At 42.3% G+C, this 288,358-nt stretch overlaps 14 protein-coding genes, 2 long non-coding RNA genes and 1 pseudogene across 64 annotated transcripts in view; 11 read left to right on the forward strand and 6 right to left on the reverse strand.

Annotated features, from left to right (window-relative positions):
* Positions 1–14,469: 14,469 nt before the first annotated feature.
* Positions 14,470–27,518, forward strand: LOC111252625 (uncharacterized). Its single transcript, XM_022810826.2, has 4 exons — positions 14,470–16,885; positions 20,859–20,954; positions 24,645–24,858; positions 25,584–27,518. The coding sequence occupies exons 1-4, from the start codon at positions 16,685–16,687 to the stop codon at positions 26,546–26,548; spliced, it is 1,476 nt and encodes a 491-aa protein (XP_022666561.1). The 5' UTR covers positions 14,470–16,684; the 3' UTR covers positions 26,549–27,518.
* A 2,879-nt stretch (positions 27,519–30,397) lies between these two features.
* LOC111252627 (uncharacterized) lies at positions 30,398–37,506 on the forward strand. 5 transcript variants are annotated; one of them, XM_086993350.1, is made up of 4 exons: positions 30,398–32,370; positions 34,132–34,373; positions 34,743–34,871; positions 35,289–37,506. In XM_086993350.1, exons 2-4 carry the CDS (start codon positions 34,132–34,134, stop codon positions 35,452–35,454), a joined length of 537 nt encoding a protein of 178 aa, XP_086849476.1. In that variant the 5' UTR covers positions 30,398–32,370; the 3' UTR covers positions 35,455–37,506. The 5 variants fall into 5 exon arrangements, with proteins under 5 accessions (XP_086849476.1, XP_022666575.1, XP_022666569.1 ...); XM_022810840.2 differs by lacking the exon at positions 30,398–32,370 and adding an exon at positions 32,483–32,504; XM_022810834.2 differs by lacking the exon at positions 30,398–32,370 and adding an exon at positions 32,512–32,751.
* Positions 37,507–37,516: 10 nt separating this feature from the next.
* Positions 37,517–63,687, reverse strand: LOC111252626 (peptidyl-prolyl cis-trans isomerase A-like). Of its 12 annotated transcripts, XM_022810828.2 has the most exons (6): positions 45,822–45,907; positions 42,324–42,395; positions 41,622–41,723; positions 39,604–39,709; positions 38,778–38,964; positions 37,517–38,434 (listed from the first exon to the last, which is right to left on the reverse strand). In XM_022810828.2, exons 2-6 carry the CDS (start codon positions 42,363–42,365, stop codon positions 38,302–38,304), a joined length of 570 nt encoding a protein of 189 aa, XP_022666563.1. In that variant the 5' UTR covers positions 42,366–42,395; positions 45,822–45,907; the 3' UTR covers positions 37,517–38,301. The 12 variants fall into 12 exon arrangements, with proteins under 12 accessions (XP_022666563.1, XP_022666565.1, XP_022666564.1 ...); XM_022810830.2 differs by lacking the exons at positions 42,324–42,395; positions 45,822–45,907 and adding an exon at positions 41,901–42,078; XM_022810829.2 differs by lacking the exons at positions 42,324–42,395; positions 45,822–45,907 and adding an exon at positions 41,891–42,078.
* On the forward strand, positions 50,379–56,219 carry LOC111253422 (uncharacterized). Its single transcript, XM_086993340.1, has 7 exons — positions 50,379–50,398; positions 51,704–51,883; positions 53,411–53,577; positions 53,858–54,080; positions 54,347–54,486; positions 54,774–55,082; positions 55,978–56,219. Exons 1-6 carry the CDS (start codon positions 50,379–50,381, stop codon positions 55,013–55,015), a joined length of 972 nt encoding a protein of 323 aa, XP_086849466.1. The 3' UTR covers positions 55,016–55,082; positions 55,978–56,219.
* LOC111252400 (sodium-coupled monocarboxylate transporter 2-like) lies at positions 58,152–103,146 on the forward strand. 7 transcript variants are annotated; one of them, XM_086993331.1, is made up of 15 exons: positions 58,158–59,906; positions 80,133–80,324; positions 93,640–93,708; positions 93,983–94,102; positions 94,217–94,368; positions 94,516–94,612; positions 94,925–95,052; positions 95,838–95,935; positions 96,140–96,292; positions 96,621–96,775; positions 97,117–97,292; positions 97,750–97,835; positions 98,143–98,309; positions 98,680–99,307; positions 99,994–103,146. In XM_086993331.1, exons 1-14 carry the CDS (start codon positions 59,865–59,867, stop codon positions 99,265–99,267), a joined length of 2,223 nt encoding a protein of 740 aa, XP_086849457.1. In that variant the 5' UTR covers positions 58,158–59,864; the 3' UTR covers positions 99,268–99,307; positions 99,994–103,146. The 7 variants fall into 7 exon arrangements, with proteins under 7 accessions (XP_086849459.1, XP_022665959.1, XP_086849457.1 ...); XM_022810221.2 differs by having other exon boundaries at positions 58,159–60,017; XM_022810222.2 differs by having other exon boundaries at positions 58,166–60,017; positions 98,170–98,309.
* Positions 69,821–77,690, reverse strand: LOC147754891 (uncharacterized). Its single transcript, XR_015330489.1, has 3 exons — positions 77,532–77,690; positions 71,058–71,261; positions 69,821–70,151 (listed from the first exon to the last, which is right to left on the reverse strand). It is a non-coding gene; the product is annotated as an uncharacterized LOC147754891 (long non-coding RNA).
* LOC111253178 (uncharacterized) lies at positions 101,391–105,838 on the reverse strand. The gene is made up of 2 exons (XM_022812234.2): positions 102,684–105,838; positions 101,391–102,436 (listed from the first exon to the last, which is right to left on the reverse strand). The coding sequence occupies exon 1, from the start codon at positions 105,096–105,098 to the stop codon at positions 103,296–103,298; it is 1,803 nt and encodes a 600-aa protein (XP_022667969.1). The 5' UTR covers positions 105,099–105,838; the 3' UTR covers positions 101,391–102,436; positions 102,684–103,295.
* A 1,674-nt stretch (positions 105,839–107,512) lies between these two features.
* LOC111253047 (serine/threonine-protein kinase TBK1-like) lies at positions 107,513–122,495 on the reverse strand. Of its 6 annotated transcripts, none has more exons than XM_022811893.2 (12): positions 122,355–122,495; positions 116,363–116,469; positions 114,379–114,468; positions 112,621–112,763; positions 112,256–112,406; positions 111,870–112,022; positions 110,762–111,674; positions 110,091–110,245; positions 109,784–109,869; positions 109,416–109,611; positions 109,006–109,166; positions 107,513–108,811 (listed from the first exon to the last, which is right to left on the reverse strand). In XM_022811893.2, exons 1-12 carry the CDS (start codon positions 122,374–122,376, stop codon positions 108,691–108,693), a joined length of 2,298 nt encoding a protein of 765 aa, XP_022667628.1. In that variant the 5' UTR covers positions 122,377–122,495; the 3' UTR covers positions 107,513–108,690. The 6 variants fall into 6 exon arrangements, with proteins under 6 accessions (XP_022667628.1, XP_022667627.1, XP_086849455.1 ...); XM_022811892.2 differs by having other exon boundaries at positions 114,379–114,537; XM_086993329.1 differs by lacking the exons at positions 114,379–114,468; positions 116,363–116,469; positions 122,355–122,495 and adding exons at positions 113,076–113,171; positions 113,649–113,846.
* A 622-nt stretch (positions 122,496–123,117) lies between these two features.
* On the forward strand, positions 123,118–143,646 carry Gcn5 (Gcn5 acetyltransferase). 8 transcript variants are annotated; one of them, XM_086993338.1, is made up of 4 exons: positions 123,118–123,257; positions 139,964–140,044; positions 140,259–140,494; positions 140,783–143,646. In XM_086993338.1, the coding sequence occupies exons 2-4, from the start codon at positions 139,964–139,966 to the stop codon at positions 142,731–142,733; spliced, it is 2,268 nt and encodes a 755-aa protein (XP_086849464.1). In that variant the 5' UTR covers positions 123,118–123,257; the 3' UTR covers positions 142,734–143,646. The 8 variants fall into 8 exon arrangements, with proteins under 8 accessions (XP_086849464.1, XP_022667325.1, XP_022667323.1 ...); XM_022811590.2 differs by lacking the exon at positions 123,118–123,257 and adding an exon at positions 134,840–134,979; XM_022811588.2 differs by lacking the exon at positions 123,118–123,257 and adding an exon at positions 138,292–138,459.
* LOC111252925 (solute carrier family 35 member B1-like) lies at positions 136,565–138,002 on the reverse strand. The gene has a single exon (XM_022811591.2). The coding sequence runs from the start codon at positions 138,000–138,002 to the stop codon at positions 136,932–136,934; it is 1,071 nt and encodes a 356-aa protein (XP_022667326.1). The 3' UTR covers positions 136,565–136,931.
* A 4,064-nt stretch (positions 143,647–147,710) lies between the features above and the next one.
* LOC111253144 (uncharacterized) lies at positions 147,711–154,176 on the forward strand. The gene is made up of 4 exons (XM_022812144.2): positions 147,711–147,920; positions 148,131–148,252; positions 149,997–150,162; positions 151,825–154,176. The coding sequence occupies exons 1-4, from the start codon at positions 147,837–147,839 to the stop codon at positions 152,410–152,412; spliced, it is 960 nt and encodes a 319-aa protein (XP_022667879.1). The 5' UTR covers positions 147,711–147,836; the 3' UTR covers positions 152,413–154,176.
* Positions 154,177–163,438: 9,262 nt separating this feature from the next.
* LOC111253218 (uncharacterized) lies at positions 163,439–178,342 on the forward strand. 2 transcript variants are annotated; one of them, XM_086992420.1, is made up of 3 exons: positions 163,439–163,577; positions 175,304–175,469; positions 175,698–178,342. In XM_086992420.1, exons 2-3 carry the CDS (start codon positions 175,330–175,332, stop codon positions 176,053–176,055), a joined length of 498 nt encoding a protein of 165 aa, XP_086848546.1. In that variant the 5' UTR covers positions 163,439–163,577; positions 175,304–175,329; the 3' UTR covers positions 176,056–178,342. The 2 variants fall into 2 exon arrangements, with proteins under 2 accessions (XP_086848546.1, XP_022668067.1); XM_022812332.2 differs by lacking the exon at positions 163,439–163,577 and adding an exon at positions 172,371–172,790.
* Positions 178,343–178,836: 494 nt separating this feature from the next.
* LOC111253179 (histidine ammonia-lyase-like) lies at positions 178,837–192,823 on the forward strand. Of its 6 annotated transcripts, none has more exons than XM_022812237.2 (19): positions 178,837–179,064; positions 181,061–181,236; positions 182,222–182,315; positions 182,502–182,568; positions 184,378–184,480; positions 184,916–185,055; positions 185,257–185,420; positions 186,699–186,838; positions 187,078–187,125; positions 187,490–187,541; positions 187,756–187,851; positions 188,054–188,208; positions 188,618–188,698; positions 189,002–189,067; positions 189,282–189,447; positions 189,812–189,924; positions 191,075–191,205; positions 191,390–191,507; positions 191,796–192,823. In XM_022812237.2, exons 2-19 carry the CDS (start codon positions 181,090–181,092, stop codon positions 191,982–191,984), a joined length of 2,070 nt encoding a protein of 689 aa, XP_022667972.1. In that variant the 5' UTR covers positions 178,837–179,064; positions 181,061–181,089; the 3' UTR covers positions 191,985–192,823. The 6 variants fall into 6 exon arrangements, with proteins under 6 accessions (XP_022667972.1, XP_022667973.1, XP_022667971.1 ...); XM_022812238.2 differs by having other exon boundaries at positions 178,837–179,047; XM_022812236.2 differs by lacking the exon at positions 178,837–179,064 and adding an exon at positions 179,071–179,217.
* A 5,916-nt stretch (positions 192,824–198,739) lies between these two features.
* On the reverse strand, positions 198,740–201,766 carry LOC111252903 (uncharacterized). Of its 4 annotated transcripts, none has more exons than XM_022811533.2 (3): positions 201,118–201,752; positions 200,310–200,426; positions 198,740–198,834 (listed from the first exon to the last, which is right to left on the reverse strand). In XM_022811533.2, exons 1-3 carry the CDS (start codon positions 201,325–201,327, stop codon positions 198,832–198,834), a joined length of 330 nt encoding a protein of 109 aa, XP_022667268.1. In that variant the 5' UTR covers positions 201,328–201,752; the 3' UTR covers positions 198,740–198,831. The 4 variants fall into 4 exon arrangements, with proteins under 4 accessions (XP_022667268.1, XP_086848932.1, XP_086848931.1 ...); XM_086992805.1 differs by lacking the exon at positions 198,740–198,834 and adding an exon at positions 199,185–199,596 and having other exon boundaries at positions 201,118–201,761; XM_086992806.1 differs by lacking the exon at positions 200,310–200,426 and having other exon boundaries at positions 201,118–201,766.
* Positions 201,767–203,201: 1,435 nt separating this feature from the next.
* On the forward strand, positions 203,202–207,064 carry LOC111253226 (long-chain fatty acid transport protein 1 pseudogene; annotated as a pseudogene). The gene has a single exon (XR_015330181.1). The product of XR_015330181.1 is annotated as a long-chain fatty acid transport protein 1 pseudogene (transcript).
* A 1,177-nt stretch (positions 207,065–208,241) lies between these two features.
* Positions 208,242–288,358, forward strand: part of LOC111252473 (uncharacterized) — an 84,550-nt gene continuing 4,433 nt past the window's right edge. Inside the window, exons 1-7 of one of the 4 annotated variants that reach the window (XR_002674228.2) lie at positions 208,242–208,402; positions 209,812–209,926; positions 213,146–213,779; positions 261,333–261,600; positions 276,612–276,835; positions 277,060–277,160; positions 283,138–283,338. Coding sequence is in view for 1 of the 4 variants with exons in the window: in XM_022810443.2 (XP_022666178.1) it covers positions 213,226–213,779; positions 261,333–261,600; positions 276,612–276,835; positions 277,060–277,160; positions 283,138–283,338 (1,348 nt within the window). In the remaining 3 variants the exon portion in view is untranslated. Of the gene's footprint in view, positions 208,403–209,811; positions 209,927–211,623; positions 213,780–261,332; positions 261,601–276,611; positions 276,836–277,059; positions 277,161–283,137; positions 283,339–288,358 lie in introns of those variants that run through there. The other 3 variants (XR_002674231.2, XM_022810443.2, XR_002674229.2) reach the window with 3 other exon arrangements.
* LOC111252475 (uncharacterized) lies at positions 224,133–228,026 on the forward strand. Of its 3 annotated transcripts, none has more exons than XR_002674233.2 (3): positions 224,133–225,651; positions 226,019–226,147; positions 226,931–228,026. It is a non-coding gene; the product is annotated as an uncharacterized LOC111252475 (long non-coding RNA). The 3 variants fall into 3 exon arrangements; XR_015329754.1 differs by having other exon boundaries at positions 226,934–228,026; XR_015329753.1 differs by having other exon boundaries at positions 226,071–226,147.

Here is a 288,358-nt window from a genome sequence, read left to right on the forward strand (position 1 = left end):
GGCAGGTATGCGAACGGCTATCATGTAACGCCAGCTGTGCTTCTAAATAATGCGAAGATAAAAATATTATTCTCGTCAAGTTTATCTCTGTAGACACAGTGGACCAGAGGCATCGCTATTCGATTTCCATAAACTAGAGATATATACTACATAGGAGGAGCGAAACCCTATTGACCGTTTGCAACTTTCCAAGGACCCTTGTCCCTGTCTCTATTTTAACTCCGATTTAGGACCACTCAAACGCGTCGCTGGCTACATCTGCTTTGCGACGTTCTCACAAATAACGTGTACTTACGCTCGTCTAGAGAAGCTAACCGCACATCTTAAGAGCCACGACACAGGAAATATGTCGAGTGTACATAAATATGGGACGGCAGGCGCCGCATTGCATACTCATTATCATCAAAGATTGACGTTTTAATGTATCGAACGGTTTAAGCGTCTTCTGTATGTATCGTACAATGTGTTAATACTTCATAGTAAAGTATAATTGTATTTCACAGTTATTCATTACGTATCTGTAGTGTTACGTACTGTTTTTACGGAGCATGCCTTCTGTTGAAAAGTAAATAATATATAAATTAAACTAAAACATTACCAATAAAATAGCATAATTCTAATTGTCTTTATGCTTTTAAAACTGTCGAGGTCCTCAATCCTTTTTTTCTTTTTCAAAACTCGATGAAGACCGGCAATTGGTGGGTGAACCTTATCCGCAAGTATTTCCGGCCGGTGACCTGCACTGGCACAGACGATCGTCTTGAACCCTCCTGAGGCAATCATTTCGCTAGCCTTTATCTTCTGCTGCTGTCCGAAAGCGTAACGGTTGCCTGCGCCTACAGCGAAAGCTTCAGATCATCAGAACTTCCGGTCGAACGCAAAGGCGCCGATCTCAAAGGCTCGACAGGAACAAGACTAGCAGCAGTCAGAATGGCAATGGCACGGTGACCAAGCGCGAGGGAGCCGTGGCTAGCAATACTAGAGAAGCCTAAGCTCATTTCCGCGCGCAACGCTCGAGGTCTGCGCAACAAACCAACGACTGTCGCAGCGAGCCACAGCCACGTCCATGGCTTGAAGCGACGATTCGATGTTGGCGGTTACTAACTTCCGGAGCAAGCAGTCGACAGCCGCCCACACTTGAAGCACGTTCGACCCAAAACCGACAACAGCTCAAACACGTTTCCATGCCTACAGATGTGGACTCGTGTGTGAGGACTCATTGCTACCGATAAATACGACCTACTAACGGTCCCAACGGTTCTGGCACTTGTGGGTGTTAGCGAGAGAGAGTGAGAGAAACAAACGCCATCAATGCGGAACCTGTATTGTGCGTCGCTAGTTTTAAGGCGCTGAATGCCTGTGCCTTTGGGGATAGTTAAAAGAGAAAGACAGTTATCCACGGTAAGGTCCAGATTCCTATTCGGACATGTTTTTTGTTGTTGAGTACCCTTAACTTATTTCGGTGATTACTGATGAGTTGAATAACCCTGGCCAAAGCCAGAAAATTAGTAGAACCTTAAAAGAATATGTGTATACTTTTACCAGATTGTTTCAGATGATTTCTAAAAAATGTAAGGCAACAATTTGCCATGCAGCTGGGCCTAGTTTTTTTGTGAAGAAATATTTACATCTACTAATGCACAATTGTTGACCCTATTGAAATGCCTTGATCCTAAAAGACCAAGATCAATTCTTTGTTGTTAAAAATCGTGATTTTTTTTGCTTTCAGTGCTACGTAAACTTGTAATATCAACATCGTCTAGGCTCCATGTACTCATTCGGTTCTCGATTGAATGTCTTACCATATGTGTTAATAGCTCTATAAAATATTTGAATGACTACCAGACATTTTCAATCATTTCTGTGCCCTACTTTCTACATTTTTCAAATTTTTTTTTAAAGATTCTGAGCCTTTTTCACACAGTTCACATGACGCATGTTTTTTTACATTTTATTTTTTTGTAATTTTTTATTTTTCTTAGTTCTTAATTAAATTCACCCGTGAAGTGGATCCGACAGAGTTGGCAAGGGCAGTTTTGATGTTCTTAGGGTCGATTTTGACGTATATTGACCGTTGTGTGGTTTACGGGATGATTAGCTTAAGGCCAAATAAAAACATCGATCGAGATAGATATTCTTGTTGCTTGCAGACAGTTCCTAATAGAAAAAAAAAAAAACATTCACAAAACAGTCATTGTGCAGAATGCAACGCACACTATTTTATCTTAATATCATCGCGCCTTAATTCGCCATTTATTGCAAACTAATAGAAAACCTTTTTCATTTACTTCATGTCCGTTCTTATGAGATGTCGTTGCTACTAGAAATCAACACGTCACAGACGAACTAACTTCTCTCAGTCAATCATATATTTTCCATCTTAATCACTCTCTTGCTGCTCCTCGTTAACTGAATGTATTATAAACATACACACACACACACAAAATCTGAAGAACGAACGAGTTCTCGTGAATCGCTGTTTGTGTAGCTTGGTTCGCTAAGCCTTAGGGCAACGGACTGTAAACATTAGCTGGCACGTGCACAGCCTATTCGCCCGAAGCTTCTTTTGCCCCGTCTCGGTAGGATTGTTTGAAGGGCATTTGTGTTCGTTTGCCCCTCGTTCAGCTGTTGCCGAATTCAACCACAACTCACTCTAAAAAAGCTCCCATGGCTGACACGCATCGATATGCTCCCGTACACCGGCATCTGTCTCACTATATGCATATCTGGCATTCGGATGAAAAAAGGAATGTTTCTGAAGGAGCGTTCATCTGTATCAGGATCGTATCACAGAACCTCTGTCTGCAAGTCAACTGGTAACCGATGAATGTCTGCTGTGTACTCAGATGCGTTCCGCATACAGCCATCGTTGTTACTATTAGATGATCTTCTTTCTATCGTGACTTTGCCTATATGCTATGTTTGGGTGTAGAAATCTGTTCGTGGGAATACATATGACAGCAACAGGTGTAGCAGACGAAGCAGTAGCAACGCGGTCTTAGGTGGTAATCTGTGCGATATCGTTCCAGGGTAACTTCGATGCACGATTTGCGATCCCCGGCTATCCGATCTCGTTTCTCGTCTCCCTCCTACACCTCAGACTGACCGCAACCCTGATGGCGCCGTATGTGGGTTATGCATGCCACTAGAACAACAAAAACGGCGCAAATATCGACGATCAAAGGAGAACTCTGCACCGCCAGTAAAAACAGTCATACTAGCACTAACAACAGATGTCTTGTTATATAGAGAACGAACAGTAAATCTGTGGTGATAGTGGAAAAAGCGCAATGAACGATGAATGCCCACACAGACTATGCACGATAGAAAACGACAAACGCACATGCTCGACGCAAGCCGAAGCAGGCTGGTATGTAATAGACGTATGTGGCCTCGTAAGCATGCCACACTGTACATGCTTGCGCCAAGGGTCATGTCATGTGAAGACTCAAGAACGGGATCGAGGTAATGGCTGGTCACTGTATGCGTCTTAAGCAGGAACGGCGACAATTTCCTCGATTGGCTGTCTGATGTTTTCAATAAATCGATCTGAGTTGATTTCGATGCTTGGAACGGCGTAAGAAATCGCGCTACTCGAAACCAAGCCATTTAAATCGAAGAAACTGTTACCGCGGTGAATAAACATTGCATGGTGTGACCGAGGTGACCTTATCCTAATAGGCACCGGCGGCAATATATGATTGCTATAGTAGACGTAATATAGATCATCACTTCGTACCCCAGCTCCAGCTGTGCTGCACGTGTCTTGGTCTGATTCTGATAATGATGTTGTTGTCGCTGCCGTTGTTGCTGTCGTCATCGTTGTTGCCGTTCATGTTATTTAGGCGTAAAACACCATATTTTATGCCATACTCATACTGACGAAAATCATTGTGTACGTTTGAGAGGGAAGCTTTTCTCCTATAGTGTAATCAGTCGTCTTAAAATTCAACAGAATCCCACCCACAGAAAAGCCACCCTTTCTTTCTATGGATACCTATATGTGGCGGCCAGCTCGTTCTGGATCAGTCTTGACACACGTTTAGAGTCGTACTTGCAAATGTAAGTATATATCAAATCAAACTTAATCGACGCTTTAACCTATTACAGTGTTGGTATAACCGCTCCCTAATTGCTGTCGTTGCGCTGCTCATTAGTGAACTTGGAAGCCCTTTACAAATCAGCCCACCTCCTAATCCCAACGCAGTCTGGCGAAGGCAAAATCCGAGGCCAATTTTCCTGCAAGAAGAGGCACCACTTGTCGGTTGCCTACCCGGTCGGAGATTCAACAAAATAGGCTCTTTTCCATCTAATGTTCCAAACAAAGCTGATCTGTACCCAAACCCTTGCCTCTCAGTCGCGTGGGGTGACCGAAACACATACGTCACGTAACTGTTGTAGAGGCCCGCGTGCAGGGTTTATCAGGCGATAGATAGGATAGCTATCGTTTCTTGGACCATATCGTAAACGACAGGAAACGGCGACTTTACTGGGACGTTTACCTATATACAAAATGCTAGGTGCAACCGCATAGCTGTTCAAACGGGTGTTTTCAACTAAAGGAGGTTAACGAACTACACAAATTATCTAGCAAAAAGAAGTCTTGTAACGAGATGATGTCTGCTGTAGAGGTCATGTAGCTGCAAAGACAATCTTCAATAAATGTCGTCTATGAACACAAAGGAGGTTAATGAATTATTTCGCTAGGTCTACGAAGCAAATCCTACGTCGAACTGGTAGGTTCGTGAAGTGTCACTTATGGTCGCTGAGTCCATCAAAGCATGAGTCGAGGAGAGAGCTCCTGTCATCATCCGTACAGCTTGAAGCTACTGAATAGATGGGCTGTACGCGTGAACTAACCTGTGTCCAAAAAAGCCTTTTTTGTCCTTTGTCTCACTATCAAGGTGATGACTGATCCCAGTGGGCTTTATGTAGTGTCTGAAACAGCGAAACGTTAGAACATAACCAGCTGGGTTTTCGTTCCACTGTGCCTGTGCAGGTTCTCAATCTAAGGTAGACGCGCAGACTCGACAATAGAACTATATAAACTACGTTTTACTAAAAACAAGTTCTACTTAGACTCATACTAAGGATTTGTATCTAAGGCAAGACGCCATTTAATCTCGCTTTTATAATGATTGCTTGTCCAGAATCTTCGATAATCCTAGGAAGATTACGTAGCTTACGTGTGATCCAGCTAAAACAGTGTGTAATAATAAAGTGAGATGGTCGTCATGATTGTTATTAAAGCGACGCGTTGGGATTGTACTCCTACAATTGGCATGTAGAGACTCAATGCAAATTTCTCCTATTTCAATATAATAAATACAATTATTAGTAAAATTACGAAGTGCTAACGGAAACGCGCATGTTTACCAGCATAACCATCCATTGTTTCCAATAGGGATAATCAATGCTATTTAGTGTTGTAAAGGAACGCATCGGCACCGGGAGCCACGAGGCTTAGCGAACAAGCAAGTATTGTATACGGCGTGCCCAATACACACCTCTGCATTTTGCGCCTACTTCTCTTGCACCCACTTACATTCTAATACTAGCTTAGATAAGGCGAGGAGAATTCTAATCTATGGTGTGTTCCAACTGATCATAGCCAGTATGGTTACCTTGTATTGCTAGTAAATAGAGATTAGGCTGAAAACCCAGTTCTTTTTTTGCATATGCCTATTCATCAACGTAGAATGCATAGGAACATGCATATAGGAGGTTAATGTGTTGGCGCAATTCGACGAACGGCGATGGTTAAGCATAGAGCATTTGTGATACCCCCAAAAAAAAGTGTTACTCAAGTCTAGGCGCTCCTGCATCCTCCGCTCAAAGGGCTATGCCTGTTTCGTTTAGATGCTTTGCCCCTCATTTCAGTATATATCTGATTCTCTATTGGAGAAACTGTTCAATGACTCTCGCGAAATACTGTTCAGTGCCTTTTTGTCACAACACCGACGCTCGAGATTGCCAGCGTCTGTATCTGTGCCATCTATATATATATATATATATATATATTACGGAACTTTTGCCGCAAGATTTCTCATGTATGCGCTTATTTTAGAGGAAGTACAATACCAAATCGCAACTTACTGTTGCAGAAAGCTAGAATGCGAAAGCGAGGCCCATTCAACGATTAATAATAGCCTGCATCGGCGTTGGAGACAAAGATATTTCGCTGCAAGGTACAAAAAAATAGAACAGGGATCACCTAATTATTTTATATTCCACGCTAGGTCGCGTAGCTATCGAATCCGTTTTGTTTTATGTAAACCTATAACAGTATGCAAATTCACGGTAGTTACCAGTGTAGTGTCCCTTGGGTCTCTTAAGAGGTCTGAAGTTACGCTCGTAATCTCAAATCGTGTATTGTATACGGCAGGTTTTTAATGGCTAACATTCGGTTATGGAGGTTACCTTTTTAGTTGTTCTTTACTTATACTCAGCCGATAGACCTCTGGCCCCAGTTATGCTGGGGCGTAATTAAGCTATAGCTATTGTAGTTTTATGCAGTCGTAAATAGTAGGCTTTTGGATGGTGTCAATTGCTACCGTACATACATTTAAACTGAACATCTGATGTATTACAGAGAAATTGCCATTTCCGTAAAGCACTACGCGTCCTGCATAATCCCAATTCCGGTTAATGGCTCGCACCCATTTAACACAGACCGCTAGCGTACATCATACTCATATCAATTATTCATGAACAACAAAGAGACGTCACCAGGACGCATCAATAAAGTGTTCTATTTGCAACGTACCGGGTTGTTTCTGGCCTTTCCATGCGGTTCGTTCATGTTTCGAACGACAAAATCGATACATACCTCTTCTTCAGTACCGATTTTTTAGTCTTTTTTGTCGATTTTTGACGATTTTTTTTTTTTTTTGGATAGAGACACATCGCTAGCCTTTCGTAGTTTCGAAAACCACCGCTTGATTCAAGACTCGTTATACACACAAACTAGAAAGAATCGTGCGCAAGTACTAACTCGTGGGTCCCAACCTTTGCGAACTGCCCACAATAGGTTTATCGCTGACCTGAGGCCATGCGGCCGGCGTTATGGCTGTTGTTGATGGTGTCGCAAGAAAGTTCAGTTGTATTCACCTGCATTGTGACTCGTGCTTTTAAGTCTAAGACTCAAACCTGCTCTTTCACGTGCGTTCTCGCTTTTCTCTCTTTATCCTTTGGTCTATGTCTTTTTCTGAGGGTCTTGGGAAGATTCGAAAATGCTGTTGTCCAAGAAGAAAGCGCAGGAATAGGGAACAACCTCAGCCTGCGACTCCGGCCTAGTGATCAAGGTGTCTTGTTGTCGTTGTGGCCATCGCTCGGGCAGCAAGAGTGAGGCTCAAAGTGAGCGGCCGTGAGAAAGTGCCCTAACCTATTTTCCTTGAGGTCGCTTCTCCGTAACGACCTGTGACGACCTTCAGAGAAAACATTCCTGTTCAACGCCATCATCATCGTCATCAATGTGGTCATCGTTATGAACGACCAACCAACGATTGACATCGTGAGCAGGCATTATCTTGATGCTGGTTCTTTCAGATTTGGGGAGAGTGGCTAGGTTGGAACTTGGGAGGGGGGTTAAGTTTTTGCGACAACGAGTTTATTCCCGCCGCGACATGCCACGCCACATCAAGATCTCGCCCCAATGATCGTTTGCCAGCGAGAAAGGTTAGTCACAGCACTAAATCGTCCAATAACCCTTTGAAAAAACCTTAGCTCAGACAAGCGTCATGAGTTGTTAGTCTCATTTTTAATTCTACAAGGGCAGTGGGAGACGAAATTGAAGAGATCGAACTTCAGACCACTGCAGAAACTGATTGTGGCGACCCTGAAGGACGCTGAAATGAAGTAAACGCAGTTTGATATGTCCGTCAGGATATGCGTGACTTTATATGAACAAGTTGAACAGTGAGATGAAGGTTTGTCGCGCCGCGTCGCCACTTCGTTCTTGCACAGCTCCCGAAGCCGCTAGACTGAAGATCAACGGAGGAAGGTCATCGAACAGACGACAACGACAGGTTGTTCGCTCTCGAGACCATGATACATCTAATTGCCATTGGTGTTGGTCCAGCGGCAGCAGAAAGCATAGCTACAATGGGTCTGAGCACAAAAGGAACTTTTAAGACGTTAAAATAAAGATGAAGTGTTCAAAAAATCTACACGTATCTATTGCATGCAGGTGAAGCAAAGTTTAAAATACTGAAGTACGCTTTGTTGTGAATTTCTATATAGAACAATTAAGAAGCGTCCATATATGTAACGATCATATTCGCTAGATAACGAATGTATATGTACAATAGTCCCTTTATATACTTCACATTCTTCGGTTCGTTTTCACTTAAACAGGAACAACCAGGCAATGTCACGTTTGCTGGAAAGGGTCATTTCGTACATTTAGCTTGATACTAAGCTTTGTCCTGATTTTAACTATCATACTGCCTATCATAATGGCCGTTTCACTTCGCATCCCGGTTGCAAGGGAGCGTAGAAGCGTTTTGGCACGTTTACATTTTAATTCCAATCGAAAACACCAGATCTTACGTTAGTTATGTTAATATGTTGATGTTCACTAGTGGTCACGTTAGTATTCGAAAGCAATAAGATAATCAGGACAAGAAAGCAAGCTTACTTGTCAATGGCCTTTATTAATTAACCAACCAATATCCGTCTTTTCCATACGCAGTCTCGTTTTTCTCTTCCTGTATCACTACCATACAGGTATAATGCGTTCAAACAAGCATTTGTTCTACTCACCTAAAAAAAAGTCACGTTTTCCTATTGTGCCCTACATGAGAGCGCCCTTAAGTTATTTATCGGATCGGTTTGTCTGAACATGACCTATTGCTGCGCGAATCCGCTCTGCTCGATTGTAACACCAGATCAGCCCACCAACACCCACCGAACGGTTTTGTTTCGTCATGTTCCGCTGTATTATTCTCTCCGAACAGATAGATTCCTCTCGATTTGTATCATTCTCTCGCGCCAGCTGTCCATCGTTCTATCTGTTCTCTACTCTTTCTGTATCTGCATGATTTTCGGTCTCATTTCGCTGTACGGCTTTCCAACGTATCTGACAGCGGTCACTAACCACGCGATTAGCACGAGCAAAAGCAGCCTGTGGCAATAATGTGCCACGGTCTTGTAGCTTCTATGAGCTTTGCCGGCTGGCAGGGATCGCTCAGCTTTTTTCGTTATTGTTGCAAATAAAAGTGCCTGCGTATCTGTGTGCCTCTCGGCAGTGCGGTGCGCGGTGTCGTAGAGCTGCTATATAGGCGGAGAAGGAGATCTGGCTCATGTTTTGGTCAGTCGTTCCGTTCTACATAGATAAAACTATAAGCCTAAGGGTGCCTGTTTGCTTCCGGTACTGTTTTAGGTCGTTTTTAGGTTACCAGGGGACTGGGAGTGGAGACTCACCGCTACTGCCGAAGTGACCTATAGGGTGCTCAATCAGATGCGACGCTTGTCCGGATGGCCTGAATATGAGTAGGATGTTAATGCAGGTGACGAGCGTGAAATTGTAATGGTTTCTTTCCGGTAGTCGGGATTGGTGAAAAGAAAATTTTTTCAACTCGTTTAGATTTTCTGCTTTAATCCGGCGCTTTTTTGTTATGTGACTGAGAACTGACAGGTTTAGCTGTTGTTCGGACGAACTTTAGAAATCAGGATGATAAAGGATTTCGCTTGTAGCAAATGGATTACGCTCATTGAGCAGCTATTGATAATGTAGGATCGGAAATGAGAGAGGGATTGAATAGTTCAACGACGCTACCTCCTTTATAGGCCCCTGTTTTAAGGAGAAGTTCACCGTTTGGTAGAATGAATTGTGGCACTAAAAGGTTTCGCCCCTGTGCAGTGGCAGTATTGATTTTGCCAATTAGGCAATTCAAGATCGCTATCTACGTGCGCAGCCGACATTATCCTACTTCTCAGTCGACACACAGTTGACCAGTGATCCACAAACAGGCGTCGCTCTGTGTTTATCTACCGGTAACTCATGTCATCGTCTCTGTCCTCCAAAGTAGATTAAAGTTTCAAATCTAGCATATAACATTTACCAGTCAATTAATTCAAATACGACACTATCAGGATCCGGTTACCCCGTAGATACACTTTACCTAGGTTCGCTCTATAAAGAGCGATATTCTAGCAAAAAAAGCGAAATATATTGTTTAAACCAATGACGCCATGTTTGGCTTTTGCAAGCCACCGTTGAGTACTACTCTCAGGTATACAAAATCTTCATCGTATACGCCACATATATTCCAAGTTGTTTCGGGGGCTACTTGACCTCCGTAAATTACAACTAGAAAGTATCAACAACACTGTTATTTGCCATTCTGCATAGCTATAATTGAAACCTTAAGTGAGCGCACCAGTTGACTACGCGAGCAAAATTGTGACGGTTGAGAATCAAAGCTTTCAACGGTGCGTAACACTTAGCTATTGGCGAACAGAAAGTCAGAAGAGGCTCATTCACCAGCCTAGTATCTGCAGTATCCTTCTCGATTATCGATCCGCTCTCACAAGCACCTATCGTTACTGAACATTGAGGAGCCCATTACGCCACACCTATAAATATAATACATACATTCAATACTATCGCTCTTCTATAGTTATCACTGTGTGCCCAGTCACAGAGTGGCCACTGACAAAATATACAATCAAATACTGTAACCGACTGTCGTTCCGCGCGTGACGGCAACGCGCATACGTTCAGCGCCATCGCCACCCTCGATCACAACAGATACGACCATCCAGATGGGAACATGCGTGACTTTGTCCTGCGTCGGCTCAGCATCCGTGTTGAGACGTTAAGCACATCGCGTAGCCGCGGCGTCTGTGGCCTGTGCTTATAGCTACTGCGCGTGCAGAATTTGGTGGGCGGCGTGGCGGCCCCGGTGATGATCGCGGTCGCTTGCAAACGGCAGACTGAGTCCCGCCTCGCGTCGGATTCCTTGCCGCGGCGAGTGCGCTGCTGCAGCTGCTGGTAAGCATCGCTGCATTGAGCTGCGACGACTCACTGCCAATCACTGCGGCGTGAGCCGTGGCAGTAGCCTGTCGTAACAAGCGCACGGAGAGACGGCAGCCGCTGCTTTCGTGAAATTCTCCTCAACTATGGCCACTTCGGCGATGATCGCGCCGTCGCATTTGGCCTCGTTGACGAACGGGCGGCCGTCGCTACGTTTGTTCGTTCGTTCTGTTTCCGCCACCTATCCCCCTTCGCACTAGGATTGCGTAGTAGTGCATGATGGTTCCATTAGCATTTACCTCCTTTCTAGAAGCGCATAAATATAATAATAATAGTGTATTGTATCTACTCCATACATATGTATAGTATTTGTCGGATCTGTGCTATTTCTGGGTCGGGCCACTACTGTCAATGCGGACAGCCAGCGCAACAAACGAATACGCCACTAATGCGGTGGCAACGAGCGTTAAGCGTTTGTTCGTAGCGCCGCCTGGGAGTACGTCACAGAAGTGCGACCGACGTGTGGCCATTTCCACAATGACATAGGGCGCGCAACAACGGCGCTGTCGGCGGTCCCTGGACAACTGCCGCGGCTGTAGCAACGGCAGCAGCTACCGATACGCTGAGAGAGCGCTCTGCGATGGTAGGTGCCACGTAAGGACGGTTGCCTCTGCCCTACTGCGTGTTTACTGCGTATACCGGAGTCGATTCTCCTTTCCTCTACCCGTTTTGCTTCGTCTATCTCGATAGTCGAGCCGCTTGATCCGTCGTAGCTGGCCGTTCCGTCCAACGGACGCCGTCACTCGAGTCTGCCGGGGTAAACGTGCGCGATCGTCTATTGGCATGCAGATCGTTTGTGTGTGCGTGCGTGCAAATATGACCGTATGTCATAGGTAGAGGCACAGGTCGGCGTCGAATCCATGCGTCCCTGTACATCTTCGGCAACCTTTTTTGTAATGTCTGTATCTGTCCCCTAGCGGCTATTGCTGCTGAGTGGTTTTGCCGACTGTGGCTCGCCGCCGTAGAGATTTGCCAGGCCTCTGTATGTGTGTTTGCTGACTAAATGGCCGGTGCTCGCTCGCGCAGTCCCACGCTTGGGTCGGCGGCTGGGTCGCGGCGGCTGCGGCTGTCGCGGGTGTGTTTCGCGGTTAGCTACTGCTGCCAAACTACAACACACAGCTACTAGTTTCGCTACAGCCGTTGCCGCATGCGACGACTGGCAGCGAACAGCGACCGACAAACTGCAAGCACGATTAACGACAGACTCACCGCTGCTGCTATTCCTGTAGCCGTTGCTCACTTCTGGCAGGCGCGGGCGATGCTCCGTCGTCGTAATCGTACGGCTGCCACGTCTGGCGTTGGCTGACGGCGTGGGAACCGGCGAGGGCCTGGATTCACAGACATCAGCGGCGGCAAAAGATTCACCGGCCAACCAACCCAACGAGTATGCGATCGACAAACCCGTAGCTACGGGCGGACCAGTGGTGCCACTACACCAGACAACAGCGCGGGAAAGGAGCGCGTCAAGCGACAACGTCGGAGAATTGCATCGACGAAGAGCAGGCAGATGGACGACTGATATATCCAGCACACGGCCGGTCGCCAGAAAATCAACGATAGAACGCGGCAGTACGAGCAGCAGCGACCGCATCGCTATTATCAGCGCATCAAGAGCAGCGGACATGCCATCAACAATATTCGGCACAAACGCACGCTCATGTACCCATTCACACATTAATAACATATGACGACACATATACGCGGCAAACAAGCCATACGTTAACAGATCATAATGTCGCTAAATTACATCCACGAACCATCACTGCAGCAGTCACCAAGCAATGTAGCACCCGTACGACAACAACGCTTTGAACGTAATATTGCTCACGACGCAGGCCGATGAGGACAATCGAAGTCCTTTTCGTCAAACTAGAATGATTACGAGAACGAGTAAATGTATTCCATCGCTAATCAGGCAACAGTGATATTAGAACAGGTGGTGGAATGGCATCGCACAAAACACGAAACTATAGCAGCAGCAGCAGCAGCAGCAGCAATGATACAAAGGTCTATAATACATTAGTAATGAGGTAAATAACATTAATTTACATCGGAATGTAGAAGGTTTGGCAGCCGCTTCCACTATTTTCGAACGCCATATTACTTACCAGACGTCGTCTGTCTGGCGTACGCGGGATGAAAGCGGGGCAATTCAGATAAAACTGCTATTGGCGTAGAGCTAACTGAGCTAATGGAGGTATCTGTTTGTATATACATATGTTGCTCACTTTGTCTAGTAGCGTACTATTTGCCGCCCTGTGGCGTCAACCCCCCGCCCTCCAGCCAGCCTTTAGTGTCACTGATCTTCTGCGGCAAGTTTTCGTCTGCCGATGCTCAAATAATCAATCCTCCATTTTATGCTCAGCTGCCACTGTTCAGACTTCCCGTTCTTCGCGATGTGTCTTTAACGGCCATGTTAATCGCAGCTGTTCTTCCTCGTTATTCCTAGATTCTCCTACCTGCTCACTATTCATTTTATGCAATGTTTGCATGATGCCCAAAAGAAATATGGCGCAGGCGGTAGCTAGACAGCTCTCAATTGAAATTCGACAACGGCGATTTCTGGCTTGACCTCTAGCTTCTGCGTCTGTAGCTCCAAAGTTACCGCTAACGCCAAGGATATTCGGTGGATGAATGTTGTCGGATTCGACAACGCAGTAAGGTCAACAAGCCAGGAACCTGTTGTTTACTTGACAATTATACCTTACCAGTGTCGTGTTAGGTAGGCCTATCGCGTGAATGTTTGTCATGACTCCTTTCTACCTGCAAGCTTATTGACCATAGCCGGTTACGCTCAGATTAAACACAATCTCATCAACGTAAGGTCTATCCGACGGCATGAACGCGTTTGCTTTGTTTGCTGTGCACTCAGGGCGTACTAACGCTTGCCCAATACGTTATCTCACGTTTAGATAAAGCGAGTTGTGTGTTGATTTTGCGAGCGGAACTGCTGCCTTCGACGACGTCGTATTACTTCGCAGCGCTGTCAACAGATAAAAGATTTTTTGTTGATCAACACATTTAGGATCTAATATAGCTTGGACATTCGCTAAGCTTCTCCGAATTTTCTCCCCGGACCCACAGTCAACGATTTCGGCTCACTGGGTAACGTGCCCCGTGTTATCTGTTGTTGTAGGCGCACTCCAGAAAGCTACCTCCATTGCAACTCCAGGCGAAGTCAACTACGACCTCAAAAAACCTGTAGCAAATCTTTGACTCTATCATTTATAGCATAGCATTAGATTTTTGCCAGACGGCGACCATGTCCCATTCACGATCACGGAGTCAACGATCCTGAAATTATAACCGTTACTAATGATTGTTGGATAAAAAGGGGTGACAAGTAGCCTGGTTTATCTGAATGTGTTTACATATGATAGGTGCGTACAAGTGTCCTTTTGTTCAGGCGTATTCTACGGATTACGCTCTGTCGATTTTCTCTTCGCCGACGCGCAATACCGCCCAAATCGGTTTCTTTTAGTTCTGAAATAGTCGTCAATATCGCCAATTGCGGCAAGGATACGAAACACGATAATCAGTCTGTAACCATCTACAAGATCAGCCTTTTTTGTAGGTGTATATATATACACTATTTTGTTGCGAAGTTTTACATAATTAAGCCATATGTTGCAGATGTAGATACTTCTAGTGTTTGTTGTTTCGTATAATCAGATCACAATAAATGGTTTCATTCGTCTGTTGGAAAAGCGACAATACTATAAAGATGCTCGTCTGCGTCCGACCAATTTTTTCTGGGTACCGATTGTTGCTTCTACTGTGGCTCCCTTACGCAATTACGTATACGTATATCGGTTTGTGTTGAGTTTACTGTTACCGTTGTCTTTGAAAAGATCGCTTTGGCCAATTTCTGCCATAAATAGATCGTAGTCGACATATAGCAGAGTCTCGTTCTGTGACCATGAATTTAAACAACACCGAGAACGACAACAGCTAACCAGCCTGATGATTTGACTGATAGATGCAATCGCTGGGGTCGGAATTACGTATTAAGGAGAGTCGTCCACGGCTTTTGCTGTCCGGTTCCAGTGTTCCAACTTTACGGCCGGCCGTTTTCGAATCTCCGTTTTGCTACATTGCCCCCTTTCTTAAATGACCCTGGAGTAACTGGCTATGAACGAGCGGTGATCGCACGCCTAAATATTGCTTCTGCTGCGGGCTGTGTACACACCCAATGCCTAACAGTCACTAAGCTTGGTTCGATGAAGCGTTGATACCGTGGCCATAGCGCGGCACATCAACAAATCATCGAACAGATAAGCACAGCGAGTTCGAAAAGACTAACCCTACTCAGTAGTTTTCCTTTGCTGCAACATAGACAGCGCTGTGAGGTCCCAAAAGTTAAGAACGATCTGGGTAGGGTCCCGGAGAGAATAGTCAGGTGCCTCTCTGGTCTCGACGGATTTGCCATTCCCACCTATCCTAACATCGAGAGTGAAGAGTGCTAGGTGACGGCCAATAACTCCAAGCGCTTTCGCCCCTTCGACCGTTTGATCAGCAGTGGCGGCGGTAAGAGAAGCGGTATAAACAGCACCAGAAGGGAAACGAGTCATCTCTGAAGGTCCCGGCCCATGCCGCTCTCGATTTTGGTCTCTGAAGCAACCTTCTTCCCATTTACTTTCCTCACACATACACACATCGACCTACATGTGAATCTATGCAAGTGCACAATAATCAGCCAAAAGATCGCAAGAAAAATAGCAGTAGACACTTTTTGCTCGTAACAGACCAAATGAAAGAAACACTGACTCTACTAACGTTATGTCTACCTCATAACTGATCTCTAACAGCAGAAAAAGACGAAGTACAGAGGATAGCCAGTATAACGAACTCGGTCGGTAAACGGCGAGACAAGAGCATTGATCTTTGCTAGCCATCGTGCTGACATTGTCGGTTTTGGTTTTCGTTTACCCGAGCGAGGAAACACAACAGAATCAGTAAGGCCTCTATTGAGCTAGGAAATCATCTCATCATCAGCCTTTTCTGTTCAGACGAAAAAGAACCTGTGCCGATTGGAGATCCAAAGCCGGTAACTCGACAGCGAACCTGCCTACTACGATATTACTAAGCATAGTCGCCCCTTGCTAGACCTTTCTGTCTCGCCAGTAGGCTTGGCTTATTGTGGTCCCCAGGCCATGACTACCCCCGGCCGCATCCTTGATTGAGGCAGCTAGATGGGCCTTGAATCTACCTCCGCCTCCTCTCCACCCCACCCCAATGTGGAGAGGGTAATCGGCAGGCGGGCAGGTTACTTGTCTCAATCATAAGGTTGGGTCGACAGGCGACAAGCACCCGTTAGCAGATTAGCGTAGAAGGCCGAATAGGACGAAGCGTAGTGTCTCTTGCCGTTCACTGACGACGAGACCGGAGGACGGCAATCTTCCTCGGCTTCTCTAAGTCGAAGCACTAGAAGAAGAACCACTACAGTGATAGAGCGCCACGCGGAAAGGAAGATATAATGTAGTATTTGGAGAAGGACACCTGCAGAGGCGGAACAGGCACCCTATACGACAGCGTTAGGAAATTGCTAATATGCCACACAAGTTCAAGTTAACGTACTAGACGGGAAGCGGGCATTATAAGTTCGAGTGCGGAAGGGACGTTGCCCCTCGGTGTATTTAGATAGTCATGGATCTGAGCTGTGGTTCAGTGTCATCAGATGAACTTGACGCAGTGATCTCATCGTCGACTGGGGCATCTAACGGAAGGATTCTTCGAGAAGAGTCGAAGCGCAAAGATCAGCCTCGAGCAGCAATGCATTCGCAGGATGTGCGTCCGGGATCAGGCGATAGCGGGAAACCGCTCACTCCAGCCCAGGAGTTGCGTAAGGTGAGACCACGTCAAAAGAAAAGGCAGCAGCCACCTTAGTACTAACAATTATAGATATTAAAATACATTTAAGCTAGTTAGAGTTGTTGATTGTTGATGCTTGCCTGTAAGGTGCACTCAAGTTAGGCCAGGCCTTTTCACAAGTAGTTACCAATCCAATTATGACATATTGCTTGAAACAATAGAACGTTGCGTGCCGTAATGATAATTAAAGGAGATCCTGGCTTCTCGTTGTTCCCAATCCACAAAGATAACGTCTATACTTTAATGGGCGGTCCGAAACAAACGAGGACAATGGTTGGCATTTTAAATGCATTTGGCTAATAGCCATTACATATGCAGTTGAATGAAGTAAGATTATTCCAAGACACCATTGCTGGCTTGTAATGGAAGCGAGTTCACGCTCTTAATAAGGGCTAAGCCATTGTTTTGAAAACAGTGTAAAAATTAATCCAACTTTAGCCTAAAGCTGTAGGACAGTGCAGAGATATTTCCTGCAAGGTCTGAAATCTGCATGTGAGCAATACTGATATTTCAGAAACTAGTTCTACTACGTCTGGTTTAACCTGCATTTGAACTGGCGGACCTCTTAAGCCTTCTTCGTCGTCCTTCTAATCGTTTTATAGTATCTACTGATGTAAGGAACACATAAAGTGGCCTAAGTTCGAATCCGAGGTGGACGCTGCTTAATCATTTGGTCGAAGTGTCTGAAGTTTCATGCTCTATTATACAAGAGGCGATAGAAATGATTCGTTCCAGAAGAGTTTAATTTATATCATACATGTATAGAAGTTGAAATTGCAAATCTTGAGAAATGCATAAAATAAGTTAGATGACTTTGTTAAGATTTAACTTAATTGAAGCAAAACTTAAATTGCCTTTGTTATCATGCCCAAACATTTATGCGTAATCGATTTTTTATTTAATTTTTTTGTTATGAAGCCATAGCCAAATTATCTTGTATATTGTTTACCTAGAGGTTAAGTCTACAAATAGATTTGTTATGTTTCAAACCGCGAATACAATCTTCATCGTATACGATATACCTTTAATAACAGGATCAACTAGCACGAGGTGAACCAGAAGTTATATGACAGATAAGTTCAGGGTCGAGTCGTATACTTAAACTACTCCTGACTATGCACAAATGAGCATTCACTCGGCTCAGCAGAACTCACCAAAGGCAACTTATGCTGGCTAGTCTACACGCCGGCTGCACGTAAGTTAGCAGCGACGACGAAACTGTTAAAAGCTTCAAACAACACAGAGCATACTGATTGCAGGGGTATATTTCGCGTCAGCTTCGACTGGTGTCCACAGACACCATACAGCCTAAGTCGTTTTTGATCTGTTAGTGTATATACACGTATGTGCATAGAGCAATAAACACTATCTAATATTTTCGCCAACAGCTCCGAAGATCTAGCTGAGAGTCGGGGGTAGGGGGCGTTAAAAACAGGGGTGTTGAAGTTTGTTCAATTTTCTTTTTGAGCTAATTTTCTCGCCCCTGGGCCGTCTGCCTAATGTCATGATGGCTTTCTTTTCGTGTGTTTACATCAAAGTGTAAACATGAGGAGTGGTCTGTTTGAAGCCGTGTATTAGGTGTTCTTCTGCATGCTGCCGTTATCGATATTGCGCGGCGCGTACGACGTCCAACTAATGTCGTGCTTACGTAGAAACACATACACAGAAAGTGAGTCTCAAACAAACACCCATCCGATCACATCGCACAGCCACGCGCACCAAATATCCCCAGGCTTCACCTTATCATTTTTCCACGATAGGTGCATTCTTCCCAGAGCCTCGCGCCTTCGTCTTACTGCATACTTCAGTTCACGCGCGAACATACCTCGATTTTCACGGTTCTCTGTTCTTCACACCATATGACTTCGCACCTCAATCTATCTTCACTCTTCATTGGCTGCTTGGTCTACGACAACGCCAAGGGACGCAGTTAAGAGAACAAGCCTTGAGCGTCCTTGTTATTATCATTATTATTAGGAGTATCAAAAACACAGAACCACAGCGGCGCTAACGGCACAAGCGCTACGCGCGATTGTCTTCATATCACCGACGATGTCAGAGAAAGAAAATTCGCATAAATGCACAGGATTTATTTGTGTACGGAAAGAAACATAGCAGCAGGTCCCACGTTTCTAGGAATCAACTAAAGAGATGAACACTAAAGATGCGATGTGTTTGAGGCGATCCTATGTGTTGAGGACTGAAGCGTATGCAGATGTTATTTGTTGTCCACAATGTGTTTCGTGTTGCTTATCGTTCTTGCTAATTTTTGTAGGAACGATGTTATTCTCGCGGTGAAGATTCTTCCTTTGCCCTGTGTGGCACGACCGCAGCGACATTACCAGAATTTTTTTTGCCCTTTTTACGTTTCGTTTTGTTGTTTATGTACACACATATACGATCGATGGCTAGCTACGGCACTGCTTCGATAACTCAATATTACAGCTGAAAACTTTAGCTTGGGTCGCAGTGAGTCATGTTCGTAACACACATAAAACCCCATTCATTGAATGACTGTAAATAACAGCAAAAGCGCTGCATGAATAATTCGTCATCTGCTTTCAGCTACAGTTTAGATAATGGTCCATTATGGGGGCAATTAATTATCATTTTATGTCGTTATTGAAAACTGGTTGGCTGATTTGATGGTATTCTATCTATTTCCAAATTTAAAGCTTCCCTGACTTGCCACTAGTTATTCCTCTACCTGTAGCGAGCTGAGTTCAGATCTATCAGATCCTGCAACGAGTGTTAGCCTGAAATCTTTGTCGTTTTCAATCGCTCTCAGCAGCAACTGTGCACACAGAAACCCATCATAGAAAAGAACTGTGACCCCGTGCGCAATCGAATACGATAACATTTAGTGATTTGCTTATTTATCTAGGGGTGCCATTTGCTTTATTTATTTCAATTATAGTACTTAACTTGCCAGTACATGGGATCGGTATCCTTGTATTATTGATAAGTGCCACATTTTTGGCCACGGATGGGAAGTAGTCTTGTCATACATAGAATAGTCGAGTTGCGATACTGATTTGTTATCCATTTGATGTCTGTCCGAACGGTATTTCGTTGAGTATCCAGTGGGTACTTAGAAGTACCAGAGCATAATCAGTGGAGTGGACGAGTTGTCACCTTCGGTCTCTCTCGTCGGTATCGAGTGTTCTGTGAAATTTGCTATTTTGAACGCGAGCGCTTGTTGCCAGACTAGACTATAGCTTTCACGCCAACTTGAATGTACTCCATGGAGTTCCGAGCCGTACTATTAATCAACCTACCACAAGCCAAGAAAGCTGAGGCCGCTGTCGATACTACTGTTGCTGCCGCCAATCGAATTCCTTAAAAACCTTAATATCAAAAGACGCCACTGAATGCCGGCATCCTGTATGAGGACAGGATCCACTATTGGACATGGATTTCGTACGTGCAATTACACTAAAAGATCAGGGCGGTAGATTGATTGGAGCACTTTGAACGAAATAACCCTAATATTGTACCTAACGCTTTGTGTGGATCGTTTTGATAGCCAAGCACATTCCCCCCCAAAACTCGATTTATACCGTAGACTGTTGCTGAGTGTTCGATGAAAGATACCAATATTATCGCGTACGAATCTAATACAGAAACCTCTGTATCGTAATCTTTCTCGTCTTAGAAACAGGCGTCACTTTGGGATACGTAGGTTATCGTTGTGGCCAGCTACCGTTGGTTTGTCAACGTATCAGCATACCTGGAATAAAATAAATACGAATCAAGCTGATTGTAATTATATCGTAATTGGCTTCTTCCATAATTTGTAACAGGAAAACGTAAACGAAGGTACCGCCGTCCGTTAATTATCTAAGTATTGTTGCTCATACTAAAGTCGGTGGCACTAACTATTTAATAGAGGTAGATTTAGTGGAGACTCACGATATGTAATAAGCGATTTTATGTTCTTTATTTGCAGGCGACCAAACCATTAATGGAGAAGCGGCGCCGAGCTAGGATAAATCAATGTCTACAAGAACTAAAGGACCTTATTCTAGAAGCGCTCAACAAAGACGTAAGTGCCCATCATATAATGGCTTTATTTAACTAACGTGTACGCTTATTTCACATTCAAAAAGTAATGCAAGTCCTGCCAAGGCGATACTTGATAATTGGACTAGACAATTCCATTCGACGATTGCCTGTACTTTATACTCCGGTATACCACTGTGCATATTTTCATGTTTGCCTACAAATTTCTATGGCACCAAACATTACCTTTCATATATTTTAATGTAATATTCGGCCGCAGCGTCGGCACAGCGCGCGTGCACATAAGGCCTTCAAAGGGGATGTGACCCAGAGTGGCTAATTTTGCAGATAATGGTATTTTATGCTGACACATCTGTGGCTATACCCAATATGACATGCATGTATATGTAATTGGTGTGATTGACGAAGTCTATTTGCTCGAGGCATTACATCGAATCGCCCATCTGAAGAGATCAGAGACGCCACTCGTCCCAAGCCATTTTCCCTGGAGCCGTAGATATTTAGTTGCAAGTAGCTTGCGGTCAGAAGCCCTCGGGCAGTTCGTGACTGTATCGTAATGGAAGGAGACGGCAATGATGTTCAGATGCACAGCAGTTGCCGTGCTGTGCACACGGGCTTGTTAACTCGGACAGTGTATTGCTCAAAAAAGCTGATCCGGTCGTTAGTTCACGCACAATGATTCGCACCGCCGCCGCCGCCGCCGCCGGCGTACGTAAATTTGCGGACTCGTGGATTTTTAGCATCAGTATACCTGCTACACCGGCTAGCACTAATATGCAATAACAGATGATGGCATTCGAGCACTTTAGCCATCTAAGCCGCTGTCGAAAAGCATCGTACTGCCAATGAAGTGATACCCGTTTAAAGTTTAAATATCAGGTAATACTCATGTCGTGGGTAAAATGTTTATCCGTTAGGCTTGACACATGCGTAAAACTGAGCACATGTAAGGTTATCTAGGCTTAAAACGAGGTTAATATGTTTCGCAGTATGAGACGTAAGACTCCAAATACTTTTATTTAAGATGCGTCCATGTAGGCTGCATCTCCATAATGGGCTATAGCATGGCATAAATGTTGTGAATATGTAAAGGCTCTGTCTCTTTCTGCTGATGAGTAAGCAATTTGGCTTCATCCAGAAATTCAAAGGGAACAATTGTTTATTTAGTGAAGACGGCGCCTTCGTTCAGCGAGCCATCAAGCACACGGTCTGCTGATCCGCCGTATGTTTATATGTATCCATGAGGAACTTATGGAGCAAGAAAAAGATACATTACAATGAGATGTCTAATCAAGACGATGTAACGTTACTAACTACCAGTTTGTCATCAGTGCAAATAACTATAGTGATACAGAATTATGCGTACGCCTTCTGCCTGTCGACCCATTGGTAAGCTTCTACCTTTCACTTAGTAAATTTCAACCTTCCTTCAACTGTATATAGTCTCTCAACGTTATCATATTTTGTATGCAACATTTGCGTATTTTATATCACATGTCTCATTGTTTGATTCGGCTTTTGTCGATGTCTTTCAATATACGCACAAGCTGCCGTTTACGACTGGACAGTGCTACATAAGCCGTTACAAATCGTGAGCTGCCATCGTCGATTGGTAGGGGGCTTCATCGCTAAGCGTTTGTGAAACGGTGCCTCGCGTCTGTGGCGACGGCATACAGTGGCGTGACGCGTTCTCTTCCGTCGTCGCTGCGAACTATCTCCCACAAGCAAAAAGCCCCTGCCTAATAACGAGGTTCAAATATACCGAGTGTGCTAGCATTAACAAGCCGCATCGACGACGGTTTTGTTTGTGCCTGTGCGTCCACCGCAGTACGCAGGCTAATAAGAAACGACACTAATAACAAGAGCAGGACCTCAGAGTAAAACATCTCGGAACAAATCTTCAGACTTAGCTGAGATCGAAAAACTTCTTCGTCATCGTGACATGCAATGAGCACGTTACTATCATCAACAGCTATATCATGCTCACTGGGCGAAATAATAATTTCTATCATTACCGTCGCGTCACACGCGTAAAAATCACTGGATTTCTCCCATCACAATCGTTTGATGCAGTTATACTGTGCCATTCAATGAGGATCTGTACTTATCTATCGGGGAGGCTGGTGGTAGTTGTTACGTCTGTTCAGACAACAGCTAATGTGCGCCGCACGACGAAGAACAGAATCCCCTTAGTCCCAGCCAAGTTCTCCATCTCGTCAATCGTTGTAGTCATCGTCGAAGCGCTATTACCCTGCCATTTCAGATCCTGCGCTCGTTCTTGTCGTATACGTACATCGTGTTGTTGTTATTATTTTTATTGCTTGGAAGCCGACTGACGTGGACAGTCTTCTAGAAAAGGCCAGATGAAAAAGCCGAAATCAACAAAGGCAATTTATATTTGATAATTATTGTCAACTCTAATGAGCGACAAGCTGCGAAAAACGGCCGCGGCATCTGGCGTCACAGGGGAACATCAGGTAGAGATGTCTTTTGTCATATTATTTACGGCCTTTGTCTAACTACTTCGAATAGATCGTTACGGCTACGGTCGAATCGTGACCGACCGCGTGGTGGCTGTCCAGGTCTTGGCCAATAGCGACGTCAAAATAGCCTAATTTCATTGTCATTTGTGCTAGCCGACGCCACGATCAGCAGCAATAATAGGAGCAGGATTGACAATCAAAATCCAATTGTATCACAGCAGTGGAATCACAATCGATCTACCCGCTACTGTGTTTCGGCGACGAAGGAAGCCGCTAGAAAGTCAGAACGCGCGTCTTCTAATGAATTACCATCGAAACATCGGTGTTGTTTAGCGAATCGAAAAGCTGTAAAATCAGAGGAGGCAGTGGTGAGTAAACTAGCCGTTGTCGTTATCGCTGTTGCCACCGCATTCGACAGATCATAATGTCGATGGAAGGGCCAATGCAGATCCTTAGAAAGTCAGGCCCGACGGGGTGGGTGGGTCGGTCTACTTCGAAACAATGAACGTCGCTAGTTATTGAAGCAAGCAGCATGGCAAGTTATACGATTACTGAGCATGGAACGACTTCGAAGTAGGACAATCGCGGTTCCACTACTCTGTCGGTTCTTTTTTCGTCCTAAAATTGTTATCAGTCATATTATGGTGCCCTCATCGCTTACCACTGTATAATAACATAACCGATCATCATAATGAAACATCGATGTTTGTGATTTAATTACGCCTTGGCAGATGATAGGCTCGCACGCTTTTTTTTTTTTTTAATAAAAAATTACATCTGTAATACGTATTGCACACAGCAGGTCGAACGTATCGATACAAATTTGTTATCAGATATTGATGTACACGTGAATAAGTATGGTACGCAGAACAATTAAGCATGTTATCTATGTTGCATGTCCGCCAGTGTGAGAATCAGGGTTCTCTACCCGGGTTAAAGAAAACTAGACTATGGTCATTGTTCTACCATACTACTAGATGTAGTACGTAGCTCGTCGCGCAAACGATAGGATTTCATTGTTTTGGCAATTATGTGTAGCGCTTTCTAAGGTGAAGCAAGTCGTGATATTGTGAATATATTTACTAATCTAGGTTACTGATAATTAGCCGAGAAAGAAGGACTTCATGCTTCACAACAATAAAAAAAATCTGACTAAGTTTTTTTTAGCTCAGCGCAGGAACGTCTTTTATAATGAGTTCATAAATTCTTTTTTATCCTTTGTCCTTTAGCCTGCACGGCATAATAAGTTGGAAAAAGCGGATATCCTCGAAATGGCAGTTTGCCACCTAAAGAGTGTTCAGCGACAGGTACGCCAACCACCCACTCTCCCGATAGAGGGCACTACGAAATATCGCGATGGCTATACTGAGTGCGCGAACGAAGTATCCCGCTTCGTCAACAATGTTCAAGTGCTTCAGCCGGACGTCAAGCAGAAGCTCATTGGTAGGTTCACTGTTGTTATATTCTACGCTTTACAGAAACATAAGGTATAAATTACGGCTTCTGGTATTTTTTATAAGGGGTATAATGCTACGCTAGCTTTAGCGCAAACGGCAGTCAGGCAACGATCGTGTCGGCGGTCCGGACACGATCTGCTGCGCCAGCTTTAACCCGAACAGGTTACTATGAGTATATGTCGATCATTTTTGTTGTTTCTCTACCGTACATTACTGGCTATGCATTCAAGTACACGTGCATTCAAATTAGTCCGCAAATGGTGGTAGTCAATGGGTTGGTAGATTTACGTCCCACAGGTGCGGCAGCACCCGGTTCCAACGGTCGCAGAGCGACGTACTACTTTCGTGCCAAGTTTCAATCCTAGACCAAAACAGGTGGCTCGCTTACGGTCAGACGCGATTCTTAACGGCCACCTTGGTCGCTTTGAAGCGGTGGCACCAATTCGTCCGATGCAAATCACTCCCGTTACCGATCCAAAACTCTACTGTAAACTCTGACACACATAGGTATAAAGGAAAATAATGAACACCTGTGTCGGCGAACAATAAATATCAGGTATAGCTATGAGACGTTTTCTATATGCCAATAATTTAAAAACAGAGCCACCCTTCTCACAACTTCTATTGCCAGCTACATGCATTCAGCTAACAAGGCTTAGTAGACAAAATGATATTATAAGTCCGTATTTTATTCTCATTTTCGCATTGTAGGCCATCTATCATCCTGCATAAACACATTGGACACGAGCAACGGTCCATCGGTGAGCCCTCCGCTTGGCTATCCTTTAACACTTTCGCCGGCAAGCCAACCCGATCAGCAAGGACAACTGCCGCCTGCTCTACCTGCTGGCGAGCGATCTTCATCACCGTTATCGTATTCACCCTATCCTCCATTATCGCCTCCTTCGCATAGGTCTTCGCCGCCACTTCCACCAGTGGCACCCTCGTTTCCCTCGGTGGCAGCCCCGTTAAACCTTTCGCCCTCGCACATGGTCGCCTTTCCCGGAATGGTACCACCCCCTTCAAATGACCTAAACAACAATGTCAACAACGTGACGAGCAGCAGTACCAACAACAATAATCACATGAGTGTTGGCTTAAACCTCGTGAGTAAAAAAGACCATCGAAATCCATCGGCTTCAATGTCGTGCGCTGACTCAACGGGAGGCTCTTTTGGAGATGAACCAATGGATGACGACCACTCACCAGCGACAGCTGGATTGGATGACGGTGATCAATACGACGCTCCTCTGGACTTTTCCAAGAAAATTATGCAAGCTTCGACTCGGACAAGTAGCAGCAGCAGCATTAACAGCACTGGAGGAGGAAGTTACGGAGGTGGCGGGCCTGGAAGTGGAAGCAGTACAACTGTTTTTCCAAACCCGCGGAAGAAATACCTGGCCTCGGTAAGCAGTGGCGCATCGAGTTCTTCCGACGAAAGCGTCTTCGGGACAACACCCCACGGTAGCGTTTCGTCTGCAAATGAACTCGATTTCCAGCACACATCGTCGCTTCGTCAACTACAAGAGCATCAGAACCAACCAGTCAATTATTCAAAAAACGCGTTTGGGGGAGCTTCGGCTCCCCGCTATAATTTTGTCTTGATGGGTGGCGACTCTGGAATTGTCAGCGAAGACGATGATGACGTATGGAGGCCGTGGCATTTTCAGCGCTGATTTGTTACTATTTGATAAGGAATCATGTAAGAAGATTGTTGATTTTCTAGCTCTACGAACAATGTTCGAGGAAGATTGCCTATCCCTAAAATATAAGTGAGGGAGCACTGGCAACGAAATGCTCACGTTCATGCATGCGCGGCTTCACGAAAAACAAGCCTCATTAACTGCACGCTTCCTATGGCCAATTTGTCACAGTTAAGGTAGCTCGTTAAGGGTCTTTAGATGCTCTACTTCGACCAATTGCAATGTGACATCTTCTATTGTATTATAGCTGTTGTATTTAGCGTATCCGTTACGTAAAGGCGGGTGATTCGAAAAAAAGCTGATCATAATGACACATTAGTTCTGAGAGGATAAAAAAACTCAACCCAAAAATACATAGGCAACTGGTTGAACAAAAAATTTTCTTGGGGTATTTGTGAGTAATCTGTCTTCGCAGATTCTTTTTTCAGTGGGGCTTTTTTTCCATTTGTCAAACGAAAGTACGTTTTTTACGCTACTGAATACCATCACGATCTTGCAATTATAAACTACGATAATACGCGGTTTATGCCGCGATGTTTCACGCGATTCATACCGCAGATAAGGCTCAAACAGGATACTTTTCTATGAGCTCATTATCAACATGGCCTGAGGTTGAGACGAGACGGTTCACTCGGTCTAAGTATGTACTCTATTGTGGGAAAAACTGTATCGTTAGCGGCGTATTTACATTTACTGGTTACTACTGATATGAGCATAAGGCTACGCACCGAAAAGCTGAGAAAAATTTCATATTTCAATCAATTCTTCACGGCTGACTTGTATAGCGAGGCTATAATAACATCAGCAATTATTTGAAATGTTTGTACATAAAACAACGCCCAAGCGACCGGATAGCATGCGATGGAGAAATAGCCATATATTTAATAATGTAAAAACCATTAAATAATAAAAAAAAAAACGTAGTTTTAATTAATGTGGCTTATGTGCTGTGTATTCGATCATGCTGTGCTATAACTATTGTAATTATTAGTAACAATATATATATATATATATATGGATACTGTATCGGTAAATGGTCTTCATGGATAGCACAATCATAGTGCCGCAACTTCAATAAAAATAGCAAGAAATGTATTTGCTCATGATCATCATAACTTCGATTATTCAAGTTCAGTTTCACAGGTTTAAATATGTGACCTTAGTTTTTGTTACTCTGTAGGTAGAAGCTCTGTGGACAGTGTCGTTACGTGTCAATTTTGAAAATAATGTCACACGCATTTAGCGTACCGATTTTTTTTGCTTGAGTATGGGCCACCTTTTTCTATTTCGCAGCTTTTTTTTTTTAATCTACTTTGCAAAGATGGCGCCAATGGTACCGCTCCGGCAATACTCAGAATTTAAGGCACTGCCCTAAAAAAATTGCACCTACCAAGGGGCAGTAGGTTCGCTTTTTCGTGAGTATGGGCAGGTTCGTGACCAAATAAGAAGAGAAAGTTGTCGTCTTCATTTTTTCTTGGAACAGAAAAAAAATTTGCCCGGTAAACTCAGTGGTGCACAAACGGAACTCGATGCCAATAAAACATATTTCATAAAAAAAAAAAAGGTAACGTAGAGATAACATCGGGAGCACCATTTTGTAGCTAATCATTTTTATGCTTTAAAATTGGATCTTCTATCTTGGTTTATTAATATAAAGTAAATAGTGCTAGGATGTAGTTGCCACGAGGAAGTATTGAGAAAGTTATTTAAAGTACCCTGTGGTGTAAGGTACCAAAATTAGAATCATTCTCTACGATAGTAGAATTTCAGCTTTTTTAAATTTTTTTTAAAAAAAAATTAAATAAAATTGCCGTTCAATACACTCAGTAGTATCGTTACCTGGCGTTAATTACATAAGACGTTCCATTCTGAACAGAGTATGCCAAAAAATAGAGGGCTCGAGGAAAAACGGAATAACATACATTTCGTGGAGGGCATAGGTATTGATAAAATTTTAGTAAACCAATTAGCAAATTTATGCATGCTCAAGTGCATGTTTCAGTCAACACCAGTGTCATATCTTTTCGTATTGATTGGTGCTTTTAGGAAAATTTCTAATGAAAATACGAAAGATAGACAATAAATTGGCCTACTATTAATAAACAAACTAAAAGCCGACGTAAAAGACAGTAAGCGCAGGTAAATTTCGAGCGTTGTATGCAAAAGTGCGCGAGTTCGTCTCGGAACTGCTAATGTTCTCAGCCCTGAACTGTTAATGCCAGCACCAAGAAGAACTGATTTATACATTTTGTTAACAATAATTTACTCTTTTTCTATTATTTATAATCTGTTTAATAAGCCGCTGTACAATTTACATTGTATAATATGAGTGACAGTTAGCTAGACGGAAGCCTAGTAACTAGTTTCGGACGCATCACATTAGATAACACTCTTTAGGCCAGCAAAACGTTACTTCGAGCATTACACCTAACGAACACACAACAATGCCCATTTAATCTGGGCACCATATTAGCGTTAACAATGCGCTGGGTCAACATGGTAATCCCTTGCACTGTTTCAAGTTCATTGAAATCGGCTTGAGAATCGAGATGGTTAAATGGCCACTTTAACAGTATTCGACTTAGACGAGTAAACCGCGCGTCAGAACGACATTACAAACGATAGAATGCGATTATCAAATACACAATACTGTTTGAAATAAACCTTCAAGTCGACGCATAGATCATAAAAATCCTAATTTCAATGTTCAATATACAGATGTGCGAAACCTAACAAGGGAGCCTGGGAAGAGTACATTGAACACCCACATGCATGGTAAATCAGCTGAGCGTTTTCTACGAAAAGTTCCACTCGTTACTAGTTCCAGCAAAGAACTACAGCTTGGCAGCTCATCGTCAAGCTGCTCTAACTTACTACCGCAGATATCTAGACCTTCATTTTTTCACAGTACAAAATATGTACTATGAAATAAAGATCTCTACTATAAGGAAGGTCGTCGTTCTAAGGGCTGGTAAAGCAGTAACAACGATAACTTAGCAGGTACTTGAACAAAGCCATTTCGAAGCACACGCACTAATTATGGCAAAGGAAATTTGTAATTTTCCGTATGTTACTGAAAAACAGTAATCATTTATAACTGTTTTCTTTCAAACATTGTTGTTACTAACTAATATTGGCGTGCTTGTAATTTACTAATAATAGGTAAAAATAAACGTATCGAATAGATTCATCGACGACAGGAGTCACAGGCAATTACGGCAGTGACTGCGAATACCGTAGACCTAGCAAGGAACCGACCACGCTGTCACGCCGCCATCGGCATCTGTGATTAAATAAAGAAAGTTATGAGTCACGCTGTTACACTGTTTTATTCAGTAACGCACCTCTGTGTGGAGGTTGGAAAATACGCGTGTAAGGTTCTCTAAATTAGAGTGGTTTGAAAGGTGTTTCTGCCAGGAAATCACAAGTAGGAGTCCAGTCATTAACAAATGCGGAGGAATCTTTCAAAAGTAATGGCCAACTATCGTTAAATTTCATCTTTCACCTATGAACAAATGTCCCCTGATGATTGTGCTGGCCATTTTGGTGGAGCAGAAGTAAAAGCGAGGGGGAACCTGACTGACTTTCGGGACAAACAAACATACATGGTTTAAAAGCGAACACGTTTTATTGAAGCTGTCTTTTTGTACTTTTAACAAATTACCTTCGAATATGCTTATTTAGAGATTTCGTGATCTTCTATATTTAAGCAGCATCCTATCACCGCATGGCCGTACCGCCCGTTTGAAGTTCTCTATTGGATAGGTGGCATTAAAATCAACTCTTAGCTGAAGAACCTGTAGGGCTGCATTTGTTAGATGACTTTGTCACTACCGAGATTTAGTCTAGTGCAGCTCTCACTATGGCTACCGAAAGATCAGCAGACACACGTCGACCTATCGAATCGGTGGCTACAATTGCATGGGTGGTTTGGTTGAAATCTTTTTCTCGTAGCCGATCTTTATCTCCTTGTGGTTCTGCATGATTTTCTTTTTCGCTCTGTTCACCGCAGGTCGCCTCCAGTCTATGTCCCCTCGCCCTCTTCTGAAAATCTGCAGACCTGAAGAGCTCAGAGTGAGTTAGTCGGTCGCTCGGCCAATAGTTACTGTCGGCCGATCCCCTCTCTTCGGTCAGATCCCCCTCCCCCTTTTCTCCTGTTTACTCGGCTTTCCCTCTTTAACAACGCACATACTTATGCACTCACACCGAAACGTTCAGCTATTCGCACTCGCGAAATATCCCTCGTTTGAACGCGCTGGATAGAACCGAACGCGGTCAAATCATTGCCCTGGCCCGAAGATCCCGAACAGCCGTCATTTGCTCGCGCAGTCGAATAACGGATCAAGAGACTACGATGCGGCCGCTGCATCAGCTTCACCAAACAATTCTCCGTTTTCGATCGACAGCTTTGAGATACCAGCCGCGCAGAGATATTTGGCGCTGCCCTATGACACAGAAACGGAGGAGATTCTCAGGGGGGAGTTATCTAGGCTTCTGTGCTTCGGTCTGTTGGTGGATCTTCGCTACAAAATACTTCGCGAGTAGCTATTTGTAGGACAGAGACCAACCCCTAGTTAGTTAGATAGTAAAGGAGCCCCCGCCCCCCCCTCCTTTACTATCTAACTATGGAGGGGGGTGGTGCAATAAGAAATAAAAACTATAAAGTCTGAGAGAGAGATACATCGAAAATAAATGTGATCGACGCATAGGGAGAACAGGATAAGACGAAGTTAGGGCGGCGGGTCAAGTCGAGTCCGCATCAAACGCACACATACAGGAGCTCCGCGACGAGAACAACTAATGGTCGGCAGCAACAAGTGGGTGAACGGCACCGGTTTGACCGATCATAAGCAACGTCAGACATCGTTACCTATATACAAGTATACATTTCCTCAACCCTAGCTAATACCGCATGATACAGTCGACAACGCGTTCACTGTAAAGAGACGCTGAAGCGTTGGAGACATTGGAAGAAGAGATAGCAGCGGAGAAAGGCGATCAGACCAACGAACTGTCGAAGAGTCAAGCTGGCCCACTGATGTCGGCGGCTGCTGCCGCTGCCGCCTGTGCGGGCGCTACGGTTCGGCAACTGCCGGCCGAACTGTTCACGATGTTTGCCGAATACTTCAGCTCATTTCTGGTTGACTATTCGCCGTAGAGTCCGCTTAGTCGATACCGGCTGAACGGGAATCGGTGCGATTCCTCGGTGGCGCCCACATCCCCTACGACAAATTCACTAGTTAGCACAGTGATAGCTGTAACGTAACATCAGGGACAACGGCGCCGAACATAGCGACCGAGGAGGTCATTAGCGTTCAAGGGAGAACCATTGACTGGCGCTGCGGCTACGACGACACCCTCCTGGTTGGATTCCAGTGCCGACTGACTTGGATTCATCGAAGGCGAAAAGTAAGGAAGACTGTGTCAGTGAGACCACGCGCTGTCGAAGTGGTCAAGAGCGAAAGGTGCATTGCCGTCAACGGCCGCCAGTGGTGTCTGCCTGAAACTAGCGAGGTGCTTTAGGAAAACAAAAAATACATCGTTGGAAGACCCATAGCGGTCTAAGTATTTGAGGGTGCACTTCGTATTCGTTGTAGTGCATCAACGTCAAAGAAAAAAAACATTACAAAAAAATAGAGTTGGCGCTTCCGACCAGCGATCGGCCAATGACCTGCGGTGTTGATTTCACTGTGATTTTGTGAAGAATCCTGTTAGTGCCCTAGCCTGAAGGCGCAAAATACGACGTGCGCGTACTGGCATAGTTCCTTGGAGAAAAACATTTCAGTTGTTTAAAGGTAAACACACATTACGTTTGAATATAAACAGAGAGTGGCTTTCGTCAAAGCAGGTTGCAATACGACTAAGGATTCAATTGTAATTGGCTATCGGAGTAACGGCAACGATGTTAATTTAGAAATCAACCACCAAAGTAACTGACAATGCGCTTGCGGGGCTTTCAAGTGGTTGAGCTTAAATCTACAAAAAACGTTTTCATTTTGAACACTTTTATCAGTGGCTGATTTTTGCGCCCAAAGGAAGTTCTGGGTTAACTAGGAACCGACTGACCAACTACAGTTTCACAGAAGCAGGTTTTATGTGCATTTTGCACAGATCGAAATGCTTAGTGCTGTGTGTGATATGAGCATTTACAATACTTTCTTCAGGACAGGAAGCATGTAGCTATCATTAGCGCGACTATCATTTCAAGCTAACTTTATTTCTAACAGTTTTAATGTAGATCATTTGTAACCACTTCTTTCGCAGTGTAAGTTCAATTATTTATTTCTTTTTCAAAGGCAATAAGTAATCGGTTGTATTGAAGTCGATGACCATCTTGGTATGGTCACCCCATGGGAATGCCTAATAGTATATGTGTATGCATATTGTTGTCGTTTTTTTTGCTATTTTTTTTCTAAATAGGCTCTAAATAAACTCAGAAAAGCAGAACCATTATTTTTAGGACCACCATACCGTTTAGATGTCACACACCGTTCGATTCGGGGTTCTAGTTTATCCGTGGCTCTCTGACGCCGGGTCATGAAACGGAATTTCAAGAATCCGCACCTTCAAGGTCCGCCCACGAAGCCATTCGTCGAAAATCTGGCCTATCGCTTGGTAGCATTTCTATGGGAAAGCCCTGTGTTGGTTTGATAGCAGCTTAAATTGCAGTTGAAATCCCCAATTCGAAGTTCACTCTTGAATTTAGAATATCAGTCGTGTGAAAATCTGGCTAATAATTGTAGCGGGACCGTATCTGGGAGTATTCATTCCATTGTGGTTTGGTTTCTGTCCGAAAGGACATATCGTTCGGAGGCATACGAGTTTTTTTAACTTAAAGCAAATATCAATAACACCCCATCCATCTTGGTTAATTGGGACCATATTTAAGGCTATCCGTTGGCAAGGATCAAAGTAGCTTTTTCGCTGTGCAAAAAAAAACTATATGATTACGAAGTATTTACATCATCTGCGATTACTCGGCTGGTCACATCTGTAAGATAACAAGTTACGGGGTGTCGGACGCTGCGCCGGTGTTACTAGAGATTGAAGAGGCCACTGGTGAATCCTCAGGTCCTCTACAGGCATGTAGCTGCGGCATGTTGCAGCATAATAACTTTTTTTTCTGGGTCGATCCGGCCACGTTGAAATCGCCGATCGGTCAACGGTCCCTCCGTGTTGACCGCAAGGGCTGTCTGTGCTATCCTCTTGGCCCGAAGTGATTCTCGCCGTTTCAGAAAGCGGCTCCAGAAGCGTAAGCTTATAATTGCCATTTCATAAATAAACAATACTTATTGCATTGGTAGTGAGAAATAGCCGCTAATTGATCAATAGCCGTATGCTCTCTCGGGAACTTGGTGATCGTTGAATTTCAACGGCACGTTCAGAGGTAATCTCTCTTCATTTAGTATGAACGACACCCTGACGATTGCATGGATCTGACAAAGTTGATGAAATTCAAACTTAGATTGATTACGATTACAAGCTATCTTATGTCGCTCAATTATAGTGAGCTGATTCACCTTGTGCTTGAACGTTTTTCCTTATCGACATTCCAGATGTTACGACCGCAGTTATCATGGTTAGCGCTTGTTGCTGTAGTTTGCTTATTTCGGCCTGTGGCCGCAGCGCCTTCCCCAGCACAATTGGCCTACAGTTACTCGACAAATGAAAATCAAGTTTCAATAAATCAACAGCGGCGCATATCCCAAGAAAAGTTGCATCGCGCAGTTTCTCGTTTTGCGGCAACGGGTCGCGGCATCGCCGGTGTCACCGAATACGTTATGAAAGCAGTCGATCGGTAAGATTCATGCACTCAAAGGCATTACATTAAAAGTAACCTGGATAGGCTCGTGTATTTTCCTAAATTGATTGTCAATATGTAAAATATCACACTAAAAACAAGGTGCGTAATAAATTTTGACTACAAATTAAGAATTCCATCCAATAATATAATTTCTAATATGGGAGACTACTTCCTAATACGGACTAAGTTTTCGACTATTGTAAACCTCAAGCCCCTGAAGTAGCTCTTATCGGTAGAAGCAGAAGTAGACAGAACATTCTATTTATAAATACAATTAGAATTAACTGTGAATACGAGGCGTTTGAAAGTGGTCAGTATCATGTGGACTCCTCTACTAAACTGCATGTTGGTGCAAAATTACAGTTCTATCGACCGTATACCCTCGATACCTAGCCTAGATCCTCAGGAGTGCATGAAGCGTTCGGTGTGTGAGGCACACAATCAGCCTGATAGATATGGTCTACTGGGGCTAACGTTGCAGCTGATTTTTCCGTGAGTATTGTCTGTGTTCCCGATTCAAACTAATGCAACAATCTTTATTTTGCCCCTCGAAAATTCAACGACAAGCTACCAACAAACCTGAATTACCTTGACTGTAACAGATGTGAAATGCAACAGATTTTTTTTACCAAAGCACCGCAGTCAGAGTTGTCGAATGGCAAGCTGAAGCCATGAAGAAATTACTTCTGGGGGTGCAAGAGCAGAAGAAGGAAAAGCGCACCTCGATGCAAAAGAAGGTCTAGCACATTCTTAATCACAGACATGACTACGATGAAAGTACGATGTCATCCTCCGTATGTCCAACTAGAACTTAATTATGAAACTTGCCTACACATAACGTCGCTACTAAATTGATTGAAAGCATCGTTATAACTACCGACTTTTTTCATTGTTTCCTGTTGTTTTCAGTCCATATCTTGCTGGCGAAGATGAAGATGCACCAATGGTCTCAAAGTATCAGCAGGCAGCAAGATATGGCCGAAGAAACGATGCCGAATGTGGGCGACACTTCGATGGATGTATCGTTTCTCCGCTTGAAGTCACCCAGAAGATTATCAATTACTTAATACGCTAGAGCCGACTCGTTTCCGCTATTTTCAAGAATCTACTGCAGTAAGAGGAGCGCATGAGGAGGTTTAGTAAAATCTTTATCTATTAAAACTGTCTTGACAATCCGTTCCAACAACTCGGATTTTTTTTTGCAATCTGCCTAGACAAGCGAAGCAAATCAGAATGATTCCACAGGACCGAAACTATTATAGAGCGTAACACTCTCAAAAATCGAAAGTTTCAGCACCAGCCATTTTTGAGGTAGGAACGTCGACACGCATGCCTTTTGTTTTTCTTTCTTTACTTTACAAAAGCATCACTGCAGTAGCGTGTCATAATGAGTGCTACCATGCTGTATCGATTATCGGTTACTTATTTTTGCGCTGCTAAAAAAAAAAAGTGATCAACTTAAAACCGCTAAGCTTAAAGGTCAGAAAGGTAGCTCTTAGTTAGAGCTACCTTGCTATCCTCCTCTAAATTTATGGCTTGCGAGAGTAAGATTAATGGTTCCCTTCATATGTAAGTCATTGCAGCGATATCTGATCTTGCTATCGCTATTCGAAGTAGCTAAAGTGCTCCTAGACAAATTGTGCAATGAAAGGAACAACATTTTCAGCTAAGCAAGCTACTTTCAAGCCCTAGGATCACCTATTTGTAATAACTTACATATCAATGCATCCATCCATTATCTAGTCATTTAGTTTCTCTCATACAGTGCGCGTATAAACACCCGCAACAGGTTGTCCCCATCTGAACACGTGAAAACAAGCCCGGCGCCCTCTAGTATCGAATTTATTTAGTATTGAGTGTACACGTAGTGTGCGACAACGAACATACAATCTTATTATATTTACTCTCTTATTCTATCATCTTTCAGTAGCAATTACACGGAAAATAGCTATATCGTATTCTGCAGGATACCATAGGTACAGGAATAGAGTTAGGTAAAGACCCGTGAAAAGATCGAAATACTTTGGCTTTACGTTATATACATTCGAAATAATTCTACGTTTATATTCGAAATCTAATATCTAGGTACCTATGATTATGTTTGACGAACTTCGAAATGAATGAATTGGCTTTCATTTGTTCTTGTCTATGAAGTTCTATCGATTTCGGCGCAATTCCTCATGATTATAGTGATTCTTGTGAATATGAAATACTGTATTGAGCAGCTTCGAAGCGCGTTATTTGTGGTGGCCAGACCCAAGGCAGATGGTAGGCGTTCCACAAATAAATCGCTTCCACTCACAGGGTACAAGAAGTCTGTTTGTACTGATTGATGTCACGTGATAGTCACTGTCAAAACTGCCAAAAAACAGTGCGAGTTCTAAAACTAATTGGTGGATTATTACTATTATTGCTATACAAACGTGCAATTGTATTGCAAGTCTGATTTTTAATTAGCGACATTAACAGGTACCATACTTGGCTGAAAGCTCACACATACGCCCTCGTACATTGTTAGAAAAAAAAATTTGTCAAATACTACAATGTCTAAGGAGTCATATGCTAATAAAGGTACTTAATATTCACCCATTTTCCCAGGTGATAATTTATTAGATGTGAGCATTTCGTCACTTACTACGGCCCGAGGTAATAAACACTATTACGAAACGTATCCGTGTTATATATATATACATGTAACCGATACCTATACATATCTTATACCTAAACACTTTAATTAGAAGCGATAAACACTTATCATAGCCCGGTCACGGCACAGCAGATATTCAAGCAGCGTGTGCAGTAAGAAGAATTTTCTTCGGTACGACTGTACTTAACATGAAGGAGCCATGCACGGCAAGAACTGAATCTTCAGTTCAGTACTTGGTCTAAAACCAGCTGGAAAGAAGATAATTTGCCTTGTGAGGGCTCTAAATGAGTACGTAGTTATAGGACCTACGAGAAGAACCTTCACAATGAAGAGAACTGATTTTTATTTGGTACATAGGAAATATTTAGGCTATTTTCTAAGTCCGTGAAACCTTTTTCTGACTGATTCATTTATTTGATCCTCAATAAATTATTACCGAACTAATAAAGAAATCATCGGCTTTCGTTAACTACATGAAAATCAATGGACGTTCATGATAAACATCATAACTATTAAGATTTATATACATGTATATGAGAAGCAGCAGCAGCAGCAGCAGGATATGCATATTGTTTATGAGCATTATATTACAATGTCTCGTCCGCAGATAGATTAAGAAGCACGTCACTTGTTTTGAAAAAGATACAGAACTCGATTCCCTATTGTAAATTTCGAACTTCACTTTTCCCTTGAGTTAACCGCTCATCTTTTTGTCGTTCAAGATCAACGATACGAAATCCTAACTTAACGTATAAGAGTGTATGTTTGAATGTTATTGAAGAACAATAATGATGTGCACGATCATATAAGTTCGATTGAATTGATACACATAAAAGTAACAACAAAAGAAGTTTTGATGGAAAATGCTTCCAAATGTCCTTAGAATTTAGCTTGGACCTCTTAAAAGAAAACGGGAAACACTCGAGACAACACTTACCAAAATTATGAGATACAAAAAACATGATCAGGATCGTTTCATTACTTATAAACCGCGTACATTAACGTACCTAACGTAGGACAAACCTTACGAATAAAGTACCACGTTTCACAAGGGGTTTCACATCGCCTATCATCTCTGGTCACATTTTATGTAAAAGAATGGTTCAGAGTTTATTATTGGGCATTCTACAAATGAATTCTTTTCTGAGATAGATAGCATTGAAATAGGATTTGTCAAGTAAGGGGTATCTCTTGCACTGAAAGAAGTCACATGTGACACATCCTGAAGATAATGGAGCTAGGTCCTCTAAAATCTTCTGCACACGCATTATATTTCTATAGCTGACCACAGTTTTCGATTCGGACTGCTTTTGACGTACTTCCGCTGTGACTACCAAGACGTTCCATTTTCTCGACAACCTCGAGCCCGTCAATAACGCATCCAAACACGACGTGCTTGTTGTCAAGCCTGAAAGCAGTTGCAAACAGTACAGCTAATCCGGATGCTATTTCCAATAACACCTCACACAAACACTAACCATCACCATCTGAGATACCATAAGGCGGTTCCATTTTCTCCATATATTATTTTCGAAGCTCCTCAGTTTCATCTCCAAGGAACCCTGTAATAGGATTCCCTGTGGCAGGTCTCGAATCAACGAATATTTGCTACGTAGGGCTTAGCGACAGCCTTTTTAGTGGTATACAGGCCTGACCGTCAAAGGACAACTTCATTACGAAATTTTGTGGAACATAAATAATCTAAAGCGTAAATGCTCAGATACAGTAATAAATTGAGGCAACAGTCTCACCAAGGCGTTTTTGCAGTACAGATGAAAAATTGCGACCCGTTCGTGTTAGGTCCACAGTTTGCCATTGATAAAGTTCCTGGTCCTTCGTGGGTCAACTGAAAATTTTCATCCTTAAATCGATCACCATAAATTGATTTTCCGCCAGTTCCATTGTTGTTTGTGAAGTCACCACCTTGACACATGAAGGCTAAAAAAACAGAAATTAATATGATGTACATAAATGTTGATGGCTTTAACAAAAATATGGTCATGTTCCAGCATATAGAATAATAATTTTGTCCAATTTTCACATCTATGCACTGTTGAAATACTGTCAAATTTCCACGTGACACAATTCAGGATGTTCAATAAGTTGGGTATATGCATTTTTTTTACTAGTAAATAATCATAGAATTTATTAAACACATTAGAAATGCGATAAAACTGTGCCTCATCGATTCTGACAATAGTGTAAGATTTTTTTTAAATACAGGAGGACGGTGGCGTCACTCATATTTTTTGCTGTGCCATAGGTCAATATTGTTATACGTACATTTGACTGAATGTGGGTTAGATACTTTACAGGGTACTACTAACCAATCTGTAAATATGGTGTTAATATAGCTTTGGTGGGAATATTTATAATTCACAAGTGACCCCTGACTGGCACAGTTGACCGCCGTTTCTAAGGCGTAAAAGTTTACATTTTATTACTGAATCAATAACTAGGACCTTTTGTTGTTAAGTACTGCTTGGCACGGCTGGCGCTAAGCACAAAATCAAATGAATGAGAAGTATTATAGATTTCCGCAGAAATATTTAAAGTATCCGTAGCTATCGTTCTCACCTGGAATAACTCGGTGAAATAAGCAGCCTTTGTATCCGAAACCCTTCTCACCCGTACACAAGGCTCGGAAGTTCTCAGCGGTCCGAGGTACCACGTCCGCGCGGAGCTGTAGTGACGCGGAAGGTAAAGGGAGCATCACAACAATATCAACCGAAAGTAATATTTTCCCCGTTAAACTCTAAATAAATAATCTGCCCTATGAGAAACAGCCTTAGCCGAAAGCGGCGTCATGTGGAAAATGAATCTGAAGACTTAAGTGGTAAACACAATATTCAAGGGTTTTAAAAATGTTATAAAAAAGATTGAGGTAAAGGACAACCAAGTAGAAAGTAATTTCCCGACATCCTATTTCAGCATATGTAGAATGGACAAGCACGGGAGACTGGCGATCAAGTGTGAATTCAATTGTTCTCTTCGAAGGATGAACAACCTTCGTGGCCGTTTTTATAACGTTCCTCGTTATAAAAAGACCACGAAGTTCCTATTAGGTTCGCTCCTTGTTTCACATTGTAAGTTAGTTGTTGTTGTTGTTGTAACCTGTCTCTGAGCTAGTTCTCTATGCATAGAGATAAATACTTTGGGATGTACTGTATTTTAACACTCATTAAAAAATACACAAAGAGATGAAAACGAGCCCATCTGTCTTAAATATTGCATATTGTAAGATAGCTTAATTCGAGAGTAATTCTTCATACTTGAGAAACATTTTGGATATGGAAAACATGATCGAAAAATAGGTGGTCTCCCTGTTCTCGTTCTCTCCTATTGCTTAAAAATAAACCTGACGTTTTCGTTAGAGAGTTATAATTTAAAAAAAAAAACTCGATATCTCAAAAGGGTGCCCTGGCTTAAAGTTTAAAGACAGTGCGGCACTTGCCTATGTTTTTACAAAAAAAAAAAAACTTAGTAAAATCTCTTAAAAGTATCTTTAATCATATACGATATAATGTCTGTTGAGAGACGTTAGAGAAATTACTGCAGTGGATATCAGTTTTACTCTATTCATCAAATGAACACCCAGAGCCACTTGCAGCGGTACAATCTCAAATAATGTAGTTCTATTATTTTGTTGTTGTTCATTAGGTAAGTACATATCAGATCAATTGAGTAGGGTTTCCTTTTTAAATACCAACCTCGGCGTCTGCCTTCATATTTAGAAAATGAAATATTGAAACAGATCAAACAGCTTCTTAGTTACACTAGTCCCCGATATACCTCACCCTAGGATATATAAATAGTAAGCAATTCGGCACGATTACCTTTATTGCGCTAATCATTACTCTGACCATTAAAAAAACCCCATCCGTTCCGTTTTTCACGCTCGTGAAAGCTCAGTTCAGCGTATATTCAGTCATTACTCGTTCTACCCCAACTACTTAAAGTTCTGCCACTTCTCACTACATTAGGCGATCCTGCACTCAATCCGCTATTGTGCTGTTTTTTTTCCTAATAAGCATTGCTTAGTATGACGGCGCGAACCGTAAAAACAAACTTGTAGTCCTTATTGTTCCGAACTATTATGTAATTATTAAACCATATCACTGAAAATGGCCAAAGCCGACTCTGATAATCGTCGCATCATGAGTTACTATTCCGCGTGAGTTACGACAACAGAGGCAGCTGCAGCATAAACCTAACTGAATGATATCTCTAAGCATTCTTGGCCGAGATGTTCCCCATCCACCTACATTAACCATGTGACCCCGTTGCCGGCACCTGACTGACCCGGCTGCGACTACCATCACTTGCCGCAAGCAAAACAGTTGCGTTCTCAACGTTTACATGCACGCAAAGTCAGACGGCGAGCGGACGTGGCATGCACTAAATCCTTCGCATCGACGTACACTATATCTGATTGATACACACGTAAAGTAGTATTCCAGTCACACACACGCCGCATCCGTACCGTACCTACGTGAAGCAGGTCACGGGGTAGAGCGCGTTTCATCTGACTAATTCTATTAAATTTCAATTAGCCATTCGTCTAACATGAGCAACTTCAACGAAAAACAACATACCTCCATTGTGATTCGACCAAGAGGCTCATCGTCCGCCACGATATCGAAGAATACGACCGGATTTTCGCGCGGTCCACAATTACAGATGTTGCCCATACTGATCTGAGAATTGTACCGTTTTTCAACAATGACAAAGAAAGACTTCATTAGCTGAAACCACACTGTTGACCTGCAATGATTCCTCTGAATAAGGTTTATCGGTTTGAATGAATAATTAATCCGAACGGTGAACAATTTTCAGAACAAAACAGTGATAAACAAACTCGTACGATACTATACGAAGATACCGCTGGACACTGGGTGATGGTAAAGAAAGAAGTTCCGCTAAATGACTTATTTACACTACAACAAAATTCGGTGTTGGTATACTAGGCTACTATCGGTATAGCGTGAATAGCCCACATCCTTCTCAAACTCTCAGTCGTTCGATTCGTATGCTTTTGCACAGATAGACAGGCGAGAAGACCTTCAGTTGGGTCGCCAGGGGGCGCTAACGGACGCCGACAAAGTTGTTATGCGCGGCCAGTTCCTAAAGTCTGGGCTGCTTCACTTGCGGGCCAAAATGCAGAAAAAGATTATTGCGGATTTCCTATTATGTAAATTTTTTTCCGTTGTTAATTTGAATTGTACAAAAAATTCAAGACCGTACATTTTAGGAATGCTGTCAGCGTCAGTGAAACGCATAGTTTCTATGTCACTTACATGCAAACGTGAATACGGTCTCCATACACGTTTTGTTTGCATTAGGTTTCCTTTAGATTGACAGCTTCTTCGCTAAAAAAAAAAAAAAAATAATGGGTTAATGGCATAAATATTCAAACTCACGGAGCTGTAACTCAAAGTAGTTGGTCGAATTTTAGATAGAGAACGAGCCTTTGATGTACTTCATTTCAAATGCAATATTTGTCCAACATGCAAACGTACAGAGGATCAAGATTATCACGCGTTAATTGCAGTATTTAATTCTGCGAAAATCAATGTTATCGCTCATTTGTTTCACTGCTTTTTTTTTTTATCGAAATTCAATAGGCTGAGATAATCCGCCATGTTCGAAACGGACTCGAGTTTGAGAAATGCAATGGGTGTACGTTCAACAGCAAACGTTTCAGTTGACTACATCATACGAATCTCTTATTGGTTATTAAAAACGAACATAGAATGATTATATTAGGCATGCAAACAAAGAAAAAGTTCAAGCGAAATCGGCACAAAAATCAATAACCCGCCTTTGATTCGATTTGACAGTATATTTATTTTGTTGAAGAAAAATCCGAATTACGAAGGACGATAGTACACCTTTTAGCATTACGTTTAGTTACTGATTTATATAACTTTATATTATAGAGTTAGGGAAAGCCCATTTTCCAAACATAAACCATATTTGACTGTGAATACGTATTAAATACGGTATGAAAGCATTTAGATAATAAATGGATCAATGATTCTCCTCTAGCTAAGTTGGAGGCTGGTTGTTTTGATATCATTCTATAGCAGTTATTTAATCTACCCTATATTGCTAAAGGATTCCATTTTGCTGTCAATAAGTGCTTTAATGTAAAAAGTAATGGCTTGGTGCTACATGCGTTTGTATAATGCGACTCTGGTATGCGGCACACCTACAGCTCTTCAAAGTTAAAGTTAAAACGAGCAGTTCATACGAACTTCATTACATTTAGTTATTGCGGAGGCAGATTTTGCCCCATTTTCATTAAGGTCCGTATACAAATTTAGTAGCCCATAAGCGTTTGGTCCATTAACCTTTGTGTTGCTTAAATACCTAATCATTGTTGACTTAGTTACAAACTATACAAAATTATACAAAAATAAAAACTCGGTCACGTAGGAATCATAACATATATAGTGCACCAATTGTTTATTCGTATCAATTCCCCCAACTGGTTTACATAATACGCCTTCGCTTTACTTGGCCTAATGAGAGAATAGAACAAACAGTATATTTAGAGGCAGATGTGTTTTATGACCAAATAAACTTGCAGTGATCATGCTATACTGTCAACTTGTAGGACGCAAGCAATAAACCCGATTTCATTTAAAATTCATAATTAATAAGCTATGCCAGCGGTAAACGAAAAATCGAGTCTATTTTGTTCCAATATTTTTATTTGTAAAACGCACTTTGTTTTATTAATATCGTAGGTACCACATTTATTTGTGTTTTTGGTGACCTTATATTCAGTAGACATTAATTTATAATGTTAATAGCTCTAAGTAAAATGAAGAAGCAATATTATACTTTGGTTAAATGTTGTTAGAAGTGGCTATTTCCGCACGATACCAGCTGGTCGGTAACAACTCTCTTCTATCGCTACATAATGGTCAAACATAGGTTTGATTTTGTGGAGGTAGATCGACAGGGTTTTTTGGCAGAACCAGTTTCTTGCTGTTGCTGACATCCTTAATCCATTTTCGAAATCTCTCGAAACGTCCTGTGAGCAGAACCTGCCCATCATCGGATATAATGCCTGCTGACCCTGGGGTGCAATTTACAGATAAGGGAATAGATAGCGCCATAAAAATTTCCGAAAGGTCATTCGTAAAAGTAACTGAGCTAAGGAGTTTTAGCATTAAGATTCAGCGGTGTGATTATGCAGACAACAACGCATGAGTGTTTTCTGTTAAATGAGAGTACTCAGTGATCTGTGCTGATTTAGGCTCGAGGTCGGATTAGGCAGTCATTATCTAAGGACATTTGGTTCCTGCTAGGGCATCAGAAAAAACTTACCCGACTTTCGCGAGCAGAACACCTCTACACAACATGTTCACTTTTTTCTACAAGTCCCACATCTACCGAGTAATAAATCGAGAATAATATTTTTAAATAATATGGAAAATAACCGCAATTATTAAGCTGTTACAAGCGACTTCGGCGGACTTTGAAATTAAATAATTTTTGAAGTAGCTGAGCTTGAATAGTTTTTCAATATGTGTTAGAGGTAGTCTTTTTTATTTACATAGCGTTCTAGTGCTCAGACAGGTTCTCAACAGGCATACTCTTCTTTTTTGCATTCCCACATGTCATTTCTATATTCATGGCTTATTGAAGCAAATCGATAGATGGATATGCTTGCCCACCAGTTCCTTTTTTACGAAATGAAAAATCTGATAATCACACAGGTCGGGGGAATAGGCGAATTGATGCCGTCGTTGTATACTTTGTTGCTCAATCTAGGAAGTAACTGACGCATGGCGACGAGGTCGGGCATTGTCAACAAATAAACGGACCGTGTGTCTTCGATTGCCGAACCGATAGCTCGTGAGTCTTACGAGAAACTGGAGATGGCGGACTGCATTCACACAAGTGCTACTGTCACCGTACATTCAAACCTACCCGGTACTATAACCAAACCCGATTTCTCGCCAGGATGACACCGCTCTTTTGTTTAATCCTTCTTGGTCTGCCACCAGAGATTGAATACTGCCTCGTCTGTAGGGACCGTGTGCTCCCAGTAAGTTTTTCGTTGCTTAACGTTTTGCAAGTCATACGTGGAACACGCCACACACATTTCTAACTCATTCAGTTTCAGTATTTGGGTCGTAATTTTGTAGCACGTTGCAGATTAAATGCCAGTTCTGACCGACCGAACCTTCAATCGTTAAGCTCTGCTTTCGATTATTACAGCGTTCTTTCTTCGGGCCCCGACACCTAATCACCTCTACACTCGTTTTCAATCTCGGTTCTTCAAACGTTTTGTACTGCGTTTTTGCTATTGTCAGCTGCCTTCACCAATACGCGATAAATTTCCATAGCGCTGTTGTTACTTCGAAGGGATAAAAACTTAATAAGCGTTGATTTCTAAAGCTAAAAGATGCTTTTAATGGATTTCTTGTGGAGTTTTATTTATGTTTTTGTACTGAAGTACTTATCAACTAGATTTAATCTGCTAGCGGCATGTGGTTCAAAAGTTACTCGATTTCATAGTCCGTTCGATTCGTTTCTAACAGCTTAACAAAAAAAAAACAACAAGACTTAAAAATGTTTTCTCATCTTTTTAAGTCGAAATTGCATATCATATTCTAGCACTTGACTACAGCATACTTGATATGTACGGTGCCTTTACTTTTTTCTGATATGATCTAAGAAAAAGTCAATAAATAATACGGACAATCCATTTACGAATATGCCTGTATTAGAGCAATAGAGATATCTGTAGTTGATATAGGTCGACATAAACGAGTTACCTGTGTTTACAAGCATTGTATTCAAGCAGACGCCTTTAGTCGTAATCTTAAGGGAAACATCGGCAGAAGCACGCTGGCAACAAACGGGTCGACCAAATAGGCAAATTTTACCTGTATACAGAGCAACAGCATAGGACAGTAGACGAGTGTGCAGTTTTGATGGCGTCAATAAAAAAAATGGCGTTAAAAATTGTGGTACAACTTTTTTTTTCTGAACTATTGCTTCTTTATTTCGTTTGTTTTACTATAAACGTAGGCTCTAAGCAATATATAGAGGTTGAAAAAAATTCAGTTAGCAAAATGATTTTTCATCATCATTTCATCAGCCTATAACCATGATGATCTTCACTTTTGATGATCTGAGGAGAACGGCAGTTTACTTGACTCACCTTCTGGAGTTCGATCGTGAAGGAACTGGCAGTGTGCTTGAGAATCCTTGGAACAGCATTTCGGAATAGGAAACTCAGTCAGCGCGCATGGTGCGGATGCCGGGGCCCATGAAAGATTTTGAGGCAGGACCAAAGTGTCTTCTGTTTCATCCCGTCCCAACGGACAAACTTCACCTGGACTGTTAAAAAAAATTACCAGATATTTTTAGTGAAGAACAGTAGCATAAGCTGGCATTATATTATGCATTTCCAGCTAGGTCTTCAACCAGTATGAATCCATTTACTAAGGTACAATTACAATACTGACACTTAACAATTTTAATAGTGGGGAACAGACAAGTCAGAACGCTTGTTACCCAAATGAACTACTTCTGTTACTGTGAGTCCCACAAGGATAAACTTACATCAAATGTTCTTCGGCTCCTGGGTTCGGGCAGCATCTAACCCTCATTGAAGGTCGAGGCGCTGGCAATCTGATCGATTTGAGGCTTAATTTAGATTTCGGATCGGTCCAGACAGTGTAGAGAACTAGGGTCTCATTAGAGGCGCAACCCCACAGGGAAGTGGCATTAGGAACAATGTTGGTACCGTATACATCCGCCACTGGGAACCCTAAAAAGGGCTTTAAACCTACATCAGAAATGGGCCACGGTCCAGTCTTCAACCCAGAACAACATACAGTTGTCGAGACAACCCACGCTATCTTCATTAGTATCGACATAATGAAGCGTTTTCTTGCAACTTTAATGCTACACTTTAAAAAAAGACTTGTCGAAATTGGCTTCGATTATATAAATGCAGCACACGGCTTAGGTGTAGAACCAAATCATTTTAGCAAAGTTGCAGTAGTAGAAGGCTAATCTGCGCTATAGGTAAGTAGTCGGTGGGACTAGTATATTTTATGTATATATATATATATATATATATATGTACTCGACTGACCTCTTTTTGTCGGTGAAGGAATCATCTGAATTTATGATACTAGTTTCCCTTTCTTGTGATGCTTGCTGCAATACGATATTTTGACACGAATCTCATACAAGAAAATGAAACAGGCGACGCTAAACCTTGTCGGTGTAATCACGCCCTCACTGCGAATATGGCTAGAATCAGGTGGATTCGTATAATCCGTAAAGTAAACCGCGCGCTGTGGGGACTTTCCCTACAATGACCGCTAACCTAGCTATCTCTTTATGTTATGTTAAGTTATGAGATAACTCAGTCACAAATTCAGAGCTTGGAATGTGTACAGACACGGCTGTATTACGCGTCAACCACCTCCTAAAATCAAACAACTTCTTGTCCTCTGTTACGCTACGCACCTTCTATGTATGCTACGCAGATCTGACATTGCGCTGTCGCGAAGGCCTCGCCGCAAAGAACATTCTTCGGAACTACACAAACCATCGCTCTGTGCCATATAGGGATTTAATTAAATAGCTTTCTTTTTTTTTTGTTAAGATGTAACCCACGAAAACGAAAACCATTTAGCAGTGTAATAGATCAGCATTCGTGAAACACAATCCACGCGTATGTTTCTCGTGCTGTGACCTGATTAGAGACGCGATTCGAAAGATAAATGACCGCTGATCAGTAAATTCGTCACGTCAGCTCTTTGGTATAAGTCTTCGTTCTACTAGCAAAATGCCGAATAAGCAGTGGCATTGGTTACGTTTGTGATAGAATCAGGCTACTGGAAGTCGAGGTAATTTTCGACTTTTAGGCCGTCGTAAAGAAAGAGTTACCTCGCTAGAAGTTCATTCAATTATGGTACAACGACTAACCTTAAGTTCTTCTTAATTATTAAGGCGAATTATTGCTCTTCATATGGACAGAATGTATGTAATTTCAATTCGAAACTATAGTTAATAGATAATTAGTTGACACTATTACGAATTATTATTATTTGTTAGCTCTGATGGTCAACAGGCATTTAAATGTGTCGTTTGTAAAGCAAAAAATAGAAAACAATGATGGCGTATTTCGCACCAGATGGCGCAGTTTTCGTGCAAGAAGCTGTCTACAAATTCATGTTCGCTAGTTTATCTACTACTCTCTGAGCTACTATGACAGGCTATGTTAACAACGCTATACCCTATAGCGTGAAATCTCTGACATAAACGTCTGACAGCTGCTAATTAATATGTGATATATTCATTCATCCCGAATACAATGTTTTACCGAGACACGACGTTCATTAGTATGGCTTTTTTTTTTTTTTTTGTTTCTACAGTAGTATTTTCTTTATTATTATAAAAACGAATATCAGTCTGAACCAAGAAAATGTCCGTGTCTTGTTGCAGGACCGTCGGAAAGTCTGCTCAGGTTGTAGCACGACAACGTGCTGAGCTTCAATCTAGTACTGGCAACAGACCCGTTGTTGCCCCTGGTCCTTTTTGCCTATGTCGTGTTCATGGCCTCATTTAATCAAACGCGGTAGCGTCATCGTTACCATTGATGTTTTTGTAGACCACTGCCTAACGAGATTTACGAAACGGGTATATGACCTACTCGGCTAGGCGTGTTTCACATAGACTGAGTGTGAGCCATTGTAGGCTAGGATGGCTGTAGCTGCGTGATCACTATCGACGTATATTTTCTAGATTGTATGGAAAAACTTAAATAGTGTACGAACATAAGTTGAGTGACCGTTGGTCTTGACCCTTTCAGCCGGGAGACTTGCACATAAGCGATATTCTCTCAGGTCCTTGCCAATTCGCGTCGGTGGTCTAAGTGGACACATATTCTTGTTGGCAGAAAGCTTGCTACTTTTGTTACATTCATTATATTCGACATGGTGGTTATTCTGGAACAGCCAAACGCCCGTTTTTCGGATTTCGACAAAAGAAGGCGATAATTATGGTTCGAAGATATGGAAACCAAGCTAAGACTTGTGTAGGGCCCTCGACTGATTGTTACGATACATGATGAAATAGCTTATGGTGGCTGTACACGATTATCTCTTCAGCGAACGGACAATGTACTTCATGAGCGTTATTTTCAAAGACAAAGAGAATTGTCCCGATTAAGTATCTCTTCATTTCGGGCTTCTTCGCGTCAACCAGTTTTACCATAAGTTGATTTCGGGAATGTGCAGACTAAACTATCTACATGAAGCGGTATTGCCCGAATTCAGTATGTCCTATGAGCACTATTTGATTTGAAGTTTCTGCACAGGAAGTGCGCTAGTGCCGTTACATGAACAGGAAGATGAAGCAATCATTTAGGCCTGATTGTGTTTTTTTTAGACAATTTCTACATCGATTTCTCAGAGCATTCAGCAGCGAATACATAACACGATTGTTTTTGACTCGGTTAGTGGATGTTCCTGACGATGCTGTTGCGTGTTCGAACAAAGGGACACGTTGTTTCGTTTTCTAACACTCGAACAGCTGTTTTTCGTATTATTTTTTCATGTTTCCTACTAAACAATAACAATTGCTCGAGTCGTGACTGATTACTCGTGCATATCGCTTTCATTCGGTGATGATCTATTCGTCTCTCTCTCTCTCTCTCTCTCTCTCTCTCGCTCGCTCTCTCGCTCTCTCTCGCTCTCTCGCTCTCTCTCTCGATTTGACGAATGCGCTCAATCGAGACGCACGCCGGCCAGGAGTGTTCATAGACCGGTGTGCGATTGCGTTTCACCGTTCTGCGGCTCTGTGGGGGTCTATGCCACTGTGTCTTTTTATAGTGTATCAATTACATCAGTTTCCCATTACACATTCGTTCGATCGGATCTAGTAACGAAACGTCTGACTACTTCTCTTCGTCTCCTCTGTACGGTCCCGTACTCGATCGATTAGTAACTGGTGAGATCTTGTTTTGAGAAACTGTTTTGTTGTTGATGATGCGCCATTTAATCGTACTGCTCTGGGCTGTAACGCAGAAAGCTCAGTAGAAGCTCGATTTGCCTACGCTCATCTCATTTACTGCACTACTGTATATCGACTTACTTACGACCACTTGATTTCTACTTACGTACTTACTTACTTACTTACTTACTTGAATAAATTCAATTGTATTCGGTGTTAGTAGAATTAACACTAGTTACAGCTGTGGAAGCATCTGAATGTAAGCTATCGCCTACCCGTCGGCGAACCGAAGAAGATTCAGCACGCTTAACTGCCGTCTATCCGTATATAATACATACAGTTACCTAGTGATTGGGATGCCACAAGGGAACATGCGGTACGTTCGAAGCCAGCATGGTCACGATTGAGTTTCGAAAACGTGTTGTCCTAAGGTGTATTTTGTAAAAGCCGAGAGAAGTGACACAGTAGGAAGACTGCTATGGTGAATGTACTTTGGAATACGTAAACGTAATTCGATTGCTCAACAGCATATGATTCTGCGACAGTACCAACGTCATAGACAACAAACACGCTTCGCCTCAACACAAGTACCGATTTCGTTTTTAAGGCCGTGTTGCTGCTTAGGCCTGAGCCGGCCAGTACGACAGCTAGCTAGCTAGCTAGCTAGCTAGCTCGATTAGAAGTTCATTTCCCATTATCTGCTTTTTTTGATAGAAACCTCTGTCTATGCTCGTTCGTAGCATGTAGTAAATGTGTTCCCCGTTGCCGGGACGTACGCTCGATACCGCGGCCCGAAGCTTCAAAATGATACGCATTTAATGCAGCGGCGAATCTCCAATTGTAACATAATACAATACCCCATCCATTTATAGCATATGTCCAAAAGCTTTTTTCGTTCGCCCCCCCAGTTCTTCAAGCCTTGACCAATTGTTTCTTTAGTCAAATGTGATATGTCGCGAAATTCAATTTACAAACTAAATACACGCAGTGTAGAGGCGTTATGAAATTATTTTCTAGCTAATTTTTGGCAAAACACTAGTCTGCTTAGTGTTTCACGTTACCGTACACAGTTCAACAAGGATTTAGCGCTTTTGTAGGTTCTGATATCTTCTACTATATAGTGTAGTTAGTGCTCAATACGTGTAACACGCGCATCATCTTTACTACCTGATACGAGTCATATGTACAGCGCATCACCGCCATGACGCCGAACCATTCAGCAGGACTCTCTCACTTCAGGTTGAGCGAAGCCGTCTCACAGCTATACTATTAGTTTCTATCTAAAAGTACGATGATTACGAATTATAGATAGAGTCAAGCAGTGTAGAATGTATCCTTCGTAGTGACACGTGTGCAAACTACGTTGAGAGAGTCTCTCTCGTCGTGCTGTAGGAACGTTGCTCCTCCGCTTTCATAGCCGTAGGTGACTGTTCGCGACAAGAAACAGAGGACGTTGTTCGAGTTCTAACGTGCGGCTCTACTGGGGGTAGTTTGAAATTTCGATTGTATATGGATATGTCTTTAGCTGTGCGATAAACACGGAGCGGAACCTGGCCAACTACACAGACTACATCTGCGCCCACGATTCAAGATTTATTCATCCTAATATTTCGATTGTTAATAAATATGTGTTTCTCGTGATGTACTACTCTGTTTACCTAATCTATGCTAACATCTGTAGCGATTCCAGTGTTTGTGTCGGGGCGCCGCCGTCCAAACTAGTGTCCTCCAGCTGGACCCTCCCAACTGTTAGGCACCTACAATGCGGCCAGTGTCCCTTCTTGTCAACTACGTACAAGGGCCTATCGATTCACCAGCGCAAGATACATAATTTGGTGACCAAAGGAAGCTTCGCGCGCAGGTCTAACATGCACTCCTACAACAAATCACATTGTAGCGTAAGCACGTTGCTTACTCATCAGGAACGCTAACATTTAGTATGCCCCCCCACATTTACAGTTATCAATTCCCTTGAAAATAGAGTTCATCTATCTATATCAAAATTGTAACAGAGCGTAAACATTTTACTAGACCAATCGATTTTTCACCCGTATAAGCTTCCCCTGTGGACGACTCTAGGTAATCGGACATCGTATAATACCTGCTCTCCAAATACTGTCCATTATATTCCATTGAATGGCTTTGGGCCATGCGTTATCTTCGAAACCCAAATACTGTCGAGTGCGATGACCTCCATCCTGAGCCTCAGGGATATTAGATTCATGTTACATTATGAAATAGATTAGTACTCTTTAGTCCATTTCGCCGTATTAGGCCATATCGGGCCATCGATGCACCAAGCATCGATCGAGGCAACTAGGTCAAACAAAATGATCCAGTCAACACAAAAAACATATAGCCCGAATAACTCTCGCCACTAGAGAGTTACTTTTCGACCGTCTCATCACGATACGTGATTAGAAAAGGTATTCCTTGTGCTGCACCAAAATTCTATTGGTTGTGAACTTACCCTATCCGGAAGCGTTCCTTATCTAACGCTATTCAGTAGTAAGTGCCAGTACGTGTCATTGTAAATAACGCGATTCAGATTTGTCAATAATTAAGCGCTTCAAACTTAGCGTTGAACTAAGGATCGCTGATTTGCGTTACCGCTACCAGCGTCGCTAATTTTGGCAAACCTGACATCACCGATTGTCTATTTCGTGCATCATGCGTGCGTATCTCCTCAGATCAATAGAGCTGAGGTTAGTAACTGCAGTTCGTCCATCGTGTTCGATATTATCGTACAATAACATAGGCTACGCTGGCCGTGCCGATTAGGCCCCGCTAATAAACAATCGCTAATCGATCTATTTATTGTACACTGTGCACCACTCCGAAAACTCTTTGCGTTGATTAGCTGCCGCAAATAAGCACTACGTGTTTGTAACGAAAACTTAACGATGCAGAATTCTAGCTCTGTTGCAAATAGAAACCAAGAACAGCCTGTTTTTTAGGTACTGTCCACGCCAAAAGACGGCGACACAGGCCGACACTTGCGCATATTGACCAACTGTTAACCCTAATGTGTGGACTATATGGGCTCATTACTACGACGACACCAGGGGCAAATGATTTAATGTCTACCATTTATTATATTAGTCGCAATTGTCTGGCATATTGTTTAACCATTTTAGAATGTTACCATGTGGGATGCAGTTGTAGATGTTTGCGCACGGTCGTCGACTGCGGACTTACTTACGGATCAATGGGAATAATATTACAGCTCCAATGCCCGACACACCCATGCGAACAATTTAAAATGACAAATATAACGAGTCTGCAAGTGGTAGAAAATGCAGATTCGGACTCTTCGCTCAACGGTTAGAGTATAGGTGACCTGCATTTTCATCCTTTTATGCCTTGACGTTTCATTACTATTTCACAGGAAGGCTGCTGAAACTCGAGGGAAGTCAGTAAAAATTAGTCAGGAAAATCAAGCAGAACAACAAAGTACTTCAATGAAGAGTGAAACTTGGGGAGCACCTTTCAAATGTATGATCTGCGGAGAATTGCACAGTGATAAACTGCATCTCGGTCAGCACTTCGAAACACGTGAGTTCGACTGTTGATGCATACACACTGTCGTGATGAAGTCTTCAGAGCTTACCACTTCGATTTATTTTGCTACTGGAGTGCTTCCGGCGCTCTCGAATTTCTTTCAAAGGCTATTTCGAAAGTCATGAGGCAAGCGAGCTTGGCCTCTGGCCCACGCAACTTCCATGCGTATATTCTTCGTCTTGGTCGCATTATAAAAAAAACTAGTTCCAACCGCGTGCCACACAAATTGTTTCCAGAATAACAATAATAACGGCATATATATTTACTGCCTTAGATCATGCTGGACGTAGCCAAGAAGCAGGCCAACAGGTGTCAGCCGTCACTCCAGAAGACGACAGTAAACCGTCCACTTCCTCGGCGCCGTCAGTCAACACAGCCGAATTCCCCGCAAGCAGCACTTTAAACAGCCATAGCCTTCAGCATGTCAACGTGCCGCACGCCAGTTACACGTCAACGCCCATCAGGGGACCTGGCGGACAAATTCTTGGATGGATCAGGTATACATTTATTCTATGGTGTCTGCGTATCCACTAAACTTGCTCTGCCCCTGCCATCTTGTATGAAATGATCTAAGATTATATATACGTATATGAAAGCCCTTCGACCGAAAACGACAAATGTCGTGGTTAATAACTATCCTATTTTTAAGCCTATAATGGCAATATATAGATTTGTAATGCTTTAAACTAAGGAAACTTTGGAGTGTATCACTAAACAACTTTTTTTTTTTTTTTAATTTTCGCACTTTACCCTTTCAATTAAGAACTCCAATACGAAGTGGCGGTACAGATGTGAACAATCCAGCATCCATTTTCCATCATCAGTTCTCCACGCCCCTGATGAGCCCATTGGTACATGGGCCATCCTCTCAGTATTCACGTCTTCCCACAGATATCGTTTACAGTAAGTTATTATTGATAGCGCTTATATGCCGACTTGGGTTCCTTGCAGGATTTTCATGTGATAGCTGGATCATCAGCGATCTTTGCACAGCTGTACGTCATTTCCCCGCGGCTCTTATCGAAATAGTTAGCGGCCCCTATTCTGACCGTAGTAAACCTACGACTATCACAACCGGTTAGAACGATATGTCAGTTGTCGAGGCCACCAATTCCGTGGCCTATCCTACCAATTCCGTTAGCAAATCTTTAATAGCGGCTATGCTAGCATGAATTTTCCTATGCTTTCAGAGGAGGAACCGGATGAATATGTGAGCGATTACTTCCTGTCGCCTTCATATCCCGACCCTCTTTTTCATCATCATTCGCACTCGATCGGACACCCCCCACCTCCACATGGCCAGCATCAGCTCTCTGTCCCCCAGCATCAGCACACTCAGCAGCCCCTTCAAGCGCAGTCATTCTATTACGGCAACCCTGCAAGCTACGAGACCCGTCCCGGCGACTATGGATCGGCGAGCTATGGCGGATGATGTTGCCTTAAAGCGAAGACAAATAGTGTCAGGCTATGATAAGCAAAGGATTCGCCGTTCGCAGCCGGTAAATGCGCAGGAATAAAGGATTCTTATGCTTTTGATATCATATAACGGGCTGAGTTTGTTTCCACTCACCTGCAATAGGCCGCTCAGACTGTAACAGTATAACATATTTGCTTGGCAGAATCTGCTTAGAATTTTTGGGAGATGCCTTAAGTGAATTTTACTCAGTTTGATCTGTATGTGAGTATCTTCTAGATGCCAAAAAAAATTATGGACTAAATCGTCTCCGAAATAAAGCAAATCGATAACTTGATTAAAGTATATGACTAGTGTGCGATAATGTCCAAGGATTCATACGCCAGTTAGAGGGCTTAAGCCCACATTTGGAGTCGGCACCTACTTGAGCTGCAAGCGTTGCCGACATAAACAAGAAACTTAGCGAAGTCACTAAAGGAGTCGGCAAAGATGGTATGTGAAGTGGACTAAAGACTTCTCCGTGCAAAAAACCTATTGTCTAAAAAATGTGGGCTTTGTCGAACAACTGCAACGTACAGCCAGCCGAACTGCGGAAAAAGGGCAACTTATTAATTGGTCCAATTTCACCTTGTCAGTAATACTAATATAAATATTTTCTATATAAAAACGAGTCGCTTGATGTTGAAAAGTAAGACCCTTTTGATCAGATCTTGATTCTCGCTGTCTAAAACAACTTCCGGGCGAACGTCAGTTCAGAGAGGCTTGTTAACAAATAGAAAAAAGTACATATAATCGACCCGATTTTATAATATGTTCTATCATTCGACTATATATTGGATAATTCGTTGCTGATACCGCCGTATATAAGGTTCATACGAAATCGGTTTGACCCGGCGAGCCTGGCTTCAGAATCAAAAACGTTTAAATTATTGACTGAGTTAGATCTTCATCGACTGATTCCTGCTTTCCTTTCTTTTCAGCAAGGACGCATTGTGGCCGACTTACCGGTGACGCCACCCTATACAAATAAAGGCTTGGCTCAGTTCATTTAAAATAGCAAAGGAAACTGTATTTATTAAGCGCTATGTAAGGATTGTACATGAAGTTCCACATAATAGTACGTATCTAGTACAAAACGAATTTTAGAAAAGTTTCTGAAAAGCCTGACAAATGGTGTCTACTATAATGGTCAAAACGTGTAAAATACAAATATCTAGCTTCAGCCAATGGGTGTTGCCTTTATGTAGTGATTATTACATGTATTAGATAACGCACGCAGGACGTTAATAATATAATAGGTCAGTTTCAAACGACAGTACGTGTATATATATTTTTCGGTAAGTTCAGGTTAAGCGGTTTGGAACAATCTGAGAAAAATCTGGGTTACTCAGAAGCTTTTTACAAAGGCTAATTCAAATCCTAAATAGAACTTATTAACTACGCTAAGTATCTTGTAAGCCTACTCTGGGTCACATGTACGGACAACGTAAATGTCCTGGACTGTTTCCAATGGTTTTCCAAACTGTAAGCTTAGTAAGTATAATAATATTTGTACAACGAGTTCGAGCGTGAATGTGTTTTTAAGGGTAATTCTTAATTTAACTGCGAAGTTTTCGAAAAAGTTGTTTGTGTATATTGAAATCTATTTATACTTTATTTCACCCTGTTCACTTTGTTTTGTTTCCTGTAGATGAATGATATGGTTGATAAAAAGCGGTCGAACTAATCGTGCAGGATAACGTGGCTAGTATTTCTGGTCTATATGTGAAATTGGTTCATTCATACGCCCATGGAGCAAACACTCGGAACGCATTTATGTTAGACGTGCCGCAAAGTGCACGCGTCTCTTAAAATACGAGAATAGATCCAGGGAGAAAACGATCCATGTTAGCAGTTAGGGTCGTATTGAGGGGCTAACTTAATCAGTCATACGGTGGCTGACTAAATATAGGAGTGATAGTGTATTGTCCATTCTAAGAGGCTGATCTCTATTCGAACCAGATCGGATTCGAACGCTCTCGTACGGAAACACTCACCGTCATGTGATGACGACGTCATCTTGTAAACTGACTATGATTTCCTATCGGAACGCTTTTCTTTGGTTATTATTATTATTGACACCGCCTGTCCGTAGGCCGGATTTTTTTCAAAATCTACTTTAGGTTTCTTATTTATGCCAAAAAATCGGAGGAAAATTCGTACGGGCTTCAGCAGGCAAGAATTTTCCGAAACCGATGCATCCGTGATCACTCGTTTCAGTCTTCTATTCATATGTGCCTCTGTTTATTTATTTACGCTGGAAAGCTCGTTTATTTCAGCAAGATTCGGCCAGGAAATGTTTGTTTAATGAAGCGTGCGAAATAGGTTAGGCGATTTAATTAAGTTTTCTGTTGCAAAAGGCCAGATATTGTGAGTTCAGGCTCCACCACAACACTTCCTTACCTCGTCGAAATGGAATGCTGTCTCGATCAGGAGATGAACATTTGAAATTGAGGGACATAGTTAACTTCATAACAGAATATAACTTTTTCTACGGCAAAAGAATGGCGACTTTTCTATTCGCTTATTTTGACGCCTCGTTACGCTGTTTCTCCTATTCGAAACGGTTTACTAAAATTTGGCTTCTTGATACCTTAAGGACGATGAAGGAACAATGCGTCATTTTTACATTTGAAGATTTTGTTGAGGGCACTATTAACCTTTCCGGAGACTCTCTAATAATTCGTTGCACAATAATGCTGAAATACACCACCAATCAACTCGACGAGCTCCAGCAAACTGTCCAGGTATCATTCAAAGATGCTGACATTTTTTTTATGACGTCTTTTACCCCCGGAAAGTGTTTCACAACCCTATTAACGTTCACGTTACATCGCTAGTACCACTCCATACGAGTAACTCTCTTGCTCATAGAGAAATACCTCAATAAATAAGTCGCTGATCTTCCGTACCCCTTTGCCGCTTCGACGGACTTCAAGGTCGACAACGGACTTCTTCTCTCGTTAGTAAATTTTCCTTTCATCGCAGCCTTCGCGACAATATAAACACCGGTATACTTTCTCAAACGTCTCTTTCTTTCTTTACTATCAGTACCGCTACCTCTGTAAGATCCGTCTTTACCAGCGGCTGTCGCTACGGCTGCTGCTGCTACCGTTGTTGATCCTGGTCGTACGGCAGCGGTGCGCGTCACGACGAGTGCCATATTGACGTTCGACATAAGCTCTCGGCGACAAGCGAATCGTCGTTCTCGCACATGCGCCGTGCTAAATCCATGGCGAGCCACATAACTGCCGCTGTGTAGCTGCATATAGAGTGGAGGTGTTAGCTGCAAAGGTGGCTGCTGCCACTTCGCCGTTCAGCGCGAATCCGCTTTAGAAGCTGCTGGAGCCGTTGAAGCCTCCGGCAACTGGCAGTCAGCAGTGCCGCCGCCTAGCGGACCGCCATCACGTGCGACGGTTGGTTCCGTCCGATGATCAGACGTCCGGCGCCCGCCAACGATTTTGCACTGGTCCTAGTTCTGCTGGCTCGGGCGGTGACACTAACGATGCATAGGGGCAAGTGGCGCTACAGCTAAGGCAAAAGCTTTGGATTTTCGACCGTAGGTTTGTGGTCTTTAGTCTTCAGTGCCCTTCGGATCTTTTCCCGCTTCACTGGCTTTCACGTTACGCACGACAGTGTGCCTCGGGACAGTAATTGGCCTTGACTTTTGCTGTGCAGTAAGGGGCGGGCCTGACCAAACCCACTGGTCCAGTAGCATGCAGAAATATAGGTACGGTGCGCCATTTGACAAACCCGCCAATTCAGGCCAATAACAAGTGTAGAGAGGCAAACATTGGAAAAAATATTCGACGTCAACGCAGAGCAGAAGTACAACTACGCTTGCGGTGGCTGGGGATCCCGATTTACAGATCGCGCGCCAGGTACATTGCGAAACGCGCTGTCCTGTATATTCGTGATTGTGGTCCAAAGTGGATGATAAGGTGGATGAATGACAAACGCTAAGGAAGCACCTTCACCCCGATGAGCTGGCGGTTCGTTTAGAAAAGCTTAAACGGAAGAAGAAAGCCGAGCAGACTTTTCGTTTTAATTCTGATTTGCGTGAGGTTCCTGTTTCGACAACGATGCTTTACAGGATATAGGCGTTATTGTCAGTTCCATCCATCGGCGCATACTCATTTGCAACGCTCGTAATCGTGAATTAATACACGTTGAATCTAACTGGGTAGCTACTATTATTATAGGATAACATTCGGCGAACCGGAACACGCTTCATCAGGTCTGATGTTTGAGCATGTCTGAATAAACTGATCAGAGACAGCGATTTTCAAATCTGTATCTTAACAGGTGGCCGACCAAAATAAGCGATTAGGTAGTCACCTAATTGAATCGAATGGTACATAGAGCTAGCTCATCGGACTTCGAACCGCTGAACAAGCAGCTGCAGAACTGGTATATGTATCGGTTTGCTCAAGAATATAAACCTCACTCGAACCTTAGCAAGCGTCGAGTTTGATTCGAGGCTTGTTGAGAGCGTTTTAGTGTGTAAGTGGTGCAACCCAAGTGTGGAAGATGTCTCACTGGGTTAACCTTACGTGACATGGTGAACTTTATTCAAGGAAGTGACCACTACAAAAAGATCATCTCTATAAGAACATGTTAGTTACAAAAGAACTCGGCTGTGCTCAAGGGGAGTAGTTTGTCTTGACTATTCGTACAGGGAATCCGCGTTCACTCGAAAAGTTCAAACAATAGCGTGCCTGTATAATGTCCTGTGAACGCTTCTATGATTAGGAATTCCCCATAATTGGGCATTGTTTCTTCGTTTTGTTCTGACCTATTGCCGTCGTTTACCCAGTCCGGACTAAAAATGTTGACCGCACGTGGAACGTTCACGACGGCTGATTATATGGTATTAGTATTAGTTCTGGTGCTTTCAGCGCTTATTGGTGCCTTTTTCGCCTATAAAGGACGCAAAAGCACATGCAACAAGGAGTTCCTCGTAGGAAATCGCAAGTTACAGGTGACAGTGATTCGTATGTGACCCTTCCAGTTACAGGTGTAATTGATCTAATATTGAAAACATTAATTCTGTTTTGTTAACTGTTACGCAGAAGACTGTTGAAGCTATACAAGTTTTGCTCAGTATTGCCATTACTCTTACGTTCATTTCTGTGCACGAATTCATGACGAAATCTTCAATTCTTCAATTTATGTTACTATATAATTATGGATTCAGTGAAGACATCACACTTGTCAGCCTGCATGCGTAAGAGCTGATTGAAATAGCTTACACTGTGTCCGTATCGCGTATCTTCTTGTTGGCTTTGTCAACGCAACGCCCCATGTTGAGCGATTTCGGTCGGCGGCGGCTGCATTTCGCATACAGGCACTAAACGGCCACAGTGGTCTTCTTTAAAATAGTCTCGGCGTCGATGTTAAAAATTACTAAAGAAAAGCAAAGGTATAAGTCGATTATGTAAGAAAAATCGATTTACGCAAAAAAAGAAGTTGAAGCGCTGCTTTTGGTGATAATGATTGTGCTGACATTTTGGTGACTTCTATAAAAATGTATAATATCATTGTCCTATTTTTATTATTGTATTATTTTTGTTCCTACGAAAAGTTAGCTCCTATTGTCTAACTACAACGTCTGACGATGCCATTACGTGTCGAAATATTATATATATATATATATATATAGCTCAGGTGGTCGCTGAAATGATATTTTTTTATCAAGACGCATCACGAGTCACTAACGCTAAAGCTGTTGCCACTATAAAGTTCTACTATGGCGTCGCGCGCTTACTAAATTGACGTTGCCGCGCGGTCCAAAAAGACAATGATGGCAAACCGGTCCTTCGGTATCCCCCTGAAGACCTAGCGAGAGCTGCTGTTACTAATGTTGTCACCAATAATAACAAACACAAGCTCCCTTATACAAGATGCAAGAAAAATCATATATTATATATGTATCTCAAAACTATTATAACACAGACCGAAATACGTGTTGTACAACAAAATGGTAAATTTCCATAGTAGCATTTTAAGATATGTCGCAATGTGGGGGACAAGAGCAAAAACATTTTTCTTTAGAGAAAACGTGTCCAATACTTATTTTTTTCAAAAACATATGTTGATCGAAGGAGGATAGAAAACTATGTAACTGGTGCAAGACTGACTCTCCTGAGAACCGTTTTAGCAATACGGGGGGTGCGCGCGCGGGGGAACTTGAGTTCGCGCTTGGGTTTCCGCGACTTTCTGCTAATGCCTGTTACATTACCTAGCGACTGTTGATTTCGACCGGCAGACATTATGTACTGTGTTTCATCGGATAATGTCAGGTGCGACCTTTTCGGCCATTTGATGCGGACAGATCTTCACCTGGGCCCTAAATACTTTTCCAAAGAGCTGCATTAATATACGTGGTACGACACAGATAGCTATGTTTATGCTATTTTCCGGTTGCATTTTTTTCAATGTTACTTTTACAATTGACAGGAAATGCAGCGATCTCGAGGCGTATTCTCAAAATCGGCAGGAATGTTTATAGTAGGCTACTTTGGTGACCCTAGTCAGCCAGTGGACACAGTCACCTTTCTTTAATGGCATGCCTACGATTGACATGGCTGTTCAGTGAACACTTCTATGAGCTCAAGTATTAATATTAGGAGTGGCTGACCCGCGGCACCATAACGGCGGTATCTCACCGCTATTGGACCCCAGGCGGTGCGGTAGTACACTGGGGCATTTTGCTTCCTCCTCAATATCTTCTATTAGTCATACTAGTTTTATTGTTGTTAGACGATGCCTCATAGTACATCTTTCTGATCTTTTAAACGCACAAGCGCAGTAACCGTAGCTTTAAACCGTAACGCTTCATGGCCGCGTAACTCTTGACAACCCGGCTTGTCTCTGCCCAGGAGATAATAACATACACAGATGCGTATATAGACACTGGATTCTTTCGATACAATCTACAGAAATGTCCGTGGTGACAATAATTATTCTTATGATTATTATTTTATTTTGGTCGTTCGACTTCGCAAAGGGTGAATGGCGTAGAATTTCGCGACTAAGAGCCATAGAGAGAGAGAGAGAGAGAGAGAGAGAGAGAGAGAGAGAGAGAGACTAAGTTGCACAAACGCATAGACCGGTTTGCTTTTTAAACGGAGAACTGGCTGGTTCGAATCCTTTTTTTTTTTGCTAATGGGAATGTTGATTTAACAGACGAAGGCTTGACCCACCATATGGTCACTTAGGGCCCTCGATACTGTTACAGTATGAACGGCATTTGTAAAGCCTTTCTAGCCCAATACCTCGCCTTTAAAAATAGACAGAAAGATCAATTTGCGGTATCCTTATCTGGAGTACAAGGGTACACCAAAAACTGCTATTTACTGCTTTGCTCATGGCACACCTGAATAAATACGAGCTGCGATTGGCAGGCAGTTGAACTTCTGTAGCATGTTTTCAAAATTTAGATTTGTCTTCTTTTGCAGGTTGCTGAAAACCACCGCGAAGATGTGGTCAGTAAGACGCCGAACATATATTCTACGGGTTGATATGATACATGCCAAGACAGCCCTATAAATTGGCTCGTGTTAAATATCGCCTTTGTTACAGTATATTGTTTATTCGAGCGTTTATGAATTGTATTCCTGATCAAGTTAGTGTTGCTAACAGCCAGTCTGGCCATACAACTACACCTGTCGGGGGAGTGCAAAATGACAGTGTGGGGCGAAATTTATACTAATTAATATTAGACAACTTCTCTAATATACATATATATGTCAACACTAATTGAATTCATCATAAAGATATATGTTTGTTTCATCATAGCTTTTACTATTGCCGCTATGATTATGCTACTATTTGTCACGCTTGTTTGCCCCGGTCTCGCCCGAGCTATTGCTGCTACCGTTCCCCCCAAACAATGAACAGCCGACAATTATCTCGCCACGCCAATTACGTTCAGTAAATTCGGAAAAAAACAGAGCTAGCCACTATAAGAGCTTCGCTATAGCATATATATTGCCGGGTGAATATGCACTTTGGGTCAGTGGGGCAGAAACGTACACAATCGATAAACACATGCACTATTTACGCAGGCATATCTCTGCTGTGTTTGTATATAAATCGGCACTTTAAGGCGACAGACGATGCCACCGGCAGTCTACCGCTGACCAGCCGCCGCCATCATCGAACACAAAAGATTACTCACTGCAATGCGCAGATTTTCTGCTACCGGTAGGCAACACGCGATGAACTAGCGCCTTCAGTCGACGCGACTCGACGCCATTGGTACTGAGCGAAGTCCAAGGATATTTGGCGGCAGTGACTGTAGATGAAATCAAGATTAACCGCAATGGCAAACTAATGGTCGACCATTGCTAGCGATCTGTGCCTGCTACCAGTCAACCGTCGCTTTGTCACTGTTCTAACCAACGTAAAAACTGAAGGATCCATCCCTGACCATTATCGTCTGGTATCTTGTTGCTTGTGACCCTTCGATTCGTCTCGTCGCTCTTGTCGTTACGTCTGTGGCGACGTTGATAAACAGATATCACTACGATTAATAGGAAGCTCTTCTCGAATATTTCTTCCAAACAAACCAACAGCGAATAAATAAACTAGGAAACTATAATAGAAAAAGAAAAAATAGGCCACAAAACAGCGCTCGCTTTAGTACGTACGTACGTACACTGCCGTATCTGCAGCGGTTTTGGTCGCGGACAGCAGGCAGGAAGCTGTACTGTGGCTTTTGGGCAACGAAAGTCGAGATAGGCGCAAGTGGAATCGATTATACGGTGACGGTCACGGTGACGATCATCACTGGTAAGCAGGAGCACCTTGGCGCGGAACGGTGCTAGATATCGTTGATTAAATAACAGAAGTTGTACAAACTTTAGGAAGCGCACCAATTCTTCTAAGCGGTTGTCCACTTTAAGTGGTTGGACTAAGCAACAGACACTGTCGCAGGGAAGAAGCTCGTCGAGGCTGACCTTCGCCCGTGAGCGAACCAAAACGATAGGTATCAATATTAGTTAGCGCTCAGTATTCATCAGATATAGAACTGAACTCAAAAATTACTTGCTCAGATACTATCATTGCTGGATGATGATCATTGATGTTACTGTAACATACGATTAGCCTATGGGTACGTAGAAAAATATCGCTCGTGAATGCGCTAGATGACACTGAATCTCGCTCTGGACATTCATTCTAGGCCGTTTTTTGTCGTTCCACGCCGACCGGCCGCCCAAAAACGAGCATGTACCGGTATAATCATATAGCTTTAATCACCTAATCTATATTAATTTGTTCAGACGTCAGCAAAAAACCGCTAGCCAAAAATATGCAGAGCTCTAGTATGTTTTAGGTTGACTATTTCTTGATGATCCTAAACAAAAATGGGAACGCTCCCAAGTAAATGAATCGAATTCGTGCAATAGATGATTTGGATTTCTCATACTACACAGCCAATAAAAGAAAAACACATCAATTGGTGATTTTATTAACCCAACACACGTTTCGGCCATGCCACAATAGTCAATTAAATTGTATCACATCTTAACACATCGGTTACTTAAGTTACTTTGTTTCTTGCTATGCAATATAAATTGCTTTCATGTCCTACTTATTTTACGTCCTAAGGTCGAATATGTTTTCTTAAGAAGACGACTCGAAACCTATGAAAAAATAGGTCATTGCGTCGCTCAGGTACTCGAATGGGCTAGAAGCATTTGTATAAACATTGATGCTAATTTTACCTCAAGACATCTAAATCGTCGGCAGAGTAACAGCATATAAATAGATGGCTTGGTTGCTCCGGAAACTTAGACACTTACCTCATTCGACTAGAATGTTTTATCCTATATCTAGGATATTATATCCCATCTTTCATTTCATTTGAATTGAGGTAGCTTAACGGTTGGAATAGAGTAATCGGAACGATTCGATTTATTAGGACAAAACTATGGATAAAGCGGTGCGGCAGGACAATAATGCCGGTTGTCGACGAATAGCAAGATAATGAATTCGTTGTAGATTAGATTAGGTAAAAAAAAATGGACAAACACTATGCATGTGTGCATCTATCGCATAAATCAACAGATGACGCCCACTCCGTCCCAATCCTGTAACCCAAATGCTATCATAGTTAAGATAGTGAATTTGGGCTACTGTTGACATCAATTAAACACAACTTCCTTCAATTGCGCATATACTACGCCTACACGTATACAGAGAAACAAGTCTCGCGGTCACTCTAAATACGCATTTACGTCTGCAGTATTTTAGTTTTTAGCATAAATATCAGTACATTGCGTATGTTATTACTATATATCAGGTGACCAGCATAAACGATGGCCGCTCGATTCGTTGATTCGTGCCCTGGACCACTCCATCACTAGAAATTTGTCTCGTCAACAATTGGCCTATTTCACAGATCAACTGGCGTACGTTCCTTCTTTCTGTTTGACAAGTCACCTAGAGAATCGTCACAATATTACCAGCACCGTCGCTGGTTCTTATTGTTAAACCAATTTGTTTCCGCACCGTCGATGTGGCCCGCTTCCGCTGGTCTCGTCCCGCTGGTCTCGTCCCGCTTTTTTCGCAGCATCTAACAAATACTCGTTGACTGATAAAGCGTAAAACAACGAAAGCGTCGATGTCGACGGCCGCAGCAGCGGCAGCATTGCAAACTACGATCACGTTAAATGAACTCGGATGACGGATACGCCGCTGTTTTCATTGTTGCGCCCGCCGTCGTGCAGGACAAAAGCATTCAGGCCGAGATTCAGTGTCTCCGATAGCAAACCCGCGACAGTTCTCACTGATACGGGTCCATGCGATGTCGGGCTTTGCTCAAGCACCGACGGTCATGGTGAAGACTCGTTTTTTAAAATCAAATCGAATTTAACTCTCTCGGCATCTGTGTTGGCTCAAGGTCGCAGCCACGGCGGCTTACGCTAAGACTTCGACGAGTACCAGGGGTAACGGTAGCTAGTCAGGTGACGTAAGGACCTGCCGAGAGGAGCTCCGGATAGGATGGGGCAAGCCGGAACAAGTAACGAAGCAAATCGTTTGCTGTTTGTTAAGTGATTGCGCGACATTTTGATTGCATGGGTTAAATCGTCGCATTAGTCGGCACTTAACGACCATGCTGAGTAGCAAAGCGATGGGACTTCGTAGATACTTTACTATGAACAAGGTTTAAGCTCATAAGATGCTAAAATGTCCGTTGGGTATTTTGTCTATTTAACCGTGAATTATGAAGACAGTAATAACGGCGTATTGGTTGACAGTTCCGTATCGGCCAACGATTCCTGCGTCATCTACAGTGTAAACATTCAGTTTAGTAACCGTTACAATAGTCACAGACAACGAAGTAGCTTGAGTGATTACAAATTCTGCCAATCAAAATAACAGTGACTATTTATTTGCGAACGACATCGTTGTAAGACAAACGAACGGCGGCGGGGAAACGCAGTCGCACTTCGGCCCAGGTTTGTCGTGTAATGGCCCAGCAGCTGCATAGGTGGACGGACAGCGGCGTTATTGCTGCTGCTGCTGCTGCTGGTGTTGTTGTTGTTGCACAACAATAACAGCAGCTGCGGGAGCGTGCGGCACGTCGGTAATGCAATTCGAGGCATAGCAAAAGGACAAAAGGGTAACAGTAGCTGCAGCAGTACTAAGAGTTGTGCGATTTGATTGAAACGTAGATTTACGAAGCACAGCTTCTGTACAAGTACAGGCACTGACGATGGCAAAATCTTGCGCGAAGAAGCGAATAGTTCTTTGGTTCTTCGGTCGAAAGCTGCTTAAGACGATCGTACATTAGAAGTTAGCTGGCTTGGCTGGACCCGGTCGCTTTCATATAGCAGCGTCTATTTACAATTACGATAATTGCCCTGCGGCATTGTGGCTACCCGCCTGACCAAGATGTCTACCTAATTGGCATACACTGGAGCGGTGATAGGTAATTTCCACTTTTCTTTGACGGCTCATTTTTATGGATGTATATCTCCTACAGTATCAATTGAACGCGACTGTCAAGGTGCGCCACGCGATTTGCCCAGCTGACGAATGCTGAACTAGCGCCAATGTTAGTGATTCAACTAGATAGAATCGCCTGATAAGAGCAAAGTTAGCGTCGAGGCACCCGCTAACTGGGAACCCGAAAGGCCTGAGAAGTTGCAGTCGTAGATCGAAGTTTTTTTACTTACCTAATGGCGCTGGTAAAAACCATTATTAACCGATAATTAATTTACTGTATGAATCGCTTGGAGTTTTTGAGCGAACCTCTAGATACAATTTCTAGTGCTCGTTCCACTGGCGCGCGCTTCTTGACTGTATACGTGTTTGTTGGGTACGGTATCGCTGGACGAGAGACACAGGAAGGTAATAAACCAGCCCGCAGCAGGAGCTGGCTAATATTCCTTATAATAACTGCACGAACTTAATATAACTATTAAAGAAAATTATACTACTTTAAAGCGATCTGATTTGAATATTTGTTGGGTACTGTTCAACCGCTATCGTCAAAAAAGATAAATCTAACGAGTGATGGCAGCCATTATGGAGATGATTCACGTAACGATAATCATCATCGTCGCCATTGTGGCCATACTAGTAGAAACGTGAGCGGCGATCAGACATCGACAAGGACTACATACGCGTACACAGACATCGCCTATTAAAAATTTCAATGGCGGATTTATCGCATTTTCTGGAAACGGCACTTTTCAGAGAGTTCGCCATTGTCTCGATCGTAAGAGGCCCAGAGGAAGGGGGCGAGAGGAACAAAAGACAGCACCACCGATAATAGTATAACTCGGCGCACATGTCCGCTTCGCGACTCGTCTACGCTTAACGACGACTTCGTGCTAGTGCTGGCTCAATGCTATCTCGCATATTGCTTCCTGTGTTTTGAAAAGTAGCGCGCTTACTCGATTATGTCTATAGATGTTGCCGTCAATGCTCATTGATGCCAAAGATTCGAAGTTGCCAAATAAAGTTGTCGTTGATCGCTAGCAGACGTCTGATAACCGGATCGTATTTAGACGCAACACGACGATAAGACTACGTATGCGAGATTTCATATTTGATGATAGCAGTAATTGTCACGTTAACTTCTATTTGCCCTGTAACCCCTAAGGGTTGTTCAAACAAGCTGTCATAGTTGGTTCGGTAAAGCTTCGTGACTATCGTTTTCGAGTTTGAAGTTCGAAATTAAGAATAGAATTGTTACAATTTTAAGCTCGTCCTCATTGTTCCAACATGTAACTTCGATCACAACAACACGATCGTCATTAAAACTCGAATAGTTTTCCCGCCCGTAGCTGCTTACACTCGTACCAGAGGTATAATGTATGTGCTTGATCCACGTAGGTCCCTGGATGTTAGTTGTGAATGAAGTGTTCGATCCAACAGCCCCAACAACTGTTCTAGCGGCACGATACAACGGCGCCGTTATTGTACGAACGATGAAGACTCGTAATAATATTATAGTAAAAATAAGTACGTAAAAAGCAAGAAAAAGGGTTTCCCCTAACGATATCGTTACTAGCGGGCCGCATGTGGCATCATTATTTTATTTACACTGTGACACAACGAGAGGCGCTCAGACACGCTCAAATCGTTCGGCTTCCCGGCTGGTTTTTTGTTGTCTCCTTTCGGCCTACAGCACCGTTCCAATGCTACTGCTTACACGTATTGCGTAAATGCCTCGTTTTCCAACGGCACCGAAATCGCGCCACGAAGGTATATAATCCAGCCACCTAATACAGGAGGCATACGCGCAATACGTATAGATGTAAACGCATCTACCGTCCGCTTGACTTTATCACGGTCATTGCAATATAATCCGTAGCGATAAGTCGTCTATCGCATTGCTTGCCAGCGTTCTAAGAAAAATCTCATGCCGCTGCCGCGACTGGCTTCGTACGGTTAGACTAGGTGCAGCGAGGTCATAGGGTAGCAAAGAAAAGTAGTGAAATAGCGTTTATTTGCCACCGATGCTCAGTCAGCCGGCATTACAACTACATCTATGCACATACGTTGCAATGAAATGGTTGTAAATAATGGTATTGCCTGTATATATACACATTATACGTTAGTAAAACGAGACAGGGCTCGTTTAGTTGAAACCTTTGATGACACAAGCAGTAGCGGCCGTGAAACGGCAGCGGCTGCACTTGCTTAAACACCAAGGGGCGCTTAAGGGAGAAGTCTTAAGATGAACAAAAGTTGAGTCGTTGAGCGGTCAACGTATTGATGGTCTTGTGTCTAGGCTACCGTCGATGCGGGATGTCGTCTCGGGAACAGTGTCCATGATTACATCAATCGCGACGTATACGGCCGCTGGCACACCTTCGGTTCACTCGTCTTACGTGTCGATCGATGCGACGGGTTAATTATAAAATCCAAGCTCCATTAGCAGTTAATTGCAGGAAAGAACGGATTATGCATTAGATATGTATATATCCGCCACCAGTTAGTACCAGTAGTTTCCGCGCGAAGGATGGCGTATAGCACACGACGCCATTCGGTCGCCAATCGGGTCTCGCTCATTAGTAATGTTGTTTTCCCCGGCTCCCCAGCCGTTCTACCGATATCGACTACCCCAGCGATGTCGCCTTGATAATGGCAATCGTTGCCCGTTAACTAGCATAAAACTTCAGTCCTGATAGTTTTAACGGGGTATAGTGGCAATCACCAGCGAACTGCTTCGGATGACTCTGGGGTCTGTACGCAGGATTCACAAGATGCCTTGAATGGACGTCAAAATGCTGAATACCAGCTCGATGACCGTTAGGCTAAACGACCGGCTAGTGTCAAGTACCCTGTACCCTGAATAATGTATGTGGTCTTCTGCAGGGGGTCATCAGGCGCGAAGCGCACGCAATCGTTTGCATTGTAGAGTCAGCCTCGGCGGCGCGCACATGATGATAGCAACGGTATTACGGCAAAACAACGACGAAGCTCTGTTGTTGCTGATTAGTATAAGGTCAATGCTGATAGTGTGCCGTGTCTGACTGCAGACGGTAGGACAACATTGGTTCTGTGTCCATACCGTTATGACAACTCATGGCGGTAGCAGCAATCGAAGCTTCACATGGCGCCAATAGAGAGAGAAAGCGAACGCGGTCTTCTGCAATCACAAAGCAGGCCATTTAGTGGCTGTTGGTGTATTTTGTATGAGCAGAAGAACGGGGTGAACCGGGCTTTGAGCGATAACAAAATTATAGGTAGCGAACAGTCTACTGCGGCAGTCATCACTTGCTAGTCAGGGCAGTACTGACGCCTTGCCCTCTGATGCCTTGCGACTGATGAACGTAGGATGAAAATGAGATGCGAAAAGGAAATACAGCTGACGGCAGTCTGCAGAAATCAATGAGCAAAACGCCTGTGTATCAGAACGACTGCTGAATTGACACCATCTGCTAAACTATTGCATGCAGATCCGACCATCGAGCTACTTCTATCTTGCTTTAATGGGAACCTCGGCTTAGGTAGAGACAAGTTGAAATATTAAGGACACATAGAATACTGAAGGGTCATTATGGCTTGTGTGTGCTGAACAAGCTTTTTAGCTGGTAATTTATTAGGTCTATTTTATTTGCTTACGCAGATTTGTAGCGTTGTTTGAATAACGAGATTATTAGAAGTTTTTTGGCTATTTCTTCAATGGCTTAAAATGCGCCATAACTCCGTAAGATTCTTAATTTGGTTCAACACCATATACAGTCATAAGATGACAGGTCATAGATAGCCAGTAGAGGAACGAGCAATATATTCTATGCGCACATATATGTGCTACCCTTTCGGTAAGCAGAGCTATCTGGGTTTGCCTCGCGCCATGAAAGGATATGATTGACATCGACTGCAAAAAAATCCCACCCGACAACGCTGTTCAATTAAGTCTTAATTGTGTACATAGCATCAGATATGCCGTCGCCTGTATAGCAACATCATTAACTACCTATACTATGTGCCCACTGCTGTATCAGAGTGGCTGTCTGAGCGCGAGTGTTATACCACAGTTACATCTACGTACCGTACAGAACGAATGATAAGCTCGGCTGATTGAGCTTGGCTAGAGATCTGCGAGCGCCAGCGTAGCTACCCCTATAGGGCTCTCTGTTTTCAAGGTCCTCTTCTCGGTGCTAGAAAGTGGCGAGATCTTGTTGAAAGGAAGTATTTACTATATTCAATAGTCCTGCATGTCGAGCCTGTTGCTCCGTGCTGCTGCGTCGTGCGCCTGTCAGTGAAATATCATACAATTTACTGATCATTAATCGTAGCATCTTGCGAAGCGAGTACAAAGTATCGAGCCCGCTCTATCGATATAGAAACTTACTATCTTAACTGGAGCATCTCGCAGCTAGAATCGACCCGCTTAGTTTCGCTTGACGAGGAACAACAGGGCTTTTTGGTACTTAGCGTGTAAACCTGCGATTCAATATTCAATAACTTTACAGGTGAAAGTTTGATTATGTTGTATATCATTCATTTTAAGCTCATTACTTCTTCATTTATCTCGATTTATGCTTTACGACCCATCGAATTTATAAGTAACCAGTTGGACTTGCCTGTACTCTTGTATCAGATGGCTACTATAGACATAAGTCATCTGCATCTTCGGTACGGTGATGCCTTAGGCGAAAACAGGTAAAGTTTAACTAGATTCTCAAAGTATGCCTTTGTGTGCTTCTATTCCTACATTTTACACCCTCATACGATCTTCATATAATAGCTAATTTTCAACAATATCGACGACTTACTACGACGTTTCGCTAAAACGTCGGTCACTTTAAAATTGTATTGCTACCTAGCTAGTTGAAGCTGTTGATGCTGCTCTAACCTCTTCGATCAATGGATAACTTCGAGTGAGACATACGCGTACCTAAACGATGTTCCTAACAACGTGGCCTTTTCGTGACATATTTCCATTTGATGCCAGATCGTCCACTAGCTTTGTTACCGTCTGAGCCCTACAGACAGCGCCGGGATGAACTCGTCCGTCGATAGCGTAGGAGCTGTTATAATCAATTACATTATATAAATGCGCCAAAAATCTATCATCATTTCGGTGACGATCGGCTATTTATCTTATCTTCACTAGCGAATAAAACATCGTGCACTACTGCAGTTATTACCTGAATAGAACACGGCATAGGAACTGATGTCGATTTTTTCATACGCTCAACAATACTGTCTGTGCGTTACAACCTGCCGAAAAGTACGACCCCAATCGGCTAGTAAAGGCACTGCTCGTTCTAGCTCGTTACGAACATTAGGGTGATCCGGCGCGGGAGATAACAGTCCGCCTAGATATTCGCATATAGTGCAGGCTGCAGATAGCAGTCGGCGGTTCGCAACGCTGGCGCAATCGAGTTACTGTTTTAGTGGTCATGATAAATTTGGCATCGTCACGTCAAGCCGGGAACGACCCAAGCACACAACCCAGTTGCCCTATTGGAAAAAGAGGCACATAAAAATGAAATGCAGAGCATGTGGCTTCTAGCAGCTACCCAGAACAGGCCGGGCAAGCAAGAGTCCATCCACGCTACTTCAACATATCAATGACGATACCACTTAGAACTCGTGTAGTGTTACAGGCAGTCGCCGATTTTGTCGTGCTCAGAATATCAGACGCCCTTCTAAAAATAGGGGGTCGAAGATCCGATCATTTAGATACGCCGTTAGTGTCTGTTTGATAATATCGCAGTCAGCCATGCCTACATAACTGTCCAAGATTCAACTGAACGAACTTGCGAGACACACAATAATAAAGTTGAATAATGAATAAGTGTCTTCCATTATTATAGGTGTTTGTTGTCATCGATGCGAACATTGAACATATCTAATAATTAATGATTAGTATTGGGGGCGTGCCAGATGTGACGAAGCGAGAGGCTCGTTATTACTTTGAAAAACCTGATTGATGGTTTCGGGTTCCTTCCAAGGACCGAGACCCAGCGATCTTCTTCTAAAATATTTAGGTTCTTAACTTCAGCCCATAGCGCGCCACCGTGACGTTTTTCAACCCCTTTTGGAGATCGAGATGCTCAGTCTGGATACGCAGCTAAAACAGGATTTCCCGTTTCTATATTAGTCGAAAACATTTTCTAAATATCCATTAAATCCTTAAGTAACGACAAGTTAATATCTTAGATGTTTACAAGCACAGAACACACAATCACCATTCAAGCACACGCGTGTCTCGTCCATTTGGCAGAAGAGTGTATACGTAAATTACCGACAGAAGCCAGGAGAAACAGATCAATTACCTGGCTTCGATATGTTACACACACAGACTCATTTGCGCCTACAGTTATAGACAGGCATTTATGAGATTACCAACATTAAACTAATCACCAGCGCGTGAATCTCGATCGATCGTACCCCACCTCCTTTTACCCTCCACCTTCCATACCTTGCCCCTAATGCCTTTGATTCATAGTAGACATATATGTTCTTTGGATCTCTGCTTCAGCTACTGCTTTACACTGTCGCAGCATAAACGTTGGCTAAAATCTGTGTTTCTGTGTGCATGTGCAGTGTGTGTGGAGTATATGTGAGGGTGTGAGGTGTGTCTGTGCATGTATGTGTGTTGAGTGTGTGTGTGGATTTACATTTTTCCTCGTGGAAAAGTCAAGAACTTACTAGTTAGCTAATATTTCTGTTCTCTCGTGACATTGGCGCGTGGGCTCTTTGCGCGGCGACGACGTCGCGCATCAGAACCTTTCTATCCGAAGGGTAAATCTGAGGGACGCGATGCCATAATTTTCGGCGGTATTATCGTAGCTGTCGCGTCGCTCTAGCGTCTACAACTGCAGGAGCTGGTAAAACCCCACTGCCGTTATAGACAACATCTATCGTAGCAGTTGTTGTTTCCGCCGGTCGAACGTAAGGCAACGGGGGCTTGTCGTTTCTGCAGGCGACTGGGCTACCGCTGCCGGTGGCATCATCGCTATTGCTTTTTCAGAAAAATGCCTTTTGTAATTCCTATAACTACAGGCATCATGTTTTTCGAGTTGTCGGCTTTCTGGTCTACCGTGCCACGCGATTTACTCCTGCTGTGTCGCTGCCAGCGTCGCTGCAGCTACAGCTGCAGCTCTTCTTCATCTTTCTGTTTCTATATTTTCGTCTTCTTCTGAGGCTGTTCTTTCGTTTTGGGCCGCTACCTTATAAATTCTTCGTTTTTGACTTAGTCATCTTCTTCAGCACCGGCATCGTCTCCACAATCCCGATGGTTTTTTCTCTATCGTTTTGCGCGCCGCCGACGGATGACGCTGACTGCCACTGATGTTGACGCCAGTGGTCGCGACAAAACGACATTCGCCGAGTCAAGTTCGCCGGTGTATTGAGATCAGACACATCACCAAGTTGCAACCGGTTGTTCTAATGATCGCTCTTGGTGGAAATGGGCTGGCATCGCAGCTCGATGCAACGCAATGAAACGATGTCGCATAACACACATATCTCAACCCACAGCTCCACCCCAAATTTCCTTCTTCCATTCTGTTACGGTGTCAGGCATCGCCGCCGTCACAGTGAGCCTTAGCGAAGTCAATGGTAGCAGCGAAACTTCTTTTTCCATCACTTCGGTTACCTCTGTCGCATGGCTGCCGGTTGACACCGACGCATGCTTTGGTTCTGTTCACTGGCCTATGTGCCCTTCGCCGTAAACCGACCGTTAGCCGTTGCCGTTAGCTTGTCTAGGACTCGACCGCGGAACGTTTTCTGCGGCTATGAGACACTGATGAGAACGGTCGTTGCGGTGGCAGTGGCGACGTTGAAGACGCTGGTGGCAGCAGCGGCGATGGCGATAAAGTTCCCACGACGCCGGTAACGATTAGGAACACAGTAGAAGAACGTAGGCAAATGCAACATGCTACCAGAATGGCTATGCCGCATCGTTATTTTTACTGGAGCAGTGGAAATATATTCGAGAATAGAAAGACGGTGAGGCGAGAAGGAAAGAGATCGGAGAAGCAGGCGCTTACTATAACCACTACAGCTATAGCTATAAGCACGGTGCAAGTTTCCATCATCGAAAGCACCGGCCTGATCGTTAGCGTCAGAGGAATAAGCACCAGTAAATGCTCGAATGGATAAGCGACGGGGAATAGCGGTTTGGCCGCAGTTGCTCTCTTCTGAAGTATCTACTATCAGCGGAAGCGAAGCTTCACAGGCTGGCGTTGGAGCCAAATTAGGACTTCTGTCGCGGCCACGGCAACGCCTACCGCTCCTGTCCTCGTCGGTACGACGCCTGCGGCGGCAGCGAAAACTGCAGGAGCCCCTGCAAATAGTCCGCTTGGCGCAAGTACCTGCTGTTGCATTCGAACACCGGTGTAACTGTCATCACCAATAGCAGCAGCATGATCATACCGGCCATGGAAGCTCACGATACTTTTGCTTGTCTGTCAAAGTTATCTGGTTAACTTTATTCGTCGTTTGGCTCTCTGCCACATTAACTGTTCATTCTTACCCTTTTTCTTGGCGAATCCCAGTTCTTGATTGGCATTATGACCGTTAGCGTCATCTAGAACTGATAAATGTCTGGTAATTAATTTTGTTGAAATTCGAATTATTCTAGCAGAGCTCAACACTTCTGCTGTAGTAGCATCAACAAGGAAAAAACAGTGGCGTTATGGCGACGCTTGTGGAGTCGCCGTTTTGGTCACCGTTGTTGTTGTCACAGTCTTCGTTGGCGCCGTCAGTTGCCGAAACTGATTGTGGGGGTCGTTGTGTCGTACTCGAAACATAACTACAGACAAAATATACGCGTTCGCTTGCCACAGAAGCAGCAGGAGCAACAATTAGGCAAAATATAGCCCTCTAGCAGAGTTGTGGATGCGACTTTTGTTTTCCTTCTGAAGCAGTCGTCAGAATCACCACTCGAACGGGATAATGCTTAGCCAAATGACGCTATTGCTAGTATTCTCAACGAACCGCCGTCGAGTACTGAAACGGGACGGCTACGACGACAAGGTAACGAAAAAACAGCAGTAATAGCCAGCACCAGCCTTGAGAAGCTGGATATCTGCATAACATCGATGTCTTTTTCGACTTTGTTCGCGGACTGGCGCCGCTGTCGCACTGACGGCCAACATATCACCACCATAGCAATAATATGATATACAGCCCAATAACGGTACAAACAGCGGGACGACTGTGCCGCCCGTTCCATTATTGTGTTATCCTTGCTGTCGTTGCTGCTGCTGTTACAGTGTTATTGGTGTCATTGTAATCTGCTTTTCTCTTCAGCTAGCTATGACAAACTTAATGCTTTGAGTTTTACGTCTAGTACCGCTATTTTGCATCCCATCCCAGACGGTTGGCTCCTAGCACGAAGCGAAGTGTTCGGGTTTGAACCCAGGCTAAAACCTGTCCCACAAACGCTACCCATTTCAGCATCACGGGGATTTATAACTAGCTAAGTTCGATCTAGCGGTAATAATAGATGAGAGCACATTCTGCCAGTTCTCCCTTTTCGTAGCCAAAGCTCTGACCAGAGCTGGAGGGGTCACCAGCTACGTACGAGAGACCAGTATACGGCCACAACTGCTCGACTATATGTACATACGTCAGTATCATCGAACGAGCCCAAGTCTTTCAAAGGTCTTCATTATCGCCTTTATCGCCGCCAACAGTGGACCTGTTACTGTACAGGTGTCGAAATCGATAGCCGACCTAGCCTTGGCGCTGGCTGCTGCTACCTTATGGAAACTCTTCTTGGCCTTTGCTATAGCTGGCCCGTAATTTTTACGCGTCCTTTTGCTTTGTTTGTTGCGCTCAAGTCGCGATTGCTGCTGCCAGCTAACGTCGCCTGGCTGCGGACGACGTTTGTAGATGTTTCTCGTTTTTCCAATCAAGCAACTTGCAATGACAATAACCGCACAGAGAACCCCGGCCATTCCATCCTTCATCTCTTTGCACCTGCGAATGTCGTAATCGCATGAGCGTCGAGCCAGCATCCAGTAAATAACTACATGATGAATTTGCTCAGACGCGAAGTCACATCTGTATTCAGATATGGATGTGTTGCAAAGCTTCGGAAAGTAGATGTATACATGGACGAGACAGGAATTCAGCGAGCGCATGTATCTGTATTTTTGGATGAAAAAGAAAACCGGGTGACAGAATAGCAAACGGATTAGGGAAGATGGCGCCATTTGTTTTGTCATTCGAATTGCTTTTATGCGAATATAAAAAATAGCATAAAAGGACGAAAAGTAGGCGACTGGATCCGAGCCGCTCGTCATACGTTAGATGGAGCCACTTGCCGGCTGAAATGCTTGCCTTCCAAGCGCCATCTTCCACTTAGCTACAAGATAGCTTTTCAGTCTATTCGAACGAAGAGCGTACAAATCTGGCAATAGTTAGATTAATATAATAGCGGCATCAAATTGTATGAGAATATGTCTGTAGAATGTACGACCTAGAAACGCGTCTATGTGGTAAGTAGAAGTCATCATACCCACCGTGGGCAAGCAAACATTTCCTGGCAAAGAACATTTACCTTTTTGTGATATTTCACAAGATGTTTTCTTGCCAACGGTGGCGTCGCTGTCGGCTTCCTCGGATACTTTTGTTAATAAGATTTCTCTTTAGTGAATTTCCGTACGACAGTTGTTCTAAGATACTCGTCGTAAGCTGTTGGAATTACACGTTCCACAGGAAATTAGACCTGTCAAAAAATGCTCGAAGTTAGCGGGCTGGTTATTTCAAAAATAACGTTACAACGCGAAAAAAACGCGTCAAAAACGTAGGCACGTTCATTCCAAAGTCTCCAGTGACGTTTACTGAATACTATGTCTTTGAAGTTGAACTCTGACAGAATAGTCAGCGTTTTGCCAAAGACTTTAAGAATACAGGAGAATTAGAGGCATGCTCAAAACAAGTGTCATCATTCCTAAATAGGCGCTATGTTGGACGGTAGACAGTCGGTCTTCGAACCAAGATATCAAAGATCTCCAATAAAATCAAAATGTTAACCCCTGTTTGCTGATATCCCATACGATCTAATATGCATTGAAGTAGTAGGCAGGGGCATTTCATTGAGGAAGGAGACCTACTGAACCTGAGCTCAGTTTACCTAGTGTCGCCGCGTCCAGGGCAGAAAATAATCTGATTTTAGAAACCAGTGGCAAATATTATTTTATTCTAGTAATAATTTAGGAGGTAGCACAGTTATTGTATAAACGGAAATTAAAACATTGATTATAGGGGCACGGTACATGTCCAGTAAGCGTTCGAACAGCTTTAAAAAGTTCCAAAAAAAAGTATATCCGAAAAACTTCCCTTTACTGCCCGAAAATGCCCCATATTTGATACAAAAAATAGACAACTCACGAAATTCCTCCAGAGTTTCGACAGATTTTACTAGCCTAGACGCTCGGAGGTGTTGGCAGTGTTATAGGGCAGAACAATTTTTTCGTTTTTTTATTGTCAAATCGTACCATACAAGATGGTGATAATATAGCAACAACGTTCTTACATCACATTGCTTGTTATTATCGTGTGTGAAAGTGCTTAATGTAGTCAGAATTACATAAAATATTTTCATCATTACATAGACCAAGTAGCTTTCTTTGAATTTGGTTATCCAATGTTACGATACAACGACGACAATGGATCCAAACACGTCCAAATTGCTTACCTGCTTACCTGAACTAGAACGTATAAGATTTGGTGTTGATAGCCTATTGCACACCGTCACGGTTGCCTTCACATGACTCGATTGGTCGCCATTGTTATTACTTGTTATTAACGCCAAAACGTTATTACTTGAACAAAGACCTTGAACAAAACGCGCACTCGCACGTCAAAAGTATTACGAAGGATTAATTTATTGCGAGATTATAAAAACTGTGCATGACAAAACAATTTTTATCTATAGATGCCTATGGAATAAATTAATAATATTTATTATAACAGTTTATAGTTTAGATATTGGAAAAAACGGCTGGGTACACTAATTAACGAGGTAATAAAGGCAGTATGCCGGTAAGTTTTCGAGTTGCGTAATTCACTAACCGGAAAATACGTCTTTCATATGGCGACCACTATGGAAAATAGCAATCTACTTTTCCACCGTGATCGATTATAGACGAAACACTGGAGTTCAGTATTTCAGATGCTAGGTAATTGTTCCGTATGGGTTTGAGTTTGTCCGTTAGCACCAAACGATTCTACTTTTATATGGTTACATACATACATACATACGTGAAAACCAAGAAATATTCATTAGTAGGTATTGGACAATATAGAGCTATTGAATAACACATATTGTGGCTCCGGAAACCCAAACAATTTGATTTTTTTTTTGTCTGACTGGTCGAGCAGGTGGGAAGATTCCTGTTGAAACATGTTAAACGTCTTTCCCAATTCTGTCGTATAGATTCAGCCAGCTTTACGGTTCAATAAACGCAATTGTTATTAGCGCAATAGCAAAGATTTTTCTGTGGAAGCCTGATCAATGCCACCTGGTTGCGTTACTTCTACTTCGGTTTCTTTGTTGCAGTATAGGCAATACGCACACCTGCCGAACTAACTTCAGGCTATGGGAAAGGCCGTTGATACGATCAGCTTCTATGCGAAGGAAGGAATCACGTTCGGGATTACTTTGTCGTTACGTATAAGAAAGGATGTTGACCACGGACTAAAATGGAAATAGTAACAGATTCTAAAATCCGAGCATTAATAATATATAGCGGTCCACCTTCATTAAGCTATCAATGGCGGTACTTTTGTGATATAGTGTAAAAGGGAATTTCCCTGTACCATATCAATAGTTCGCATTTGCCAAAAAAATCGTCAGCGTTACGTTGCCTTCTACGCTAGAGATGTTAATGCAGATTGAGTTGGGAACCCATGAGTGCCTTTACGTGACCGATCACTTCTGATCAATAAGTACATACATGTACGCGGCCGGCTCTGAGGTTTACTGAATACGAATAAAAGTCTGCCAACAAAGGTCTGCTGTGAAAATTCAACGTATATTAGACGTTACCTTATACCTATTCAGTTTCTAAACAAGCACGTCCTATACAGCAGTATTTTAATTTTATTATTCTAACATTTGGTTTACTCCCGGGTTTGGCAATGCTGTTGGTTACAGGTGTTCCCCGTGACCATGTCCATGATGGCGACATTTTTATCGGCCATCGCGTTCCTGGGCATCCCTGCTGAAAACTTCGTGTTCGGGTTTCAGTATATACTTGTGGCTGGAGGGGCGATCATTGGAGTGTTTATCGCATCTGAGTTTTTTATGCCCATTTTCTATGATATGGACTCGGTGTCAGTGAATGCGGTAAGTCAGTGCGTTATATATATATAGAAGAAAAACCGCTAGGATACAGGTCGATTTTTTCCAAAAGTATTATTTGACAAATTCTGAATTCATGGATGATACCGTCATCTCGATTTTAAGTAAAACGCTTGCAACTGAAAAACTGATCTCCCTCTTTTGACGTACTATTAAATTAGTAAGATTAATGAAGCTCAACTTAGAGAAAGCTCGAAAGATATTTAATTGGTTTTGCCCTCGCGCGGGCAATCCCATGTTTCCTTTTCAGGCAATGAAGTTTTCTGGGCACAGTGTTGAATGCGCCACAAAGACAGATGTAACTTTGTATTAATTTCTGAATTTTTCGGCAACGGCAGTCAGCAATCACAGCCACCGAGCGATAACAAACGCGAGCAAACTTTTACGCTTTTTGTGTTCGTTCGCGCTACACGCGTTTGGATAGACATAAATTCATCTGAGAAGAGATACATTTTTATATATCCTCAAAATATCATCATCTAATTGCATACTTTAGCGCAACACTGTCGTCCCAGAGTTCGAAGAGCGTTAGTACGTGACGAAGACACTCAATGGTGTATCTATCCTAACAGCATTCTGTCCAAACTGCTCTGCGTACGTTAGAGAAAACCTGCATCCAGCCTGATGCAGCAAAGCGTTATTTCTGTTCGGTACCCCTTGCAGAACAGAAAGGTCTTTGTCTTTCCTCCGTGGTACGAAATATTGATTGCATTAACGGCCAGCATTTGTTGCCGACGGTCGTGTCCGATAGGATCACTTGTGTTTCACTTGTCTTCTCCGATAAACGAACCCGTATAACACTATAGATTTTTAATAACCTACCGCTACCAATTGCGACCGGCGTATGAATCAAATTATACATTTTGGCTTCGGCGGCAAACCACGTGAGCAATCAAATTTTTCGTCTCCCTCCATTTGATGGTATCACTGGCGTGTTAACATTACGAAGACAACACAACAACTCGTGCCCATTGCTACCGCCGCTGTTGTCATTTGTACTGCATTTATTATCATTGTTTTTATAACCGTGGTACACCTCTAATATAGCTGTTTAATTTTCTTATATATATAGACAGAGAGAGAGAGGGAGCTGTGTTGCGCACTTTGAATCGTTTGACAGTTCAAATACGCTTGGCCTATCTGTAGGCCAGACGACGACGAACCGACGAAGCCAACGCCACGCAATATACGATAGGTGATGACAAGGCCGCCCTCCCGAAGGGGAAGGCACCCCTTTCATCTTATCAGTCTTTCGGGGCTTAGTTACCATGCGATATAGGATATAAAAACAATTGTCGTTTAGTGAGCGGGCGAGCAACGGGAGTTCGTCTGCCAATCGTCACCAATAGCATCTGCGGCAATCGGCATGGTCTTCTAGCCAACGATAAAGGTTGAACAGTTATTGTGCAGCTTGACGTTTCGAAAATCTATAATATCTGTTTTTTTTTTTGAAAATGCTCAAAGCCAGAGCCCCAGAATCAAAATACTATGGTTTAATACGATATACTTTATAACTCAAGACCATTTCGTCCCTTGCCAATCTAGCTCGCGGCAGTAGACAAATGGCTACCACGAACCTCGTCTATCTGGTTAATTGGTCAATCGTAAGAATTAAACTTTTGTGACATGTTTTCACCATCACGGCAACCGTGATTATTACGGCGAGATTACGGTAATGACCGCCAATAATCAATAGCTGGAAAAATGCATAAAATAGGAGAAAACGCCTATTTCCGGAAGAGGGGTGCTAATGGAACTATCTACGCATACGCAGCAATCACGATATAATGGCGACCGGAGACAGACTATACGTTATATAGTAAAATAGGTATGTAGAGCCAGATCGGGGGTCCAGTAACTACTGACCGTACGTACTAGCGTATAAGCGACGTTCGATGAAACGCTGAAAGAACTGCCGAAAATGGTTACGTTACGCATTCGTGGAACAGCGTTTAGCAAGAATAGAAGCTTCAGTTTTTGGATTGTAACGATAGAAAATGGCGACTGTTGTCACTTAACGCGAAGATCATACTTGTATTCCGTCTAAACCTGTCTTTCGCGTCGCCGTATGAAACTGTGGCTGACGTAAAGAGACAACATTCAAAAATGTTGAAAATGACGAGATTTACTTAGCTGATACATAGGCTCGTTAACGCTAGATATCAACAGTTGCCATCATCACTAACCGTCATCATTTCGTCTTTTATCGATTCATCCAATTCAGTGAATAAATTATACTATATAATAGTTAAAAAACTAAAAAGCTTAGACTTTCACAAACCGTTTACTTACGTAGGCATAGCTTATCGATATACGTATTTGCTGCAGAAATAAACTATTACTCATTGCTTATTGTGACTAGCTTAGAGCTATTCTTATCTGTTATTGGCCTTCCCATTGAAGGCCTCCATGATAATGCCTGCGATAGAAACATTATTTTTCAGAACGCAACATCACTGCGTTAAAAGTTGTAGCTCTTCTGCTTCGGACGGGCACTAGTAGAAGTGCGTGTGTATTCTCCGAAATGAACAAATAAGCCGATCCACAGTTTTCGATCAGAAATACAACTATAAAAGAAGTCGTGTACAATTGAGATGCCTCAAACACGCTTATAGTTAGATTTAAAAGCAAATCGAATCGCCTCGCTCTGTCCTAGGTCCTAATCGTTCTAGCCGGTTGCACATATTTGTGAACACAGCCGTCCTATTCCCGATTCATAGTTTACAGCACACACACACCTATGTTAACTTCACGCACCAACGATAGACTGACGACCCCACTTCGAGCTCATGGGTGTCAGACAATGACCAAAACAGCCTTATGGAGCCGCGGCTTTTTTAAACACTCTGATTTATTTCCAGCACCTATAATTAGTTGACGGCCCATTCCAATTCGCGCGTATGAATAAACTAACAGATGGAAAAACAAAAGTGACGGTGCATCTTGTCAATGTGTCCGTTAATATTGTACCTGTCCCGGTATATTCTATACGATGGGCATCACGAAAAAGGTCTACTACAGAAAACATTTCACAGCCGCTAATACAAGCCAAGTTATTATCTTGCTGAACCCAAAAGCCCTCTTCTAAAATAATTTCAATACTATTCTTCGTATTTTCAATAGTTACTGTATGTTATGCGCCGAATGTATATACAATAATATGTATATATATATTTGATCCCAGTATTATGTAAGGCGTTGTTGAAAGACCATATGTACATGCTACCTAGATATTTGTTTATATATAGCGGAGTGAATGTAAAACGTAGACGGTTATAGTCGGCCATAATTATGCACACTCGATAATGATATTTTGATTGACGAAGTGGACAACTGTCTGCACGATTCAGTCAGCGGCTGATTTCTGTTACTGTCATTGTGGAACACGTTATACGTAGTCGATTCGGATCGTTCGCCGTTGCAGGAAACGTTGATAAACCGATCATCTCTATTGCATGTAGTGGCTACTTTTCCGGCCAACATGGCAGATGACACTTGTGCATAGAAAAGGTATATGGTGTAAAGGGGCATACGTAGCAGTACTGCGCATATCTGCCTCCAATGACTTTAGGACCTTCAAAGAATACGATTAGACGCTGGGCCAACAACAATTGGTCTGTAAAAGGGAGACGATCAGATCGAGTGAGGCATTAGTAGCGCCCATAGGGTATTGATAATCATAATACAAAGAACTGCACTAATTTCTATGGATGTCGTTTACGTAGCAGTCCGAGTTTTCGGGTACTCGATGCGAGTTACCTTTTACGCCACTGAACTCGTCGAAGGTTAATTTCTCCGCAGCAGATTTGAATTTTACCTGCTTGTGTTACTTTCAACTCGGAATTGAGCTTGTAATGATGTCGATATGAAATTAGCCCGCTTGAACCCTGTGTGTATGCCAGCTTCTCCTCAGGAAATGGAAGGTCATACAAACAAGACGACAACTCGTGAATCAAAATAGATAGAGGCAATTGAAACGCTTGTCTCTCGATTTCTTAATCCCCGAACCACGATTGAGTACACGCGACATTTTCTTACCCAATGTGGGTATTCAGTGTATTCGAATCGTTGAACGATTTTATACGAAACAGGTCTTCGGGGTTCGGCAGGCGCGCTTACTTGGCTCTACACGAAAGAAGAAGTTCGACATGTCAAGGAAGCAGACGAACGATAATTACATATACGTAGCTTTTTGCTAGTCCTCTCAGTCATCTAGAATAATTTTGTCAGCTCTGACACCATTAGACATCAGTATCCATATTGAGTCATTCGATATCGCACTATATCTCCTAAATGCCACTCTCGTAGAGGATGCTATTTTCAAGTTCGTTACTAAATACAACAACAAATCATACTAAACAAATCATATGTATTTAGTGTATCTCTAAAAAGCCTGCACACGTAGGCTTGTCCTGTCAACGACGTATAAATCCCACACAGTTCGTGTTAGTTACGTGAAGTATTCGTATCATCACCTTTTAGTAAAAGAAGTCAGATCTTCATTGAAGTTCGCACAAATGATGCGCGCACGATAAGCGGTCTTGGGCGTCCATCGTGCGCTGTACTACGTTTAGCCCGTTCTACAGTCGAATTTCGCTGTTCGAATCCTCCATGAGTACCAAGCGAAAAGAACCAGTCATTTCATTTAGATATTTTCTCGAAGGCTAGACAAAGTTGATCAGATTTCATTCGTCACGGATAACTTAGTTCATTTAGTACGTCTGAGGACACAATGAAGCATCCACACGACGAACGGGAAAAGATCAGGCGATAGGTTGATAATATATTTTCGCGAAATAACCACAGATCAAATCTGGATACTCGCAACATGTCAATCATGAAAATATAATCAGTGAAGCAGTGTTGCATCTTGTTACTAACTGGGCCGAGTGTGAATGTGACGACCGCTATATTTGTTTGTTGTCAAAATCTCGAGTAAAGCGCGTACGCACGAAAAACGATGAGCGTCGTATCTAAACGTTTCCGTTAATTTTATGGGTACAAGTTACATTATACAAAACTATGACTACTGCAATGGTATGCTTTACAGTTGTTTACGGCTACGACAATTACGGTGTCGGAAGCGTTGATGCGACTGGCTTTCACACACAGATCATCGCGTTCTTTCGTCAACAACTAATATCTTCCTACATACACTTCTGTGTTTGTTGGCTTGCATGTTGATAGAACGGCATGGCCCGGGCGCTGGAATTCGTTACGCGCACGCTCATTGCACGCTCCGAAACGCCCGCGTGATGCAGTAGAACTATAGAGCCCTCAATTCAAACGGCTGTTGACTGCTTAGCTGCTGCTCTTACATCCCGCCTTAAAAGGTGTTTCAATTAGGGCATCGCATGTTACCGTGCAGTGGAGAAAGATGTCGGACAAGAACGCATTTTATCTCTGTTGTTTTTAATTAGAAAAACAACTTCCTTTTTGCAATCTATTACCAGGTAAACGCTGCCGCAGTTGAAGTTTAGAAACAAGATCAAACCAGGACAAAGGAGGGTAGCAGGCCAGTTCCGAGGAGGAAATCGGATTTAATTTTCATTTAATAATTTACCCATGATTTGATGTAACGACATTGCGAAACTTGGTTTAATTTAGTCGGTGATCCAACATCTGGTGACCTATTAGATAATTCGCGGTATAATGATATAGGCGTTACGGTCATCTTTACTGCGTATATAGTTTTCTATTCTTTGATATGTAGCTTGTGTACTGGTGACTGCATTCACAGCTTCGTTCGCCACTCTACGGAACATTTATTTGTCCTTTTTTTGTATATATATATACATGCGCATTTAAAAAGTGGTGAAAAATTGATACGTGGTACGGTCGTTTTCTGTAATTTGCCTTCTTTACAAAGACATCACAATCACTGGTACCCAATAGCAACTACTGAACTCGACGAGGTAGCAAAACATTCTGGCAGGGGTAACAAATCATTTTGACCGTACCGTAGCGGCGGGCTTTTTATTAAATAAACAAAAATGCCAAAGAAACGTTAGTCCAAGTGATCAGCGGTTACTCGGTCGGCCGGCGACGCGTATGGATTCTCTCCTTCATGGCTACGAGGTATGCGCGCGCATATGTAAATTTATTTGCAAATGTCCTGGTCGGTCCGATTTCGTCTCCTGCCGTCTTCGTTTCTAAAAATCGAACTTTTTGTTCGTCAATGACGTTATTAATATTTGGTATATAATCAAAGTCTTTTCAGGACAGGTGGGAAACTACTACATCAACTGGGTTTGCCATCTGGTTATAACGAGAACAGCATTTTATTTTTCAACAACATATCGATGTGTTTACTACCTTCGTTGGTTGTTCATGGCCAACTTGTGAAAGTTTTCCATACGAGTGAAAGTTTGTCTTTGTTTCGAAATCTTATTATTTGGGCCTTTTTTTTATTTTTCATCTGACAATATTGACTACCTGGCAAAAATTATATTCAATTTACTTTCATCCAATAGAGGCAACACCCAGCCCGTGTGACCGTGTTTATCTAGCTAGTAATAGTACGCTCATCACAACCTCTTCATAGTAGATTTGCGTAAAAGCGTCGTTCTACCGCGAAGACTGGAAAGACCTGGGAGCCGCTCCTCCACTGACAAGCCTGTGTCGTTGATTACAACACAGCTAGGTACAGCAGCAGATCGATATTGGATCAACGAACAACAGTGACATATTTCTGGTTGAGTCATTTATAAAAGAAAAGCAAGATGCGTCAGAGGTAATACGATAAATGGATTATCGCCTAAAAGTCTGCAAGAGAGCATTCTAAAGATAGAGTTGAAAAAAATATACGATGCCAGTTTACATTCTTGTCTTGACATCAATAAAAAGGTCATCAATAGGAATCAGAATTAAAGACTAAAGAGCTTGTCGCACATAAATACACTAAAACAGATGCGGACAAGGCGCGATACAAACGGCTAGTATATGTCGAAAACTGCCTGATTGGATAGAGCACAGAATGAACACCTTCGAATTAACTATGTGTATAAATGAAATCCAGTCAAACGCTGCGCCATGAGATTTTCGGGGGCTATTGACGTCTAGCGCATCGGACGTCGTCTGCGCTCGTCCGACTGCGTCTTTCATGCTATACACACCGATCCGAAAAATTTGTCCTCTTCCATGAACAAACCGTTCAGCATCATTTTTCATGAATGTTTCGCATGCCTTTTTATTTCTGCCATTGCCGTCAAGTGTGAGTCCCAACGTCCCAGCATTAACCCCCGGCGACATCATCACAGGCAGCGTAAATTCAATTTACGGCCTCGCTAAGCAACGACGCATTAATATACGCGTCACGTATCATGCGTATTGTGAGGTAAGCTAACAAAGAAGCGGGGACGACAGCGGTGGCAGAAGAAATAGCAGCCAGCTGTATAGCAGTGGGCATCGTGGGTCCGGCAATAGTGACGCCAGCCCTTGCTGCAGTAGATGCGCTTACTGCTTCTGCCAGGTGCCGAGAAGATCTCTACGGGACCTACATCATGTACTTACAATGTTGCATGAAAAACACGAATTCTCACATGGTTATTGTTATCGTGATGACTGCTTTTCTGAAAGCAATCATCGCGACAACTATGCCCTTCTGTATTAGCTTTGTTAGCAGCTATACTAGCATATACTAGCGTCTGTTATTATTGTCGCCGTCGTTGTTGTTACTGTCGCTGAGCGCGACTCTGTTTTTTTGGATCTTTGGGAACGCCTATTTGGCTACCGCGCGAACGCTTTATTTTCCGGGGTATCTGCACGCCACGGTAGCAATGTCAAAGATGTCTGTTGTTCTGGCCGTGTGTGCAATGTAATAGGTGTTGTTAGAAAAATAATTAACCGGACATTGGTTCTGCACAACAGAAAAACAGGAAAAAATGTGCCTTGTTTTTCCTGGTTATTCATAACGAATCTTATGGCGGTCGGCGATAATTGGCGGTCATACTTAGGCGCTTTTGTGCGATGGCGGTCCTACTTTTTGCTCGCAGTGGTTCGATCCCGTCCTAAATTCGAGCCGTCATAGGCGCTGACAGTGCAGCCCAAAACTTGATAGCATTTCATGTTATAAAACTGAATCTAACACGCACATATGTGCGCGCCGGGAACGCTTTTTTTTCTGTCTGTATGTCGACGAAAGAACGTTTTGCTTGGGACACACTGCATCGCCCGTGTGAACTTGCTGCCCATACGATATAGTCGTTAACAAAACTGTTGACGGTACCTGCCGCGTGGGGTAATTGGCAGAGCGTCTCAGACAACAACCGTTGTCATTTTCCAGATGTGCAATGCATCGTGTTTTTTGTCAAGAGAAAAATGCATGTCATCAATCCATTGATGCTTGCCGGACATCTTTTTGAAACTAGGGAACTTCGATAGTGGCCAGATGCCGTGGAGCTATTTATATTAAAGACTTTAAACAGTAACTAGATAAATATTAATGTTTAAAACTACGAAATAATAGTTAGGTATGAAATCCACTTTTCTGTAAACAATGTCCGTAATAGACATTGCCATCCCCTCGTCGCCCGTTACCTAAGTGTTCATTCTATTTCACAACAATATTCAGTTTTCAAGTGGATCTTTTTGTATTTCTATAGATCAAAAGAGCCAACAAGGGTATGAATTTTGGCTTGTAACACGCGCTAACAGAACACCGTCCTTTACTAGGATCGCATTATGTGTTCGATCGTGTCTCTAACAATTTACAAACAAAAGTTTACTGTATATGATAAAATCCTGTACTATGGTGGCCCATATAATGACGTTATTAATTGGCATACGCACAAGCTTTACGACAAAATCAGCGATTCCCATTATCGCGAAGCCTATACAACGGAACATAGAAGAAGAGAGCTCGAATCAGCTACCGTTACTTGAAGCATAAGTGAGAACTATAAGGCCTGGTAAAGTGAATTAATTTTATTATTTATGCACATATGTGAACACATGTAAGCCTGCTCACCACAAAACGGGATAAATTTTTTTCGCCAGGTTAGTTCTTTTATATTCAAGTATAGGACATTATCATGTATGACCTCCTGCCGTATTGATATTACTGTATTTATCCTGCTGCTATACAAAGGTCGTACCAAGTCTCGAGAGACGATTTCGACCTTAGCTTGAACTAACTGTCTTCTTAAGAGGATGCCAAGCAATATCCGGCGAGTACGGTCAACGACAACAAACCTCCTGCAATTTTGCCGCCGTAACTTTTGCGATGTGAGGTCGGAGGCCATCGTGCAACTAGAATAGTTTATCTCAGCTTTCTGTTTATACCTGCTTAATGCGAGGTGGTTCGATCATCTCTTCCAATTCTCGATAGTACATTTGAGCCGCAAACGGATCGTAAGCCACGACCTCTAACGTCGTAGTGGATAAAACCTGCATGACACCACAAGATCGACGTCATAAGCTTTTGCGGTTTGTATATATTCTTTGCGGTGGTTTCCTCTCGGCTCAGTTGCGTCGGACCACTGATGTGATCGCTTGCGACTATTGTGAAGAATCTATTTTTCATCGCAAGCCACTACTCGGTGCAGGAATGTGTGCAAGAATAACATAAACAAAAAGAAGCGAGCGTTTCGATTTTCGTTCATATCATACAGCTCCTGTTTGTTTACTACTCTACCCTGTTGAGTATATACGTCGAGCTTTAGAACTCATGTCCGTGCGCGTTTGAGTGACTTTCATTATAGTTTTTAACTCTTCATTATCTGCTTTTACTGAGGGTATTCCACGAGGCTCATTCTCAACTTCAAAATGTCGTTATTTCCGGAGTTTTTCAGGCAACCCTTCACAGTATTTCTAGCAATAGAACCTTCACCGAATACAAAGCATATACAGTGAATTGTCCACGTCATCGTAGTTTCGAGACCGAATATTCGTCAACCATCGTATCTACTTATTTTTTTATAGCTTACGGCAACATGGCGGCTAAAAGTACAAACCACGGTGTCCCGACGAGCAGACTTAAATCGCGAAGAGTTCAAACGTGTCCCGAATGCAAGAAAGGTGTCGCGAAACGTCAGCGCTATTTTGTAAAAATATAATCATATCTCTACCGGACATCCTGAACAACCTTATATATATATATATAAGGCTATATAATCAGCTATAGGTTCCATGCCTGCTCAGACTATACCATGTGAATGTTCCGTATTGTTTATGGTACTTTTGTCAAAGGCTATTTCAAAATAGGCGCAAGTATTACATAACGTTTTAGGGGACTCCACTAAAGAACCTACCTGTTAGTGTAGAAACGTCTCTTTTACGGAATACTTTGCGACCGGGCTCGGTGCAATGGACGAAGAAGCGAAAGCTGTCTTTGCTTAAACAGGAACCAGAACACAATAGCTTCGAGTCTACGGAAGAGAAGATCGTTACGGAAACATGCATAGAGTTCTAAGCGTAGCACCGCCACTTTTTAGTCACACTTATAGTGACCGACCGTTGAGAAAAGTTTGTTCTTTATAATTATTTGTTGCACGTATAACGACATTTTGATAGCGTAAAGTGGTGACAACGTTCAAGTATGTGGACTTCTCAAAGAATTCTAGAAACGGTCAAATTTACCGGTGAAAGAAGAAATTTGATGTTTTAAAAGATCGAGCATAAATTACCAGCAAGATATTGAAAGTCAGTACGTAAACTAGGTTAGTTATGAGGAGAGCTGATAAGGAAGATACGGTGCCTTTGATAGATCTATTTCGAGGGTTTGAGGTCAAGTGAGTTCTTGCTTAGGAGCTGCATAAGCGATTCCGGTCCGTCAAACGTCTCCGTCGAATTGCGTATGCTAAGAATGTGATTGATGAGAAATACGTAACATCCCTTAAATACCTGTACGTCGCAAATGAGATATTTAATTGAAATCGACCGCCGCTGAAGCAAAGTTGCGTCACTTGTACCTACTGGTAACGCGACTGCTACAACCATAAATAGAATACACTCTCTATTATGCCAACAAGAGCATTGTAACCTGTATCTACCTACTTATTTTGCTCGACGCGACGTATGAATATGTCGGACCTTTAAAGCCACAGAAAGGTCGATTGTAAAGCCACTGTGGTTATAATAATAATATCTGACGGCGACGATCGCCAATCGGCTATTGACGGGTAACATATTATCTTGGTAAGATAACAAAAATCGTATTACTCGGGCATAAAAGTTGCGAGACTTTTGCTAAATTTGCTGATCGTGCAGTCGATTTAAAGTGGTTTCGTGTTTATCTAAAGCTGATCAAATACGCAGAGTGTGTAAGCGCGGAGAGAACAGAAGTTCTAACTTCGACTAGTTGTTAGTACTGCTGTACTGATATTTCATGTTGCCGACCGCAAGGGCAATAAGGCTAAAACGACTATAGGCTGTTGGCGTGTTCAAGGACCTTTCTATCAAAACCACTGTACTCAGGGATCAGGCACCAATTCTTTGCTTTCTTTCAACGGTTGCAACAACGAGATATTACACCAACGGTTTTAAATTATTATAATTATTAAGTCACATCATTCGGTTTTTTATAGCTCGTTGAGTTCAGATTTCAATATATTTAGAAATTCGTTCTCTAACTGTCTTCAACAGTTGAATTATGCGCAGGTGTTGGACAAACGAAGCCAGCTGCATGAACTTGCAGCAGCAGCAGCATATTCCAGGGCCTCATTTAAACCTTCTATAAGCAGCGAAACGGCAGTCCTATATAGCATCTTTCACGCAAGAGAACGCATAAGAACTAAAGCGTAGTCCTAAAATAAATCATAACGTAACCTGAGCACTAATTGCCTGAAATTTCTGGCTTTCATATTAGGTTAGTCATGTAATAGAATCAATTTGGTGTTTAATCAAATATGAGTGCTTTGGCTTTAGTGTGCAATTTTTCATCTATTTTAGACTTGGATTAGAAGCACAAGTCAAAAGCGGGGTTCTTAAAGGCGGGGTTTTCGTCGCTATCGTTGTTATCGAAAAATAACCTTGTCAAAAACTTTCTAGTTAACGAGTTTCAGCTTAATAAGGTATAGCTGGTGCATTTGGAAAAAACTTGTCAGTTTTTTTACTGATACTTGGCATTGAGAGACAATATAATATTACGAAACAATGGAGTAATCATTTTTCATACATAGTTCTACGGGAATGCTACTCTCGGAGTTGCCTTTACAAATAACTATTCAGTGAGTGTCCAGCGTCGGCCCGCTGAAACATGGTATGCTCAAAATTTAAAATTCGCATCAAGTTTCTGATACTTCTGACACATATATCTACCTGTCTATGTCTTTGCGATCTATTAAACAACACGAGATAAATTAGGCAGTGTTCATATTCGACGGAAAGTTTAATACAGATCTGAATTATGGCCACAGCATCGAAGGCTGTATGTACCTCGTGCTAGTCGGCATGCATCATAGCCGGCCGCAGTCCCTACTACAAGCTACGTTGCTAGGCCCAGCAAATGATGATGTCGGATTTCCTTTGGTAAGCCGAGGAAGTCGAGCAGTCACGACGATGCAAAAATCTATCTTGGCTTAGACGCTTGTTGTCTAGTGGTAACTATGGAATATGAAGCCAGCGCGTGCATAGCAGTCTGCAAAGGGTTACATAAAGCCCATATATCAGTATTATGCCATTGTTGCAATGATGATTGACGTTCATAGGCTAACAGAGTACAGTTTAGTGTATGTGCTATCCCATGTATGTAACCGAACCTGCCTAGGTTCGGATATATGAATTTCAATATGTTTATCTTGCATTCATATAAGGTATTCGTTTTTCTACAGATATTCTGATGGTAAACTGGAAGTTAGTCGACAGTCTGTCAATTTTTTTAACTCCTACTTTTACTTCCTTTTACTTTATTGCTAGACTCTCAAATTCTCATAAAACTTTTCCCCCTACAATATTTCTTAAATATATATATATATATGAGAAAGAGAGAGAGAGAGAGAGAAAGAGAGAGAAAGTTAAGAGAAGCTCGCCTTAGCACCACAGAATAAGACGTAGCGGGAACGAACAGAGATTTCTAGCGCAGGGAGGAAGCCCACTTACAAGGCAAGTTAGTTACTTTCATCCACCAATAATACGTCTGTCCCAAAAATGCTTATCTAAACAACAGAAGCTGTGAAGAACCAGCACTTATTCATCCTAATCGTAATAAACTATCCTAGATTGTTTCATAGATCAAAACCATGCATTTCACTACACGCCTACAGTTTTCGTATACGTGCGCTTGTGCTCAAACTGGGCATTACGACCATTTTGGCGACTCATAGAATAAACTGATGGTTCTTTCTTTCGTCCCGTCTTTCAGTACCTCGAGCAGCGCTTCAAATCGCGGCTCCTTAGAAAAATTGCCTCGATCCTATTCATCATTCAACAGGTAAGGCGGAGATGCAAGCCCGCAACTGGGTGGCCATTAATGCATGAAAGCTGCTAGCACATCTTCACATAATATTGCTTAGCTATCAAAATCGAATTGGTATCAAAGATGAGATTTGATTGGAACTGAATGACCACAACGATGAGCATTGTGCGTGTGCGCAAATGTCCGAGTGCTGGATTGTCTATCGCAGAAGCATGGGAAAATATTAAAATTGACATTTCGAGAGGCAAAGGGTTAAGATGGAACAATATCTTCTTTATCCATATCCTAGTGTATTTATCTTGGGGTCGTGCTGTACGGACCGTCGCTGACACTCGGCTCAGTAACCGGTCTGCCCGTTTGGATATCTGTTATCATCAACGGCATCGTATGCACACTGTATACCTCGCTTGTAAGTAGCTTTTTTTTGAGGCATGTACAAATTTAGACAAAATTATTGTTTTTTTTTTTGTGTTCAGTTATCTACTAGTATAGTCAGCGTAGTCATTTGATTGTGATTTTACAGGGAGGCATCAAGGCCGTGGTGTGGACAGATGTATTGCAAATGAGCTTGATGGTGGTTGGCTTTATGATGGTGTTCCTACCTGGCGTTCTTAAAAGTGGCGGCTTACGAAATCTATTTGACGAGGCTGGCCACTATGGACTACTTGATTTTGAGTAAGCGGGAAGTCATATTTTATATTTATGTATCTGCATAGTTCGTTTCTATACGAATGCTCGTTTGACTTTCCGGTGCAGCTGTTAGCTAATATGCATTATACATACGTCCAACATAATCAAATTTTATTGATGTTTTTTGCGCAGTTTCCGGTTAGACTTTCAGAAAACATTTACTGTATGGGGTGTACTGCTCGGCTGGACCGTCATCTGGGCAATTAATTATTCGTGCAGTCAAAGTATGGTACGTGCTGTACCTACTACGATTATAACATTCAGCAGCATAGCGTATCCTCCAGTTGGTATTGTAGTATTTATATTAAAACAATTTCTGAAGGAAACGTTTCACTTTGTGACATGCGTATTCTGTTCAAAAATATAAAGAGAAAACATATAGAGATAATTAATTTTAAAGAAATACTCGGCGCTTATGTTTTATTAAAACTGTATATAATTTCGCTGTATATATTTTCCTCGATGTTTTTATATGTGTGACCTTCTAGACTTTTCTAGTTAAATATGTTTTTTTTATCGCTTCTCACATCTTCATAAATAGGTGCAACGATACTGCTCAGTTCGATCGGTTGCGCGTTCTCGGGCATCACTGTACGTCAACCTAGTGGGAGTATCTGCTGTTTTGGCCATAGCATGCATCTGCGGCTTGGTGCTGTTTAGCGAGTATAGGTAATAAGTATATAAAAACCACACACACATTCACTTATATATATATATATATATATATATATATATATATGTTAGTCTCCTAGCCAAGCCTAGCCCAAGAGGCCAGGTCACTGCAAGAAGTAGCTTCCCGGGACAACTGTTTACATCAGTAGCGGCGTTAGGTTGTGATCCACGTAGTCGCCGACGCCGGAACAAATGTATAGAGGGGCAGGAGGAAGATCAGACATGTGCTACAGATATCAGCGACCATAAGCCGAACGAAGTCATCCAAGCCGGAAATCTGCCGGTTGCATACTACGAAAATAAACGGAAGTCCGAGGATGCTAAGACTCCTTGTGAGGTTGTCAGTCACGAGGCGATACAGGAAACTATATCGTTAGCTATTGTGAAGGTCGCAGCCATACGGGGGATACGCGAATGTTGCATGGGCGCAGCACAGTTGGTAACGGCGACTGAGTGTCACGGTTAAAAAAGAGTAAACAATAAAGCCGCTGCCGGCTCAAATGCAGTTAGGATATAATAGCCCTGATCGCTAATCGATATATTGTTAACCTCGGATTAGAGGCATGTACCTCAGGCATAAGTACGTGCATTCCGAAACAGGATTATAAGTAAAGTATACGAAATAGAAGATAGTGTTAGATATTTAACAGTCGAAAAACTCCGAGAATTTGTTTTCATTTTGTGTGTAGTAAACGTTAGTTAGAGGATTCAGATAATTTTAGAGAAGATTAACTGTTTTAATAAATTTGCACTAATGAACCCTAACCGTCATGAAATCGCAGGACTTGCGACCCAATCAAGGCGGGGCAATTGAATAAATACGATGAACTCATGCCGCATTTCGTGCTCCGAAGATTCGCTGCCTACCCAGGACTGGCAGGTAATTAACGAATCAAAGACGTAAAAAACAGCCAGTTTCAAATTCTGTTGTTATCGACACTATATATGAAAGATAGAACTAGACTCTTGCAGTGAAAATGACCAACGACATTTCCCGTACTAAACAAGCATGTTGGACAGAAACAGCACCACTAATAATACGTGCCTCGTAGAATAAATAGATTTGTCCACAATTTTTTTGTAGGCTTGTTTGTATCTGCGGCCTATTCCGGTTCGCTTAGCACAATGTCTTCGGGCTACAACTCTTTGGCAGCACTTATATGGGAAGATTTTTTAGTTTCCTGCCTGGGAAAACGGCTTTCCAGTAAAGCCACTATTCGCCTCACTAAAGGCATTGGTAAGCAAGGTATTTTCTTTACATTAGTTCTTCGGCAAATTCTCTCGAAAGGCCGTGCTGTGCTTTCTTTAGCATCGATTGAGACTTAATAACAGTAGAAACGTTGCGCAGACGTATCTTATAATGGTAATCTCTTCATCATCGTGAGCTCTTTGTATATTTTCTATGATAAATGGTAAGCACGGATTAGCATTTAAGTCGGTTTGTGTGTTTTTTCCTGTTATCGTGAGATTGTCCACTCAATATATTTCTATTCGACGTTACTGGTCGTTTGCATTTACTAAAAATCATTATTGTACTTCATACGTGTTCGCGCGCTGCTCTTCAGCAACGTTCTTTGGTCTGTTCACCATGCTTATTGCCTTTATGGCATCGCACCTTCGTTCGATTGTGCAAGCCAGCATAGCGACAGGCGGATCGTTCACTGGCGGAGTCGGTGGACTGTTTTTCCTCGGAGTTCTATTTCCATGGTGCGGTAATCGGGTATGTATTCCGCGCGTAAAATACTCGGATTAGATAGAACTGTCGTTAGTATGTGAAAAACTACGTTTAATAACGAATTATTCGCTCATTTTTTTGGCGGGACCGAAATTTCTGATCGCTGCCTATTAATAGCAAAATCTCATTCAGCGGCGCTAAATTCGTTCAAAAATCGGGATAATAGCTTTTTTTGTTGCTCGTTTTGTCTTAAAGCATTAACAACCAAACATAGAAGGGTATAATGCTGCAGCATCGAACAGAGCCGATATAATATTGTTATCTATGTCTATGGAAACTTCTACTAAAACATTTCGTGTTCTAATTTTGTTCCTTGATTTCCTTAGGCTGCCCTTACATCGTTGCTCGTGGGAGTTGGTATTGGTCTCTGGGTCTCTGTGGGATCTTTACTGATACCTCGGCCTCCAGTCTACTCGCAATTCACGTCGGTGAAGGACTGCTTCTCAAACTATAATATCACAATATCTGTGCCGATTACGACTGTGCCAAAGCCTCCACCAAGGTAGTTCCACTAGCTAATTGTTGATTTTATTTATGCAGTATTATTTCCTATGGATATTTACGATGTGACGCCATATTACGCTAGGTTTGGTTTGATTTTGATACGGCGAAGCGGCTGTCTTCTGTGTAATCTCAGGGAAACCTAAAATTCATTACTAGAAATAGGCTTTTTTGCTTGTACCATATGGATGGTATGGGCGGACAGCTGAACTAGTCACATTTTCCTACACGAATATAGCTAAAACCCCTGTTTGGGTGATATTGACATTAGAATAATTATGTCAATAGGCCACAAATATATAATTTTTGTCTCATATGTTTGCGCGTTCTCTGACGGAACCACACGAAAGCCAACACCTGTTGGCAAAAAGGACAATTCCTTGCCTGTACAATGTATAAGTGCATCATTTTATTCCTAGTTCTAATTAACTTGGTTGTTAATTTACCACAAATTTCAGCATCTACACAATATCATACATGTGGATTCCCGTCATTAGCTTTGTTGTCACTTTCTTTCTTGGCGTCCTATTTACAGCTGTACAAGGTATTAAACGTTTTCTTTCTCATTTTTAAAGATGTATTTCGAATCAGATCCGAGTTAAAATCGACGCAAGCATGATAAACGTATTAATGTATTAATTGTACTTTATTGGATCGCATTCAAACTCTAAAGCATCCTCCTACATGCGTTTCGATACTCTAGAATATATAGCCTTATTGATTAAGAATATCTTTATATGCTAAAAAGCTTAGATTCTAGCGAAGAAAAAAAGATCTATTAGCCGTACTGAGAGCTTCTCTAGGAGATAATAAAAAGTAACTCTATTAAATATAACAATGAATACGCTTAGCGCCTTTCTTTGATGCGCGACCCGTAGGGCTCAAACATTCCGCGGCCGTGGACCCGCGTCTAGTCAGCCCCGCTCTTCGGGGATTCTATAAAAACTGGCTCAAACGATTAAAAGCTGAACGAAGTCTCAACAGTAAAGTGGACACCATGATATCCTCTATATACAGGGTAAGCCATACATGAGAACACATGCCTTTCAGTATATATATAATGTGCGTGTGTACCGTTACCACGCTAGTTTTATGAAAGCACAAACGTCCTATGCGATTGCTTCCATTATATAAGTATTATGAAATAATAAGACTATTTTTCGAGTTAAATTTTTTTTTGCTTATTGGTTTCGTATATTAGATAAACTGGCTCTGAGTTGATTTATAAATGGTTGGCGAAGCAAGCAGTACAGCGTTGCTTAAAAAGAGGCAGAGGCTGTTCCTCCCAAAAGACGTAAATCCATCTGAACACAGGGTACTATAACAAAAGAGAGCCTAAAAATAAAACTTATTGGTCTAATCTATGTCTTGGGCATTATTTTCCGTAGGTTCACCTAATATCAGGGCCCTCAGCTAATAGTACGCTGTCAGCTACATCGACACACCAGCGCTGCTCTACAGTGCAGAGTCTACCGTCGAATCAGCGATTGGCAATCGGTATGCCAACTCATGTATCACCTGCAGGTCCCCCCATTGGAGTTACACCAAACAGCGCCCTTCTGCAATCCACCGGTGAAATGCGAGCAGCACATTCGTTGTACAATCTCAATACGTTGAGTTCCATAAACACACTCGAGTCAACGACGACCGCGACACTTACCCGCTCACTAGCTTCATCCTCGTCCAACTCGGACAACAATAATCACAGTCATCCTACGATCGGCAACAACGGTAGCAATAACAACAGCCATGGTAGTAACGGTCATCGTAGAACTAGTGGCAGTGGCCTGTCACATAACGCTACTGGGAATGGTCCTGTCGCAGAAAATGCTGCAGCGACGTCTAGCCGTTCTGCTTTGAACGGCGGGGGTGGAGCTGGGGCTGCTGGTGGCAGCACAGTCGGCGGAGGTTTCCTTGTTCCTGGCGACGACGCGATCACTGCACGAGCAGATCCAACCGTAATTACCTACGTTTGAAACAAACCCCAGACGATGCTCCATGTGGATGGAATCTATGGTAAAGCGACTGATGTTGTTGATTTTGTGTCTTTAAGTTATTTTACCGATAACATTTCTATCAACTGCGATTTCTGTTACACGCAGATACGCACACAGGCACACTTGTTGGTTGATCAAGATTTCGCGCGATGTAATGTAGTCGTGTAATATGTCGTGTACTTATGAAAATCGTTACGTAGGAAAAGATGAATTTCTATTCACTTCTTAATAGTACAATGCGAATAGCACGCTACGAGTAGAGAGCTTTTCATCACTGGTATTTTTATCAAAGTAGTGCATCCATTCGTCATTCTTTCTAGAAATACGTTGTTCGAATCGATACTACTATAAACAATTGCGCTGCTTAAAAAGCAATGGTTAAAACTTCGATAGCTCTTTACACGCGCACCGTCAGAGGCTTGCATCTGCATGTATAAGGCAGGTAATGTGGCAGGGCACTCGTGATGACGAAATAGCAAGTGCTATTAAAACAAGTGATATTAGAAGTGTTGTTCTTTCGAAGAGCTATCCATATTATATTTCGGAAGTTATCGCTAAGCTATTGTTCGTCGAGTTCAACAGTATTAATATTAAAATCATATAATATTAAAATATTTTAAAAAATGTTGAGAATTTGAATTGTTTGCTCTTGATGCGGCTATACTTTGACCATTTCCTGTTATCTTCTCTCTTCAAACTCCACAGCGTGTCTCCACATATCTCGTTTTCTATCATCCGCTATCGTTACGATTAGACGTAAGTAGGTCACGAGAAAGCCATCAATGACGACGCTCAACTTCCTACATGGAACAAAGCCCATGGAAGCATTGATCAAAATCACCGTCAAAAAGAAGTTCTGCATTTTGTCCAAAACGGATTGATATTGTAAATAGAAGATGTGAACGATCATCGAGACAATTCTAAGTGTTCACACCAAAGAGTCACGCGCTGTTTCTTATATAGATATATATATATATATATATATATATATATATATATATATATATATATATAGCCTTTAACATGACATATGTATTTTTGAAGCAATAACAACGAATTGAATCAATAAATTTCATTGTATTTCTGTTGAAAGAATATAAACCTATTAATTGCTTTAGGCCAATTAGATGGCGCATACTATACATTTCGTAGTGCTCGCTTAGTCCTGCAAGTGTTTACAAGCATACAATAACTACTGTTCATTTTGATTTGTACGATATCCATACGATACAACGATACCCATAACATATACTAGCCACTATAATTACAGGTACAATCTGTCAAGAGTTCAGGCAACCAGGTACAATACATGGATTAACCATGAAACGATCCTCAGCTGTCAACTTCAAAGTTTACTAATACAGAAAACCGTAATCGCTATTCAAAAGAAACAATTTGTAAGTAGAGTGTAGAGAGAGAAGTATCGAAATTTATTTGGCCCGATCGAGGCTGAAAACTATTGACAGTCGACAGCTAATTGTACCCGCTGGAGGTGTCGTATGGTGCTCCGTGCGTAATCTTCATTGTGCACTTCATCGCTTCACAATCACTGGTACAGATAGTTCTTATCCATTTCAGTCGAATACACTTCTTATAGATTCTAACAAAAACGTATTGGCACGAAATGCGGCACGTAATTGCTGAAGCTGCAACTTTGGCACGTTAAGGCTTACCTTGACAGCAATGCTTAGCGTCAACGACCTGAACCTCAAATTTAAAACAGTGGAGCAGGCAACGTTGGAGGTCCTCTAGCTTCTATTGCAATTGGTTTCCTATCGTCTTGAGCAGCACAACCTGATCATATCCATAACGCGTCGCTACTAAATATGGCCCGAATAGTACCACGGCCAAAATTGTTCGTATCGATATTTAACGTACAATTTCCATAAAGAGTACCAGGTATTATATCGTAATCTAGTTGTCGTCGACAGCGTGAAATGTTTTAGACTTTTTTAGGGGTAGAAGACGCTATCAATGTAACTATTTATTGTTGTATATCACGTTCACAGTATTCCAGTATAAAGGCTATTCAAACCGCATGCCAAATATAAGCGTTCGTCTTCAGCTAGAGTAATAATAACAATAATAAAGACGCACAGACACCCATGTGAAGTATTACATGCCTCAGCTTGATCTCTTTTATTAGTTGATATTTATATTACTTCACAAATAACTGTATGTTCGTGTACGAAGAACATCTGTTTCTACACCTACTATGCGGTTCTCTCCGTCTCGTTTATCGTGGTCATTATGGCCACATTCCACATCTGTGACCGTCTTCAGCGACTACGCGCACTCACTACCTTTAAGTGGACAGGACTAACGGTACAAGATGCTAGACTTGAACATATATCAATGATTGCATCATTCTTAGCCTTTGCAACATTTGTGCAGACGACGGCCTAATTTTACCTTGTTTCTTAACCCAATCGCGCTTGCTAACTCTGACTACACCCTCATAATACAGGAGAGTGTGCACCCATTGTGCTTGATTATTTTCTCGCATAGTACACTTGAAATGCGTTTATTCAATTGTTGTTCGATTGCAGTTCACTGATCAATATGTATATAATTTTCTTTTATGCCCCTTTGTTGGCTATATCATCACCATCCTTGCCCGCGTCGTCATCATAGTTCTTAGTTGTGTTATTATTGTCATTCTTTTGAAATAGCACCGGATATGGCGGAAAGCCCCACGTGTTGTAAAAGTATAACAGTAGTCTGTTCTGATCTGTTCGTATATAATACATAGGGCTGAATTGACCGACATGTTGAAAATGACGTGCATTCTATTCTCAACACTGACCCACTTTGCCCCGTCAGAAAGGTATATATATGTATATTTATAAGAGAAAGAGCAACTAACAAATTTCACAATTACAGAAATTCAATGAATTACACCTCTGTTGCGTCAAACTGTGCGTTGTGCCACCCTCGCGTAAAGTTTTAACTTCAGTAGTTTCATCACCTTTATAAAGAACGTTTATACCAGGAACTCTCGTAAAGCAAAGAGCAATGCAAGTAGTTAACGAGCAGACCAGTTTACAGATCTTCACAGAATTGCTACCGATTTTCCATCTGTCGACTTGATGGAGGCTGCAAGCGATACCATGTATAATAATCATTCGTTCGGCTTCGTTGCAAGTTCCTAATTTTAAGCGAAAAATATAAAATGTCAATTCCCTGTTAGTTATCTGGAATGCTAAACGGCCAATGTTATAGACAGCGCTACGTCTATGCGGGCCTGGAAAGATGGAATGAAGATTAGCAGCAAAATACTATTTTAGCATCTATAATGCCTATTTATGTGTATTTCATACTGTGCTCTTACATAATAAAACTTGTTAAATGAACAGTAATATTGAAAAAATATATGAATATAGTCCAACCATCACCTTCCTTACGGCTGAGTTGTTGATAGTCACATGACATCGTTCAGCATGAGACCAGCTGCGAGCTGACATGTTCGCTGAACTGTTTCTTTGTGGAACTGCAATTAGGCCATTGTCGTATGGTATTTTGGACCGACAGCTATAGCTGTAAGCCTGGGGGTACTTTCTATTTGACTCCTTTCTTTGGCAAAAACCGAGTCAACTCATCTGACTATCCGGTTGTTCTCAAGTGTAGAGGCGTCTACACGCGTGTTTTACTGCATTAGATCAGTTCATTTGCTCAAGTGCTAATACGATTTGCACAATTACACCAACCTATGCGTGAGTGGACACGTCCAACTCGAGGATGTCCTTGTAACTTCAGTCTGTGGTCTGTAACCACAACATTCGCATTTGTCCATAAACTGGACACCACTTGAACAGCAATATCATGAGAGTACCCTTAAAGTCACAATTAATATAATAATGGTGATGATAGTTGATGCGCAGCTCAAACGCTGAAATTCGTTGGGGAGACTTCACGGATAGTTCGGTTTAGTGAGGCGCATTTGCAGCCGCACGGGCGGCGTAAGTTTGTAACCCGCTCGCGGTCGCCTCAAACGCAGAGTTGTCTAACTAGCGTCTGGCGACTCGTTCGTAACTTTGCCATTCCTGTTGTCGACGAAGATCGTCGGGGTACGCGCTGTCGCCGTTGTTACCGTATACCCTGTTGTACATACCGGCAGATACTTCGGCAGATGCTAGCGACGAGCCCATGTCAGTAGAATAGTCGCGCGGCCCCGCAGGCGACCTGCGATAGGAGTCGTCCCGGCGACTGTACAGTCCCAACTCTTCGTACGCATTGACAGTTGCTGGCCCGCGTGACTCAAAGCGACTCGAGGCCACGTAGGCAGCACGATCATAAGCGCGACTGGCATAGTCCGGCTCTACGTAACGAGCTCGCTTACCTCGAGGCTCATCAAGATAGTCGGGATTGACCCGGTTGCTCGATGCTGGTAGCCGCGAATTGGGACCAGCGAACTCGGCTGCCGCAGCCACCGCGCCTCGGGATCTTGGAAAAGCTGCCTTGTTGTTGCTGTTGTACGATGCCGGCGCGCCGCGATTATTATGCTGATGCTGCTTACCACCACCACCACCACCACCGCCGCCGCCGCCGCCGCCGCCGCCTCCTCCTCCTCCGCTTTGGACGCCACTACGTCCTCCGGCTCCGCCGTTTGAGCCACCGTTCGAGAATTTATTATGACCGCTGGTGCCAGAACCCCCGTTCGAGAACTTATTATGGCCGTTCGTGCCACCGCCGCCAAATTTCTTCGACCCCTGGCCGCCCTTACCCCTTCCGGAGCCACCTCTTCTGCGGCCACCGCGCGGCTGCGAGCCCGAACCCGGCACCGGATGTCCAGCCTTTAGTAGGGCTGCCTTGGCCAGCTTCTGCTGTTTGCGCAATCGCTGCTCATCAATCTGCGACTGCTTTTTGGCCTTTTGGTCGCGTGCGACTTGCATCTCTTTGGCCGATGCCTCCATCGACTTGAGTTCATCGCCGGTCAGTTCAAGCTTCTCGCAAAGAAACTTCTTAAGCGATTCGCCAACAAGCTGACCACCTTTTGGCGTCCACATGGCCTCATTAGTCTCCATGGTACCCTCGCGGCGTGAGATATAACGTAGATCGAGCAGACGGAGCCAAGGAGTTTTCGCTGCCCAGTCCGCCATACGCTCATTGATCTCGCGGGCTTCGGCGTTGAATGCCGTTTCTGGTAGCGTCGCCCAGCTCACCGATAGGCACTTGTCGTGGATGTGGATTTTCTCTAACAATCCCTGCACCTTCGTTATGTATGCACCTCGCTCATAATCCTCTTTCGTGGTGTCGGTTAGACCGCCGAACCAGAGCGTGTGGAAGCCACGTCCAGTGACGCTATTATGGTCCAAGCCGATGAGCAGGTGTTTTGCCATGCCGTCGACACCATCGGTAGCTTTCGTACGCCAGAACGAACGCGGAGCCCGACCAATTTGATGGAACATGTTGTACGGAGACTTGCGTAGTTTCGCGAACATGCCGTCGGAGATAGCCATGAAGTGTGGGCGTGGATCGGGTGCCGGTGCTTCCTCAATACGGGCGACTACCTGTACACCGCCTTCGATCTGGCCCTCGAGCTCGGCGATCCGAGCAGTTTTCTCAGCAACCTGTTTCTGGCACTCGGCCAGCTGACTTCGCAGCTCACACACGTCGCATTCAGCGGCCTCATCGTTCTTAGCCTCTAACTCAATGGCTGAATTGTAGCACGACTCGCACATCACGATCTCATTGGACGTATCGCCAGATTCGGCGGATTCAGTGGTCTCCGGCTGGGGCGTTTCCGTAGCCACTGCGTCTGCCGATTCTGAGAACGCCTTCTGGAGGCTCTCCGTCTTTGTTGCGTCCATCGTAACCGTAATGGCAAACGCAGTTAGAGCAATCAGAAAGCCACAGTAATACCACAGATAGTGCGGATTATTATCTGTGCGAGTCACTTATCTTAGTACTAGTTCGGTAAGCTAGTTAGCTAGCCACCAGATACCAAACAACTGCACAATATAAGCGTGCTACAAATTAGCCGACGAACGGATTTGGGTTAGTTGGGCTGAGAATAACACTGCGCAATGCACACACACACACATACACAGTTTGTTGTCGCTGGCGAGCACAACGTCCGAAAATCGATCAGGGCCACAACTGGAAGTTACGTTTGCAGAGAAACTGAAAACAATTCGAATCGTGCCCCTGTTCAAACGGAGCTCGCTATGCCTTAGCGCACAAAAACCTTTTTCCCGCAGATCGCATACATCGAATACGATACGACTAAGTATTATGCGTTAATACAAGTCACTCAGTGAAGTTTTTCCCTCTCTCTCTCTCTCTCTTTCTCTCTCTCTCGAGATGTCCGAGATGATGGTAGGTCTCGTATGAACCGTGAGGCACAAAAATGGCCGGCCAATCACAGCCAACAAGCGACGAGCGAAAGATAAACGATCGAATTGAACTGGTGGTGATAGATAACGTAGGATGGTTTGCGCACCGATTCACACACCCGATACGCGACGCAATGACAGCTACAAATGCTACGAAATGCGGCTGACGGGCACGTTCGATCCCGGTAAACGCGCTCCCAAAATGAGTGTTTTCGTATCAACTACTGCAACGCCTGCTGCAACGATGACATGACATACTAGAGCAAGCCAAAGGCGTAAACAGGCGGTGCTTCGAAATGCTGGCGCGAAACCACACATTCATTCGGATTCGACGCTTAGCGTAGGCAAGTGATTGGAAAATGGACCGATGGATTCGACTACAGTAAGTAGGCCGGCTGGAAATGTGACATTCCGCATGTATTGAATATATAAGCTGACTGTAGCGATAAAAAAAAGTAGTAACCACGAAATAAATGTTTTGAGATTTACGCTCGGAACTGCGTTAGTATAAAATCAGCCCGAACAAAGCGGTTTCATAAAGGAAACGTAGCGCGCCAAGTTTCAACTTGTAGGAAAATTTGTTTACCACTTAATTTGCTTTATATATACGTAGTTATGGAACTTTATATACATGCAAGCATATGTACAAGCATAAGCACATCTCTGTATCGGGCTATGACAAATCTTGAGATCGTATTAATATGATTACACGTTATATTCTACACCATTAATGTCTGGCAAGATAAAAAGCTACTCAATGTTAGAGGGAAGTCAATAGGCATAGAGTAGTAAAATAGCTATCCAGTTGTTTCTTATAATACTTCTGCATTGTCTATGGAAAAGACTTTTTTTTTATTTCGAAACGCCTGACCAGTTTTTTTTAAAAGGCCTTTTTAAAAGGGAGTTAAAAATTATATGTTACATGCGTGTAGATGTGCTATAATCTGCATTCATATGAGCCAATTATATTACACTCTTGAGTAAGTTGAACATATATATATATATACACACACACAAAGGATCTAACGCTTTTATTATTTAATTAATAATTTAATCTTAATTTCGCAAAGCGCATGTTACAAAATATTCCCTCACTGACTTTAAAATAATCTGGGAAAAATTATTCTTTCCAGCAATGGCTGAGAATTTATAAAATGTACAACTCTAAAAATGACTTCCCTTTTAAGCTCTACATAAAGAACACAAAAATAGACTTTTAGGAAAAACGAAAGATATTTTCACTTTTTGCCAAGGAGCCAAATATGATATTGTATTTGGCTGGCAATTGGAAACGATGAAAAATGTGTGAAAACGGATTGTGGACAAAAAAAAGGATGATGGTAACCCTACGGGCCTGAGTAAGAATAGGTCGATATTTTGCGTGTATACTTAGATATCTAGAATAGAGGTTAGGGCAAATGTCTTACATATATGGTTATACATTGCACAGATGTAAAATGAAGACTCAAATTCTCAGAAACTTTTGCCCTGCGCTGCATACTGTTTTGCCATGACAAATCTACGCATACATGGACTGTTTTTTGAGAAATTAATGTGATCGGTTTGACTCACTCGTGAAATTTATCTGTGAGGCTGGACATTTAACCTAAGCGTTAAACGAATGAGCAGAAACGAAACGTGAGTGATCATAAGGAAGTTAGTAGTGGAACTTCGAATGTGGATTTTTCTGGCCGTATTAACGCTAAGGCTATACAGTTTACGTAGGTATCTTTTCAAGCTTGGATTTATTAGATATATGAACTCGGATTTCATCTATACGTTTACAAGTATATAGCAGTCCACTTCATTCGCCGTAATTTAACATATGTTGTCATTGAAGCTGTTGTCACGACAATCAGAATATGCAACGTTTCAAATAGTAAACGCAATTTAACACAATATATTTTCTTTATTTTTCTCACTTATTTATAGAATTTTTCATTTTAATTGCTTAAAATATGACGAAAACAAATGCAAGGTGTAACTTCAACTCAAATCGATAATATTCCCGTCAATTCCTTTTCTGCATAACGATTGATATTTATGATAATTTGTATACGAATAACTTATGATTAGGTACAACTATTAACGGTTTAAAATTAACCGCCGGCTTTATATCTATCGTTGAGTGATTCAATTCAATGCTGTACCACAGTTCGCTAAGCTCAAAGTACCCGATCAAATTAACTGCACCATAGACAGTCCATGTCCTCCGATCGGAATGGTGCAATAGTTATTATGTTTTCTGCGCTTTCAGCCAGCATTTATAATTATCGCTGAGTTACTGCCTTGGGTGAATTTACATGAAAATGCACCATCGATGTGGCAGCTCCAGATACATCAGCGTTTTCAAATAAGTTACGATTGACTTTTACATCAGCAGCCGCATCGGCAGTCCGGAATGGTATTGTGCGAAGCTCGTGAGGTTTGGAGAGATTACACTTGTCGCTAGCCTTATCGTTACTTACCTAATGACCTTAAGTCCATCAGCGTATTGCGTACAGCCTAGCTATATTGGCTGCGGAAAACGGAGTAACTAATTAATCATCTTAGTGATATACATCTGCGAATAACATTAGAGGCAACGGTAAAAACTATTATTTGTGAAACCGTACGTTTTCCTATAGGTGTTTTATTTGCGACTTATTTGCCAGTTATAGCAGAAAATCACAATAATTCTAGTTATATGTACAACAAGTAGTTACAGAAATCATTAGTTATTCATCAAAAGTTCTTAACGTAACGTTTCTTTGCCACACCTATTATGAATCACAAACAAGCGTGCGCCTTAACTATTTTTCTCGCTTTTTCTTCTAAGATTCTGGCAGTAATATGGGCAGACTTTATAATGTCTGCCCATATTAGTACCAGAATCTTCGAGGTTCGGAGCAGAGTCCCAAAGCAAGTGTTTGGTTCTCAAATAAACTCGAAAATGGTGGCGCCTTTTCATGGTCGTTCAATATACTGGCCAGGCAAATCGTATTGAGCGTTGGGGTTCTCAATAAGCCAGCGGCCGTAACAAACCACGAGGACCTGGTTCGAACGTCATTTTCGGTGGTTAAACCGTTTAGCTCTCAGCCGAAGCGTTGCTTGTACTCGGCGGGATATTCATAACTCTGCACATAATTTCTTGAGAGTCTTCTACAATCTGCAGTATCTCGTGCTGTTGTCGTTTCAATTCTTGAAGCCTGTAGTGATTAGGCAAACTACGTTAGTGTTCGATTTTCGTTAGTAAATCTCCGTATGTATGTACGTATGGAGGAATCAGTCAGTGACGACACAAGTTGCCTTCAGATGAGAAACGTCACAGAGGTTATTCATGTCTTATAAACATGTAGGCGGGTTGGCAAGCGCATTAGTGGTAATATAGACTTCAGCTCACTCGATAAGCAATGTACGCGATACGCGTGACCTGCTACAATATCCATCGGCGGTGATCATTGTGCCGTTCGGGGGGGAGCCATTAGACAAAGCTTCGTCAGGAAAACGAGCCTTGAGCACGTTGACGAACTGTGATACCAACTGATCAAACTCATCCTCGGTCTGAAAATTCACAATGAGTAAATACTGACGCATATTAGCATTTTGTATTACTTAGCGCTCGTGCAATTATATAACAATAATTTAAAAAAAGGTATGGAAATTGGCATTACCTGGATAGTTCTGACATAGCTTTACTTAAGTTGCTAATTCTCTATGCACCTTTAATAATCACTTTCTAAGAAACTATTGAGTATTTGCTTTTTTGATTTATGAACGATTCGTGTAGAGATATGCTAGCTGGTTATTAACCTTAGCAGCTTGTGCGTGCCACTGGGAGGCGTTCCCAAACGATTCCACTACTAGACCGAGCTGTGTCGCTTGTCGAAGATAGGGTAGGGCTTCTCGGTACCAGGTATGAAAAGCCTGGGCCAAACGCGTCGTCGTAGTTAAGCTTCGGTCCTGAAGGAGGGACATTAGCCTCACACTTGTCTGTTGCATCTTGTGTCTTTTACGACATAATCAAGTGATGATTAAATTGTGAGTAAGGGTAATGACGATCAAGGGGGAAAAACTATGTATTATCATGGAGCCATTTGATATTAGTGTTTCAATTCAATAAACTTAATTGAATAAATGCAGACTTGAATTATAAACGAGGAAATTCAAAGGTACCATACTTTTCAAGTACGTGGAATTGCTCGTCGTGGTAGGACAGTGTCTTGGCCATTTTGTCTCTTGCTAGGGCTTGCCAATTCTCGCGGATCTGCGATCGGTATTCGTGAAAAAATAACAAGGCTTTATTAACAAGCAAAATCAGTTTAACCTTAGGAGAAACTTTTTCAACATCCCATTAGACAAATTTCTTCTTTAGTTAGGACCGATTAGAGAACCTAGGTGAATTCTATTTGATTCGTCCTTGCAACATTTTTCCTAGGACACATTTTTATTTATAAAAAGTGAAAGGCAATACAAGGCAGTTGTTACCTTATTGACATAGGTTGCAGCCGTTTCGTCATAGCCTATAACAGATCCACATTCCGCTTTTCGGACTTTCCAAATTCGATACAAAGGCTGACCGCCGACTACTTTTGTTTCTAATGCTGACGTCTCTTGATCAGCCCGTTTCAGACTTTCTGAAACTGCGGGTAGCATTTTTGCAACACGATATGACATACAACCTGTTAACCTAAATATTATAACACAATGTACAGCTTTTTTAAAAAGTACTGGAAATAACTTTTGGTGAAAAGCGACTATTACCTTCTGGATATCTATAAATAAATGAAATCGTGTACATACGGGATGAACGGCAGATGCGTAGTGGTATTACGTTTAAATGTTTTGAACTCTGTAAAGCTTTCTTCATGCCAGGTCAAGTTACGTTGATTTCACTATAAGTGAAGGACAATTTATGTATAAAGTTATTTTCAAATAATTTCGAAGTTTTAAGTGATACAGTAAATGTACTTAGCTTCGCTTTCTAATTGTTCGGGACATTTTTCATGTAAACGTAGTTTTTATTCCTTTAGCGTTAATCGTTCCAACTTGCGTTCTTAAAGTTACCCCTTTTCGGATGGTTTAGACAGTAATTTACAGTTACAAAGTCGTGTAAATCTGAATACGCTGGAAGTTGTCATCATATCGATTCTACCTACCAGCGACGACATTCTGCTGTCTTTGTTGTATGAGCGCATGAATTTTGTCAAGCTCAGCGCACGGAGTCGGCACGAGCGGTCTCAGATCGGCAATATGCCTTTCACTTCTTGAGATCAATGCCAGCTGACGCTCCAGGGCACAACTGTGAAGCTGTGCAGTAAGCACGTGCCGCCGTAGCTGGCCTATCAATGTTTCGAGGTGTTGCGCTAGTTGTAGGGGCGCCACAGAGAGGTGGGCATGCGCCCGAGACAAGCGCTCCACTTGCCGTTTAATTGCGTGACTAACACTGCACCAGATTTTCGCCGTGGCTGCATCCTCATCCAGGACAACCGCCTGATTGAAATCTGGATACTTGAAGCCATTTTCCAGCTCTTGACTTGACAGCGACGCCGAAACACTGACATCGCAAAGCTCTCGATTGAAAAGGAACACGGGATGGGAAATATTCGTTTCCGGAACGCTAGCCGCTCCTGAACTACTTCCACTACTAGCGCCAGCGATGTATTGGTCGAAAAGTAAATTTTCAAAAAATACCAGCTGGTTTTTGCCTAGAACGCCCGATTGCTTGAAGACGTGTTCGGTGATATCCGACGCCAGCTTTGCTGGCTTATGTAGACTATTATTATGAAGATAGAGTACGAACTCTCGACACTCGTTCACGTAAAATACGTGCACACGCTTGGCCGAAAGGATTTTGGTGGTTTCATTGAAAAACTTATCAAACGACCACATTTTAGCGCTATCGCACTCCATCAAACCCGCGAGAATTGGGACAAGAAGCTTCTGCAGGCCAGTACTTAGCAGACAGCTTTTGGGAAGGTCACGAGACCATTCAATGGATGAAGTCGTGTGATCCCTTTGTACTCCGGAGATTACGCCTGAATCCTTTTTCGTAGTGATATAGTGCATCACCTAAGACAAGTAAAACAATGAACTAATATTAAACCGTATCATTTTAGAAAAAAGTTGAAGGAGGGTGGTTGATTATGCACTAGAGACGGTAAGAGCTACAAATCAACTTGTAGGTATGATAGTCCGAAAACACTATTGAGAAAGCTTTCCAAAAAGCCTCGCGCACGTTACACTGAGCAATATGAAGAGTCTTACTTCGCGATTTCTCCGACCACCGTATGGACGGAACGGGAGATTTCCTGTGGCTACATGATAAAGGGTGACCCCAATACTCCAGAGATCGACATTTGAGCTGAAGCGCTGATCTCCGTGTTTGCGAAGGACAGCGCGTTCGTACATGGCTGGATGCTAGAGAAACAGAAAAGGCAAACGAAAAGCAACCCGTATAGAGAACAAAACACATTATCTCCATCCAGCATTTTCTCGTATTTTTTTTTTCAATAACAAAACTTTCTAGTGGATTATTATCAAAGTTTATTCATGAAAATCGACAGTTTGAGTTTTATTTGATTGCTTCTGATGGAGAAGTTGCTTCCGTGTATTAGTATATGCATTTATGCAAATTGGTGTTGGATGCCTACCAAATATTCTTCTGTACCATAGAGAGACATGAATTGTTGATCTTCCTCAAGCTCCCGGGCGGCGCCGAAATCGGTTAACTTGTAGATTGAACGGCCGTCTTCAGCTACGTACTTCATAATGTTACCCGGTTTCAGATCACGGTGGATGACGCTGTTTATCGATCATAAGGTCACATGACAGGTTGTTGTAAGTTGTGGTATCTCCTCGCACAGAAGAAAGAGCGTGTTTAAATCAGTCTTTTTTGTAGGAGACAAATGCAAGCTGAGTTGCCGGTAAAATTGAAGGCGAACCGAGTATTGAACGTAAAGCAAAGTGTTGTTTTACGTAAGAATCAGCATAATGCTAAAAAATGGGGATATCGTACCTGTTATCTCTGAGGTGTTTCATGCCAGCTGTGAGGTCTTTAAGCACAAGTAGAAATTCCTCTTCTTCGAGTCCGTACGAATTTAGAGGGTCGTCGAGAATAGAAAACAATGAGCCGCCGGTGCAAAGCTCCATTACCAGGATCTAACAACAAAATCAGGTTTAACTGTAATTATCAGTTTGACTAATCAAAATATTCAGAAACCTAAATGAATATAAAGGGATTTGTATTATAATTGTTCGAGCGTCGTTCGTTAACGTTTTTTGAAAATAAAACAGAAATAATTCATTTCCAGAAGAGAGCGTTTTTCTCACTTCTCAGCCGCTCTTTCTGTGAGAACAAGTCCGGAACAATATTAGGGGTCTATCTTACTATTAGATTATATAGTGTAATAAACGTTCATTTCACTTTTGAAAAATGACGTTATTTTGTACCGGTGTGCCATCCCGCAATACCTTTAATCGTGTTCCAGATCCGCTAGTACTTTTTGAAAGCTGAGATTGATTACTCGGATATCGTCACTCGGACTTTTAGTCGCGAGTGGTGGTAAGCTATAAAAAATAAAAAAATTGAAATAGTTTTCGAATATGAATCCCATCCTAGAAGTACAGTAATGGAGGCAACTTGCCGCTTAAACTCTGAGAATTCTACCGCTAGAAACACCGTAAGCCGCTGGTTCGAAAAATACCGGCAAGGAATTCCGGCGAGGATTAAGGAAAGGACGTAGAAACGCTTGCCTGCGTTTGCTGTTGCGTTACAACAGTCACCCCTTCACGCATCGAACAATGGCCTAGGTTACGAGTCTTTTACCCTAATTCCAGACGGTAACATCACTGTGTGAACGTAACTGAATGGACAAGATATCACCCTAAAGCAAACGTACAGCTCCAAAGGTTTATGGTGCCTCTTTGGTGGTCTAATGCAGGTATTATCCACTATCGCTTCAGTAGTCCTAGTCCATCCGGGTTTGTCGATTACGACTCAAGCAAACAACTGTCAACAATTAGAGTAGATGTTGAAAAACTTACATTAAGCAGCCAAGATTAGTGAAGAGCAGTAAACCATTCCTATTGCACATCAATGCTCGACCTCGCACCCCCAAGAGTCACGGCGGTAAAAGTGTAGGGGTCGCCAGTTTCCTGTCATCCACCTGATTCGCCAGATATCGTCCCCACAGATTTCCATGATGCTTAAGATGATGTAATTAATGACGTCACCCTTCAAATCTTAAAGTGATATCAAAATTGCCTTTCGAGGCTTCGCAAACTCTCGTGCCCCAGATTTCTACAACGTCCAGGTTGCAAAAAATATAGATACGAATAATGAAGACTTCTATTGAGTATAAAAGAAAGGTTTGTGAAAAATTTTGGAAATGCTGACTGGACTTATCTAGGACCATACAACCAGCTTTTTTTAGCAGCTAGTCCAACATTTCTCCCTTAGTAATAAATACTGGTATGCAAAAAGGGTTGACATTTTCGACCTGGGGCTATAAAAGACTTATAGCCCTTTCCGTAGAAAGATAATTTCACGTAACGTTTCATGTTTTTTAGTGGTACTGTGGATTTTATAAAAGAGCATTACGAGGCATATAATGCGATCTAGTCAATAGTGGCACTTTAAAGTAGTAGTTGTTGATCTTTGAAAATGCTTGCCGTTAGTATTAAATAACGTTACAAACCCATACTAGAGGTGTTCGTTAGCGTGTTTGTACATTTAAAATATAATAAAAATGAAGACTTCTGTTGTATAATTTACCTTGGACGCACTTTCGAGGTCCTCTTCTATGGCAATCAATTTCACGATATTTTCATGGTTGACCTTTTTGAGCACGTCGAACTCTCTCATCTGTACGTTTAGCGGCCGATCAAGAGAAATTTTGTTAAACGTCTTCACAGCTACCAGGTCGCCCGTTTTCTGAACAAAGCACACAATATAATAACTCAGATTTGGCATGGGCACTATGGGTATGATAATTCACAGTCTCAATAAGAGCTTAATATCTAAATTGTACGTAACTGATTTGCGCCACAGCCATAATATAGAATACTAGAAAACGCAGTCTTATCACATCAATAATGGCTTTGTAGGATTTCTGCTTGCCCGCGTGCTAAGCACTACGGTGCACGTAAATATTGTAATAATTTTTTTTCTTATTGTTGGAAACTATGTAGCAATAATCGTTATCCATTTAGTTCGCCTGATTATTTTGAACAACTTGTATCGAACAAGTAGATACTTTGTTTTCTAAATCTTTTTACGTATTTCTTAACGTGTATCTAACTAACATATTATATGCGAGACTACAATGCATGCTGATCTGGTCATCCGGAACGTGGACCAATAATACGTGCATCCTAATTTTGAGAATGGTGTCTGTTATTTTTCCCAACAAGCTTTCTCTCTCCTTCTCTCTCTACCAGTCGAAAATTCAATTTGATCTCATGCTGTGTTACTATGTGGCCCTTTTTTTCCCACGTTAGAGCCAGTTTTAGAGGTTGCTTGTTTAGTATTGAATATCAGCATCGGTATCCAGTTGTATCAAGTTCATATGTTTTTTTCAATAAACAAGACTTTTCTAGGGTACAAATTCTCCCAGACGTATACTTGCGACGATCCTGGCGGGACGTGATTATTTTGTACCGTAGAATTATTTTAACGAACGCGGGATAGCGCATAATGCGATTCGAGACATGCTTCTCCTTATATCAAAACCATAGTGATCTACCGAGCACATATCCTATTCGGTGAACGACTCAATTTCGTCGTCACAGAAGGCCGCGGTCGTCATTAGGAGAATACCATTTAAAAAAAGTTTACCTACAACCGATACGACAGCCAACACCCTGTCAGACAAGGACCCATTAAGGTCCATTGCTCCACAGCTCCTCCTATAAATTTTGGCAAAGCGCAGTTACCCAGCCGCCATCGCAGGGCGATAGATTTGGCCGAAAAACTGGAACCGTCAAATCATTACCAGCAAAACATTTACTTGATATTGTCTTAGGTCCTCTCACCACTTGGACTGCAGCCAAAATCAATTATACAGAAAGCGTGCTGTAAACATCGGAATTAAATGAGAAATAAATGATTTTAATGAGCTGTACATATGCACGTTGCTACCGATGTATATGTACGTGGATAAAATTTTAGATCGTGCCTTTTCAAATTTTGAAGAGAAAAGGAACTCTTTTAACCTTCGAAATGGGTACTCAATGCAGTTTCCTGTGGAAGTTGAATATTATCAAGGCTGCTCATAAATCTAAAGTTGCAACGGCAGAGGCCTCGAAACTGCGGTTTTCTGGACCATTATTGGACATTCTGGACATTTATTAAGTTGCTAATTCATGTTATTGAAAAATTTACTCCACAAATAGTCATTTTTCATAATTCATAATAAAATAAGTACTGGGCCTGTGATTTCGTCTATGATTCGCTGTGCGAAGGGTGGAGCTTGAGGCGAACAGGCAGCATTTAAAAGAAACGTTTGGGCTTAACGGGGCGAGAGAATTAATTGTAGATGCAAGCGGGTGCATTGCACTACGGTGTTCCGGCCGTGTTGAGTCACAATGTGTGTATTTTACACATAAATATTATAGAATTGTGGAAAGGTTAATCCCTTTTTACACATGAATTAAAAATGTCAGTAAGTGGCGGCAAAATGAATGCATTTTTGACCGATTTCATAATGCCAAACACAGTCCGATCATATATAATAATTATAACATCGTAGCTTACTTACCTTGTTGACCCCCTGATACACGGTCGCCGTGGCACCGCGTCCCAAAATGCACCCTGTGCTCCATACGTAACTTGGCGAGCCTCGCAAGTAGGCCATACCTCGAGATCCTGCGTTCAACAAAATACGATCTTTCGTTTGTGAGAGGTTGTTAAACCGCTGCTACCTGAGTACTACTTCCATAAGCTGATGACAATAGATCAATAACGTTAAAAAGACTAATTATTAGCAGCAATGCGAGATGCCTATGTACCCTTGTCATGATATCACATTTATATATCACAATAACGATAGAATGTACCTGAATCTCTCTCTAATAATAATTCTGTTTATTCACACAACTTGCGTGGTACAATTTATGTATTGATGTATCGATAAAGAAAGTTGAAGTAGCGGACTTTACGTACTTTAACTGAAGGTACTCTGCGGCCCCGCTGACCGATAGCCCGGATCTCTCTGATCTGATATCTATCATTTTGAGGTCTCGTAGATAAAAATTATAAATATAAGTAAAATAGACATAAAAAACGATCCACGTCAAACCGAGAGCAACTTTCAATAATCTGTTTATCCTAGCATACTAAACTAAGTGCTTGTCCGTCTGTATCTCTGTGTATGTATTGGGTTCCGCATTAAATCGTCTACATCGAGTAGTCTATTAGAGCTAGTTTTTTCAGGGCTGGTAGAGTTCCCTTGCTGGGACTGAGTTGCAAGTAAAGTTTCAATTATTGATTGAATATTTCCTTAGAGGGTAGTTTCTTCCTCCCACAGGGCATAGGCCTGCTAATTTAGGCAGGTTGAAGTTTTTTAACAATTTTTTCAACCACCATTAGAAATTTGTGAAAGTCTGTTTGCTTCTTTCAGCCTTATAGAATGGTCACACAATAGTTTAGTTTAGATGACATTGACTCTTGCAAATATTTTTTCCTTAGCACAGAACGTTATGCTCCCTCCTTAGTATTTTACCTTCGTATTGCGCCACTGTATACGACCAAAGTTTAATTACTCTAAAGTTCTCGAAAAATACGCAGCACACAGCCGACTGGTCGAAAAAATCTGACCTGTGAATAGGGGATTAGCAGAGGGTGTGGGCTCTACAAGCCCAGTTGGCGAACCAACCGACTACAACCAAACAAAATCTAGATGCTTTGTTGTTTTTTTTGGGAGATAGAGTTTTAGTAATAGAATACGGTTTTGTTACAGGCATGATAAAGTGTAATATTTAAGTTTATTATAACTTTTAGACGTTGAGAACGGTTTTTTCTTTTTGCTACCAAAGACCATATTGTGAGTTAACCATAACGGAAGGACAGTGTAACCTGTATTGAAGGTGAGGAAAACTACTAGGACATTTCTATTAAGGAGTCAACGACATGGTTGCAGCAAGGTACCATAGCATAGCTTAAGCTGGACGGAGGTAACATGTTCACCGAATCGGGAAAGCAGAATTGCCCCTTCCGTAATAGGTGAGCAGAACAAGCTCAATGGTAAAGACCAAAACGTAGTAATGCAATCATAAATACATTTCAAGGAAAGCGCGCTGTTATTAACGAGGTAGCAGGACGGTGGAGTTCTAACGGCAGGTCTACTCCTGAAAATTGGTCTAAGTTATTCAAGGCTTCAAAGACACTGGCGCCACGTTGAAAACAAGTTGTTAACTTTTGGCATACACAAGCGGACTACTATTTGGCTCCATGTGGTAACAGGTTAACAGCAATGGAACAGTTGAGGTAAATGGGCATCTTGCAACCATGTAAAGGCCTCACTTAAGGATTTTAACGAAAAAAATATATTATTGTAACACCATGGTAAGGATATCAGCGTTGCAGGGTAACCAATTACTGGAACTTGGTAATTATAACGGAACTATGGGTCAGGCTAGATCTAATGAATCACTGCAACTAAACAATACGATAACTGCAACAGAACAATCGGGTTACTGAAATATGCTATTCAATTTACAGAATTTTTTTTAGTTTAATTACTGAAATAAAATTACTGTGATCGGATGTCTGCAGTGTGTTATTAGATTAGCTATAATACAATTTGTTTATGTTAGAAACAAACTGCAATGAGACGAAATAGGTCGAGTAGGATGACCGTGATGAGATGTCTGTTGATACGGATCCGGGCTATCATCATACATCAAGCTGCGTTTGCTCTAAAGAAATCAGATTAGTTAATTTAATTACGAGGAAAAGACACGGTTCAAAGCCTGTGGATTAGTCTAGTATCATCTGTTTCCTATATTAAATTTATTTAATTAACAATAACAAAATACACATCTTTCAGAATTAAAAAAAAACATGAAAGTTTTATTATAAAATTGGCAGAATCCATTGTTACAGTTCGTAGAGTTAGTTTTTAATTGTCATAGGTTTCATTTTTCCAAAGATGCCTTCTAGCTGTTCACAGCAAGCTGGTGCTGCTGGCCTGATTAGGATGGCTTCAAGGGCCTGCCCTGGTATGGGAGCAATATGAGGAGGCCACGCACTGTAAACGACTGCCATTACTTTAAAATGTGTCTACGAATCTAAGCCTCATTTGTACCCCCCTGATAACTAGACAAACATACTACTACAGCACAGTTATGACGACACGAAACGTTCTAATAATGAGATAATGCTAAATACAGTCGTGTTATTTAACCAGCGTTTCGATATGATAATGGTAAGCTCAAACCCTTATTGCAATAAACAGTATTTGCACAGCAACCTTTGCGCGCCTTCTTCCGTCGGGACGTCTGTAATCAGATTCATTCAGCTACGACTATTGTGTTACTATCGTCATAAAAAAAAAGTTCATTCATTCATTCAAACAACAGATGTAGACTAATGTGAAATTGTCGAGATGCGATGAGATCTATTTACTTTTAATGCCGGAGATTGATAGAGCTGTTGCTATCGAAGAACATTAATCTCAACTACCAACGCCCTCTAACAATTCACCGCGCCAAAAAGTACTAAATTAAAAATTCTCGAAGAAATGCTTTAGACCAACGTCACCTAAGCTATGAAGAGAACTCTGCGTTTCTGCGTGCGTAAATTTATATAAAAATCAGAATATGTAATATCAATTATCCAGAAATCACTCAATAATTCAACTAGAAGCTGAATACTCACTTAATCAGGGTGAATAAAAGTTCGGTAGAGGTTACATTATTACATAAAAAGCCTCCAATCTTCATGTATGAGCTTCTAATGGTATTGGGCGCATTGAACATGAATTACCTAATGATTTATGTTTATTTATAATATACGGCTCGACTAACCAAGTCGAGTAAATTGGTAAAAAAATAATTTCGAGCGCTTTAAGTTGACTCTTTTTCAGTAAAAAAAAAAAAAAAAATTCAGAAATCCTGGCTATGCCCTATTGCTATATTTCGTTTTAGATATGACTACTTATTTCTATCGTACTAGACGTTATACACCAAACTATGCACTGGGCCTAATTTAGCAGCTTCAAAACTAAAGAGCACCCTTAAAGCGAAATAAAGTTGCCAGTTATACCTCTTCTTTTATAATATGACATATATTTCCCAGTTCATGTAGATTCAACTATATCTATAGCGCGTTTGATAAAATAAGTAAGCAACCTTATGAGATACTAGGCACAGTTTGGGTTATTTGAAGGATTTTCTATTTGAGAAATTCAATGTAATCAATATTTTTTGAAACAGTAGCGTGTGTTCGAATGTAAAAAAAAGAAGAAAAATTACGCATATAAATTCAGTTCAGGAAACACCAAATGTGACTCAAGGGTCGATGATACTTTCAGAGACTGAGAGTTCGATACCCCTTAAGAAATTCATTGTACAATTTTCGGTTTGTTTTGGAATATATGCTCCTATCTACATACGGATGATATTTACAAACGAAAGAAATAAATACTCCCGTTCAGCTAATCAACCTTATGGTTAAGCGTCGATCAGTTTCTAACGAGTTGTGTCACCTTGTCAACACCATGCGGACGCAGGGGAAAGCGTGTCAGATTAAACTCATTACAATTCATTACAGAGAATTTTTTTTTTTATAAATTCGGCCTTATGAATGCTAGTTTCCTAAAATGCCTACGAGTCCTCGTTCTTATCTGCCTGTTTGTTGGAGCTTGGAGCCATGCTTTTGCATCGATTTGAGATCTACCAAGAAAAAAATCTTACTAAACTGAGATTGCCTACAACCTAATAGGGACCCATAAAAAAAAAAAGCGATCTTTACTGGTTGTCCCCATAACTTCCTAAGTTAGCCCTTCCCGCATTAATTCGTTATCGATTTTTTTTTGCAATTTTTAAATTTTCTCAGACCTGTCTCAAGCATTTTGCATCGAATGAAAGATGCATGCTTTATAGATAACCGCGTTTTTTTTCTTGAAGGTGAGGGCAAATGCATTATGCAGACCAGAACTGTTTTGATGATGTGAGATTCGTCAGCCGAGCTTACATTGCATAGATCACATGAAACAAAGTCATCGTTTGTTTTTATATATATTCAGATCACTATTCGCTGGTTTGTTAGGGCTATCATCATCCATTTTTCTCTTCGCAAATTACAACTAGCAAGTGGGGTTGTAGGCACTGTGCCTATGCACACTACGCTTCGCAGCCAAACAATGGCACTAGGTTTAGCTTCACTTACGTTCCCACGAAATTTCTGATTCAATCAAATAGAATGAGCAGTAAAAAAAAAAATAACAAGAAAGCATTGCACATATCTGATGACTGAAAACTGTACATGCACATGGACTACTCATTGCCATCATATACAGCGATACCCCCACGTTGCAATACAAGACATGGTTCGATGCTGTTTAAATTACTCAACAATCGTTTAGGTGTACCGACGCTTTTTGAAACGACTTCTTCAAGCGCATCAAATTCATGATGGATCAGTTTCACGTTTGTTTTTATTTTTGTCGCTAGTAAAAGGTCACAGTCAATCTGAGGGCATCTACCAGATTACCTAACAGGATCTTGACGGGGCAGCGAGTTTTCCTTGAATCTCTCCATAATCAATTTAACAATCCGTTACGACACAATCGTATAAATTCTTACTGACCAATAAATCAATTAATTACTGAAGAATAGTACCGCTGTTCTAGTCATTATCGAGAAGATCTACAAATGAAATCATTTTTGCTCATTCAAACTAACGAATAGACCCAATGCGATACGTCTCTAGTTCTGCATAACTTCGAACTAATAGCCCGCCATTCTTGAACAAAAAAGATGTTTCGTCGTCTAGGGGGGGCTATTATGTCTGTATACCTGAAGACGTCGGTTGGTAAAGACCTAACTGGTTCCAGTATTGTCTAAGCTATATTCGGTTTTAGTACTTACTGCTTCAAACTGATATAGGAATAACGAAAAAGACCTTTGTAATGGAACAAATTTTATACGTTAACTTGCTTAAGTTGTAGAGCATCTCATAGAAGTGACGATCGCAAATCACTGGACGCACCTGTTACTGTAATGATAAGCAAAACGAATGCAGTCGGCACTCACCGACTACACCTGAAGTAATCTTATTTTATTTAACAAAATGCCCTTTTTACGGGGCTTTCTTTTTCTTTTCGATGCTGAATACCGTAGTGCTTTTCGACTGCTTTGTTTTACCTTCGTCCTGGAAAATCCTCTAGTTGATGCAGAACTCAAATGACAAAACCTTATTCCAAGTACTATTATCAGCTTCTCATGTAACTTCTCGTGCAACTACTACCAGTTCTCCCCACTGCCGGTTACAGATGGGGCTTCTGTGCTAATATGGTTAGCTTCTACTCTGGTAAACCGGACGCACAACCGCTTGTTGCCAGCAAAACAGAACCTCGACTAACACGCTCACAATTATAACACTCGAATGTACTTGGCGAATGCAAAGAGGATACTACTACTTAGTTTTTGGAGATCAAATAGTGAGAGTAGAGTTGAATACAGCCTGAAAGCTACAATATACGAGGTTCCTCTCCTGATATATATCATCGCACCTTATTCCTTACTAACCTTGTTTTTTTCGACCGTACATGCTGTTCGCACAATGCTATCCTTTCATGGTGTTCCAGCAGCTCGAACGAAACTCCTGTTCAGTCCACTGGCGGCCATCCTTAAATCACTCTCACTCACCTGCGCACTTGCTTTTACTCACGAATACGGGGAAAATTTCTCACTGACGGTCTTCTACAGGGCAGGTACTATACGACACACGCGTATATGTGCATATGGCCTTTATACGTAGCTCATGCACTCCTAGAACCACCTTCACACTGTTTGCAATCCGTTAATCTCGCAGTCATATCCTTTACAGGGCATCTAAGATTACCCATCACTTATCACCGTAGAATACGCTCCGTTGGGATGGACGCTAAACTTTCTTCAGAACCCTTCAGCTTGGCTTTCGTCGCTTTTAAACGCTAGACTATTTTTGCGGTTTCATTTGCAATCACTTTCGTCATCGTACAATTGTTCCACTTAATTGTGCACCAGATCTAGATAAAGACTTACAGCAGTACCTATTGAATGAGCTTCTACTCCTTCAAACCTGCGGCGTTTGAATTTTATAACGCTGGTCTAAGCTACCCTTCACCTGTTATGTTACCGCTTGTCACTGAAATGGCTGTGATATTTTGATGATGAATTTTCCACTTGTCCGTCTATTTTACAGGCAACTTCGTCTATGCTATATAGGCAATTTTTCTCATTTCCCCCGCTGCTCAGTTTATGCCTCACCAGATCATCGCTTCATTCGACGGGCGTGCAGCATTGGAGAGCTCTTTAGTTGTAACAGCCATATAAGTAGCGCGTAGTGTGCTGATCTTCGCGATCAGCGGCTCAGCTCACTCACCAGCTTTGGTTGCTAGTTTTTAGACCGAGAGGGACAACTTCGATGGCATTTAATAACTACACCATGTAAGTTTACGAACACTGAAGTTCTTCTAGCTGAACAGCAGCACCTAGTTCGACCGGAAAAGTACAACGGACAAGTCTTGTAGGTCATGTACTACCGTACGAGTTAAGGCGCAGAGCGGGGAAACACCATATATTAGAAAATCTCGGCATAGTATTGTAGGTGGCTGTAGTAGCCTCCGTATCAGTTTCGTATCGCTGCATTGGTCATTAGAATTGCGGCAGGATGGCGTTTCAATATAGGTCCCGTCCGCGTTCCAAAGACGTCGCCCGCCCGCTTGTGTACCTCTAAGCTCAAACGCACTCGCCCGATAGTTTATCCATTTTACTGAGATGCTCGTCAGGCCGATAACAAACGTAGCATAAGCTTGTTGTTCAGTTTTCCAAGTTAGTAAAAAAAAACTTTGGCAGTAAGATTTAAGCTTCAGTCGCTGTTTCGGTGGCAAAAAGGCAGCCTGCCGGTCGGTAAATTACAGCGGAGTCAGCCAACACGTTAGCCAAGTGACTAAACGCTTGCCTTGGTTGTTGCCACAGCTCGCCCTCGAACGGCATCACTACCAGCTCTATTGCACAGCCTGGCGCGCATTAGAGCTTTCATGCACCAGAGCGTGAACTGCAACGATGGCTACAGCGACTACCGGGGTGGCCGTAAGGTGGGGTGGAGCAACGAACCCCACTGGATCCAAGTGAGGTACAACTTCAAAGACGAAAATTCAAGCCAATTTTTGCCTAAGGAATGTAACCATGCTATGGATGCAGTCGCTACCAGCCGCGCATAACGCGCAACGGCTTGCTTCCTTCCTTGCCTGCTGTTAGGTCTTGGTTGCTGCGTTTTCACTGGCGCCGGCATCATCGCGGTCGTCGAAGCAACAGCAGTAGCGGCAGCCACTGCATTCGCAGCTGCTGTAACGGCGCCGCTCCCGCGCCGCCCTTCCCCATCATCAAGTCGGAAACGTGAAAGGCAAGTCGCTTTTGGCCGCCCCCACCATCATCACAGCAATAACAACAACGGGCGCCCGCATATCCAACTGGTAATGGCAATGGCAGCGCACAGCCGCTCTGGTTGAAACGCCAGCAATGGCAGCAATCGCAAGGAAAGAGGCTGTAGCATCAGCGCACCATCACCATCGTCAACAGCAACAACGCCGAAAGGAACTTCGGTAGCAGCGTCAGCAGAAACCAACGCAGGAACGACCGAAGTCAGACCAGAGGCATTAAGTTTGCGCTGCTGATATCGCTCCATCGCAGTGTTATCGTTCACTCTCCCAGATACTGAGTTGTTTAGCAGCTGCTGCTTCCGCGCCGGCGATAATAGTGGCGCTTGTGATGATAATGGACAAGAAGAAAACGAACCACTTTGATCAAAGTAGAAGTTTTTAACAGCAGAATAAGCAGGAATAGAGGAAAGAACAAAACATGGCAAACAAGATAGCGGCAATTTTCGCTCCTTGTATGTACAGTGGTCGTAATCGTGGTAACTGTCACCTTTAACGGCGGCCCGGCAATGTGATCTTCAAGTGCCGTAGTTATTCTAGCAGAAGACAGGGTCAAAGCAAGCTTGTTCGTGGGGTTCGCTTTGCTACACAAATAGCGGTGATTCGGCACCTGCTCCTGCTGCTGTTGTTGTTGCAGCTACGCTTGCCTCTCTCACCGAAACTCGTCCGAGGGACCCCCTAGGGCGACGGATGTCCCTCGAGCTACTGGCGTTTCTACTGCTAACGTTGATGTCGGCGCCACTCGGGATGAGCTAACTCCTCTTTGTTGTCTGTCTGTTGTCGCATTCGTATTCGCTGTCTTCAACAACGTGGTCCAACTTCAGCCGGTAGCGACGTTCGTGCAAGTTTTGCTGGCTCGTTGAATTTCTTATTTCTTTCACTTTTAATGTCCCTTTTTGCACCCTCTACTTTGTTATCGTAACAGAAAACAGCCACGGCAATAGCAATTGCCAAGAGTGGCGACTCTGATGGAGTGGCGGATTGTTTTGATCTTATATCAATGTTATTTGCGGCAGTATCATTATGAGCATCAAACATTTATCGACCTAATCACTACAATATACATCGTTGGCTAACGCAATGACCAGCGGGTGCCGACAGCGCCTACCTTGCACTGCTCCAGCGTGTGCCTACACATAGAGCTATTGTAGTAGTAGCAATGTTGGATAGATAAATTAACAGCGCTAACAGCGGCAGACCGACAAATGAAAACAAACACACCACAGAATTAGCAGAGCCCACCTTGTGTACCTAGGCACGCTGCCGAATGACCTCGGTATGCCAAGAATAGTAATGCATATTGTTGATGTTCATCTATTGGGATCTGTTCTTATTTTTGCCATCGTTGATTTCCTTGCTGCTGTTGCGATGGTAGATCGCTCAGCCGAGGGGAAGTCTCGGTGCGAGGGCTTCAGTGACTGAGACGCCGAATGACGTCCCACTGGATCCAAATTCCGGGTGCCGCTTCCATCGTCGGTGCTGCCATCAATTAACTTTAACGCCGGGACCCGACGGTGTGCTGATTTTCGCTGTCGCAGGTGTCCTCACTGTCGCAGCAGTCGACGCCACAGCTGCCGTTGCGGTTCACGATTACGACCGTCTAGTGGATGATTTTTAGCCGCCCACGAGTCTTTCGTGGCAATGGTCGTCGGCTTCGTTCTCTTCCGATGCGCTTTCTTGATGTGCGCTAATCCAAGTTGGAACACTTCTCAGTCGTTGTACGTTCTTTTACTTATCGTTACTGCAACTGAAAGCTTGATGCATCTCTCTCTACTATTGACGTCAGCGCGGCATAGGTGACGATGGCACAGTGACATTACGTCAAAAAGGACCCGATAAACAACAAGTAGGCGACTGCGACGGCCAAATGCAGCAAATGACCACAATGGCAATACCATCATATCGATAATAATGTCTTAACACGAGCTAAGATAAATAACTTTTTTTTTTTTAACAAAAAACTTATCGAAAGTTGCTTGTCTACTTCTTCTCTTGTCAACCAAATTCGCCAACGAACAAAAAAAATCAGCCACTTCACATCTACGACGTAACTAGCAGGACTCCTCGCCGCAGTTGACATCAACCGTCCCAGTCAACTTCCTTCCTCTAATGTTCGGAGTCGAATCAAAGGCGAAACTGCCTACCACCTGAACGGTCTTACGATCGTGGTAACGCCAATACCAACTATTCCTATAATTAATACTATAAGCTAGAATAGTTTGTAAAACGAAAGCAGTGACAATCCATAGCGGTCGTAAAAAACAAGTATAACTGTGCCTAGAGCAACATCAACAAACAACAACGGCCGCAACAACGCTATTGCTATTGTGAAGCCGATTATGACCGGATCGACAACAATACTACCATATTTTTTTTGCGTATTCTATACCTCTATACTATATTGCGTATTCTATACTATATATATCCGATACTTCAGCCGTTACACATTACTTCATGCAAGTAACTTCCAGTTCTAAAAGTGTTTACGTTCGGATTCGAACCCAAAAGTGTCCCTAAGGTTAGCATGCACACATGTTAACCAATGCGCTATCATGGCGCAATAATTCGTCCCATGCAGCCGTTGCTTGCCTTCTTCATTTTGTGTTTCGTTAGCAATCTATATATCACATTGAAAGATAATTTTTCAAATTACGATTGCACCTGCAGACGCAACGGAAATGCGGATAATCATGAGAAGTATTTAAGCAAAAAGGTGAAAAAAACATATTTGTGCTTATATAGAAAGAAGAGCTAAAACGAGTATTCTATACATGTTTGAATGCTTGCTAGATTTGCTAAAAATTATTTGTGATTCAGCGGAATCGATGCGGGAGCGGCAGTAATCGGCTATCGGGCGAGCGAGTTAGCGAAAAGCGAAATACTAAGCTATTTAACAAGGTTAAATTCGGTTACTGCTTCAACGATAAGATTGAATAAACAATATATCGCAATATACAGTAAAAATTAGGAGACTAAATTATTAGGAAAAAGCGAACAGAGCCCGACTTACAGCGTTAAAAATTTGACGGGCTTTGCGTTGATCAATAGAAAATTCAGATTTTTTAATAGAAATCAGATTTTTTAAAAATTTACGCTCTGTTGCTCCTCAAGCTGCTGGCAGAGATTGTTTAAAAGCGCATTCGTTTGTTCTAATAGCTGCACACTTACTAGAAGTACTGAGCACTATACTATGCCATAATGGCACTGTAAGTCTTGCGAAGTTTAAACAAATGTGTGAATTTGCATTGTTCCACTCGAGGCATCTATTTTACCCTGTTTCTTCCCCTTTTCTTACGGAAGGTACATTACAAAAAATGTATTGTGGCATCAATAGAAATATGTCGAAACATCTTAAGATCGGTCTTCACTTCTATAATGTATATATATATACACACACATATATACGCTGTTTACACCCAAATACTATATGACGAAACATTCTATAGATACATACATTGAACAATCGAAAGCCACGCTGAGATTGCCCTGAATTATTTTAACAGCATTTCAGTAGGAAGCGGCAAAAAAGGTGAAACCCAGCGATCTGATGTATCTGTGCCCAATGTAATCGATTTCTTACATCTGGAACGCTCAAGCAAGCATTCGTCACACGCACAGCCACCCACCCACTCACTCACTTAGCTTGCACAGATCGAAACCTTGATTGCATGATAATACACCGGTGGGGAGCAGTATATATTTGCAAAAATGCTAAAGATTTGAATAGAAAAATATATGACAGCAAGTGCGTTATTATTATTCGCTGTCTTTGGTCAAACCTACTCCTTTCTAAAAATGCAATATCACAAGGCTTCTGCCTTTGGATTTGAGGATATAGCAAGCTAAGCCAAATGGACTAAAAACAGATTGCCACACGAAGCTTAATACAAAAATATCGGTTGATCTATAAAATGAATTTTGTGTTCTAGTAAACACAAAAGCCTAATATTGTAACGCTTGACGGCTAAATCTAAATAGATGACATGTGAATTTTACATACAGACAGCTTATGCGGACGCAGACTTATTAATTCACACTTACAATAGGAAACTATAAATTCAAAAAACTCGCGAATGCATATGTATGCTCTCGCAGTGTGAGCCTTCCACGACCTGCACTTGGGGGTGGATTTCGGCAATCGGTAGAACTCCGTCGTTGCTTTGCTGACGCCCACGATCAGTAAACAACAATAGAACCGTGATCGAAACACACGCAACGTTCGATTCGCACAAGATGTTCTATGAGGAAACTTACTCTAACTACCGAAAGATATGACTTCACCTTTGTTGGATTAACACTAACCTGAGTAGAGGTAAATAAAGTAAACTAAGTGCTAACTCAAAATGAGAAAGGGCGCAAGCGAGTGGGGCACACAATATTTTGTGGAGGAGAGTGCAAACTCGAAGCGCGAACAGAATACGGGAGCTTTGTAGCCGAGCGAATTACCATGACAACGAGCTGACTACTGCCAGATCGTAGGAGGACCGTTGGGCTCTCGTCAGTGCGTCCGATCTCTGATCTATTCTGCTAATCCAAACCTCAATACATCAAACACTCAAAGCGTCATTAGTGAAAGAACCCGAACTCCATTTGTACTTGTACACTCTTATCATGCACGTTCTACTGTTACTACTTATCTAGCGTGCAACAAATACAACTCATACGTGTGCAGCCTTGGCCATAAGGTCGTGCACGAACTCTCCACACACACACACACACAAACAAAGCTGTCATGAATCTCGATCTCGAATTAATCCTCAGTGCTCTGTCCTCGAACCTAAGCTTGGTTCAGCAAGACCCCTCAGCCTGACATTTCCATTATCCTAAAGGTCTCGTCCTGTTGAAGCCAAACTCCGCTGTGACGATGCCAGATGTCATGACGAACACGATCATATTTTGCCTTTTTAGTTTTTCGCTTTTTTGTTGCCGCTAATCGGTAACTGGATGATGTAAGAACTTCATTTCAATTTATCGATGCTGTTGGCAACGCCAAGAGCAAAAATATCGCGGTAGTGTTTAGCCTACAATGGCTCGCCACTCGGTGGTAAGTTGCATCCTGCTGCAGGCACTGTGAACCCGCTAGATTTCTTGTCATGTCATAGGAGGATGATTACTGCCATAGGATGGTGCAACTATCTGCTGTGTTAACCGTCTGTCGAAGCGGACGAACGACACCGACTGAAACCGAAAGTACACAGCGTCAATCGCATCTGTCCCAACTACTAGTTACGGCTTATAGAAAGCCAAGTTCAAATCAATGCACGATAATTCCTATTGTATTTTTGTGATCGGCGAATAAAATCACCGTTATTGCAGAAATTACTATTTGACTGCATATAGACATCGTCGATTTTCACCGTGCAGTCATTCTTTCCATTCACCAATTTGCTTATTCCTAGTGGGCTGGCGAAACTGAACGAGCATGGAAAATAATACACTATTTGTAGTGAACCGAAAATAGGCATGGTTTGTGCGAGGAAAATTTGGCGGCAGGAACGTCGTTATGTCAGTTTGAATCAATGCATGACTGTAGCTTAACTATACGTTACAAGCATCTCAGCCCTTCCTACTGAACAATGAAGAGGCACCAAAAGTTACGTGTTGACAAATGATGTCTCTCAATGACATCGAATCGGGATCGGAGATGCAAAGTTGTATGTGAGTCCGGTCAAGTAGGCTGAAATATTATCTGTGCTCATCGTATACTATCTGAGTGTTTGACTGAGAAACAAGTCGGTACCTGTTTGCGGCAGAGTGCCTTCGTTTGCTATTTTCCTCCAATTGAACATGTCAAAGTCCTGGCGCACTGACCAGTTTAAAGGCAAAGCCAGCATACATCCTATTGAGCGGTTCGAGTCATACTGTGTAGAACGTCATCGGTGTATGGGAGTATTTGGTTGAAAAAATCTCGCTGTTATCGGACCGCGTCATTATTAAGGATGCTTCCATTACTTGCTAGTTCCGCACTGCGGTAGTTCAATATTGCAAAAACGCAAATCCTGTACATTCTGTCATACGTCTTATTATAGAACGCATCTATGGAAGGCCTAATAATTCAAAAGATTTTTTTCCGGTTTTGTTTGGAGCCTTTAGCTGCCTGTATAAGATGCGCGTCGTCAATGTTATCGTATTGCACGTATCACATTAATTTGACTGAAAGCACTTTGACCGCGGGTTAGGCTTAAATGTCCCTTGGGGAATGCAATCCGTGAAACGCTGTTATATTATGTGTCGAAACCAAGCAACGATAAGACCTGCGTGCGAGACATTCGTCTGCTCTATACGGGCCGGCTGAATAAACGAAACTTTCCCCTCGCGATAGAACCAGCTGTAACGGCAACGCAAATTGGCTGAAATTTAAAAAACGCAGTTATATCGGCTGGAACCATCAGTCTGTATAAAGTTGATAGATAATAGACTTTTTTCTTAGTCTCTAGGTAGATACTTCAACCAAGCAGAGGTGGAACAACGTATTCCAACTTATCCGATCTAATATGCTGCAGTGGTTGTCTTGGATACGTAACTTGAGTGTTGCGAGACCACTCGGTGCAATCGCACGTTAGGAACTAACCTGCCATTTTGTTCTAGCTTAGCATAGCGCTGTTCACCTGTTGGTTCCTACTGGATGAAACAGAACGAAACATTTGCTATTAATGGCGTCATAAAGTTTGGCTAAGCCAGAGGGAGAACCAGGGGTTTATTATTGACGATCACGTATTACACACCACCTTGAACAGACCTATTCGCAAAGCGTATATGGTGAAAAACCCACTTTAAAGAAGCAGGCCCTAATATGAAATATGGTTCTTTTACTTCAACGGGTAGTTTTGTCTCCAGGGTTGCGTTCATTAATAACGAGCCAATACAAATGGCCTGTGTACTATGGATGGCATAATATTTTTCGATTTTCGAGTTAGAAAAACGAAATTCCTATAGCTAACAGATGCCTCCCATCAGAAAACTAAATAGCGACAAGACGAATTTATGTAAGCAAAAAAATGTTTCTAGAATATGATAAAATCTTTGCTTTTATCTTACTTTTTTGCTGGCATCAATCTTAATTACACGAGAATGTAGGCGTGACATGGAGCTGTTCCGCTATACAGTTTGATTCAGCCATTGATAAAAATGAAAAGTAATTTTTTTTAATACCTTTTTGCAATTTTTCTGTTAGGACTTTTCTCTACATTGTTACCTACACTTACGACGTATAGAGCCAATAATATGCTTAGTGCATTACTAGGGCTTCTTAATTCTGGTCTTGTCCTTATAATAGAAAAATAGTTGGGTCCTATTTTATCGTATTAAGCCGTAAACATGTGGTTTACTCATGCAGATTCAGCCAACGAAACAGTATATGCGCCTTGAAATAGTACAACTGGATTTATACAATAATAAGTTACTAATTAATGCAACTATCCGAGGTTACTATGTTTTGAGACTGCGGCACTACGCAATATAAACTTTCTTTCTCCTTAGGTTTATCTCATATTAGTATCATATGTATTCTATATATTATATGAACTATAAATGTATCGACTTATTACATTTGTTTTCTTTTGACTTTGGCCGAATGGGTGTCCACAAGATCAGTCATCAAGATGTAGAGTAATATAGCTGCTCAAAGCAATCTTTCAACTACAATAGGTTCATGAACACATTTTAAAGGACTACTTTGTAATTATAGTGTATAATAATTTGCTGCTAACAACAAATGTATGTATAAGTACGAGACAGCATCAATTTGCCAATGGCCGACTTAGATTGTCACATCGAAGCGAACTTCTAAAAACTACGTCTCTGTAAATGCGCCATCCGTCTGTACCTTTTTTTCGACTTTGATTTCGGGCTATTGCAAAGAACCAGAGGTTTTCCGTTTCCATATTTCACTGCTAAAACCATGAAAGGCTTATCGTCGATGACCATATCGATCTCAAGAAAAATTGTGTGCGAACGTTTACAAAGACGTTCCCGTTATAGCCCAGTGGATTACGTGTTTGCCTGCTAATTTGTTGTGGTATAGGTTAGCGTTTAGTATTTATACTGAGCTTACAATTTCACAGAATAAGATTTAGGTTTTTCTAAAACTATGACGAGCTGTATTTGGCCTACTAAGATTGTATAATACTGTGATTTCTGTATGCCTCACCATCAAACCTTACAGAAGTTTCTCCTAGCAAAAGGCAATCTACCATTTGACGTCTGAGCAAAAACCAGTCGTATACGTACACTTGACATTTTGCATAGAAGCTCGACACGCAAGTTTCCTTGTCGGAGCACCTTAGCGTATAATGTATAAAAATACGATAACGTTGTCAAAGGATGAGACCGTTGCAGTTTTGGGGATTGACTGATTGGTGAATAGCCAACGAACTGTAATGAAGTGAAAAAGTTTAAAAATGCAAATGAAATTTGCACCGACCTAGCAAAAACGCCCATTCTCAAACGATATCAGCATCCACAATTAACAGCACAGAAACACAGGCTAGTTCATTGTGTTATCAATACTGACACTGCGCAAGCCGCTGTCGACATTGCGTACGGCCACATACGCGAATATTACGAGCCTCAGGCTTTTTCGGAATGGATTTTCGATAGTGTATGTATTTAGCTTTATCATGGCACTGCAAAAGAAAGCGATTGTTGGTGAAATATCAGAGAGATTTTGAAATCTCATAACAATCATTTACACAATCTGATAAACGTAAACTAAGGCATGAACACATTATATAGAACAAAATAACAAAGCTCGGTTGTTACTTTTACAATAATCCTTTTCTTGTTCTTTGTCACGTTATTGCTTTCACATAGCAAAAACAGATCGTCTTATAACAGACTCTTTGATTTGTATAGATGACTAACTGAATTCCATTCATTGATCGGTTAAATTCTGTCTTGGTCGGAGGAAGCTGACTTGTTCGCGTCATACGACCAAACTCTATGCGCAAATACACACAAGTCAGCTTTTCCCGGCTTTGACCTTTCGCCTCTACTCACGCATCCTTTTTGTGCGTGTACCTTAACCTTCGTACACTTCGCTCTTAACCCGTAAGTCTCCTTAGGCTTCAACCCGCAAGCGATTGATTCGCATATACGAAACGAATATCACATAAGAAGAAGTCGTTTCGGTCTATAACGCTACTAGCGCTAATTGTGCTGATAACATCGTTGGCCTTTCCGTCGGAAGCTGCTTGCGAGTTATCATCACGTTATCCGTCCAGGTCTGAAGAGCATATGCTTCGTATTGTGTGTCACAACATACGTCGCTCCTGCAATCTGTATAACTTGGCGGATACCTTTGTGGGCCTATCGTTTGGCGCAACTGCGCCGCATTCTGTTCCTCAACTTTCAATAAATATAAAAGCAGTGTTAAATTGAACTAAGAATATACGCCGTATACCGACTAATATTTGTCTAGTATTTGACCGCGGCTGCCAAAAGGAGTGCTCAGCCAAGCTTGTAAAGATTCAAGTTCTGTGTAGTATCATCTCTTTATTTGTTGACTTTTCAAGGGGCGTTGACAAACCAACCGACACGTTGCGTGATATTTTTTCTCTGTATTCTACCGTTCAAACGCGGATGACTACCTGAGGAATGATATGTTAAAAATCAGTTTTCGCTATAAGCTATGAGCCTACCAGCTGTCCAACATTTATACAAAGCTTAGCGAAGATTTAGGAAGCTGAATCTTTATCTCGCTGTTCAGTGCCGAGAGGAATCTTTGAATTTGTTGTCTAATAAATCCTACATGACTATTCAGTCATGTAGGATTACTAGTCATGTAGAAGGGGTCATGTAAAGGTAGTCATGTAAAAACATGTCGTTAAATTCTGCAAAACACTGTCCAACTCAAATTATTAGTGTTGCCGTCATCAATAACCGTGAAGCGTGTTGATATAACAACGCAGTTAGGGGTTGACTGTTTCTTCTTGTCTTCAAAGCACCTCGTTCGCCACAGACGCTTACCGTCTCAAAAGTATTTATCGTTAACTTTCACTTACTTTTTGACTATGTATGTGTAGAAACTTGAATTATCTCGACCTCCCCCTCAGACAATACAGGAAACTGTTGAAGATCGTTTCGCAGATATTGCAGTATTTTACAGTTGATTTTCTAAAGCGGCATCAAGCGTACAAACGTAACTCGTTGCGATATGAAACAGCTCAGGGTTCTGCCTAAGGCCAGACAAGGGTTCACAACTGAATTATTAGAGGATTGCAAGCAGGACAAGAAAATTCGCCATTAGATGTCGTAGGCTAAAGCCAAAAAGGCTTACGTTTAAAGATACGCTGGTGGCGATACAGCGTCACGAGAATGGCCGCAAAATCTAGCCAGCTGCTTACGGCGACTTTTTTCAATAGCTACTGCTCAATACTTGTGTCAAAATGTATTCCAGCGGCATACTGTTATCGCCGCGCTCTACCACGTCATCGGTATATGCCGACATGGTTTATATATGTTACGGCTGTTAAACCGCAGCTCTCGTCCTAATAACAAAACACCAATTGCAACGACAACGCGAACAACTGAGCGGTTACTTTTTAGTTACTTTAGCGACGCCGTCTTCGTCATTTTCGTCGCTCTCCGTGGATCATTCTGCAGTTTTGTTGAAGAACACGACGCGTCAACGTTATCGACGCCACCCGAAGAGCTGCGACAGGACAGTAAGGTCACTGTATTGCGCACCTCACACACTGGGCACCCTCGTATTCATTGATCTAATTGTGTAGGTAAGTAGTTGCAGACGCTATTATAACCGCTCCGGTTAGTATTGAACTGACAATGAAGCCTACTGTATTCTTGTTGTCGCTAGCGTTGCGAACTTCATGTTTCTTATGTCGTTTATTATTACTCGCTACTTGTTCACCTTAGACCATGCATGCGGGACAAAAGTAACAATAAAGGCACATCCCTGTGAAGGCATTTTAAAACATACAATACTCTCCCTTGACATTTCTGCTTGCTGTTGCAGTAAGTTCACTTGTCGTACACAACAAAAATGATGGATTAGTATTTTTTTAGTATAAACTTTTTTCAATAGGAAAGGCTGAAGCAATATTTCCTATCGGTAGACATCAGCGTACACCGCAATGAACAAGACTGCAATGTTAGAACGTTCGATTTTGTGTATTACCCTTTCAATTCTATATTAATAATCTTAACTTCAACACAGCGCGTGATACCTTTGGTCGCGACTAGTGTAGTAGTAGCTGCAATACGTTCTACCAGGGTAAAAAGCCTTTTCGAACTATTGAATTATTCGTCGTGCATTTAACCAGGCTTGCAGGTGAGAACCCATGGAGGTAATCAAGGATTTCAAATAGATGGATGTATTAAGCATTTTCTTTATCTAGGTGATGAATACTAGCGCTTGTTTACATTGTCTGCCTCTTTGTGTGTTCTCTTTTTTGAGTCTATGCGGTACTCAGAGTACAGAATTCCGTTAAAATCGGTTTGAGGATTAATTAATCTTTGAGGAAATAGCAAATCTAAAAATACCCCAAATTGATTTTTACCACGACGAGCACATGGCACAGAAGGCTAGTCTAGGCTAACTCAAAACACTTATATTTATCACCCATTTTTTAGATACACTTTATTGTTTTACAATTAATTGCTAAAGGGTTCAACGCGACTCTAGCCGTGTCTTTTATATGTATACTAGATTTACACTAGTAGCGCAAAGCCATATTATGATGGATAGATCCCGCAAGGCAATAGAACATACGCGATGTTCAACCTTACAATTTATATTCTATTTTGAAGGCTAAAATATTTTCTTAGCTTGGTTGTGGTTGAGAGCTAAAAAGTCTCTGTAATCGACTCTCGATCGGTCTTCAACTTTCTGTTACGTATCAACGCGCAATAAATTACCTCGGAAGGTTCTGCTTCAAATCTTCTTGCTCACCGTCATTCCTTGTTTATTCCATGTCGTTCTATTTGCGCTAAATCATATGAGATAAGTAAAAACCCTACATAAATTTGTCAACAATAGTATTATACAGTATATGTATAGTTGATCCTTAACACACATCTTGCGTTTTGTGTTGCATGACACCGAGACACTACAGTCTACAGGTTACGAAACTACTTGATACAGGACACTGTTTATTTCGATTGATTTCGATTGAAATGTTTATGGATCATCAAGCGCTTTTTCAAGCAAGCTTTGACTGCCTTTTGTATAACCTGTAATGAGTTTAATGCATCCAAGTTATCGTGTCATACTGTTATACTTATACACAACGCTTGTACTACCCATAATATAGACAACGTCGGCAAATTATAGACTTAATGATACAATCACACAGGATATTGATTTGCGTTCGCCTACATTTACGTAGAAATATATTTATTGTACTTTATCTCTCTCTTTATCGCTTTAAATCACCAATGAATGACTACGTAGATTTTTCACACGTTCAAGTTATTTTTCTTATCTTCGTCAATTGTGCCCTTCGAAGACTTAACTTCCCTCGAAATAGCGCAGCTCGATGCAGATTAAGACGATGCGAAGTACTTTCATCCGACGTAGCGTTTTCGAAGTAAAATATACTGCACACAATCTTACTGCGAAAATGATCACTTAGGGTGGAAACTATTCACTTGACAATCATTTGGACAACTACCTGAAATCAGTGAGCCGCATCTCGTGAAAGCCGGGTCTTCGAAACGGATTGATCTAAGCTTTTTTAGCTGGATCTGAAGACTTTCCAAAGAAACCATCAAGGAATAAGCCGGCAAAGACTAACGATGTACCTAACCATTGACGTTCGGTCAGTGCATTGCCGAACAACAGGATGGACGCTATGACTGTGAAAAGTTTTCGCGTCGTCGTCACAATTGAGCACACGAGCGGACCGAATTCGGCGACTGTCGAATAGATGAAAATTTGGCCCACCGCTGAGCATACCGCAAACAGGAAAACTTCGCCATACAGCTGAGGGTACTTCTGCAGGAAGGCGGCAAAGGCGGGAAGCTCGCCCGTATAGGCAACACATATGGTGAGGAAGATAATGCTAACTAAGTTTAAATGGAACATCATGTGAAGAGATTTCGTTTGGAAGTTTTGCTTCATCCGATCTTGGGTGGCTGCTAATAGGCCGTCTAAAGCTAAAGAGACGGCGAGCAGCATATTTCCGAAAAACGAGCCCTTATCGGCTTTGCAATGGGTATCTTCGTACATAAACAACGCTGCTCCGACAACAATTTGCACTACAAATAGGTACTTCTGTATCGGATACCGTTTCCGTGCTAGCAGCACACCAAGAATCATAACCGGGATAGGCTTGCATGACTTAGCCACTACCTGAGTCGGATAGTTCACATATTGCAACGCTATAAAGCTGGTCACCATTGCACCGACATAGAAAATCCCGCCCTGTGTGTAGTAGCGCCATTCAGTCAGATCACGTCCCTGAGACCACACTGCATGTAGCAAGACCTTGGACATGAGCATGTTCATGGCACACTGAATAAGTAGCAATGAAAACTGATAGACGAAACGTTCCTCGTCTTTGCCATAAGAACTTCGAAGGATCTTCTCCTGAAAGATTCCGAATACGGCATATGAAATCAGGATGCCTCCGGCGTAAATAACTACTTTCAACGATGACGACGACGACGACATCTTGGGGACACCGTTATGCTTGCTGGCCTGAACAGCACCACTCTCGCTTTTGGTCGAGTGGAAAAGTCCAGGCCCAGATTCTTCTTTACGCTCGATTAAGGTCGTCGGCTCTGCGCATCGCATTTTAGCGGCGCGTCCGGCAAATCGCTGGTGGCGGCGCCCGCTAGGTGAATACACCGGCGGCGTCGTACTCGACAGATTGGGCGCACGTTTATTTCTTTGAGTAGCAAACCAATCGCGGCTCGTTATTATGGATTGGAAACTTTTGGGATTAGCTATAGTTTATAATATTTACGTTGTTCGTTTTAAGAACCGTGAGGAGTTGTGGCATACAAACAACGGCTCGTCGGATCTAAACAGCTGACCCGAACAAACCTTAAGTACACGTAGACTTGAATAGAGAGAGATTGAAACTTCTGTGTCTTAGTGTCCGAATATTACGTTCCGCGAATTAGGGTCTGGGTGGGTCAGTTTCGCAAACGCGATTTTAGAACGAAGAGTAACATCCTGTAAAAACTACTATCAGACTACTCTGAACACATTTGCATTATCGTTACCTTGTTACAACCCAGTTACTGAAGTGAGTTTGATTGTCCACGAAGCTGTGAGCAAAATTTCTGCAAAAGCCCGTTCACTTCGAACGCCCCTTTATATTCGGAATGCCGTGTTTTCGTTAAGTGTTTATTTGGAAACAAATCGGTTCGGCTTACCCGGTGTGTGTATGTGTGTGCGTTTAAGTGTATATACATAATTGCTTTCGACTGTCGTGTTTAATTGCTGTGAGATATAAGTATCGAGGAAGATCTATTCATACTTGAATCGGGTGTCACGAGCTAATTGGATCATAGGACGTCGATCTATCTGAACTGTTACAAGCGTATGACGAAGTGAACAGGCCAAAATGACTAAAACACACATTAGATTTACATATTCCTGGCAGTATTATGATTACAAAAGATTTTTACGAGGTGGATTGTTCCGAATTAATAGCAAACATGCGGTGGAACACGAGCTATGTAGATGCCTCGTTCTAGCTTTTTTAATAGATGCTTTCCCGCAAGCTTCTTTAAAGTCACCTTGTTCAATTGAATATATAAATGTTCACTAAAATTAAACGAAACAGCAATACCAGTAGAATCATACAGTGTCAGAGACGTTGAAAAAATTTTTTAAGTTTACGAGCAGTATACCCAAAAAGGAGTGAATTACCTCAAATGAAATTATTTCTGTAACCTTTCTGATGTGTTCGTTGCATTATATATATATATATATATATATATATATATATATATATATATATATATTCCGGCCATGAACTTGACAGCTTTAAAAATCGATTACTTTTTAATCGGTAGCGTCTCAATAAGATTATTTTAACGTAGAAAGTACCCGCCGGAAACTTTTTCCGTATATAACTGTGTCCTATGCAGCATTCTACCTAGGCTTGTTTTTATTCACACTTTAGCTAAACCAAAATACATACGTATATATAGTTCCGCAAATGGTGCTCTCCCCAAACAGTCTATAAATAGCCCCATACGATAATGCTCATTTGGCTATTCATCTAGGGTGGCAAACCGTCAATCATACTTTCTGCAGACATATTTTAAATAAACGTTTCCTATCAGTTGTGTCGGCGTCGCGCCACTTAATTCTAGTAAATGTACGTTGAAGTTTTTAAAGAACACTGAGCACATGTTCGTATAGATTTTTTTTACCGCTCCTGGGCGTGTGGACTTTCCAATATTTTCCGAAAGATGTCATCCAATGAAAACGTGTGAAACCTAAATTCATCCGAACGACAATGCTAATCAGTAGATTGGTTGCTATTGAGACAAAGATAATTCGATGCTAGCACAAGGCCCGCTCCGATCTGAGAGAATGACGATTACGTGCGCTAAGTTGGGCAAAGTACGTGGGGCAGAAAAGGCCATTTAGCCAAGACTGTAGTATTTGATGCCTAAACAAGACGGGCCAACTCCACCACAATCTCATCTGTTCATTTGCTTTCATGCGAACTGTTTTGAGCTGTAAGACATAGTGAACATTGTATGCAGTCCTCTAACATGCTAATTCGTTTACAGATGTCAGCTGTTAGAACAAGCCACTCAGGCGATGCCCCAGCGGGTAGCAGCCGGCACCGAATATCTCAAAAGAAAGTTCAGGTAAGACAATGATAACGCTTTGTGTCATATTATTAGTCGATAAGCGTGTTCGTAACGATTCTGAGGGCTAAACTAGTCAGGTTCGAAATTTGAAAATTTGCGCATATTTTAAAACCCTACGTGGTTCCGTCCTTGAGGGAAACCTGTCATTCCAAGAAAATCAAATAGTCTTCACTTAAAATAATACACTAGGTCCGATCATTTACTGTGGTAGGTACGAGCATGGCCTCGTGAGAAGAAGCTTGAGAAGTTGGCTTTGTATTCAACTTGTAATGAGGAGGGGTGTTCATGTAATGGCTACAAGAACCCTCATCAGCCGGTCAGTCAAGGAGCGCATGGTGGGGCTCAGGTCACGACCGCCACCCTCATCGATCCTTGTCGAAGTTGTGAACATCCGATGACTCAGCATGTCACTCAGCTTAGTACTGTTGAAAGTGCCGAGATTGACAGGTAATTTTTACAGCTTTGTTATTTTTTAACATGCGCACAAAAGGAAAAACCTAATGACCTTAGATAGACGCACTCGAGTACAGAAAACATACTAGGCTTCTGCATTACTATTACTGCTACTGCTGCTGCTGTTACTTTGAATTTACAAATTTGTACTATTTTTCAGCGAGCTTATAGGTCGCCTTGCTCAGTTTCTCTGCTGTAGTGGTTTCCCATGAAACATTTCTTATGAATGAAATATAATGACTTTGATTAATTGATCAAGTACGTCCTTTCGATTCGTTTCAGATTATTATGTACCGTTGTCGATGTGGAAAACATGTTTGTCTGCCTCCACAAAGAGGAGGATGCTGACACTAAACAGGTTTATCTGTACCTCTTCAAGCTGCTAAGAAACTCTGTCCTTCAGCGAACCCGACCAATTGTACAGGAGTCTTCGTTGGGAACGCCCCCATTTGAGTCGCCCTCAATTGCTAAAGCTGTACACAACCTCACGGCGTATAAATTCAGCCACCTGTCACAGAAAGAAGCGAACGCTATGAATGATTTAGCTTTGATGTTTCTGAATTGCCTAAACTGTTGGAGGCTCGAAACGCCCGCAAAGCACGCTTTGAAAGTTCAAAGCGGCCAAGCGAGAGCCGAGGATGATATCAGCTATTATAGAACTAATTACAATCGTTGGCTATGTTTCTGTCATGTCCCAGCTTTTTGTGATTCGCTACCGTATCACAAACCGACGAACATTTTTGGGAAAGCTCATCTGCGGTCAACTTTCCAAACCGTCCGTCGTCAGCTGATGGACAAATTAGAAACGGAGAACGAACATAACCTCAGCGAGAAACGAGAAATGGTGTTAAGTTATTTCCCAAAATTCCTCAGTGCACTTGAACAAGAAGTGTACACTGACTCATCCCCCATTTGGGACCCGGATTTTTCCGGGGTTCCTAACGTGGGAAGTTTTGAGAAACTGAACGTAGCCGCTTTGGCTAGCGCGGTCTCTGCCGATGGTTATACCAGCTTAACATTTGGACCCGAAGCGACTAAACGACGTGGCGCCGACTTGGATACAGCGAGTTCAGGTGCGCCTCCACCCAGCAAGCGTTTACGAATTGAAGGTGACTTGCCAATGGATCAAGTTTTGCGCGTGCTTGAGGTTGTAACCGAACCTTCAGAGATGGTGGGTCCAGCAATCGGCGAAGCTGCTCGAGACGAAGCTGCGCGCAAAGAAGAACGACAAGGCATTATTGAGTTTCACGTTATTGGAAACACTTTACGACCTCCCCCCGATACGAAAAGTTTAGAATGGCTAGTTGGCTTGCAGAACGTCTTCTCTCATCAGCTCCCACGCATGCCGAAAGAGTACATTACGCGCTTAGTGTTCGATCCGAAACATCGAACGCTGGCATTGATAAAAGACAATAATGTTATTGGGGGCATCTGTTTCCGCATGTTCCCGTCACAGGGTTTCACCGAGATCGTGTTTTGTGCGGTAACGTCAAGTGAACAGGTCAAAGGCTACGGTACCCATCTAATGAACCACTTGAAAGATTATCATGTAAAACATAACATTAACTATTTCCTAACTTATGCTGATGAATTCGCTACTGGCTATTTTAAAAAGCAAGGATTTTCGAAGGAGATTTCTCTGGCAAAGTCGGCGTATCTAGGCTACATCAAGGACTACGAGGGCGCAACATTAATGGAATGTGCTTTAGATCCCCGCATTGTATACACGGAATTCACCCACGTGATACGCCAACAGAAGCTAATGGTTAAAGCGTTGATAGCGCAACAGCAAAAAACCGTGAGGAGCTATCCTGGTTTGACGTGTTTCAAAGATGGAGTGAAGCATATTCCAGTGGAGCAGATTTCCGGCTTATGTGAAGCTGGTTGGAAGCCCCCTGAGGGCTTCTTTGCTGAGAACGTGGATTCACAGCTACGCAGCATTCTGAACCATATGAAAGCTTACCCGGCAGCTTGGCCATTCCTTAAGCCAGTAGAGAAACATGAGGCTCCTGACTATCACGAGTACATCAAGTATCCCATGGATCTGCGCACGATTAACGAACGACTCAAGAACAAATACTATCTTAATAAGCGTATCTTTTATGCAGATATGATGCGCATATTCGACAACTGTCGAACTTACAACAGCCCTGAGACTGAGTACTATCGTTGCGCAAACAGCTGCGAACGATTTTTCCAGGGTAAATGGAAGGAAGCGGGCTTTTATGAGTGACGAGCGAAAATCACTTTGGAATGATTTATCAGCAATCGCAAGTGATTTACACTATTTTGTACATATATGTACACAACAGTGCACCTTATGTAGTTTAGCTGGCTATCTAATTTATTCTGTTCGTTGATGCAACGGTCAATACGTACGATGAGAGGCGATGATGCAAAAAAGATTGCTTTGCCGTTACAGGTGATTATTGTATATTAGCTTTTATCTTCGTTTTTTGTCGTTGCTAAGAGCTGGTCTGAGGTTGCTGTTTATAGATTTATGTTACAGCGTACGTACGCCGGTTGTTGCAGACGTATATAGGGGTTAACAAAAAAGTAATAGCACGCGCCAAATTTCCACTAGATATTAATTGAATCTAAACGAATTCAACTTAGTAAAACGACTTTATGTTTGGCTTAAGTTCAGCGCAGAGGGCCACTGCGTTGGGGATGTTTGATTATAGGTTAAATTGATGTAGAAAATGCGAGAAAATTGAAGGGATTTGAAATGAATTAATACCTCAAAAAATTGATCCTGCAAACCTACCCCGCGTATGTATATGCAATCTGCATCCGCTACGTCTAAGTGGGTGATTAATTAGCCAGAATGAGCGAGAATTTTCGTTGAGTTTTTATTGCAATGGTGATAAGAACGAGCGTTTGTGATGACCTCAGTGAAGAGAAGAGTATGCCGCCCTGAAAGCGGCGTAAAATTTTGATCTCTATTTTTTTCGAAGGAAAATAAACTCCATACGCGACAACTGTGTGGACAAAAATTGTTTGCTAACTGCAAAATCAATATATATTTATTTGTTATTTGTCTATGGTAACTATGAACACACCCCAAAGTAGCTAGAGGTCATATTCATTGTCCTACAATGAGCAAAATTGACCGTAGTAATAAAATACACTTTGCTGCAATCAACTGTGCAAATCTCATTTCTGTGACTATTATGCTTTTTGAGAAAAAAATCTTTTATCGTAAGGATGTTTAAGTTCTGCCGTATTCTCTCTCTCTCTCTCCCTCTCAATCTCTCTTAAGTAAAATTACAGCTGAGCTTAATTTCAGTTTGAACGACAGTTCAACTTTTTATTAAAAAAAAATATCGTGACTTTTCATCCGCAGAACGTCTTGAATTCTTTCTCACCAATGAGATTCCAGACTGGCAGTGGATGCGTTTTGTTTTGGTACCGGTAAGGGTCCAGTTGTCTGACGCTTGGCAGCAATACGAAACGTAAAATTCAAAACATATATTTTTTGGGATTGTTTTTCATTGCTTGAAAGAATGTGTTGTTTTGAATCGAAAGGAGAGTATATAGTTGTCTTCGTGTTTCCATCAGTTATCGGGTTATGCACTATAGTGACACACCAAGGGAGGAATCGTTCTGCATCACCTTAGAAGAACTATAACGGTTGCACATGATTACAGCATCCAGTGATGTTGAACAGAAAGGCGTGTGAAAATCAACCTATTTTACGGATAATACATATATAAAAAGCAATTTAAGTTTTACTCAGCTATTTAGCAGTGATGTCTGTTTTGCGTACTTATCTAAAAAGAAAACAGCCATCTCTATTAATACTACACCTACAGGTTATCCTGTTTAGTCATAAAAACCTTCAACTTTTAGGTTTTTGGCTACTGTCAAAGAACATTGTAGTATAAAATACGCATGCATTCATTTGACTGCTGCTTCCAGAAGGGTACGGAAATTTCGAATAGTTTTTAAGGCGTTAGTAGTCAGTCATATGATTTGAATGGTGCCAACTAATCGATTTATGGTGTACTTACAACCAGATTCTCAAACAGTGGTTCTCGTGTAGCCCTTATCCATTTAAAAAATGATCTAAAAAAATGCTAAAGCTCTCTTTGCCTTTGATAATCGCTTAGTGAAAGTAAAGAGTAATCCATTAGTTGGTGATTGAAGAGTGATCGAAGCGTGTATAGGGTACAGCTGTTCAGGATTACTTAATCTTCCAGATTCCGCTTCCTTGGTGGTAGAGTGTACTATCAATTTTCGTTAGGTTATCAGACATTTGTATTACCCACGCAAATATTAGACAATGCAAAAAGCTTGGAGTCTTGCGGTACACAGCCTAACCACGTGCAGGCCAAAATATAGTAAGTTGTATTTTTTGAAAATCTACACCATGTTAAATGCTCGGTAACAACATTTTCAACTGTTAGGTATCTATGTTACTTATTTATTTGCGTTTATCGAGTCTTGCACTTGTATGTTTTAAGTTGTATTTCGCCACAGCCTACACCATAAGACGATCGGCTATTGTTGCCTGTATAAATGCAAAATTTTTGAATAGTTTTGAGATCACTTTAGAACTGAGGTAAAAGCTCGCCGTAAACTCAGACAGGTGTTTTTTAGACCTAATCGAGTTAAAATTGTTCAGGCTTCAATCCTCAATTCTCACTATTTTCTTTGGAAAGACGTACAAACCTAGTATATTATTTTTTGGATCGGGTAAAGGCCTGCTTGTGTTCAGTATGTATCTATGAAGATATGTTCGAAACGTCTTTTGCATAGATAATCATTAGGTAAGCTGCTTTAAAAAGCAGAATGGAATAGTACATCTTGTAGAGATGCTTGCACGTCTTTTGAAACGAGTGCAGCGTTAGCAATCGAGAAAATTGTTGTAATTGAATCAGCTGAGTGTGACATTTGTCAAAGTATCTTAAAAGTTACGTTAAATATTTTTTAGAGTAGGCTGTTCCCGTTCAGATTTTTTTTTACAAAAGTAATATGCTGGGCGATTTTATTTTGTTGAGGAAGAGGCTAAACTGTCATTTTTACTGTGGTAGGTTCGTTGTCTGATCCAACAGTCTGCGGCACATTGACTAGACTCGCACTTATTTTTTTGCAATTATCACGAATTGGTTATAATCTATGTTCTTGGAAGGTCCTCCTTATCAATCACAATATATTCATATTGCTCATAAATGACTTGCGTAAAAGCTAGACTATTACACTGATTTGGTACCCATTTGACTTTTGCTGCTTCTGCATTAAGTATAAATCAAGCAACTTATCAAAAAAGGTAGACAATCTGCTAGGTCGGAAAAACGGCGCCACCGTAAAGAAAGACATTATGACGCAGTTTTTTAAGAAAACTTTCAGTGGCTGAAAAATTCAGGAGAGGTTTGCATGAAACAGCATTAGGGAATGCGTAGAATTTGAAACCATAATCTCTGCCGTTTCACTCTTACAAGGGACGTGCGAATCAATGTGATGCCGAATTCGAAGATGCGTCAAAAAAGTTACTGCATTAAATTGAAGTGCATTGTTTACAGAACAAGTTCATGCATATATAGTTGTAACCTCGTACCAAGTAAAGGAATAAGATCCTCCAATTCAAACCATTGGCTAAACTGTAACCGCCAATGATTCAAAATCACACTCAAAATCGTTTCGGGAAGTCGGCTGCGGTCCTCTGTGATATAGTTTGTTCATAATTTACTATCGGATTATAGTAGCATCGGTGCGGTGGATTACGCTTTCAGGGTTACTATATAAGTGTGCTATTGCAAGTGGAAGAACTCTACAAATAATGACAACACATACATAATAATAATAAGGAGAAACTTTAGGAGTTCAAATATTTACATGCTTCGCAGGGACAGCATCGAATCTTGGCAAATCAGAATGACAGACACTGAGAAAATTAACTTGTTAAATTACTGTTGTTTGGGTAATGAATATAAAGGAAAAAGAAAATGGCTCCAAACAGAATAGACTCACTTGATGGCTTCAAATCGTCTTTGTAGTAGCTGCAAATTTAGGTGTGTGTCACACTACCACCGTATAATTGTAATTAGTTAGTTATGTCACACAAAATTTCGCGAAGAATCAACTGGCAATGACATATTTCCGAAATTAGACTATCGTGGCGTCGCAGTCATTTTTCGCCGTTTTGATAAGTAGTCATGCAATAGCATAACGAGAAAGTAATCGTAATTATGATAAGTTTGTGCCCCTCTTCCGACAGTTGGTGAACTAAGCAGAGAGAAATAAGTGTTTGTATACTTGTTCGCACTGCGATGTAGCATAAATGTGTTTTTTTTTTAATGATTATCACAAAAGTAAACAATTTTTTTGAATATGTTCACAGTAGACGCGCTAAGCTTATTCAGTGTATGCCGGACACAGACAAACTTTTTCATTCTATATGCCTTGAATTATCTCGAGTTCCTAAAGCATATAGGGTTTTTAATGAAAACAGTAGACAAAATATAGTTTACCTAGTTTTTTTTTGCATGTGTTTTTTGATTCAGTTCGGTAAGGATTGCATCCGAACGAGCGACCGTTTATCTGTGTTACGCGTAATCAAAGATAAAACCTCGCGAAGAAATTTATCGTTCGCATATGCGATTGCCCAATTTAGTCACTCTGGAACCTAGTGAGATGCTTTTTCCAGTTGGCAGCACTTGACTGAATATTTTCTCTTAGTTAGAGCAATCCACGTATGCAAACAATAAACTGACGAAATACAGAAATAAATAAGCTTGTATATTGAGTTTTTGAAACAATGTGCCATAACTCCTGTTAACTACTGAACAGCCCCAGTCTGATGCCTTGAGGCATTTAGAGCGGAGTGCCACGGGTGATAACATTCGAGCTACCGCACGGACTAATTCTTTGATTATATGTCTTCTCTATAATTTTACGATGAATCTAAAAGTTGATGTAAAATAGCTTCCTTACAACAATCGTCAAATGAGCTTGAACCATAGAAGCACCAATGCTTTATTATATTTTTACTAATAATCGGTTTCTCAACTCCAGTCCAAATGTCCCGACTATATTTTGCGCATTTAATTCTTATTCATCTAATTTAATTTCCGTCTCATAAAAGTTATGGAAAGAAAATGTGTTCTTCATTGTGCCGCGCTCAGTTTCTCTTTTGGAGAGGTTCGACGGTGGAATGAACGCCTTCCGCGCTTTCGCAACTTCGGAGTCAACTACATCCGAGCATTAGCAGAGCGATCGCCCATTTTCTGGCGTTGTTTGGCGGCTTCGGTACGGAGCTCTCAGCTTGTCAAATCCCCAGTTCCGCACGCCGGCCGGTAACAAGTAGCTTTAGCACGCATTCTCCCGTTCAGATATGCCTTCCAACGTCGAAATCAAGGCGCGTCTTGAGGACTTTGACGTATTCCACACTCTGTTCAAGAAGGTCTACCAGCCTAAGGTAGGAAAATTAGCATATTTAGGTGGAGAAACACAAAAGACGCGTCAAAGTTTTCCCCTGCCGAACCAAGCGTAGTCCTACTACTCCAAAGCGAGGATAGCGTTTCCTATTAGGTTTTGTCAGGTGACACCGCGTCACTGTTATAGCGTTGAATCAATACTGATTGCAGCTCCAGTAACTGAAATTAATTATTTCTAATTGTAATTTAAGGAGGATGAGTGTACGACGCTCGAGCAATGTGACACGTTTTTCAAATGCACCAACGGACGCCTCAAGCTCCGCGAGATCAAATGTGAGGGTAAGGAGTCCTCCGAGCTGATCTTCTATGACAGGTAAGCTTGTCACCCATACGGTTAGCGAGTTTTTTTTCTGTGTTCGTGTGACATTTCAATAGTGTTATGTATCCGAAAACCGGGCGGCTAAATAGACCTCAGGGGTGCAAAGCCTTTCGTTTCTGCCCAGATCGTGCGAGCAAGGGGAGAGAGCGGACTTTTCGTGGCGTCCCTAGAGAAGCGTGGCATCAGAGCACCTTCATTGCATCGTATGGAATCGATCGCCGCTCCTTCTATTGTAGAACGACCGTTGCTCGTGGGGGTTTTGCAACTTGAATTTTCGAGACGGTTCTTCCTTCCTAGGAACGGCCAGGGTTTGATGTGAAAGTGCCAACGAAAACAAGCGGTTAATACAAAATACGCATGGCCAGCAATCGGTTTCAAATAGTGGCGACATCCACATTTCTAATTCGCTTGCTACCTTTGTGTCTGCCCACCACGAATACGCTGCACGAATAGTACATTTATTTAAAAAAAACCGTAACAACTTTGGCCAATCGATGACTAGTGGATCATGCGAAAACTAGTTCAAACGCACTAGCGTCTCAACATGATTGTTTTTGTCGCGCCATCATTCATGTTGTGCAACTGAATCTCTTCATTACTGGGTACTTTAGGTTCGTATTGGAGTTTAAGTTCATCAGATAAAACTTATTAGGTGTGAGTCGGTTTTGCAAGTCCGCTTAGGCAGGAATGGGCAAAGTAAAGATGGCTGCTCCGGGATTACCATTGCTGGGTCCAATGACCTGCCCTCCCTGAATGGGGTCCAATGACCCTCTTTTTTCACCCCACCTTTGAACGGTGTAGCTATGGAGCTCATGGAAAGCTTACAGAAATGTGTTATAACTTTATCTGCATTGACACTTTACATAAATCGTTTTATTGGCTACGACAATGCGTGTCAGCTGTATCCTTTTAAGAGGAAAACACGACCATAAGTAGTCATCCGCCTGGTTAATGTATTTTGTGCTGTGTCCCTGTCCTCCTCTACAGTTTTATTCATCATGGATAAAAATTATAACGCTTGCTATATAAAAATCTTTGATTTGAACAAGGATCAATTGTTACATACGATTAATCAGCATAAAACTGAATGTCTAGTTTTAAACCAAGCAAAATAAATTGACTAAAATAGTTTTTACAAAAGCTAAAAGATTATTACTTAATATACGGAATTGATAAAGTTTCTGTCCATTTTGACCCTAAAACTTACGTTAAATACGTTTTTATCTTTTACTGTAGTAGGTGGCATTAGGATGCTATTTTGGGCACAGTAATATGTGTATACAGCATTTGTCTGGCGAGTTATCTTAAGTGAAATCTTAAGTTTTTCATGCATTTTAAAAATTAAAAAAAATAAAAAACATTGAGCATCTTCAATTATTACCCCATGCATAGTTTTTGTTCGTTTTTGACAGAAGCATTATTCACATTACTCGCCGATTAGCCTAATTAATGTTACAATTGGAGATGAGGTTAACAAACTTCTAAATATAAAAGCGTTTTATATTTTAGAGGTCATAGTAAACTGAGATATAAGCTTATTATACGGACGTATTAGTACGTATCTGGTAAACCGACTAAAAACTCCGACTTCAAAGAAAACGCGGAGCCCAAAAAAATTAACGAAATCTTTTACATGTGGCACACAGCATATATAGCGTTTCATAGTGCTCTGTTGCTATCATCTATCCTGTCAAGTTTCATGTACTTATTATGCTATATACCCATGTAATTTTTGCAGGAATGATGTTGCCGGCCCCAAAAAGAGTGACTTCGTTAATCATCGTGTTCAAGAAGATCCGGCAAGCCTAAAGGATGCCCTTTCCAAGGCTTACGGAACGCGAGGAGAAATTAGGAAGATCCGACTCCTCTACATAGTCGACCAAACTCGAATTCACATCGACAAGGTAAACTCAATACACACAAATACACACACACAAACACATGCACACGACCACATGCACACGACCACATGCACACGACCACATGCACACGACCACATGCACACGACCACATACACACGACCACATACACACGACTACAGACACACGAACACAGACACACGAACGCAGACACACGAACACAGACACACACGAACGCAAACACACACACATAAACACGTCCAAATACACACAAACAAACACGCTCAGACACACACACACACACACACGTAAAAAATCATGCACGCCCACATAATACATACAAAAACACGCATGCATACATCCGTTATATTAAGCATAATTTCAGGGTAAAGTGTTCGGCAATTAAAAGTTCATATATAAAGGTCATATTAAAGTATAAATTTATCTTGGATTCTTTTAGAAAATTATTTAGGCAAAGCATTTTAAATTTTACAATATGGCTGGACGTCTAACTTACGCCATTATTACTTCTAGTGTTCATCTACAAACAAACCTGTTTCGCAGCCTTTCTATGGCTTTTCCAAAAACTATATTGGCAAGTTCCTTTAAAAAATAACTGAAGAAAACTAAGGTTAGTACCTACGAAGTTATTAAAACGAGGTTGTTTGATTAACTTTGTGATAAAGCCAAGCTTGATTTTATTCATAAATATATCCTCATGACGACTGATAAAATGATTATATTTATAAAGTATGAAATAATTAAATTGAAGTGTAACATCAGCCAGGAATAGAAAAGGTTTTCTTAAGATATTTTTTCTGTAAAAATTACTGAAAATCCCAAAGAAAAAATGAAAAATAGGATAATATATCCGTATGATAGAGTAAATTGTAGAATTAAACCTCACATTTCATTTGGCGACTTTGGACATATTATAGTTTTCCTAAGTTACCAGATCCGCTAATTTCGTTACGCATATTCAATTAAGGCTACGTAGACTTCACTTAATGCAAAAGCAATACATTCGTGATTCAACATCCATTCAATGAAATTCCTGAAGAAAAAATTAAGTAAAATGCTTCCAGACAAACATGTTTTTCAGGCAGTAACAATTTATATCTAGAAGTTTGAGGACGAAAAATTGAAACCTATTAGCAGCACTGATAGCACTCTATCAAAACAAAACACCAAAAGCACTAAATTCAGACCTTACATATCCGGTATACTACAAACAGCGCAGTGCGAAGCAGATCGATCAAAGCTGGACATCCCGACAATACTTAATACATTCATACGCTAGAGATTAACGTTGCTAAAAGCTTCAGCTATGACGTTAGGTTCATCTACGTACTGAACCCTGTTACAGTTATATCCCATATAGTTAGTAATCGGAATAGTCTTACCTGCGGCATTGATATTAACGTAAGGTAGTAAATGTTAGATTTGAACTTAAAACTTTATCTCTAATGACTATTGGATGTAACTCCACCTAGGTTTAATAATGGCGTTGAAACAGCCCATACTTCGACAGAAGTTTTGGACTATTCAGTGAAAGTAAATATGATTATTTCTTATCCTTGTTATAAGACAAAGTTGACACACTCATTGGGCGACGGCTTCCATTAAAACAACTAACAACGCTTCTATTTACAAACCAGCTTACGCTCGTTCATAAATGTTTTGACGCTAAATATTGTCCTTTTACAGGTCGAAGGCATTGGTCAATTCATGGAACTCGAAGTCATGCTTCGTGATGGCCAGACAGTGGAAGAAGGCCAAAAGGTCGCTGAGGAAATCATGGAAAAGCTTAACATTACGTCCGATATGCTTATTCAGGGCAGCTACATTGACCTCGCGGCCGATGCTGCTATTAAGGAAAGCACTGCAAAATCCGAAGAGAAGCCTGCCGCTGCTCACGACGATAAAGAGATGGTAGAAGTCAGCGAGCCGCCTAACGATGCCGACAAAACCAAGGCGACACCAAGTGAGAGCAAGCCTTCGGCAGAGCCAAATGAGGCTAAGGACACGAATGAAGAAGGATCTAAGGCTAAGTCTGAAGAGGTGAAAGAAACTAAAGACGTCGAAAAGCCTGTTGCCGATGAGGCAAAAGCGGAGGTTAAGCCAGCGAGTAATGGCGATGCCGCTGAAGCTAAGGCCCAGAATGGAGACGATAAGGAGGGGGACAAAGACGCTGAAAAAATGGAGACCGACGAAGCAGCGCCGGAGAAGGCCGTTGAGAAGGCTGCTGATACGCCCGCCAACGAGGTGGCTGTTGACGCCAATACTGAAGCCTAGAGAAGAAACTATTAGGACGACCAATGCCCTCTAATGCTGCCCATCTCTTAAATAAGCAGTTGGATAGTAGCTGATTATCAAATCTGTATCACTCCACATGACGTAGGGGCATAGTACAGTCTCGCACGCAAGACTGAAGCACATCATAGCAGATATTTATAATAGGTGGCACGACAACAAGAACATTGTAACCACAACAAAAAGGCGACAAACAATTAATCCAACTGTATACAGGAGTCAAGTCATGTTTGGAGATGGCCTCGTTGAGAACAAGCGAAATATTTGGCATCAGGCCCAAGCATAACTTGACTCTAAAGCCGAAACAGGGACGCAAGAACTCCAATTTTTATTTTTGGAATTTTAGAGTCCGTGTTCGTTTTTATTTTGCCAAGTACTATTATTACTACAATACCTTTCACTAACTTTGCTCTAGATTTTCTGCTACTACAATTTTCAAAATGATCTGCGGAAAAGTACGCGCGTCAGTTTATCCTACGTATATAACTCTATACATATATAATTATGCTAAATGCACTACTCATAGGCTAGTAGAAGTATAGCAGACGGCAAGGGGGACAGAGAGAGAAATAAACACATTTTTTTACTTTTTTCGCGTAACAATAGTAATAATAATACTGTCATCATAATCAATCAAAGAAGGCGGCCTACCTGTAAAGAAGACTACTTCACGCTATCTCAACAAAAAGCGTGCCCTCAAATGCTGAGGGCAGGCTAGCGGAAATGAGTAAATGATCGACTGATTGAACAAACAAACCTACTAGGACCAAACAAACACAATAAGCCCATAGTGAGGACATAAGCAGGACGATCAAGGGTATACATAAATACACACATATACATACATATACTTACATCTATTAAAGTAAATAGGACTTTAACAACACGCATTTCCAAAGAGCTCCCCCCACTGGTACAATATTCAACATGCTATGATCCCGTGGGAATGCTAATAACTAGCGGTAAAGTAATAATCACAGTGACGAACAACAATAATGTGGCTAGGCGTTAAAGTGTCACGCGTACCGAAAGTGTACGCCAAACGCACACATGAAACTAGAAACACGAATGAACTTAGTGTACACATTCACGCACAGTTGATATCAGTATATTACTGCGATAGTGATATAGCAATTAACTGAACGTTGATTAATTCAACACAAGGCGACCGTAGTCAAACGGTAGTACAAACGGCAACTGTATTATTCCGTGCCGCTCCGACGATAGCGTAGATTAAGTTAATAAAAATAACATCAATGGTTAGGAACAACAAAAGTAATAGCAGTCTATGAACCGTACTTCGTTCTAGATTTTTTGGCATATACACACATAAAATATCAATAGCAAACTGAATCAATTTTATCATTACCACTTCTCTACTTCGACTTCTATTGCTAGTTAATTCCGAAGGAATAGGAAGTCGTCACAAGAAATCAGCCGTGTTATAACTTTCGTCTTCTTTTAAGCATACGCACATTCTGAAGACAAAAATTAAGGTATGTACAAGTATGCGGTAGACACTCGTAGTGGCGGGGAACAAAAAAAACGAAAGAAAAGTCGAACGACAGACAAACGTCTCTTTGGTACGTAACAACACATTAAGCGTGATTTCCGCTTCAAGTATCATAAACATAATAAATAACTATAATAAATGATCATGATGAATATAAATATCAACTTGTGTGAATTTGATGAATCTCAATAAAACAAAATGGGATATCCTTCATATTTTATACGATCCGTCGACGCGTGGTGTGTGATTTTTATTGTATGATAATTACACTGACTGACTGACAATATCATTATATTTGCCAGACTTTTTTTTTCAATGTTTTTAGCCATTTTTTAGTGTGTTTAAATTAGAAATAATTTCTGCTATATAGCAAAGAACTCCATTCCGCTAGAAGGTCTAATCGAACTTGTCTGATTTACTCTTAACAGACTTATGAGTCGAGCGTGCATGGTAATTATATAGTACATAATTATTATTAGTGTTGTAAATCAGCGCGATATTATACACTTCAGTTGGGTATATGCACACTCCGTTCAGGGCTAGAATCGGCTTCTTGAATTCAATAAACGAATTGACATTTTAGCTCGTGTGGCATAACCCAAAAGGAAATAGAATGGTCAGTTAAGTCTTAAACATCTTCAAAGCAAGCAACTGATGCGCTTAACCCTCCTGGTACCGACCATAGGTATGGTTTAATCCCACGTATAATACTTAAAAAATAGAAGTACAGAAAAGGAATTCTAAAAGCAGACTGTAATTGTCGTACGGTTTTTTTAATATTTGAAAACAGCAGAAACGCCTTAGCATAAGTTTTGACGAAACAAAGAATAGCCTCAGTTGCACAAAACGGTATGAAGTTGCATCTCCATGTAGTCAGCGACCATTTTTTTGGCACGAATTTCATCAAAAACGACTACTCTGTAAGATCACCCGTTTAGCTGTAGTAGAGCAGCGAGTTTAAAGGCATACTATTCATAAAACAATCATATCGACTAGGCGCGTTTATCGTAGCTTTATTATTAATAACTGTGTGGTGATGCTACTAGGGTTTCGGGACAACGCAATCTGGGCTTACTTCTTCAGTTACTTGCAAGCTAAACTACGCCCATATATGAAAAATTCACTCGAGTGCGGTAATGATAATAATAACGATACAATATGCAATCGGTATATGCATACATGAATATAAACAAAAGAAAATACTTGTCGAAGACTCGAAACAGAAATCATATTTCTGACCAATTAAATCCTCTAACTCTACGCTCTACAGGCTATCTTGAATCTACTTCTTCAAAAATAAGCATTTAATATCGTTGCCGTCGTTATCACTACTCTAAAAGTACATGAATGAACAAATATTGGAGATTGCTTTTTTTTGACTGAATGCATTATTTTCTTATATCCTTCAGTGATCATTTCTGTTGGTTTACTTGACGTCGAAGTTCCAAAAGTATTCTTTGTTTATGTAATTTGGTTAGTGCTGGTTAAGCTGCTTTGCACTACTATTTCTATACAACGGTTATTTTGTATTTTTAATGGTATGTACTATGATTGCTCCGAACGGCTTCGATAATTAGTTATCTGTATTGTCTGTATTTATCTTGCAGCTCTGTCAACCGACCTTTAGAAGTGCAAAGTAATATTGTTATATAACATGGAGACAAATAGTAATTATACCACGCACCAAACACAAATAGTAACGCACCACGCAACCTGGTTAGATTATTATGAACATTATTTCAGTTATTATACATGGAATATGTCTAAGTCATAATGACTGCCGACACGTCATAGGCGAAAATATTGCCGTTTGCGTTGAGGCTAGCAGATGTGACCCAAGTAGAAAAATAATAAGTAAGGAATTACTTTATTAATGCCAAACCCGCAAAAGTGCCAATTTATATGCAAGCCTACCCTATAAATTTATCGCCTGTTACTGGACCTTTAAAATTATGTTTCGTTCTGTATTCGGCCTAATTCATTTTACTTCGAATTTTCAAGAATAATTCGAGACATAACCTTTCTATTTTTCTAAATATAAACTTAATTTATAAAAAAAAAAAAAACTAATAAAAACAGCTTCATACCACAGCTTTTATGAACATTTTTTACTTCTCAACACGTGAGCCTCAATTGCATTTAGCCCAAACTAACCACTTCCTACAGCGGCGTCTCGCGTCCTGCATGACACATCATCCCGGTCGATCAACGCCAGCATCTGCTTCATCTAATTTACGCAGGCAAGTCACAGTCTATAGAAGAAAATTACCTAATTTTTTCACAACCTTATTAGCGTGAACCATGAGCATAATGGTGCAACGTCCAGATATTGCCCATCCATGAACAAACCATATATTGCTCACAGTCTAACGCAGATACCCTACTGAAAATAAATATTGAACTAGCGATGATGTACCGCTCGCTGTTATTGCTGATTAGCAGAGGATTCGGTTACGGTAAGTCGCTTATGGCCAGAGTGGTGCAACATAACCACATTTGCTGTGTAATTTGCGAACGATACATAGTGTTTTTTCGCTTATTAAGCAACGTCAGCTTGGGTGCTCACTGACTGTGATAGTTGCATATCTAAATGAATATTTAGGAGTAAAAACAACCTCAAAATAAGCTGTGAAATAGCTTTTGTTGGGTTGCTTTGAGAAAAATAGCTACCCCAAGAAGAAGCGACGCAACATGATACTGACGTAACCATTGAGTTTCTGGGGCAACAGCGGTATAATCTTTAGCAGCTTTTTTTTTGACAATCACAGCCTCCTACCAGTAAATATTTATTAATCTGCATAACTTACTATAATTAAACACATATGACATTGGCGGTTATTATTGCAGTTACGCCGATCTAATTGTATATAATAGGTAAACATTCGGATAACGCTTTATATAAAAGGCTGTAAATGTGTTTCGATATATATATATATATATATATATATACATACAAGGATATTTTGAGATTAATTAAATCTAGTTAATGTCTAATGATAGAACAAAATGTAACGCTATTGTATGGCGGGACCGTTGTGGAACCTATGCATTTAGAGGAGAAGCTTATTATATAAACATATTTAATTAATTGCATTTTGTAATTGTATGGCTCCCAATATAAAACATAGATGAATTCAGTCGTATGGCTATAAACACTTAATAAATGGGAGCTACATAGGTAAGTAATCTGTTTTTTGTCAAAGCCTGAAATCTTTCAGCTAAAAAGCAACTTGACTTCTTTATATAAACGTAAAAACACTGAGTTTCGTCTTGGGCTTTATATCACACAAAAGCATGATAGAATGCATGAAGTTTTTGGCACGGAGAATTGATGAAGTTTATATGACCACAGTTCACGGTGTTCTTCACAATTTTGAACATACATAGGATGTATCACTATTTAAGTACGTACATGACTACCTATGGTGGACGAACTAGCCAACTTGACAAGACAATATATACTCTAGCTAAGAATACAAGCGTTTTTTAAACACAGATTCCTTCAATCTTACGTGGTCCTCTACAGCTGTGTCAAACACAGTCATTAATGTCTCATGTAACTTTTACCGTGTCTCATATTACTTACAAGTATACAGTTAGAGAGCTTACATTCTCTTTAAAAACCGTTAAATGTCTATAAGCCGTTATTAAACCAAAAAAAAAAAGTGCCTTCGAGGACGTTTGCTCCCCCGACCGCGTAAATCTTTGTAAAAATTTAGCCCATAAAGTTTTGTGCAACCCACAGCAATCTGGGGGAGGGGGGGGGTCAAAATAGGGTTTTATTCATTTGCAAATACACTCAATTTACCTGGCACGTTTATTTGGTGTTTTCGATGGCAAACAGTATTGAAGTCGCGGGTATTGATGACCTTTTTGCCTTGTTAGTAGTCAAATAAAAATTTAATAAGGAGTCTACTCTTAGTTCCTTGGTGAGACACTTAAACTTTTCCAGGAGTGGAACACCTCGTTCGGATCCGAGGTTTTGTCAAAACGGTGTACGAGCTAAGAAATATATTTATAGTGTACTGGTGGTACTCATTGAGGCTATTTTTGTTTGTAACAGAGTTGTTCTGCGATATTTGCTTCATTATATTTTAAGCAACATTGGCCGTCGTTGCCATTTTGATAGTACCAAATTGTCCAACATTGTGTCAAGGCTAGAATAGTACTTGGCGGTACTTACGTTATATTCTTAATAACTAATATTTAAGATCTTCATGTAAGTTTTATAATCTCAAACATAGCTATCTTTAGCAGTATAAAAATGACGATGGTGGCAAATTTACTTGGCTTTCTGAGTTGAAACAAAATAAGTTTGCTACCATCGTTTTGATGATGCAAAAGCCACTTTACCATCCCGGTAAAATGCTCTGATGAATCCGAGTTAAAATATGCCCAGGATCCTCTTTTTCGGTAGATCTTATTCTAGAAATTGACAATAGACTCCATTACCGATTAAGAAGATAAGTTATAGAAAACCTAAAGCCACAGCTAAGTTCCGCTTTTTTTTTGGATGTCGAGCGTAGAAGCTCACAGTTAGAACTTCTTCATAAAACGGATTGGATTATCTGTTCGTATATTTGACAAGAAATCTATACGTAGCAATTCGCAATATTGTGGATCGTTCAACATTTGTATTCTGTATTTAAGAAAACAAAAAAAAAAAAGAAAAAAAATATTGGCTTTCTATTTGAAGGGCGGAGTGTGTGAGCGGGCTTAATTTTTGGACAGGTTTACCAACATAATAGGGAATATCCTGTAATAGGTATTTCGAAAACCATAACCTCACACGTTTTTGACTTCGAGATGTGAGCTTCATAAGTATATGTTCACTGAAGTCGGTATGTTTGGCTTCTTGTGTTAGCTGCAACAGCCCTGCGTAGAAATGAAGTAAACCAACGACAAGACACAACCGGCTTCTATTTATTTTGAACCTATAAATGAAAATTAGCGACATTCGTAACGTTTTATATGTGTGGTAAAGAAAGTAGCATGCCTTTCAAGTGAATGTGTTCGTCAACTACTGTTTTAAATACATCAGGTTAAAATCTTTTAAGATCCAATATTTAATCTAGACGCCTAGCTACTACGTATCTTTGACGTATATATCCATAATGTGTGTCACATAAACAACACGCTCATCTAATGTACAAACAGCACAGTATATTTATTGGTCTAAAGAAGACGCTCCTCCATAGTATCAAACTAACTACTGTCTTCAAGATGAGGCCTAATATCTAATACTTGAAAGACTAATATCTATTTCGAAACGTACTTTTTTGAAATCCATACCAAAGTCAATTAGGAATCTATTGCACGTCCTAGTGACAACCTGTTAACCTATTGCTAAATACTTCGAAATGCATTTATCGGCCAAATTCCGTCTTGGCTGTCTTCGCTAAACTGCTCTGTCTATTTAATTTAGTCAATGTATTTGATGGTAGGGTTACCATTTGCTATTATTATGTTTTGTGTAATTGCATTGTTCCTATGGACGATACGTCTATAACAGTTTTTGTTGTTATTGCTGGCTATTCAATATTTTTTTGTGATCGATCTGTTTGCGTTTATCATTTGCCTGTTCCTATCGGTGAAATACTTTGTGTGTGTGACCGATATCGTGCGCTATGCTGCGCTCAACCGACTACTTGCCCCCTGCTACACCATCCGTTTAGTCGGCGATCGCTGCCGAAGGCTACAGCTGCTGCATCGATAAAAGTGCAATGGCAACTCGCTAACATCGTCGTTTCCCCTGCCCACTGTGCGGTTGTTTCTTTTATACCAGCCTTTTCTCCGCCATGTCAATCATAGACTAGCTGTGAGTGGCCATTGACGTACCAGTTTTTTCAGGTCCTGCACAGCTGTTCAGTAGCAGTCAGTAGTAATATTAGTTAGTTCATTGTTGACTTCTTTATCTGCTTCGCACCGTGTTTCTCTTCATTTATGGCACATTTTCATTCGTGCACTTTTTCTTTTTCTTCTTCTATCTAAGTTGCAATGGAGCAGCGATGCATGTTGTGGCCCCGGCGTTACCGCCGGCGGTCACGGGCTGTTTATAAGTTTAGTTAAGTTAGCGGAGCTGCAGCAGCAGCATTAAGAGCGACAACACAATAACAACAACAACAGTGGTGGAAGTAAACATTTGCTAGGTAACGTCGAACCCCGCTTTTTGCTATTGCTCGGCGTTTGTTAACCACGGTCGGTCACGTCAGGTGAGCAAGCCCAATTTGTTGTAAACCCTTCCCCGAACTTGACGTTCGCTCAACTTCGATGAGACAGCTAGTCGGAGGTCTGGAAAAAATGTCCGATTGTCCGCGACGGCGTTACTATCACCCCAAGTTAAAGAAGCGATGATGATACTGTTGCGTTTATTGTTCGATTTGCTTCGCAGCAACGGCTTCTTCGGGGCTCACAGGGCATGTCACGTCTATCGTCGTCTACGCAGCAATCGCTACAAAGGAGGGAGGGAGCCGCATGAATGGTATTGAGACTATTCGAAGCTGAGCTGAGTTAACCGGCCACAGCGATGTCCAGCCGAACGAGACTAAACACGAAAATTATTCCGAGCGATCGAATAGGCGCTCGTCCCCGGCTTGGCCACCACTTCTCCTCTTAAACAAAGGTGAGACCCTGCTTGCCGTGCTTCGCTGAATTTGCCTCTGAAGGCTGCTACGACCAAAGCTGCTGCGGCTTTTTTTTATCGAAAGCGTTTGTTCTAACAGATCACACTGTGTGGCGTTAGCTTGGCACAAGACTACGGCGTCGGGGAGAGTCCGGTGTTCCCGTGGCGACGAAGCAGTACAAAGCGCCGCTAAAGTATTCCAGGAGTGTAGCGTGTCCAAAGGACAACCGCGTTTGGCCTAGTTGAACGAACACTTGAGTGTTTAAGAAGTGGCAACAGCTAAAACTGAAGTTTGAACAAAACGATAGAGCGAAAATGTGCTACAGAAATGGAGAGAAAACGAATCATTGGCCCAGGCCGCTCTGGCTAACCGATCCAACCGATTCGTAGCGCTACTATTTGTAGAGCTTCTATGTGGCTGGGTACGTGCGTGTGTGTGCATGCTAATATGCGCCTTCAGCACGTCGATAGCGTTAGATTTTATGCAGACACGGCTGTCTCCCAGACAGTTCTATGTGCTGTGACATTAATGTTCCAATGACAGTGGAATTGTTGTAGTAGTCCTTGAAGATGGAGAAGTACCTGCATTAGCATTGTTGTAGTTGTACTCGTATCAGCTTTACCTCCACTGGCTTAATTTGCTCCTGTATTATAACTTAGCAGACGACGCCTCATGTAAACATAAGGAAAAAGTTCACTATAATCCTCTTAGCTCTAGGGATTTAGCGCTTTGAGGCTGTCGCCTGGCCAGCTAAATGCATTAGAATGATAGCACTGCAGGTAATAATGGCAACTAACAAGCACAAAAGCGGCAAACATAACGGGCCTTCGTGATAATTTGCGCGTTGTGATTATTCGAATAGCTCGCTACTGTCGTTGTCGCTTTGCCTTAAAGGCTTCGAAATTCGAAATCAGATTTTTATTAAATCCGCTTTACAGTGCCCAGAAAACTATGTTTTTGATGTTAAAAGGAAACGGAACAATTCGCACGTACATTTCTGGGCGGAGGCATGAAGTCGTATTTACGCTTGAAGGCACACATATCACCCAGCGTTCTCTAGGAAAATTCAACTTCGTCTATCATGAACTCATTTCGTTCGAGACGACCTTTGTTTTTTTATTTAGTCGTCTTCATTTGAGCACTAGCTGGGATTTAGAACTTTAAGCCTGATCAAGTTTGAGTTCATAAATTCACCAGGGGAAAACTGGTTCTAAGGGCGGGCTCATATCGCTACACGCAAGTCGCACCATGCCAGCTCATCTTGTCAGATGGTACTACACTCTCAGTTAACTATGGACGAAATGTAGGATTAATGAGGGCTGTTAGCTGATTTCAGATATACTCGTATGGCGACATATTTTCATTATCGGCTGCATTGGCATTGGAGATGCTGTTGATCGAAATGCTAACTAAATTGTTTATCGGAACACTCACTTAGTGTTGCATCAACTTGTAATCAATTGGCAGCAGAATGACGATAACGGAACGCTATCGATCGAACGCTGCGGTCCAATGGTGAAACAACCACCGTCAGCATCGATACAGCTGTAAATTATACAGTCACTATGATAGGGCCTTTCTGCTATAGGCAGCCATTGATCGGAAGCTATTTTAAATTACTTCTGGTAACGGTAAGCCAGTGCGGATCCGTTGGTGGCAGAACGTCCTTCTGCTGAGACTTGATAAGCTGTTATGGTTATTCTTTGGTTTCTATAGCAGGTCACAGATGCGAAAAGAAAATGGTGACGTGTTCTTTGTATAATGCACTATGACCTGCTATGATCAGACCGTCTGCTAGTTAAACATGGCTTCGGCATTTGTCATAATTTTGGACTTATTCCACATGTGCATATTAGTCACAACGAAGCTGCTTTATATTCGATAAAGCGGTGACTGTGGACACGAGATAACGATAAATTGCGCAAACTTCTTCAGAGGGCTGCTTTTCTATGTGTCCTAGTTGTTACCCGCGCTTGCCTTGCCCGCCCAATAGAAACTGAAATTTCGTAGCCGCCGGATAACAGCTCTATTCACATGACGATTTTTCCAGGGTCGACGTCACTAAGTTTTCTATTGTATTGTACAAACAAGGCTTGAGACATAAACATAGAACTACGTATTTAGGATAACCAGAATGAGATACAGAAAATGGACGTACACGTAATCAAGTGTTCGCGTAGGGCTTTAGCTTTTGAATGGTGCTTCAATAAAAAATAATAGTAACCATTGTACGCTCGAGCTAGAATAAAAGGTTTCTTTGAAGTAGATTGACCTCAAGTTAAGATACCACGAAGTTCGCATAGGAAATACGAAAAATCGCTTAGTAACGCTATAGTTCGGCCGGTTCCAATCAGAAAATAACAAACGTCCCCGTTGTGTACTGTCATATATGTCAATAACATAGAAGCAGTCGTGAGGATTGCTATTCTCTAATTTAAGTTGGCTGAACTGTAGCATTAAATATGAGCGATTTATAGTGTGTTCGTTATAGAATAGAATATTTAGCCTTAATTAATACCGGCTTAAAAGAACGTCTTGACGTGTACTAGATTTGGCAAAGCAGCACCCCCATTACTAGTTTACTTAATAATTAAACAAATTGTTATCTGTAGTTAACGTGTGGGCTATTCATAAAAAATAGGTATCAGCAATCTAAATACTACAGCTAAACAGTTAGTATTCCCTCGTTTTCCTTTCTATGGTTGGACTCATCGTTGTTACTGTCTTCGTTAATTGCGTCATTGATAGAACACTCTTTGTGGCATGGCAAAGCACGCGCTCGGTGGCGCCTCTTTTGAATGACTTACGTTTTCAGTATTTCCAGATGGCGCTGTTCTTCCTGTCGTCTGCACGTCGTTTCGATCCACTGTTGAGTTCATTACGTTATAGTTAAATGGCTTACGAGGTGTGGTGGCGCTGCTTAGCAACTGCATCGCTGGCCTAAATGTCCACTATTCTGTAATTCAATCACCGTTTTCATCATGGCTAAAACACAAAAAAGTTGACATCAAGTAAGTATGTACGATTGGCTAGCCACTCTGGTAAATGCGATTTATCAGGCCGGTTATCATCGTAACCCTGCCTTTTTTCTGAGTTACAAAAATTAATTCTTCCGTCTTACATGAGATGTTCCACTTCAGCAAGAATAGATTTTTTTGTCGTGAATACCAAAGCGAAAGTGATGCACTTTTGATAATTTCACAAAAATGTAAAAACCTTTCGTGGACGTATCTTGCGGTAATGAAGCGCCCAACAAATGCAACCTACATAGTTTCGACTATTTAATGTGATTTGGCGCAAAGTACACTATCAACTGGAATGAGGTGACTGGTTATTTCTGTTTGGCATATCCAGTCAACTTACCTATCGTCGATAAGAATACTATTCCATTTTTTCAGGCTCTGCAATCCTAATATGAGGGGTACACAATCTCAAAATCAAGCTATTCAGTAAGAAAATAGTAGAGTATATACTTCACGATCAACTTCGCGATCAAGCCTGTTATATTCTTTCATATATAGAATTGAAGGTTCAAATCGATGCACTAACCACGATAGTGAGTCAAGTCTAATGCAAAAGAAAGATCCATTCAAATGTATAACTTTTTAACTGATGATAATTATGTAAACTAAACGATATAAGTCAATTTTTGAACAGTTTAATTCAACTGATCAGTGCTCATAATCGCTTTATCGTTAAATAGAATGGGGATAGATAACCGCTTGCTTCCTGGACTTCTAGTGGTGTTTGGTTTTTTGGCGGTGGTTCCCTAAATTGAATCTTACTAGCTGCGCGATTTGAGGCTACTAGTTAAATGGATGTACCTTTAACAATTATGCCGGCAAAAGACGACGCACGTCCATTAATCAATGTATCTACCTTTTATATAACGTTTTCGGTTTGGTCACAATTTCTATTGCACTCAAATTTTGTAACGGCTTAACCAAGTACGCCAAGAGGAAGTTGTACGTTCTTGTTTATTGTTGTCTTATTTTCAAATTGTTAGTTGATCGACAAAAATTAATCGAAAACTCTTCCTTATCACCAGAATAATGAGATTTGATCTTCCGCTGTACTGACCATTTTTGCTTAACAGAAATATACCCTATCACAAAGAATAGGAGTAGTTTTCAATGGGTAAGGCCACACTCATTGTCGGCCCTAATGGAAAATTATCTCCGCACATTTTCTACTAAAGCTTTTTAATGTAAGTACAAGAAAAGCCTTTTATATCCTTCTTAGAGTTTTCAGAAGCCAGAGCTAGTATGAAGAGTTGGGGTATCAAGCAAGCTTGTGTCATGTGGGCGCCACGTGCTCCGTGTAGGGATCATGGCTATCTAATTAACCAGTCCATGCTACGCTGATAATACAGAGATGTCAAAACGAAGGAATGATGTGCCACTGTTCAGCTAGACACTTGTTTCCGACACAAATTGCCAAAGGAACTCGTTGCTGCTGATATTTGTCTTTATCTCAACAACATTATACTCGGACGATATTTCAACCGGCCGCCTACTCCTCTGTAGATTAGACTGTTAACCGAATATTAGGTAAGGCCGAATATTGCTAGAACGCATGTGCGATTGTACAATATGAAACTACAAGAAAAAAATTGCAAGCCCAGACACTAATCGATTTTAAGATAAACTGTATGAAAATATCTCGTTCCTTATAGCGCTTATCAACTTCAGAATGCTGCTTCATACGCTGCCTTAAGAGGACATAAAAAATGATGACATTCATGTCAGTCGACTTTCGAACCGTAAGAAGAAGTCCCGTATTAACTACAAACACACTTTTACGGTGAGACCTTTAGGTAAATTGATTAGAGGGGACTCCGGTCGCTAGCTGCTGAAATTGATAATGGTTATCCCTTGCAACAAGTCGAACCATCTTGGGATCTTCAAGAAGGTGGTTATCAATCTGTCATGTTTATCTCATACACTCATATATGTACCGCGTGTCAGGATGCCGCATTGCACCGTAAAACTTTATCTATCGAGTAGCCTGTCTTTATACTGTCGGGTGCTTTACGATACAAAAACCACATGATATAACGACATAGAAATCAGCAAAGTTAGTGAAGCATACTGTATGGATGTGAAAGACCACCAGTCACTGCATGCGTCAGTATATAAAATGCTTTACGCAGTACAACGTGACACACATTGTATTGTACTAACACTTACAGAAGTTATCGTAAGTAAATGTGATATTTAAACTAGTAACACCTTTAACGATTCAACTAGAATAGAAGTGGATGAAATTGTCAGTAACCGAACTCCCCTATTCCAGTTATCTTGCGGCCCGAAACAGCTTCGTGTCGACGCGACGAGCCCTTCCGACTTTGCTAAAGGCATAGGTAGAAAGGACTTCTTTCAAAACAAACTTTGCCCGAGAGCTTAGACGAGGCTGAATTACGAATCTGTTGACCATATAGATTTTTCTTATTAGATGGTTTTGGATATTCTCGAAACGCTTGCATTTCAGCTATGAAACTCAACAGCATAGCAAAGTTGTCACCGCAATTATACTAAGAGTACAAGTTTATTGCTAGTTCAAGAAGTCGAAAGAAAAAAAGAAAAAAAATCCAAAAAAAACAGTGGAGAATCGTCTGTCTGTACGCCGTTCCAGTTCAAAACAAAGAAAAAAGTTGAATACTGATGCGCTAACCGGTCTAACTGCTACCTTAGCATACGAGGCATCGTGAAGGTTGTCGAGTTCAAAAACTGCGGCCGATTATCCCTTAGGACAGCCAATAGCGACACTCGTCGATTTCGATGGTTTAAGGCCTCTTCTCTATATAATATAGAAGAGTACATTTCTATAGAAAATCTTAGAAGAAGCATGAGTTGAACCCTTTACAATTCTGCTTCCGGCAGAATAAGAATAGCAACCTATAATACAACAAGAAACGTTTTCGTATCGTACGTCTATCTACACATTTAGCTTAAAGCAAAATTAGATTCTCTAAATATCGTTCGGCTGACAACAGCATCTCTTCACCAACTGCATTGCAAACATATCTAGAAATGACTTTTTCAACACCTATATAAATCTGCAATGGACTTCCTTCTTACCAAATAATGATAATGGTAATAGTCGTCTTATAAAAATGCCAGCCTCTTTAGAAATATACAATTTAATATAATTTATTTCTGAAATCAATTTTTTATTATCTATAATACTATTATTTTAACATTATTAATAATGTTCGCCCACGGAGATGGTGTCGATTATATTTCCTTTTTTTTTTTTTGGGAACATTTTCATTTGGGAACAGTTACCAACGAGTTACATAACCATTATAAAAATATTCGCAACCCTTAACGAGTCTCCATGGAGCGTACTTGTGAATATATATATCAATATTGTTTCTTTCTTTAGGACAACACAACGTCTATGGCTTTTCTTAGACATACGCATTACCTAATTACTACAAGTTGTTGCAGCCAGCCGATAGTAGTAGCAATAATAACCATTTGTGCTAATTAGATCTCAGAGGGTTTCCACGTTCTTGCGATTGCTGACCAAGTGACTGACTGACATCACGAACTTTGAAAAAAAAATCTACAAAATCTAGATAAACCTAGTGAAATGCAATTCTACATTTAATATTAGCTACATTAATATGTTATCACGATAGCAGGAAAGGATTTTCTATCATCAAACGGCTGGCTCCCGTCACGAGACGAAGTCCCCGTTTATAACCTATGGGTTCCAATCCAGACCACAGCGTGCCCTTGAGGTTAGCAGGCAAATACGTTACCCACTAAGCTGTTATTAATAACACTTAGAATTCCGCCAACTTCACGCCGGTCAACTCGAAGTGCGACGTAATTGGGATTCACTTGGAATGAAGCGCTCTACTATGCAGTATCTATGTTTGTTATTTTCCTGGAGAACAATCAAATAGAGATTTGTCCGAGATCAGTAATAACTCGAGGTTTTTGTCGTCTGCTATTTATCCCAAATTCCTTATGGTGTACAAGCTAATGAAAGCACGACAGTCTCGTATGCTAGTAGCGTATGCGGACATTGACATTTCAGTACTAACGCACCGCCAAAACGCTCTGAAACGACCAGAATATCATCCTAATCGGTATTAAATTTTCTTGGCATTTGCAACGATGGTGTCAGTTTCATATTTTTTTTGCTTATTTCAATTCTATTGATTTCCGCTATTATCATTAAGTGTCTTTTTTTGCAGCTGTTATTCAGTGAGAGTGGTTTGTTTCCATATTACATACATCGCGTACTTATCCGCTAAGTGCCTTTGTTGTCGAACCGCGCACGAAGCTAGCATGAGTATGTTACCCCGAGCCTATTGCGCTCGGACTAGACGTCGCATTCATATAGTATTCTAGAAGACGTCACCAACTACTAGAACTAGTCTCACTGCGTCTACAACAGCTGGTGGTACATGAGGCGCTGTCATCGTTTGGGAACTGGGGGTAATCACCCGGCCGATAAGCTGGCATACTAACAGACCATCGAAGGATTACGTCATCTTGATGGAAATTTACTTAGCACCTCTTAGCCAACTGGTAAATACGAAAATCAGACGCCGATATGTCCGTAGTGACGGTCTTGCTCAAACACGAAGTTCTTGCTTTTGTCGTGGCCGTATGTCCCGGCACCCCGAAGCTTTGCCATCATATCCAAAGCGCCGCTGATACTGCACCCGTGCTAAAAGCTGCTGCTGCTACAGCAGCAATATCAACATCATCACAGCCAAAGATGCACGCACGAATGACCCGAGCTGAAGTGGGGAGGCTGTTCTTACACCCGGGTTCTTCTAGCACGAGGTGCCCTATCGGGCGCAGGCGCCAAGTGCTAGTCCTGAGAAAGTTGCCAGCTGAGCAAGCCGTAAGAAAGCTAGACGACGTACAAACGCAGCAGGTCATCACTATCCATGCGACATAAAAACTTCGTTGATCCATGGATAATGGTGGCAAGGGGGTGGCTGGGGTGGAGCTAGTGGAGAAAATAAAAATGCTTATGAATTACCACTGTCATACAAATATCCCCATCATCCAATCCGCCGTCCTACGATGCGATTTATTTATTTCGTGTTGTTTTCTAATTGTTATGAAATTACAATGGTGAGAGAGTATTTTTGGTTTTATGCATATAGAAATATGTTCGGGGATATTATATATATGTGTATATACACATATATATACACGAATATGTAACGGCAGTGGATAATAAGTTGTCATCATGATAATAAATAGCTGTTTAACACAATGACCATGTTGTTAGAACAATGGTCCTTTACCATCTCTCAAAATCATCGACGCTTTCGAGAATCTTCCTTCCAGTGTAAGTGTTTGCCAGTGTTCGGTACCCTCCACTGGGAATCCCTGCTTGTCTCTGTAAGGTATTTAGTATTATTAAATTAGACAAAATGACTAAGAATTGTTATCTTTCTTCTATTCCAGTTTGTCTGATCCTATATACAGTTTTATGCAGTTATTCAACTTGGAACTCTCTCGTGTATTGGGTTCTTTACCCTTGCGGTGCCTCAAGTAGCTTGTTGGTGGCAGCTTTTCGCATGAACATTGTCCCGGTAAATACTGAAAAGCACCATAAGACATTTCCTTGATCGAATTTCTTGGTATGGCTTGACGTATCAGTAAGAAAACGAATGTGATCCTGTAGTTTCGACAATTAAAGCTACTTCTATATTACGATTTTCGCTGGCTACAATCGGTGCGAGCAAAGTCCTGCCAATCATATGAACCAAGCTTAATATTTTGGTAAAATCCAAGGTCTATTAAACTATTATAGTTTAAATGCAAAAGCTTGCTAAGTTACAGATTTGCATGAGTGCTTACGGCGAAAATCTACCACAGAGGGATGTGGTAAGATGTCGTGGACATGATTTATTTTTTCATCGGAGTTCTTACGATGGCTTTCAAAACGATATTATACTAAAAGTCTTCTTCACTGTGGTCAAAATCACTATCTGACGTATTTAAATCTTTTTTTTTTTTGCCGGGTTACTGAACCAATTACAAACTAATCGCTCCCGCAGTGAACTTGTACAGTTCATATTGCTAGTCAAAAAGGTACTATCCACTTATTTATTGTTTACTTTCTGTGCATTGCCCCTGTAGAGCTTTCGAATTTGCAGTCTATATGATTGCATACTATTTTTTGAAAAAATACACTTAGATAGACAGCTATATTATATGAGCATCGTTTTTGGCAATGCCAATGAACCCTTCGGATACTATTTTTTTACTCCAGCATCGTGGCGAGCTAACGAAAATGTCTTAATCGATTCTAGGAAAAAAATACCTTAATCGTTTGATTGTCTCCAAAAAGTTACTGGATGGTTATTTTTAAAAAGGCCCATTGCCCGCAAAGCCTGTTTAGTCAAAAGCTCTATTGTATGAGTTTTCTATGAGAAAAGTCTACAACTTCTCACACCTAGACAAGTCATTTACTTAATGCGGTGCTAAGAGGTAGCATATGGTTTATCCGGCAAGAACGGCCATCAGCAGCCCCTATCTTTCTACCAGGTTAACCTAAACAGTCGGGGTTGCATTCATCTAAAAAAGTAACTGTTGTAAATAGTGGATGTTTGATCTGTTCATTTTGTGACTGACTTCAAATAGAATAGTTAATAGGTCGCTATCATATAGAAATCCTCTTATTGATTTATACGGACAGCACAGGAAGCGATCTACAGTTTCACGTTTTTGCAGAAAGAGTTCACACGAACAGGCTGATAATAACATAAGATATTTTTGTTTGTCTAAAATTCATATTAAATTATTATAAACAAACTTTTAAGCTCGTGCAAATTATCTGACTTAAAGGTTATTTTTTTTATTTTTTTTTATTTTTATTTATTTTTTTTAAATAACCAGCTCAGGAAACAGAAACGTTATGCTGAACTTGCTTTAAATGTCAATAGACGCTTTCAAGATTTCTAATCTATAAGCTATCGACCTCGTTTCAGGATGTTTTTTGCATATGCTGGTAACATGGCGTCAAACCATCCTACTTGAAAGACTGATGAATGTTCTTTTGAATTCGACTATCGAATTACTAATGATTTTTTTTAATGAGATCAATAGTGGCTGAAAATATTGACACATAATTAAAGATGTAATTTATATCGCACACCCCTGGCTCACCTGCTGGCTGCAAACACAGCTATTTCTTTGTAATTAACTTAATAGTTATGTGCCCGTGTCCGTATACATACATATATGTATATATACATCACTGGCACTTAGCCGGATCCGTCACGATGTTTAACCACACCTGATGCTTCGGGCAATAGCCCGGGCAACGGTTGTTACAACGCGAATGGGCAAAAACCCAAACATCAAATTGTTAGTGTGGCATCAGGGACCCAATACGATTGCACAGTGCTTATATATAGATATGAAAGATCAGCTACGCTACGCCCCGCAGCAGTTGATAATTCTCGCTACTCTCAAGTTTGCGCATAACACTAGGACTGGGAAGACGATGAGCAAAAATCAAATTTCCCTTAGTTATAAGGAGCTTAACAGTTATAATAGAGATTATTAGTGGCTGCCGGATTTCTTATGACGCGTTGTGCTCGCTTGTGGGCCAACATAAGCAGTTCATATCTGTTTCCACCGGTTCCACTAGTCGCTTTATGTAGCCCTGATGACATCGGCACTACTTCCCACTTAGTCCCTAGCGGATCTCAATAGCCAATTTCCAGCACCGAGCAGTAACCAATCGGACCGAAGCTTAGTAAAATGCCGAATGGTTTTTCGCCTGTGGCGTACGCTCTTATTATCTTCTCTGGTTTCCGACAGTTAGATCAAATCGGTCGGCGATTAGATTAAGCCGAATCGGTCAGATCTTCGATCAGAGCGGACAGCTCGAGCTTCGATCGGTTGTCATTTTCTTCACTTTCAGTTAGAGCCGGCAGCGACACTAGCAAGCGTCATGCGATGACTTCTTTCAGACTACGTTTCCTTTCGGAATGTCGACGGCGTCACAACGACGTTCGAGCCAGCACGTCGCAGGCGGCCCTACGTCCTCCGTCGTCGAAAAGGGCCTGTCTGTTGGCGTATAAGAGCTTTGTTTGTTTCAGCTAGCTTGGATGGAATGGCCAGGGTCCTGACCGGGAGTCCATGCTGTGCCCGTCCGATTTGTCTGCCGGTCTATCGTTCGGTTCCCGCTTCCACCTATGTAGCATTCAATTGTCCGGTCGCTGCTCGGTAACATCCGTGCTCGCATAGCCCGCCTACCGGTCAGAACTCAGCTTGCTGTGACGGAACAGCCTGCGACGACGAGACGGTGTGCGTCGTTGTCCGTAACCGCGATTACTCTACCACTTCTATTCCTATAACTATTACTTCTACATCTACTGCAGTCTATGACAGCAATGATGGCGCCAAGGATCAGCCATCACTGACTGCCGCATTGGACGATGGGCGATGAAAGGTAGAATGCTTGCTCGGTCGCGCGCGCACAGAACGCCAACGACGACGATAGCCGTGCGTCAGTCAAATCGTTGTGCGCCCGTGTGGTGTTATGTGGTGCGTTGCCTTCTAAAGCTGTCGTGGTAGCGAACGGCGAGCAGTTGCAATCAGCCTTGCGGGACTCCTGACGACGAAGACGTGAGTCAAAGTTATCGGCTAGTTATCGTTAAGTCCGGCCAATAGATGGAGCCATCATATCGTGGCGAGCAGCAATAGTCTTCGTAAAATTGGCACACGCAGCGCCATCTAGTGGGAAGGCCGACAATGTGCCCAGGGCGTTCATCCAGTGTTGTTGGGCTGGCTGGATCTTTATGCGCGGAGGAATAGTAGTTGTTGTTCGTGTTCTTTGCGGAGGGCTCCAGACAAGAATAGAATGAGTCGATAGAAGCAAATGGCCAAGCCGATGACAGAACAGAGCTGTGGGTTTGGTTGACTTCCGGTGGCGCGGCATGCTTCCAAGCACGCGCCCTCGCTCTCTTTCTCACCCCCGTATCGCGTCGGTGTCAGTACATAAAAGCCGGCGTTCGACGGCATCGGGCGAGCCACAAGGTGCCTCCTGCATCCTTCGACAGCCTTCGGTAGTGAGTGCGTTGCAAGCGAAGGGCTGCTGGCCCCCTTCAGACGGATCTTTGGCTTCATCATCAGTCTTAGTACTCGGTCCTATCTCATCGACCACGTCGAAGTAGCTGCATTGCATTGCTGCTATAATGGCTGGCTACCACCATGGCATCGTTTGGGCTGGTAAGGATACTTTGACCGATTCAGTACGAACTACGGCGTGTTAAATTACGATGTTTTGCCTGATCTTCGTTGGCTACTAGAAAAGACGACAACAGTGAACGGTGCCACCATGCCAATCATAAGCTGACCCTGATGATTACCTATCAATGTTACGTCCGATGTGTCATCGGCGTATGTACATGTCAACTATGGCTATATAGTGTTATGTGTACTGATTATTTGGTGGGGTACATTTAGTGGCGAAACAAACTATTGGCTATCCATCTAGCAGGTCGCTCGCCTGTGCGATTAGGGGTATACTTTTTAGGTTTGGTGAACTAACGCCTCGATGAATTCGAAACGAGTCTTTTGAGAGCGCTTCAAGGTGCGACTAGCAGTCGTTTTCATTGCAGCACTCACCCTGGACTATGTTTACAAAGTAGTGCCTCTAAAGGCTTGCACTTCAGTAGTACATATGATATTATCTATCACATACTATGAGGACCGTTACATAGAGGTGTGTTGATTTTCGTAGAACTCTCTGCAAGCCCATTAGACATGTTTGGGAAGTGAGGATATAAAGCACGCCAATTGTTGCGAAAAAACTTGAGTTCGAAAATTGACTTACAGACAACTATTATACTAATTAGCCTCGTTGTAACCCACCCTAAATAATCGATTGTTAAAATTTAGGTGGCAATAGGTCTGGTATTAACTGGTAAATCCGAGTGAACTAATAGTATGGAAAGGATCTAGGCAAACAATCTATTGCTATCATAATCAGAACTCGCGTAACATGTATCTCGTACGGAAATAGTTAGAGAGAGTTCTGGTGAAAGAAGAAAAATTTGAAATAGAAGTGAGATGCTGCTTAAATATGTTTATTCAGAACTTATAAGCAGTAGATATTACAAATTATTTAAATGAGGTCAACTTTACTTAATTCAGCCGTACTGAGAATTGAATTTCCATCTTTTCATGATTTAACGCTATTTTTGTTGCTTAAATCTCTAACATAAGGAGTTAACGAAAAAGCTGTTCAACGAAAAAGTACAGCCATTTTTTTTTTTCGATTTTGTCTAACGTACCTGAAATTGATTAGTGGCGTATTGTATTAGAGTCCTTACATTCAGCTGATATATAGAAACATATGTATATATAAATCTTTCTATATAAACGACTCGCTGTGTATATTATACGAAGTTAAAAGTGTCACTGCGATCACTGAACTTAGGATTAACAGAAGGACTCGAATCAGAAATGATTATTTCGTGATTAAAAAGTCTGTCTGTTTGGTCCAAAGCCGTCACTTTAAGCTGACTTTCTATGGGCCGCTAGAGTTAGAGAGTTTGAGTAGGCTATGGATGAGGTTCTTTCGATTAGTTACATACGAGTAAATCGCAAAGCTGGAAAATAGGCTGGAAAAACTTTTTTTCGGTTAACGTTTACTTCTATATATTTATATTAGAAAGTTGTTTGCTCTTTTTTTTTAAGAACTTTAGATTTTTTACATGTTGACGGATAACGGGTTAGATGGTGATTTCGTCTGAAATTGTTTAGGAATTAATTAAATATACCTGGTAAACGCTTAGCTGAAATATATATCGATGGAACGGAGAACGAGATACTTGCAGCTAAGAACTACGAGAAGGTGCTCTAATAGGGAAGTGAAATGATCAATTGAGACGGTAACGGATTTGGGTTGCATAAATTGTATCCGATCGGAGCTTATCTTTTTGATGTGTGACTGTAGTGAAATTTGTTCGGGTTTATATTGGCAACTCTAAAGTCAAATTTAGCTATTTCGGTAAGTAGCAGGCTACCATTATAACTGAAGACAATTGAGATGTGTGCGACCAAGTAACAAAACGATTTTATTATTATAGGAGATAAACTACGAGCACGTTAATAATATAACTAAGTTAAATTGACGCGATTACTGATAGAAAGTAGGAAATTAAATGAAATCGATCGTAATTACTGAAGTCGGACAGCTGTAACTGTATATATTTTAACTTTTGTTTAAGTTCAGCTGTTGAATAGCTAATATCAGGAATAGGATACTTACAACAATGTGACAAGTTAACTGGATATTTTAATGAGAAGACCACTTGATCAGGGTAAGGGGTTGAGTGTAGCAGAATGGTAATTCACCGAGCATAGGATAACCCGGTTATAAGCCCAGAGAAACGTGATATCGATAGGGAAATAGATGGTAATACAAGTGCACAATAGAGTCTAAAAGACTTTTGCAATTGAATAACTATAAAGTATAGATCTGCATTTGATTCACAAGTACATGTTCGAATCCGTATTTGCTTCTGTTAAACGAGGCCAACGAAATAACTGGAAAAAGGCATTAAATAGATTGAGGTAACTGTAAAAGTAGTAACTCTTGATACATATACGTTACACTAAACTGGGTGTAAAATCCTCAAACTACTATAATTAGTCAATTATAGTCATTAGACAATGGCAAGACAGGCGCGGGCCTGTCTAGTTCTAATTGTGTACTTTATTCAACTTCCGTTCAGTTACATTTTTGGGCGCTGTGTGGGTGATGGCACAAGGCATGCCAGCCGTCGACCCTGTCGGGAAAGCAGCAGTGGACACAAAAGAGGCCCTTAACGGATCCGAAGCCATCAATTCCACGGAGGCTGCTTCCAGTTCGGGCTTCAGTTGCGAGGGACGAATCTTTGGGTACGTTTGACGAAAGCATTGTCGGCGAACGAAAAAACTGGTTGGCTATTTTAACCCGCCTAGCCCATTTTAGACGTACGGTTCACATTTTTTTTTTTATAAACGAAAATGTGGCATGTGCATTCTATGTGAATGGAAAAGAAGATTAATTGGTCAGCTAAATAATTCTACTTGAAGTGCTATTAACTTAGTAACGGCCGATTAACTTTGGATTTCTGCCACTTGCAGATACTACGGTGACACAAAGAACTGTTCGCTGTTCCATTACTGTGAGCCATTCACAGACCCCGAGAAGAACCAGTTTGTCCTTCATGCCGCCTACCTCTGCCCGAACGAGACGGTTTTCAACCAGCTGTCGTTAACCTGCGTTTATCCAGCAGAAGCACTGGACTGCTCACGTGCTCCTGAATACTACTACGTCAATAGTCACGTTGTGCCAGTTGACAGTTCGGCCGAACAAAGTTCGTCGGCGGAGGCTAGCTCAGTCGAAGTTCAGGACAACAAGGACGGCAAGAACACCAAGGATAGTAAGGAGGCCTTCGAAAAGGCCAAAGACGCTACCGCTGCCGAAACCAAGAAGCCTTAAATATCCTTATGGAACAGTCGGGCTAACGGCAGATAAACTGTAGAACGTATGGTCTGAGGGATGAAACGGAACGAATCAATAGAACAGACACAGGCTATCACAGATATTTACGTAGGCGATCGTTGCTTCGTCGTTGGAGTGCCGTGGTGCAAGCGGTACAAGCCTTAGTATATAATCACCGCCAGAATCGAACCGCCGGCCATTGATTTTTATAGGTATTTCGGCGTTCCTGATGTGCTAATGCTTTATGTATAAACCTTCGGGCATCACTAGAGTGCCTACAGCGAAATGCTATTGCGGCGAGGATGATATTACGGGGTTTAAAGTACGATTTTCCTCGAAGGAGTGCGGATCGCGTTCGGCCGGTCCTACTGTATATATAAATAGGGTGAAAGAACTAGAAAAAAAATGAGGACGGCGTTTTACACGCTGAACGAAGAAGACGCCGCTGAAATTGAAGGAAAGGGAAAATAGCAAATAAACAAAAAAGCAAAAAAACACGTGGTTAGTAAAAGACACGATAATTTGTATTTATTATTTGCAGTTAACGAATAAAATAGACAGGCTAATAAAAATGCTATTGCCAGGAGCTTCGTTTTGGCAAGTGCGAGAAACAATTGTGCTCATTTTTGATTACTCTGAATATTTCTTATGCTGTCTAGTCTAAGAAATATCGCCATAAAGATGTCCAACCAATTAAAATCTATTTTAAATTTAAATTCAAATATAGCACACCTCAGATTATCGTGATTCAACTTCGAATGGAAGTACCCGTTCCTATCGCCAAATAAAAAAAAACTTTGCTAACATGTTATGCAGACCTGATCAAATAACGGAAAGAAAACTTCCTTTAAAGCAAGACACGTAACTTTCCGTTAGTTATGCGATAGCGTTTAGCTAAGAAGACCCACGAGAAATCACGTCAAAACTTACACGCGTTGAACTTACAACTTAAATGCAACTAGCGTAAGCAAATGAAACAGTTGCAAGTCGATGATAATGTACTCACCAAGTGTGAAATGTACGGTTAGCACTGATAGCAGTTGTTGAAAGAAGTCTTAACGCCATGCCATCGGTAAGGCAACGAAGTTACCACTGAATCTGACGGGAACGATAAATGCAGCTGAGTAATCCGCTACACTATAGTTGCTTGATACCGAAAACAAAGCAATATATTATAGTATTTAGTGGTTAGTTTAATGGTAGGAAGGAAAGTAACACCAAGGACAATGATTAATAAATAGGTACACATCTAGCTTTTTGCGGGCCTCAGAAAATGACGTAGGACAAAAGCAATATGGAAAAAAAATCGAATATCTCTCTGTCTATAATACTTGGAAAGCGTATCAAGTTATATTATTATTGCTATTGCGAGATACGATTATATGTCTTGAAAGTTACGACGATTAATAGCGAAAGCGAACAAAATGTACAACAACTGTTACCAAACAGGATAAAACCCGAGATTTTCTCCGTTGAAAAGTTGCTGTTTTCAACCTTTTTCAAAGATACATTCGCCAAAAATTTCCCTTAGAGACATATTATTGCCACCCATGATAAATCTATGGGTAAAGTGTTTCCTCTGTAGTCGTTCGAGTTCGAATCTCGGCATAGACACTCGGTTCTTTGCATGCTGAAAGGAGCCAGCCGTCTTACGGAACACCTAACAGTGGTGCCGGACGTAAAGCCCCAAAAATTTCGAGCTAGAAGGCATAACGATATCGACACTGGTCTTGGATGCCCTTGTAAAAAGTTGAAATGAGAAAATCAAATAATTAAAAAAAAATTTGCAGCAGCAGTTGGTGGTGCTCAAAACCATCCTTACACGTTTTGTATTCTAACGTTATATCCACTGCTCCTTTATTGATCTAGATATATATTCGGTTTTTCTTTCCAACTTTCTTTCTAATGTACAACCTCTAATTTGTATACCCCCGATGTAAATCATTCTTGTAATACCTACATCACATAAAATAATAAGAAATGTAATAATCTTTGATGGCTTCTATCACGACGCATTGACAAAAACTGAGTAAACAGGCACGATTTTCAGTGGCTTACGGCATCTAGAAGCAGCAATATGGATTGATTTGTTCGTATTTAGCGCTCTAGGCACACATTTGTAAGATCAAGTCTCGAACGCCTCAGACGGTTTCTTTAGGGAAAAAACCTTTGAGGGAATTTTCTATGGAACTGAATGGCAAGGATAAATAAAACAGAAGGAATATGCTCTGAATTTATTTTTCTTTAATACAACAAAATAAACTTTGTCAGTGTTAATCTGTGATACGCGCTATCTCTTTTAGTCGTTTGACTAGTTGTTCTCGCTTCATATTCTAAAGAAGAAATAGGAAAAATTCTTTGCTCACGAGCCGTCTAGTCACACGGCCGCACGGTCTGCGCCAGAAACCCCTACAGAGAGATAAATTGCATGTTTTAAAAATGGAACTTTTTCCAGTATGATAAAGAAGAGAAATTAGGCTTACGATGATCATGTTCACCTTATGACATTGGGCAAGGGAGCCGGACTTTTCTGTTCACGTGTTTTTCCTTTGATATTTCTCATTTCATTAATAGTATTAATAATACTCTTGCCAATCATGTTTACGAACGCTACAGAAGAATAGAACATGTCGCCAGAGAACGAGTTTTCGTTATCGAAATTACGAGTGTTTATTTTTTATCAGCCGGCGAGAGTTGAGGCGCTTTCGTTCATGGCGTGGCGACGTGACCCTTACGTCTACTGTAATCGGAGCCTCCAGACACGATGTGAGAGGTAGATGGCGACCGTATCGCAGCGCAAACCAGAATACATTGGTCAGTCAGCCACTGATCGAAAACTAAGACAAGGGCAAGATAGACAAAAAGCAGTAGATAATAATAGCCTCGATATGTCGAAGAGTCGAGGCAGATGAACGACAGATTGAGTAGCTGTGCTCGCCACCTTGAAAACACCAGCCATTCATCGGCTGACCTAAAGCCAATCTGCCCGGTACGGATATAGAACAGGTATATGGTATACTGAAGATGTTTTTTTAGCTACGGCCCGCTTGTAGTGAACAGAAGTGAGTGAGTGGCCTATGCGACGTGTGAATGGTCGCCAGGTGCAAAGTTACTCCAGTGCTACCTTTGAACTTGGCTTCGATTTCATCTTTTATCGAGGTACACGATTCGCTCCCTCTGTGTTCAGAGTTCTACCCGATAAGCAACTTAGTTTTATGCCAAACTCAAAAAGCTTACAGTCTTTTCACGATAGCATTGCGTGGACTGTGTTATTAATTTTACTATACCTAAGTGTACATAGTAGCTCTTAAAAGTTTTTCAGTACCCCGTTGTTCCAAGCGGACCCGTCTAAATAATAAAGGTGGAGACGATTTGATTAAAATGAAGGGTTCCTGCTTCGAACAAGCAATTATTATGACCTTCAATCGTGTAGAAAAACTTCAGCCGACAAGAACATCTACTCCAAAAATAGACGATTAAATTTGGAAAGTGTTGCTTTTACGGCATCCTAATAGTACTCGCCCACTGATCAAAGGTGTCTATTCCAACGCCAGTTTAGCAGGATACAATGGCTACGTTTATGACCATATGCAGCTACAAGGATGGTAGCAAAATTATTGACCACCTGGATTGGTCGTGGCACTTGCATTTGGGGTCCGACCCAGATGACACATGAAAGGCAATGAAGCTAGTTAAAATGATACTAGTTAGTTTCTGCGTGAAAACAACCTAACTGCAACACTTCAGTTCTTCGCCGAATTTCATAACGGGCAGGCCTACATTGTGAAGTGTGTCAGTCTCGATTTGGCTACCCGGTCTATTTCATTGGTGTCTACGTCCCTTATGAACGAAGAGACGTGCAAAACGCTTTGTCCGTTGCAATGGTTACCGCTGCCGTTACCCTTCGCGCTTTATTCTTATAGTTACGGCAAGCTCTACTGTCATGCAAGTCGGTATTCTTTGCACACACGCTTGCATTCGCTGTAACTAGGGTGGCACAGAAAACTAACTAATTTTTTTCTGCACAAAGCATACTTTACGAATCTGCGTAGAAACGACCCTTCGACAAAGATTAAATACCTTCGGACACGTTTCTGGGCTTCGCTGTGCAAACTGAAAACCCAAACGATTTTCTCCATTCCACTCATTTACCTCTACAGTTGATATCTCCCGTCGCAGCCGGTTATAGTAAAAGCAAATGATTGATCAATATTTACTATTCTTACGTTTAGCGTTTTACCCCCTTAATAAAGTTAACAACCACAAAGCATGCGTCTTGCGCTATGGAAACTCCTTGCTAGGCTTTAATGTTTTTCTTGCTTTAATTTCTAATGGTTAATTAGAATAACTTAACTTCATCATACGGTCGCAATAATATTTAATGATACGAATATAATTGTCATATTGTTCTTCACAGAACAGCGTATTATTTACAAAGGTCACATAAAAGTTTCGAGATGTGCTAAATACTGCATATGCCAACTTGAATAAGTAACTCCAGACTCATATTTCTTGTAGCAGTGCAAATATATAGTGTAGCTAATGAAATCACTGTATTTGCTAACCCAAGTGGGCTTGGTAAGTTGAAGTAAAAGCATTGCAGTTAGGTGAGTCACCTTAAATGTGCCGCCTTTTGAATGGGCTTCACTTGATACCGTAGCAAAAATTTAACTGTCAGTATGTTTGTTAACACTACGTCTTCTACTAAACGGAGTGAGTAGAGCTGTTATGTGGGCATCGAGCATTCAGGGTATTTAAATCGGACCTACGTATAGTGTAATCTTGGGTAGCGCAGGATGTAGCGCTGCTATAGTGTTCTGTGGGATGAAGTGTCTGCCATAGAGTCCGCCATTGTTCCATATTATTGCCCAATATTGTAAGTCGGCCCTTCTTTGTATGGAATTACGTTACGTTATAGTTTTTCTCCTGAAAGCGGCGAAAGGTGGCCGCGAGCGTCAATAGTGTCCAGCTTAATTACGTCTACGAATTCTATGTATTCCAGCGAAGTTCAAAATCCTCTTAAGCGACATCATGATGAAAGTATCAGTTCGCGTGCGGGGCGAGTGGCTGGCTGTGCCGTGTCCTGATCCGAAGCAATCCATCTCTTGGCTAGGAGAAGAGGCCTTACGACGGTATACGAAGCTACAACCCGCCACGTATATCGGCAACGACGAAAAGGTAGGCTGTAAAACAGCAGCCGACGTAGCCCCTGGGCTCAAACGTTCAGCGAGCTATATCCTAGTCTGACGATTTCGGCGACGACATTTTAGCTTCAAACCAAATCTCCTTGAAGGAATAATGTCACTTAAACTACTCTGCGAGTATAATACGCCGATTTTTTTGCGGCTATCCAACTTTCGTAGCAGTGGCCGCCCTAAAAAGCGTCCTAATGTCGCACATCTACAGCGACAAAAAAATATGAATTTTCGAAAAATATCGTTAAGCGCTTGATCTAAATTTCCTCCGAACGGAGGATATTTAGTAGATTTATCTAACAGTAAAACATCGTATTTTTTCACTCTCTCGTCTCTATGAAACAAGGCTTCGGCCCAACTAAACCCCTTTCGACTTTCAAGCTGTACCTGTTCGTAAAAGTTGAATGATACGCCATTTTGACACAAATCCCTTTTTTTTTTTTGTTATTTTCGCGTTATTCATGTACGGATTGAGCATTTGATAAAGTAACCTAATGCTGCTGGAATCGTTAGCTAAACACAATAAGTAAACAGCCAAAACGAAGCGTTGAAATCGAGAGGTTTTTCCTGTTTCAGAACTATGATTTTAGTTAACTTAAATTAATAACAAAATAATTATTTAATCGTCTATGAGCATGTTCTTGACATAGCACAGCGTTATTTTAGTAGCGTGGCATAGATTCAAGGCGTAGCACTTCATTATCATAATGTTATCACGACTGTACCACAAGGAAGTCGTGTCCTAGTTAACGAAGACGAATTTTCGTGTTTTCATTTACGGCCGCTGTACACGTACGCCATAATCACACTGCTCGTATCGAAAAGAGCGCCAGGTCTCCGCTACGCTGTTTTCGATCGTATCCCAGATAATCAGTGGACCCATCGCGAGTGACTATTTTATAACATTCATCGATTGTTTACAGATAGTCGTATTTAATAGTCCTATGCTGTTTATTGTTTCGTGTCAGGTTTTTGAGATCCGAAAAACCCGAGGCGGCGCCATACTTGACGGAGAAGACGAAATACAGAGCGTTCTGGACAATAACGATTTCGTATCTGTGGGTAAGATCCGACTCGCTTTGCAACTTTCAAAATGTTGATGCCTTCATTGATGGAACGCATTTCCACCGTTCGATATAACGGAACTAATTTAATATGGCACTGAAGTGAGTAGCGGAGGCAGCAGAATCTTGAAACTGTAACACGAAATTTAGCGTTCTTATAGAAAACGAATCGTCTGCATTTCAGTATTGGAGTCCGATCGTCCATCGCCGATTACGGGTCCCCAGGAGTTGAACTACGTCCCAGAGATGGTGTACGTGTTCCTTAGTCAGGTTATATCTATTTGATATAGAAAGGTACATTAAGACATCAGTTTCATCAGAAAAACGAGGATATTTGCGATAATTAATGCTACCTTTAAGACGTCTTCAAGTGTTGCTCTTCTGTAAAAACCTGGTAATTTACTAAACACTGTGTAAGCCAAAGTTTGGTTACTTTCATTTTCCAATATAGGATATCTTCCCTATGTGCTGACACCTTTGAGAAATTGCGGTGGCAGAAAAAATAACCAGTTAATTTGATATGGTGTCCAGCAATATTCCCTTCAGGCTCTTATCCTAAAGTATGGCGACGGGAACGCCTTTATCTACTGCTTTTTGTGGTGTGTGAACTGATTTTGGTTTGACACCTTGATCCTCCAGCAAAAAACCTGAGGAACAGGCAAATCAACAAATAGAAATTTCTTTTGCTGATCAGTCTCTCCAGATTACGCTTTCTCTTTAAGCAATACCTTACGAGAGCTTAAAAAAATCGCCATACGCTAAAATCAGCTAGAAAAAAACACTTCACACCGCTTCGAACGAATTTGATCCCTCCAAACATATCTCGTAGGTGTTGTCGTTGCTGAGATATAAAGCTAAACGGAACAAAAGTTGTTAAGACCAAATGCTGGCTTGTGGGTTGCACGTCACTATCGCCGCTGCCGAAGCTTGGCAAGCCCATTCGTCACTGTAAAACAGGAAGTAACCTCATAAAGGCGGTTGTAAGTAAGGTTTGTTACATGGTATAGTTTTGTTTCCGTCTCATAGAATGTCAGTAGCGATCAACTGTTTCGACCCTTGTTATTTCAAAGTTTATGCTCGGTACTGCAGTGCTACAGCTTTGGTACTTTCAGCGACTAATCCCGGCTCGCCAACTTTCTTGTTGGTCAGCAGTAACTGCTATCGGCGGGAGCGATTGCGGCTGAAAAGAAATAACTATCAATCGAAGATTGCTTACGAATGTAATGAATATACGCCCGTTTGGCGATGGAACAGTCAGTGTGCTACTAGTAAACACGCTCGTGTTTGCGTGTCGACAATGGACATCCGGCGTACAATGCCGTCCGGGAAATATCCAAACATACAGCGAAAGTACTCAATAATAATTTATCTATACCAATAGAATGGCAGACGTACGACTCTGACGAAACCGTGCTAGCCGTGACTGGCTAGTATTCAACCATTTTAAAAAATCCACTGTTTCAGTAGATCATCGTATCGATCATTAGTAACGATGACAAAATTTTGTAGAAACAGATCACCTTCATGATGTCTATCTATAGAGTATAAGTGTGGAACCTAATCGATGCAGAAGTTGCTTCCGACCGGGAATTCACTTCATAGGAAAGCCATTGTTTTATTCTATATGTCCAACTTCGTCTTACATCTACATAAAGGTACAGATGCGTATTAGACTGTGGTCAAAGGTCATAGAAAAATTACTTGACTTAAAGTGTTTTTATATAATAACTGTTGTTTTAATTATTATTTGTTTTCGATTCGCGTATTTATCATACAATGTTTCTTTGTCACATGGCCTTTTATATCAGCGGTGCGAATATATTTACAGTAATTCGTATATATAATTTCGAAAATTTCATTTTCACCAACTGCCGCATTGCTCTTACAGCAGAACCATTTCGCCTGGACACTAAATATATAAAAAATAGAGCTATTACGTGCTACTACACATCTATTTTACGTCTAACGTCTAGACTGTTATTGGGCTTGAGCGCCAAAACGCGTAAATCCGTTTTTGTTCTCTTTTATAACAAATATGACGATTACTCACCTTACTTCAGACCCGGAGACTTCAAGTCACCAGCTCAAGAAATCAGCATCGATGGAAACAATTTGTCCCCTGAAGAACTCCTGGATCTTGGGAGAGGCAAATACAAGATTCGGGTAAGTGACATTAGGAAGGGACTCACGTTTCGGAAGCCATCTTTTTTTTATTTTCGACCTTAACTGGTTCGGCTCTTGGTATTGTTGATTTGCTACAGTGATAGTCTTGGCCATGGACCCATTTCTCTCCCCGCTGGTTTTAAGCAGAATACCAGTATCATTGAGTGTAATCGCTACGTTACGGAGACTAAGACGCTAAATCTAAACGAGTGATGGGCAAACATTGCTGAACATACTGTCGATGGCCATGCTGGGGGCATATCTTTCACGGCCCGCTTTACCATCAGTGATCGAGTGAAGCCAAAAGTGGATGGTACTATTGACCTAATCGCAATACCTTGTTATAGCCCGTAAATCAATTATTTAGTATTTAATATGCTTATTTCGAACTAACGTTGCGTAAATTGTTACCGATTGCTTTTCGCCTATTTATAGCTATCGCACGATGCGGTGACACGCGTCACCGAATCGCGAAAGATGCTCGAACAAATCCTAGAAGAGAACCAAGTGGCGTATGGGATCAACACGGGATTCGGGAAATTCGCAAGGGTTGTGGTACCTGAAGACAAGCTGATGTAAACTGACAAACATAAATATTACACCAAAAGAAAACGAACCAAAGTCTCTTTCTAGGAATCGGAACAGCTGCCACCCTCATGCCCCTCGAACGGGACCATTGACATCTCATCGATCGAGCAATCTGTCATATATTTCAATTACTTCCAAGCTATGTTCAATGTAGATGAAATAATTACAAGTTATTGTTTGCTTTTTAGAGAGCTTCAACAAAATCTCGTGCGTTCTCACGCTGCCGGAGTGGGGCCTCCACTGTCGCCGGAAAAAGCTCGTATGCTTTTAGCATTACGGATTAACGTCTTAGCTAAAGGCTACTCAGGAGTGTCAATCAGTACATTGCAACAACTGGTTGATGCTTTCAATGGTTTGTTCCCTTGACAACGATAACTTAGTGAGACTTCAAGAAGTTCGAGCATAGTTGCTCCCTTTAGTATGATTAGGTAGATATCTCCGCGATTACTAAATGGATAAACATCATCATTTACCCAAACTCATTCCTATCTTTCGATAACTGTTACTGGTCGAATGTTCATGTTGATCTCTAATCGTCGAGGAAACTCATTCGACAAATGATCGTTAGATAATAGTTTTAGGTTGCATTCGCTCGTATCTAATAGTGACAGGTTGTACGGGACCACTAAGCGGATCAAGAACGTTCTTTCAAGATGGAGGAATAACGATATTTCCCTTATTTTCTGATTCATTAGATTTTCTTTCGTTCGCACAACGCCTTGTGAGCCTCTCACGTTACAATACCTAATTCCGTTATCGATGGCTCGTTTGAAACTATCAGTCGTGGAGTACTTTACTTTACGCACCCGTTGCCGTCTGTAGAGCGTTCAAGTGGTCGAAATTTAAAAAAAAAGAGAACATACGAGCTGAAGCCATGATGATAATTATAATAGGAATAAATACAATACGTACGCGCTCTAGGTTACGTCCGTGTACATAGTATTCGACGCTAGCTCAATCCCTATTCTTGGCTGTCAAACTGCACCATGTCTTGCCAATGGCGACGGTGTGTTCCAGCCAGGTTTTATGTTTATACAACTTGTCGTTCTACGCGTGATTCTATCTATCTATCTATCATAGACTCAGTTTACTCACCTAGAAATCCACTCTTTGCTTAGCTTTTTTCGCTATAATTCGATAATCGCTCCCTCGACAAGTCCATATCGAGTCGATAGGAATTCCTGTGTTTCGCTTTAAAACTTCACAATTTCAGTATCGTCCTTCGGTTTCGGGTCCCGCGACACACTGTCCTAAGAACCTCAAACGTATAATATACCAACTGTAATTGTAATTTTTCATTTTAAAAAAGTATTTCCGCTGAAGAACTTGTTCTCGAGTGATCTTCGATAGACCTCACTAACGCTCCTAACTTCGGGAATTGCTAGTAGATTTTTCGGAACTCACTGTGTTTTGATGACTATGAATTGGCCGACAGCCGTAGGACACCCAAAACTTAATGGTAAATTTCAGTTTCTCATAGTGCGCAGTCTTTCAAGCAGCGTTTTGGCCGGCTAGATAGATTCAGGAAAAAGCTGCTCAATTGCTGGGTTTTTTTTTTAAATTTCAAATTTATATCAAACCAGATTTTAGAATGAATATAAAGGGTGATTTTTTGGTGATTGTTTAACAGCAAATTGTCTTTCGTGGGTGCCCGAACAAGGGACAGTGGGCGCAAGTGGCGATCTGGCACCCCTTGCACATTTGGCCCTCGGTTTAATCGGCGAAGGTCGAATGTGGAGTCCTGAGACTGGGTGGGGTGACGCCAAATACGTAAGTAGATCGATATCTTTTGCCAGAACAAGAATTTTGGAAGCTTTTTTTCTTCATGTACTGCTGTTATGAAATTTTAACGAAATTGATTTTAGTTAAGAGAGTCAACAGTTAAAAAGGGCTTTACCGAACGAAGAAAGCTCACAGCTTATATCGTTCGCATTTATTCCAAAAATCACCCCCTCGAAGACACCTACTATTTTTTTTTATTTACGTTTTTCTTTTCCTTTAAATGACAGGTGCTGGAAGCGCATGACTTAAAGCCGATTCACTTAAAGCCAAAGGAGGTAAGACTCTAACGATCGTACATTAGGTTAATTCTGACTCTTTATTAAAGTATGTTGATTTTTGAAAGCGCATACTTTCGTTGTTATGAGAACCCACAAGTATGCGTAACGAGCTTGTCCAAAGTTTGCATGGACTACTCGTATTGTGAAACTTCCAAAGTACAAACGATTTATATCAATAACATAATTGATTTCCAATGCGGCATACGTTTAAGTGTCATATGAGAGTATCGTTGATGGCATCTTCAGAAGATTCGTGATTTTGTTTCAAATAAAATTATCATCATCCAATTTTCAGTCAATAAAATATTTTCCACAAAAGTACTTATATCTCTATACTGTATATGTGAATGTTATCCTTCAGGGCCTATGCATGCTTAATGGAACTCAGCTAATTACTTCGATAGGTGCAGAAGGTTTGTATCGAGAGATAGCCAACTATGAGGATCAAATGAGCAAGCTGAACACTTCCTTTGACACAGATGAATAACTCCGGCTCAGCTTGGTCTTTACATGTTAATTTTTTCTCACTTGCATCGCCTTACTTACCTCTCAAATTCGTTCGAGGAAACACATTTGAAAAGACGTACGCGTCACAAAAACGGAGATTTGCTCTTTTTTCACAAACAGCTTTGGAACGGGCCTCAAATATCTGCCGACAGGCTGACGTCGTCTGTGCACTAACATTAGAAGTTCTTAAAGGAACAACGCGTGCCTTTGATGGCGGTAAGTAGGACATGTCAACACGATTGCAGTGCTATTTTTTGCCTTTATTTGATTTATTTTTCTAATGTATATATATATATATATATATATATATATATATTTCGAATGTCAGACGCCACAATTAGCACCCATCTTAAAGAAGACTAATCATTCAATTATCATAATAGTAATACCAGGTTAATATTTACGTTGCTTGGTTCAGATATCCAAAAAATTCGTCCTCATTGGGGCCAGGCGCTGGTTGCCAAACGGTTACGCGCCCTGCTGCATTCTGACGTTCATCCTTCTGATATAGCTCAGTCTCACCGCTTCTGTAATCGCGTTCAGGATGCGTACACAATCAGATGTTGCCCACAGGTTTGTAATGGTGTGATGTAAACGGAAAGGAGCACGCATGTGAACTTTACCCTAATACAGACATAGCATATATATATATACTGGTTGGTGATGACCCAAAAAAAGTGTTTAGCAGCAAAAATTTAGTCTACAAAATCCGCACCCATCGACGAAGCTAGAAGATCGAATGATTTCGGCGAGGTATCTTGCTGTCATGATACCTACTGATACCGGTACAATATTTCAGTTCGACACGACAAAAACTGTTTCCAATTGTTACTAATAATGAAAAAAAACCAGGTCATATTGAAGACGTTAAAGAAACGTGTCGGGACGAACCTTTATGGAAGCTCATTGTTTATTACATATCTATATGTTCTTCGCATCAATTATAATTAAAAGTATGACATAATCTTGATTAATTAATTAGGTGCATGGCATTGTACACGACACCTTAGATTTCGTGCGCAGGATTATCACCACGGAAATGAACAGCGCCACTGATAATCCGGTACATACATATATATATATCTATATATATTCTTTATATATAATCATCAAATATATACGGCAGTTATATGTTCCATTCCAATTAAAATGATACATAAGAATGATAATCACCTAGCGTACTGTAAAACGTTTTAAAATTTACGTAAACAAGGGTTTTCCCATCAGAAAATTGTTCGCTGCTGTTTATAACCTCATTATTTTTGTGCACGCAATAGAGCCCTGCGAATTATAACGGCCTAGCAAATATAGGCCTTACATTTCTTGTCTGATAATTGCGTTATATTTTGGAATAATACTCCTTTAGTTGGTATTCGTAGAGCGCAACGAAATTATTTCTGGAGGAAACTTCCACGGCGAGTACCCAGCAAAGGTTAGTTAGATTTCGAAATGAGTCTTCTTCTTCAAATGTTCTCAGAGCATTATTTTAGCTTTTTCCATTCGAACTATTCGCATCTTTCCAAATCACACGAGGCGTTCCAGGTAGCGGCTCCACTTACCCTGACTGAGAGAAAAAAAACACTAAGAACACACAGTGTATATAACTTAAGTTTCGACTGATTTGTTTTTGTCGGCTTATGTTACAGGCACTTGATTATTTGGCAATTGCGGTTCATGAATTGGCTTCAATGTCGGAGCGGCGTATCGAACGACTGATTAATCCGGCTCTTTCAGAACTTCCCGCGTTCCTCGTCAAGGACGGAGGGCTCAATTCGGGCTTCATGCTTGCACATTGCACGGCCGCTTCTCTCGGTACCCTTTAATAGCTCACTGTGCTTGTTTATCTTGATCACGTTCTATAAGTGCTACCGTACTAGACGAAGTAAGTGAATTGACCTAGAAAACTTTCAACTGTTTAAAGATGTTCATGTAAGTACCTGACATATTTTGCTCGTCCCATTTTAGAGCTTTGTTTCGTCTACGATTTCGGGTTGGCATAGTCCCCTAAAAGGGCCATTCGTTAACGTGACCATCACATAACTAATCTGTGTATGACGATACTTTTCAAAATCGGTGCCCAAACAAACGGAGATAACGCTATTCAAGTCGTAAGTAGAATTATATGAACGGCATAAATGAACGATCGTAATCATTTTGTCACTGGTTTATAATATAGTTACAGAGAATAAAGTTCTCTGTCATCCAGCATCGATTGACTCCATACCAACAAGCGCTGGAACAGAAGATCACGTATCGATGGGAGGGATGGCAGCGCGGAAAGCACTCAAAGTAAGTAATAGTCTTTTGTCTGAGTCGATTTCCCGGATGAGCTGTCCCCATATTAGGATTATGAATAGCTATCTCGTATTGTACAATGGGCCTCGTAGTAGCAGTGCTTGCCTGGTTAGCTTAGTGACACGCGCTGGTCCAGGTGTGTGCCATCAGGGATCGGCCGCTTGCACCAATGCCTAAGGGCTTATTATTACCGGACGTGTCACTATGAGAATACATATTTCTATAGCATTATATTATGAAACGTTCCCTTACAATAGCTTAGAACACGTTTTGATTTATTCTAGTGAACTTTAAGTAAACATTTAACAAAATCACCATAAGATACGACATGGGGTTTCGGGGTAAGTTCGAATATGGTTTGGCGGGCCGTTCGTCGAGATGAGAACGTGTTCATCGGATATCTTTGCTACTAAAAAAAAGTCAGTTACTTTTAAATGAAACCGGGATGTCATCATGGCAGAGGCAGGAGCTTCTTTTGCTGTATATAAGCTAAAATTAGCTATCCTCCAATGTCTTCTTGCCGGACAAACCTCCGCTGAAGTTATTAATCTATTAAGCCAACAATCTGTGCCATTGCTAGCCGTTATACGGCCTCGCTAGAAGAACCTAAAACAGGTTTTCATACGACAATATCGAAGATCTGCAATAGAGACTCGACTGGCGATCAATCAATCAAAAAGATTACAAAGGTCTATTTCTGATGGACTTGTCAACCGAGAATCAGCGACTGCTTTTCAGGCAAGGTTATGTATCTCTATAAGGTCCCAACTTATAAGAAACGTATAGGCGTTGTGCACTCTAAAAGTGAACGCTTGTTAGATTATTGGGTTTTTTAGTCTACTGTTAACCCAAAATGTATGTCTGTGAGACTTTTTTATTCGTGATATATTTGACCGAGCCTTCTGAGCGTGTCAGTTGCTATTGCAAGATTCAGACAATGGAAACTTATAGGTGACTTCTGAGCAGTTTAGATACCGGATTAAAGTTTTAATGGTAACGAATGGAAGCTACGTTAAACGGCCACATTTCGAACGGTTCCATTTAAGTGCGGCTTATACACAAGCGATTTCGTCCCGGTTCATCCCGTACATCCTGTATGCATATAAAATAAAGAAGATTAATTGGTGTTAATTACGTTCTATAGGTTGTCGAAAATGTCGAGCACGTGTTGGCAATCGAACTTCTGGCCGCGTGTCAAGCCATCGAATTTTTACGACCCCTCAAGACAACTGCGCCGCTCGAGGCTGTGTACAACCTTGTGCGAATAGTTGCAAAGTACGTCGACCGCCGCATAAACACACATAGAAGTGTGACTGTTATGCATTGTACTTCTACTACTATTGTTCTTACTATTTGGGCCTTCTGAAGTATAGTTTTACTGCTCCTATATCCGGCCAGTGATGTAAAGCCATATAGGTACATGCGACCAAGAACATAGATTAATATTGCTCCATTTCAGAGCGTGGGACAAAGACCGCTTTATGGCTCCTGATATCGACAGCGTCACATTGATATTAAAAGATGGCCGTGTTTGGGACGCTGTAAAGCCATACCTTGATAAATTTCTCCTCGTCCAGGTAAAGACAATCCAGATCTTCCGTACGTTTTTTACGCTCTCACACAATGACACGCCTATACAAACTCCTGTTTCCCTTTCAAAATGAAGAATAATGAATGGATAATTTACAATATAAGTTTACATGATCCCAACCGGAAACTACTTTTCCTTATTCACTTTCTATTGCTCTAATATTGAAAAGAGCTGTAAGACAGGATATGCTGCCCGTGTCGACATTAGCTGTAATGCTATGGTCGAAGAAGGCCTAGATTCCGGGTGAACGTACTACGATTTCAAATTTCTTTAGGAAATCGAAACGCGAATGCCATCTCCAACTTCTTCTCAGCGAGGACTAAAACGGGGTATAAAGCAGCAGTATAACGTGCAGCGCACCAAACAGCGTTGCCAGGTGACACGTGAGGTTAAAGGGTCAAAAGACAGCAAAGAATCGAACCGCAATGATCCGGCGGCTGCAGGCGATGATGACGACTTTTAAGCGGAACGTTTTTTTTTTTCATAAAGGCCAAAATCATGTATGAGTATGATACAGCGTTTGTCAAAATATTTTGTCTCTGCACGCAAATGCGAAGCATCTAACATTCAAACATGTTCCGCATTATACACTATAGGCGGGAGGGAACAACGTAGCGTTCACTGCAGCAAATGTATCGAGCAAAACGATCTGAACTATTAAAATGGGCAAATTTATAAAATTGAAAAAATAATCATTCAAGGTATTCCTACATTGTCCTGAATCTGTCCAGTTTTTGGTCCTAATTATTAGTCCGTTTTTCTCCCTATTTCTTGCTGTTCTCTTTTCCGTGTGCTCGTTGCAACGCGTCTGAAGCACCCGTATCCGAAGACAACGTAAAAAGACAACCTGCCGAAAAAATTCAGCTTGTCCTAACTATCCTGAAGAGGAAGGACGAAATGAGCAGGCTTTCGTTGAATAGGCGTACACGTGTTTCTTGATGTAATGGCTAGAAACGAAGGTATACTCTGATCGTTATACTCCAAAGAGCTATATCGTTCTCGATCATTTAAACAAAAGCATACAATTTCAAACTACGGACGCGATGCTTTAACAACGATCTAATTAATAGCGATTTTTATATAATAATCACTTTGCAATAACACTGATAATTAGCGGAATACTGGATTCCACGGGCTGCCAACCTGTTACCATAAAAGCAACTTGAAGAACTGCTCAGGCGGTCCTTAGAACCTCAAATGTGCATAGATAGCGACAGCTTCGGTAGGTTTCGTAGAAAAGATGTAATATGGACATTTGAAAATTCGATGGACTAAAAAAACTTGGTTTTTATTAAAAGTAAATCCAATGTGTTTTCAATTATGCAATAGACGTTGGTATAACGTTGTAATGGTAAGCCCACAAATGTAATAGATCTCATAGGAATCGTTGCAGAAACGCTTTTTAGGTTGTGAGCGAGAAGTGAAAAATGAAATGAAAACGTGGTTTCAACTTGATATCAGTACAGCTGATGAACTTTCTAATGCGCACCGCCGTTGCTTTTATCTAAGTATGAGGAGAGCTATCAAATGCAGTCCGAAGTAAAAGCTCGGTAAATTACAGAGCTCAGATATACCGAAAAATGTCAACGGAATTATAATAAACTTCAGACTTTCTTTCGATAAGGAACTTTCTGTGTTGTGACACCTTTTCCGAGAAGCTCGCTGTCGTCGAGATAAAACTGGACGAGCAATCGCTCTCAGGCTATGAGCGTCACACTAAAGACAAATATCTTGCCAAAAGTACAATTGAGCTACACCCATTACTACCTTTTATCTGTAAGCTTTTTTTAGAGCAAAGAAGGTTACAAAATACTTTGAAGAACATTTACCTACGTCTGCCTGGCACTGGCCATGTCATTTTGTTCCTACATAAACGAGAAGCAGATATTCCGTGGTAGGTCATTAGATAAACATACTGGGGCAATTATTCGGATATACCTTCTGCTTTACTTGATTCTATCCAGCTTTGCTTAAATCCTTTTGTAGTGGTTCTATGTCGGTAGCAGATCCCTGGTCTCCTTTAAGAGTGCCGTACGGGGATACTTATCTACAATTACTGTTGTGTAAAGTAACACGCATGACATCGTATCGATTAGGATTATGCTAAGTAAACTATAACGTACCGTTTGCGATTAAGTCGGTCTTTTCTTTATGACCGACAGACCCACTTCTAGGCAGCAGGTATGAGATACATCTCTACCAATATCCGAGACTCCATATTGTGAACGGAATCGACGCGGCCGAACCACTTCGATAAGGTCGAACTCGTTTACCGAAAAATATACTATCTATCTTCGTAGCAGTCTGAGTAACGAGGTTCACTTGTAAGTTCCTCTAGGCAGGCCGCAAAAATCTACTTAGTACAGTTATTGAACGACAAATTGGATGACCTTTCAAAATTACAGAACATGTTGAGCAATGGCCAAACGTAACTTCGAACTGCACCGATTTCCATGGCCACCAAATAGCTGACATATGTTTTCTACCATTTACTTTGTACTGCTTAGAATGAAAGTATATTTTTTTTTTTTTTTTTTGTGAGATACACAAGATATAGCACAGTAGTTTGGTGTACAAGCGCCTGATAGATCTAAAATCATAGCTCTTGACGATACTTCGTCTCGCTTGACTATTAAAAACTATCAAGCGCACTATATTGATATAATAATATGGATAGCCTTCAATGAAAACATCCCGATTGATCTCCATAGGCAATTGTAGGATGAGTCGTTTCGACAAATTTCAAAAGCAAGATGGGATAGGCCAATTTCATATCGAAAAGCGACATCTGTCCATTGGCCGGAAAAATGGCTACGAATAAAAAAGCTGTCGTTTACAAATGATTATAGCCGATATCGTTGTCCGATACTGTTTTTCCGTAATTGGCTGAAGTCGTTTCCTCTTTGTTTTGGCTTATTGTATGTAAAAACTTAATGTAAAACTTAACAGTAATGTAAAAACTTCTATACAATAAGTATAGGTGATCCGTACTTGTTCATCGCACATCGGCAAGCCAAAATGGTTTAATATGGTCGTTGTGCTCTGATAAGCCAGACGTTCAGCCGCCCAATGTATTATAATTTGCTGCATAATTTAATATCTGTGATATCTTGCGCTTTATAAAAGAGAGAATGTGTGTCCTAAGGTTCTTAAGGGACATCAAATAAGAACGCACACCGGACAGAATTATTGGTTACCATTCGATCCTAGCAGAGTTTTCTGTTTTCTAGATATTTGCATAGCGAATAAAAATCGAGCTCCTGGCAGCATTATGGAAATATATCTATCTATGACTTTACTAACACCCTGAGGAACTTAAGCATATACGCTCCGAAGTGATCTGGTACAGAGCTTACTCCCGTATCTACTGGTATGTTTTACTTGCCGGAAACGGAGAGGGTTTTTAAAGAGGACGATACTAGTATTAGTATTAAGTTGAATTAGATAAAATCCGGTCTTCCGCGGATACTCAGCTAGTTCTTCAAAATTGTGCGTATCTTGATTTCGCACTGTCCTCTAGCAATTTTGAACCGACAGGTTAGTTTTCAGAAAGCGTTTCAGTATACGATTAAAACCAGTCAGATAGGTTTTTGCACGAATCATGCCTTGACCATGCACGATTCAAAGCTTAGCTTGAGGCATCCGTTCTAATGATCATGCTTTAGATTAGAACGGCACACTATTAATGGTGCAGTTATCAGCCAGCCGTTTCGTTCTTGTATAGAATCGAAACGACGTAATGGTAGAAGGAACGGACAAGGACGGAAACAGCCGAGGTGCCTAAATTCTATAATAAGCATATTGGGTCATAACTAATGGGCTAATGAGATTGGGTGTTAAGTCGAACTTCATCAAGTTCACTGAAGGCTTGCGTTAAATTCTTCGAAATTTGAAATGAACTGATCGTGCAGAGTGGTCCATCGTTTATATGACAATACTAAGAAACTAGCGAATATTTCAATAGATTTTTTTACCTGCCTTCTTACCTAAAAACATATCATTGCGAGTGCGAGACTCAAGTCTATTGAAGCAAAGACGTAAGACTGATTTTGACAAAGAATCAGGTTATGTGGCATATTGTAAAATTGTTGAATCTTTCTTTGGCATTTTATTGAAAGGAGAAATACTGAGTAAGAGAATAGCTTAGTTTCCTACTGTTTATTATAAATGTACACCATACAATAAGTAAATATTTCAGTATAGATGGGCATTTTAAGTTAGGTGCACCTTTTTTCAATCAGTAACTTTAAAGCGGTGGGGCTTTACTAGCGCTTTCTGACTTCGTACAGTTGCGTACAAGTGTGTCTACCTCCAATCAAATCCGTCAGTATATATATATATATATATATACTGATGCAATATGAACTATCGCAGCTCATATTGTATCAGTTATGAACCATGTTCATAAGAACCACTATATAAAAGTCGAGAAATACTGATATCTTGAAAATTACTCTTAAACCAAATGTTAAATTTATAGTTAGTTTTCAGTTCTCAGAGAAATCGAGAAATGTCAATTTCAATAAATTAACAGTGTTCCCCAAGGGAAAAAGAAGAAGAGCATGAACGACAATGGTTCATCAAACATGGAGAATTTCCTCGAAAACTACTACTTTTAACTACTACTTTTACACATTTTCATATTGCGCCTACAAATAATTTTCTAATATAGGTGTCTCGAAAATTCTCAGTAGGGTCCCAGCGACCTACCAAAAATTAGGCCAATAATTTGTATCAAACAGACAAACACCCGAACGAACGAACGAACACAAGTTTAATAATGAATTCGATAGAAAGACACCGACAGCTATAACAATCGCGGGTTACCGGTGCAAAAGCTCCACTGAATGCGATTGAATGTCTACGATTTTTAGGATGACACCTTTGTGTTTCAGTGCCCGCCGCAAGACGATTTTTCCTGGCTTACACACCAATGATTGAATCCTGAGTAGAGCCTATAAATACAATCTTGCCAATAAACAGTACCTCAAAGTTGAGTGTCAGCTGGATCTAGAAAAACATTTCGATTGACGAGCCTGCGCTATACTCTATGCGACGATGATGATGATTGAAAGGAGTATTTAGGACCTGCATTTATTTGAGGAGCATTTATTTAATGTCTGCAAATTGAGAAGGCGCCTTAGTACTCGATACGGATTGCATGTGTTTGAGAGATATACAAGAATGATTGAATCGCCTTATCACTGACGGCACTAACAAGGAAACATCAGCGTTACATGTATAAACAGCTTAGAAATTGTAAGCAGCTCAGTCACTCGTAGCAGTAGGCAATACAACGCACCAAATCGTTAGTAGTTTTCCTCGGAAGTTGCCAACCGTGAACGTTAAGGAAATTTCAACGGTACAAATGGCAACAGAATGCACACATCGTTTAGGTCTAACCATCCCGAACCGTCAATGTCTGTGTTGGAATCAAACCCTGCGGTACCGTGATTTTACTTACTCTAACAAGGTACGGGATCGTATCTCAAGATACAGTTACGGTGTGAGCGCTGGAACCTCCACAGTGATGCACATGTGAATGTCTGTCAAAGCTGAACCCTGCGCCTGTCAACTCAAATCTACCTACCAAATAACCGGCAGCTTTCGCTGATAGACCTGTCGATCTAAGCGAATGACGTAAAATTATGTAGCTGGATTTGTTGGCATTTAGGGTTTGCTCTGGTCGGAAGGAGAGTTTCGGTGACAGTACTAGTTCCTACACACAGCGTGCTTGTAGCCCCGTATGTTACTAGTTGTAGCAAAAAGGCAATCATTAAAACTCAGAAAGGTAGCTCAGTAGTTCGTATGTACATCTGTTACCACCCAGCGGTTACTTCCACTATTATAAATATATCCGTTTTGCTTACGATCCGCCTTCGAAGAATCATAAACTATCTTACATGAAAAATCATTCACGGTATACGGTGGATCCTAAGACATTTTTCTAATAATGGTCCGGCAATAGCTAATATCTGTTATAGGTAGTATTAAAAACAGATCAACCTCAAAAGCTCTAATGTGCTAATTTGTAAGGGTTTTTTTTTGTACTGACCGACACATCTAAACTCCCTATTTATGATGACTAGGGAATAAGGAGATAACAGCATAACCGACAAAGGGACCTGTAGCAATATGAAAATAGAAAAAGAACGACCTAATTGCCTTTTAGGCATACAAGGCTTATTAGAGCATCTACTCGTCCTGTACGTATATTTAGGTAAAATTATAGGACACAATCGGCTCTACCACGTACGGGTGTTGTACTCAAGATACCGTTACAGTAAAATCTGACGCGCGCAATTGTATGTGCATTCATTCATTCATTCAGGTATGTTCATTTGCATTCGTGGATCTCAATTTGCTGCAGTTTATAATAATTTAACTTATTTTTTTGAAAAGTATCCAAAATAAGTATCCGCTGAAAAGAATCCAAGTAATCCTAAAGAGAATTGGCATGGGACAACGAAACGTCGCAATTGAAAGCGAAGTCGGCGATTCTGTCCAAGACCCTTTTTTGATTAAGAATAAAATTAAATAGTAATCCTTAGCAACTTATTAACAATATAATATTATACTATATCTGTCGAAGACCGATAATCTGACCTTTCAACCAAAACACTTCAGGGCTGTTTCGAGACAGCCTTTCGCCCAGCTAAAAATTTCTATATGATTTGGCCAAAAATCGTGCAGGGCTTTTACCTCTGTAAGTGCTATAGAAATTTTAGACTTCATGTAGCTTGAACCTTGTTCATTTACATTGACAAAGCTTCTCGCGTTTATTAAGCGATATAAATTTCTTGTGAAGACACCACCCTGGCCTACCACTGCACTCGCCTGACAAGAGGCTCGGCACGTAACCCAACAGCACGACTCAGTTAGTGATAACTTACGTAGATTAGGCGTCAGCTGATGTTTTCTTTCTGTAAGAAAAAAGCTAAGCCTAGCAATTAAGTCACTTCTTCATAACAGATAGCTATATTCAAAAATGGGAATTTTGAGCAGCTGGTATTAGCACGCCTTCATCGTTAGCTGACGACAGTTTACACGGTCACGATTAACTGGGTGTATTGCTTGGGCTGATACGTCTCAACTACTGCAATTGACTGAAAAAACCATGCTGAATATTAACGATGTATCTGGATTAGGGCACGATAAAGAGATTCTACCAGCTTGTTTCTTACCGGAATATATTATTAAAAAAAGAATTATACGTACACAACGAAAAGAAAGCACCATCGTTGTATGATAAGTGGCCCATCATAATGGATCCACACTTCACTGCGTCTGTCAGTCTCGGCAGGACATTCTCACTGGAAACCAATTGAAAGGAAGTTGGATTTCCGCTAAACTTCATGGCTATTGAAATTAATACATGGAGTTCTATTGACCGCATAAGGACATGGTTACAAGAAATTTACTGTAAGGAACCACATTGGCAGATCATGGAATAGAAGACATTTGCTTACGATCCATATATTAAACCTACGTTGATGGTTATATATAGATATTTACTTAACGTTTTAACATTAAACAAGTAACATCTTTGTTTGTGAGAATTTCGGGAAGAAGCACGTGTGACATCGGCTTGACGATATTATTATTATTATTACTACTATTTATAATAATAGTAATTAAATCATGATAAAATAACAATTCGATGTTTCTTTATAAATCGCTGTTCTTCACTACTTCATCATAAGAGGACGATTGTATACGGCGAACCTAAAAAACTTCTATGCCTTATCGTTTTTAAGTTCTAAAAAATCTCTTTACCATCATGATGGGTAAACCATAGAATGTGCCGGAAAACTGCACAAAGACCATTATATCGCCTTTGCAGCTGAAATTGACTTCAGTCTCTTTAAAAGTTCCAAGCCGCCGAAAGCGTTTTAGTTAGGGTGGAACGTCCCGAAAATCTATGGGAAACAGCACACACGCACACCTCCTAAAGCCCCCATAAGCCCTTGGCCGATATGTGTATTTAAATTCGTCGTATCTTTGCTTCTCCTGACTCCTGACCGTCCTCTTTCGTCGGTACCACTGTATTGCATTTATCAAAGACCTATCAGGACCTAATACAATTAAAGGGATCGCGTAAGAACTAGATAGGAATAGATGTACCGCTTTTCGATTTTGTACTGGAAATTCACAGTGCGTCCACATCTAATCTAGATTTGGACCACTACTAACATATGGGTCAGTGTCTACACATGTCACCATTCGATCATCACGGAGGAAGATACGTATCAATATAGCTCTTTGAAGTTCAGCTGATTCTGCTTAAAATAGCGGCTCTAGACAATTCAGTTGATTACGGAAAGTATTAGACTGTAGGGCTTTGTCAAGTGCAAAGTCTGTAATCAAAATAGAGCAAACTTCTCCATAGAGAGATAAACAGCCTAAACTCTGTGAACAACATAAAACCATAGAACCATTCAAAACCACTGGATTTTTTCTTGTAAAAAGCCGGACACGGTATACTCGTAGTGCCTTTCAGCAGCGGCTACCTTTAGTGATAGTCGTTTGCCATTTCTAGAATGGATAATTTAGATCTTGCTTTTGTGATTTCGTAGGGCAAAAATAGGCGTATTACGTGAGTGCTAACGTTACTAGGCGTGTCAGTAGCGACGGCGACAGTCGTTACCCTTGCTTACGCTCGTTCTATGCCAAGGGTACGAAAACACTAAGCTATATATCAATATATTGTTCCTACTCAAAGGTATCCGCATGTCTTGCTTCCATCTCTACGCGTTTAATTGGGGGGCAAAATAGTAATTGATCGTACGAAATCATAATTCATGTAGAGAAAGACTCCCACGATGACTAAAACGAGAATAAGCACCACTTGAATCGCTATGACGAGTAGCGCACATCTATTTGCATGGACTCTCTTCCGAGCTACCTGTAAAACAAATAGCGGTGAGACAGTTCCAGTGACGGGTTCCACATTTCCCACGATAAATACGTATTTAAAGAACAATATATGATTATTATGAGTATTAAAGTTTCGCTAGTCCGTTTCGCTTGGAACTTTATTCGGGCCAAACTATAGGGCAACTGCTTCCGCGTGGTCACACGACAGAACTTCGGTTCTCAACTATTCTTCTAAATCTAGTCGTTAACTAACTGGCATCGCTGAGTAATTTGCTCATATCCTTCATCTGTAACTGTATGCGACCCGTACCGAAGCACATGGTCAATCATCTGTCAACATTTATCGAGAGTTGTAGACATCGTTTGTATAAACGATGGTCTAACAATACTAGCAATAAGCGTACAGGCCGTGAGTAATTGACAATACTTAGTAATAATAGACGGAGAATAAATACTCTTAACGGCAGTCGTAATGCTTTGAAATTCTGCGTCACATATAGAAAAAATGTCATCAGGTAACTCTAGCACGATCATCTTTCATTCGTTGTAAGGGGCGGTGGTAATGATGGAAACAATCTTGGCATTCAGTAGGAGACACGGGCTAACTTGATAAAAAAATTCCCTAGTAGCATTATTCTATTATAATTACATCACGTCTACTATTGGATAAAGACCTGTTGATAGACCTAGAGCTTGAATAAATTTCAACCAAACAGTACCTTGACGGCAACGTTAACCCCCTTCTCGTTTCGACGGCCTCCAGATTTAATGTCATCTGAACGCGTGATTTCTGTTGTTGTTGTAGTAGTCATATCAGAGGTAGTACCAGCATCCTTACTGTGTTGGGTATTTGCTCCGCTAAGGCCGCTTTCATTCGTTTGAGTATGCGTTATGGCCGACGGTGTGGGTTCGAACGCGTGCACCGACATCCTTTCTCAAGGTGTATTCTACTGTCAAATGGCAGAAGCGTAAAAGTTCTCCAGTGAATACTGCTACTAAATCAACTTGCTTTGTCGAAGGTAACGGATAAGGTTAATGAATGTTTTTTCCGAACCTCACAAATACTTCTACAGATATGTAGAGCGATAAAAATCAGACCCGAGTACATTCCGACCGGAACATCCTATGAGGAAACAGTTTTTAAAATTCCCTCTAAAAAACTTCGTTTTTGCCGTTTCGTGATGAAAGTAATGTCTAAGCCGAGATCTAGATACGGTTATAGCGGCAATGGCCTATGCCGTCCTAGCAAATGAACCAACATGATTGAAACATACTTGCATTCCGCGTATGCGATTTCTAACAGTGGAACATTGAGATTCGACTTTATACTATATGTCACAAAAGCTATAACATAGATTTTCGCCTTAGCATCCCACTAACAGAGGATACTTCTCAGGAGGTTGACAAGAAAAAAGCGTACGCCTGGCATCTTTGCTGCAACGAAACTTCCGTTCATTGGTTTACAAATGGACTCTTATGAGATGTTACGAGCCCGTTTAACAATGCCCATAAACATAAGTTCGCAACGTCTATAGGCGCACCTGATTTGTTAAAATAGGCTAGTTGTCACAATATAATTAATGCTAATGTGCTTCCTAACAGATTTAGAATTACTTCACGACGAAACGCTTTAATATGCGGTTTTAAAAAGTTCATATCACCCCTATAGATCGGCCAGCACAGATGGAGCTAGGTTTAATCCTAGAGCAAGGTCCGTGAAAGGAACCGAGATGAAGCCTTTAGTCCCTTTATCACTGAAACATTAATTATAGAGGCGTTTACGTATCCCGCATAGAACATCCTATATGCAAAAGTTCCTTAAGGCTTAATATTCAGTTGCTATGCGAGAGATATGCGGTGAGTTAAAATGTTCCGTGAATACAGTTAAATAAACCGTTCTTGACTTTAATATGACCTGACCATTCTCGCATGACGCTGCCCGTCAGACTTTTAGATTTGTTAATTGAAAGCAACGAGAGTTAGCTGCCACTATCCGATGCCTGATTTTTTAATTCAGTTGGTGAATGTGGTTCGATGTGTCCTTCTACTATACTAGCTGTGTCTTGGAGCCTTGATTAATATCCAGGCCTCAGCGAAGGAAAGATACTCAGTGCAATTCAAAATGGCCTCATCATTGTGGCTTGGCTGGCTAATCTAGCTGTCCTAGTGTTGCTGATATTGTCTCCTTTCGTAAAAATAGATTCCGGCTGCAAACTCTCATTATATTTTGGTTTTCGTTTTGAAGAGGATCTTAAGGCCACGAGACTCTGCCCCTGATCAGTGTTACCTGATTCAATAGAATGCTCACTATTCAGAGATGGAATATTAAGTTCTAACGGTTCTTCTGTAGGTGGAGATTTTGTCCCGGAGGTCGGCCAGGAGTTAATCTTTAGAACTACGACAGCTTCTTTTCGTGATAATTTTGTATATAGATTAGCTAATTAATTAGCTGCCATGCGACGCGTATGGCAGTCTCACGTTGATTTGCACTGATCGAATCGGTTAAATGAGCGGAACTTTCTATGACCAATACAAACACCAAATGTAATCATCTTGTGCTAAGATATCTCATTCATACTATATACATATGTATATATATACATATATATACACGTGCGTACTGGGGCGGGCAATCTGAAGCAATGTCAAGCGGCTGTAGCAGACGTCAAACTTGAAACACTTATTTTTTTTGAGATTTAATAAAGCGTTGTAAGTGCGTCGCGTACATGACACGGGCGATTGCTTACAGCTCTATTTACGTAGATACACATGTATAGGATGATTTCATGATGCGTGTGTGTCTGTTTTTCTATCTGCAGACCCGTTATCATATCGTAACAGGATACAACGTCAAAAGCTCGTATGACGCGGATTCTCTATGAGCGAGCAGTGCTTCGAGTAATAGTCGTATTTTGTCTTCCTGTTATTGCATCTTTTTGCTGTTACTAAATTAAACCTTGTATACCGATGAAAAGATATGAAGCTTGCGGTGCCTCAAGATAAGCATTCTCAGCTAGGTAAGATGCAACCGCACTGTCCCTTACCCACAAGAACACAGACAGGTACTTGACCATGAGGTTGCCGTCGGTGTCATGTCTGTTTGACACTGGGGTCGACAAGGCGTCAACATGTTTCGACATGGTGGTAAGATTGCGCTTTTGGCAAGTGTTGTCTTCTTGGTACTTATTCGTGTTGAGATAGCCGTTTTTCTGTCGGTTACAATAGCCGTTTGCCTTACTGGCATCACTTCAATACACCAAACGATCCGAGTGCTCCGTCGAGACTTTCGACTCCTGTACCGCTTGATTGGAACGAAGTCCTTGATCCGAGCAGCTGTGCGTAATGACATGACGATTGCAGAGTTTTTCCGCGCAACAGTATCACGGCACCCGAATAGGATTATGTTCATCACACGCGACCAACAATGGACTTACGCACAGGCCGAAGAATACACCAACCGCATAGCAAATTGTTTTGCTGAAATGGGTTATCGCAAAGGAGATACCGTTGCCCTGATCATGGAAAACCGACCGGAGTACATTCTACTTTGGTTAGGTTTGTCAAAGATCAGGATCGTTACGGCGCTCATCAACACAAATCTCCGTTCAAAAGCCTTAGCTCATTCTGTGTGTATAGTCCGTTCTAAGGCTGTAATTTTTTCACCGATGTTAGCTACGAACATCAGTGGGTCTCGAAAGGAACTCGAAGTTGCCTGTCCAGACCTTGCGTATTTTGCCTTCGGAAGCTGCCCAGAAGCTGATGATTTAGGCGCTGCAGACATTAGCAGGGCAATACTTTCTGCTGCCGCGTCGTCACCACCACTTAAGGGTGAATCAGATGACACGCTGATGTATATCTATACTTCTGGGACAACGGGTTTGCCCAAAGCGGCGATTATCAAACAACGCCGGTATGTCCAAACTGGGCTTTCGGTGACACACTTGATTCCTGTAGGTAAAAATGATGTGATCTACCTTTATCTGCCGTTCTATCATATGGCCGGTGCTTGTCTCGGGGGGTCACAGCCGCTAATTAACGGAACTACGGGAGTGATAGCTATGAAATTTTCAGCCTCACGATTTTGGAAGGAATGCGCCCAGAATAACGTAACTGTGTGCCAATACATTGGAGAGATATGCCGCTACCTTCTATCGCAACCCAAGCGGCCAGAAGATCACCTACATCAAGTGAAGCTTATGTATGGAAACGGCCTTCGAAAAGAAATTTGGGAGGAGTTCCGTGATAGGTTTCGAATTCAAAACATTTGCGAACTCTATGGATCGACTGAAGGTACTACCAGCTTACTTAATACCGACAATACGGTTGGAGCGATCGGCTTCTTTCCAGTGCTTGATAAATTACTCGGAAAATACGTCCCCATGAGAATAATTAGAGTGAATCCGGAGAGCGGAGTGCCAGTGCGAGATTCGGAGGGCCGTTGCATCATCTGCAAGCCTTACGAACCAGGTGAGATCGTAGCTATCATTGGGACCGATCCACTGACAAAGTTTGATGGATATGCTGATGAGAAAGCGACGTCTAAAAAAATTTATCGGGACTGTTTTAGTAAAGGTGACCGAGTGTTCTCATCGGGGGATATTGTGTATAAGGATGAACTGGGTTATGTGTACTTTAAGAATCGAACCGGGGATACTTTCCGATGGCGAGGCGAAAATGTGTCTACTACCGAAGTTGAGGCTGTGGTAACGTCCTTGGCCGCTAACCCCTCGATAGGATGTGCGGTGTTTGGGGTGCCTGTGCCGGGAGTTGAAGGTTGCGCCGGCATGGCAGCTGTCACTGATCCTCGCCGAAGCCTTAATTTACAATCACTACTTGAAGGGTTCCAAACGATGCTACCCCCTTATGCCATTCCGATATTTCTTCGAATAGTCTCTCAGGATGATACGACCGGAACGTTCAAAATGAGTAAAATCAAACTCCGTAAAGATGGATTTAACCCAAGTAGCTGTTATCCCGACCCGGTTTATTTCCTTGATCTGACGGCCAAACCTCCACGATACGTTCCAGTAGACCAAGCTATTCTTGAAAAAATTAATAATGGTCAGGCACGACTATAGACGGATATTGCTCTTATAGAAACTAGGTTTTAGCATAAAATCTGTCTACCTGTTTAGTGATTGCCACTTTTATTAAGTTATAACTGTGTCAAATAAACGATATTAAATAGCCGAACACCTTCGAATTTAAGTGCTAACGTTACGTTTGCTAAAATCAAGTATACTTGCGAAACCGAACGTTTCAGCTAAGTAGAACGTGTTACATACTCAAGTATTTTTGCCGCGGATATGACCAAGTGTTAGTAGCTGAAAAACTCGTGCTTAGGTCACTCGATTTCCGCATGTAAACATCACCTCGCCCTGTAATGTAACGAAATCGTGTACGGAAAATGACCCGGTATCGTTATTAGGTAGGCAGCTTTTGGCGTGAATAAAGATATCCTATTCTACCGTAAGTTATCTTGGTTATATAGTGACTTTTGGCCAGTTCAGTAGATTAAATTTGAAATTTGCTCAGCGATTTATTCAGTGGTCGGACTACTACGCTCAGATTTTCGCTTACAGTTCAGCTCTCCTTGAATCTTTGTGTGGCCGTTCGGCCGCGAAGCCAATTAGTTTTACTATAACATTTTGTAAATCAATATTTGCCCCTAATTTGCATTGAGATATATGTATATACATAACTACACATTTTCGTTGAACGTTCTGAACATTTTGAATTGCGTACCACAAAACCAAAATATGACATTTTTCTTAATTTGACAACCAATAGTGACCAGCGTGATTAGTTACAATACGAGACATTCTTATAGGACCCTGTACAGCTTATAAAGTCATCCTAAAGTTGAACGCGTACCTTCCGATATCAAGCTAGCACGCTTGCGGCCATACACTGGTCTTATGGTTTACCTCTTCTATGAGGGACGAAACAGAACAAAGGAATTGTAGGACGTAATTTAAAGATTCCCGAGAGCGAAAAGGATACTCACATAGGACCAGGTTCTTTTTTCTCTGATATAATAATCACAACGTTTCAGCAGAAGACATAAACTGCAGCAACTTTGCATTAAAGCAGCATCACAGCCTCAGAAAAATGAAGAAGCGTTGCTAAATTTATCTTAACAAATCTGTCAAAATTCGTTTTACGAACAATTGTAATAGGTCTAGTACTAAAATAACCCAATATCGCGTTATATGCAATAACAAATGCCGAGTAAGTTTCCAAAACATGTGCCTCGCCATCGTCTGCAAACATTTCGGTCTATAATAGATACATATATATTTTTAATATGTAGTTGATTACTTCTTGTGCAACGGCGCTTGAGCAACCTGCTTAATGTATAAGCAGCTGTCCATGCCCGTATACAGTTAACGCAGGCAAAAAAGTATCCGTAGTCGTCTATTCGTGCTCCGTGGGTATACGGTAGCGTTAGCTCTAATTCATGTCACCTATTTTCCTCAGAGTGTGTACATATTAGGATGTTCAACCAAATCAAATCGAACTTAAATATTTCTTAAATGAATGCACATATATGTTACAGGGCAACGATTGTTAATGGTAACACTCTTGGTATTACCATCATGCAGTTTCTGTAATAGCTAGATCTGTACTACGCGTAAATAAAGCTAAACTAATGAAAGCAAAAAATGCTTGTCATTATTTACGTAGATATGTATCTTAGCAAAAAAGTATTAAAAATTCAGATGTGCCGATAGAACTGGTAAAAAAAAAATACAGTAAATGCAAGATTTGTTTGCCTGCCAGAACAAGCCTTCCCACGAAACCATTATGGATTCGATAACATATGGCGATTTTATGTGACCGGATCTGTCTCCTAAACTAGATGTCCTTATATTGAAATAATTATGAATGCATCTGAGTATACTTGGTGTATTTTTATATCCGCTTTTCTTTGTAGTTTCGGTAACATATTTGAATGAGAAGTAGACATTCGTCATTGCGATCTCGTTGGTAGATCAGGTTGCGATTAATATAATTAATATTTTAACGTGGACTGTGATCCCGAGCTTGGACCAGGGACTTCGAGCTTTAACGATAGTTTGTTTGCTACTGGCCCTCCTCGAGCGATCGAGGTCATCTCAGGTACGGCCCCATATTTCACGATATTTAACGTGTCCGCAAAGCGAGACCTTTATCCATAGATCAATAAAGTATATGCTTATTTTTCTTCTCTAGCTGTAAAGATATTTAATTCTACCAAACTCAGTAGTAGAGTCTGGCAGATGTGATCGCGCGGTATAGCGGAATAAGGATGGAATTACTACAGCATCTCTCGTCATTTGAATTTTATTTCTAATGCGTTCGGTTTGATAAGAGCCGTTAAAATTATTTTGACGATTATCGAGACAATACGACAGGCGTGATTCCTTCATGTACAAACTACTGTTTCGTTAATATTAACAGCAAATTTTAAACTTTTGAGCATGACGACATGTCTGGTGCCCACTTTATCGTCGTGGTTCAGATTATTTGGGCATAGAGTTCTGGCTGAGTAGAACAGTTTTTTTCAAGGGAAATATGGCTAGGTTTTTGGTCTTGTGCTCGTAATGGTATGCAGTGGTCACGTGTGCATCTACAAAACTTCGTGTTCGAAGCGACCAGTCATCTGAAGCGATAGCTAGCGTAAATATCGGACTCGACCTTTAAGGCGTTTATCTGAAAAAAAATGCGCGTTCTTGGTATCTTGGCCGTAGTTTTTTACGTAACTGACGGCGTAACGATACTTTATATAACCCAATCTATACAAAGGCAGGTACTAAAAAGCCTCTTGTAACTACGTAACAACGAAAACAAGCTGGGAATTAACCAAACATATTGCTAACCTCCCAGAACTGTTCATACAAGCATGTATAATGCTTTGTGTTTTCAGTAGCTTTACTTGGGTGTGCAGTGTTTTCATGGATTCGGTTTACATTTATCGGACGTGTAACTGCAATTAGAGATATACGTCTAACGTTGCTAACAGTACGTTATTACCTGTCCTGAACGTCCCATATTATGAAAATAGTATTCGTTTAGAAAATAGAGAAAACAGTTGCCTAATATAATAGGGTATCTCAAAACTTTTCTATGAAAGAGAAAAGTACCGCGCAACTGTAAGCCAATCCTAACAAACTTTTCCATTGCAGCATTATTACAGTTGAACTAGTGGTCTGAATTAAGATTTTTTTATGTCCTGCCTATAGGGCCAACTCTGATAGTGCCGTTGTAACTTACTTAATATACATCTTTGCCGCATTGATGTAGCCGCTATCACCTGACAGACAAAAGTCAAATCAGTGAAGACCGACGGAACGTTATCAATTTTCTCGGTACATGTACGTTTTGGTTGCAATTTATCTTCTGCAAATCCGACAACAATTATCATGTATTCGCTTTGTCTATCACTTGATTTCCCTAAGAAAACCTGTAAAGTCTAACTGCTAGTATCAAGAGTGTTGTATTAATTATATAAAAAAAAATTCTATAAGCGTCTTAAAGTTATGCCAATTTTCACCAGAACCCAGTCAGCTGATATTATGCTAGCTACTAGCGTTATCGACTCTTATTTTTACATTACTATTTCTATTTTTTATTATATATATATATATATATATATATATATATTATAATCGAACTTAAAATGATGAGTGGTGGATTGCAGCTTGTGAGCTGAGCTTTGAAGCGTTAAGCTTAACCGCGTAAATATTAAGTCGTCATAGTACGCCATATATAAGATCGACCTAGCTCATTTTCGAACAGCTCTCTCCGGTACCTTAATATTTTCTGTTGTTTGTCTTTACGTCACACAAAGGCTACCCCATTAAATTCGTTCTATTTTGAAGATGATTGCATGAATGCTAGCGGAAGACAAACCTTAGAATGAATTATCTGAAATATTCATACTATAAGCTAAATGAATATATACCTTTGAAACTATTCAAATAAGGCGCATCTTATATGGAATTGGATCACTTCAAACCAAGTTACATTGCTGATACATAAATTTACCAACAAGAACATCAGTAATGATGCAGGGAGACCTTCTTGTCTTTGACTGCCTTCTTGGTATACCGTTCTCAAGTTCGGCCGGACAGGACGGTCTTAAAAGCTTAGTTTCCAATTTTGAATTGGGCGGTTCTTTCTTCAGCAGATTATCGAATCACTTGGTATCGAAGTATCGGCTTTTCTTCGAATCTGCCAGTCGACTCTAGTCCTAAATCATAAGTGTCGTTTCGTAGGTGGCCGATCTCGCAAACGTACGGCCGATACTGGTCATATAATGGAAATGCGAATGCCAATGTCAGTCTTTATTGCACGATCACTTCTCGCAAGTGCTGTCAATTAAACAATTAATAAGTGGTGCTGTGATGAACTGTATGTGGTTCTTTTAGGGAGCCCTGTGGAAGCCCTGAACGAATTTGTAAGGGTGATGATAGATCGTGACGCACTATTGTACTGTATAGACTGACTGAAACAGAGAACAAACACGACTCACAAAAGCTAAACGTAAGTGGATATGAACTTAGCCGACAATAGCAATGTTAGGATAACTGAAGCCTTATTAACTTTCTCTCTGACACAACGGGTTGTCCTGACTGTCGCCCAATTAATAACTAATTAACAGCGTTTAACTTACTACAACTTCTGGCGTTTCCTATTTGAAGTAAAGAATTTTCATTTTCAAAAAATACTAACTGAAAGTTGAGTATAAACTCCGTGATTTTCAAAAAAAAAGAAGTCGGTTTCCGAAGCAAACATTGTTAGATGTTTTTATTATGAAACCCATAATAGTAATATGGTTTCAACCGTACACGCAAATACGTATGTGTCATAACCAGATGCGCTCAATGAGTCCATATAAGCCGACTGTTAAAAATTGCCTATCTGCTGACAGACATTAATTCTTGCTAGAAAAAAATGCATGAATGCTTTTTTCTATCATGATTGTTGTGGCGCGACAAATTCATACTTAAACTAACAGAAATAATTTGCCATGAAAAGCCAAGCTTGATTCTCATCTGAGAACTCCGAGCGAGTCGCGAATTATACATTGAACTTCTAATTCACCGTTTCTTACACCTGACTAACCCAATTTGTACTTATGGCTAAGTTAAAATCAAGGCTTCGAGGGCTTGACAACGACACTGCATGCTATCCAATCAACAACAGAATACCTTTACAGTTACGTGTCGGATTCGAAAATGCTTAAGCCCTATAGGAACGAAGAATCACCTCATATGTACATCGGTGCTATCTCGTCGTCAAGAAATACTCACCAGAGCAAATCAAATGTAACTGGAAAAACAACAAACAATAACAAGGAAATGAAAAAGACCTGTAAGTGGATATGTTACGCGTACCGTCACCCACGCATGTTCTGCGTACGAAACTTTGCACTATTCGACGAAATTTCGATATGTCGACCCCTTCATGAAGGACTGCGTTTATAGACACTTAATCAGTCTTGGCCGTATCGAGAATGGAGTGGCTAGTACTTCCAAAAGCGACTGCTGCTACCGGTGCTGGTGTGACGCTTGTTCTAACCATTGCACCGTATTCTAGGGTCTACCGTCTGCTTACTGACAGTTGAATAAGAACATATCAGGTTGATTCCGTATCTTACGATGCCGCACAAAGGTAGGCGAGGCCCTACTCGATAAAGCTCGTTTCCCTAAATACTCCTGCCCGGCGGCAGCACAATTATTACTAGAAAATACGAAGTATCGACCGTACCCACACCTCGCCCTCCAAAACGACTACCACAGTTGCATTTCTGTCACGATTTAAAGTGGAACCATTGCGAACGGTAGTTCTCTCACCACGGCAATGGCAAATTACCGACGCTGCTAGACCACCACAGCCAGCGGCATCACGAGTCTCACTCAGCCTTTGCACCGATTCGCGCAAGTTTCCGTTCACCATCGCGCGATGGCGCTGCGAGCCACTCGCCCGGTAGCAGCACAAGGCGCTCGGCCGATGTTCGTGCCAGCCGCAAAGCTCGAGCCAACAGCGGGCCGCGTATAGAAGGCATCCTGTGCAAACACATGGACAGACCCTCTCTATCGAATGCTGTTGAATAGCAGCACAACGAGATCGTGGCACCGCCTCTTGGTGGCTCAGCATGTGATCGCTTTGTCCCTCCGTGTTTCTCGAAGCCGCCGCCGCCGCCGCCGCTGCTGCTGCTGAGGCGGCTGTAGCTAAAGCTGCCGCCGCGGCCGCCGCCGCGGCTTCCACAGCAATTGCCGTTGGCGGCTGTGCGTTCGATTACGGGGTCGGGTTCGCTGTGCGCCGCGTCGTGTTGTGGCTACGTTAAGCTACTGCTGGTGGGCTGCTGCTGTCGATAGCATTTGCTTCCGTCCCTATGGCTCTACGTGGTATTGTTGATGCTTTTCGTAAAGGACGTAGCCGCCTGTTCGTAGTACTCTTGTAGCGGCTGCTGTTGTTTGTGTATGCAACAGAGAAGAACGCAGCGGACGAGAGAGAGAATACTCCCTGGCGCTGGCGATTCGTTCAGCCGACAGCGGTCGGTCGGTCGGTCGGTCGGTTGGTCGGGCGAAACGAACACCAGGCTTCGAGCGGACGAAGAAGCCAGCATTCAACCGGCGTTACTACAGAGCTAGTCGAGAACTGGCGCTGCAAAAGAGACGAATAGGCGATACTGAAAAGCGGCGGCCCAATCGACAGACCTACGAAGACAAAGCATAGAATAAGCGACGATTCAACACAGGTTAAGCTAACGTCATCGAGCAAGACTAAGACGCCGATCAAGACAAATCTCTGTTGCCAGTCGTCAGTCGAAGGAGCTGCTCGTCCTTGTTGCTATTGTTGTTGTTTTTGTTGTTGTTGTTGTTGTTGTTGTTGTTGTTGGTGTCGTCGAAAGTGCAAACAACAAACAGGAGCACGTAAACTCTGGTCATCAACCAGCGGCTATCGTAAACCCTGGTCATTCTGGTCGGATTCAGCGAGCATCACCGTTCGCTAAACGGCTATAATGGGAACGATAAGCGCTAACCTTGCGAATGCAATAGTTAAGCAAAATTAGCGCTTTCGGATGACGAACCCTATTGAACTGGGTGTACTGTTAATTGGTTGCGGTAGGATAAAGGTTAAAACATAGAAGGTCGACCCTTGTATTTAACGTGAACTCGACTCACGTGTACCGCGAATGATAATCTGTGTAGTTGGCATTGACGAAGGCGGCCGTAAAAGAGATCACTGTGGAATAGCAAATCGTGCAGTGGAGGTGATGTCCGGGCACAGATGATACTTACACAAAAAGGCGACAGCCATGTCTGAAACAGCAATAACGACCGTCGCAAAGTGTTTGTTTAACGCTGAAATGGTCAGCTGAGACGAATAGGACTATACAAAAGTCAACTGGGGTGTCAAGTGGGGTAAATGACTGTTTGATTTTTGAAGTTCAAGGTGAAACTCGCTGCTCGTTTACGGCAGGGAGAGGAATTTTAACGAGCTGCTGCATACGAACCGTTCCATTGCTAAACACCGTTTACTCATAAACACTTTTACAAACTAAAGTTGTGATGTACATAAGGATCTGCCGTCCAGGCAACAATCGAAGCAGAGCCCACCTCTACAGAGGTCGGAACTACTTCGGACTGTTGTAAACCCATGTGCTTCATGTGTTAGTGAGTGCTTCTCCATTGTTGTATCTTAAAAGTGGCCCTAGTAGTTCTGCTTCTCATCTGTTTTATGTAATCTTGTAAGGACTTTACGGTGGTTTGATTATTGACGGAGAACGATGATCTAGTAGAAAGCTGTACATACCTCCGCGATCGCGTACCGCGATGGACATGGAGGAGGCTACTTCAAAGGCCACCTCGACGCCAGGGGTATCCATGGTGGCTAGTCCCTCGCCACCACGGCGACCGCGTGATTTCAGTGTTCGTTCATTACTCGAAGATACAGCATCCCCGGCACAGCTCCCGTCGGCGCCTCCACCGCCTCCACCACCTCTTCTATCACCACTGTACCATCAATACTATCAGCAGTTAATACTACAACAGCAGCAGCAGCAGCAGCAGCAGCAGCAGCAGCACCACCACCACCACCACCATCAACAGGCTAACTTCGCCGGACCCCTGGGGGTTCCCTGGGGACTCGCAGGACTTGGTTTGGGCATGGGTGTCGGTTTGGGTCTTGGTGCTCCAGGCATGCTGGGTATGCCATCGGCTCCTCTAACTCCGATTGCGCCAACACCGTCTTCGCCTTGTCTTGGGACTACCACGCCGACAAAGGACGACGGTGTGAGGGACGATCCAGAAGTTACTTTAGAAGCTAAGGATCTATGGGAAAAGTTTCACGCTTTAGGAACGGAGATGGTTGTCACAAAATCTGGAAGGTACGTAGTATACATATATATACAGATAGGTAAACTTCCATTAGGTTAGACATCGATGCCTATTGACATGGAAGCTATTAACTCCATGTTGGAGCCATACATTCGATAGCGGCACTTTCCTTTTAATTCAAAGGCAACTCAGCTGTGGTCCTTGCCAAAATCAATCAATAAATATAGGAAAGCGTCTGACATTGATGTTCCCACATCTGCTGACTGTGGTTTAAATCATCTAGATTCAAGGTTCTATTGTCACATCCGGTCGAGCTCGCTAGAATGTTGGTGAATTGACCGGTATGTTATTCAAGCGGAAAGGCGTCCAGTTCAGAACGACTATGAAATAATGAACTACCGCACTCTCTAGTCGTATCGTCATTATCGTGTGCTGTTAAGTCGTCAACGTATGGTACCCTTTGGCGTGTGTTTCAGTCAGTACGTATCCTTCAGGCAATTGTTGCTAAGCTCAAAAAGATTCGTTGCGGCCTGATCGATTTAGAGAGATCATTTTTCGCCAACAGTAAAAAAATTGTAATACTTTTCGTTAAAACTACTGACAGATCGTAGTGGTTTAGCTTCCATTTGAAGTATCTATAATGAAAATAACATTGATACAATTTCAAATTAAGAGACTGCTTGCTTTGATAAAGCATGAGACAAGGTAAATAGAAAAATCAAAGCAAATGCTACATGTGGGATGGACTACTTGGAGATATTTCTATACTTAAAGATCGTATTAGGTAACGTGAGCCAAGCGTTAAATAATACGTGATATAGCAAATTAAAATGTGTAACTGTATTTAATTTTCCTCTGTACATAGCCCCATAGAGACCAGCACGCTTCCACAGCCGCAGATCGCCTGTAAGCTTGTTTTCGTTGGCTCTGAGTATCTCTGAAATAGGTCAGAGATCGGATGCTACGTTTCGAACGAGCTTTGATTTAAACCGTGAAATTGAATATTTGTGTGTCTTACGGCTCTGTGCATCTTGCTGATGACTGCATAATTGTGCACTTTTTACTGGAATGAAAAATTACGCCACAAAAGATTACACAATAGAATCAGGTAACAACAAACAATAGATCTTATATACCGTGATTCGTAGAGATATTATCGGGGAGAGATGTTAATATCTGTAATACTTACATCTGTTCGTAATTGAGGAACAGTGTGAGCGCTAACCTCAACTCTGCTTTGTTTTGAGTTTACATTTGTGCTTAAATTCATGAAGTTACATAACATCTCTGTGCTTTCTTGAGCGTTTCATCTAGCTAGCTGTAAGCACAGTAAGAGCTTGAGCAATTTGTTTTTGCCTTTTTAGGCACAACTTTACCATCTTAACTCTGCTTAATTGAAGATTCTGTACGGTTTTATTAGCATTACTATGGAGAAGCAATACCATTTGTAAGATTCGTGTAATAGTCCTCTATAAATGATGGCACTTGGAGCGATAATAACGCCGATTGATCCAACTTCAATTAGTGATTTTTCAATATACAACTATATATTGATTGGAATATTATTATTACTGTCTGATTACAATGGAACTTCCCACACACTTTACATTATAAACTGACAATAGAAACAGATTTGGTAACGAGAGTGGTTTTAGATGAAAGTAAAATTATGTATATTCAACTTCACTGTTTTGCTAGAAAAACGTAACAGCTTTGCCCATATCCACACCTCATAATGGTAATAACACTAGTCAGATAGAACAACGCCATTGTCGTCGTAATCGTAGTCTGGATGACAACGATAAAGGTAACGTTCCGCCATTGGGGTTGGGACTACCATGAACGATGTAGGCGATAAGAAGAAAAACTACAACTGTCTCCTGGCACTATGTCGATTCCGAATGCCGATTCAGCGTATGTGACTATGCCAGCCGACGTCGGCGTATCGGACAAGACCCTTCTGTTCACCGAAAACAGAAGTAAAAAGTCGCTACTGAGAGGATAGTCAATGCATAGTGGCTTGATTGCCGTTTCGGTCGCGGATGCTATCCGACGGGTCCTCCCGCGTCAACGGCGAACACGTCGCGCCATCATTGTTGCGTGAGAACGTGCTGGGCCGTCAACACTGCTGCTGACCCAACCTCAACGATCCGGATCCACAGCGGTTGGTCAGTGTTATCACTCGGCGATGATTGCCACTTCAGCACTGATTGGTTACTGGTATTAAGCATGGGACCGATACTTTGCGCGTTAACACAGACAAAGATAGCATGGTCTAACAAAGCATGCACGTGTCTAACAAATGTACAGCACCTAAATTCTAGAGAACTTTGACATGCAGTTGTTTGCTATTCTTGGTACCAACCAAACGCCAGCAAAATTCCTAAGACAAACGACAGCTGTCGTTTTCCGAATCTGCGCGAATTCACGAGCTAAACGACCCCCCCCCCCCATCGAGATTATAAACTTCTTGGGTCACCCGAGATCGACAGAGTCTTGCGTTGCAACGAGGGTGGGCAGTTGCAAAAGAAGCAGCGGTAAATTCCAACACTGCGCAATAGAAAATCCACGGCAGAGAGCGGAAAGAGCGAATTTTCACGTTACACTCAGCCCTCCAGAACTGAATTTCTAGTGATCTTTCTGTACTGATCAGGACGTTGGTGAAGAAAGTTGACGTGAATGGGCATATGATGTCATGGACTATTTACGAAGACCTCAGGTATACGTCCTGTGTCATAAAAGTCAGACAAATGCTTTCTGGAACAGTTTAATCCAGAAATGTTACGAAGGTTGTTTGCTGGACGAATGATATAGCAGGTCGTTTCCGATTATTGTTTAATAATTCTTCTTCCATTCCGGATGCAGAAACAATCGCTGATTTCATTGCTGGCCAAAGTTCGAGTTCTGAGTGTAATGCCAAGCGCAGAAGACATCATGCCACTATACTTCTTCCGGAAAGACGGACCCATTACTGCAGATACTGCATTCGTGTTGGTACAAACTGTTGTGCAATTTGAGCATTTAAAAAAAGACGATAAATCTTCTGGCTTGTACAAGCCGATTAACCTGGCTGCTTGAAAGCTTAAGCATGTTCTGGAATGACCACATACAGAGAGTTTTGATTTTAGCGGAATTGCTCCGCATGGAGCGTTACTAAGCGACGTTTCAACAAGCATCAACATACCGCCATTTGCAAAATTGCAAAGAAACAAATCTGTGAACAGTGTAAAACTCGAAGTAAGCTTGTAACCATAGTGAACGGTGGCTGTATTGAATAAACATGCCGGTGAAGGATGACATACATATAGACAATTCGTAGAGAATAGGTATTAGGAAAAAAACCCATATGAATAAATCCCAATTTAGGTGTTGCATTGTGTGTGTGTGTGTATAGGGTGTGCTATACGCGCCCAGTTTGAATGCTGTAACGTATTTCTATTCGAATATAATTTATATTTGAATTGCAAAAAATTTCCATAAAATATATACCCCTTTCTCCAACCGCAGAGTTTCAAAATTAATACCGTTATGGTCAATACACGCCTGGTATTCGTGGACTGTCGATTTACAAACCCAATAGTGACTTTAAATCTTCCAGCGTCGTTAGTTTGCTGGCATGAAGTTTACCTTAGAGGTATTCTCACAATAAAGGAATCAGATCTGAAGATCGATCAGGGTAATCTACGAAACCTTTTTATCCTATCTACGTATTTAGAAGATTTTCATCATGATGGTAAGTGCAGGTGCCTCATCTTGTAAGAAATAAAATTCTACATTCCTACCAAAGTTGTTTAAAGTGCCTAATGAAAAAGATTTTCCACATAGTAATCACCGTTAAAAAAGGCCCTTCCTTATGTATATATATGATAAATCATTATACCGTACATTGTAGCTGCACGATCAACACGTCTAGTTCAGTCTACAGCCTATCTGACTGCGTGAACAGCGTTACCTTCGTTCCAGGATAGAGTATTGTATTGGATGTTGATAATGTGTGCTTCTCCTTTCTGTCCCTATTATACTCAGTTTCCTGCTGCAATCGCAGCAATAAATACAGTCTCGTTTCATTCCGTCTGGCGCACGCGCTGACTTGCCTTGACGGGTCAGCACGCCGATGTGCACCGCCGACGGATGACGCTTCAGCAGCGCTAAGTTGCTGGCCAGTCTAGTTCTTGAGCGTGCGTATCAACGACAGCGAAATTATACTGTCTGTAGTGTGCTGCCCCATCACGTATTGGCTGGAACTGGCTCTCGGTGAGTGCGGCTTTGGCGTACTTCATAGTGGTAGCTAGCGCTGTTGATTTTGCTTCTGTAGCTGTCGTTACACGTTTGTTTTGCCAGTTGTGGTAACGAAATGCCCCCCCACCCCCCTTGCGCTAACCAGATGTACGGCGTGCGAAGGCTCCGCCTCCTCTTCGCGGCTTTTGGCCAATCAGCGTCCGCCATCTCTTAAGGTGCCACCATTAACACCTCCCTGCATGACGTCACACGCCCAAGTGTGACGTCTAGAAAGAGCGGCACCGCGATTGGCTGCTGGCAGGACCAAATGATTGGTCCCGAGCGAATTTGAGCCTGAGGCCGAAGGTTCTTTACACCTAGTGTGAGCCATATCCTTCGATCGGTATAGCACGATCTGACCTGTTGAAAAGGTGGCAAACGGCTTGAACAGCAGCTGGAATAGATTGAGAAAGCGAGAGGTGCATTGCAATATGGCGTAAGCAACTCCTTGAAACTTTCGGGTTGGTACGACGTATCGCAGCAGCAAAGCTATCGTGTCCATAACAAACAAGTATGAATGATTGTTTTGAGAGGTTGTGCATACGTGTATATGGGTATATCTATGAGTAAATATCACTAGCCTAAAGAACGGTCTAAACGGACATTTTTGGCAGAGGGACTAGAAAAATAGCACAAAATGTAGGTGGTGGGGTGAAAGTGAAGTGAGCGTTTTTGAGAAAACTTTGTACAATCAGAAAATTTATAAAACTGATCGTCATTATGCACAATATCCGGACACAGTGAGAGAAAAATTGGCAAAATTCATTTTTTCATCTGTCAATAAATTTGCACAAATTGAAGAGATATAATTTGCTAGTGTGTTCTATATTATATACATCGTATGGAGCCATAAATGCCTTTAGGAGTAAAAACGTCCTTTGCTTCTACTACATAATATGTACTAGACGGTATTATTGTGTGTGTGTGTGTGTGTGCGTGTGTGTGTACATCAATAACCTCTCCTTTTTTTCAATACGTACAGATACACGCATGTACACCCGAATCAATCGTTAGTTTTACTTCTATCAATTGTTGAGTAGCGGTTTACTTGAATCCAACTCGAAAGCCTTTTGCTGTTTCCCCTCAATGCGATTTTCAATTGCTTCAATTTTTTACTGTTTTATTTGGACGACAATTTGACGTCCGCACTTCATCGTATAAGGCTAATTCGAACTGCTTGAAGATTTCCAAGTTCGTCTTTAAGATAACTGACGCATTACAGATTAGCATAGACGACTCAACACTTCGTTGGTGTTGTTGCGGATATATCATATTTGTCGAGATCATGTATTTGAATAGCTATGGAACTGAATAGATAATTTATATATTTTGCTTAACTGGCCCTCGGCAAAAAGATGCCGCAGAGCTTTCTGCTCTAGAGTCTTCCGAAACGCGGCTACGCAAACCGTGCAATGCACGCGGGGTCTCTTAGCCATGTAATCTACGTCGCTCCGACTTCGTCCCTCTCTCTCTCACACGCACGCACGCACGCACACACCGTTTTTCTCTCTCTGTGTCCTGTCGAAACATTCCGAATATAGAAATTTTCCGTGAGAACATTCACATTCGAAAAGCGAGGCCTATGTCCCAGCCTTGCTACCGCCTCAGCCATCATGTCAAAACAAGTTTGTTCGAGATTGATCCTCACATGATGTGTGCTTATATTTTGGTTTACTCTCATCTAGCGCTTATCCAAAGAATTTGGCTACTGACAAATCATCCGCGATTCCTACACATGGACATGTGCTGAATACAATTAATTGAGCGAAAAATATATGTATTAATAGTCCTAGATAACGTCTAAAAAGGGTATTTTGCTACCGCAATCATGTTTTTTTATCGCCGACAGCAGACACAAACGGGACGCTTCAACGAAATAAACATATACTGTGTACGTAATGTACAACCAAACACGCGGCAATTTCCTAACAAGCCGAAAGGTGATCCAATCAAATGCGCTAGCCGACCGCAGTACTCTTGCTTAGTCTCGCGCGTCGTTCTGACAATATTCGACGATGGTGTTTACTGTCGTCTATTTTCGTTGTCCTCATTTTCGATCTCTTCGTTATAAAGTAATTTCTCCTAACAGCGTCAATGATAACGTTCGCCGGCCAACAATGCAATCCTATTTCGCAGAGCCGTTATGGGCTAGCAGTCGTCCATAGGAATCGCCACTCACTTAACGTTCCCTTCTAGCTAGCGATCTTCTGCCGGAACATTTTTTTTTTGTCCGTCCATCACGCGAAGCAACACCTGTGCTCGACATGTACACAGAGCAAGGACTAAAGGCTCTCAACGACGATGGCGGCAATAGCTTCTGTAACATCGTCGGTTCTGTGAGAGTTTATTACGAGTAATGAGCTCAATGATTAAGACGGGCGTTCTGTCTCGTTTCGTCAAGCTGCTACGGTATGTAAGGACGTATATATAGATGATGAGCCACAAGAGATTCGGCTGTAGGAGAGCCGCACTGGACAGGGTCCGACGCAGAACTTTAGGCCAAAGACAGCACTAGCAGTAGTAGTAGTGGTAGTAGTGGCTGTAGTAAAAGAGATGGAAGGGCCAACACAGCAAAAGCAGCGGCTTGACTCAAGAGTGGCTCAACGTTCATTCTTCGCTACCGCGCTAATGGGGTCGTAGGCGCCCGGCGCAGCGTCACTAATCGTATGTCGGCTCAATTAGCGACGATAGTCAAGACAGCAGAGATGGCAAGGCGTGGACAATTGGCTAGGTACGTATAGCATACACGTGCAGTGCATGGACCGTTGCGTGATTCTAAGGCTTCCTAGCAGCTTGTCGAAGACGTCATTTGCCACTGACAGCAGAATCAATTTCTTAATTAGGTTGGCAATAAACCATGACCTGGCGTGTCGGCAGTATTGCAAGAAATTGTCCGAACTCTAGAAAAGTGCGAAAATCCGAACCGCTAGCAGTTCTTGACAATTCAGTAGTTTACACATATATATGTAGGTATATATAAATAGGCAGACAATGATGACGCTCGTTTCACCTATTTCAGCCATCTGGGACCTCGTCTAAGTGCCAGAAAGGTCCAGACTGAGAGGACTTGTTTAAACGATGTTACACACCGACACAATGACTTGGATGGCGCTAGCCGTTGCGTCGATACCGCCATCAGAAAATCTCCCAGTCCGGAAAAGTCCAACGCGCCTCCCATAGAACGCTGTAGGAAACAAGGAAACAGTGGTAAAGGCCTACGAGCCAAACAAGTCTTTTATTGCGTCCCATCGTCGAGCTGGCAAATGACCCAAGATACTTGATGGGAAGGCTTAACGTTTTTGACAATGCCAGCAAAAACTATAGCAGCGACAACAACGACGTCGACAGCAGCAGCGGCGCCACCATTAAGCACAGCCACTGTTGTGCCTACACAATATCTTCCCGCGATGTTTCGATAGATATTCTATGCTGTGTATAACGCTATCCACAGTTGCCTTTGCTCAGCGGATTCTGAGGCAACCCTCGGTTCGTGACGCGTTCTGGCAATTGTCGCATTGGTCCTGACGTACCCTGAAACGCAGTCGTGTTGAGTGCTCAATGTAGCACGACTGGTGGACCTGCTACTCACTCTTTGATAATATCATTCATGTTTGACCGTTTGAATGTCTATTAACAGCCTCTGTGAGAATTCGTGTTGGTCTTTGTTGCGTTTAACGTACGGCGTTTCATTCCAGGCCCCTGTCGCCGCTACTCGACCAGGGACGAGCGCAATCTTCTGCGCGGGGTCCGTACTTACAGTATTTCACAGCAATATCGCAATAGCAAATATCATTTCATGAACGAACGCACGCACGCGCGTACATACACAAGCACACATCTATTGTAGAAGTGTACAGAGGCATACGGATGCAAAAATGGGCAGGCTAGTACGACCCTATCACACAGCTAATCCTGGTCAATGTGTTAGTTGAATATCATCGTATATTAGGATGCCGCTCATTCGGGTTAGGGAAAACAGCGGCGGCCGTAGCAGGTGCATTGTAATAAGCACAGCACCGGGTCGGCCGCAAGACAGACGGCAAAGACGTACATGGCAGTCAGTTAGGGCAGACCGCTCACTGTTAACTCGGCGGGCCAAGCGACCACGATGTGGCCTGACAGTCAGAGAATTCGAGCGTGGGGCAAAATGAGCATTGAATGGCTATGCGACTTCAATTGCTCCAGTTGTCTCAAGCCGAAACCTGGGTAGGAACAGCTGCAGCCAATTTTATCGCCGCTGCAGTGGCAGACTTGCTTGATCCGCATGTGCGAAGCTCCACACTGCACTTTTCGTGGTTTACTGCCCCAGTCGCAATAGTGACGCCAACGAACCACAGCAACATCTAGAGGAGCTGTAGTAGTTCCTTGCCCCGTACTCTATTCCCCGAGACGAAAAACGCACAGACCCCCGATTGTAATAGCTCGTTCTGATATCGATCCTTTCGACAGCGACAGTGGTGACCGAGGTAACACGCACTCAGCGTCCCTCGCCACTTGTACCGAACGGCGCTGTAAAACTTCCCTTACGCTAGTCGCGGCGTCGCAGGTGCAGTGTCCATCGACACGGGTACTCGACACGAGTCACCGACATCGAACATCGCAGTAGGGCTAACTCTCGTACCAGCTATCGTAACATTTTCCTCAGGCCGTTTCCTCGTTGGCTTCGCTACAAGTAGCTAACAGACGGCGAGCCAAATGCACGCCGCGAAGCTCATTCATTGTATTTGTTACGGAAGCTATGCGTAAGCATAGGCCGGGGTCGCTGTGTATTTTGTGATTTGGCGATATAGACAGTTTGGCCTGTGGCTGGCACCGTATGGCCGCGTGATACGGAGAAAAAAAAATAGCGAATAAATTAAGTTTAACGCTCGACGCAACGATCGTACCGCCGTTAATACTTGTCGTGGCTATGTGGCTAAGCCAAACGACCGTACGAGTTGAGATGCGTAGGCAAGCGTTGACTGACAGCTCGGAAGCTTGAATGTGGCAACTGAACGTTTTTTTTGCGCTCGTTCTATATTTATGGCACTGCTAAGTGTGTACGTATGGCCAAACAGAAATAGATAGATTATAACTGAGTCGCTAGGTGTTGCAAGAAAACAAACGGGTGAAGTGGAAAACGCGGGGCGAACAGACACGACACAGCTGATCCATATAATGAAGTCATGTATGATGCTGACACTCGCGAGACATTAGATGTTTATCAAATGCGCAAAAACAGAACGAGTGTTTTTGTGTACTGAAACATTACACTCACAAACAGAGCAAATGCGTAGAGCAAGTTTCAGTTATGACGCTCGAGATGGTCATGGAATATAACCCGCAAAGTTTTAGCGGACTGGTACTAGTTGAAACAAGTTCTCAACTCGGCGTCGTAATTAGTGATTCAACAAACAAAACAACTATTCGTAGAAAATGGCAGCTGATAATGTATACCCAATTACTTTTGAAGCTTATTTATTATACATATATATGAAGATGTGTTTGTGTGTGTAACAAGACGGGTTCTTTCAGTATATATTCTTCGGCTATTCTCTTCTGTGTGGACAAGTTCAGGATGCCTTCTTCGCTACAGCATCGAGGACCTGCTCCACTAGAAATGTTAGCCGGGATGGTCTTTGGAGTCTTCTCTAAAATACCTATGAACGGCAAGACAACCAAACAAGCAGTAACGCGAAAAATTTATACGCGTTTCATTTAGGAGCACAATTAACTCGTGGCCATGGAATGGAAGTTTACAAAGCGTCGGCATCGGATCATTTTCCTCGATGACTTTGCTTTTATAATATAGAAAATAGCTGAAGAAATAAAAAAAAAAAACGAAGGACTAATTCGGGGCCGTTTTTTTTTATAGGTGACTATCGTTCTGATAATCTTTCTGTAGTTAGCGTTTGCCTGGGTAACACGTCAGCGATTAATTAACTGAGATTGATATCAAACTATGCCCCCTTTAGTCTACACATGTCGTTCGACGTTTACCACCGTCAAACCACAGAAGAAAATAACAGCTTTTTGCTCTTCAGCACCGCGTTGTCGTGTACGAAGACAAACTGCAAGCCCATCACAATCCGCAATTGATTATACTGACCGAATACCGTCATATTTTTCTCGTTGTCGTTAGAGGCAAAAAGAATAACGTGAAATGATACAAGCATGTTCTATTCTAGCATACAAGAATGGACACATCGCCATGGAACAGTTAACGCTGTACCAACACATAGCCTTCGCTGCTAAAGGAAGTCACCTGTCAATTCGAATCTTAAATATTCAAGTAAGCGAAGCGATGATTCTGGTCGTGCTTATAGGTTCAGCCAAAACCTAATATCCGACTAATGAGAGGGTTTGTCCAGTCAGTCCGAGATAACTCAGTAAGTACCCAACCGCATAACCTTGAGCGTAAGCAGATCCGCCTGCCAATTCATACCGTATGCATACATTACTATAAACTACTCGCTCCTCGACTGTTCCAACAGTATACGATTACCACATAATCCAACTATTGCAAGTAGTATTAGTGTTATTTCTATGATTTGTCTGCTTTGTTTCAAGCGGAGCTAACGCGGAATTTCATTCGAATCTCGCATGAATCATATTTGATCAGCATAAAATGACCAGTAACCGTCAGGCTCGTTTACAAAGCAGAAAGGCACCAGCGCATACATCCGGAATAACTGGGCAGATGTAACAGAACGGCCGTTCTGTCGTGCAGAAAACCCCGTCTTATTGTTGAGTTATCGGTACTGCTACCGCTGTCTAAACAACGACTACGGCCTGATGCCTGATGGCAGGCCCTTGTCAATTTTTAGTGAAATATTTTATTACTGACAAAAGCAACAAGAACAACAGCGCTGTTACGGCCGCCGTTCTAATAGTAGTCATACTAATATAATAAAACGATACAAGGTATAAAATTGTGCCATCTCATTCCTTCCGCGTTAGCACCCTGAATGACGAAGGAGGCGCATTATGAGACTCGCATCTTTCTTTATTTTTATTTTCTTTTTTTCGTTTTCTTGCCTCTGCTTCGTTATTGCTGTCGTTGTTGATGGTGGCTCTGTCGGGGGATGGCTTTGGGCCTTCGCCAGCCGTCTCATAGTCCAAGAGGGCCGTATAACAGTCCGAAGAAAAGTTGTAAATGTGGCACGAACGAAGAAGAATCGGCGGTCATCGAACAAGAGGGTCCAAATCAACGTATGGAGACCTCGATGGAATAGGACGGATTTTTTTACGAGGAGCGCCCGTAAAAGGTTTACAATCTGGCACTATCTCACACATTCGAGCAACGACGACAAAAACACTAACGGCAACACTGGAAGAAGCAACGAGACGAAGGCGAAGATTGATGACATGTTGTGGTATACCACCCCAATATATGGGTGGACATCGTCGAGAATAACGTGAGGCTTGTCTTATCGTATTGACGCCAGACTTAGACTGGCGTTGTTTTGCACTCTCTTGTAGAACGAAAAAACGATGAGACATAGAATATGAGCAAAATCAAGAATTCGTCGGTGAACGGGGGTGTTGGTGGGTAAGCCGAACTGATCGCGATGTCTCAATCCAGTAAGAAGCAACAACGAAGCCAGCGGAAACGCAAAAAAAAAAAATATTTGAAGGCACATTCTATATTTTGAAGATATTCCGGTGAGTGAGACATAATAGCGTACTATATAAATGAAAAGGGCCGGGATTTTGTTGTGATGTGAAGACGATGCGGGCGGTTATTCTGTTTGAAGATCTTAGCTATTACTATAATGCCGGTTGTGAAGTAGCTTGTGTTCTTCATACAACTGCCAGCTCGTTCGTAACTCCGACTTCAAGCTTCAATTAGAATAACCTTTTGATTGTTAGGAAATATGTTCGAATGGTGCAGTTGTCTCCTTTCCATATGCTAGGCCTAACGAATAATATATATACCTCGTTGTTTTCTCGACGATACATTATGCAACTCTATGATTACATTAAATGTTATCGAATACTTCTTAAACCAACGCGCGTGTACATCTCGCAGCGTATAAAATCGCTTCGTGTGGTCGAATGGGCTCATTTCCTGTGACTTATAGACGGCGTGTTCGTCGATCACCGCAGCGTGGCGTCTTCCATCGTTGACCGTCGCTTCTGCGCCGTTTGATGAGCTTTGGTGAGTAACTCAGTTTGGCTTCTTGGTCGCACCCACGGCAGAGAAATACAATCGCCATGTCCAGCGACGAAGTAAATTATCTTCAGCGACGTCCATAGAGGTAGGAGTAAAGTCAATGAAGTGAGCTTCGACCATGTTGATGGCTGGTCAACAGTAAACTACAGAAAAAATCCCAGCATCTAGACATCATTACATGGATGCGATGTCACAATAATGGCCGCCGTTAGTGCTTTGCATCAACTGAGCTAAGTCACTTAAAGGCATTCAGTTATCTATGGTTCGAACCCCGTTTCGAGTAAATAACTTGAACGGTTTAAGAAATGGGGCAAGTAACAGTTTAACTGGAACAGAATTCAAATTTAGTCCTTGAGGCCATCCTTTGGACGTATTAAAATAACAGGCAGATACTACCGTAATGGGTAGATATGTCCTGCACACGACCTACTCCACGAGGAACTTCAAAAAAAGCTCGCCACTGCAAAACAAATTTGCAAGTGCAGGACCACATCAATTCCGACGAAATGTATTAGGACTTAAAATATATTGATTTAATAGTAATGGCATAGACCTGGCAATTCTTATAGTTATATGCCTTTTCAACAATTATCTTCTACCGCAAGAGCCCTTTTATGCAAAATGTACCTGTTTATTTCTGTTAGACATGTTGCAGATTCTCCATGTGATGTGGGCTAAGCCAAAACATTGTTTAATCGCTAACCAGATCTTTTTAATCATACGTTAACTACGCATGAAACTAACACGGCGCTGCATTGTGGCTGTCAGCAGAGTCCTCGGTGTCCAATTTGTGACTATTTGAGCTTCGACGTTTTACGTCCAAAGGAATAGTCTCCCGTTGCTTGACGATGAGTACGTCCACCACTTCTTCCATTACTGCTGCTACTAATTCTGCGATGCGTTCTGTTGTTTGGATAAAGTGGCGGCCAAACTCACCTTAGTGACGTCGTCGTTGACGGTGGCGCCATGCCGTCGGACAGGATTTGGACATCATGGGCAATTGATTCGGAGGACTTCTTCGGCGGCGCCATTGCCGAGCCTACGTCGTCTGTGTGAAGCCGCTGGCGCGCTCGGCGCACCTCATCAAGCGCCGCCTGTATTCTACGTACTCGAGGCAAGCAAACGGCTTTCACCTGATGCCCGTCCCTTGCCGCAGCTTACCGAGGTTCCGCTACCAGTTGGCTGTTGTCTGTTTGACTGCTAAACTTAGCACACGTTTTTCAGTATTCTCCTTCGTACGTGGGAGATACAGGAAAGAAATTACCAAGGCGCTTTTCACGGCACGACAATGAGTTACTGAGAATGGTAAGCACACAAACCTGGTGAAGCTTAGATGAAATACTTTGGTAAAAGCCTGAAGGCCTATTGTTAGAAGAAGGAACCATCGATTCATTATCGATGACCTGATTTATCGTGACGTTGGTGCTGGTGAGCAAATGTAGGGTCGCTAGGTATCGTTACGGTTGGTTAGCTTTGTCGAAACTGTGAATATCTACATCTACTTTTACTCCTCAGCTGGAAAAGTGATGCTAAAAGCTGTTCCTTAACTAACGTCAGTGACCGGTTCTCAATTAGAAAAGCCAACCTGACAGAGCAATACAACAAACTTCGTGAGACCCGTCACAAGAGAACAGACCCTAAATTACGCGGAACAATTGAATTCCCTTCTAGTCATACAAAAAGGTGCAAGATGCTCTGCACATCATGCAAGCCCATTTCGATTTTGCTGCCATTATTCTTGAGTTGAGAATAAGGAAATTGTCTCAATCCTATTGATAAATATTTAAATTGAACTAAATTTGGTCAAGCTAATAAATTTATATTTGCAACTAATTGTTCTTTACTTAAATTCGTTCACTTAAGCTTGTGCATAAATCACCAGTAAGTTTACTATTCTGCATAGTAAAGCTTAATGTACTAGCGAGAAAATCCGTTACTCAAGGGATCGATTGAAGAAAAGCACCTCATCATTACACAGATGATGTTTCTTTTCACCGAACTCGCTGTCGACTTTTGCGTGAACCGATGTTGCTAACTCTGTTACGATCCGCGTTTACGAACCAGCAGCAGGACCGTACAATGACGAAAATATAAAGCAATTTCGTCCGACGGCAGCCGTTACTCTCGACTGCCGCAAGCACCCTCTGGATCCGGAGGTTTGCGTGAGGTATCATGCCAAAGAGTTTGCGACTGTGTAAATAAAACTTGTGCCGGGTGCGCACACGGTCTCATGGCGCGTCACCCATTGATGACAAATGCCGCCTCTTCATGGGGCGGGCCGTCGAACCGTCGGGAAACACCGGCTATATCGGGGACGTAAAGCTGCAGAGAATAGAGCGTCCCTCTGTGTAACGTCTGTGAAGCTCTCACGCAAGTCGAACTGCTTTAGCAGCATTAAGCATGGACGCCTCGAAATTGTTAGAAGCCTCAAGAGCGACTGAGCCCGCACCGATACAACAAAAGTAGAGAAGAAACAGTAAGCCGGTTGGTTATCTTACATGAACAAGACTTGCTATCCTTTCGTATCACCCATTGAGAATGTGTTGATGTGAGCATTTGCGAGCAGAACAGCTGCACACGACGCTGATGCTACACAAAACTGCCAATATCTGATGCTAACAATATAGATGTGTATGTCGGCTAGAGGGATCAGAAACGAGGCAGTGCAGCGGGAAATTTTAAAATATCATGCGTCGCGTAAAACGTACGATTCCCTTTAAGCTTCACACCAATTACGCAATAATTAGCAAATCGTTGTTTTCAATCGTGGACAACAATGAGGATCAAGTGCCACCCACAGGTATAGTAATGAGTCGAAAGCTATACGATGATGATAAAACGTAATAGCGCTTACGTATGGTGTATCATCGATCTTTTGCTGTTCTTCTGCGGGTAGAGTTTATTACAGAGATAAGTGGGAATACTGCCTTGTCGAAGCATGAGAGACAGACGACTGATCGTCTTATAAGCTTCTTCGTGCAAATCTGTATTTGATTTCAACGTAATCCCTTTGGTGTTTCCTGGTGAAGCAAATGCGGATCAGTTGGGGGTTTGTGGAAAGAAGATGACTGGGCATGCATAAGGATCGCGCCTTTTTTGACCCTTCTACCTGCAGCAAACAATGACAAACAGATGCTTGCTGCCACTACATGAGATCTGAAGCATTATTGCAACAACAAATGATATCATGTTTAATGTTTATACAATCTACTCAGTTACTCAGAACGAGCTCTCGTTAAAAATGATATACCATCAACGACGATATTACCTCTAATATAAATATCTGTGTAGATTTACTTTGCTAGCTCACGCGGAGCGGTGGGACGCCTTCGTGCATATATATCGTTAGCTGGCCTATGTCTGTATGCGGGACTCGGAGTCGTCATTTACTTAAAGAATTAGAAAATAGAATCGAGCAACAGTAGGCTGAAAAAGAAGGGCCGTCTAACTGTCACAAGACTATTATGTTTCATAATATCTGTCAATGTTTGGCTTCAACCGGCGACTCTTAGCGTATGAATTAATCATTCTATGGGCTCTTGTGGGATGGAAGATATACTGCACGATCCATTTATTTGGCCGTAAATACACGAGAGTGCAGCATGACACAGTACCCCTCAGCTCTTCGTGAATCACAGATACATTCTTAGTTAGGTAGTGACGACCATTGGCAGGGTCGCGTTATCTTTGAATTTGTAGGATGAACCGTAGCGATGCTTGAAAAGATCCCCCCTAAAAGGGTTCGCTAACAAAAAAACAGCATCGCATAAACATTACAGATCTTCGGAGACAAATAAGGGCAGACTTGATAGGTAACACGTTCTGGTCAAGAGTTGAGAACAAATTATTAGTAACAATTGATTTCAAGCTCCACTCACTGCTATTTCTCCTTTGTTCTGTAAGCTGTTAGCGGCTTTCAATCTTCGATATCTTTATTTTTTTTTTTTTTGTTTTCTAGTCGAACGTCTTGTTGAAGCGCATAAATTAACTATACCTATGCCATGCTTTGCGAGAATCCATGTGCCTTAGACCAGCTAAACTGGATTCTGCTTTTCATTCTGATTGAACAGCTTTAAGCTTAGCTTCAAATCAGGGTGCATGAGATTCAGGGCGCTGGCTACACAACAAAAGCCGCAGCAAATCTGTAATAGTTCTACCAATGGGCCGTCATTGGAAATGATTTGCTATGAAAGTCGTAAGAGTTGACACTTGTTTATTATCGGATCGCCATCATATAAGGCACAAAGGTTCTCAATCAGAGCCAGGTGGGGCTACCGGTACGAATCACCAACGCGGCTTCGGCTGACTCGTGAACCTGCCGCATCGGTACATACGGCGACGTCAACCCCACATAACTCGTAGGGATCCATACGCAATACAACGATGCGTAGAAAAAGTGTTACGTCGTAGATTTTTAGTCATTTTGTAGTGTATAGGTGAAAAGATAGAGCTAGAGGAATTAAACAGTTAGTTACTCCGTACCGTTTTGGACAATCAGGCTTCACAAATAAAGATTCGATAGATTGTGATTACAGGATGAGTACGTCTTAATGAACCAGCGACAGCTTAGAAACACTGATAGTGATTTACGATAGACCTAACGTTAACAAAATTTTGGATTTAGCCGTACAAATATATTTGTTTGCGTATATTTACGCTTGTGCTGCTGATAAAGTTGAATAAAAACGTATGAATAAATTTAGCAGTTGGAAAAAATAACTGTCAATCTCAATATAGATAAATAGACTGATTTACCCTTTGGAGATATTAGGTCTTCTGCACCGCTCAGCTGGTAGCTGCCACTAGACGCGGTAGATTAATTCGCCGTACGCATAAGCGCTGTGTTGTATGTTCTTAGAATACATGTGAAGAAGATCATTGAGGTCCTGCAGTTTTATGTCCATGTTACCAAGCTATTGCTTCTCATGGCAAACAGCTTAGTTTGGTGAAGAAGTTGTGATCTAAGTAGCTTTGCTCTTTATGATCTTGTTTCTCTGACGTGGTGACAGGAATAACATGACAACTCATTGCAGCCAATCGATTATAATTATCGGTTTTTCTATAGAATATAATCATGCAAAAGTCGTTTCCGCAATCAATTCCTACCCGATCCGACAATATCTAACTAAATTATGCCACGTTATGAATCGTACAACGACATTGCACCACTTCCACCTGGAAATATCTGCTGATACACATGTGTGTATGTGTTCTGCCTCTAACGATTCACACCAGGCACAGCTGCGCTGATCATGAACAGTCAGAAAGATTGATCAATCCGTTGGATCAGATCGAATCAACAAACAGCTTCCCCTAGGCAAACTGATCTTCTTCTCGCCTGGCAACATACGCTAAGTGCTTAGTAATTATAATATAGTTACCCGTTCTATACCAGTACACAATGCTAACATCGTGTAGATCAGTTACGTAGAAAACCCGCAGAAATGAACATGCGACAGCGAACATGCCCATGTTAATACCCCGCTGGTTCTTAATCCGATCTTCACCAATAACGGCTTGGTAATTGGTTCTACAAAGGCAGATTGCGGGACGTACCATGCGTCAAAACAATAAACAAATTAGATTTATAATAAATAAGCTATTGAATCAAGAACGTTATGGATCTTTTGGATGGGCCTTGGCAACGAATGGTACGAAAATTATTAAGCACGGAGGTTCGTATCAAAGTTTGATCTATGGTATGTTATGCTGGGACGTTGAAGCGGCGATCATAAACGAGTGTTATCAATCTCGATTTGTCTATCTGTGCCGTTATCTCGTGATCAATCATTGTTGATAACAATATTAATGCGTTTTGTTTATATTACTTTAATAGGGCTACTACTATATATCGCTATTATTCGGTCATGTCTGAAGTGTTAGTAACGAGTGGACACGGTAGACGCAGCAATGAGGCGCCTGCAAGATGATCGATATTCTCTAAACATACTTAAACCTAATCCTTATAACTGCTATTTATGCCGTGAAGAAATTGGATCATGGTCACATTGTTTAGAAAAATGCCTCTATGTTTCGAGTTTTGCGTCCGGTACTGCCGTGAAGCAGCTGACCCCTAGCACGAAACAAAGTTTGTTTTTTACAAGCCTGTCGGGTTTGTACTTGCCTTTGTACTAGCACGAGTATGAAACAGGCGGCGGCAGTGGTAGCGCTAGGATGGTGATAAAAGAAAAAAATCAAAGTTCGATATGTTGCTGGATAGATTCGTTAATGGAGAAACATACCAGTCGATTCCTTTTTGGTCTTTCTGGTTTCTTGGAATCGTTGGAACGTACATGGCAAATAGATGAGTTCACCTTGTACTACGGAGAAATTACATAGCGAATTGTGTTTTGTCTTTAGTTGTTTTATTTAATAAAATACTACAAGTTGAACTTGAAATGAATGAACCTTCGAGTTCATATCGGCGGATAACCTACGAGTAGGCCTACAAATGGCCCGTCGTCTCTAACGCCTCCCATACCTGTTGTGGGCTATAGGAGCAGAACTTGCTCCTATTTAGACCAGGGGAGAAGCGATCAATCTTTGTAATCGGCATGTTAGCTATCAACAAACAGTGTTATCTATCGAATTTAAAGCAAATTACGACTTTTGGGCTGGGAGCCTTTCTTTGACCGTCGCCACGTGTGACTCTATCTATTGACAACGTTCGCGTAATGATGCTGCGTCCGCAGTAAACGACTAACAAGCTGTTATCTTAGGCACGTTTTATCGGTGCGGCGGAGCAGATGTTCTTGATCGTTGTGTCGACGAATCGTACGGCATTGAATTAGAGTAAATTTTGTGATAGCGTACTTTCGAGCTAATTAAGGGCATTTACGATAATCGCACGGAATTTGTCGCTACTTGTTGTAAAACATTTTAACCCAATAACATATCGAATGTATGTACACTATCGAACACTACTGGCTGTTCGCATAATGGCTTTATTTGTTTTAGAACAATGTCATAATGTTCAACACACTGACCGTCCTCTAAGCAGTCCAACCGCTTAACCATCCGCTGTATATTTGTATGAGTGCTTGGGTCTGTCCCAGGGCGAAATTGGCTTACTGACTGAAGACTCTTTGAATCTGCGTACGTCTAGTAATCGTGGCCGAGAGGTCGATCGAAGGCCAACGCAAATCCCTGCAAAGATCAGTTCACTTCTGCCACATACAGTAACTTCGCTAGCCGTAAATATGATTGTCGTAAGGCATAGTTCTGAAAGCGATGACACAGCAGCAGAACTCAATGAGTCTTAGAAGTTCAGCCATGACTATGTCCATTGAGAAGTTCGACTCTGACATCGATCGCCGGTTTGAATGGGGTGGACTCCTTAGCGGTTGCTACAGGACTTAACTTGGTTACTGGCAGGATAAAGCGATATGTCCTAAACGCCAACGTTATTACCAGCCCCAGTTAACTGGTAATTATTGTACGATTTATCGTGTAGTCCTGCCTTTGTCGACGGAGCATGTTTATTTACGAATAAATAAAGCAAACGCGCGATTCGTTTCGATCACTACGTCATGTAAAATAATGTGGACATCAACAATTTACACACGAATAGCTGGTGCAAAAATAACTTTTAACTTTAATCATTCGTCTACGTTGAGCCCTGTTTTGGAGGACATGGTGAGCGTTGCGGAAAAAAGATCAGCACACATTGGCCTAGTACATAGCTCGATGACTGCTATGGCGGAAACGCAACATTATTACCGATCAGCATGTCGGTGACATACAAATGACGGTATACACCGGACTCTGTCATGTGCATTTTAGACTAGTGTTATTACGGAGGTAATTTACGATCCTAATTATACGACCAATGGCTATATCAATATTGTTCATGCAAACAATAAAATTGAACGCTCTATCTCCTTTAGAGTTCAGACATGATCATGGACGAGGCTTGACATGTACGCAAGCTTGCGGCTCATGCTTGCGATCGGTGACGGGAAGTATAGGTCGGTAGAAGTGGGAACAAATGAGAAGAAGCTACAGCGATTTTTCCAACTAGTTATCATTCAAGTTACCTCATTAGCTTAGGTAAGTTACGTACTGATTTTTCTGCCACCGGCTCTGACACCGGCAGGGCTTCGATCTATCATTAGAAGAGGAACGATAAGTGGTAACGTTTAATACATTCGAACCTTATTTTTGGGCCAATCTCAGCAACCAATCAACACGTAAAAAACAGCTAAAACATAGAAAAACCCTATAATAATAACAACAACAGTAGCGTTTGCCATCTCTCTTCTTCTGCAGACGCAGTTTTACTATCGCCTACTTTGGATTTATATCACTCGTAGCTATAGTTGACTGAATCTAATAGGCAATCAAGGAGCAGATAACAAAAAAGTTGGAAGCCATCATTTAACGCTAACATTAAGACCTATAATGCTTTTATTAGAGGTTTTTATTAATTGCTGGCAATAGAAGTTAATGATACACGGACTGTTTGGAGAGATAAAATTAGTTACAGATAATCGTTATTATAGATCATTTGCGTTTAATGCTTCTAGGACAAAAGCCGGATCGATGTTAGACATTTTGTGGGTCCCAGCTGGTTTTTAATGTGGGTATCACTTGCCGGCAATGTCACATACTACGAGATCTGGACAATTTACAAAAGCATGCTGCTCTTTGATATCTTGAAGTATTTTATATCTTCTTTTATATCAAAGCTCTTCAATATCTGATGACGAGACTGGCTGATTCTTGTCTCTTCGCCTTACAGTACGTATCTCAATGCCGGTAGCTGCCTTAGAATGATATAGCTTACTAGATTTACCTATGTATCGTGTGCTGTTTATTGAGAAATCTTTCGCGAAACTAAGAAATGGAAATGGTGCTAAAATCTGAATGTTACAATTGTAGGACCAAGAGAAAACCTTACTGAATGGACCTATAAGACCGCATTAGCCTTGCTCTAGCTTTATCTATAACAAATTATTGTAGGTGTTCATGTTGCTAGAATCACTCAGAGCAGATCCACTGAGCACCTAAGCCGTCGAAGACGGCTGTAAAATTTTATTTAGACATATAGGCCAAGCAGTGCGAGAACGTGGGTGATGATTAAATAAGCTATCATTTGTGCAATACGTAAATGCTTGAGTCTGATCCGCGTTAATCAGATCTGTTGATTCAGCGAAAACAGCAAGAAAAGCAGCCTGCGAACGTTAGGCCGAATATCTTTAATGATCTTCGGAGCATTGATATTGATAATCATTTAACGATATTGCTGATGCTTCTCGTTTTACGGCCTTCAACGTCAATTGATAGAATCGAAGGTGACTAAAGTGTCTTTGATGCACTATTAGATCAACCCGCAATATTACTAATTACTCTGTAATCACCCATTAATGAGCTATTTTACGATATTATTTTTTATGTCGTTTTGTAACGATGTTTTGCGCTTATGTTTATATGCACGCACCTACCTACCTAGCTGCCTACCTACCTAATTTAACGCCTTATTACCGTTAATTAGGATGTAATGAATTGTAAATAAAAAAAAACGTTAAATAAGTTGATGATCTTGATTCAACCTAGCTCAAATTGATCAAAATATATATATATGGTATTCTGTTGTCACATATGATAGTATTCTATTCGCTATGAGCTTTAGTCGTATAACATACTGTCGCAGTATTCCTATCTATCTAGTTAGCCCTTCCACGTTTGTTAGCTCCCTAAAACACAACACAGTTACCGTTGCAGAGTATCTGTTAATAGTAATATATAAATGTTTTCCGATATCGCTGGTGTCACACGTGCTTCGATGCACGTTGGTCTCCAACTGTGTGCCCGAATCAGTCAGACTCTCAATCGATCTTATCGGAACATCCCGTCAGTTAGGTAGCATCGAACGGCGTCGAGCTAAGGAAGCTGTTGAGATCGGCGTGTGTCAACAAGTGCCACCGCAACACGACATAAAACCGCACGATACCACTGAACAACATCGATGACGTCAACGGTACCGGTGATAGTTTGATCCGACAACGGATGAATCTGTGATCGCTCGGAGCGCTGCGTTTTTCGCCTAATTTACAGCTATTTCAATCGAGTCAACAGCAGCAGTGGCGGCGGTCGCAGTATGGCGACGCGACCAGAGCGTAATCCACGACAGAAGCAGTTACACAAAGCGACTACAGAGAGAACAGGCTGGATCGGAGAGCTAATCGGGCGGCGGCAATAAAATAAAATCAAATACAATAAACTATGGAATCGGGTGGCGCTCGAGTCAGATCCGACAGTATTTAACAGACGTAGCCAAGTATGGCGGACAGTAGACGGGAGCACGGAGAGCGAAACAGGAAATACGAACGGGAGTACCGACGTTACTATTTGCACTCCCGTAGACAGTTATACAATTGAAGGGCAGCTTCAGCAGAACAAGGACAACAAAGTGCAAGACGATTTGCTTCGTTCGCCTTTTCTATCGGTGAGTATCTGCAAGTGTGCCGATGCGTACGTATCTTGATATGTCTCGCGTTCTGCTATAAGGGATGCTTGTTTATCGCGTCGTGTCCGACTCTCGTGAGGCGCGCACACAACCAAACGAACATATCACCAAATAAAACAAGCTGAACAATCTCAAATAAAGATGATAGTTTATTGGGACGATAAACGCGCAGGTTTGAACGAAACGACGTAACGAGACCGACGATTCGGTAGGAGCACAGTCGCTGACAAACAAATTCACACGCATTTATAGGCATTCATATCACACGGTGATACACGATAAGCAGACGTGTCGCGTTTGCCCGACTTCAGATATCCGTTATGGGGACAGGTATGAGGTAAAGCACCGGATACAGGTAAAGTGCCTCGACATCCAGTCCGGTAGAAGGACCAAGAAGGATCGTATGGAACGAGCATCGCCACTTCCGCTAGCCAAATAACCCTAGTTAACTAATCCCTCAATTCTGGCCGAAACTTATCCGCGGGCAATTGCAATTGTAATCATTTGCTGTGGAGAAAATGTCCGCGGTCGAATGCTGACAGCAAAAGGTCTAAAACACTGGTAGAAAAAGCGCGATTCTGCATAATTTTCATACCAGTAAGGCAGCAGCCTTTGCTATTATAATGAATCGTGTCTGTGAATAAACCAGATTAGTAAGACATAATTAGACAAAATGTCTGGACCATACCCTTCCTCAAATCTATTGACACTGCCTGGCACCAACAAAAAGGGACCCACAATATGCTGTAAGGCACACCATGATATATAACCAAGTTCCGACCCGTCTGTTTCGACGCATCTTGCAGTCGGATCGACCCCTTCAAGAATCGAAATGATATAAGACTTAATGAAGTCAAAGGCCTCGCCTCTGAACAAGTGCTACGAGAACGTACTTCCCGACATGTCTTTCTTCTAGAGCTTCGCTGGACTCGCTACGAGAAAATCGCCTTTGGCTTTTGTATTGAGGCCCTGCACCCGAAACCCATCTTTGGCGTTTAGCGACAATCAGAAACCGATCATGCTGTTGGTCGACACGGCCACTGATTGATCAAGATAGATGACGCCGTAATCGATGGGGTCCTTTTTTTCGTAGCTACCGTGAGCTGTCAGAGTTAGCCGCTTAGCTTGATCAGTCACTTTGTTTTTGCATAGTTGAGAGAATCGTATGTGGGCTTTTAAAATGAATGAATCTTGCAGTAGCCACGGTGACTCTGGCTCCTGCCGGTCTACTGCTCCGGTACTCGTACGACAGAGCACCCACCTCTGCTCTGGGTCGTGCAGCTTGTTCTCGAAATAACGCATACACGCATCGTAGAAGTGCGTACAAACAGAGAGAAACATACATATACATTGTGTATTAGCGCGAACGGGGACTCGCTTGACCAGACAGTTCCAAACGTCAACGATCACTCATTCTGATGAGCTCTCCTCGACGTGATAACAAACCGAATGTGGCAGGAGGTCTCGATATGTATGTGGAGGCCTGCGCTTTTTAAGCGATTTGATGAGTGCACGGGCGAAGGAGTACATTTCCGTCTTGTGTGTATAAGGGTAAAGCACATGTTGAACCGATGTGGCGATAACATGCCTTCGTTATAATCGCATGTTGCCATAATGGTTACATGTGTCCGCGGAAGCTATTGCTCTTTTGAAGTTAAGGCGTTCATTCGTGACGTTCCTTACTTTGCCTAGAGCGATAGATTGTTCCTTGATACGCCCGTCACTCATCTTGCTGTTACATTCTAGTAACATAATTTATACAAACATAGTGCACCTAATTCTTCTGTATATTCAAGGTCCAGCACTGAATCGGTGTAATTATCTATTAATTAGATGCACAAATGGACTTTTTAGAAAGTCTGTCGCGCGGAATCACAGTATAATTTTCGTCGACGTACTCCTTATTATAAAGCGTAACCTCTCACTTAAAGCTTCCACGGTACCAAGGGTACACACAGGCATATCAAAAATGTTTCTCTTCTTTCATTTTCGCCATCGTTTCACCACTGTTTACTACGGCAACATTTCACTGAACCGGTCGTAATAAAAGTAACCCCACAAGCCCCTTGTCCATCAGTTTCTTTATGGCTTGTCACGGGGATATACGATTAACTCTTACACGCAATGAGTCCCTTCCCTCTTTTTCGATACTTTACACGACTGCACAATGCTCTAAAACAGAATATATATTATACCTGAGCAAGAGGAGTGTGGTCACAATGATTGTTTCGTGCAGAACGGGACCAGAACGTCTCGTCTGGACGTTTTCCGAGCATAAGCGAATTGGCGTATTACAATAATGAAATGAATAAAACAAAAAAAAAAACGCGCGCGTAAACAAATGCCATCTTGCTCAACAGTTTTTTCAGACTTGCGACATCTTAGCCGTGTGTTTATCTGTTTGTCTCAGTTCATGGGTTATACGAAAACGGTAGACGCTCATTAGCTGTCTGCTCGCATTTGGTTAATACTATGCGAAGAAACGAAAAGTTATATTAGATCATAAAAGGAGATAATACATCTATATATCTAACACCGATGAAAATTGCGGTCGGTGTGATCACTAAATGACGACACGCTGCTTGCTTGGCATCACATTTACGAATCTGTCCGCTCAGACCAATCTCGTATACATACTATAATTTGGCGGTTCCTTAATCTCGACATAGTCTTTATCAGCGGTGTGTGTGGCTGTGCCACAGCGTCGCGCAACGCTGACGGCGTTCTACTTTGTGTGCAAGGTTTGCTCTAGCCACCCATCGTTCTATTTTTCCTGCCCCCGGGTGCATCAAAATGCACAAGTCAAAGGCACTTGTTGATAGGTTAGTGTGATGGGACTTGAGAGGTACGTATTGTTGTGGCATTAGCAGTGGTGGCGAAAAGTGGCGTTGCTGCAGCGGTGGGGTGACGTTTTGTCAGTGACTCGTTGACGTACCGGCGGCCGACATGATGACTTTGCCCAGCTTTTGTCTGTCTTCTTAGTTGGAACACTCACTGGTAGTGTCCTATAGCACTAGTCAATAGCTGGTTCGAACTGGGAAAACGAGACGTCACGATAATGACGAATAGAAATAAGAAAGAGAAAAAGCAGGAACAGTTTTGGCAGCAGTGACCGATTCCGCGTGTTTGCAAACTACACGTCAACAACAAGAAAAAAACGAGACGTGTGAAGTGTCTCATTCTCGCCCAGCTCAGCTCGCCTCAGTTATCGTCGGATCACCGTAATTCGGCCGCTGTGGCGTACCCAGCGCGTCCGTCCTTCAGTCTGATCTTCAGCTCCTTTATCTCTTTTTTGTTCGTTTGCATTATCACATTATCTATCGGCCGTGTGACTATCGTTTCTAACAGCGACAGCATAATATTAATGATAATAATTGGACAACGTCGACGACCTTCCCTACCTGCTTGCACCCGGCTGTGCGTCAACCCTTTGCGTGGCGTTACGTTGCGTCCTCTCGTCCCCACTTCGGCCGCTGCCTATTTTAACAGACAGCTTTCGTCTTTTCGAGTTCTTACTACTTTATACATTACAATATGGAAGAAGCGTAGTCGGCTGCCGCTTTAATATCAGCATAGGCGAACGTACGTACGCCTGTGCCAGCGTCAACGACGACATCGGCCAAACAGTTGTTAGGAAACAACAGCAGCTCAGAGCGACTACGGACACAGAGGGTCGTTCGAACTATTACTCAAAAACTCACACATAGACATACACACAAACATGGCCGAGCTCTAGAGTGACCAGCTAACTAATAAGAACAGGCGGTAATCATCGGACCAAAAGCTTTACCTTTAGCGTTGACGTTTCGAAATTTAACATGGTCTCCTCGTTGTTGTTGTTTGCGTAGCAGCGAATGTTGAAACAGCAACGTTACGCTGGCTTGAACTCGCTCATAAATGCTGTTCTGGGGGTCGTTGGTGGTCATTTTGCCTGTGGTCCTGCTAGAATAAGCTGCTGACTATGCCAGCCCATTTATGTTCTTACCTTCATCTTTCGACAATGATGGCGGTGACGGCGCTGTTTATAATCTACGAACGAACGTCTATAACAGAAATGAAAGTGAGGGAACGGGCTGTCGCGTCTCTTGACTTGGAAGGATGACAACTAGACGCTGTCCTGTTATGTCCCTCAAAAAAGATCATGCTTTCAACAGAAACGCCATCGTCAGAGCGTTATTTTAAATAGCCATGAAGACGTGTAGATTGCTGCTTAAGGTAGGGCCACACAACGCAATGCTCAAACGGGGAACATAAAAGAAACTCAAGGGTGACACTTTTAGACTGATGGACAGAATGACGCGAAACCGGTTCCTGAGGCAGTGAACTCGCATACGAAACGTGCACCCGAACTGCAGTCTGCCTGTCTGCACGCCCAAGGCGTGAATGGCAGCTACACGATAGCGGGCAGGTAGGACGTGATACGTGCTGATCACAATGAGTGCACCCATCAACAGTAAGACGATAGTTTTATTGTTATTGCTACTATTGTCGCCATGATTATAACTGACGAAATATTTGTGTAACCTACTTCCACATTAGGGAATTATGCTTCATTACAACTAGCAGAATAAAGCTAGCCAAACGCACGACGTCCACCCTTTACGCTACCGCTATCTAGCGTAGTGAGCGCCACACGAACGTATTTTAATGGCAGATTCTATTTTTAGCAATTGAACGTCATCTTTCGTCTCTGCCGGAGGTTACGTGTTTCCAATATTCGAATAAACTATTGTCACAGGCACATCTTCACCAGCTGACTCGCACAGTATCGGTATAACAGCTGCATTCAGCACTGGGTCGTTTCGTGCTGGCATTAGCGATTCGTTCGTTTATTTCGTTAATGCGGCCGATGCTCGCCTTGATAAGCTTCGCCCGTCTGGTTCGAGGTGTCCGCTTTCTCCTTCCCGCAAATAACCTATGAAGTATCAAAAACAGCATTTTAACTCGAACATCCGCTATATTCTGGGCTACAACACCCCGTCCACTCTCTGTCATTGACACTGCGTCTCTGCAAGCCCGTCGTTATGATAGCCTAGCCAATACTGTTAAGCGATGTTAAATTGGTGACGCTACCGCTACGGCCTTCGTCTTTATGGGGTACCCTAGGCTTGTTGCTGTAGGTCAGCACGTAGGCCACATTAATCAGAGAGGCCGACGCCGTGGCCACGCCATGGTGCCGCTAAATGCCCGGCCGGGTGTCGACACTTTGCAAAAGCTGCACTCTGAGCTCTTTAAATGCTGTCGAGGCGAGTTAGCCCGACATAGATACTGCTGCCGTTGCAGCATCGAGCTATTGACGATGGCTCGCCGTCTATCGCCTCTTCGTAAATGAGCACTACACATACATACATATATATATAACGTAGGGGGTCATGGAGCTGACGACGCTTAACTGGTACCTACACCAATCAACCAACGCCTGGGTAGGCAACAAGGGCCTGCACACGCGTCGGGTACTGAATATTTTATTAAGTGCGCGTGTTTTACCGTTTGTATAGCGGGTACGATTATTCGTTGCGGACCGGCGACCATTGCCGCTGTTGCCGTTAACATTAAGGCCGAATTGCGGCTCAGGCGCTGCAGCTATTTCGAAGAAGTGCATAAGAGGAGGGTCTGCTCTCGAAATATGGATCGAGACTGTCCAATTAGATGTATACTTCGAAAAGCGGCCTGCAAGTACATAGAGGTAAGGTAGCATAAGGCTAACTTGTGGCTAACTAAACGTGGAAGCCACTAGAAACGAAAAAAGAAAAAGATAATTGGCAAATTAATTAATGAGATTGCACTTATATTTCGAATAGTTCAATGTAGTAGCACCCAATAAAGGCTATATTATAGATCCAATGTGGAGCGCAGATAAAAAAAAATACGTAAACATTATATTTGAACAAAGTCAACCTCCTTAATTAGTCTCGAAATCGTACATGCTACATTATGCATAACTATGAAGTTCCCTAACTCTGGAACCTTTCTGGTCAAGTTCACTAGGCCTGTTCAAGCATTCGTTGTTCCTGTATGGCTTTGTGGCGACAACATGATTGAGCTATTGAATTTTGTAACTGTCGACGTCAATGTATCGGGCTTGCCGCTGGTGCCAACGAGACCTGTAGACCTCCTTAATCCTTTGCTGATCATATCAGCAGAATGGCACCTTAAGGTTTCAGCCCGTAGATCATCGTATTGCCACGCTGCCACGGAAGACTGCCTTCTTCTGGCGTAATCTATACTCTATGCGGGCGAAGTCCGAGTCTCGAAAACTGCTTCCGTCTGCGATCTTCAAATTCGTTCAAACTACCGAACTGGTCTGAATGCCGACATAGATCAAAAAGGCCCATACAGGCTTTAAGGACCTTCTCTTACTTCTCACGTTTCTTTAGCTTTTAAGGTTAGCATGCTTAGCAGGATGTCCTCGAAAACCGTGAGGTTTTTTTTCGCTAGAGAATAGCCACTGTGCGAGAATAGTACAACCCATTTTGTCAAAAGGAGGATAATTCAAAGGTTTATATTACATTGTTGGTGGTTGATTCATAAATATTTGTGACGTCTCGAGTTGAGTGTAGCGATGATTTTCAATATACATGAATATTATTACGGTTTTCGTTTCTGCGAAGTATTCTTAATTAACATAAAGAGAAGAGTACTTAACGGCCTCCCGAAGTAGTCTATGGGGTGTGCTACGTTGAACGACTCGTTCCGCGGCCTAGTATCAATTTCGCTGTGCTTTTTTAGCATTCAGAATCCATCTAGTTGGATCAGCTAGCTAGCTAGCTAGCTATGCCCGTGTGTTTTGTCGTGTCGTATCTAAAAACTGCGTCAACCCGTATCCAGCGTTCGCATAAACTAAAACCTCCAGTGTATCATATGAATATTTAGTCGTCATTGATTCTGCCAAAATGAACACGACCTAGTGGCATCTCATAATACCTGAACTGTCTTGGGCCATCCTGGGCGTGGCATTCTAGCCTGGAAGTATTTTAACTGTTTCATTTCCCCCATGAATTACTCTCTTCCTTCTTCTTAGTTGGGTTTCAACCCCCTCCCCAACTTCTCCCCTCGCCGTGCTCCTCGTTTTTACTTACTCGCTGTTGTGATCTCCACTTCAGGCTTAAAACTTGCCCGCTCCGAATTTTGCACCCTCTCTCTCTCTCTCGCGCCCGCGCTCCGGCGAGTCCTGTTTGTTGGTAGTCATTTCGCCAATGCAGCGTAGTCTTCCTCTGAACGCTTCGTTGGCGGGCATCGATAGCCTGCGAAGGAGCTGCAGCACAGATTCGCCCAGGCGTGGTCGAACGATTGAGCGAACAGACGACATTGGCGAGACCAACAAGGTCTCGGGTCGTCGGGTGGCCTCGTCGGGTGAATCCTCTTGTCTACTCCGGTATCAACTCTATGGTCGGTTTGCGTTATCGCTGCTTTGTCCGCACTGCTCCCTGTCACCAGTCGTACGTCTCTCTGTGATCGACTCGAGTGCGTTTGGTACTCTATTTTTCTGTGTGTGTAGTTTTCTCTGTGGCTGTATGTTGCATTTGCTAGGAAGTTTAGCCGATCTAGGAGCGTGCCTGTATTGTTGATCGTTGAAGATTCCTTGATCTCATCGTTGTAGTCAATTCACAGAAGGACGAAAAACAGCCCGAATACAGGCAACTACCATCGACCATCTGACGATGGTCGGGCAGCCCCATACTCTGCAGTGCTATGGCCAACTCACCCTGGAGATTGGCCTGATGTAGTGACGGCTTCTAGCAACCACTTGCAAGCACTTGGAGTTTTTATGAGCGGGTAGCTTTTAGTGAACCTCAGGTACTGCAAGCTTTGTGCTGATATAGGAAAGCAGCGAAATAAGCGTGGCCTGCTCCTTCGGCTCATTGCGGCTTATGAATAACCGGCAGGCAGGGAGGCACTACTCTTCGACAGTCTCTTTGAAGATGCATTAACTGAATGATTACATTCGACTACTAGCTAGAATCTTTTTTGATTCAATGAGGTAAAAGAGAAAACAATCTTCAGACTACTCAATACATGTTCTGCGAATCTTCATTAGCGATTGGAAAACAAGAAAGGACCATTTATTGAGTAAATATGTATACGAGCGAGAACTAGAGGCACAGCAAACAAGTCGTAGAACAATTCTACCGAACGATCCCCCAGAGGGGCGCATTCTTTCTCGGACGTCGTGCGCATCCGCAACCGAACGACAAGATCGCACTATTTAAACGGCTCAATCAAGATTAAATTTTGACACTATTTCTGGTCAAAAGATTGGCCGCTCCCGTTACCGGTTTAATAACCATTCGCTATAGGAATCGTTTTCTAAGCCATCAGTTGCTTAGAGAGTTTACCCAGATGATATTTTACTTTTCCAGCAAATGCCCAGAGAGTCATATCTGATTCGCTAGCACCGCTTCGAGCAGTTTTTCCCGTAACCGTCGAGTCTACTGATTGCCATTGGACATGTGTAATCTTCGTGAAAATTCAGCATTTGTTTTTATGTTGTAAATACTCAGCCGTTAGATTCTGTAATGCCAGTAGGGGTCGTGCCGACGTAAAACTCAAACCATTTACTTATACATGTACATCAAGCGAAAACGTTTAATAAATTATATGTTCAACGTCTATGCTCTTATGAGATAAAGGCAGAAGCCCTTTTCTCGAAGGTTAGCTACAAATAGATCATGATTTTGAAATCTACGCATCCCTATTATGATAGCGTGCGCAAGAAACAATTGGAAGAAAAAGTCGTTCACGACTACCTAAAAGACATCACTGTAAGATATAAACATATTAGAAGTTCACTCCAAAGAGCTGTGACAATCATCAGTCGCTTTTGCAACAACTTCTTTAGGCAGTACCGAAATACAACCTTCTTTTATCGTGTCCTCCTCGTGAAGTTACACACTGCTCTTAAGCTAACGAGACAAAATTTCAAGGCCGATTTATATCGTACGTGATTCGTAGAGACGAAAATTTAAGCAGGCTTTTGGTTTTGTGACCTTGCCCACCCAAACTAATGAAATAAAGTAACTAAATAAATTATTTACTAGATTTAAACTGGGTTTACTAAGAAAAAAAAACTATGGTCAAAGCTTTATAAATAGCATAGCTAGGGTGAGATTCTGTCGCTTCATTTTGTACATTCTTAATAAAAGTAGGACTTGTGTAAAGTGTTTCGTCGAAGCTATTCGGCCGCAACGTTCACAGTCGTTTGTTTTTTTGCAATTAGACATTTTAAACCCATGTATTTACCATGAGCATTGGACAGAATAGCAAGGTCCTTTCTGAGTGTTTATATCCTCACCTCTTCAATGAAATCACAGGTCTGCACGTCGTCTTGCGATATTTGTTATGTTATAGTGTTGTTACAGCATACAGGTCCCAGAAACATACCCAGACATTTTCAGCTGGCAAGCGTTTCCATGCTGACTCTACCTAGCAGTCTATGAAAGCACTTACATACAGCTTACACCATGACGTTGTTTTCATATCTGAGACAAATGCCACCATTATCAAGTGGTTAGTTATCAGTAACTTAAAAAACAAACACGTAAGTTTCCATCTGCAATTATGCTGCGGCAATTTCAGAGCTGTCGCAGTGATAGCCATCGGCAGACACAACAAAAGTACTCCACAGGGCATCAGATTGTCGTCTCGGTACACAGAACAGATGAGTAAAGCCCACACGGTACCCGCTTCCTATATTTATGAGGCCAATTTGATCACTATTATAACGTTGTCTATTCCTTTTAATCAGTTATTGCTGACTTCTTAGCCGGTGCCATACTCATCGGGTCCTCGGTTTCGTTACCGAATAGTACGATCGAACGCCTAGTTATACAAGAACAGATAGGCGTCTGAAACCCAGACGATCAGCCTGGGTGTCTGTAGCGGTCAATGTCATTTAGAAGGCTTGCTTCGTTCTTTCATTTGCTATATACGAATGGTTTTGAGTATCTGTACCTCATTACTGACATTCATAGGCTCCTCCCGTCTGTTGCGTAGTTGTTAGCTGCCTAGTTGTGCATTTTGTCATACCCCCATTGAGCTGAATAGCTCACATTTCTACGCTCATTCCTCTCAACGTTTGTATATATATATATATATATATATATAACGCTAAATCATATATAAATATCTAAGTAATACAAATAGCTGGAACGTTTCGTGAGGATGAATTCTCATCAAAGTCTAGATAGACCAGGGCTGGCAGAGGATAGACACAACATACACTGCAGCGTAAACGTTGTAGCCGCCTTCTCCAAAGAATAGGCGCTAATTACGTTGGCGAAGAACGGAGCCATTGTTCCTGCCGCCCATGCCACCTATCAACATTTGATCTCGCCATTTTTAGTATCCATGAACAGCAGCGATGAAAACTCTCTAAGGCTACTGTTGTTTTGGGAACAGCAGCATATATCCATACGACTACAACAGTCCGTCAGTAACAGAGCGTATACAATAGCTCTGGGAGTTCCTTTGTTTGACTTTAGTATCAGAAAGGAGTTTTCGTCAGCTTGATCCATCTTCCCGCCATAGGCACTACCCATAGAAAAATCTCTCTGAATCATGCATAAGTCGCCAAACCGCCTCAGCGCCGTTGGGCGACACTTAGCTATAGACAGAGCGCTTTGCTGGGCACCAACTTCATCAGGTAGCCGCTCAAGTGAAGCCGAGGTAGTAAAGACCAGCCCCTCTATGTTTGATTATGGACGTTCTATGGCGTTGTCCGCGACTAGCCAACGGTCGGTAGCGGCCAGAATACAGTGAAACGCTAACTCGCTGGACACCTTTAGCCATCTTTGTGCTAACAATTTCTCATTCTGGCTTCTTTTTCTACTACTACAACCACCACTGCTGATTCGCCGTTTTCGCATCTTCGCGGAGCGTTTTGGACGCTTTTAGGTTTCTCCTCCGACCGCTTTGCAGCATTAGACGCAGGTAACAAGACCTATATGAGCGACGGAAAAGCACAAAGCGCTTTGTGCCGAAGTGGACCAAAGACATGATGACGACGTTGACGGCGGTGGCAGCGTCAGTATATGAGCGAATTTTTCGGAAGCTCTAGCAAAACTGTCCGCAGCAGAAACGAGTAACGTTTGAAGCTAGCGTCTGAAATTCAGTGGCCATTCGAAGCCTGACGAAAAGAAAAACATTGACGTCGCTGTTTCTGCAAGTAAAATCTCATCTCATCGTCTCCACTGGGTTTTATTGGCGCTCTCCAACAGTGCCGTTGGGTCAATCTACAAATGATCTGTTTAGGGCACCGCGAACGCCGGGGAAAGACTGGACAAACAGATAACAGCAGATCATTTTTCGCCTATCCCCTTTGCCCTGCGGCTTCGGGGATGAGCCTTTAAATGAAGTTGATGATGGCGTTAATGGCGGCGGCTAACTAAAAAGATGAACTAAGTAAGGAGAAGAGGTGCACCGGCACAAAGGTGGGCTTTTATAGCCATAGGATGCTAGATGCTTGTGCTCACTAACACAATTTCCACTGTACCGTACTTTTCGTATGTATCTTCGGTAGATCGTTAGCGTTTGAGTCGATAAGCATGCAAAAAAATACAATCTGATCGAGTGAATTATAGCTCGGTACGGTGCTGACCCGGTCAGAGGAGATGTGGCATTTTTCCTCTGAGCGGGTTAGATTGGCGGGCAGGGGAGCTGGGGGAGAGGGAACGCATGGCATGTAAATGGCACTTCGAAATCACTCTAGCCGGGAGTATGTACACGTTGGAAAAGCCGTCGTGTAGGACCGTTCGTCCGATGCCGGAAAGGCGAGAAAAGCACTTCTCAGATTTTTCATAGTAGATCATACGCGTTGGGGTTGCTGCACACCGCTCATGTAATCAGAAGCTGTTCAGCCATCCTCAGAAGCAAACAAATTAATACCATTCAAGCATGCGTCTTTGCACTGTTTCCGCAAATCATATTGTAAAACAATCGTATCAATATCCATGAGTTTCCAGCTTTCGAGCTATATATGGTGGTCTTAGCTACAGAATACGCTCATGATGACACGTTTATGATGGCAATATTGCTTAATAGAACTAGATGGAAGCGTTCACAAGTCGTTCATTACTGAGATCGCAGACGTCGTAAAACCGTGGAAGGCATCGCGCGTACAAAAGGAGTGTTCCAGCTAAACGCGCGACGATACGCGTTGATGAGAACGAACATTGCACCCCCCTTTTTAATCAATCAGTCAGTCAGCCAGCCAGCCGGAGATAGTATTCGGCATTCATTACGGCTTTTTAGTTTCAGTTCATTGACGTACAGTTAATCACAAAGCAGCTCCCATTAAAGCTCTCGCATCGACAACAAGCTCAATACTGACCGTGAAATAAATGATCTAGCGTAGCCCACTCATAGCCCGAAGCTTCTGCGCAGTAGCCACCGAGGGCAAAACGTGTTGCTCTCAATTGTCGAATTAGTCCACTCGACGTGTTGTACTTACGGCGGCGTAGGCCTCGTCCGTTTGTGCTTTATAAACGTCTATCTGGCTCTATATTCGGCTAGTACCATTTATCTACACAGCCTTAAAAGAAAATAAACGCTTTTTCAGCTTACGTTGAATCTACCCCGTTCCCCGTCGAAAATCGATACGCACGCACACATCAGAACTAAATAATATATGCTCAAGAGCAGGGACACGTTGTTTGCAAGTGTACTACCTATGATATATTCATATAGCATTGAAAATTAGATCGTCTCTGTCGTCCTATCGAAGGACGGCTCTTTTCTCATCTGGCCACTGCAGCCACTCGTTTACCCTTCCACGCCGACTATCCTATTCTGGGTGGCATTTCACTCAAATAGGTTAAAGCGCTGGATGCGTGTCGGGTGACCGCCGCTCTACTGCTGCTAGAACTGCGCTTTCGAACGTTTACAGGCTTTCCCTCTGATTTGTTTGTATCAGCAACGGCTGCTTATTCGGCTGAATGTGCAGCCAAGTAGGTGGACTTTCCGGCTGCCTGAGGAGAAGCAGACGCTGATGACCACGAGAAATGTCGGTGAGCTCATGCGATCTCCCCCAGTCATCATGAGAATCAATGAAGGCCCGCATCTGTTGTTGCCATGATTGTGTCGGCCTTCCGAATACGACAATACATGTTCGACTAATATAAAACGCAACAATTGAAACACCATTAGCGTTATATAGAGGGACGGGAGCGCACACAAACATCCGAGGAAGCGGCATAGAGGAAAATAGAGAATTTACATTAACCGCTACAACTAACTTATAGAGGACACGGCACTCTAACGTAGTTCATTAGGAAGGTATTGCTGCCGTGACTGCATGGTAGTTAGCTATTCGTCATTAGCCAATTGTTGGAAGTTTAAGTTCGTTACGATCGACAAGCTTCGTTCGTATTCAACCATTGTATGGGACTTAGACAACAAATGAAAGTTCGTACACACTTAAGCACATAATTAGGCATGGATAACACATTTATTGAAATCATATTTTAACATAGATTCTTTTTGTTCATCGGAGACGGTGAGAGAAGTCTGAAACCTAAAAAGATCTGATTGAACGGCCCCTAACACACGACGATGAATTCGATTCATGAAGTTCCCGCGATAAATGAGCCAATGGCTCAATTTACTATTAGGCCTAACTAGCTAGCTGTTACCCCGTGTAGTTGATGACTCTTTCGTGTGCTTACGAACCGATGCGTCGGTAGTAGAACATTATCGTTATTTCTGTTCTCCTAAAACTGCTGTTATTGTGATCTATACGTTTGATCTGATTTGCTTGGCGGCTGAGCTGATCTGCGCTCCTGATGAAATCCATTTTCTTGACCATCATCACCACCCCATACAGTTCAACTGTTACCAGTTAATTAGTCCTGATTGAATTCGGTCGTATCAATGTGTCAATTGGTAGTTCCAAAAGTTTCACAGTACAGATAGCTTCGTCTACGTTAACTCAGAAGCAACAGACGGACGCCATGAGCTAGTCCTGATTTTCTAATATATAGTACATGCATGGCCGCCGCCATTGCTAGCCTAGCGGACAAGCGCCAAGACCAGTGTGATCACACTTGCGCAGAGCACACGCCGTTCATTTGTGTTATTAGACAAGGGACAGATAGAAACAGCCTGCTCTGCGGGCAAACAATATGATGCGGGTAGTCGATAGATACGCACGTACATGAGTAGATCGACCGAGAGTCTCCAATATGCAATAGTCATACACACAGATGAGGTATCGCCAACGAGATAATTGGAAACGCCTATTACTTTAGTCCAATACCGACAGGTAAGATTGGGCCTGAAAGTCCTGCACAGCTAACTGACATTAATAACTGCTGGTACTGTTAGGTTTTCTTTTTTTCTTTCAGGCACAGTAACTGTGGTTCAAAGGCCTATTCAGCAATAGCATCTTCTGCGTGCTTTCTTTGATACCGACATGTACATGTACGAGTTATTCTAGTAGATTGTCTCTTCACCGAATGGCTAATGAAGCCTTTCGTGTTCTTATTAAAGAAGAATTATTTCGCATTTGCTGTCACTCCTTCTCCATCTTGTTAGATTATTATTATTATTATTTTTTTTGTTATCATTTATTATTATAGACATCTTATTTTTTCTAACCGGAAATGTTTAGGTGAGCTAAACGTTGAGACCCTTTTCATTGCCTGGTAATGAATGGTTACGAATTCCCTTTGCCAGTGATCGGAAAAGCTAACAAATATGTTGGTGCGTACTCTGTACGATAACAATGGGCGCAAAAAACCAGTCTCTTGAATTCATGCGAAGGAATATTCACAATCTTTTGTATATGTGGGCTGACGTATTGAGCCTGAAGAAGGATGGCCTTGTTTCATCTATCGAACCGTTTGTATTAGATCGCCTCGTTCTCTCGACGCAACTGGACCATAAGCCGAATTTTGTTAGTCGTTTTCAGACATTTTTCCGTATATGAGATCCTGTCAGTCTTACCAGACGCAAATCGTCGTTTTTCTGGGATACAGACCCGACTCAACTCTTGGCCTAGGCGCATGCTGTGGGCCTATTAATTTCCTTCTTTTATTTTGATCGACTCTACCTATGAAAACCTATCGTTCTCACTACGTGTTTATTGAACGATATGTCAAGGGTTAATGAGAAGCTGTATTGTGCTGTGCATCTTACCCAGTCCATGGCACACCCAAGCTCTTAATTTCTCGTAAAGCACATTACATATATTGAAGATCGCTGATAATAATTTAGCGTTCGCAGCTTAACGTTTAGGCGAACTAATGAGTCGTTAGCCATTCGGAATCCTCATCGACCTCGGATGGTCAGCTGGAATGCGATAGGCACTCCAGATCAACCATTTCCCCTTTGAACTTTGTAAACTCATACTAGGAGTTTTTTCAGTTATAAAGTGTTTGTCGTATATGGGAAAAGTAGGTCAGGCTCCTTTGGCAGCTTTTTATTTCAGTTAGAGGCAAGAATAGAGAATATGGGATCTTCATCTGCGGAGGCCGACATGGGTCTAAAATGCCATTCATTGTACAACAAAACCGCAACGGACTTACACAGAGAAGGAAAGACTCCAAGTATGCGAACTCTGAAGAAATAAAAAACCTGAAGAAGGCATGAAAATCAAACAGGAATTATTTATTCCAACCTTATATATAGATACTAAGAAGAAGAAATGGCGGGCAATAATACTCCTTGGACACCAACGATCTTCTGCCCTCGTTGAAAAGACATCTCGATTCCAGTGATCAGGAATCAGCGCTCACTGCCCGTTCTACAGGTGTCGCATTATTATTATGCTCATCCTTTCGAAGGCAACATCTAGGCGAGAGAACTAACTGGTTATGGGCTGGAGAAGTTTCCTTCCTGAGTAGGCAAGGGACATTAAAGTCGACATTCTCTCTCTCACTTTGATAGACAGCTGCGTACGTACTTTCGCCTGATCTCCTGCACACGATTATTATGTCCTGTTATTTTAACCAGCACTATAGTTGGTAATTTACCTTTATCTCTGTGTCCCTTTCAAATGAAGACAAGGTCGCGTGCGAAAATAACGAATAAGAGGTCTACTGCGGTGGTATCACTTGAGAGAGCCGTGGCCACACGGCCTGCATTCTGCTACTAACCAGCCCGCTTAAAGCTACCAGTGGTGTTACGTACTCGTGCTCGTGTGGGAGCCACGTATGTAATAGATGCCTAACTCATGCAACTATCCACCCTCTCTGTATCTGCTTACCAAACAACAAGCTGGTTAGTCCTCTAGTAACCCACTTGATACACTACAGACAACTATCCGTGAATAAGATTGCCCGTAAACCAATCTTGCACACTCAGTAAGCTCAAAGGGAGGGAGGGACGGATCTGCTACGAAGGATCGACAAGAAAAGAGCTGCGCGATCATCAGTTCAAGCAGCTATCCGCAGTTGAGTCGAAGACGTTTTGATGGCACTTGGTAAAGATGGCCACAGACCATAGCATTGTCGGTGATGGGTTTGGGCTTTTACACCCGATATGTCATATGAAGACAGCTGAATACGGTTCGAAGAGTAGTATAGGGGCAAAGTTGGCGTATCATATAGACGACGCCCCGAAGGGGCTCAGCGTGATAATAAAGCCATTGCCCGTTTAATTATTGCTAAGCTGTGACCAATAAGCCTCAAAGCGTAGTTCTGAACTATGCCCTGAGGCTTATTGCTACATAGCATACATAGTGGTAATACACCGGAACAATTCCCGTGTTCCGGAAAGGGCAGTAAGTGCCATGGTTTGGCTGGCTTCCTACGCGTCTCTAATGAATCTCTTAGCACCGATCGAGTGCCAGACGGGAGCGGCTGATTAGCGACAATGTGTTTATTTGATTAGCATTACACATACCGGCACTTCTTCTATACGTATACAGTATGGTGAGGCAACATAACATTGTACAAGATGCAGCCTAGATCTTCGTAGATCTATGAACAGGCGATTAGGAACTACGATATATATCGAATAGTCCTTTCGGGTAGACCATTGTTGGTCTTCCTGGCAGCAGGTAATAAATAATCGGGTGAGATTAAAACAAAAGACGCTGCCAAATTGGCAAAAAAAACCTCTGAGCTGAAAGTGATTCCGGGATACATGGCTACGAGTATACTCAACATTTATGACAGCGGGAACTTATGCGGACCTTTACGGAATTAACGAGAAAATGCATGTAATACAGACTTACGAGACGATACGTAGCTGGTAGTTTACGTGCCACTTTTTCACACGACGATATTCTCTCATGACGATCTAATTTCTCAGTCTATAAAACTTTCCCATATTTGAAAGAAAAGTACATCAAAACAACTTTTCATTGGCCGCTTATTAAGGTCGCGGTCAACACGAAAATCGCTTAGTAATTTTTGCTCCTTCGTATCCGTAGGCTTCAGCGTTTTGGTGACTCGTCAAACTGTTCGATTCAGCGTATAGTCGTTAGCCAACGCGTCCATCTCCATGATTTGTATCTTTATTTGCCCACACCAACTCATCATCGGTAGTGTCATCGGGATATTCCACAAATAATAACCGAATCAGAGGGGGCTTGTTTAAGAATTCTGTGGCATAGTCTGTGGTATGGACGTACGCGAAACGAAGCGTTCGACAAAAAATTACTATTCGTGGGTAGCGCTGATAGTGACAAATTATATAATTGAGACAAACGGGATTACATTTGGTTGGACGCGTATGGCCTCGAGCTTGGTTCAGTGCTTTGCAAAGGCCCGGAAAGCCTTATCCGGAAATCACAACATGGCTGCGTCATTTTGGACGTAATAGATTAGAAGCCATTTTCTTACTATATATTGAATCTACACCAACGTTATGGCAAGCGAACTCACGCAGGACGAGGAAGTAAGTCGTCCCATTGTACTATAAGACGGTATTGAAAATACGCACTTTTAAAGTAAATACGCTTTGTCATCAAAATCGCCTTCACCCGGCCACAAAATCGATTCGACCAGTATCATTGGGTACTAAAAAATGTCCCACCCCATTTCATAGCGAAACGGCGCAAGTTCGTGTCAAACGATATCAAGATTCTGCTATTCCTAAATTTCTGCTCGTTTTTATAGCGTTTGATGAACTTATCTTGAAAAACAAGTAGAGGCAATTGAGCATAAACGGATACATTTTCACACCTGCGTTCCTTTGAGACTTCAAGTAACCTCAGCACGTTTGAAAATGCATTTATCGTATAATATATAGTACGTATGTATCTGAGCCCTATTGTGTGTAAGCCTTTCACGATTTGAGGCTTAGTGCGGGCTCTCCACTGCAGCTTGAGTCAAATTGATCGATCTAACCTGTGTGTTCGATACGACGCAGTCCTCATCGTGGTAACGATATGAATACAGGCTGATTTAACAAGATCACGTTTGAATCTAGTCTTCATAATGAATTCAATCTGCTGAAAGCTTAAGAAACTAGGCATTTCTACAGGGAATCATCGCCAGTAAAAGTGAGACAAAAAGAAACTGAGCTTCGGGGATACCGCTTTTAGAAAGCGACAGGCAACATGTAGTTATCACCTTCAAAGGTTGATTTGCCACTTGTTTGTCACCCTGACACTTGTTGATCAAGAGCCTTCTTCTCTATAGTCACGCTATTCACAGAAACGGAGTTCATTTTCGCAAGATACAACTGACGCCCCGTCGACGCTCGACACTTCACCTTGGCTAGCGTTGTCTCAGTTTAACAGGCTTCATCATGGCGACATGTCAAAAAGACCTAATTCTCCAGCTGACGTCGTTCACTTGTCCAAGTGGGCGACGATAAAAGGATGCCCACATGTGCTTATTCGATTTACTGTCGTATGTTGTTGTTGACAACCGATTTTAGCATTGAGCGATCGGGAATCGATACGATCATCATTCGAGAAAAGCGATGGACGCCATGTAAACACCTACCTTTAACCTCATCCCATAGTACCTATAATTTAGCGAGCGTCGACTCGCTAGAGCGTTTTGATCGACTGGGCGGTGCTGCAGCTGCTGGCCGCTGTCGGTTAGATGATTTAACGTGAGGCGTCTGTGACGATATCAACGCCTACGACACAACCGAGTCCCGCGAATATCCGCAGCGACCAATGGCAAAGGGAGAACGCCATCTTTAACTGTGGCCAAAAACCGTCATCATCGCCTCAAACCATAATGGATCTGCGTTGTAAGTCCAACTCATCGGTGCTGTGCCTCGAAGGCGATGACACGCTCATTGAGAAACTGATTAGCAAATGAATCGCGAGAGGAAACATTGACACAGTTTCAATTGAGCTTCTTCCGCGAAAGACGAATCTATCTAGGTAGGCAATATAAGATCTTACTGCTATTACCATTACAATTTTATTATTACAATTTTTCCTTGCGGCCCTATGTGAATTTCCGTATGATTTTTCTCTCGACTCGAACACGTTCAGCGAGCTGTTATAAGAAAAATGATGGTTCCAGTAGGTCTGTTGTTAATGGCGATGGCACGTTAGCTCCCTGGTAGGGCCAAAAAGCGCCGCCCAAACGTTTTGTTCCGGCTTTAATTTGTTACTAGGAGATTTGTGGTGGTCGATCCGGCAAAATCGATAAGCTCATCGTTTCGATGATGAGGTAGGTCAGGCGTTCGGCAGCGGATTGCCTATAACACGATAGATATTACGGCTCACCCCTGTTGACGCCGTATGTCAAAACGTGGATCTGAACGGAAGTGATCTACATCGGTCGCGCATAAAGTCCTCAGCGGCAAACCTAATCAACAGACAATCCATGAGGTGACATGTTGTTTTCTGTCAGATCTGTCGTGTTTATACAGGCAATATGAGTAACAGCTAAATATAAAAGATGTAACTAAAACAGCACGTCGTTATTACGGGTGCCATTTTTGCGTGGGCTGGTAAGTTCTCGCGTATTTTTCAGTTTTAATTATCGGTTGGTTTAAGTGCTAGAGGATAGCTGTGAATATATAGAGATGATGAGATCACCGACTAACCATCGTCAGGTTTTTTTATGTGGTGCTGACTTGACGAACTAGATCAATTACGTTATAGCGTACACAGCGTACTAAGAGCACGCGGTAAGTTCGCTCGAAAGCCCCCACTTGCTAAAGTACTATCTTAATGCGAACACTGACTGGTCTTGTGTTGGGAAAATGCCGATAGATTTTATATACACGCAGCACATATTCCCTATTTCTCGGTTGGTTGAGTTACTGTGCAGCTCCGGCAGAGCTGAGGACAGGATATGTTTCGCAATGATAGATTATCATCGTCACCATACAGCGTCACAAATGCCTAGTATTTTTCTGTATGTCTGAGCCATACGTGTCTTGCCGTTTAAAATCAACCTCAAACTGAAGCGAGATTTCCTATATAAAGCGATTTTTGAAAAGGACCCGTATCTAAGCGATTATATGTATCACAAAATAAACATTTCTATACTTCTAGTAGGTATCAAGTTTAAAGCAATACACTATCGTTCGAAATTTTTCGTGTACCAAAGCATCAGGTGTGCTGTGTACCATCACGCAGAGATCACCATCACCATCTTGCTAGCCATATGGCGGAACTTCTTTCATCTTGACCTGATGACTCTGACAACAAGGTCCATTTAAATGCCGCTCTTACGTTCTCTTCTGATGCGTCTAATGACTTTTTGATGCTCGCCTTATTTCTTTTCCGTTACGGAACGCTACGTTAGTAATACCACTATCAAGGCACGCCTTGCTTGATGAAAAAAATCTCCACCGAGTGAATGACTATATACAAACATTCATACGTTTTCCTATGCACTAATCTACAGTCGACCGCTGTTAGCCAATAATAGTGAGTATGTTATAATCACTTACAAGTTTCGACCTGTTTTCTCCTGCCACAGTCGCCGAGAGCCTGTACCGTATAGTATTGCCACGGATTGCTAGAGAGATGTCCGGTAGCCGGGGGCGTCTTGTACGCTGCTGGGCGCGTGTAGACGTTCAGTTCCCAGCTACGCCTGAACACCGACGACGTTGTCGGCGAAGTCGAGTGTCTGCCTAACAAATCATTGTCCCTTCATTTAGCGATGGGCGATGACTGGCACGACTAGCGGAGAAATTGCGAATTTGGAAGTTGAAAAAGTAACCGTTTTGGGTTGTGGGCCTGCCGAGTATCTTCATGCATGTTTTATCTATTCATATCTGTGTGTGACGTCGTGCCTCCATGGCTTTGGGCTGACTCACGGCTGCCTGTTGGCTTGTATATTTAGTTCGTTACTCGATTCGACAAAGACAACAGCGTTGCCATCGTCGAGGTCATACTGTTGTTCTCAACGACGTTCGAACAAATCCTGCCATACGCATGAACAGACGGACGAGCGGCTACACATGGCTATACGTATAAATGCGAATCGCGGAAGTATACGCGTCACCGGCGTGGATTCCGCAAAATCGGCCGTGAGCCCGACCACAACGGGAGAGGCGGGACAGCGTAATCAACCCAAACAGAATCTTCAGTCGGCGTCTTCTGGGCATCTATCTATCTATCTATCGTGCTATTATTGCAATGCAACTATCCCTCGGAGAAAAACTGTTCAGGCTGCAGTAAAATCTTTTTGGCTCGATGGAGAATTGCGTACAAGGAGTAAACCAACACCAGCTGGGCTCTTAAGTCGAACCGCATCGCCCGACCAGCGGACGACAAAATGTGTAGATTTGCAGCACGTTCGTAGGGCGTGGCATGCTTTCTTCAAAATTTAGAATAATAATGATCATAACAACAACAACAGCAACATTCAACGATTACATCACCATGGCAACAACAGATACAACATCATCAGATCATACATGTGCCCGAACGCTCGTGAAGACCGTTCATAAGCGTCATAGCCACAGATGTGAACGCAAAAACTTGCCGTTATAAAGTCGCGAGCAAGACGAAGGCGGTGAAGTTACGGACTTCGGCGGCGTCGGCCCTTACCCAGTCAATCTAATACTGAATAGCGATGCCAGGCCTCATTTGCACTGGGAACAAACGCAATAAAGAAAGCGGAAAAAGGAACTGGGAACAATAAGGCTAGAGATGGCACGACGTGCCGGCGAACGGTGGCGATGCTGATCGTGGTGAGAGGTGATGTGGCGGCGATTTACGCGGAGCTCCACGGAGATGGCCGAAATAAATGAGCAAGCCACGTATCGATTTGAGGTGACGATACGAAAAGAGATTTAAGATCTACTCGAGGTTAACGCACACCAAGACTACTCAGCCTAGACAATTCCTATTATTTATATTGATCTGACCAATCGGATAATGATCAAGATTAGTTTGCATAGCTTTTCTAACCTGACGCAACGCTTGATAGCAACGTTCTTCTGTCCGGCCTTTCGCCGTACATTAGGAACGGATATCTAACCTGCCATCCCCTCGCCGAACATATGTTTGCTACCAAAGGGGATCATAATAATAATGGCGGTTCAGGCAATCCGCAGCTGAGTTGAAGATAGTCTGCTCTAACAGTTAGCAATAACAAGCATTTATAAAAGACATTAGTCTGCGACAGGCAATATATCAGTTCATATCTGTCTGATAACGTTCCTCTGGAAGGGGCTCTCTTGATAGATGTCCCCCGGAAAAAACCCCTTTGATTGGACTACAATATGGGTCGCCAACGTATCTGCGATAGCAAAGAAGACACGACGCATCAAGACGCGAGCGAATATCGGCAGGACCAAAACCTGCCGTCCACATTATGCGGATGAAGCCATCAGCTCAGCTCTGTTGTTCCATTAGCTCGTTTACAATATATGCAATGTACAATACCCGAACTGGAACATTCATTGGCGACGACGACCATAAGCGTCAATGCCAAATGGAAGCAATGCTGCAGTAGGTGCGAACAATAGGCGACAGCTGGCTGCATTATGGCTACGCGAATACCATCTTCGATACGACCTCTGCGTATGACGAGACGGCCACCGTTGACGGTTCGGTATACCAGCGGCTGCGGCGGCAAGAACGGTAGCTTCGGCAGGTTGCCAACGGTGACGGCGGCGTGGTGTTGGCAAAATAATCAACGACAATGACAGCAATGTTAGCAGTGATCCGAACAAATCTGACTGCATTCGTCCACTGAAAAAACAGTAGAAGGAGCACGTACGGGATAGTACAAATGTAATGCTTTCGAAGAGTATCTTTACGTGCGCGTTTCATCATGCCGATATTAATATGGCGATGGAAATAGTGAGATCCGGCCGATGGCTGCCTCAGTGTTCGGTATATGGCAAAGGGAGTGGAATGATGCGTTAAGACCTGGAATCGTCCTTTTTATGTCCTGCCTCGCTTTTCGTTTTCCCTCATTTACTTGCGTTACGTGCGGCCATCTGGACAAGGACCACACGCAAATTGGAGTTTTTTTAGTCGCCGAAATCAGGCACCGACGACGTTGCTGATGATGACGATGGTGCGACTTATGGTGAACAGGGATCAACGAGGTGCGACTTCTATGTGTTTGTGTTTCTACCGTAGTACTATACATCTCTAATATATACGTATCTAATGGAGGGTTCTGCAGATAAAATCGAGGAAAACACGCCTCGAGATGACCCTGATTACAGTCATTCTCACTCGACTTCGTTCGAGAGCTTTTCTTGACAAAATACCCGGTAATCCTCATACTATCAAAGCTTCACCGTGCGATCCCGTATAACAGTTCTGTTAGCTATAATAGAGGAGTGCATAATTTCCTCGTTGATCAAGTAGGTCCATGTCAAAAAGGCTTCTTTCTGTGGGATGATGTGCTGACAATAAAGCCGCAAGATGAAATGGGAGCGATATATTAGAAACACTATTGGCTGTTACCTATCACTATTGCTATCATTGTCTTCTTTTTCATCTTATAGTATATATATATGATTATCCGTAATTGTGCATGTTTCCGTCCTTAGCACGAGCATGATCGGCAGTTGAAAGAGGGGGCATTAGAATATTAGATTTATTATTATGGCCAATTACGCTTAAGTCGAATTCATAAAATAGTCAGAACCATGAAATGGTAAACGTGGCCAGGAATTTCTATTCAAGCAGATGTTAAAATGCAGATGGGCGAAGATAGCTCCTTGTCTCCGATATTTGCTAATGTAAACACTCAAATATCCAATGATGCCCGGAAGATATAAGGTGCCAAGTCGGCATGAAGGACGTGCGATAAGTATAGTTAGATTAATTTTATGCTAGAGATAATTAGCTGAAGACGTTTCAATGCTACATGAGCCAGAGGGCGATTCTTCCAGAAACCTGTGTGCTTTGTGACCTATTGAAGCTTCTCTGTCACAGCGTAACGTTCGTTTGTATGTAAAAGTGTAAAAAAAATCGAAATATACGTATAAAAACATCAATTTTTAGTTACATATAATTAATACTTATATGCTAGGCTCATAATTTGACTATTTTACAGATTTTTGGGATGTTTGGGTAATACTTTCCTATTCTCCCTGTTCAGTAAAGCTCGCTGATGAATTTTATCTAGATACATCCTGAATAGCTCTATCCTTCTCAAGCTTATTTTCTATCCGATTAATCTTTGAATGGCTTAGCATGTAGTCTTTGTAGTTTGCATAAAATTAAGTAATATTTTCGATCATCTTACCCATCTTCTTCAATTGATGACATTCTGAAACCCAGAAAATCTTGAACCGTAAGATGATGCACCGTTATAAAACCTTAACTATAGTTTATTTGTGATTTGTCGTTGTCTTTGAAACTAGGCGCATGTTTCCACCGTTCAAAGTGCGCTTATCCGGTCTTGATCAGAAGGCGAAGTACGTGATGTTGATGGACATCGTGGCGGGCGACGATTGTAGGTACAAGTTCCAGAATCGTCGCTGGGTCGTTGCTGGCAAAGCTGATCCTGAAATGCCGAAACGAATGTACATTCATCCGGATTCTCCTGCGACTGGCGAGCAATGGATGCATAAAGTCGTCTCGTTCCATAAGCTTAAACTCACTAACAATATTTCTGATAAGCACGGATTCGTAAGTAGATTTAAACGAATACAACCTATATATATTATTGTGCTTTTTTAAAAGATCGAATTTTTGTTTTGTGTAGGTATTTTGCCTTTTTTTTTTTTGATTGGTACCTTCTGAGAATTTTGCGCGACCTCATAGTCATGTTGGTCAGGCGATTTGGTGCTCTTACCCTAATTCAGGACTCCACCTTGAAGTGTGTGATACTCGCTGCTACAAAAGCAGGCCTCGGCTATTCAGGGGTAGACGTTACCGTAGGGATAACATGCCGAACAAGGCAATACCCGGAACGTGGTGCGGTCTATATTGCTATATCTATTAGCTCCCACTGGCCTCTAGACATTATCTGTAGTTTCCGTTTACTGACGTGTAACATTTTGCAGACTCGCATGTTCCAAGATCACCGTCAACATGAAACAGCGTTTTCTTGCGGAAGTCTTCTATAGTCAGTCGACGTACACCTCATTTTTACTTTAATCGTAGTTTTATTTTTGCCAGCTTATTTTCCATCGAATAAATACACATGCTCTCTTTCGACCTTCAAGAAAGTGTCATTAAGCTTCGTGTTTGTTGTCTTCTTTTAACCGTCCCTTATAGGCAGTTAATGTTCTTCATAAATTTCATGATGTTGACACGTTTTGTTGCCTTCACCTTGCTGACTAGCCAGAGCTTAGCAAGCCACCTTATAAGCAATATATCGTTGGCGTTAGATTATCGTCCGAGCTTAGATAGTCATCACGGCTCTAAGATCTCGACGGATTCTACGTACTGGACGAGACTTATCGCGCTACAGACCGACGACAGTCTAAGACTCGAGAGAGTTTTAGAGAAGATGGAGTTCCTCATAGACACGTTCGATTTCAGACGAGAACCAGTGCACGCGTTTCTATTATTATCATCATCATCGGTATGAGCTGTGTTACTAGGAAAATCGGGGCGGCTCCCAGATCATTTCGGTTCAACTCAGATCTTTTTTAGATGCCATAGCCGAAAGGTAGACCGATTATCGGCAAACGGCGGCAAGTTGAGCCAGAGAACTGGTTAATCGAAGTCATCAACAACGTACAGAGCATGGAAAGACAAACAAGACTTTAATCACACTTTCTGATTTGACCTCTCATCGCTCATTAAGAGAAGCGTCATAAGGCAGAATCTTTGTCCTCGACGATTTCGCCGACAGCGGAAACAACCGTAGAGTCGATTCCGCCATTAAAGCTTCGTACGGCTGAGTTCGGCAGACATCGGCGTCGGTGATGGTCACCGGAGGACGGCCTCGAAAAGTAGCACTATCCCTGCGTTTTTACCACGAAATGCATTGAGAAAACGATAAAGGGTCGACCGAAGTCGAGTACATTGTCACTTTGATAATGTCCAGTTACAACGGCGTTGACAGAATAACGATGATAACTAATATTGTAGATAGACATTAAGGTGGGCTGGTTCTAATGATCAGCCAGAAGACGATGTGTCAGGCGGCGCAGGTGACAATGACTTAGAGAGTTTCAGTTGTATCTCATTTACGTGTCTGAGCAGTCTGTGCTACTGCTTCCAGAATATAAATGTAGTATATCTGCTTTGTTGACATCAAGCCCAATTAATTAATTAATTACTGTTATTCATTTTTCTGCTTGTTAGAAGGAAATCATTGCAACCTGAAGCTAGTCTTGCAATTTGTAAGAGCATCAAAAAAATAGGATGTCTGATTGTTCAACAACCTCGAAGTTTCCGCTACCCTCATAATACGCAAGTCTCCATTACGTTTAGGTCCGATTTTACTAGCCGGTAGCAGAGTAATCAAAAATCAATACCAACGACAATAAAGTTGGCTTTGCGAGCGATAGCCATACACCGCTGGCTATTTTTCGTCTCTATGGGTCACTGAGGTCTGGTAACGTTCTTCGCCCTAATCGCCGCTATATCGTATAAGAGGCGTGACGATAAAGTGTAGATACCCTCGGATCACAGTTTTGACACTGCTACAAGCCGCGAAAATTACTTAATTGACAAATTCAACATTATAACGAAACGCGTTTCGACTAACAATAGAAATGTTTTTGACTTCCTTTTGATGATACATGCAAAATTTCCAGGTCACTTTTCTCCGCATTTCCCCTCTTTCTTTGTTGTACTGGAAAATGGACGGATCTATTGGCTATAGGCGTACAATGCGCTCACTAACCAGATTCCAGTACGATGAAGCCTAAGTGATGAGCTTTGAGTCCGTCAACTTCAAAATTTTAGGATAACGCAGTCATAATAATTGGGTTGATTTCATTGAGTCGTTAGTAATCAATCGTTCACCGTAGACGTATATTTAACGGGCACGAGTGTCGCCTCTACTCTATACCTGTAATGCATCTAATGTTATAATATCTAGCTACAGTCTTGACGCGGCTGTGATGCCTTTAGGAGATGCTTGAACCGAGGTGCTCGATCCGCCAAGGAAGAAATTACGGAGAGAAAATCGGGTATGAGCAGAAGCAGTAGCAGCAATCAAAACAGGTACTACCCAACGGAGTTCCCATTATTCTGCAATGGGGACGTAATGAACCTAGGGGCATTTAGTAGGTTTGAAATCGGCTGTAGATACGCTCCGCTTCATGTTCGAACAAGCCAGTCATCTAAGGAATGATTAACAGCCGTAGCGGACGTACAAGTGGAAAAAATCACTTAACAGTAACACAAACACGTTTCTTTATATGAACACTAAGAGATACATGTTAATATCATATACACGATATTTTTATCATTATTATCTTGCGCATATTCAGTTCTCGCGAACAGGACACGATGCAAACTGAATGGTGGAAGGACATCGGACAAACAACTTTTATAGAATTTATTAAGCCTCTAATTGTGGACGTCCGCCGGTGGCCTGATGGTCCATCATGATTGAGATGTAGCAGTAGTTCTCTATGCTTCTTGTTGAAAACACAATTTTTCCGCCCCCAAAAAGAAGTAACTAGAGCGAAGGTGGCAACTTCTGGCGTCGTTGCTGATACTGATGCTAATGCTGACCGCTATCTCGACCCTGTCACCTAGGGCAGACTTACAATCGACCGCCGCTCAGATAATAGCTAGCTAGCTAGCTACCAGAAGGGCGTCTCGCCAACGACGACGACGACATCAACGACTGACACTTCGGTAGACAGCGAAGCAGCAAGACAGGACAAGATAAAGAAGCGACAAGCGGAATGTTCAGTGTCGGATCATTCTATAACTAGCACAACCGTATCACAGTTGAAATTCACGAGCGGTAGCCGCCTTCGAGTGTGTTCGTTACCACCTTAGAACTATATATATATATATGCGATAAAAGCAACTGCGACGGCAATTCCGATCGCCGGAAAAGGAAAATGGCGTCCAAAGAGGTAAAACTCGTGCTCGATTTTCGTTTCTCAAATGATGGGTACGCTGATGTAGGATTCGTAGGGGTGTTATGGTTTATCGCTAGCTAATGATAGCTGAAACTGTAAACCTCGCGTTGAACTTTGTGTCAACAACGTTTTTCTTGTTCGGTAAAGGGGACACGATAGCGGCAAAAAAAGCTTTTTTAAAAAGAAAAGCGACAATCGAACAGGCTGAGAGGACATTGTTTAGCTAAACTATCTGGGTTAATAGCCCCTTAGAGACAGCATACTATGGTTAAATGAAAAGTATGTACACAGTTTGCATGCGTAATCCGAACTTATTAATAATATTATTCTTCTAATAAAAAGATCTGCCACTCGCATATTTTGCATCGACACAGACATTGAAGTAATCAATACTAATGTTTTAGACTCCAAAGCCACCTAGTGATGACTCATTGAACTACATAGACGTAGCTATACGATAAGTCCAAACCAGGCAGCTTCCTGTTTTGGTGAGGGGTCATTCCCGCCGGGGGTCTTTTTTTCCACTTCGTCGTGCTGTGCTTGTCCCGCACTCTCGCACTGTCAGTGACCATAGACCTGCGCCTTTATGGTGATTCAATTCGACCCCATATCATTCTCGGCATCGGCACCCCGGGGACGCGGTGTCTGCGTTTCAAACAAGTCACAGCAACAGCAGCGACAGTTAACGACGCCAAGTGGGCGGTCTAGGTGGGTATCTACCGTAGCTACGATCTACGCGAACGATCAGGTTATTGTCACCGACGGCCGAATCAGCAGGTGTTGTCAAACATTATTGTTACTTGGCCAGGATTCAACAAGAGCCGAATCGCCGGCGGCGTTCAGAACGATTCCAATGCGTCGTTACCGCCATCGTCAACGGTCGAAGCTGATCTTCGAGACGAACACAGAACCGAAACACGTCTATCAATGTCCTAATCAGGATTGTAGGTGTTTGGCGGTCTGTGGCAAAACCCTGACCGTCCGTGTCCAGTAGCACCAAAATAGGACCGTATTTTTGACGACCAGAGCGTGAAGAACTAACTAATAGTGCGTATGTGCGGCGTTCCACAGGCGACATTTGCTTGCTTTTTCTCCTGCTAATATCTTTGGCATGTACCGGTGGCAAACGATTACCACAGGGAATGAACTACGTGTGAGTTCTCTTCAAGTGACATCACTGCTTGGCGACAAACACACAGATGATGCACAAGAAGTGGTGAGACCGTGTTAGTAATGAGTCACTTTCGAAAACACGGGGCTCGGCTCCATTGGTTGCTTATGAGGTTGCGCATAGAAGATGATTTGAGAAGTGCCCCTGCGCCCCCTCACAGCGACGAGGAGCGATACGTTTAAGATATCTATTTTGCTTTTGGTGGGGAAATTGTTTGACAGCGGCTCCCTAAGTTAACTTTATCTTAAGCTGCAAGTTTACGTAAGTGCCGACATCGAAGTGTGAAAACGTGCGCGTGCAATATAGAGGCTGACAATCTGTTTCTAAAAAACAGGAAGTTCATACATTTGCAAACGACTGTATATTGACCACAGGAAATACAATATTTAAATAGAGATATTTAATATAAGTTGTGTGAAGAAAGGATGTTAATAAATATAATATAAGTCTATTCTATGACTAACAGAGCAGGCGTATTTTTGATGAAAGACTATTACTACTAGAGAGAAAATTAAACTATTAATTATTACTAAATACAGTTACAATTGGGATTGTGAGTTAGGGTTTGTTTTCTCTAGAGAGAATTCGGACAATTTTTCATAAATGTTTCAACTCATCACTTGAAATTGAAATATACTCGGATTAAATAAACATTTTCCTACTCTTACAAAATAGCCTGAATCTTCTAGCTAATCTACTGATACGAATGCAGGTTCTAGCTCTTCGGTAACCTCATGTCTGATTGTGGGAGGGTTGTTCATTCACGGACCGCCTGTGATCACTATCGGCTTGTGTTTGTACACGCCCTGAATTTGAACGCTTCAGCCTCCTTCATATCTCGAACAAAGCGAAGTTCTCAAAAGTACCATGATCGACAGTTGTTTACGAGTCTACTACCTAAGGGACTGTTTATGTGTGTTATGACACTCCTCATCTAGGTCAAATTCGCTAGAAAATCCTATAATAGAATATTTGTCAAAGTTCTAAAAATGTGTATGGGATTATTCGATATGAAAGCAGACAGGTTTCAGCGATGCTGTTTTTTTTAGCTCATTAGTTTCTCTCGTTTAGAACATTTTCGGAAAATAAAACATAATTTTTTTTTACCAAGCCATAAAATCAAATTTCCTATAGAGAGCTCTTTTGCGTCAGCACAGTTCTTACGACCTGGACGAATACCTATGTTTTATCTAGAGAGATAATCATATAAATCACCAGTAACCTTTGAAATATCTGCGAATGCGGTATAAACCCGTTTAAATATTTACCTAAAAATTTCAGTCCACATGGTGGGCTTATTCCACTGCGTCTCACCAGTCGATACGGTAACTCACCCATACGTCTGCTTTTTCCGGAAGGCGGTAATCGCCAATTCGTCGAATGTCTGATTCCTTCTGGGTTCGCACCGAAATTGACGAAGTTCACTAAGACGCCTGCATCAGACGACGACCAAGCATCTCTGTCTGTGGCCGCTAGTTACACCGACAACCCCTGTGTTGTCTGCGTTGAACCGAGCAGCAGCGTTTTATCTATTGCAACCGGATTTTGTCTCTTTAGGTTTGTTGATGCCGAGTCGCTTCTGTTGTTGTTATTGTTCTGAAGTTGAAGTGTCCTTCACTCTCACGCGCATTTCCCCAGCCCGGATCTGTTGTCAATCAGGGGACGCAAGGACTGACGTCGCCAGACACCTCTCTGTTTAGACACCGTCAACTCGCATAGGGCCAAGTTCTCTCTTTCACTGTCGAACGGGGGTTGAGAGTGACCCGAAGTCGGCAGCGGCGGCGGCGGCGCCAGACCGTTCCGTCGATCTACGTTCGTTGGGCCAGTGAAATTCATCTACTAGAGTTGATCATCTATTTCTGAGCGCCAGCATTAGCTGCAGCAAGTTTAGCGAGAGTGTGGCCATAACGGTAGTATTATCCGCTTCGGCCGAGTAGCTGTTTTCCAGGAAGTACAGCTCTAGCCGAACATCGCCGTCAAATAAGCGAAGGCTGTGCGCATAGGTACAAATCCATACTTAACCCGCTACGGCTATTTTTGTAGCAATAATTCTGCTAATACTCTTAGCATTAGTACTACGATCATTGGCTTTGTTACCGTTACTGTGGCAGTTATCGCTGTTCAATGACGCTCCACGCATCCATTCAGGCCGCAGCAGAACCTGTACCGCCACTAAGGGGCGCTACCTGCTGACTATCTGGGTGTTTATCGGTGTTACCGTCGCGGCCATAGCTTCAATGAGGGATGACGAGACCCGTCAGCAGTCGTCACGATGAAGTTATAGTAAGAGTCGTGGACATGATAGTGATGATGCTTCTACTAGCAATGGTTGTATTACCGCGGTCGTTCCGGCTACGGTCGCTACTTCAACGGGGCGACCATGACGAATCTGTTCCCATTGAGACAACGACAACGATTACGAGTGAATAAAATATAGAATACGAAATCTCAACGCCAGCTAGGTGCGAAGGTACAAACGTTGGCGGCGGAGCAAAGCCCCTCCCAAACAGGCGCTAGAACAACCGGCGCCTACTTATCAAATACACAAATCTGCCGAATAGCAGACGGCGAGGAAATAAAACATAAACCTACACACACCCAAATAAACAAGCATATACTGTACTGTTTTAATCGTTATTCAAAATAAACCGGGTAAAAAGAAAGTAAAGGGTCTTTTAAAAAAACGCTTCATTGTTTTTAATATAGAAACAATTGACGATCCTCAATTACGGTACCGGAAATTAGTAGCTAGATCGATTGGCATTTGGGGTTAAGGGGGTGCGTATGGTGAGTTGATTCTGAGGTACTGACTGATACGCATGAAGTGCTTGTACACGAAACAGATTTGACTTTCATATGCATTATCATGTCAGTTTCAGCTTGAACAAATGTGATTTGGGCAAAATGAGTGCGTATTAATGGTTCTGATATCGGGTTTACTAAGCCTGACTCGCTTAACGGTACATCGGTTCCACAGGCACCCATCGCTGAATATTGATACTATAAACATTCAATTGCGTCTATTGCATAAAACCTAAGGTGACGCGCCTACTGTTGCCAATACGAAACGGAAGACGTTAAAATTGGTCGTTTTTAATGCGGACATGTTATAATATAGCCCTACGAATAAACAAAGTAACCCCCCGAGGTTAAAAGAAATGATTTGGGTATTAGATAGTGACAGTACATTATACAGGGCATTGTATTGAAGTGGACCAATGGATCGAAGAACATTCAAATCGATTACCAGATATAGTTGGCTTGTAATATCTTTCGCAAGACGTCTTTGATTTCTCATTATGTCTTAAGGACCGACAGCCCTCAATGCTAAAATGTTCGAGTGTCGCGAAGGAGTAAGTCCGCATAAAGCTCGAGGCCACTGGATTGATGTTACCAAATGAAGGCACATTTAGAAAAAACACTTTTGCCTGCGATTATCAATTTATCGCATAAAAAAAATATACATCATCATCTATATAAAATGGTAACAGTGGTGAAAATGATAAAGTCTTTATTTAAATTTAATGAAAAAAACAATGCAAGACATCGCATCTTGGGGCCGTCCTATATAACACCGTCGACTCGCACAGCTAATAAATAGGCTTACCGAAGGAAACTTACCGATTGAGAGGCCGATGGGCAGAGTGTCGAACGTTATCGTTGCTGAGCCTTATATTAGCATCTCAATGTTAACGATGAAAATTATTGTGGTGAAGAAATCATCCATATTGCGTAAGCTTTTTACATTTACTGCTGTTTACTAGAATCAAAGCTCTGTAACCAATGAGACTAGCTATATTCTTATGTCTGGGACAGATCGGAGCGTTCTGACGTCGCCGTTAACAGTGTCCGGCTGTGAGATCCTTTCAGTAATATTATTTGGCTGCAATCGTCTGTCCTTTTCTGTTTCTGGAGGTGGTTTCCCTCACCTTCACCGAGCTGAAGCGCTTCTTCTCCACACTTCCTAGTGGAATTCTGTCAGAACGCAATATCCACTAGTATATCTAGCGCTAGCGGTGAACTTATTGCTAGTTATGCTTGTATTCCTCTAATGGCGACAGTATTAACCGCAGTTAGTCACGGTGAAAAAGCTGTCCTGGTCCTGTTTCCTCTCCCCAATACCATGTGCTTGCATAAAGCCATTCATTTGTAGGCCAGTGGGTATCTACCGTTGTAGGACAATTTCCAAAATAAACAAAAAGGTTATTTAGTTTAGGCTTCAAGCAGCAACAGCAGATGATAGAAAGAACGAAAAGACGAATGGACTGCTAGATTGGTGTGTTTTCGATGTCGATTTGGGTGTGTGTTTGTCTATGTATGTGTGTATGCAAAATTACTAGTCACCAGCCACCTATCATCGAGCCCTCGGGTCTACGCACGCCGTTCTAACCCAGCAATTTAGTTAAATAGTCATCTATCTCTACTCAATGGCAGGCTTCGGCCGTGCGACCCAGGCCTGCAACTCGCCAACCGACCGTTGATGTCCTCTCTCGAAAAGTTGTTGCGGGGTCAAGCTGATATCGAAGGGGAGGCTCCCTTCAGCCAATATGGACTAGGCGTACTATTTGGGTGTATCCACCCAGCGACGACGTGCTGGGTCGTCCGTCTCATCGAAGACTGCGTTAGACAGAAGTAACGAGTGCGGGAATGACTGAAAGAAGCAGACAGCCGTTGTCTACCTAACTAACACGTCTGATGTTTTCACTCGAGTACAGCCACGGGAACAACATATCGTTAGCGTAGGTCGCGCGAGCATGCCTCCTTCCGGCCCCCGATTAACAGTATTCAGTCAATATTTGCCCACGGTGCGACTCTCTGAACTCAATGCGGGCCCCGGCCGATTACGAACTGTCTGGGCTGAGCTTCGAAGCTAGTCCGTTTGCGCTTTGGGTTTGTACGTTACGTCGACGGAAAGCCTACCTAGACCGGTTCGGATGTTTGCTACGAAGGCACGCGAACTCGAGTTGTTAGCTGTTGAGTAAGGGCTACTAGTAGGTCCTAAGTAGCAATAACGAGGGAACACATGCGCGAAAGCCTGCTCAGCAGGACGATCAACACATCAACATCGTTGATAGATCAACAGCCTATCTTCCTAGGCTAAGCCAGATATGTGATACGATACAAACGATGGGAAAGTAGGCCTCGGGGAATTTTATCCAATCTCCAGTAACAACGACAGTTGTCAGCTAGATATGTAGAGCTAAATGTTTATTTTTTGAATTGATGAGAAAAGAAGCCATGAAGATGTATTTGAGCGTAGTTTGCACGGGCTACATGTTGAGCACCGTGTCATCATCGAGATCCGCTTGGCAGAACGGCGTCGTCGGTTTCCTTATCGATATTTTACTCGCCAGCTCATTGCAGTTGAGTAATTCCCTTCGGTAAAAATCGAATGGTCTGCCATCGACCTTCTTGCAAAGGATTTATAATGTAGAATTGCGCTTCAGTAACGTAAAATGCTTGCAACAAGTTAAAGGGATATGATTACTAACATCTTTGAAAACATTGCGTGTTCGATTGACCAGGCTGGCATGTGTCCCATAGATGCATCAATGCGCGGTAATCAGCAACTGGGCAAATTCTGCCAAATTCTGGTCGTGTACGAAAGGTGATCAAAATAGATTTACGCTAGGGTACATGAATACTAGTCTGCAGGCCAAGGAGAAATCGATTGATTGCTTAAACAATTTTCTGTGCCGGCCTCAAGATTAAATGGCGGGTCAATTGAACCTTATTCGCATTTATATATCGAGTTCTTTATGAGTTGCTTAGCTTAGGCAAGCTGTCCTCGGAGGACGCAGGACGTATTTGGGTTGTCCACTCTTTCCGCTGGTGTTGGCTGAGAATTTATTTTAATTTGGCTTTTCCCTTATTTTCGGTTACGTCAGAAACAGATCAATACACATTGTCACTTGTCCTGATTGACAAGACAACGTATCCAAATTAGGTCCTATATCATCCTTTCTTGACGCGTATTATTATTGTGAAATGACCTCTGATTGTTACTCTCTACTGAATATACATACTAGGATAAGACATATCGTAAAGTTTCAAGATTAATTTTAAGTCTGGTAAACCATGAAAGAAGTAGAATGTTTTAAAACTAAACGTAAGAAAAAGTATTAAGCAAAAAAGGCTTTCGAACTGCCAGATGACTTTTTTTTCAGAAGATCTTTGCCTTACCGTTTAGAGCTCTTTCTAATAGCGTCGCAAATAACGCGCGCCGTACTGGCTCTCCTGTTAAGTCTCACTTAATCCATTGTCTGCTCAATAGGTAATTTCATTCATTACTTGATTACGACAGATAGAACGTACTTCGGCGATACAATATTCACAAATGTTCGCTATGGCACAGCCATTGATTAATTGTTTTCTTCCATTGTACTTTTATAGTGTCTTCTTCCTACTGCTCTTCCCACTATACTCGTCATTGTCATCGCCATTTTGATTCCGGTTATTTCTCTCTCATTAGCGTCTTCCCTGTCGTTGCTACTGCTGCTGCCGTTGTTCTTGTTGTTATGGTTGCTGTTGTCGTCGCTGCTGATAATGCTTTTACGTGAGAGAACGCTTGGTATCGCTTTTCCGTCTGCTGGTCCATCGTCCATTTGTCCTTTCCTATCGCTGCCACCCCGGGGGCGACTGTGCTAATCTGTGGCGTTTTGTTGGCGACTGGCCGGCGCCGCTGTGAGAGACAACATATTCTACACGCCACCCCCTAATCTGCCCCTCTACCCGATAGTTACGCTAACATGATGATGATTGTGATGGTGATGACAGTGATCATCATCATCAGCAGCAGCGACGACAACAGTCGGGATGGCGACTGCAGAACCGGCAGGTCAATGCGACGGTGATGATGACCGTTCGCCTGCTGCGGCAGTAGGCCTTCTGCAAATAGTCTCCTGCGTAATCTTCTTGTTCAACTTCTTCTTCGGGGACTATCTGTTTGTGTAACAGCATACATGGAGGTGCGTACGCGTTAGTGTGCGTGTGGATTACGGTAGGTTATTTTTTTGCTTGAGTATTCGTCTATAAACTGTAGCGGGTACGTTGACGGTTACATTGGCGACAGGACGACTGCCGTTGCGTCGGAGTTCTCCGCCTTTTAGGTGAGAACGACCCGCGAAGCGTTCGGCTAAACGAGAGCTCACTGATTGACTAAATGACTTGGTGATTGGTGGTACCTAAATCGACCTTGTCTGCGTACGGCTTACAATAATACTTAGTACTACCTACTGCTCCAAAGATAGATTCGTCGGAGATGGGGCACGGATGAGTTCGGTGTAGTCACTTGTTGGCAACGTAAAGATTTTTGCGACTTCCAACTTCGGCAGAATTCAATGGGCAGACAAATTAAGGAGATAAACAGAGGGATCGTTTACCTTTGAGGGTGACAGGAAAATATGGAAAACAAATTCATTTCAGCGCGAAGTAGAACGTATTTTAGAGGAGATTTCTGCTAATTTGTAGGATACATATTGTGTGAGCGTATTGTTTTTGATTTCGGCACTTGTCACGTATAATACTTACACTTTAGTCACGAATAGGTTTTATATAAAATTCAATATTGCACTTGACCATTTTTTCAGGTCAGTCTGCTATTGAGCTCAGCGCAGAACGGTCGGAAAATTACGACGCCGTCGCTTCGCCACTAGAATTGGCTAGCCAAAACTCTGAATCTCGACAGAGTAATGGGGCTCAGGATTACGACCATAACGAGCAATAACATCAGATCAACAGAACCAAACAGAATTGCTACGAGGAGCACAAATAAAATTATTGCGTTCAGTATAGAGAATACGGCCGTGCTTAACGCAGTTACCATCGCAGACACGTTTGAGAGATAGTAATCTCGACGAAGTCATTCAACAAGGGAAACGTATCGCTGAAGTCCACGCCCGCTTTTTTTTCATCCTTATAGTGCCGTTAATAATAACCCAGCAATTGATAATGTTTTTTGGCCATTCAGCTAATTATATCGTTGGCAGTTCCTTAGCCAATTGAAAATACGATCATCGTTACTTTGACAACGTCTCGAAGGGTCGCAAGGTATATGTTTATTGGATGCTCCCTGACGAGTTAACAGCTACGCGAGTTATCAATGACACTGGTTAGTTTTTTTTCGTTTCCGGACACTCATGTCCATCCCTTCAAATCGCTGCCGTTTGATGTTTTCAGCGGCAAACTGTCAGAGCTTCACGTAGAAAAATGAGGCTTCACTTCGTCACCCATTTCGAAGGCGCTGAACGAATCGCGCTGCCGTGTTACTTCGACAGACTGGCTGGCCGGCCGGCGCCAGGAACAATCGCCGCAATGCAGCAGTGACCGAAGGACCTCCTTTCTTGACCGTCATGTTATGCCTGAAGTGTCGGTACGAGGAAATTTGTGTTAGCTATTAACTCCTTTTGAAAGTTAACAACAAAACAAGTCGGCAGCCGACGTCGACACACAAAAGCAGACAGCAGGGCAAGTTCATGCTGTTGCCCGTTGTGCTGTTGTTGTTATTATCACTTGCCGGTAATGCAGCGTTGCTTAGGCTGACTGACGTTAATCAGTGGCCAATTCAGATCTGGTCGCCTGGTCATTTTCAGCTTCCTCCTATAGTCCCGCACAGAAATAGCAATAACCGTGGGAGTATTGATCTCCGTATGACGGTGTTGACAGCGCACTGCCAGCTGTCCGGAAGAGCATGAGGTCAAACTAATTGATGATCTTTTCCTTGCTCACTCCTATGGCCAGTTTTACTGCGTATCTAGCTATGGGTGCATCGTATAACGTTACATTTCTGCAACGCAAGTCGGCTAAACTTATGGTGTGTTGCTTGTTAGCCCCACGAACTTTCATGGTTATAAAGCGTTGTAACCCAGCGATATTTACGGTAGGTGCCGGATATGATTATTGCGCAACATCAAGCAAGCAACGAATGAACGGATTGGCGAACGTAATAGAAAAGGGTCAGTTACGTCGTCATATTGAGCGTTGATACGTCAACCTAAGTTAGGCGTCAATAGTTCGACGCAGGCAGAAAATGTGTTACCAGCTGATTGTCAAAAACGCTACAACATGGCTAAGTTCATCTGCTACCTTTGCTAATTACATAGTCTAGCAGCAGTACTAGCGCACGTAGCACTAAGAAGACGACGCCACCTAAACGCTAGCCTGTAGACCGTGTTGACGTCACAGCAATGCAGAGGCCATCACAGACAATCTCACAACAAGCGCTACCTAGCAAGAAGAGTATATACAAAGAGATGTGCGTCCCATTGCGGTCCTGGACGGTCGCATCGCTTGCTATCGACACGACAGGTACCGCAGAAATTAAGGTGCATAGACTTGCACGTCACCAGTGGGTGACAGCGGGTTCTCCGCTGGAGGTAGGATTCCGCTAATCGTAATCGTCGTTGATGGGACGTCCGCTTCTGCAGTCTAGAAGAACGGTGCCTACCTTCTCCGGCGATGATCCAACAGCCAGCAGCCGTAGCTGCTGCTTCCTTCGGATCATCGACTGATCGAAAGTATCATCTGTGCGATCTTGAACAAAGAACAACTTTCATATGTAGTGATGTTGGTGTCCACGCTGGTGGACTCGATACTGAGGCGACTAGGCGTGCTTCAGCTGGGATTTAGCCTTAGATAATGATCGGCATCGGCGAACCGATATGGCGTTCAGTTACGTTCTTACGTACTTACTGATTGTGTTGGCTGTTTCTGATCCGGGCGCCTGTTGTCAAATCGACGCTTACCGATATGGATCATAATGCGACAGAATTCGTTGGTCCCTTTGATAACTGACAGCTAATTGACCCGCTAACAGCAATCAGAAGCGGGTTCTTAACTGTGAATCGACTTCTGCCAATCAACGATTGTCCGTATGTCCGGCGTCATGGAAGAGACATCCGTCTTTGGAACGTTCGTTCACCTGGCTTTTTGCTTTTCCTTTGACGATCGTCGTGCTGTGACCATATCCCTCAGCGGATTGCGCTCAATCCGCTATCCGAGCCGCCAGAATCTACATTAGCAATAGATGGCCTTACCTCCCGCTGCTGCCGCTAAACGTCGCTGCTCTACCCAACGAGCTTGCGTTAGCGAGACAAAAACGAGCAAAAGTGCGGACAAAATAAGAAAGACAGGGAAAAAAAAAGGAGAATAAAAGCAACCGCATTAGCCTACTATTACCATTCGTAATGAGTTGTGATTGTTTGCCAGATAGCAAGCTTTGTTTAATCCTGCTTAGCACCACTCCTACTTTATAACGGCGACATAATGAGTCGTGCAAAGAGAAGCTGCACCGCTTAGAAACTATAGACGGACATCGGTTGACAGTGGGGAGGCAGAGGATCTGAAGTTTCGAAGAGTAATCACCAAATAATTCGGTTTAGTGTATATTTGAAATACTTGGGTTCGAAATGCGCATCCTTGTATTGTTTCTCACATGACGTATGTTGCTGGTGTCCTGTGTGCTTTCCCAGACAATCCTCAACTCAATGCACAAATACCAGCCCCGATTTCATCTCGTGCGTACGGCAGATATTGGCAAGCTAGCGTGCGCGTCGTTCAAGACCTTCATTTTTCGGGAAACGGAATTTATCGCGGTGACCGCATACCAAAACGAGAAGATAACCCAGCTAAAAATCGATAACAACCCATTTGCAAAAGGCTTTCGGGACACAGGCGCGGGCAAAACGAATAAAAGGTGAGTCATTCTTAAAGGTAAATATAGCATCGTTATCGGTTGTACTTGGTTGTCAAGCTAGGATGCGATAAAGTTTTGAGACCTTAACCTGGCTCCAATAAACGTAGCTTGCAAACGGAGGTAGTTCAAGTTATTATTATTATTATTATCATTATTATTATTAGTAATAAATAGACAAATAAAACTAACATCGAGCCAATTAATAAATCTTCATTTCCTTTTAGGCGATCGGCTGGTGATCAGGACTCGAGCGATGACGACGATGGCTGTGAAACGCCGTCTAGCGCGATGCTGCAAAGTCATACTGATTTTGACGTCGTTACAGGTAGAATACGTTGTATTCAATATATTTCAAATGAGCATTTTGCCCCAATACGTTTGAGCACCTGCTCCCAATTTCTGGCCCCATTATGTATTTTTAAGTTTCGTGTGACACAGACGCTTTACTATTGAATTGTCCTTTGCCTTATTAGTAATTATTCCATGAATTTGTCGTTGCTGTCGACATTTTGTGCTTGTTTCCGGCCAGCTAGAGAGACATCTCTGGTAGACCGCACACATGGAGCGTGGTAGCTGAACGATTTGTGACACATAAGCGCTACGGAGTCCACAACGCTACGTAGCCCATCGCGGTCGAACTGTGAAACATCTAAGATTTATTATTTGAATTCTAACCATCTGCGTCTCGGGGAAGACAAGACGGAATGTCCTAGCTGGCCTTGATGTATCAACTCGGCTATGAAGCTTCTCTCCGCTCAGAGAAAATTTGAAACAGTCTACGAGAGAAGGCGCATCGGTGCTCAGACTGCACCGCCGATGTCGGCTCATTCTGGGATTGTCGTTCTCCCCCCGCCGTCTATCACAAATCCGTCGTGTGACGATTGTCCAATGGGCTGGTCATGCTTCTAAGTGTGCTGATCAAATAACAAGTAGTATCGAGCTTTGGCTGGAATCGAACAGCAAATGGACCATGAGCATTGTGATGAACAGCAACGAAAGTAGCAACAAATTCAGCGGCAATCGCCGATCGCGATGCCCGAGTAACACGCTGATAGCAGCATCTAATTTACTGACTTCGTAGTATTGTAGATAAGCGAACAGTGGAACATGCGAAATCGATAATGACAGTCGGCGGCGCCCCGGCCGCGACGATATTATGCTCTTCTACGGAGTGCGGTCGTCCGCGGGTTCCGACTGATGACGGGTGTACCTCTACAGGTAAACTAACTTATGTTTACACGCTTTGTGTGGTCGTCTGTAAAGGCCCGTTAACGATTAGCGAATAATTCGGACCCTGATCAAAACAGCCCGCAAGCGTCGGAGTTACCGCATCAACTATTGCAACGAAAGCAGGAGCGATAGCGGCAGTGGCAGCGTGGTCGGCTCGATACGCCACTGATGCATTTACACTGGGTCCTCCTTGGAAAAATGCTCAATCACTTACTCAGTTTAGGTAATAGAAAAGCATTAGCGGAAAATGTGGGGGATGGCCGTTGAAACGGATGGAGGTCCCACAAATGACCTAAGCGGAATCATGTATCGGCGTCTGTCACTCTGATGTCACTATTAAAATCAATGGCGATCTAGAGTATAACGATAGAGGCTAGTCCTTCTTGGGTTTTGAACATGGTCAGCGGGATATCGCAGCAAACACTTAAAGCTACCTTGGGGGTCTGCAATGGCGGAGTGTGGTTCCAGTGGGCTCCCGCGTTAGTCTCGGTTATCTCGATCGGGGGAACCCTGGTAGACAATGATATACTAGCTAGGTTTACCAATGTCTGTACCAATGTGTCTGAAAAGCGTCAAGACATCTAATTTCGTTTAATTATGCCAATAAAAGATCCTTAGAAGTAGATTACTTTAGAATGAGCCAGCAGGGAGACGGCGCGTACAAATGTCTGACACGAACCATGTGCATATCGAGACTGACAGTTCACATTGGAACCGTTTAAATTAGGCTAATGTAATAATTTACCGATAATATGATACCCAAGTCACATCCTAAAGGTTCGTATAATAAGTTATATTAAAGCTTCGGTGAAACCTTCAGTGGTAAGCGGGACACGATAGATAAAATGGTCCTCCTTCAGACACCAAAACATACCTTATCCCTATGGGTTTGGTTAATTTTGTCCTATTCACCATGTACCGATGTAGACATAAAAAATCTAGCCGAGCATGAAACGATAGCATTTTCCCTGCTTTCCACTATGCCCTAAGCAAACCCTACCGAAAAATGGTGGACGTTCTTTCGTAGCGATGTTTTCTATTTAAAGGCTAATTAGAAGTCCAAGTGTCGCTTTCCTGTCAACTAGGATTAGCGAATAGAGATGTCAGTCAGTAGTTTTTACTGCAGTTTTACCGCGATGTCGCAGTTTGACAGGCCTTATGCTGGTGTTACCCAACGGTGGTAATGTGTCACGGGTCTCAGCAGACGAACGATAAGCGACCGAAATAAATGACAATTAAAGCAGCAAGTGAACTTAGTTCGCGGTCGGATTCTGCTAATCGGCCACACGCGGGCCCCTCTGAGAAACAGATCTTTAGGACGATTTGTGGACGGTTATCGACTCGACAGGGGGGAGTGTAGACAGCAGCGGCGTGACCCGGCGTCCCCCCAAGTGAATTGACACCACTTGTCCCATCTTCGTTGCTTAATCCGCTCGAGTACTGCGCAGGTTAACTAAAGCAAATGTTGATTTTCAGCCTGTCGAAAGTCGCTGTCAGTAGCCGCGTTGGTAATGGGCGGCCGCTTTGCGGCTCAAACGGATGTCATCACCGCGAATACTGTATTTACTTTAATCCAGCGTACTCGGCTTTTGCTCCTATTTTAGGGGGGCAATCAACAGGTTTGTCAGTACATCGTCTTGTGAGTTCAGCCACGCAGAAGTACGCATGCGAACGGCTAGGGGACTCAACATGGCACGCGTGTGCGTATACATCGGTACAAATTGGTTTCAATTGAAATGTGCTCTCGTAACGCACCTACAGGTTGGAATAGAAACTTTATTTGTACTAGATAAGTAGTATCGAAGTTATGCCGAAACTAAGCTATTTGAAACGGCGAGCGGAATACACGAGCACGAATACATTACGTAAGACAGAACCGACTGATATTTCACTGTCCCATTCATCTTTTTCTCCCAATATATCACTCATGCTTCTTAAGCCGCCATCGTCGTAGGCGCACTTGTATCCTTCAAGGCGTGCGAGCCTTCAGCCTTGTTAATCTTAGGCCCAATCACTAATATCGTCAGAACAACTACAAACAACCCCTACTTCACTAAATCTTATTTCTGTCGCAGCTGTCGTGCTAACAGCGACTCAGATCCGCTAACCAGTACTTTCACACACGAAACATTATTAAACGACAACGTCCATAAGGAACTTGTAGCGGGGCGCCATTTGGCATCCGAGTGTCGCCTGTCGTCGTCACCCGTGTTGTATCAACTATGGCCGCCGCTTTCACAGCTGTTGTCCGTTTCACTATGTGTCTATATATCTGCTAAGTTGGAATATTGTTATCATCCTTAAAGCCTCCTCTCTTTTGTTCTTACCCCATTTATGATAGCGCACATAGTCGACCGGCCCGGAGCAAACTTGTTCATCCTTTCTAACGGCTGGCTCGGCGGGCCACTTACCGATTTCGAACTCTTCGACTGCATTTGCGAACCCCTTCACCTGCTCGACTACCATAAGCTTATAGGTAAAATGCGTATAGGTATATTAGAAATTACAAGGAACACCTACCTCCCTACAACTGCTAATAGAACAGCGGTACTCAACTTATTCCTAAATACTGCTACATGTAGGCGATACGACCTGTCGCAGTCTCTAAGCGATCTTCGAACGCGTCAACTGGTCCCTTGATCACACGCACTTGCGCCTTTCGTGTCACTTGGCGCTGCCGTTGCTTTACCGTCGTTGTCGAAGCTGTTAAAATTGTTTTTGTTGTTGATTTTGGTGTTCTTTCAGCTGTTGTTAGTTTCGTCGCAGTGACGGCTGTTGTCGTTATCGGTGTATCTTAGTCGTTACTTTAACGCTGTGTGATCCGGTAGTTTTCGTCGTCCTCTGTTTCTCTTATCGGCCGGACAATCAGACCGCTTGTTGAGTACCTGTTAAAAACTAAATGTTTTTATCTTATCTCAACCTGCTTTTCTTGGCTCTGGTGCGGCGAACAGCCAGATGATGAGACATAGACGGTAGTCAGCGGGCTGAAATGATCGCTTTGGTGTCTATACGAAAGCTAGTTAATGCCTGGGCCGCACCGGCTAAATACGAACGAGTGTCCACATTGAATCGTAAGCAAATAACTTGTAACTTCGAATACTGTGGTCGCCGCTGTGTTAAAATGTTGTGCCTGTACTTGAGCACTGTCCAGGTTTAGCTGCATCAAATATACAGATTTTGTCCTTGCTCTTACGTTATGGGACCTACCACCCCATAAAGCACAAACAACAATTACGAATGTGATCAGCATTAAGTTCGGAACAAGTGTGCATATCTATTTACGTCAAAAAACAACTCCACATGAGGCTGACGTTTGCGAATAGGGAAAGGTACAAGTTTGCGGGGGCCTTGTTCGACCTGGGTTTGATCGGTACCGTACAGGCTCATCATCGGCCAACTACACGGTTTTGCAGTAGGCCTTCGTAAAAGCAATTCCATTTCGACAGACCTCAGTGCTCGTAGGAATTTATCTCGGTGTTAGTGAGGATGAACTGATGGCAGTCCTCAAGTGTTCTGTGAGCGACGTCGTCATTGGTATCATCCTCGAGCCGATCGGCAGGGACGTTGCAATGAAAAGACTTCTCAAAGGAATTCCCTTAAAGAAGCAGACCGGCAAGGTCGTCGGAGAAGCAGGACATTTCCACGGCGTCGCGCTCACCGACACTCGTGGGCTTTGTCATCGTCGGATCGACTTCATCGTTTTGTATTGCCATCAGCAGCGATTCTCGCAATAACCGTATAGTGCCTCTGAGAAAGACCTCTGTGCTAGAGCTCTAGAGCTATGTTTCGGTTCGTTCGGGCCCTGGTTGACCTCTGGTGAAGACCCTGCGTCCATCGTCGGGGTTCGACTTCGATGAAGATAATCGATCAATAGTCTCCAAGCCATTCGAATGCTGCATGCCCAATAGCCGATTGTTGTAGGTTCGCCGCATTCTGTTTACTAGATTCCATGAAGTAGACAAGATGAGGTCGTCTGCCAATAGAAACAGACAGAATTCGAGGATGACCCATTGAAAGATGGATGGATAATAGCTCACGTTGTCTTCTTGAGGAGTCGCTGGTTCAAAACACCCACTTAGAGTGCAAGACCGTCAAAGAACGAGTACCATATTACTATCGTCGTCTTGCCAAACATCGGCTAAGAAGAGACTGGCGCTGAGCGACGTTCCGCATCACGGAGACCAATCCCAATATCTTCGCCGCGCGCTAAACAAGTGCCTCTTCTCGAACTCTGCTCAGCAAACGCAATCAGATACATTCGGCATCCATCGGAATAAGCATGAAAGACGCAGAAGCCGCCGCAGTCATTTCTGCTGCCGATAACGATAATGGCGCCACCCAGAAAAAAATTCGAGAGAAACAGCAACGAGCAAACGTCTCGGAAACAAAGCGCTCTGAAGTTGATGTTCGCCCCGAAGACTAACCTATCCTCACCGTTCATGCTGATCTTCGGTGACGAACTGATCTTCAGCGGTCACATCTCGATCAGAGATGCACTGGTGCTTCGTCATCGTCTAGACGTTCAGAAATGTATCGTCACCGACACAGGCGGAGTTCAACACAGCCAACCCCCGCCTGCGTCTGTCCCGGGTTCTAATTCTTCCGTAAATAGTGGGTTGCTTTGGCGGTGGCAGTACTTAAGTGGCGATATTGCTGCTCGCTTTGGGCTGACGGCATATCACATAAATAGGCAGCGAGTCACTAGACTAGCGAAACAATACCGGAAGCCGGTTAGTTACCTTTGTAGTTGCTGGAGAGAGACGGAGAGCGTTCGCTGCTTGGTCTTCGAGGCCTGTCTGCTCTGTGCTGTGTCTCCGTATTCAGTTCTTGCCGAAAGAGCTACGTAGTGCTTCTCTACGAGTCACTTCGCAATCACTTATCAGTTCTAGATATCGTTAACGATTAGTCACTAAGAAATTTTCGTTGGTGTCGAGATGTTGGTTAAGTTCCTACCTATTTGTTTAACGTATGGGTATTTGAAGTGGGTTTCAGTTGGGTTTTTTTTTCGCTCGATTTTTCGTTTCATTCATTCTTACGAGCTGTTTGTGGGTTTTGTCATTTTATTTGCACAGCTCTCCGGGCCCAGCACGAAGAGCGAATGGCAGTAGCATTTTCGTCGTACGGCTCACCAGGTTTCGGCTCCAAGGGACCGTTCTCGTTGAGTCCGACACCTTCATCGGGTTCGCTTGACTCCAGCGGATATGGGAGTCTGTCAGGATTAGCCAGACCGTCGGCTGACGATCAGCTCAAAAGTATCCAGAAAATGGTGTCAGGTAGGTACCTATTAGATACGAACATTAGCGGGAGACGGACCCCAACGCTATGGACACGGAAACATGGCTGTTTGTTGTGTGAGATAATCCCTTTTATATTAGCCGTATTACCACGGTTGTTTCATTACGATCGCGGTCCTTTAACGATAGCTGCCTGTTGTACAAATAACCCAATGCGAATGCCACACCAATATAAATACCGATGAAATTACATAGATGCTTGGTCGACGTTTCGCGTTCAACGAGGCGCATAGTAACACGATGTTTTATCTAGATGGATAATAAAATTTAATAAGAGAGAAAAAAAAATGGTATCATAAAGTTGACCTATTTAGTGAATGGTGAACGGTGAGATCGGAATATGGCAAAATTAAGATCAGTCGAATTCTATCGTATACAAACAGTCCTACGCTATGCATTTCGGGACACGCACGATGAGACATTGCGACTGTGGTCGAGCTTTAGGCTCGTGGGTACAAAGCCAAACAACAGGTTGCTTATTGTACGAAGCAATATATTGTTTTAACAGTTACTCTATGGATCAATCAATGTATATGTGTGCTGATTATGGGCAATTTCGATGTGCTTAAGTATCCCTCGTGCTTAGTTCGCTCGTTCACGTTGTCTGTCATAGCCGATGTGGATGAGCATATTTGATTTTTCCCTTTTTCTCGTACGAATAGGTGTTAACCTAAAATATAAACATCACTGAGCTAGTCGGCATGGTTGAAGTCTGCATTTTCTGTCACTATGAGAAAACCTTTAATTCTTACTCACCATTTATTCCATACAGAGATCGCTGTTACCCGGCCGTCATACTGTGACGAAGCCACACCCGAGCGGCTAAATTTCCGCCTATTATCACTATTATTATGCTAGAATTCGTAGTTGCCATGTTTCTAATTATAACTTCAATTATGAAACTGAAGACTACATTACATGGCTGGTCAGTTTCGCCAGAAGCAAAAGTTCTCCATGTCAAATACCTGAGTTCAATAAATAAAAGATATAGCACAGCCCCAACTAGCACGATGAAACCGTATCTCGCAGCCATCATATGTGTGCCTGGCAATTACTGGTACCGGTTATTTCTGTCTCCGCGCGCAACTTTATCATTCCCTCCCTGTATCATTTGCACCTTCATACGTCACCCGATTTGTGACCTTTTATCGACGAGCTCCTATCTATCTCAGTAACAATACTCTCCTGTACCCAAATGCACAGCTACAAGTCTAGTGGGCTCAGTTTTTATTTGTAGTTTGTAACAGATTCATCGCATAAGACTCTGGCGAAGGGTTTTTACGCGAACGCCCAGTATCTTCCCGATAGCGTAGCGTCATTCTCTCCACTGCACTTGCCCCCAAAGTTTCCGCATCAGCGGCGCTACCGTAATCGCTGCCGACGGCGACTGTAGTAGCCGCCACAGAAAACATCTCGTATTTAGTATATAGACTGTCTCAGTCTCGTACATCTACTGATTAATCGACGCCATGTCTATAACGTTATTGCATGTGACATCGGTCTACAACCCCCAACCAACGCCAGTGTTCTGTTCAGGATATCCTGAGCAGCAGGACTATCCTGATAGCAGAAGCAATAATTCTGCTAATTGCTCCACTTAGAGACAATACGTAATAAGGAACAGAAACGAATGAGCGTCGAGCTGAGCTCGGCCAGTTCGGGTTTGCCTGTGCTGGATAATAGCGTAGAGTAGCGTTCAGTCGGGCACCGCGGAACGCCGGGGGCTCAAAACAGCGCTAGTCAGGGAACCGCCGGTAGCAGTGTTAGCGAAAGAGATGCTACTCGTTTTGTCGACCTTGTCAGGATCACACCCATACCGCCAAAAGCATTGGCCATCGACTGGCTAAACCGATCCCCAGCGGCCAGCTCTACTGTAAGGCAATCACTTTCACCGGCAGTACCTATCGATTAATTTAATGATGTGCCAGCGTGAGACGAGGCGTAAATTTAATGGGGTAAAGATTCTGTGATCGAACAGACTGATTGTTTCTATGCATAATACAATTTGGATTCGATAGTTATGAATGTGGCTAGTACTAATAAAAAGATATTCAAGCACCGAGTCACTGAAGGAGATCTACTATCGAATACAATTTGAATAAGGTTTTTGTCAGCAAATGCCTTATAACAAAGACCAGCGATGGTCTTTACGACGAGCGGCTCCTTGCCGCTGACGGAGGAGTAGTACTGAAGTAAACTAACGCCACAGATGTTCAGTAATGCTTCATGTTCTATATTATTTTATTACAGAGAGGAAAAACGATCTATCAACGGGAGCATGTGCTGTCTTGTGACTGTGCCGTCATACCGCGCGTTGATGACGCCCATTTGTGGCACCATAGCACTATACCCGTAATCGAAACACCGTCGTGCGGATTTTCGTGCAGAAGTTTTGGTAGACGCACTTATATGTGTCAGCTGTTTCGTGCGCCAGCTAATCTTACCGCTGACTCAGCTACTATCAGCTTATAGTCATCCATTTAGCCCGGTGTTGTTGTCTCATTAGCTCGATCTATGGGCTCATGTCTGCCCAGCTCTTCTCACATGCTAATCATCATCACAATTACCGTCTTCACCTCTCAGACTGTTGTTTTCGCCTAGGTTACTGTTCGCCGCTGTTGCTGCCGCCTGTTGTTGTTCTTCTTCTTTCAATATTTACTCTAGGAGAATCAGGCCGAAGCGTAAGTTACTCTTCTAAATAACAAACAGATACAAACTCAAGTACCCGCAATAGCACCACACTGCCTACGATGAACTTCTGCAACCGGCAGACAACCAACTTCAAATGCTGCGATGTCTCTAGCTACTAGCATGCAGCTCTTGGGAACTTGTATTCCTAGCGGAACTTGGTGTATACGGTCTGCTGCCATTACCGCTACCCGTACCATTGCCGGAACTGTCGTTATTGTTAATGTCGTCGGTGAAGTCAGCGCAAACGCCCGTGACACACACACAGACAACTTTGCTCTTACTTACACGACGTAGTTGGCTAGTTAGTTCGTAAACCCTACTATAATGTAGAGATCGTGTGTGTAAGGATATGTAGTAATACGCTGGCCTAGTCTATTATCCTGGTTGTCCTTTTTAGTTGCTGTTCTCTTGTGATCCTTGTTACGTCACTGCTCTTCTGCTGTCAAGTTTTCTTGTCGTTTTTGCTGCTGCTGCTGCTGCTGTTGATAGCTTTCGCGACAGCTTCGTCGGTTGATGCGCGCCAGCAACAACATCATGGCGACGACGGCGTATGCCAACAACAAAATAAACAAGACTAAGGAAAAGAAAACGATGCGAACGAAAATGTGCCGTCAGGACAAGCCGGCAAGAAGGATCCTCTAAACACTGCTAGCGAGCCAGCCTATGATGCTGCTGCTGCTGCTGCTGCTGCTGCTGCTGTTGCTGCGGTCGTCTTACTTACTCCTCCAGCTATCAGCGGCAGTTGCAGCTGCTACGGATCCCGATATTGCCTAAGATGTTCTATTCTCTCCTCCTGCTAAAATGACTCTCGGCACAGACGAGAGTTCAGTTGAGCGGTAGCACCAATGTGCTTTTTAGTTCTTTCGGCCGTTCAAGCGATTAGCAGCACCAGCAGCACGCTGGCACCGCCTCAGTCCCATCGCTGTGCTCTTCGTTGTCATCATCGTCGGAATTATCATCATGATCGCCATCGTCGGTTATGACAGCCCGTCCGCATACGGAGAAATAGCCAAGAAAATACTGGTAGGCACACCCCATCTAAAATTTCGGTGCTTCGCGTGCGTTCTTCCATGGATAGATGCATTGTGTACTAGTTAGACGGACGGGTCCACAGGCACACACATTCACGCGCATATATACAAACACCCTATATCCGATACTCACAGTTTAGTGGTCACTCTTGCTGTTGCTAGCAATACTATAATATAGTATGTTAGCTCGTTAAAAACACATGGTAGAACAGCAGCTAACCTGGTAACTAGTGTGTAATCGACGAGGACCCAGCGTGTAACGGCAGTGACCCGACAAGCCAGCCTGTCTAGGTGACGGCTGCGGCGACAGCGAACCGTGATCATGTTGGGCTGCCCTGATGATTCATGCTGTTCACGTCGTGGTCGTTGCTGCTGCTATCACGGTTGTAGCTGGCGTGGCGGATGCGACTGGTGTCGCCAGTAACTGTTAACGAGACGAGATGGTACTCCCGGGCCAGCAACAGTATCATTAGCCACTCTAAACGCATAGAGACAGCATCAGCAACAATAGCGTCAACACCGACGGCGGTAGATACACGGAAACGTACGGAGTATGATCTGTACGAAGGCCACGCATCGCTACCGCCACAGCAGCGGCAATAACAACAAACGACGGCAACTTGGCCGCATGACCTGTCTGGCGCCGTGTGGACTAGGTATCTTGACGTCCCCATTTCGAGCTGGCGACCGTTCGATATCGGCCGGGCATCCGGCGCGCGATGCACGTTTAGCAGTCGCACGAACTGCCATAATGCTACTGATGCAGCTAGTGCTGTTGTTTCTACCTTCATTTACGCTCGTGTTGACTTCTTTCTTCGAGCCCATCCTCACGCAGCTCATAGCAACAGCAAACACAAGCGATTGATAATCTATAGACGTGAGGTGCAGTTACTGATGCAAGCAGTCGAGACAAAGCTGTCGCGGTAATCGGCCTCGGCAACCTGGAGTGGCGATGAAGTCATCTCGAGTGTCCCACAGTTGTTGGAATCGTCGCGTAAAATTTCTACACAAGTAGCAGACGCATCGTCGTCGTGGAGAAACGTCATTGGGCAGCAGATCATTAGTATATAATCGATCAAGCATATATGTCGTTATGGAAATATCGGCTAGCGTCGAATAGCGTCATAAGAATCCAGATGGCTTCGGGTGCTCTCTTCCAGATTAATTGAACAAGATAAGCTTCTCAATATTTCGTGAATCTTAAGAGAGAGTTGAAGGTCAGCATTGCTCTATGAAATAGATACGCGTTTCCCTGTGAGCAAACGAAGCCTTCAGAA

The sequence above is a fragment of the Varroa destructor genome, unplaced genomic scaffold, assembly GCF_002443255.2.
Source record: "Varroa destructor unplaced genomic scaffold, Vdes_3.0 BEIS01000006.1, whole genome shotgun sequence".
Lineage (NCBI taxonomy): Eukaryota > Metazoa > Arthropoda > Arachnida > Mesostigmata > Varroidae > Varroa > Varroa destructor.

Bases quoted from the DNA above. Each gene is read 5' to 3' on its own strand.
- LOC111252625 (XM_022810826.2), top strand. From the start codon at position 16,685: ATGGATCTGAGCTGTGGTTCAGTGTCATCAGATGAACTTGACGCAGTG. The intron at 20,955-24,644 runs GTAAGTGCCCAT...TTTGTCCTTTAG, and splicing joins TAGAAGCGCTCAACAAAGAC to CCTGCACGGCATAATAAGTT. The intron at 24,859-25,583 runs GTAGGTTCACTG...TTCGCATTGTAG, and splicing joins CGTCAAGCAGAAGCTCATTG to GCCATCTATCATCCTGCATA.
- LOC111252627 (XM_086993350.1), top strand. From the start codon at position 34,132: ATGTTACGACCGCAGTTATCATGGTTAGCGCTTGTTGCTGTAGTTTGC. The intron at 34,374-34,742 runs GTAAGATTCATG...GCAAAATTACAG, and splicing joins GTTATGAAAGCAGTCGATCG to TTCTATCGACCGTATACCCT. The intron at 34,872-35,288 runs GTGAGTATTGTC...TGTTGTTTTCAG, and splicing joins ACGTTGCAGCTGATTTTTCC to TCCATATCTTGCTGGCGAAG.
- LOC111252626 (XM_022810827.2), bottom strand. From the start codon at position 46,931: ATGTCGATACTAATGAAGATAGCGTGGGTTGTCTCGACAACTGTATGT. The intron at 46,390-46,614 runs GTAAGTTTATCC...TTTTTTTAACAG, and splicing joins GGAGCCGAAGAACATTTGAT to TCCAGGTGAAGTTTGTCCGT. The intron at 44,114-45,821 runs GTAACTCGTTTA...ATTGCACCCCAG, and splicing joins TACAATGCTTGTAAACACAG to GGTCAGCAGGCATTATATCC.
- LOC111253422 (XM_086993340.1), top strand. From the start codon at position 50,379: ATGCCACAAGGGAACATGCG. The intron at 53,578-53,857 runs GTGAGTTCGACT...TTACTGCCTTAG, and splicing joins CGGTCAGCACTTCGAAACAC to ATCATGCTGGACGTAGCCAA. The intron at 54,081-54,346 runs GTATACATTTAT...CTTTCAATTAAG, and splicing joins CAAATTCTTGGATGGATCAG to AACTCCAATACGAAGTGGCG.
- LOC111252400 (XM_022810221.2), top strand. From the start codon at position 59,865: ATGTTGACCGCACGTGGAACGTTCACGACGGCTGATTATATGGTATTA. The intron at 80,325-93,639 runs GTAAGTCAGTGC...CCCGTCTTTCAG, and splicing joins ACTCGGTGTCAGTGAATGCG to TACCTCGAGCAGCGCTTCAA. The intron at 96,293-96,620 runs GTAAGCAAGGTA...GCTGCTCTTCAG, and splicing joins TCGCCTCACTAAAGGCATTG to CAACGTTCTTTGGTCTGTTC.
- LOC111253178 (XM_022812234.2), bottom strand. From the start codon at position 105,098: ATGGACGCAACAAAGACGGAGAGCCTCCAGAAGGCGTTCTCAGAATCG.
- LOC111253047 (XM_022811892.2), bottom strand. From the start codon at position 122,376: ATGTACGGTCGAAAAAAACAAG. The intron at 111,675-111,869 runs GTAAGACTCTTC...TACTTGTCTTAG, and splicing joins GTGGTCGGAGAAATCGCGAA to GTGATGCACTATATCACTAC. The intron at 109,167-109,415 runs GTTAATAACCAG...GTGAATTTTCAG, and splicing joins GGCACGCACAAGCTGCTAAG to ACCGAGGATGAGTTTGATCA.
- LOC111252925 (XM_022811591.2), bottom strand. From the start codon at position 138,002: ATGCGATGCGCAGAGCCGACGACCTTAATCGAGCGTAAAGAAGAATCT.
- Gcn5 (XM_022811585.2), top strand. From the start codon at position 139,728: ATGCTAGCACAAGGCCCGCTCCGATCTGAGAGAATGACGATTACGTGC. The intron at 140,045-140,258 runs GTAAGACAATGA...TTACTGTGGTAG, and splicing joins TATCTCAAAAGAAAGTTCAG to GTACGAGCATGGCCTCGTGA. The intron at 140,495-140,782 runs GTAATTTTTACA...GATTCGTTTCAG, and splicing joins GAAAGTGCCGAGATTGACAG to ATTATTATGTACCGTTGTCG.
- LOC111253144 (XM_022812144.2), top strand. From the start codon at position 147,837: ATGCCTTCCAACGTCGAAATCAAGGCGCGTCTTGAGGACTTTGACGTA. The intron at 147,921-148,130 runs GTAGGAAAATTA...TTGTAATTTAAG, and splicing joins AGAAGGTCTACCAGCCTAAG to GAGGATGAGTGTACGACGCT. The intron at 148,253-149,996 runs GTAAGCTTGTCA...TAATTTTTGCAG, and splicing joins GAGCTGATCTTCTATGACAG to GAATGATGTTGCCGGCCCCA.
- LOC111253218 (XM_022812332.2), top strand. From the start codon at position 172,757: ATGGCTGGCTACCACCATGGCATCGTTTGGGCTG. The intron at 172,791-175,303 runs GTAAGGATACTT...ACTTCCGTTCAG, and splicing joins CCATGGCATCGTTTGGGCTG to TTACATTTTTGGGCGCTGTG. The intron at 175,470-175,697 runs GTACGTTTGACG...TGCCACTTGCAG, and splicing joins TGCGAGGGACGAATCTTTGG to ATACTACGGTGACACAAAGA.
- LOC111253179 (XM_086992418.1), top strand. From the start codon at position 179,902: ATGAACGAAGAGACGTGCAAAACGCTTTGTCCGTTGCAATGGTTACCG. The intron at 187,542-187,755 runs GTTTGTATCGAG...TTTCACAAACAG, and splicing joins TACTTCGATAGGTGCAGAAG to CTTTGGAACGGGCCTCAAAT. The intron at 189,068-189,281 runs GTTAGTTAGATT...CTTATGTTACAG, and splicing joins ACGGCGAGTACCCAGCAAAG to GCACTTGATTATTTGGCAAT.
- LOC111252903 (XM_086992804.1), bottom strand. From the start codon at position 201,327: ATGTCGGTGCACGCGTTCGAACCCACACCGTCGGCCATAACGCATACT. The intron at 200,427-201,117 runs GTACTGTTTGGT...TTTGTTTTACAG, and splicing joins GGGTTAACGTTGCCGTCAAG to GTAGCTCGGAAGAGAGTCCA.